The following is a 288,358-nucleotide window of genomic DNA, read 5'->3' as shown; positions in this document are numbered from 1 at the left end:
TTGGAATTGACCTTTAAAACCCTATATGGTTCCGGCCCGGTCTATCTTAAGGAGCACCTCTAACAACACTAGGGACACCGCTCAACAAGATCGGCCTCGGTAGGCCTTCTGTCTGTAGGACAGCTAGGCTGGTGAGGACTAGGGAGAGAGCCTTTTCTGTGGTGGCCCCAGCTCTGTGGAAGTCCCTCCCTAGTGACCTCCGCCATATCCCCTCTTTGATGAGCTTTCACCAGGCCTTAAAAATCTGGCTGTTCAGGCAGGCATTTGGGGTGGGTTAGGTTTTTTTAGAGCAGTGGTTTTTTTGTTGTTCAGTTGATTATGTAAATTCATTATTAGTATTGTATGCTGCCTAGAGTGGCCGGGTAGCCAGCCAGATGGGCAGCTAATAAATCAAATAAACAAACAAACAAATAGCCACAGCCACACACAACTCCCCCCCACACACACACACAGAAGACACACTCACACACATATACACACACACTGCCACCCCCCCCCACATACACAGAAGATATACAGACACATGAAGAGCCATCCCCACACACAAAGACACACAAACGTACACATCCAGCCACCACACACACGGAGAAGACAAACAAGTGCACACACGCGCATGTACAGATGCACAGAGAGACAGATACACCCAGTACTTCGCCATGACTTCTTCCTCCTTCTGGGGGAATGTTCTGAGCATTTGCAGCCACAACACATGCCCATATCCCCCCAGCCAGCAATGGAGGATGCCAGCAATGGAAAAGAGGAAGACGAAGCCAGCATGTTTTAAAAATTCTAAATAAATATATTAATTAAGGTGAGGGAAGACAGGGAGCGGAGGCGGGGGGGGGGGTCCAGGAGTTGTTGGTTGCCAACCCTCTCACCCCTAATATTAGGCTGGTTCTGGTGTCCACAATGGAGTACCCAGCTCATACATTTGTTTCCCACACATGGCTGAAGTGACGGGACCATCTGATGAGGGAGAATTTGGAACGTATGAGCTTAGAAATATTCTCCTGTTGGGACAGATCCACCAACAAAATAACACCCCGCACTTATACTGACTTCACCCATCAGAACTCCATTGTATACCAGGAACTTAATCTATATGCACATCAATGTAGCAGAGCAAAAATGTTGGCCCTTAAATGTGTTCTGCACTGAAGATATTTGATATCCTATTTCTCAGTTCCACTGAGCATTTCCATTTTATTTAATGGCTTTTAGCTTTCTGAACAGTCTACCCTTCCTCCTCATGCAACAGCATATCTGACTGATAGCCTTAGGAATGCTCCTTGAAGAAAAGAAAGAAATTAAATTAGCAAAAATCTCAGGCCCTATTTAATGAAATTTCTCTTGGGCCTTCAGATATCAAAAGTTATTTGTTCCCTATATGCAGCCAGGTCTTTTTATTGGGTTGTCAGTGTTCCAGAAGATGCATTTATACAAGAGATTGTGTCATAAAAAATGCATGCAGCTCATTTCAGGCTGTGGCAGCAGCTCTCCTCCAGAAATACGAATCCTCAAGAGTGGACTGAAGGGCAAAGAGGAGGAAAACATATTTAAAACAGAGGAAGTTTTTGTTCAGTTCATAGAATCGTACATTCTGTCAAATAGAAGACATTCCCAGCTCTTTAGAAGTAGCCTGTACATTGTACCAGCACGATTTGGGAGCAGCTAAGCCAAATGGGGCCTCACCCTGTCCCAAACCGGCAGGCAAGAAAACCAGGGAGGTGGCCTGTCTTACGGGGATGGTGTGCTGCATTCCACATGATGTGTCATGAGTTGTCCAGGATTATTTAAAGATATATTGTCCCTCTTTAAGAAGGTCTGCATGAATAAGTGTAGGGTTTGTTTGTTTTTTTAAGACAGATGAGTTCACACACTTGAAAAGGTCCCTAGAGCACTGTCATTAGGAATCATCAGGATGGCAATATTGGACATCTGAAGAGGCTCACACTGCTGTAGGGGCCCACTTCAAGTCACTAGAGGCCCCTGGCCCTGATCCCCCTGGCTAGAGCCCCCTGTCACTATGAGCCCCCTGGCTATGCTGTTCTTCCTCACTCCTGTTGCTTCCTGTTCATTTGCCTAGGGTGGCCATATGTCCTCTTTTACAGAGGACAGTCCTCTGTTTGAAGGGCTGTGAGAGAACTGTCCTCTATTTTGAAGGCCTCCTCTATTTGAAGGGCTGTCCACTCCGGTCTAAAGATAAAGAAGCATCAGGAGGAAGAGCTGGGCCTTGAGTTTGCCCACCAACAGCACCTAGACAGCAGAGCGAGCGAATAGGGAGGCAGACAGATCACCTGGTTACGGTACTGGTGAGACATACTGTATTTCTATTTAAATTATAGTAATTTTTTTCTAAATTTTCATCTATACGTATAAATTAATACATGCAAATATTATGCAAATAGGTGTCCTCTTTTGTCCTCTCTTTTGGTGGTGTGTGTCCTCTTTTTTTGGCAATTCACAAGTGGCCACCCTGCTCTGAGCAAGCAGCAAGAGGAGCAAGGAGAAGGAAAAGTCACTTCCGCACGCCTTGTCCTCTCCTTCTGTGAGGTGGTGCCAAATGGAACAGCAGTGCAGGGGAGGAAGAGGAAGAAGAGGAAGAGGATCTTGCCCAAGGGCCCCTAAAAACATGGAACTGGCACTGATTGTCTTCTGAAACACTGAACATTGATCCTCAAGGACTTGATAATTTCAAGGCATCTCGAGTTCACAAACAGTGGAAGTCTCGATTGGTATTAACTGCAAGAGAAACAAATATCCCAGTCCTGATCAGTATCTATCCCACAGATACATCGGAGATTGAAAAGAGTTTCTAGTTGCCATTCTGCTCTATAAAAACAAACGAACAGTTGCTTCATTGTAAAAAGACAGTGATTGAACATAAAAGCTGCCATCCAGGTTCAGCACTCCCAACAGTTGCTAATCAGATGCCCCGGGAAGATCAAAAGTCAGGTAATGATTGTAACAGCCATCCTGTGTTATTTGCCAACAGCACCTGTTAATCAGAAATATACTGCATGTGAACACAGAGGATCCATTTTTATCTGTTACAGCTAACAGCCTCCTGTTTTCCTTCTTGTAATTTTGCACAGACCTAGCAACAAACATCTTGAATGAACTGAATGCATCAACCGTTGCTTCTTGTGAATCCAGCAGTTCCAGGCCTTCTAATGATGCATATATTAATTCATTCCTATGATCAGCCAAAAGACAACATTTCAGAACATAACATTCTATTTAGTGATAAAAAGCAATACCAAAATGTAGTTGTGTTTGAAGGAACCAGAGATGAATTCCTACTTCATTCAGTTCTGGAAACATAACGTCAGGATCAAGTCAAGGAAAAATAGAAATGACAGTACTGAAGCTGACAAGTTGATCTCTGATGGGCTGTTTAGAGAATTGGGCTAAGTTACTCATTATCAAGGTTCTTCTCATCCCGTTATTGTGATGAGTTTATTGTATTGTTTGTTGAGACCCTGATGGATTGTGAAAGAATGAAACAGTGTTTAGAAATGGAAATCCTAAAACAAAATCTTGCTAAATATAGCAATCTTCATGTTCAAAGGAGGACCTGTGGACGGACAGGACTGAACTTTAACATTCCACTCTTCTTAAAGATTTCTTCAGGGTCACTGCAACTATAAAAAGACAGTCCAAAGATAAATGTCTGTTGGATATAAAAAAGGTAAAGGTGTCCCCAACCAGTCGTGTCCGACTCTAGGGTGCGGTGCTCATCCCTGTTTCTAAGCTGAAGAGCCAGCGCTGTCCGAAGACGCTTCCGTGGTCATGTGGCCGGCATGACTGAACACCGAGGTGCACAGAACGCCGTTAACTTTCCCGCCGAGGCGGCACCTATTTATCTACTTGCAATTTCTTGCTTTCTAACTGCTAGGTTGGCAGAAGCTGGGACTGAAGACGGGAGCTCACTCTGTCATGCAGCACTCGGGTCTCGAACTGCTGTCCTGCCGACCTTCCAGTCTGCAGTTCAGCGTCTTAACCACTAAGCCACCGCAGCCCTCTGTTGGATATACATAACTGTTAACTGTTAACAACGGCTAGTTTCAAGACTAAAGCCAAGTCAGACTTCTCCAATCTGGTGCCCTCCAAAGATTTTGGGCCTCAACTCCTAGAAGCCTTTTTAAAACAACAACAACCAAGGTCCATTGTGAGCATATGCAAGCATTCAAACTTCATACCAAGGCTGAATCTACACGTAGCATTTTTATCGTTATCATACTGCAATGATGACTATTGGTGCACATGACACCAATGGGCACCAATAGTTATCACTGCAGTATAATGGTAAAACTGCTATGTGTAGAGACAGCCTAATTTGGAGATAGCATATAGTCTTAGTCTCTACCCCTCCCTTTATTGGATCGAAACACCTTATCATAAATAGCTATGGAAAATATTTTTCCATAATTGCTTGCTATTGTGACTAGCATACTCCTTGGTTCTTTTTGTGACTGGGGAAGAAGCAGGACACCAACACCTTATTTCACAGAGTTTGCACACAATCCTTTTATTCGAGATCTATGCAAGGTCTCCACAGATGTCCACTCACAACAGGCTGCAGTAGGAGCTTGGAGGTATCTTGGGAAACATTTCGGACAAAGAAATATCTTCAGGCAGTGCTGGGCCTTAGAACCTGTGCGAGGGGGGGGAGGCAGATGCGACCTCAAGTTTTGCTCTGGGTGCAGAAATTCCAGTCTGACTCGTGCAGCTGTCTGGTGCTAGCAGCATTTTCCTCCACCTCCAGGCTCCCTTCTTTCTTGGTTTCTGGCCACATAGACGTTGCAACGCTATCATGAGACCTCTCAACAAATGCAGGAGTTTCCTCACCACAGCTCTCTGTCATCATGGAATCTCCATCATTTCACGGAACTGCCAAGTGTTTGCATTTACCAAGTGGAGTTAAGACTAATGCAATCCGGAATATGTGTAGCAATAGGAAAGCTCTGCAGAGAAGTTGGAAAATGATGGGGGAATGATTGGGGGTGTGGGGTTTGGCTCTGAAACAGTTGGTTAAAATCGGTATGGAAAACAATTGATAAAAATGTTGCATGGAAAACTGAACTGAAAAACAAACAAAAAATGCCAATTTTTCAGCCTAAGCCTAAATTGAATTCCTAGGGAAATAGGTTTGTTGTGAGTTCTGGGGAAAGTGCACCCCTAAAAACATAATGGGCAGTATCCAAGTTGACACTACTACTAATGTGAATTATGTTGCACTAGCATAAACAACTTCTAGTGCAACACCAATAGCGTTAGACTGGCATGAGGAGTTTTCCTGGAAAATCTGTCACACCAGCTAATGCTATTAGTGTTATGCCAGAGATAGCTTATGCTAGTGCAACATAATTTACATTAGTGCTACTGTTGACTTGGATACTGCCCAAGGAGCAATGTAGGACTTTTTATCTACAGTTTGGGGTAAATATCATACATTTTTTTAAAAACAAAAAACTCTCCCAGTGTGCAAATGCGAACAAGACAAAACATTTGGACTGGATGGTTTCTGATCGAGATGGGGCACTTCAGCAATTCTAAATAAACATGTTTTTGCCAGCCCCTCTACAGAACCTAGTGAGATTTGGGAACAAGTTTATTTCTGCAAATAAATCCTATCATTTAGCTAAACTTGATCAACACCTACAGCACTCAATGGGTCATTATTTTGGTCCAAGCATGAAACAGGCTCACTTGGCATCATGTGGCCCAAATCCAGTCACCACCTTGAAATGACTGAGGACTGCACTGAAGTATTCAGCAGCCTAGAAATTAAGGAGATGTGTGTGATTTATCTGTTGCATGAAAATACAAGAAGCAGAACATTTTGGGACAACTGCCTCCGTTTCACGAAGTGACCCAGAGCTTCCCCACCCCCCCCCTTGCATATTTATCATCCACACTTCCATCTTTCACTCTAACAGACAGATGATACGTGTGCCCCAGTCTCAGTAAATATAAAGGAGAAATATCATTCTGCTCTGATACGATTTGGGCTTCATCACCTTCTGTGGAAAACAATGTGAGGACATTCATGGGAGTTTGCCTTGGGACCCTGCTACTGCATATGGATAACTTCCAATTATGCTCTATGTCAGAAAAGAAACAATGCAAGAACACAGGAACCATCTGACATTTCAGCTATTAAAGGAGAGAGAATCAAGAAAGGGAAGATGATCAAAGCAGACAGCTTTTGCTTTTTGCTAGGCGCCGAGTCAAATTCTACAGATACTATCCTGAGATTTTCCTTTCTTTCTCATATTCAGTGATACAGCTGTCATCAGTCTGTTACTAAAGACTGGGTTCTACAAGGCTCCAGAATGACACCACTGATTTGCATTTACAAGGTGTCATTCAAATATCTACACTACATCCCATTGGCAATCTTTGGGTTGCAATTTAAGAAAAGTTGCTTACTGGCTTTAGAATCCATAGGTCTCTCAGTTCCTTCTTGGCACTCAGTAGCTTGACCCTGGGCTGCCCTACCCCTGTGTGATATCAGGGCAGGTAAGCACAGTGAAATCAAAGCACATCCACCCAATGACATCAAAGGAGATAAGGCAGGAAGAGGGAGCTCCTCAAGAGATTCTGTGAGGATTTCTCCACACGGAGCTTATATCATGCAATCAAGATCGGTTACTCACAGACATTTGCGGGTCCTTTACCCAACATTGTCAACCTCCAGGGCCCCTCCCGCAGTTTATGACTTTTAACCCACCTTTGTAAAACACAGGAAAGTCTGGTTTTTGTCTAAGAAGCTCAGTGAAGTGTGTTACTTGCTGTGTACTTCCGTAATGGTGCTATAACAGCAGTGCCATCTAGTGGCTGTAAAACAAAACATATATAACTTGCTGAGAAATAAAAACAGCACATGTCAGCCCATGTAAAGAGCCAATCTTAATCCCACACTGAATCCAGATGCAGAAGCCCCAGTAAGGATGCAGGATTTCAGCCTCATGTGGTGAAGCCATGAGCATCGAGGTCAAAGGATGATGAGCATGGGTTCAATTACACTATGGGGGATTTTCTCTCTGGTGCAGTCACCACCTATGGGGAAACTTCTCTTTCACTGGGCAATCCCACCTATGGGGTTTCTTGTTTTTCAGCAAATGCTTATATTTCAGGGCCTAAGGAGCTCTCTGCCCCTATAACTCAGAGTTCCACAAGCTGATCCATTTCTGCTGCCTTGTAGCTGGTATAAGAGGCCTCAGCATGAGATGGGTACCACCACTAGAGACAAGATTAACTATTAAACAAATTAAGGGTGCAATCCTATCAAGATAGGCGGCCACCTCCAAAGTCGGAGGCGACCGCCTATCTTAAGCAAGGCAGGAGAGGCATGGGGGGGATCGTTCCTTGCTATTTTTTGCTAGACAGCCATTTTCAGCTGTCTAGCAGCAGGGGGGCCGACCAGGAAAGGAAGCTGCCATACAACGCATTGGATGTGTCGTACGCGCAGCTCCGCTCTCCCCACCCTGAAATGCCCCCTGGAACGCCCCTTTTCAGCCGCTCCGCACTCCTCTTCTGAGCATGGAGGATGAGGCTTCTCCATGCTGCCTCAGAGGCAGTGCAGACAAGGGGGGTGACCAGTTTTCCAGGAACCAACCTCGGAGTGCGGGCTCTGAGGTCAGTTCCCAGAAAAGAGCATATCCTCTAGACAGTGTCTAATGGCTGTAGGATTGCTCCCTAATTTACTAAAGGGATATTTTGTACATAAGGGAATATTACTGTTGACTTTGGGGCTTTCAAAATAATGCTTGCTGACACTTCTTAAGGACTCAGGAGACACTGTTGCTAATACAAGCCTCTTGATGACTTCTTTTACCTCAGGCCAAATTCCCTAAGCCTCCACCCCAGCCAAATACACTCACAACCAGGTCCAGCTTTTGGGTACAGTCTTCCTTTGACTCCCAGTACTCCCCCTGTTGTATTTCTGGCTGCTTGGACAGTTTATCTGGGTATTTACTGCCTGTTTGGTAAGTTCTTAGGACAGCCTCCAGGTATAACACAGCCACCTGCTCCCTGCTCCCTGCTCCCGATCTTCACCAGCCACAGATGGTTATCCCACAGAGAAGGAATTGCTTAATATTCAGGCCTTAGCTATTCACTGTCTCCACAGCTTTCTCCTAACCCATCTATAACACCACCCACCAACCAGCAGACCTTCTCCCTCTCTGACTACCCACAGACAGACTCTCTGTATCCCTAACTGTCAACTCCTTAACTGTCAACTGTAATTTCCAAACCGCTCTTTTCCACCTAACTATAATCCCCAGCCAATCAGAATCAAATTTACCTGATCCTGGCCCCATCTATAAATATTCAAAGTGAGTGTCTCTCTCTCCCCCTTCAGAACATCACCAAGCAACACAGGCCTTTTACAGGAACAAAGCAAGGCCTCAGGCTGACTCAGAAACATTATAGTCTCTCAAGAGGTCACACAGAGTATTTACAAAACATTATACATAAACGGTTATGTACATGGCATTTTTCCACAGACCCACTCTGTGTATTGCAGAGTCTCAGGCCTGGGGTCTCAATCTGGCCCACCAGGGTTCCGCACATGTCCATGGCTTCTTTCCCTGGCCTATCCCCCTTTTTCCTGACCACAGATTGTTCGCTGGTTTCCTGGCTTTTGTGCAGTATTTCCTCCATCCTAAAAGGCTGAAATACCTTTCCTCAGGATTAGCGAGTGGCAGTAAAAGCTAAGGTACAATATGCTTTTCTTTCTTTTTTTAGCTCCACCCCTTTTGCCTTCAGCCCCACCTGCCACATAGAATTTGGCCCTCAGGCTGAAAGAGGTTCAACACCTCCAGCTTATTGGCTCTGGCCATGCAAATACTTAAGAATTCTTGAGTAAGGGCTTGTTCAGCCATGGACATTTTCTAGGACGCTATCCTAGCATTGGGCATAGTTGGACCAAAATGTCACAAACTAGTGAGCACGTTTTCAAGTTCAAAGTAAAGAATATGTGCCAAATTGAGTAGTATTACCTAGTGGCCTGAAAATATCTACCCCCTCCCTTGGCTCCAAAAAATAATCCTACATTTAATAGCTGCTCTCTGTGGACTATCTTCAGGTTGCTACTGAATCTAAACCCTTTGCTTCACAACACAAATACTACAGGTTGCCCAAGCATTTAATTTTTTGAAGTCTGCTCTCCTAATGAGTTGCAGGTGCCACAAACTTTTGCATTCCCTAAAGCACATCGCTGCTTTGGAGATGTGTGGTGGAGCAGTTGGCACTCCATAAATTATAAAGTGATAATTATATTCGTGCCCTTGAAACAAGAAGAAAATCCTCTGTTAATGGCAGATTTCTTCCCAAATGTGGTAATGAGATGTGTTACACCTCTTGAAAAGAAACCTGCAAGATTGGCTCTCTGCTTTGAGCTTGCAGGTCTATTTTCAGCTCAAATCTCCATGGTCAGAGCTGACAGTGACTATTTTACTAGCCAAATAAATGAATGTTATTACCCATCAAAGAAAACTGCTTCGTAGAACATCAGAGCTCAATTGACCTATAATGCTCTGTTGAAAGTGGAAGCAAGAAGACATGCACGTATTTACAGATAAAGTGCTGATGCTGAATTTTTTAAAAGCAACGTTCTCATTAGAACTGAGAAATGAGGCAATATACGCATTGCTTAGGCAATGTATTCTTGCATTTTTATTATCACATGTTTATCCTATCCTTCGTCCAAGGAGTACACCTTGCCCCCCTTTGACCCTCATCAAACTCTGAGAGCAACATTGGCTGAGAGATCAAGCTTCATAGGTTAGTAGTGGCAGAATGAGCTCTAGGTTTGAAGAAGGCCCCTGGCGTCAGCAGTGTACCCTCCAGTGTACTCCATCCTATGTCAGTCAGTCGTAGGCTTACCTGGCAGCAGTGGGAAATGGCAACACTGTGATGAGTACTGGGCAGCTTATACCCACAATGCCCCAGAGCAAGGCTACCTTGGTGGCATTGTGGGAAATTTAAACTGTGGGTGGCTCCTAGGCCCAGCTACCCAATGCAAGTGAGGGGAGGAGGGCAGACATCCAAGTAATGGTGGGCTCTACTGGAGTGCTGGTTCCCCAGCAGTTACTTGAGGATGCTGTGTGCTGGCCTAATGCTGTAGTCCTTGCTGCACTGATGCTGTACAGGAGAGTATTAGTCAACCTTTGTTTCATCAACGCTGGGGTCACAAGTGTGGAGGATGTGTGGATATTACCACCTCTCAGTCCTACAATCTGAGACGAGTAGAAGCTCCTCTCTCCCTTTTAACACTGCTCAGTGCACACTTTGTAGGTAGACCTGAGAAAGTGCTGCATGAAGGGGTTTGTGTAAATCTTGCCTGGGATGGAGGGAACATTGGCTGGGTAAGAACTGATGGCAGTGATCCAGTGGCACTTGACTGGAACTCACCAGCATCCAGAACTCTGTCTGGCAGCTAACAATGGTCATCAAGTGTATGAAGTCCAATTGACAAACCTATCTTTACTGAGTGGCAGCTGCAGCTATGCTGTTATGGTGTGAATCAGTTACCCAAGAACAGCTACCATGGACAGAGCTTCATTTGAGCATCTGCCAGGCAAGGCAAAATTGTCTATTGCCACTGCCACTCCAATTGGTGAATTGGTTCTGAAAGTTCTGTAGATCTGGCATAATATCTGCTCCATCTGAAACAGGCTTCCCAGTACCCAGGACATTTGTAGTTTGGCTCCAAAACATCACTCCAAATTTCCAAATTGCCTTCTAACTAAGCATACCTTTGGCCATCTTTCCCAGTGTGTCCCTTGGAATGAATGATCTCCTGTATTGTATTATTCCTGAGAATACTGCACCTCTGCAGTGTATCACTACATCTCCTATTGCTGCTGTATTGCACAGCCCATGATGGTTTAATGTAGAGCAGCCTTACCCAACCTGGTACCCTCCAGATATTTTGGACTACAGCTCCCAGCCTTCTTGACCATTAGCCATGCTGGATGGAGCTGATGGGAGTTAGAGCCTGAAACCTCTGGAGGGCACCAGGTTGCCTACCCCTAGTTTCATGAGTGATTTTTTTTTTCTTGAGTGAATGAGCCAAATAATACAACAATAACAAAGTGACATTACGTGTTGTGTTCTCTAAAACTGGGTGAGCAGAAGGGAGACTTCCAGATGTTTTTGCCTTCAACTCCCACAAGCCCCTGCCAACATAACCAATGCTCAGGAATGCTGAGAGCTGAAGTCCAAAACATTTGGAGGTCAACTGTCTGGCCATCCCTGCTGTAAAATAGATATTAATATGATCATAATGCTTCATGGTCTTGGTGCTATTGTTTTTCTCTCTTCCACCCCTGAAACAAAAATCTTCTGTTTCAATTTATAGTCTGGTCCTTTGTATTTTTCAATTTGTGAATATAAAAGCTTGCAGATCACATTTAACGAATACATTTTTATATTGAGAAGAAATGTTAAGAAAGGTGGGAAATGAAATGTAACTCTGCATTGGACCACAGGTCAGGTCAGTCACAACCTATAAGTGTGTGTGTGCGTGCGCATGCACATGCACATGCATGCATAGTAGCAGTGTCCAATGCTGTCCACACCAGTGGGACTCATCACTGGTGTAATGGGGAGTGAGCAGTTCCTAAAGCAACTGGAAACAAGTGGGAATGCTCATTTCTGGAACAGGACAGGGCAAGTCAGTGACGCTCACAGAAGGGAGTGCCACTGACCTGTCCCAATCTGGAAATGAGCATTTCCACTTGCTTCCAGGGTTGCCATAGGAAGTGTGACTCCCTGCTATGCTAGTGGTGGGTCCTGCAGGCGCAACGGAATATGTGGAAGTGCAGTGGCAGTATGCACAGGAATCCTCTTTAATTTTATAATAGCTAGTTCATTCTGAGCTTAATTTGTCTGACATGTATTGGGGATGATCTATTCTAGCCAAAGTTAAGAACATTAGGTTTTATTCATTTAAATGGGAAAATTAAACATGTTCTCACATTTTTTCCCACTGAAATCCATGGGCTTAGATATATTTTGGTTGGATTGTGCCCACTGCATTTAATGCACACTGGAAGATGAATGGATATTTCCAATAGTGCTCTATTTTCCACTCTCTTGTTGTTTTATATGAACAAAATGCAGATATTTCACTGCAACCGTGCTTCAGTTTCACACAGGCTAGAACTTCGTGTGGGCAGAACTTTGCAGATACCCTAGGACGTTGATTGGTGCTGGAGAAGACTCTTACGAGTGCCCTGGACTGCAAGAAGGTCAAATCAGTCCATCCTAAAGGAAATCAATCCTGAGTGCTCATTGGAAGGACAGATACTGAAGCTGAAGCTCAAATATTTTGGCCACCTAATGCGAAGAGAAAACTCCCTGGAAAAGACCCTGATGCTGGGAAAGACTGAAGGCAAAAGGAGAAGGGGACGGCAGAGGATGAGATGGCTATATAGCATCACCAATGCAATGAATATGAACTTGAGCACACTCCGGGAGAGAGTGCAGGACAGGAAGGCCTGGCGTGCTATGGTCCCTGGGATCACGAAGAGTCGGACACGACTGAACGACTGAACAACAACAACAGGATGTTGATGGAAGTAACATGGGGTGAGCAGCAAACACAATTCTCTGACACAGAAAATTATTTTTTATTATTTATTTATTTACAGCATTTGTATACAGTTCCCCATCCAAAACAGATTCCAGAACACAAGAAGTACAATAGTAAAAGAGATAAAAGATTAAAACACCATATTAAAATGATTAAAAACAGAATGCCAATAAAACTGTGGCTGGTCATTTAAGGAATGCTCCCTGGAACAGAAGTGTTTCATGAGGCACCAAAAGCAACACAGTGTTGGTGCCTACCTGACCTCCAGGGGCAGGGAATTCCAAAGAAAGGGGGCCACTGCACTAAAGGCTCTTTTTCTGGTGGACTCTAACTGGACTATATGTGTGGTTTGGATTGCTTGAAGGCTATTAGCATATTGTTACTCACTATTTACTGAACGTCAGTCATTTTCTTTGTGTGCCATTGCAGATTCTAAGCACTAATATACCCTGAATATGGGTGGGGGGGGCATATTGGGGATTGGAATATGCTAACAGGAGACCTGTTAATAGTTTCTCAAGATAATATTAATAGCTTCCCCTGGGATGCTCCATAGAAAATGAGAAAATATCACATATTGGCATAGCACCTCTGAAATGTGGGAATGTTTTCATCAGCAGTTGTGGTTTGAGAAATGAGGGTCATTTCTAACACTTTGAAACAGGGCATGGGTCACATGTTGTCTGCCCCAGCATGTACTGCACAGCAAAAAGGGCTACTTACCAGATTAACAGGGTGTCCCTCCAAAATTGTCCAGTTTTCAATTCTGTATTCTTTGCATTCACTAATTCTAGACATCTGTGTGCATGCAAATGACAGTGAGTGGATCAGCCTGCAAAAGATCTGAATGCTGGTCTACGCCCATCTACAGTCCAGTCATTATTTTGATTTTTTTAAAATTTATTTGCCAGATAATTGGGGGGGGGGAATATAGGTCACAATCAGCTCCTGAAATATCCTTTTGTTGGGCAAGCTGACCTTTGAAGACTGACCACTGAATATTTCAAGTGATACTTGTGTAACCATTTTATTTTTATTAGCTATCCTTCTCACTTCATTTCAAAGGCTGAAGATGGGTTACCATGGGTTGTATTCAATATTAGTCTAACTTAAGTCCCATTTATATCAACAGCTCTACTCTAAGTAAGACTAACATTGGATACATCACAATATATCCCGACTGAATGTTATCCTTGCAAATACTCTTGGAGATTGAATCATTTCTTATTCTTTGTTAAGGTGAAAGAGAGTGATTTGCCTAGTGAGCTTAATAGCTACAGGCCAAACCATTCGCAGTGCAGCAAAGCCATGAGTAGGATCTCCCATGAGTAGGATCTCCCATTATTTTTGTGCTGCTAATGAGCAACTGCTCCAGGCTGCTTTGGAGATTGCAGATGTATTAATCCAACCTTCCCATGCCTTTCCCCTGAGTAAATCAACCAGAAGCTGCTGTTAGCTCTGCAGGGGAGCAAGCAAAGTAAGATATAGGTGCTATTTCTGGCTCTTTGCCCCTTCTAACAGATCCTAATCGTAGCTTGTGGTGGGAGGGGGAAGTGATTGACATTGGGGAAAGGGCATTGAACAGTCTTCTCCAGTTGGCACCCTCCAGATGTGTCAGATGGCACTGGAAAAAAAGGATCAACCACTCCCTCCCAGATTGTCCCCAAATCTTCAAAAGCAGCTGCATGGGGCTGCTAATGATGAGCAACCCCAAAACAGTGGTAGATCCTACTCATGGATCTGCTCATCATGTTCATTTGGCCCTAAACTGGAATCTGAACCTGGACCTTCCATACCCAAACCCAGTACATTATCCATTGCATCATACTTTTATCTCAATTTCATCTCAAGCTAGGCGGACGCTATATTGCAAGGACTTTGTGTTCCCTTCCTGAACTGTATAATTACTTTGATATAAGCTTTTAAGGAACAAAGCCATTGTTTTAGTTTAGTTTCACTTTCTAGTCCCATTGTAACAGTTGTTAAATAAGTTCATGCAGGAGCCTGAAGAAGTACTACCTTGGCTCTAACAGTGTTTAAGGACTCGATCCTATGCATATTTAAGACAGAAAAATGACTGGCTGGAGCATGCTTGGAATTGTAAGGGGCGGGCGGGTTCTGTCTAAATAAGCATAGGATTATGCCCTAAGTCATCGTCTTCTTCTTTTTAGAGGATTTTCATGGAATTATTACACCGGCAATGAGGATAAAGCTACAGTGACTATGGCAGTGCAATTGTTATGTCGGAATTTGACAGAATAAGTGATTTGACTGAGTTTGTGAAGAGGCTGGAGCACGGTTTTAAGGGGAAATATGATTGAGGATGCAGACCAGGATCTATATTATTTTTCATTGTTTGTGGAGAAAAGACATATGCTACATTATGGAACCTGGTGGTGCCTCAAAAGCCATGTGAGATATGTGTGAAAGGATTGTGCACCTTGAGTCAACATGTAAGCCCTCAGTTGTATCATTACAATGGAAATGATGACTATTATCCAGCATTAAGCACAATTTTAAGTGGCCGCGATGTGCTAGAGAAGACTCCAAAGAATACTTAGCATTAAGAACATAAAAAGAGCCCTGCTGGATCAGACCAAAGGCCTATCTAGTCCAGCATCCTGTTTCACACAGTGACCAACCAGATGCCTCTGGGAAGCCCACAATAGTAAGTCTATTTCTTGGGCTAGAAAGGGTGCGGGGTATAAGTCACTTACCTTTCCGCGGATTATGTTCATGGTGGGGGGAGAGGCATTCCATCCCTCCCCCCGGAATCCTCGACGGGGGGGTAGGCGATCTGGTCCTCCCCCCAGAATCCTCGATGGCCGGCTGTGCTCCGCGGCGGCTCCGCGGAGCAGCTGGCCAGGCCCAGGCCAGGGCCGTCCGTGGCCGGATTTCCGTCCGTGGATGGCTCTGGGTAAAACCCCCCACAAAAACACGTATGCAAATGGCGGCGGCCATAGCCGCCACCATTTGCATACACGTGTTGTTGTTTTTTAACCGGGATGTGATAGGCTATGTAAGTCTTTATGTAGTCTATCACGTCTCTGTAAAAAAAACCCAAACCCAAACCTCCAGACTGCAAATGGCGGTGGCGGCAGCCGGTCGGAAGACCAGCCACCGCCGCAGCTGCCGCTGCCCGGAACATCCGCCCCAGGTAAGTCTCGTCCCGGGGGGGATCCGTGGGGGGGCGGGGGGGTGGTAGGCCATTCCGCCACAGATTTCAGGGGGCCGAATGCAGTGGCATTCGGCCTCACCGAGATCCGTGGCGGAATTCTCTGACATCCCTATGCAGAACAGGGGCTTGGCAGAGAGCCATAAGGGAGCTGTTTCATCAGCAACCACCTCACTTAGATTGAGAGCCCATATAAGAGCTGGAAGAGCCACCTTTTTCTGTGTCTCAGACAGGCCTTGATCCAGACAGGCTCTTACTGTGCTTCTTCCTCCTCCCAAGTAGTTACATATAAAGGGTAGCCTCAGGTGGCTAGTCAGACACTCTGCCAGTGGCCCTCAAGTTCCTGCCTGGCCTAGCGATGATAAGGGGGTATTTGGGGGTCTGTCCAGGAGCCCAGGCACCCAGTGTAGAGTTCTCCAGTGCTGCAGCTGGAATACTGGGAACCAGGGCTTTGCAGGGAAGTGGGCTGCTCAGGGTTGCTGGGGGACCCTGTGACCCCTGCTCTTCTTCTGAAGACTTCAGGTTCAAGATATGGGCATGGATGAACCCTGGCAATACCCTGAATAACTGTTATCCTTTAGACCCATGTTGAATAGATTTCAGGTTTTGTGTTTGAATAGTACATCATAGTACACTTTGGGGAAGTCCTTCTATTATAGGCCCTGGCTATTTTGCCTTCAGAGCAAACTTCATGTCAATATAATAGGAACACTTTTAGCTGCTTCTGCTATTCTGATCCTGTGGTAAACAAGTTGCTTACTGTCTGCCTTCTTGATGAATTGGAACTCACCAGCCAGTCCTTGAATCATATAGCTGAAGAGGAAAAGGAACACCTTTTGCCTTTTATAGTTTATAACAAAAATGGCAAACTGCAAAAGTATTTGTAATTTGTTCCCATAACAGTGAGCATTCAAATATGTACTATTTGTTAAAATAAGACTAAGAACATATCTACCACTTTCCATGGTAAATGTTGTCCTCTGGAATACATTTGGAGAGTGTGGGGAGAGGGGGGAAGCTGCAGGAGGAAGAAAAGGTTGGGGAACGCCATTTCCGCAAGCAATATCCTTCTGCTGGCAGAACGACAGTTCTGGATCCCACCTGAAATCTAGAAATAACTACCAGGCCTATAGCATCCCAGAAAAGTCTGTTCAAAAAATGAAAGCAATGGGAAGATCTTTTTCTAAATGGAACAACAAGAAAAATTCTTTTTATTTGGTTGCCTGTAATAACGTAAAAGTCTGTTCAGATAATCAAAATAACATTATATTATACTATAACCATGTTAGCCTTCTGTTCACAAATTCAAGAATTAAGCATAGCACATATATACACTAACTGTTTTAGTTGTTCAAATATTATAATAAATTAGCATGAGATGTTGTGGGTTACAACCTACTTCAACAAGAACAACTGGGCTGGGCTTACTGGTGATAATAAATATAAATATAACAGAATCTAATAATACATTTTTATCTATGTAGTTTAAAAGTATATACATAAAAACAATAAGAATACACTGTTATTATGCACATACTTTTAAACTACATAGATTTAAAAATCATTAGATTCTGTTCTAGATTTATGTTTATTATCACCAGTAAGCCCAGTGGTTTTGTTGTTATATTTCTAAGGGTTGGGAGATATTTCCAGTTTTGGTTTGGATTACAACTCACTTCATCAGATATATAATATTTTGTTAGAAATTTAATTTAATTTTCCATTTTTGTCTTCAAGACTTTAAACCTTTTCAGATGTTATGTTGAGCAATAAATCATTAAATCATCATCATTCTTGATTTGTTGCCCCTAAACAAATGGGCCTTTAGGGCAGGGGTGGGAAGGCTCTTTCAGCACCAGGGCCAAATTCAGTTTTGGAGACGCTTTCAGGGGCTGCATTCCAGTGGTGGACAGGGCTGAAGGCAAAGGGGGCTGGGCCAAATATACCCCTCCCCCCTACATATTGTAGTGTAAAGCTCTTCTTGCCAGTAACAAAGCCTTGGAAGAAGCATTTCAACCTTTTAGAAGGGGCAGGGGGGCTGCACAAAAGCCAGGAGATCACCAAATTATCTGTGTTAGTGGAAAGGGGGTGAGGCATGGGGAAGAGGTGTGGCCATCTGGGGAGCCCTGGAGAGCCATTTCGGCCCCAGGCCTGAGGTTACCCAGCCCTGCTCTAAAGGCCCGGGTTAGACAAAAGCAGGTTTATGTGAGGAGAAAGAGTCTTGTCCCAGGGTGAGTGACAAAAGCATATATGATTCATGATTTCTTCACAGAAGTAACTTGTTCAATAGCCTAGAACATAACAATTACATTATTATCTCTATAAAATGTGTGATATACTTGATACAAAAATAGTTTATTGTTCATTGCCTTACCTGTCTTATCAGCTCCATTTTGTTTTAAATGTACCTACTGTTTTCTAGATGCAACAGAATACAGCCTGGGCAAGGTATTCCATGCCGCTTGTCTGCTTTCAACATAGGCCTGTGGAAATATGCATGAGAAACTCTTTTGCTGATAAGCTAGAGACAGAGAGTCAGTTTGTGCAAAATAATTATAAGGGGAAAAAAATGAGTTCACTGCAGAATTCAAGCATTTGTGGGGTTTCTAGGAGGTTAATGCGTTTCATCAGCTCGCTTGACTTTTGCAAAATGTCATAGTTTCTGTTGGTACAAGAATTAGAAGCACTTTTTAAAAAATCAGGCCATATTTTAGCTCTTCTGACTATGCCAAAATCAGGAAGTGCTAAAAATATTTTTTGACAGGTTTGCAATGTTCCCAGCCTCAAAGCCAGCAAACGGAGCCTCTGAACTGGTGTTTCCGGAAACCTCTTATCTTTCTGTTGTCCATCTAAGGAAGCATTCCAAAAGTCAACTTCAAAACAACATCAACAACAAACAATGAACAAATTCAGCAGGGTGTCCAAGACGCCTGTTGTGGTTCAGCATGATTTATCGAGCCTCTTTCAGCCCAAGGGCCAAGTTTAATTTCAGAGAAGCTCTCAGGGGCCACATTTCAGTGGTGGGTGGGGCAGAAGGCAAAAGGGGCAGAGCCAATATACCGAAAATACCAGCCTATTTTAGCTTAAAGCTCTTACTGCTAGTAACCAAGGTATTTCAGGCCTAAGGAGAGGCATTTCAACCACCAACTATTGGTGGTTGGGGAAAGGGGGTGGGGCCATGAGAAGGGGTGTGGCCATCTGGAGTGGGGGCAGCCCTACCATTTCTCAGTGGTGTTTCTGAGCGCAGGGAGTGGGATAGCAGCTCTGAAGGAAAACCGTCAGACATGGGGGAGGTGTTTTCCCAGGCTAGTCCAGATACGAGTAGGCCTGCTTCTCAGGTTACAAACGTCCAGATAGCTGAGCATGAGGGTCCCTCCTCACCCCCGCCCCCTGTGAGAGGCAGCAAACAGGAGGAGGCGGGGTTTGGGGAGGATGACCTAATAGATGCCAGACGCAGGCGCAGAGCAAAGAGAGAGAAGGCAGGCGCGGAACTTAGTCTACCCGATTGGCCTTGCACGAGAAGCTGCACTTAGAGGCCTCACGACAAGAGAGGGACCTTCCCCCCTTAAGTTAGGCTAGCCAGACCACCTCCCTCTTCAAACAGTGGGCAACTCTCGTAAATTCCATTTGAATCCCCATTTGAATCTCCCTCTGTCCTTTGTAGATGGAGAGTCTCTGAGAATTTGCATCTGTATGACCCTGTGAAGTAATAGATTAAAAGCTGTAGACTGAAGCCTCTTGTCTGTGTATGTTTGGGCGTTGAAGTGAAGTGGGGGCTAAGGGAATCCTGACACCATTAGGCAGAGTGAGGCAGTGACCTCAGGTGGCAGATGCTAGGTTGTGTGGAGGAGGCAGCAGCTGTCACCCCTTGGCCAGCCCCATCTGTTGGAGGACAAACCTGTGTGTTGCGAGCAGCCTGCTCTGCACTCTTTAACCTACTACCCTCAGGTGCGCTGGAGGATGCTGTGGAATCACTAGTGTCGAAGTACAATTCATCTGCCTGTCCAGTCAGCTACTGTAGGCAGAATGGGGGCAGCGCCATCTTGTTCTACATCTGAGGCAGCAAACAGGACCGCCCTTACCATCAGGCAGAGTGAACTAGTCGCCTCAGGCAGTAGATGCCAGGAGGAGGCAGCAAGCTGTTGGAGGAAAAAGCTTTGGGCCACCCTGCTTGCCTTGTGCCCCCTAAGCTAGCCTGCTGCCTGCAGGTGCAGTGGCAGATGCTGTCCCACTGCCAGTGTTGAAGGAAGATGCAACCTACAGTCCAGTTGGCTTTTGTACATGGAATAGGAGGGGGTGTCATCTTGTCCGTCACTTCAGGCAGCAAAATATCTTAGGCCAGCCCTGATCTAGGGAACCCTGGATAGCCAGATTGGGACCCCAGGCAGACTAGATTTGGCCGATGGGCCTAAGGTTCAACACCCTTGGTTTATTGCATTGACTTTGCTTCATGCTCTGTGGACAAGTTTATCGCATCAGACTCTGCTGGGGATGGGTAAATTTGTCTCATCACCCATTCATGTCAGATAATAGGTCAGGGGATTATCAGCTCTTGAAAAAGAGGCCCATGCTGAAGAGTCAAACACAGAGGGTCTCTTCTGAGGGTGAGTTCCTCTCTCCATGCGCCATGGACTCTGGCAGTCAAGCTCTTGTGCTTTATGTGCATTGTCCCTTGTGCTTTATCCCAAGGAGGACAGGGCCAGAGCACTTAGATGCTGCCAAGCCCCCTCCTGCCCGTGCCGGTTGTCAAGGGCTTCCTTGACAGCCAGCAGAGACAGGACAAGTCCTCAGTGGCACTCCCAGCTGCTCGCTGAACTCCGGGGCACTCGGCAGCCAGGTCCATCAGCGCCCCATGGCTTGGTGAGTGGGGTCCGGGTGATACCACCTGTCAGATACCACCCCCTCCTCGGACTCTCCGCCATCCCTGTGTATAGGACTGCAGCCTAAATCTGCAAAAGGCAGGGTCCCTGATTGCTCATAGAGAACCTACACATACACAGTTGTGCATCCATTGGCTCTGTTTCAGAACTTCAGATGAATGCTTGGGGCGGGGGGGGGCGGTCAGCGGAGTGGACAGAAAGCGTGACCATGTGAATAGGCTTCGATGGCTGACAGCTGAAAGTGTGAATTGGCTCTGCTGAAAATCATTGCATTTGAGCAGATGTGAGGCAATGCTCCATCTGTGGGTTTGGGTCTAGGATCGCCCCTTTCACACCTGGAAGTCATCAGAGGATACCGCACTCCTTGAGCGATGAACATGCAGCTGTGAAGTAAGGTCTTTATGCGCAGCCCCCCTGTGTGAAGAAATGCCATACCTGAGCGGTCCACTCCTTTAAGAAGAAAACTAAGATTCTAATAATGCAGCAGCTGTCCAGAAGCCAGAGTGTGGCATTCTCAGAGTAACTCTTACTCTCTTGTGAGTTCCACTTTGGGGAGGACTATCTGGTTCTGGTCTAAACCCATTACAGCAGCTGTGCAGTCTGACTCTCCCCTGGGTGCACACTTGAGGAGAAAACATCCATTGTCCTTTCCCACGTGAAGCTGAAGATAGCATCATTCTTTATTTTCCATACTGACTCCACTTTGCTGAACTGGGATTCGAATAAATGCAGCGTTTGTTACTTTTGATTTGGTTGCAAGGATTGGGGAGTGGGGACAGGTAAGAAGCATTTAATAAACTGGCAATCTGATTTCTCTCATTTAGAAGGGGTTTTATGCAGTCTTCAATCAAAAACTATCAGGGGCTTTTTTATGACTCAACTCTGAAAAGAATTTCACAGCCTGGTTGACTTTTTAGAATAAAATAAAATACAGTCTTGTATTTCTAAAAGTGCAATAGTTTCTAGAAACTTTGTAACCTTTTGAGGGTAAGGTTCATGCAAAGCTGTGTGTGTGTGTGTGTGTGTGTGTGTTGGGTGTTAGGAATTTTGTCCAGAATTGCTATACACTAGAGAACCTCCAAGTCAAGAGGAAGACCTAGAGACAACTATGTAAATCATATAAAGAAACAAAAAAGGTAAAAATACATGCCGACCTGAAACATTTTGTACAAGGTAGAAAAGAGTGGGGAGTGGTAAGCGAGTAATTGACAAACTGAATCACTAGAGAGCAACACCTACAGTAGCTGCTATTCTATGTTGATCTAAATTGAGAGCAGTCCACTTACAAATAAGAATATAATCACATCTGATGTCCTTGCATAGCCAGGAAGTATTGTTACATATCCCCCCCCACACACACACACACACAAACACACACTTCCTCAAATGGTGAGAAGTTCCAGGGGCAAGGCTTACCTGGGTTTAGTTTTATTGGAAGGAGAGACTGCTGTAGACGTAAAGCATTTTTGTAGATAAGATATACAAGAAGTGAATAGGTGAAGATAAACAACATAGCACTCCTCTCAGCAGCAATTCTACTGCTCCCACATCAGATCTCCAAAGAGAGGCACCCCTGCATCACCAGATGGTTTCATCTTACAGCTCCTACCTCTCCCTTAGTCTTTTTTTCCAGATTTTATTCCCATCTACAGTTTCTCTGTCTCACTGCCCCCCCAAAAAAACCTGGGTTCTATTGCTTTATACACACACACACACACACACACACAGGGTGGCCTCTTACACATTGCCAAAAAAGAGGACATGCATAACATTTGCATGTGCTAATCTATATGTTTAAATGCAAATTTAGAAATAATAAATATGATTTAAATAGAAATACAATACATCTCACCATAGTGAGGAAGACTGACCAGGTGACCCATGTGCCTGCTCAGTCTGCTGCCCTGGCTACTCCCCGTCCTGATGGTTCTTCCGCTTTCAACCAGATTTGGACTGGGCAGCCCATCGAACAGAGGACACCTCCAAATAGAGAACTGACGTCTGAAGCTCTTCAAATAGGGGACTGTCTTCTTTACAGTAGGAGGCGCTCGCTTGGCCACCCTACTACACACACCAAACTTACATCATCCTTAGCTGGTGGAGGAGGGTTGTGACATGGGAAAGGTGTGTCTCCTTTCCACAATGGTTCTCGCATTCCAAGGATTCAAGAGAAGTCTCTCTACCAAAGAACCATTGCTTGAATATCTTCTGTGTCATTAACCGGCACTTTGCCTGACAAAGTATATGGCCAGGTCAACAAGGCTGGCATTCATAACCAAGGGTTTTCAGGGAAATGAAGATAGTGGCTACTGTCGGCCTGCAGCCACCTTCTCCAGTGCTTCTCATCTCAGTGCTGGGCTGAGAAGGTACTGGGATGAAGTAGCTACGCCATAGCCGATCCACATTGCTGGTCATCGCCACCCCGTCTCCGCTGCTGCCTGCCACTGCCTAATGCTGCCCGCCACTGCCTAATGCTGCCCATTCCTGCTGCCCGCTATCCATCCGTCCCTTCCACCGACACCCACCCTTCCACCCCCTAGAAAGCTCCCTTGCAAGGGGACCATGTGGATAGTGCTGGAAGAGGAGAGCACCTTATCCAGGGCCCCCTCAAACCTGTCACGGCCCTCAATATACACTTTAATTTTAAAGTTGTAACTCACCATTTTAGGCCTTACTTTTAGCTGTATTTCCACATATATTTGTGAAAGTACAGCTGTATTTTAGCTGTACTTCTACAAGAGGTAGTGATGGCCACCCCTCTGGATGGATTTAAAGAGGATTGGGCAAATTCCTGGAGGAGAAGGCTATCGATGGCTGCTACTCCTGATGGCTCTATGCTACCTCCAGAAATCAGAGGTAGTAAGCCTATGTACACCAGTTGCTGGGGAACATGGGTGGGAGGGTGCTGTTGCACTCATGTCCTGCTTGTGGGTTCTCGGTCAACATCTGGTTGGCCACCGTGTGAACAGAATGCTGGACTAGATGGACCCTTGGTCTGATCCAGCAGGGCTTTTCTTATATTCTTATGTAACCTGTATCCTAGGATTGCAACTTTTGGCTTCTCTTAAGACAACCTGCCCCAACCTGGCACACTCCAGATGTGTTGGGTAACAACTCCCAGAAGGCTATCTTAGCATGTCTTAGATTGTGTGTGTGTATTTAGGGTTTAATTTAAACCTTATTTATTATAAGTTGGATATCTCATTGTTTTGTATTAATAAAGAGAGAAAAGGTTCATACAATATACAAAGAAGAATGATTTTTAGTGAATTTGAATTTTGTAACAAGCATACGAGAGAGAGAGAGAGAGAGAGAGAGAGAGAGAGAGAGAATCTGTCCCATGGGTGAATGTAGGGGAAATCCTTATTTATTTATTTATTTACAATATTTATATACCGCTCCACATCAGAAGAATTCAGAGTGGTGAACAACATGATAAAATAATAAGACAACAGGTTAAAAGAGTTAAACCTTTTTTCTTTTTTTTTGAAGGATAAACCCCAACAAGATGGAATTTAACAAAACACAGCTGGTCATGCAAGGAATACCTCTTGAAGTAACATCTTCAGGAGGCACCAAAAGGAACACAATGTTGGCGCCTGCCTGACCTCTAAAGGCAGGGAATTCCACAGGAAGGGGGCCACCACACTGAAGGCTCTTTTCCTGGTGGACTCCAACCGGGCCATGGGTCCATGTGGAACCACCAGGAACATGCCCTCTGATGACCTTAGTGACCGGGCAGGTTGGTAAGGAAGGAGGCGGCGCTCTCTCAGGTATCCTGGTCCCAAGTTATTTAGGGCTTTGTACGCTAGTACTAATACCTTAAACCTGTCCCAGTAGCAAATAGGCAGCCAGTACAGTTCCCTCAGCAAAGGAGTTACATGCTGAAAAGGGGCAGCTCCTGACAACAGCCGAGCTGCTGCATTCTGCACTAGCTCCAGCTTCCAAACCAGCCTTAAGGGCAGCCCCACGTAGAGCGCATTGCAGTAATCCAGTCTTGTGGTTACTAATACCTGTATCACCGTGGTCAAGCTATCCCTGTCCAGGAGAGGCTGTAGCTGGCGAACCAGCCAAAGCTGGTAAAAGGCACTATGAGCCGCCGCAACCACTTGGGCCTCCAGCGACAATGATGGATCTAGGAGTACCCCCAGACTACGGACCTGATCTTTCAGAGGGAGTGCAATCCCATCCAGAACAGGCAATGGGCCTATCTCCCAGACCTGGGAACCACTCACCCACAGGGCTTCCGTCTTGCCAGGATTCAGCTTCAGTTTATTGGCCCTCATCCAGCCCATTACTGAGTCTAGGCACTGATTCAGGACTTGCACAGCCTCTCCTGATTCAGATGTCACAGGGAGACAGAGCTGTGTGTCATCTGCATACTGATGGCATTTAGCTCCAAATCCCCTATTGACAGCTCCCAGCGGCTTCATATAGATGTTAAAAAACATTGGGAACAAGATGGTACCCTGCAGAACCCCATAGCTCAATTGCCAAGGGGCCGAGGAATAGTCACCCAATGTGACTCTCTGGAATCAGCCCCGTAGGTAGGACCGGAACAACTGTAGCACAGTTCCTCCAATACCCATCCCACAGAGTTGATCCAGGAGGATACCATGGTCAATGGTATCAAAAGCCAATGAGAGATCGAGCAGAATTAACAGGGTTGCCCTCCCCCTGTCCCTCTCTCGATAAAGGTCATCCATCAGGGCAACCAATGCTGATTCAGTCGCGTAACCAGGACGAAACCCAGATTGAAATGGGTCTAGATAATCAGTATCCTCCGAGAGTGCCTGCAGTTGGTCCACCATGACCCTCTCAAGTACTTTCCTAGAAAAGGGGTATTTATGACTGGGCGGTAGTTGTCTAATACCATTGGGACCAGAGTGGGCTTCTTCAGGAGTGGCTGCACTACTGCCTCCTTAAGGACAGCAGGGAACACCCCTTCCCATAGGGAAGAATTTATCACTCCCTGGACCCACCCAGTCATACCCCTTCAGCTAGCTTTTATTAGCAAGGAGGGACAGGGATCAAGAGGGCACGTGGTCAGTCGCATTATTGCAAGCATCTTGTCCACAACATCAGGCCATAACAACTGGAACTGATCCCACAAAATTGGGCAGATGGTGGCATCAGAAACTTTGACTGGTATTGCACTAACAACAGCATCAAGGTCTCTGTGGAGACAAGTGATTTTGTCCTCAAAGTGTGATGCAAAAAAGTCACAGTGGGTCCTCGATGGGGCCAGGGCCCCATTTACTTGGGAAGATGTTAACAACTGCCAGACCACCCAGAAGAGCTCCACTAGACGGCTACTTGAGGATGCAATGGAGGCAGCAAAATAAACCTTTGCTGCCCGCACTGCCACGGTGTAGGCATGATTATGCACTCTAGAGCTGCTCGGTTGTCTTCACTTGGAGTCTTGCGCCATTTGCGCTCCAGCCAACATCCAGCCTGTTTCATTGACTGCAGCTCCCCAGTATACCAGGGAGCAGAACTGGCTCCACAGTGCCAGAGAGGGCACTGAAGTACAATCAAGTCGATGGCCCTCTGCATCTCACTGTTCCACAGTGAGGCTAGGGCCTCAGCTGGATCACGAGCTCACTCCACTGGAAAATCCTCAAGAGCATTCAGAAATCCATTGGATTCCATCAGTCTCCTGGGGTGGACCATTCAAATAGGTACCCCACCCCCACGGGAGGAGAGTAATGCCCTAAGTTCAAATCTCACCAGGAAATGGCCTGACCATGACAATGGGGTTACTTGGAGCCCCCCAATCTTCAGACTACCCATCTCACAAGTTGGAGCAAAAACCAAATCAAGGGTGTGCCCTGCTTCATGTGTTGGGCTGATGACATACTGAGATAGCCTCATGGTTGTCATGGAGGCCATGAAGTCCTGAGTTGGGACTCCGGAGACAGCCTCAGCATGGAAGTTGAAGTCACCCAGAACCACCATCCTGGGTTCCAGAGCCACACTTGCGACTGCCTCCGCCAGCTCAGTCAGGGAGGATGCTGGGCAGCAGGGTGGGCAGTACACCAGCAGCATCCCCAATCTGTCTCTATGGCCCAACACCAGGTGCAACCCCTCAAGGCCTGCTCCAAGGTGGAGTGATCTCCTAGTGATAGAGATGGAAGTTCTATGAACCACAGCAACTCCCCCCCTGCCCAGCCCTCCAACCTATGTTGGTGCTGCACTGAGTACCCAGGTGGGCAGAGCTGAGTCAGGTTGACTCCAGCCAGCTCACCCACCCAAGTCTCAGTAATACACGCCAGGTCAGCCCTCTCATCCATGATCAAATCGTGAATGAGTGCAGTCTTATTGCAGACCGATCTGGCATTAAATAGCAGCACCACAAGACAGGAGGGCACAGTGGAAGAGCTACCAGCTACATGAGAGCTAGAGGAGGGGGGTAGAAGGGGAACAGTGTATAAACACCTGTGACCTGTTCTACAATTATGTCCCAACCCTCTCCTCCTGCCGTATCTCCTTCTGCCCCAAGTCACTGGAATAGTGGTGCCCCCTCCATGGGTCCCTGTATTAGAGTCTCCTAGGCACATCCTTACTGCCATAAAAATACCCACACATTCTCAACAGCCACCCACCATTCAAATATACAATCAACCATTCAACACATACACTCCACTCATCCAACAATCACTCCCAACCAAACTAACACAGTCACAATTGTAATTTGTGGTCGTAACTAGGGATGTACGAAAATCACTTACCTTTCGGGGATTATGCCGATGGTGCGGGGGGAGGCGCTCCGTTCCTCCCCCCCCCCCAGAATCCTGGCCGGCCGGCTGTGCTCCACAGCGATTCTGCGGAGGCGCCGGCCAGCTCCACCAGCAGCCGGACATCCGGCCGCTGGCTAGCAGGGACGCAAATGGCGGCGGCCGTAGCCGCTGCCATTTGTGTCCCTGCAGAAAGCCGTGATAGGCTATGTAAATGTTTACGTAGCCTATCACGGCGGATTTAAAAAAAAAACAAAAATGCGCTTACGCAAATGGCGCCCATGGGCGCCGCCATTTGCGTTCCTTATTTTGGCACGTCTTAGTCTACGTAAACATTTACGTAGACTAAGACGGCGAAAATAAAGGGAACGCAAATAGCGTAGCATCTACGCTATTTGCATTCCCCTTATTTTCGCCGTCTTAGTCTACGTAAATGTTTACGTAGACTAAGACGTGCCAAAATAAGGAACGCAAATGGCGGCGCCCATGGGCGCTGCCATTTGTGTACGCGCATGTGTTTTTTTTTAAAAAAATCAGCCGTGATAGGCTACGTAAACATTTACGTAGCCTATCACGGTGTTTTTTTTTAAATTTAGCCATGATAGGCTACGTAAATCTTTACGTAGCCTATCACTTTTTTAAAAAAAAAAACTTGGAAATGGCGGTGGTGAACCGCTGCCGGAGCCGCCGCTGGAGCCGCCGCCGGAGCCGCCGCCGCCAGGAAGATCCGCCCCAGGTAAGTCCCGTCCCAGGGGAGTGGCGGGGGGGTGGCGGGCCGTTCCGCCACCGATTTCGGGGGGTCGAATGCGCTGGCATTCGGCCTAACCCCGAGATCCGTGGCGGAACTTTCGTACATCCCTAGTCGTAACCAGCTGCTGGTCACAGGACATCAGGCTTGTTAATCAACCAAATGAAGCAGAGAACAAGTAAAGTGCTATTTCTTAGCCATGTAACCTTCTTCCATTGGTTCATGCTCATTCTATCTCACCTGGAAGGTGGCAAAGTAGTTCTCCCCCCACACACACACACACACGGCTCTCACCCAGGGGAACTTTACAGCAGTTGTAATGCATTGTTACTATTTCTTTATGGTAGAGAGATGAAAAAGAAAACAGATCAGCCTTTGACACATTTAATTAACACATGAGTATTGGTGTGAGTATAATCTGTTTTCCTTTTAATTAGTAGAATCACAATGCATAGGATAGGCCAAACAACACAAAAACCGTAGAAGGCTAGAAGCTGGCTACAAAAAGGCTTTGAGTTCTAAGTACTGGATAGACATCAATTACCAGGGAAATAATTTGTTGTTCCTCCAAAACCAATAATGTATGCCTGCTTACAATTGTTACATGACAAAACTAAAATAATTCTTATGTGCACAGCTTACCATTAAGGGCTACTGAGTGTTCAAGCGCAGGGCTGGCCCTACCATTAGGCAGAAGAGGCTGGGGTGCAGGGACAAGTTGCCAGCAGGACAGAGCTGCGTGCACCATGTTGCCTTCCCTGCTTTCCCTTAGTTAGCCTTCTGCCTTCAGGTGTAGTGGTGGATGCTGTCCCATCACTAGAGCTGATGTAAGTTTCAACTACCAGCTTGGTTGGTTTCTGTGTGGGGGGGGGGGTGCCATCTTGTCTGACACCTCAGGCTGCAAAATATCTCAGGTGAGCCCTGATTAAGTTCTTAATATTCATTTGTAGGGATTGTTCTTCAGCCTTCTCTGTTATTGATATCTCTCTCCAGGAAGTTTGTTTTTTATCAGCTGCAAAACTAGATGAATACAATGGCATCCAGTATCATGGTAATAGTGCACTAGTGTACCCGTTGCAAAAAAATTCGCAACCATGTGTGTGTAACTTATCATTTCGTAACTTTGTTAATCAGCTGTTTCACCCAATCTTGAAATTTCACAACTTTGCATTAAACCTGTTAGAGATAGACTGGTACAGTAAGCGAAAAAGTTGTTTAGTTTTGAAAACTTTTTCAAAATAAAAAACTGGAAATCACTAGACCCACAGTTTTGGAGTTATATATAATAGAAAAACATATTTTCCAATTATTTTGATGAAATTAGCCTAAAAAGTGATTTTCAGTATTTTTCGCTGAATCTGTGTGGTAAATGCATTTTATATATATATGTGTGTGTGTGTGTTTGTGTGTGTGTGTGTGTGTGTAAATAGACTGAGTAGAGCTCAAGATATTGATTGCTAAAGAAATCACTTCACACTTTAATATATATCACACAGTGAAAGATTTCATAACAGAAGTGCATGTAAAGCATTTAAAGTGCTAATTCAAGTACTAAATGTCAATTTTACCATTATTTATTTATCTCTAAACATCTTTGCCATTCCACATCTTCAATTAGTAAATTATATGCTTGAGCTGCTTCTTAAAAAGTATAATATACTACCCCATTATATGTTCTGATATCTTCGTAACTGGTGGAACCAACAATGTGTAGTAATAGTAATCTAAGAAACTATCTTTCTGCATCTGAAGGAGATAGGTTATACATCCTCCCTAGACAGGGGCAGCCCAAGGCACTGGGGACTGCATACATCAGGGATGTAGAATCTCAGACCTGGGGACCAAATCCAGCCTGCTTGGGGTTCCAATCTGGCCCTTCAGGGTTCCCCAGATGGCCACATACTCTAAACTAAAAGAAGAAATGGAGGGTCTTGAGAATTAGCTGAGAATCATCACCTTTTAGAAAGGTTTGGTGCTTTGACTTTGGACCCTGACCCACAGAATGTAGATTGTATCTAGTTGTATATTTACCATGATGCAGTCTGTTGACTTTGGACAGACAGAGCGTTTATATGCAGAAAGAATATTCTGAACTTGGCTTTCCCCCCAGTAAACAAACAAACAAACTCTGGTTTCTCTTCAGATCATATAAATCTTTTGCCTTTTACTACATTTGAGACCATTCTGAACTCAATCAGATAATATTTTGGGGTCGAAACAGACTGAACAAAAATTCATGCTCCATATTAATATACAGATGGCTTCAGGCCATATCAGCACTTGTTTTTAACCATGAGTTGGTAAGCGCTAATTTCATGCCTGTGTAACAGGGATCTAATCTCAGGGTTGATTTTTGGTCTGCGGGGAAAGACTTGTTCGAGATGCTCTCTGTGGCCCCCCTCTCCCTGAACTCCTCCTCTTCTCCATCACTGCCACTACCCCCTTTTTTTGTCTCTCTCTGGACCAATATCTACACCACCTCCCAGAAGGCAAGGACATTACATTGTCCCACTCAGAATAGACCCGTTGAAGTGAATGGGACTTAATTTAGACTAACTTTGGATACGACCCAATATAGGTCATTGTTACAGCTCCTTCTCTTTGCTCCTCACTGCTTGCTTGGAAAGAGCAAGGAGGAAGAGCAGCAAGAAAGAGCAGCAGGCTCCATGGACTGGGAGTGTGCTCTCCTCTCCACTGAGGCTCAGAACATGCGCACTGATGACAACCCTCGATGCTGGCCATGTCTGATCTGCACTTTCAGCACTCAGTGCTTTTGGAAACTCAAGTGGTATGATGTTACCAAAACTAACTCAAAAAGTTGCTTGGGGACAAAGTCACACCAATCTGATATAGCAATTGTAAAACTGTGGGCAGTCAAAATGTCTGATTATTTTGTGAGATCTCTATCTGCCTCACCCTTCTTATCTCCCTTTTCTTATGTACTGCCCTATGTGCAACAGGTGACACATCAACTGGTGGCTGACCTGGTTTGTCCTTCTGGAATCGTAACAAACCCACCCAAGTTGCCCTGTAGTCACTTGGTCCTAGCTCATGGGTCTACTGAGATGAGTGGAAGATTCTGCAAGATCACCAAGAACGACTTCAAAAAGTGTCAGATCAACTTTAATGGCAGTCTCAATGCATACAGACACAGGATGCATTTCTACTACAGGAACAATAGAAAGAGCCAATGAACAGATACATATGTGCTGCAGAAGCAAAGTGACATGTTCCCAGAGCTAACCCAAACAAAGGAAGTGTCAAGAGTAATTACATTTGCAACTCAAGCAAACATTTCATTTGTATTAACTACACATTTCATGCGACAGAGTACTCAGACTGGATCAATCTGCTGACAGTTTCATGACATTAAAACAATCACCACTCTGAAATAAGCAACCCTCAAATGATCAAGCCAGTGTGATATAGTGGTTAGAGTGTCAGACCAGGACTGGAGAGATCCCGGTTCAAATCCCTGTTCACCCATGAAGCTCCCTCAGTGACCTTGGCCCAGTTTCTATCTCTCAGCCTACTCTACCTCACAGAGTTGTTGGAAAGGTAAGAGAGTGAAAATAACTACATATGTTGCTTAAGGGCATTGTATAACCAGTGCAAAAGGGCACTGAACTGAATTGTCTGGAAATAAGACCGTAGAAACAAGTCCCTAGGGAACATATGTAGCAGAGGAAAGACAAGATAGAAATGAAATCAATAGAAATAAATACTGTAAACTCATGGAAAAACAGAGGCTCACCTGTTAGTACATATTTGAATTGACTCCTTCACTCCACTAGGCTGCATGAGTGGAAGATGTGAGACAAGTGACCCCTGCCCTGGTAGGGGTCAATTTGCATTTGGCTCCTCCTGTTCCTGAATTAATAGCAACTATTTTGCCTGGCTGGGAGAAGGGACATCATCAGGCTGTCTTCATTGGCTCAGCTGGGACCAAGTGCCATTTGGCTCCTTCCTCCCAATTGTTGTTTAGCCCTGCAATGGCCATTCCACCTGGTCATATAACTTCATTATGTATAGTATGAAAGACTATGCTTACTTTTCCTGCCCTATTCCTTTTTCCTTTGTATCATGTCTCTTGGACTGTAAGTGATTTGTAGTATACTCTGTGAACTTTGATAGAAAAGTGTTACATAAATGTAGTAAACCAAACAATAGTATTTCATAAAATAAACATCATTCATGTAAATAATCTAATCTTCCTTGATTGATTACTTTAAACCTTTTAGGACATTTTATTGACCCTTAATAATACCTTAAAATCTGCTGCCTGAGTCAGAATGCCTTACTCAATGACATGGTTCACACGTAACAACAACCCAGAGTATAGGTTGAGTATGAGTTGTCTTTGAATCATGGGTTGTTGTTGAATTGTGTGTTGTCATTACATGCAACCCAACAACAAACCATGCGTTCTGTTCCTGGGTTATTCATGGTTAATAACCCATAGTTAAATGTACTTAACTCTGCATTTGGATTGTGACCAGGATCCAAATATTTATGGCCAGGATCCAAAGAGCTACTTTAGTCACACCCAAGGGTTTAGGTATGCACACTAGGTAGTTGTTTTTTCCTTTTCTGTTGGAACAGCAGACACTCATACTACAATGTAAACAGCTTTTAAATGTCTCTTAAACTCAAAAGGAATTTGCCACATAGTATGGGGCAACTCCTGTTTGAGAAACACAAGCACAAAGTTCCTTTTGGGTCATGGAACTAGGTATTCGGTTCTTTGGATCCTGATCCATGTATTCAAGATGGCCAAAAACAGACATTCACATAAAGCAGGGAGGGGCAGGGATCTTTATAGATCTGCATTGAGTTCTGCTGCTGTCTTATGGCTAAATTAGATGAGGTGATCAGATCTGGGATGGGGTGGCCTGTTAATTTTGATTTTGCTATGATTCATTGCAATATTGAAGTTATTTTATATTTATTCAATTGTTTTTGTATATACACAGAGAGAGAGAGAGAAGTTAGACTCACTGAGGTAGGGGCCCCATTGAGGGTGTCTTGTCCACTGGCCCTCAGAAACCTGGAGCCAGCACCGCTCAGCAGCTTGCAGGTGAAAGGAGGGGTGAAATAAAGAGACGAGACACAAGCAGTTGGTACAAAACATGAGCCACATTTATTAAAATTGATCAGATCTGTGAAAGGAAACCTAAGTGGGCAACTTCTCAAAGCCAGTGACTACCTGGCATTATATCGGGCAAGACATTCCTTGATTGCCACCCTACAGGACTGCCCAGTTCTTGGGACAGGAGGCCGTCTCCTGTCATCCCCTACCCTACCCCCCCGAGCCACAAAACTCTGAGTGCGTGAGAAGAGTTGGCCTCAAAGGTAATCCTTATCTTCCAACAGGGGCCGCAAAACCCTGAGATGGAAGCCTCAGGCCTTACCAGTCACCAGAAACAGTGCCTCCAAATGCTCACCAACCCTATTCCCCACCAAAGGTGCCCGCACATACCTGCCTATTTAGCAAATGTGACCAAATCACCTACAGTAGGTATTTAAATCAAACAAAAACAACCTGAAATTAACTCCCAGCCCCACTTACAGTATGAAGTAGGGATGTCAGAGAATTCCGCGATGGATCTCGGTGAAATCCATCGCGGAACGAAGCCCCCGCCCCCCAACCCACGAAAGGTGCGCAGGATGAAGTCCCTGCCGCCCCCACCCCACAAGAGGTGCACGAAACGGAGCACTTACCTACTCCCATCCACGCTCCTTTGCGAATAGCGGCCGTCCTGCGGCCACCATTCGCTTCCTCCTCTTCAAGCCATGATAGGCTACGTAAATACTTATGTAGCCTATGACGGCTAACGCAGGGACGCCATTTGCGTCCCTGCGGAGGCCATGATAGGCTACATAAGTATTTACGTAGCCTATCACGGTGGGGGGGGAACCCCAGCGTACGCAAATGGCGGTAGCTGCCGCCATTTGCGTACACTGGGGATTTTCCCCCTGCCGTGATAGCCTATGTAAATATTTACGTAGCCTATCACGGCTCAATACAGGGACGCAAATGGCAGCGGCTATGACAGCCGCCATTTGCGTCCCTGCAGGGCTGCCCAGCAGCCGGATGTCCGGCTGCGGGCAGCCGGAGCCGGCCGGCGGCTCCGCAGCTTGGCCGCGGAGTGGAGCCAGCCGGGCAGGATTCTGGGGGGAGGGACAGAGCGCCTCCCCCCCGTCAAGGATTCCAGGGGGAGGGACGGAGCGCCTCCCCCCCACCGCAGATGCCCCTGCGCGGAGCCAAGTAAGGGATTCGTACATCCCTAGTGTGAAGTAGGCAAAAAGACATATAGCCAAGTCCAATCCGACTATGAGCCAAAAATTCCTACTTGGCCACCCAAAGGACAACCAGCATAGCCCACATTGCATACAGGGCAGGCGGGCGGGAGCCGCATTTCAAAGAGGGTGAGAGGGAAGGGGCCCGCAGCCTAATTCGACTGGTAATCCCCTCCCAGGTGGTGCCACCCTCGAACGCCAATGGCGTTCGCCTGTCTCTGCCCTCCCCCTCCCCCGCAAAATTCTCCCTGCTGCCAAGCAAGCTGGCTGCAGGGGAAGGGACTTGTCGAGGTCCAGCTGCTGCACTGACTCCTTCTTCTCTGCCCCTGGACAGTGGAAATACCTGCAGTCCTGAAAGAAGGGGAGGATATACTACACCAAAGGTATGTCATGCTGGAAGTGGGTAAGCAGACCCAGGGTTGGTGCAGTGAATTGTTTTAAGCTGTCATGGGGACAGTTCTGGATCAAAACATGGGATGTGGGGGGGACAACCTAGACATTATGCAGGAGATCCAATCCTTGATTTCTTGATGTTGTTTTCATTTCTTAAAAGCAGCCATGGGAGATTAGGGATGTACGAAAGTGACTTACCTTTCGCGGATTATGTTGATGGTGGGAGCGGAGGCATTCCGTCCCTACCCCCGGAATCCTGGCCGGGGGGGGAGGCGCTCCGTTCCTCCCCCCCAGAATCCTCGAACGGCCAGCTGTGCTCCGCGGCAGCTCCGTGGAGCAGCCGGCCGGGCCCGGCCTGGCCAGGCCAGAGCCATCCGCAGCCGGATTTCCGGCCGCGGAGGGCTCTGGGTAAAAAAACACAAAAAAACGCGTATGCAAATGGCGGCGGCTACAGCCGCCGCCATTTGCGTTCCTTCTTTTTACCGTCTTAATCTACGTAAATATTTACGTAGACTATGACAGCGAAAATCAAGGGGAACGCAAATAGCGTAGCGGGCGCCATTTGCGTCCCCTTTGGATTCCCTGTTTTAGCCTACGTAAAGATTTACGTAGGCTAAAAAGGTGAATGAAAAAGGGACACAAATAGCGCCCGCTACACTATTTACGTTCCCCTTGATTTTCGCCGTCATAGTCTACGTAAATATTTACGTAGATTAAGACGGCCAAAAAGAAGGAACGCAAATGGCGGCGGCCGTAGCCGCCACCATTTGCGTACGCGTTTTTTTTTTAAACCCACCCCCAACCATGATAGGCTACGTAAAGATTTACATAGCCTATCACATCTTTTTTTCCTTTTTTTTAAAACCTAGCCATGATAGGCTATGTAAATCTTTACGTAGCCTATCACGTCTTCTTCTTTTTTTTTCCCCACAAGCCTGGAAATGGCGGTGGTGGCAGCCAGTTGGAAGACCGGCCGCCTTCGCTGCCTTCGCCAGAGCTGCCGCCGGAGCCGCCGCCGCCCGGAAGATCCGCCCCAGGTAAGTCTCGTCCCGGGGGGGATCCGCGGGGGGCGGGGGGGTGGCAGGCCGTTCTGCCACAGATTTCGGGGGGCCGAATGCACTGGCATTCAGCCTCACAAGATCCGTGGCGGAATTCTCTGACATCCCTAAGTCCGATTTGTATCGGTTTTAATGCTCCTTGTCCCCCACCCCTGTCGTTTCCCTGGCTGGTGCAAATCAACCACCTGAAGCAGATATTAGCCGCAAAGAGGAAAATATACAGCATCATGTGAGCAACTTTATGTTTTCCCCTCCAATTCCCCAGGCAGCTTTGGGACGCAATTTGAACTGAGAAACTGGCACAGACGCAAAAGGATTAAACGAACAAAGAAAAACTTCTCCCACAGACCCCATTCAAATCAGGGGTTGGGATGCTTCTAGAAAAAGAAAATACATCAGATCTCCTGTATAATGTGTAGTCTGGCCCTTAAAGCAACATAGACGACAACCAGACATGATGGCAGCATAACCTGAAATGCATTGATTCCCTATAAAGTAGTGGGTGGGCCAATTTCAAGTGAAGCATCGCCAAGCAGGAGGGCAGGCCCACACTTTTCCATTGAGTTCATCAGGAGAAGAATGGCTAAAAAAAACAGTTTCAGCAGGGGTGGGGAGACAGTTCATCTCTCTCTCTTCCCATTCACCCAAGCTTCCCTTTAAATCCTACCTGCTGCTTTATAGGGATTCTATGACAGAGATGTGAACACCTAGGAACTCAGAGAAGGAGAGCTTTTAAAGGAGCATCATGTTCAATTGTGGATGAAAAGGACCTGTATCCACATAACCTTGTAGTGTCACATGGTTTGTATCCATGGTTGCTGTTTGAAATTATTTTAAGCAAGTGGGACCTGCCACAAAAATGGTGCTATTGGAGTGGTGCTCCTGCTCAGGGTTCCATGCCATCTTCCAAGATACTCCATGCCATTTTCACTCCTCACAGTTTTCCAGTTTTCCCTCTCAACACTCATTCAGCATTCTGAAGACCTTTCTGTCCTCACTGTGCACTTTTGGGGTTCTTCCCCTAAGGTTTCTTTCTAAAGGCATTGGTACCTTTGCAGACCTCGGGGTTCCCCCAAATCTGTTGATACCTCCCACTTGTGTATTGATGGTGCTATAAGGATCTACACTTGGACAATGAGTTTGCTATTAGCATATAGGATGGATCATCAGGAAGATTTGAATAAAGTCACAAATACAGAATCAATTATACTTTTACAACACGACAAATCACATTGTTCAAAGGTGAATTCATTTCATATTCAGGAAAATGTTGACTAAATGGAGAAGAATAAAGGCAATGTTTTATGGAAAGCAAGAAACCTTAAAAGAATGAGTTCCATCAACTGATCTCAAATCATGGAAGTTCATAGATAAGGTTTTCAGATATGTAACAGACTTCTGTAAAAAAGGAAATTAACTTTTGTGTAGTTCAACCATTGGAATTAAGTCAAGAAGCTATGGGAATAAATATATCAGGAAGGAAGATTTTCATAATGCATAACAATTCCAAAACAATTCTTCCAAGCCTGCTGATATCTCCCCCTGGTATGTGGGTGGTACCTTTTTGGAAACATAAAGATCCACACTCAGACAATGAGTGTTCCCATCAGCCCCAGACAGCATAAACAATGGCCAGGGATGATGGGAATTGTAGTCTACCACCACTGAAGGGCACCACTTTGGGAAGGCAGGTATATAGGATTGGTAATGTAGCAAAGGATGCTTCCACCCACAGAAAGAATTCTCCAAGGGCACATAATCTCTTGGGTGAGAGAAAAGGGACAAAAAGCAAGTCCATGTTTTGCCAGCCCACCACCTCCATGTTTGATTGCAGGGCCAAGTTGTTTTACTGTGGGTTAAAAGTCCAGGGTTTTTTTTAACCCCCATTGCCTATTTCTTTTACACTAGGAATTACTTATGATCGAAGGGAAAACGTCTAATGAGCGACATCACAATATCCGTCAAATATTTACTTTGACAGGAATATGGTCACTTAAAATCTTTTCCAGCTGTCCCCCTTTGTAGGCTGAAAAGCAAAGGAAGTCAAAGAATCAGAATGCATGGGAGAGAAGTGCAAATACTAGCACAACAGAAAAACAGACAACTGGCTGTGCCTTGGCTAAATAAGGAAAACGACCATGAACACTCAAGAGGCCTGAATTGTGAAGAATGGCAAACATTCCTTTTCAGAGGAATAGCTGTGTTAGCCTGTTCTTGCAGCAAAGACAACAAAAAGTATCATGGCACCTAGAAGACTAACACATTTATTCTGGCTTTCGTGGACTGCAGCCCATCTCATTAGAATTATGGAGTGTTACCCTCACTTGGCAGGTGTATATATACAAACTTGGGTGCAGAGGAGGAAACATGTAAAAGGTTAGGCGTGATGGCAATAAAATGCAAAAGTACAGTCCTTTTTTCCCCTCTCACTATGAAACATTTCCTGCTGAAGCACTAGAGCTGCCTTCCCCAAACTGGTGCTTTCCAGATGTGTTGAACTGAAACTCCCATCATTCCCAGCCATGCTGGCCAGGAATTATCAAAGTGCCATTGATTTTAATGGACAAGTAAATGGTTGGATTTCATCTGTCAGGAGAGCGCCTGAGTGGACGGGCACTGGCTGGAGAACCAGCAAGGGAATGGGCAGGTGCATTCTCCTTTACCAGCCACCCCATTCTATTCTCCCTCCCACCTGGTTTTCAGTGTTTTTCATCTCAACAGCCAGTCAGCATCCCATAGGTATTGAGCATGTTCAGGCCACATTGGGCTGCTTTGTAGCTCCCTCTCCCTTTGGATTTTTTCCCCATATACAGTGTATGTGTATGCGTGTGTATGCGTCTGTGTGTATGTATATATATATATATATATGTATATATGTATGTATGTATATATATGTATGTATATATATGTATATATCCCCTTCATGGATCACTGCCTTGTTGTGGCGAAGGGGCTTGCATAACTCAGTGAAGCCATAAGCTATGCTGTGCAGGGCCACCCAAGACGGACAGGTCATGGCAGAGAGTTCTGACAAAATGTGGTCCACTGGAGAAGGAAATGGCAACCCACTCCAGTCTTCTTGCCAAGAAAACCCCATGGAACGTATCACAAGGCTAAAAGAGATGACGCCAGAAGATGAGCCCCTCAGGTCGGAAGGTGTCCAATATACTACTGGGGAAGAGCAGAGGGTATTTCCAAGTAGCGCCAGAAAGAGTGAAGCGGCTGGGCCAAAGCCGAAAGGACACTCAGCTGTGGATGTGTCTGATGGTGAAAAGAAAGTCCGATGCTGTAAAGAACAATATTGTTTAGGAACCTGGAATGTAAGATCAATGAATCAAGGTACGCTGGAGGTGGTCAAACATGAGATGGCAAGATTGAAAATCGACATCTTGGGAATCAGCGAACTAAAATGGACAGGCATGGGCGAATTTAATTCAGGTGACCATCATATCTACTATTGTTGCCAAGAATCCCTTAGAAGAAATGGAGTAGCACTCATAGTCAACAAAAGGGTGGGAAAAGCAGTACTGGGGTACAATCTCAAAAATGATAGAATGATCTCAGTACGAATCCAAGGCAAACCATTCAACATCACAGTAATTCAAGTCTATGCCCCAACCACTGATGCCGAAGAAGCTGAGGTTGATCGGTTCTATGAAGACCTACAACACCTTCTAGAACTAACACCAAAAAAAGATGTCCTCTTCATCATAGGGGATTGGAATGCTAAAGTAGGAAGTCAAGAAATCATTGGGATAACAGGCAGGCATGGCCTTGGTGTACAAAATGAAGCAGGACAAAAGCTAATAGAGTTTTGCCAAGAGAACACGCTGATCATAGCAAACACTCTTTTCCAACAGCACAAGAGGCAACTCTACACATGGACATCACCAGATGGTCAATATCGAAATCAGATGGATTATGTCCTTTGCAGCCAAAGATGGAGAAGCTCTATACAGTCAGTAAAAACAAGAGCTGGAGCTGACTGTGGCTCAGATCATGAGCTGCTTCTTGCAAAATTTCGGCTTAAATTGAAGAACGTAGGGAAAACCACTAAACCATTCAGGTATGACCTAAACCATATCCCTTATGAATATACAGTGGAGGTGAGGAATAGATTTCAGGGATTAGACCTGATCGACAGAGTGGCTGAGGAACTATGGACGGAGGTCCGTAACATTGTTCAGGAGGCAGCAACGAAATCCATCCCAAAGAAAAAGAAATGCAAGAAAGCCAAGTGGCTGTCTGATGAGGCTTTACAAGTAGCTGAGGAAAGAAGGGAAGCGAAAAGCAGGGGGGAAAGGGGAAGATATATCCAACTGAATGCAGAGTTCCAGAGAATAGCAAGGAGAGACAAGAAGATCTTCTTAAATGAACAATGCAAAGAAATCGAGGAAAACAACAGAATGGGAAAGACTAGAGATCTCTTCAAGAAAACCGGAGATCTCAAGGGAACGTTTTGTGCAAAGACGGGCATGATAAAGGACAAAGAAGGAAGGGACATAACAGAAGCAGATGAGATTAAGAAGAGGTGGCAAGAATAAACAGAAGAACTATACAGGAAAGATCTGAATGTCCCTGATAGCCATGATAGTGCGGTCACTGAACTTGAGCCGGACATCCTCGAGAGTGAAGTCAAGTGGGCCTTAGGAAGCATTAGTAACCACAAAGCTAGCGGAGATGACAGTATTCCAGCTGAGCTATTTAAAATCCTAAAAGATGATGCTGTTAAAGTGCTGCATTCAATATGCCAACAAATTTGGAACACTCAACAATGGCCGCAAGGCTGGAAAAGGTCCGTTTATATTCCAATTCCAAAGAAGGGCAACACCAAAGAGTGTTCAAACTACCGCACAATTGCGCTCATTTCACATGCCAGCAAGGTGATGCTCAAAATCCTACAAGCTAGGCTTCAGCAGTATGCGAACCGAGAACTACCGGAAGTACAAGCTGGGTTTCGAAGAGGCAGAGGAACTAGAGATCAAATCGCCAACATTCGCTGCATCATGGAGAAAGCAAGAGAATTCCAGAAAAACGTCTATTTCTGCTTCATTGACTACGCCAAAGCCTTTGATTGTGTGGATCACAACAAACTGTGGCAAATTCTTAAAGTGATGGGAGTACCAGACCACCTTACCTATCTCCTGAGAAACCTGTACGAGGGTCAAGAAGCAGCAGTAAGAACCAGACATGGAACAACCGAGTGGTTCAAAATTGGGAAAGGAGTACGACAAGGCTGCATATTGTCACCCTGCTTATTTAACTTATATGCAGAGTACATCATGAGAAATGCCGGGTTGGATGAATCAGAGGTCGGAATTAAGATTGCTGGGAGAATTATCAACAACCTCCGATATGCAGACGACACCACCCTAATGGCAGAAAGCGAAGAGGATCTCAAGAGCCTCTTGTTGAGGGTGAAAGAGGAGAGGGTAAAAGCTGGTTTGAAACTCAACATTAAAAAAACGAAGATCATGGCATCTGGCCCTATCACTTCCTGGCATATAGAAGGGGAAGAAATGGAAGCAGTGACAGATTTTACTTTCTTGGGCTCCAAGATCATTGCAGACGGTGACTGTAGCCATGAAATTAAAAGACGCTTGCTCCTTGGGAGGAAAGCTATGGCCAACCTAGACAGCATAGTAAGAAGCAGAGACATCACCTTGCCGACAAAGGTCCGTCTAATCAAAGCTATGGTTTTCCCAGTTGCAATATATGGCTGTGAGAGCTGGACTATAAGGAAGGCTGAGTGCCGAAGAATTGATGCTTTCGAACTATGGTGCTGGAGAAGACTCTTATAAGTCCCCTGGACTGCAAGGAGGTCAAATCAGTCCATCCTAAAGGAAATCAACCCTGAGTGCTCATTGGAAGGACAGATCCTGAAGCTGAAGCTCAAATATTTTGGCCACCTAATGCGAAGAGAAAACTCTCTGGAAAAGACCCTGATGCTGGGAAAGACTGAAGGCAAAAGGAGAAGGGGATGGCAGAGGATGAGATGGCTAGATAGCATCACCGATGCAATGCATATGAACTTGAGCACGCTCCGGGAGAGAGCGCAGGACAGGAAGGCCTGGCGTGCTATGGTCCATGGGGTCACGAAGAGTCGGACACGACTGAACGACTGAACAACAACAATATGTATATATATATGTGTGTGTGTGTGTGTATGTGTGTGTGTGTGTGTATGTGTGTGTGTGTGTGTATATATATATATGTATGTGTGAACTTCTACTAATGTCGACATTCCCCCAAGTCTGCCGATACCTTTTCCCATGTACGGCTGTTGCTGTTCTGGCTACATACGTTATGGCACTTCGAGAACTGAACTAGAATTAGAATATAGGCTGATAATAAAAAGATCACAGTGGCCATAATATAGGACATTTTATAAAAACTGGTGAATCATGGTCAGATTAATAATGCAACACCAAGGGGCTGCTTCAACCTCCAACATTGTGGACAGGTCAGAGGCTGCTCCACGATGTCATTCATGCTGCAATCCAATACACACTTACCTGGAAGTAAGTGCACTGAAGTCCTGAGTAGATATTAATTGGATTGTGCTGCCAGTCCACTTTCACAGATCACTTTAACTGCCATGCACTGCATGTCAGAAATTTAAGCCTTGGAGAAATGAAGTGACAGAACTACTCATTCAGTCTTTTGAAGCCACATTGTCCCCTTTAAAGAACTAATGGAACTGAGACCTCCATAAAGCTATGGGTGAGCACAGCATGAGAAGTAGGAAGGATAGCCAACTTTCTTCTATTGTCCACACCTTTCTTCACCCGTACCTGTTTTTCTACTGAGTAGGAAGGGACAAATTTAATTTTGAATTCTCTCAATTTCTCATTTTTTCCCCAGTCTTAAGTTTCATTTGTCCCATCTCAGCAATAGTCTGTTATCTTTTTTTTAATCTCCAAATGGAAACTTGCACACATTGGGAGGCACATTTCTCCTAATATACAATTTTTTTGTAAGCACTTTTGCCTAATATACACATTTGGGAAGCAATTTTCTCTAATACATTTTAGTAGTTATTTTCACCAAATATACAGATATTTCTGAGCACTTTCTTTTTCATATATGCATCCTTGTATGCATTTTTTCATTAGATGACAGCATCAGAGAAGTGCTTATTTTGAAGCATAACTGCATTGTATAATTGGTTCATGAAGTGTGAATGAGATAAGTTCGCATTAAAATGAGAACCAAACTAATTTGTCCCCCACTCCTACTTCTGATAGAGGTTATGTCCAGGTATAGAACGCTATTCAAATAATAAAAAAAAAGTTGGTTGGGAAGGGGCAGCACAGGCTGTGGAATAGTTCAGCTTTGATGTGATTCTATTGGTTTTGATGTGATTCTATTCTGTCAGGATACTATATTGTAAGATTCCTGCACTGAGCAGGGAACTAGAATAACAGGTCCTCTTCCAGCTCTAAAATTCAATGATCCTATGATATGCTGGTTCGCTAATGCAACATTTAGATTGTCCCTAAAATCCATTGCTACGATGACTATTAGCTCTTCTGTATATTAACTCATTTATTTTTAGATAGTTCAATTTCTATCCTAATTTCTCTGGACAGAAAACAATACTTCAAGGAAAACAGTGCAATAAAATAGAAAATAAAAATTATATTGAAATTAAAATCATCCTGTACCTGATTAACCCAGGATAGAATATGCCAGGCAAAACATGAAAGTTTTCAATGCTTCCAAAAGGTATTCCAGCTCAGACAGACAAATCTCTAGGATGATACAGTGTACAGTTGTGGAGCAGCTGCCAAGAATATCTTTTTATGTGTCCTTGCTGTGCAGATTTGGTGTGTGGATGGCACAGTCAAAAAGGTGCTCTGTGTTAATCTTCAGTGAAAAGATGGAACAAAAGACAGAACAGAGTTCTAACGTTTCCAAGCCCCAAGCTGTTATGGGCTTTATACAATACAAGAAACATGTTTGGTGCTATGGTCATTATGAGACTTATATGCTAGGAAATGCAAACAGAACAACATCAAACTGTCTAGTTGCTGACTGGGGTTACTGCAACAAGGTTATCTTAACTACACTGTATAATCTGATCTGAGATGCCATGGGCAAATACATATTTAAATCCTTTCTGATCTGGTTTACAGCCTGAGAATCTGGATGTAGCCTCACTCAGTCATTCATGCTCAAGTTACTTATAGCTTAGATTACTGCAATGCACTCTACTGTTGTAACTGCTGTTGGGTTTTACTTTGGTTTGACATGCTACTTCAAAACTTTTAAAGTCTTATGTTTTATTATGTTGTAGTTTATGGTTTTAATTGTTGTGACCTGCCCAGAGAGCCTCGGCTGTTTGGCAGTATATAAATGTAATAAATAAATAAAAACACATGAGGCTTTCTGGAACCCACATTTGTGTCTGAAGGGCAGTATAGACATTTTTTAACTAAATAAAATGGGGCTGCCCTTGGAGATGGTTCAGAAATGCCAACTGGTCCAAAATGTGGCTGCCAGGAGATGGCAGATTGGATCATTACTCCTATCTTATATCATCTGCATTGGTTATCAGTTCAATACTGGTCTAATTTCAAGGTGCTGGGTTGACCTTTAAAACCTGACACAGACTTGGAACAGAGCATTAAAAGAATCTCCTCCTTCTAAATGAACCTGCCTGAACGCTGAATTCCACTGCCAATGCCCTGTTCCAGTTCCCCTCCCCACATTCCTCCAAGTGGGTAGGTGCAAAAGATGGAACCTTTCCTTTGGTAGCACATAGAATGCAGAATGCTCTCTCTAGTGAGATTCCCTACTTGGCTCCATCGTTGCTAGTCTTTCAATGGACTGCATTTTTATTCTAGAAGGCTTTTGCTACTTTTAGCATTGGAATTGGGACAGCTGCTTGGCTCTGTGTTTGATTGCCTTTAGATTAGCCTTTTAACAGATTTTTTACTGTTTTAACTGGATTCTTGTTTTATTATTTGTATTTTTATCATTTCATTGCCAAGCTGTCTTGAGTGTCCTACTGGTCAGCATTGAGTGTCTTATGGACAGAAAATAATACAGTGTTAGAAATAAATACATCTTAAAGAAATTATGCTAAGGGTACCAGTTGGAAAAGACAACTACTGGAATTCTTTAAAAACTTTAAAAACTGAAACATTATAAAAATTGAGAGATTTACATTTTCCACTTTAGTGCTATTCATACTATATTGTGGCAACTACCCTACTATGGCATGGCTAATTTGGTTACAGAAAGTAGTGTCTTTGGAGAAAGAGAAAGAGTGCACATTTTGGCTGGGTAGGGCTTGAGTCACAGCAATGTGGAGATCTGTCATCAGGCCAATAGCACAACCAGCACCTCTGAAATACTGGAAAATCTGCAATGGATCTAAACCTATGACTATATCGCTAAAGAAGAGAAGTATCCAGAGCAGGGTCCCAGCTGCAGGGGTGGGCAACTCTTGGCCCTCCAAAGGTTCTGGCCTGCAATTCCCATCTGCCCTGGCCAGCATAGCCAATGGTGAGGGAGCATAGAAATTGTTGGACAAAACACCTGGAGGCTACAAGTTACCCACCCAGGAGGAAAGCTAGCCCAGTTATTTTCTCCAAAGACTGACCCAAGAGAGCATCAGTTGAGATTAAAAGAACTGCCAGCCCAGATTAGATCAGAAGTGTGCTGGAGAAACCCGAACTTCCACAACCATCTCAGATGGATTTCAGGTTTACATCTGAAAGTGGAAAGGAAGATGGAAAATATTCTGAATAGCAAGGAGCAGGTCCAAACACTGAGAATAACAGTGCTTGGTTTCAAAAATGGGCAAAGCACAGGGACCCATAAGTAATAATGTCCAGTGTGCGGTGGTGATTCCTCACGAGGCTGACTTTATTACCATCACACTAGATAAGTGAGATCTTTGAGCTGTGGCTAACAATCCAATCCTTTACATATCTACTCTGAAGTCATTTTCAGTGGTTTCAATTGGATTTACTTTTCTCTGGAATTCAGTGCCTCTTGACATCTGCACCTCTCCCTCTTTGCACTTGTTTAAACAGCATTTGAAACTGTACCTCTTCTCTCAAGCCTCTGACCTCTAATCTCTGCCTCTCCTTTTCCTTTTGTGTCTTTTCCCCCCTTCTAATGATTTTATCTTGTAGAATGTAAGTATGTAGGCGGGGTTCAATCCTTTAAATATAATTACTGTATAGTGCCTAGTTGTTTATGTGCATTTAGTATCATCATCATCATCAACAACAACTATAGCCTTGGGCTGACACATTCCTAGCCACCACCATGCCACTAGATAGCTGACAGGCTTTTTATTTATTTATTAAATTTCTATACCAGCCAATAGCCGTGGTATATCTAATAATATCTGATTAGAATCAGATCATATCTGAATACTTCCAATAATTCATTTGCAGTTACAATGCCAATGGAAAGAAGCCAGGGTATTACTAGAAATTACCCCATTGGAAAATAAAAATAAATGCAGCCACGTAAAGTAAAAGTGCATAAAGTCTGCTTAAGAAGTATTTTTCATAATTTTGTAACAAAGGAAAAGTGGCATCTAACAGGAAAGGCATACAACTTATTTGCAACAACACTGAGACCATCTCCACAACAATGGAAGGAGAAGCAAATGGAGTATTACTGGATTTTTTTAAAAGGAATCAGCTGTGCTGCAATTTGGTCCATGCAGGCCTCCACGAGGGAGTGCTCCCTACCAGTAAAAATTGCTTCACAGAACATACTTTCTGGTGGGGGTGGGGGTTGGAGTGAACGTCATCTGACTGGCAGAGGCTGCTCAACAAATAAGAGGCTTGCCCCTCCCCCTTGCCCCTGAAGGTCCAGATGCATCTGCATTTCAGGAGCAAGCCTCATTGACCACAATGGGAGTTACTTCTGAGTAGACACACACATGCTTGTGCTGGGAAAGACAGGGGCGGGGGACACAGAGATGGGAAACCAGCCCCCTTTCTAACCACAGGATCTCTATAACGAAACTGTGAAGTAGTTACTTGCTAAGGCAATAAACCAAGCAACTGAGAATCGGAGACTTGTGCTTTGGAGCATTTAGGGAATGTGCTTTAAATGGTGCCATTTCAACTGAGCGGGATCTCTGTAAATTCTGATGTGGGAATTCAGAGGGCAAGCCTCACTGAGCACAAAGGGAGTTATTTCTGAGTAGACACTAATGGGTTTGTGCAGGGATGGGAAACACACAGGGAACACCTCTTGACCGGAATCACGGTGAAAGGCACACCCCTGGCAGGGCTAGCATACCTGAGGTAAATGCAGGGGTTGGGGCACACAACAGCTATACTGCTGAGAACCTGACTTGAGGAAAAGAATCGGATTTTAAGGAGTCTCAGGAAATCTGGCTTTTCCCTGATAAGCTCTGGGGTGGCTGCTGGATGGCCACAAAGTCATGTATCCCTAATGACCTCAACATGCAGCCAGCTCAGAGGAACTTGCTGGTGGAGACACCCTCATGAATGTTTTTGGTCTAGTCAGTTTCCAGTTGTGCTGCAGTGCTAAGGGTTTCAGTATCTCCTGCAAATTTTTGTCTATTTCTCTGCTACTACATACATAAGTACCAACTCATGTTGTCCATGATAGTTGTTTTAATTAGTACCTATCCATTATACTCTCTCTCTCTCTCTCTCTCTCATTCTCTCTCTGGCAGATGGCTGCCTGCTTTCACACAAATATCCATATCCAGTATGAGTTGAGTACACTATCTTCTAAACAAAACAAGAACTTGAAGGGTCATTCAGTCCTTTGAACCAAGGCTACTTCCTGCATTTGTCCATGAAACAAGGGGATCATGCAACACAAAAGGTTGTGACTTACATTTGCTTCTATCAAAAACATCCACTGGAGCAATCGTGAAACTTCCCCACACAACATACTTTTTTATTTTGCTGTTCTTGGAGCTAGAAAGTTTCACCTAAACTACAGGTTGCACATATCCTATTTTATTGGCATGTACTTAAAATACCTGTGTATGGTGTCATCACATTTTGCGGCCTCAGGAACAGGGTATATGGGAAAATCTAGGTTCACAGTTATGTATGCTCCTGGACTCACTACTGTGCCTGTAACTCCAAAAGGCTGCAGTGACCAGGAGCTCCATCTGGTACCTGCAATCTTTTTTTTAGCTAGATAACTGACCTCTGTCTGGCTCTATCTGTCTCCCCCCTGCCCCCCCCCCACCTTTTTAACATCAAGCCTATTTTATTTCATTAATTCATTTATTTAAAATTATATACCTTTGCAAACGGGGCCAAGTCATCAGGATCACATTACACAAGTTCTCTAGCATTGTTGTGATCTCCTAAACTCTCCCTGGCACAACTTATGGTACTGTTTTTTTCTCTATAAAGCCCTAGGCCCCATTTTATTAAAAGATTACTTTCTCTCCTAAGTCACATTGTGATTTCTGAGAACATCCATGTGCACACAAAGACTCATTAAGTGATTGTCACAGCGTCTGCCTAGTGATTCTATGGAGGCTCCCCATAGCTCAAGATTAAGCATATTTCACAATTTTTATTTAGATTATATTTTCTGTTTGTTTATGGCCAAGAGTGAATGAGATGGATGGATAGGATTTATCGGATTTTAAATGGGCCATTTTCTACACCTCAGGAATTTTTTAAAAAAACAATAAATTAATACAATGCACAAACTGGTGATCATGCTTCATAGATGGCAATGACACACTTGTTTCATCCTGCACAAAGCAAATCTGCTCCAATTCATTTGATATAAAAAGAAAGCACTGTGTAATATTTATCTGAAAACCATTCCTGTGTAGTCTAGCAGATTGGCTGCTAGTCCTATGCAAGTTAATCATGCTTGAGTCCCATTGTCCTGGATGGAACCTATGTGCAATTAAGTGTGTATATGATCCAAGCCATTGTCTCTTGTCCTTTCTTCTGTGGAAACAGGAAGAAGCCCTTTTGTTCTCCTTATAACACTCTTTTAAATCATCACTCCCAGTGCATCTATGTGTCTCTCACACACACACTCAAACTGCCCTCCAGCCACACAACCATTTTCTTAGCTAGCCATTTTGTCTAGTTGTTTCACATGATGTGCACTTAAAAACCTTTCATAATATTTGTTGTTCTTCTTCAGAGATTCCAACAGCCCAAATCTGTGCATGTATACTCAGAAATAAGCCCCACAGAGCTCAGTGGGACTATCTCTCATGTTAATTATAGCCTAAATGTGCCTGCATTCTTTCCCTTCAGTTGTGGTACCCAACATTTTAATATACTATTTATTTGTATTCTCCCTTTCTACAGAATACTAATAATGGTGTTCATTGGTGTTCATTTTGATGATGTGTTAGCTGAAGGCTTCTCTGTTGTACTACATCCTATTTTAATTCCCCAAAATGACAGGTTTGTTTCTACATTACATATAGACACATTTTGTTATGAACGACTCCTTTCCTTACTCACTCATCTCAGGAGAGAACAGGGGGTTACTAGATGAAGAGGGCCAACTCTGAAACCGTGGGCTCTTTAGGAAATTAGTAAGAGATTATAGTAGATGAGTTTTGGAGGATATAGGCCAGGGAATCAATGGACACAAGTGGAGAGCTGAATCGTGGAAGCAAACTGTCAGAGTCATGAACACTTCAGAACTGTCAAACAACCTTTGCTCTGCCCACAGATTTATGTCTGTAATTCTTTTATTGTTTTGCAACTGAGATATCCTAAAGGGAAAATATAGCCTAGATAAAACTCAAAAGTGCTGAGCTGGAGTAAAGTAAATTGGGGTGGGGGGAGAATTATTAGTTATTATATTACAGAATGCAGTCTATTGGAACTCTTCCATTCCCTCTGAATTTAGCTTGGAAAATTAGTCGGGAGTACCATCATGACAATTATATTAGAATAGATTGGGGACTCTCCAATCATTCTAAAGATTCCTCTTGTTAATGTACACTTGAGATACCTCTGTTTAAGGACGAGCTGCTGTGTACTCATGAAAAACAAATCCAAAAGGCTCTTTTTAAAATAGCCGAGTGTTCCCTGTAGCAGCAGCGTAGGACTCTGCTCCGCAAACTCTTACGGAAGAATATTAAGGCCCAGCCAGTCCATTCTCCAAAATGTCACAGGCAAGCGGGAGTTGTTTCTAGGAGGCAGCTAGCTAAGCGTCCGCCTAATGCCCTATGGCGAGAAACCCATGAAGGCTCAATCCTGATACTAGGGCAGGTGTTGTTGTTTTCCCCTAGCCTCCTGCCTTAAAAATGTCCAACCGGAGCGCACAGCAATTCCTCTTCGAAGCAAGGCTGGAACCTCTCCTCTTGAACAACTCCTAGAGAGGGCTGGTGAAGAGTCCGAGCCGACGAGCTTCCCCGCGGCTTTGCCCAACGTCGCCTGCCCGGCCTGGCTGACTCTCAGACCTCCTGCACCGCGACGGTCTGTTCTCTCCTCCTCCTCCTACTCGTGTGTTTCTTCCTGGACCTGCTGCTGCCGCCGCTGCCGCCGCTGCTGCTTCCCCCAAGTCAGGAGTACTGGAAGCCCATCCCACCCCTCGAGACCAGACTAGGGACTAAGCACCGCCCCTCGCCCTCCCCGCGCCCCTCTACTCTCCTCGCCCTCCCCGCGCGCCTCGGTGTCTCGCTCTCTTTCACCCCCTCTTCTCCCTTCGCCCTTGGCACCGCGCACTGCCGCAGCCGCAGTTCACACTTGTCTTGACCGCTTTCCAGGCGGCGCGTGCGGCTCTCTCGCAACCGGGCAACGTGGCGGGCGCTGCCGGCTGGTCGCTCTCCCTTGTTGTGCCTGGGCTGTGAGGGGAAACTCCTGGCGGGCGGGCGCGCGGGCGCGCACGCGCGAGTCAGCGAGAGAGAGCGCTCTTGTCCTTGGTGCCCTCTGCAGCTTGCTTCTGCCGCCGCCGCCGCCTTTGAATGCAAGAGGAGGGAAGGTCTGGGCTCAGCTGAGGAAGGAGGAGCACAGCAGCTACCGCCGCTGGGAAGAAAGAAGCAAAGCCGGAGACATTTGGGAAGCGAGAAAGAGCGCGCGCGCAAGAGAGAGCGAGGGCCCCCTCCCTTTCTCCGTCTCCTTCTCTTTCCTCCCCCCTCCCCCTGCCAAGTGCCCTCCCTCATCCCTGCGCTGCGGGCTCCCTTATTCCAGCTTCATGGGCAAAGTGTGGAAACAGCAGATGTACCCCCAGTACACCACCTACTACTACCCCCAGTATCTGCAGGCTAAGGTATGGTACTACCGTCGGGCGGGCTGCTGCTCCCTCCCTCCCTCGCTTTCCTTTTCTTGCCAGGGAAGGGCACAGGGGGCGGCAGGGCTGGGCTGGGCTGCAGTTTGCAGGCTTGCTAACTATAGCCTGGGAGAAGGAAGGGGGGGGCTCCTGGGGGCGGGGAAGAGGGGAGCTCTTGGGGATGGCATCGGGTTACAGGCGTGCGCGCGCGCACACACACACACGCACACACTGAGGAGGGGGGGAGCCTGCAGCGCCTTCCTGACTCTGCCTCCCTGGCGGGATGGGGGGGGCGTGTGTGGAGGGAGGGAGGGAGGGAGGGAGAGAAAAAGAAATGTGGCAAGCTTTCCTGCTGAAGCTGTCTGGGACTGAGCTACAGCGCTGCTGCCTCCCGTGCCCTTCTCTTGCTGACGTTCTTGCTGTCATCTCAGTCTTCCCCTTTCCTTGAGTCTGTTTCTGACTCCTGACCCCTTTTTCTCCTTGTCTTAGCTGTCTTTCCCCGTCATCTTCATGATCCCTTCCCCCACTCTTCCTTTCTTCCTTCATCCACGGATCATTCGATATTTCGCCTCCTTCCGAGACAGATCCTCGGCTACAGCCCCCTTTTCTCCCCTTCCCCCCACAATGTTAAATAGAGATCAGTGCAGTGATGGGCATTTCGCTGCCTTTGGGTTTGGGGCTTCTCTTGGGAATTTAGGGAAGACTTCCCTCCTTCTTTCTGTCTCTTATGTCTTTATTCAGTACAGAAACAAAATGGGATCAAGTTTAACCACCAAGCACCCACATTTTATTGCCTTCATAGAATCACAGAATTTTGCCTTTTCTTTCTATCGTAACTTCCAACTAACCCAAAGGTACTTTTAACTCTGGAAAACAGCTGGATCGTCGTCATTGAGAATGCTTTTAAAAATAAATAAATAAATAAATGTATATTTCAAGGTTTGCTTTTAGAAAAGGTAAAATGTTAGCTGCGGTATTTAAAATCGAACTTGGCTGCCGTTGTCTGTAGCTTAAATTTCACTGAAACTCAGATTTATCTCTCCTTTTCTCAGCATTATCAAAAGAGAAAGTAGTGGTGACATAGTCCAACAACAACTCTTTCAGTAAAAGTGTACCCCAAAGCTAGTTTGATTGCAGACCAATTTGTTGTTTGGCTTGTTTTTGTTTGAGTGCATTTGACATCTCTTGCATATGCGTATGTCTATGGATGTCTGTGAACTCTTCAAATACAGCCAGTATCATTGCTCTAGAAACATCATGCTGCAAACTGGCAAATGCAAGGCTGGTTGCATCAACTGTCTGGAATATTTGGCATCCTAAATGTTCTCTAGCTACCAGTATTGCACACAACACTCACATTGAATTATATGTGAATCATACTATGGTTTTCTACTTAATACAGTGAGTGTCTGAAATGTGGTGAAAGTGAAGATACACATTGAATGTTGCCATCTCAGACAAATTTTGAGATTTTTCTGAATCTTAGATATGCGCTAGTGAATGTTGCTAATCACATAAATGCAATTGCAAGCACTGACAGGTATATAGGGGGAAATTCACATCTATTCTCAGACATGCATGAAATTAATCCATGACTGTCAGTATTTACACGAGTATGTCAACAATTTTCAAATTTGAGTATTTATTGTAATAAGGTAGAAGGGTTCTTCTCATCCTTGTTCATACTTATCTAGAATGGTATCTTGATTTAGAGAGAGGAAAGCAACCTGAGCCTTTCCGTCTTTCCTGCAAATGATAAATGGAGCAGTGACCAGGCTATGGCAAGTAGGCACGAGTGCTGAGCCTATGATAAGAGGGTATGGGAAGGAGCTCACATACTTCTCCTAGCAACTATGTTCACCTCCTTAGAGAGCCCTTGGCCTCCTATTTTGAACACCATGGATCTCTGAAATATCTTTGGCTTGTGTCTGTCAGGAGCAGGATACATTCTCTTTGAACTTGGCATATAGGTATCTATTTATTGGAAAATAAATTGTTCCATACTAAGTTGTGAATAGAAGCATTTAATTAAGAGTAACCTCAAATTTTTAAATGTTGACGCTTTGAAGTAGACACTGTAATGTGGTAGTTGTTCAAAAATTCTATGTGGACTAATCAGTGCTTCACTTTTTAAGATTCATATAGGACGGTAGATGCTTTGAGTGGGACTTACTTCCAAGTAAGTGTGACTTATGATTGCAGCTTCCATGGAGTACAGCCTTCATTATTTCAGCAATGCAAAGTCGAAGCCTACAGGGCATTGTTTTTTTGTTTTGTTTTTTACTTTTCGACATGTAAAGTTATGAATAATAAATAAATAAATAAAAACAGGTAGGAAAAAAACCTCTACACTTTTGCACAAGAATATTTACCTGTGCTATTTTTGTATGCCATTAATAATAGAGAAACCAAGCACATAATATTTTAATATAGCTAATGGAGTCCTTCTTGCCTTTTTACCCTGTAAATAATTGAAGAGAGAGAGAAACTGTAATAAGCTTGCACTTGTAATTAGGGTATCATCTAGAGAGAAAAGCCTTAAGGACCATCTTCTGAAAGTTGTGCTTCCTGCATAAAGTATTTAATATTGATTTAAACTATAGTCAATGACATCTTCAAATCATGTCTTGCAGTCATTCCTATAAAATTATAGTCTGAAATCACATTAGTCTTCATCTCTTTGTTTCATAAGAGAGGTGCGCATGTCCGTTTGACCTACATATATGAACTGCTAGATCTGATGATTGTATCCAAATTTCCTGTTTTAGTGATACCCTGTTGTTATTCTTGCTGTTGTGTGAGGGGGAAGAAAAGCAAATTAGAGATGGTTGCAATTGAAAAAGGGAAGGTTGCTACTTTATATAATTCAGTGGAGTAAGTAAGTTATTAATTGTATCTACATAAATCTGGTCAGGACATATAGGCAAATAGCTTTGATCCGCAAAAGTTTGTGCTGTAATTGAGCTTTAAACACACATTCTCACCCATATAGATTTAAATCCTCCAGTAGTTCACGTGTCTTCAGGTTTTGTCAGTCAGCGGCAATAGGGGTCCTCCACAGGATTTATATTATTATTTATTATTATTATTATTTATTAAATTTATTAATCGCCCATCTGGCTGGTCACCCAGCCACTCTGGGCGATGCACAGCGTATAATAAAACATTTTAAAACAATAAAATTCTACAGTAAAAACATTTTCTAAAATACCCTAACCCACCCCAAATGGCCTGAACAACCATGTTTTTAATGCACGGCAGAAGCTCATTAAAGGGGGGGCATGATGGAGTTCCCTAGGGAGGGAGTTCCACAGAGTGGGGGCTGCCACAGAAAAGTCCCTCTCCCTCATCCCCACCAGTCTAGCTGTCCTGGCTGATGGGACAGAGAGAAGGCCATCCGAGGCTGATCTTGTTAAGCAGCCTGTCTGGTATTGCTAGAGGCGCCCCTTAAGATAGGCTGGGCCGGAACCATATAGGGTTTTAAAGGTCAAAACCAACACTTTGAATTTGGCCTGGAAAACAACTGGTAACCAGTGCAACTTCTTCAGCACTGGAGTGATGTGATGTGATGTTGCCGGCGGCTGCCCTTGATCAGGCGAGCCGCCGCATTCTGTACCAGCTGAAGCTTCCGAACCGTCTTCAAGGGTAACCCCACGTAGAGCGCATTACAGTAGTCTAGATGAGAGGAGACCAGGGCATGTACTACTTATGGGAGCAGATGGTCGGGAAGGAAGGAGCGCAGCTGCCATATCAGATGGAGTTGGTACATCGTGGTGGTGGTGGTGGTGGTGCAGCAGCAGCAGCAGCAGGCACGCCTCTTCCTCGGTGGTGGCAGCTTCTCCTGCCAGCCCTGGCTGCAATATAGTAAATTCAGTGACCTAGTGGGAACTCTTTTAATCAGATCGAACAAAAAGTACATCAGGTTGTATCCAATTGGTGCAAGATTCTCCAACATGGTGCCCTCCAGATGTTTGGACTTCATCTCCTGATGGCCAGGAATGCTGGGAGTTGTAGTCCAAAACTAGGTTGGGCAAGGCTGAATTGGTGTCTCTTCACTGACAAAATGCCCTTTGTTCCAGCAGAGGCTTCTGTCAGCAGAACAGGGAGAGAGATGATTTTCAGTGATTCCTTCTCCCCGCTTCAGCCCCCTCATGCCACCTCCTACATTGTTCCAAAGGGTACCCCAACCCTCCAGAGCAGATTTGGAGGTCAGGGGCTGCAGGAGGGGAGAGGGAATTCCTCTGACAGAAGCCTCTGCTGGATCAAATTGCTTTCTGTTAGCAGAGTGAACACCACTTGGATACAACCCATCATTATAAAAAACAAATGGGTTCACAACCTACAGTCAATAGATGTCTGGAATTAGTTTAAAGATTCCTATTTCAGTTAGAAAACAGCAGAATTATAAATTGCAACAAAAATATCTTGTAAGGTCAATTATACTTATATGATGTTTTAATGACAGTAAAAGATTTGATCCAATTCAAAATATATGAAGCCATTGAAATGACCCCATTCTCCATTTTTAATGTCTTCATTGCAACTAGTCATGCAAGAGTCTCATTATTTCAGCAGTACAATCCAGGACGGAAGCTATGTTGCTGTGATTCAGTGTCCCCTCTCCATGCTTAGATTCTATATTTTGTGGAACAAGAACACAATAACTTTTCCTAAAATAGAAAAAGAGGGAGCCCTGTATTGAATTGATTTGGAAGAAGAATTCTCCATCTATAAATAGAGGCAATTTATTTTTAAAGTTATTGGGAAGTGGAAAGATTTAAATGGTGACAATTCAGCTTACGTTTAACACTATCTAGGTAAACAGGAAATTTGAGTATGTGCTGAAATCTTTCTGACTTGTCAATGAGACTTAGCTTTGGCTGGATTCTGCCCATAATGCTTATATTACTACAGAATAAATGACCTGATTTTACATTAAAAGCATGATCAGTAGGTGATTATAATGGTTGCATTAAGGCTGTTTTCACATTCATGTAAAATACAGTACATTTTTTTTAGCATGTACAAGTGTAGACATTTAAGGATGAATGGTTTGGGCTCTCCTTGCAAGTCTTTTGATGTAGGACTTCCTATCTGGTTGAAACCACTGAGAACCCAGGCGAGTAGTATACCTCTAATCTAGTGCTAATAATGCATGGATGGCATTGTTTTTAATGCAACCTCTCCTAATTAAAGCTATGATAAAATGTTCAGTAAGAAAACATTGGCTAAAGCTAACTTCCTAATTTAAATTTTGAGTCTTTAATTTTGCCTTTATCCCCAGGTCATGAAGGATATATAAACTAACTTTATCATTGTGCAAGTTATCCTCTAACATTTTGCTATGATAGCCATGTTAACATGAATTGTTTATTCTTGATGCTGGTGTAGTACATGGTCTCTGGAATAAGCAGATGTATGAAATAAAACATAGTAACTTCCTCTCTCTCTCTCTCTCTCTCTCTCACACACACACACACACACACACACCTCTGTCTCTGTCTCTGTCTCTGTCTCTAATTACTAACATTTTTCTTCCTCAGTGAAACCTCTGGCTTGGTTGATGGACTTTGGAACAGCAGGAGTGAATTTTGTGCTAGACTTTCCATAAGAATGCACTTGTACCTCTACAATTTGTATGGACAATTCAAGAATTGTTACACATGTACCTTTGTGAATTTGATGCTGGACCTATCTTTAATGGACTTTTTCGAGGGCACAACTTTAACAACTGATTTTTGTTGCAATTTAGTGATTGCAAACCATACTTTACCATAAACCTGATTTGAATATGGTCTAACTGCAGCCATGTACATAATATTTAAGAGCAATGAAAAGTAGATATGCTCCTATGAGAACAGATTGTAAAGGCAACCAGTTTTCTTTGCTGTCCTCTAATTTATTCTGGTAGAGTAATAGCTATGTCAAGATATTCTACCAGAAGGAACAGCGGTGGTTGCTCTAACTCTGGGATAGCCTGGAGTGACCTGGAGAATGAATAAATGCAACAAACAAACAAATAAACCCAACCCTCTTATGGGTAGTCAGGCTGTACAATAAAGTATTCTATTAGCTATCAGCCAAAGCATTTCATTAAAAACTGGGAGACATTCCATTGAAGTATGTGGTATGTCTTACACACAGCTTAATTTTGAAAGCAATTTTTTTTTTCCTTTCGAGTTAAATTATGGGCATTTTTTAAAACCTCGCACTGACTCTCATGTGATAGGGCTGCTGTGGCCCATACAAAAGTTTTCTTTCTACTAGATCTGGCCATGGACTGCCACTTGGGAGGAGGGGATACCATGAATGTTATTCTCTTCCCTTTCAGGTAACTGCAGTCTGGCTCAGATCTGATAATAGAAATACCTACCCACTGTCATCTCCTCACTGCCTTACTGCTTAAAGGAGGGCTGAAATGGCCAGCCCAAGCTTCCCTTCAAGTCCAAAAATCTAGGTTACCCAAGATTGATCAGGTTCCCCATGGCTTCATCCCTGTAAGGTCATGCCAAATTCATCTCTCTTCTCTGTAGCAGTTGCCTTAGATTGGATATTAGCCTTTCACTAATTTATTCAATAGCACCCACTAATGTGCTTGTCTCTCTGTCTGCAGCAACTGTTAGGTACATTCCCCTCTTTGGAACCTACAGGTAAAAGGCACCCATCAGGGAGATGATGGGCTCCATCTTCTATCAGTGATTCACCCCTCATATACTATCACTCACCTTCACTGCACCACTGCTCTCTCAGCATCTCTGTTTGCTTCATGCCTAGTGGTGGCAACCTTGGCTGTGGACTTGGACCCCTACCAAAACTATCTCGCAAACAACTCTGACCAGATTATGGTTGTGACTCTAAATAGCCCCCTAATTACCTCCAGGTACTGTTGAACCTAAATGGTCAGTGGTTTGCAACAAATCATTCTCTTGCAGATGCCATTACATCCATAGCTGTAGGTATAGTAACAACTGTAATGACCCTACCCCCATTTAATGCATGCTGATTGGTCTAACATTGGTGAATCTGATAAGCCTCACAACTGAATTCCAGCTTCTTAAATTTTCCTTTTAAATTACTCCTGAAATCTGAGGCGCTTCCAAAATGTCAAAATACACAACCATATATTCACCAGGGTTATAATTTCTATAGCAAACTGATTTTGCACATCTACAATTACCATAATACTGCAGTATTGGCTTTGCCATGTAATAACGTTATATGTTAATCCACTTTTCATGATAAGAACTGCAGAAACCTAATTAGTGTCAACTTCATGCTGAATATTGAACTACTTCAGCCCTTTTCAGTATTGCAATTGCATGAGAGGGGACAGTGGCACTGTCACATGCCCAACGTCTCTGCCTTTATTGGATAGGGATGGTCTGGACTGTAGACTCCCTACATGATTTAGAACCATGATCATGCGGGGTTCTAAATTGTGTGGGGAGCTTCCTCTCTTAGACAATGGTTCCCAGTTTAGACTTTTCCTTTTCCCCCTTGGGGAGTGGCAGGGCCAACAATGGGGATACAACAGGATGGACAGGGCTAGCAGGCACGGTCCCATTCTCCCCACACACACACACACACAATTGTAATTGCATAAGGGGGAACACCCAAATAGGGCATGTATTGGTGTCAAGTCTATTACTGAAATACCTTCTACAGTTATCTCTAGCATGTCTTATACATGTTTATTCCCACTGTATTCGACAGGACTTACTCCCTGGTAAGCATGTTTAAGACCACAGCCGTAGGCTGCAATCCTATACCTACTTAACTCTGAGTAAGTCAAACTTACTTCTAAGTAGACATGCCTAGGATTGTACTATTAGACTGCCACAGAAAAGTAAGTTTGTCTTACTTTTTCTTCCAAGTAGAGAACTGTTACAAACAAAGCCTGGAGATTCAAATATTTTCATAATGGCCTGGTTCGCATGTAACAACAACCTAGAATATGGGTTGAGTATGGGTTGTTGCTGAATCATGGGTTGTTGTTGAATCATGGGTTGTTGCTACATGCAAACCCTGCATTATGACTTAACTAGGGGTTATTAACCATGAACAACCCCTGAAGAGAACCTATTGTTTGTTTTTGGGTTGTGAACTCTATGTTATTCATGGTTAACAATCCATAGTTAAACAATAGTGCAGGGTTCACATGTAACAGCAATCCACAATTCACATGTAACAACCACCCATATTTAACCCTTGCTCAACTTGTACTGTTGGTTTTTGTTACATGTGAACCAGATCCACAGGGTAGATCATACATACGTGTGTGTGTGTGTGTGTGTGTGTGTGTCAGGGTGGACCCTGAGCCCATAGAATCCCAGAGTAGTTCTGATTCTGAGGAAGAGCAGTCGCTCCTGGGAGAGGAGCGCGCTCCTCTTTCCCAGGGCCAACAGCTGACGGAGATTCCTCCCACCAGCATTCCTAGCTTAGATAGCAGTCCAGGGAGTGACAGAGCGCGGGAAGCAGACTGGATGGACGTGCGACGCCGACGCAGAGAGCGGCGCCAAATGGAGGGCGCAGAAAGGAGGCGTAGTGCCCGGTTGGCGCGCAAACAACGGCTGCGCCCAGAGGATCCAAGGGAAAAGGGGAGGGACTCTCCCTAGTCCTTAAGTTCACGGGTCTGCCAGTAAGTCCCTTTCAAACGGGGACCAACTGTTCCAACTTAGGGCATAGGTACTCTGCTGCTCATATCTAGTTGCTAACGGTAGAGTTGTTAAGTTGTAAAAGAGGAATAAAGCTTTGAAAAGAATCCATTTGTCTGTGTCTGGACTTAGCTACTGGATTAGACTGAGAGAGGCCTCCAAGGAGCCCTTGACAGTGTGTGTGTATAAGTATTTGAAAATCTGATTAGCGTGTATGGAAATATAGTTTCCAAATATAGTTTACCAACAGGGATCTAATAACACAGTCTTTGCCTGGCCTGTGAAACTTCCTCTTTCCCTTCTATAGATGAAATCAGTGGTTGAGGACACAATAAGCTGTTTTCCAGTCACCCCAGGGGGAGGTGGGCAGAGCAATCATATCCCCTAGTTATGCTGGACCGGGTGGGGGAGGTCCATACTCTGCTGCTATGGTGGTTCTGCTTCATCCTATACTTCTCCAGTTGGGAGAGTAGGAGAAAAACATATCCCCAAATGGAAAATCCCTGAATGGCAGCTATGCCTCCAGTGTCCATGCCAAAGCCCAATCAGGGCCAGACCCAGCGAGCCACAGAGAGAGAGACAGAGAGAGAGAGTCATGGAAAACTTGATAAGGATACACCCCTGCATTATGTAAAATGTGCCACAGCACCCCCACTCCATGAGTCTCCTAGCATATGCAATAACTATTCCCAGCCCCCAGGCTTCTGTCTTGTCAGGGGTTCGGATTCCCCTAAGCTGCTCACAACCACTATTTGAGAGCACCACATGTAAAGAGAGGAAAGAGAGCTCAAATAAAACAATAAAAGGGGGCCTGCACAGAACTGCCCTCCCTGGGACAAGGATTCAAGACCCACCCAGGGAGGAAAATACTGTTTTGCCAAGCTGCCAAAGAGGACCCCCACACACCCACACACAGACAACAGCAATCTCCAGTAGCTTACTGCATGGGGATGGGAAGTAGCAGGTATGAGTTCAAGCTGTACTGGAGGAAGTGGGAAGAATGGCCCCCACTGACCTTCTGCATGCAGTCATGGCAAAGGCAAAGGAGAGGGAGTGCCTTGGATTAGAACCCACACTGCACATGCCACAGTGGAGTTCCCTACCCACTCAGCCACAGCAGCTGTCACGAATCAGATATATTATGGGACATTTTTCTTCCCCCAACCTTCTGCTTCAAGGACAGTCATATACACTAGGATATATATGGTGCATTTATAGGAGCCCTGGTGCAGGAGGAGCCCTGGTCTGGCAAAAAGCTCTGATATCACATGTAGGGAATCTTGGATCTAGCATTCAGCCCCATTCCTGTCCTAAGTGGTTGAAGCACACACATGCTAGCTGAGGATGGTGTGAGTTGTAGTCCCAACACATCTGGAAGGGACCAGGTTGGGGAAGGCTGGCCTAAGGCAACTCAATGAGTTCATGGTTAAGCAATATTTTGAAAGAGGGACTTCCTGTTGAATAGCTCTTCCTTTTAGTCATATGCTGCACCAGCCATGAGTTATGATGTTTAGGGATCTGAAGTGTGCAGAAGGTACATATGATCTGTTTCTAGTCACAATGTATTTGTATATACCTGTTGTTGTTGTTTTACCTGACTCTGTAAAATGGGGAGAAAACTAGCTTAGAATAAATGGTTTGTTGTTGTTTTTAAAAAACAACACACACACACACACAATATTCAGGTTACTTTTTGTAATGCCCCTTTCCTGATTTTATTTTATTTTTCATTTGTAAATTTATTCTCTGGATTTTAGTTACAGAATGCACCAGTCTGTTTACAAAAAGTTTAAAACATTCCTAATCTGTAGTGATGGTGGCATTTAAAAAATAAAATTATGAAACAAAGGTGCTGAGTGAATGTAATTCACTGTAATTTTGCTGTTCCAGTCTGGAAACTGAACTGCAACAGAAAATATACTGAGCCTCTAGTCAGCCAAAACAGAAAACTTGGGCTTCCCACTCATCTGTCAGATTTGCAATGACTAAATTTCAGCTAAATCTAAGTTTCAGCTAAACACTTTGGTTCTGGGAAGTGTTCAAATAGAAATTCCATAAGACTATTGAGTTTTACTGTAGCAGAACAGTGTAGCGGAACAGTTCAGCACAGCTTCTTAACATAATACAATGCATCCAAACAAATGTTGAACTACTTATAGCCTATTAGTATGCAAAATGCATGTATCATTCTTTTCTTGCCTAACAGAAGCATTTTGAAAATATAAACTCTCAGAACAATCCTATACCCATTTGCCTGGAAATAAGCTTTATTGAACTTCATGGGGTTTACTTCTGAGTAGACATCTATAGGATTGTGTGGTTAAGGATATTCTTAGTTTGTGCCATTTCTTTTTTTATGTTTTTTTTAATGTAAATAAATAGAACTACTAGGACATATTACAGTACCTCATCTAATAGCATGTAAACCAAAATATCAAAACGAGAGATACAAAGTCCCAGAAAAAACACATGAATAAGAGATTAGAGAAATCTATCATACTGCACTAGTAAATACTGCACTAACATAAAGTTTGAAAATAGCAACACAACACATTGACGTGGTTCGCATGAGTACCACAGCCCACTGTGGCTTCTTTATTTAAGCCACGGTGGGTTGCCGATTCAAATCCCTGCTGTGGCTTCTTGCGTCATCTGAACCTGAGTGTGTCTGAGGTTAACAAACCACCCCACAACAGGCGGTGGGGAAGGTAATTACCCACAACAGGAGGATAATTATGTGAACCAGGGGGGTAATTATGTAAATCGGGCAAGCCACCCTCACTTATTTAACAGTGTGACACCCTTGTGTCATTCCAACCGGCCCATTAACTTAAATAATATCTATTTTAACCATTGTCATCTATAGAGTTAATTCTGCCCTTAAATTAAGTACCCATAAGTTGGAATATACTGTGTCACCACTGAAAAATTCAAATATGTTAAAAGAGAAACCCCTTTTGTTATTAATATTACTCTTTTGCAATGCAGACCCCCAGTGGGTAAATATCTTCTCTAGAGTGTGAGGATTTAGATCAGGAAAATGACTGGGGGGGGGGGGAGGTTAACACCCTCTCCCAGCACCACAACCCCAATCTAGTGTGATGGGTGGCGTTGTGGTTGCTTTCAGGAAAATAAACATTTGGCAATATGATTACAAATCTGTGTCTATTCTATTTTGTCCCTGAAAGATCTTTTGCTATTCCTCTGATGAGCCTGAGGAAACAGGCACTGCCCAAGAAAACAGGCATTGATTGTTGTTGTTGTTTTAATGAGTCTTTTTGTGTGTGAGGGCTGTCTTGAATTCATATAGTTATGGTGCTGTTTTCCCCTTCACCCACCTTAAATTGCTGTGAAGAGTACTGTATCAATGGTCAGAAACTGCACAATGCTTCATGGTCCCTCCAGATATCATTTCATTTAATTACATTTCTATACTGCCCAATAGCTGAAGCTCTCTGGGCAGTTTACAAAGATTAAAAACAATTTAAAATACATTATACATAGTTTAAATAACATTTACATACAGACATATAAACAGACAACACACACACTGATCCACATATATCTAAACAATTTTTAGACAATCAGTTAATTTCCCCTCCATATTCTGCTCTCTACATTCGTGACCTCAATATTTTCAGAAGTTGCCAGGCAATTTGGGGAAAGTGGACTCATATCCAGTAAGCATTCAAACTGCATAGCTCACGCTGCATTAATGGCAGTGGAACGCACATGTCTGCACTATAGACAGGTTGAGAGTAGGGCAAATGTGGCAGGGCAGTTTGTACCTGGTGGAAACAACATTCTGTGGGCTTCTTCTATAATGCACAATAATACCCAGTGCTACAGGAATATTGTCAAATAATCTCTTCTTTCTCACATTCTGCCTCAATGAAGCAGAAGTATATAAAGCAGAAGTCAAGTCCACACTCTTCAAAGAGATGAGTAACACTATTTGGTAGGTTCCATATATGTAAATTGCTGGGGGATTAGGCCTGCATTTTTCAAGAATTGCGTATCTCTATGACATCATTAGCCAATACAGAATTCTATCGCTCTTCTCACAGCTATTTCCATAATTCCATCCCTTATGAGCTGATATAGTATACATGCTAAATAGAAGGACTTCTGAACCAGGAAGACTCTGGTTTGAATCTCACCTCTGCCATGAACTCACTAGGGGACTGTTGGGCGTGGTTAATGTGGGAGTGAGCTTACCTGCTCAACTTGCGGTCCAGCCTTAGGCTTTGCTCTCCAGGTAATACACTTCTGTCACAAAAGCATTCTTTATTGATATCTACATGAGAGGAGACTGACTCCTGAGGAGCCACACACCAGTCTGCCTGGGTCCAAGGCCTACACAAAGAGAATAGAAAAGAAGCCCAGCCCAGGCCTCCAGAAAATAAAACTAACAGCTGCAGGCTTATTCAAGCTATATACACAAATACCTATCACAGCTGTAGACAAGCCACTGCCTCTAAGCCTCAGCTCTCCCATCTATAATATGGGGGAATAATAATACTGGCTTACTTTACAGGGTAGTTGTAAAGGTTACAACTAGATAATGCATGCAAGTGCTATACAAGTATTATTACTAATATTAATTGACAGCCATTCAAATATTTCTCAGACAAAAAGCCTGTCACCAACAGGGTCTGATCACATGTACAGTGGGAAGAGCTAGTTTTGTGAGGTGCAAGTTCATATGCAGAACAAGCTTTGTTCTGCATGTGAACTCGCTCTGAGCTTCTCAGTGACACCTCACTTGTTCACTTGGTTATGGGCAGTTCTGCAGCTCTTAAGAAAACTGCATGGCCAGAACATAATGAGAATTCAGGAAGAACAAACCTGGAAATAATAAAAGCATCTGCTGCTTTGGAGGGGCAAGAATTGTAATCAGGAATGATTGCAGGGACACAGACATGAGTAAAACCCAACACAGTTACTGCTTGAACATATATGACTTTGTAACCATAGATCTTAATCTCAGTTTTAATTTTATAAAATGGTTTGCTTGGGTAGGCTGCTTCCGTTTGCTAGAACACCAGCAGTATTTTTGTGTTTTGCGGGCTCTTTTCATACTTAACCAAAGAGGGTAAAATTCTCTGGCATGGGGAGGATTTCACGGGCTTCTTGGATGGAATGAACCATTCCAGTCATCCTGTGAGAATTTATCCTTATGTGGAGTTTAGTCACCAGTTCCTTGATCAGAATTGATGGTTCCATTTCTATTTATTTTCTGCAGTTTATATTTAGGGTTTCCTTGTTTGTTTCTGCTACATCGAAGTAGGAGGAGACATGAAGGCAAAAAAGTCCAAATGTTATTAAAAGATCCTGAAAATGTAGGCCTTAAAAAAGAAAAGAAAAAAGGAGAGCTTTGGAAATTACTAGCATTGTCAATTTGAACAAATCTTCCAATGACAGCATGTAAAATATATGCTACAATGTACCGCAGTTTGACAAATGTAAGATGTTCCTCTTATAGAGACGCTGTCTTATGGAGACACTATCTGCTCCTATTATCTTAAATTTATCATGTGTCTTGTTTTTATACATATAATAAGCATAGTTTAACATACGCGAAATAAAGATTAAGTGCAAATTAATTGCACCCTAATTTTAAGGATGATTTCTTGTGAAAAAAATGTTTCCGTTTCTGGTATATAAAAAGACTGAGCCCCATATTTATATAGTGATATTGTTGTTCAGTCGTGTCCGACTCTTTGTGACCCCATGGACCATAGCACACCAGGCCTTCCTGTCCTGCACTCTCTCCCGGAGTGTGCTCAAGTTCATATTCATTGCATCGGTGATGCTATCTAGCCATCTCATCCTCTGCCATCCCCTTCTCCTTTTGCCTTCAGTCTTTCCCAGCATCAGGGTCTTTTCCAGAGAGTTTTCTCTTCGCATTAGGTGGCCAAAATATTTGAGCTTCAGCTTCAGGATCTGTCCTTCCGATGAGCACTCAGGGTTGATTTCCTTTAGGATTGACTGATTTGACCTCCTTGCAGTCCAGGGGACTCCTAAGAGTCTTCTCCAGCACCACAGTTCAAAAGCATCAATTCTTCGGCACTCAGCCTTCCTTATAGTCCAGCTCTCACAGCCATACATTACTACTGGGAAAACCATAGCTTTGATTATACAGACCTTTGTCGGCAAGGTGATGTCTCTGCTTCTTACTATGCTGTCTAGGTTGGCCATAGCTTTCCTCCCAAGGAGCAAGCGTCTTTTAATTTCATGGCTACAGTCACCGTCTGCGGTGATCTTGGAGCCCAAGAAAATAAAATCTGTCACTGCTTCCATTTCTTCCCCTTCTATATGCCAGGAAGTGATGGGGCCAGATGCCACGATCTTCGTTTTTTTTAATGTTGAGTTTCAAACCAGCTTTTGCACTCTCCTCTTTCACCCTCAAGAAGAGGCTCTTTAGATCCTCTTCGCTTTCTGCCATTAGGGTGGTATCATCTGCGTATCTGAGGTTGTTGATAATTCTCCCGGCAATCTTAATTCTGACCTGTGATTCATCCAGCCCGGCGTTTCTCATGATGTACTCTGCATATAAGTTAAATAAGCAGGGTGACAATATGCAGCCTTGTCGTACTCCTTTCCCAATTTGGAACCAATCGGTTGTTCCACCTTGGGTTCTTACTGTTGCTTCCTGACCCTCGTACAGGTTTCTCAGGAGACAGGTAAGGTGGTCTGGTACTCCCATCTCTTGAAGAATTTGCCAGAGTTTGCTGTGATCCACACAATCAAAGGCTTTAGCGTAGTCAATGAAGCAGAAAGAGACGTTTTTCTGGAATTCTCTTGCTTTCTCCATGATCCAGCGAATGTTAGCGATTTGATCTCTAGTTCCTCTGCCTCTTCGAAACCCAGCTTGTACTTCCAGTAGTTCTCAGTTTGCATACTGCCTGTAGGATTTTGAGCATAACCTTGCTGGCATATGAAATGAGTGCAATTGTATGGTAGTTTGAACACTCTTTGGCATTGCCCTTCTTTGGAATTGGAATGTAAACGGACCTTTTCCAGTCTTGTGGCCAGTGTTGAGTGTTCCAAATTTGTTGGCATATTGAGTGCAGCACTTTAACAGCATCATCTTTTAGGATTTTAAATAGGTCAGCTGGAATACTGTCATCTCCGCTAGCTTTGTTGTTAGTAATGCTTCCTAAGGCCCACTTGACTTCACTCTCGAGGATGTCCGGCTCAAGTTCAGTGACTGCACTATCATGGTTATCAGGGACATTAAGATCTTTCCGTTATAGTTCTTCTGTGTATTCTTTCCACCTCTTCTTAATCTCATCTGCTTCTGTTAGGTCCCTGCCTTCTTTGTCCTTTATCATGCCCGTCTTTGCACAAAACGTTCCCTTGAGATCTCCGATTTTCTTGAAAAGATCTCTAGTCTTTCCCATTCTGTTGTTTTCCTCGATTTCTTTGCATTGTTCATTTAAGAAGATCTTCTTGTCTCTCCTTACTATTCTCTGGAACTCTGCATTCAGTTGGATTTATCTTCCCCTTTCATCCTTGCTTTTCGCTTCCCTTCTTTTCTCAGCTACTTGTAAAGCCTTATCAGACAGCCACTTTGCTTTCTTGCATTTCTTTTTCTTTGGGATGGATTTTGTTGCTGCCTCCTGAACAATGTTACGGACTTCCATCCATAGTTCCTCAGGCACTCTATCAATCAGGTCTAATCCCTGAAATCTATTCCTCACCTCCACTGTATATTCATCAGGGATATGATTTAGGTCATACCTGAATGGTTTAGTGGTTTTCCCTACGTTCTTCAATTTAAGCCGAAATTTTGCAAGAAGCAGCTCATGATCTGAGCCACAGTCAGCTCCAGCTCTTGTTTTTACTGACTGTATAGAGCTTCTCCATCTTTGGCTGCAAAGTACATAATCCATCTGATTTCGATATTGACCATCTGGTGATGCCCATGTGTAGAGTCGCCTCTTGTGCTGTTGGAAAAGAGTGTTTGCTATGATCAGCGTGTTCTCTTGGCAAAACTCTATTAGCTTTCGTCCTGCTTCATTTTGTACACCAAGGCCATGCTTGCCTGTTATCCCGGTGATTTCTTGACTTCCTACTTTAGCATTCCAATCCCCTATGATAAAGAGGACATCTTTTTTTGGTGTTAGTTCTAGAAGGTGTTGTAGGTCTTCATAGAACCGATCAACCTCAGCTTCTTCAGCCTCAGTGGTTGGGGCATAGACTTGAATTACTGTGATGCTGAATGGTTTGCCTTGGATTCGTACTGAGATCATTCTATTGTTTTTGAGATTGTACCCCAGTACTGCTTTTCCCACCCTTTTGTTGACTATGAATGATATTCCATTTCTTCTAAGGGATTCTTGCCCACAGTAGTAGATATAATGGTCACCTGAATTAAATTCGCCCATGCCTGTCCATTTTAGTTCGCTGATTCCCAAGATGTCAATGTTCAATCTAGCCATCTCATGTTTGACCACCTCCAGCTTACCTTGATTCATTGATCTGACATTCCAGGTTCCTAAACAATATTGTTCTTTACAGCATCAGATTTTCTTTTCACCACCAGACACATCCACAGCTGAATGTCCTTTCAGCTTTGGCCCAGCCGCTTCACTCTTTCTGGCGCTACTTGGAAATACCCTCTGCTCTTCCCCAGTAGTATATTGGACACCTTCCAACCTGAGGGGCTCATCTTCCGGTGTCATATCTTTTAGCCTTGTGATATGTTCCATGGGGTTTTCTTGGCAAGAATACTGGAGTGGGTTGCCATTTCCTTCTCCAGTGGACCACATTTTGTCAGAACTCTCCGCCATGACCTGTCCGTCTTGGGTGGCCCTGCACAGTGTAGCTTATGGATTCACTGAGTTATGCAAGCCCCTTCACCACAACAAGGCAGTGATCCATGAAGGGGAGTGATATTGACACTGCCTTAAAAAAATAAACTCACTTCAAGTTCAAAACATGGTTGGGGAAGGTGATAAAACATCATAATATATTGTGTGTTGTACTTTCGATGGGCAGCATCCAGCAGGACACAAGAGGACTTCCATTTGTTCAATGGGACTTCTCCTTCCTATCCTTCTGCCTGTACCTCCCCAAATCTGCTTTGGAGGGACCTACAACCCTTTTGAACAGATTTCACTGTGCCAAGGAGAGGGGAAATCTGTTCCACCAACAGTGTCTATTTCGCTAGCGGAGAGACACCACTGGATTTCATACAGTGAATTTGATCTCTGTTGACTCTGTTAAGAGAATATGTAAGTGAAAATGGGTGGTTATGTCTGAAATGTATGTTTAATGAAATGCTCTTTTGTAACTGAAAAATCTTCAAATAAAGTATTTCAAATGTAAAAAAATTCAACTTAATTATAATTACAAACAATTATTAGACTGTTGTCATATAGAACCAGTTTCGGTGCAATAATCAATATAACACTATACCTTGGGTGAAGTTTTATATGAGGTTTTGGTTCTCATTTTATTTTATTATTTTTGAGTTACACTGTAGCGTTTTAACTTATATTATGAACCACCTTGAAGGTCTCTGAAGGTCTTCTATTATTTTAAATAGATAATATATATGGAGCCCATATTTTTTTATGTGTGGGTTTAAAAATAACAGGGCTAGCTTTATGAATGCCTTCTCTAATTTGATGGATTTCTTCCTCATTGTAAATATTAGATTTGTTTTCATGTGCTAAATCCTAAACATACTTGGAGAGTAAGCCCCATTAAACTTAATGGGGCTTGCTTCTGAGTAAACATGCTTAAGATCATGCTATAAGGGTGCAATTCTATGTCCCATTTTCACTGGCTAGAGAGCTGTAGGATCTTGAGGTTATATCGACACTAGTGAGATGTCAACATAACAGGACAATGGGATTGCTATGCCCAATGGTTACTCTTCCAGAATGAGATAATTATACATTTTAAATCAAAAGGATAATAATTATTGGATCTTCAGGAGCAACTATGTGAATAATATTTTCAGTTCTTTTAACAGCACAGATTAAAGATGATCCCAAGTTGGCTTAGTTTTTCTAAGAATTCCCTTTTCATACCCCCACAATACACCCCATCACAATCCTGCATGGGCTGTAGTGGCAGAATTCAGTTCTGCACAGGTGGGAGCAGGGCTACAAGACACTACTGTGCGTAGCTCAACTGGACAATGAAACAACTTACTTGCCAGGGAGCTTCCACTTCGTCCTTGAAGCATACAGCATCATCTCTTATTTGTATGCTGCTTTTCCACAAAATTGTGCCCAAAGCAGCTCACAACATAACAAATGAACAAAAATAAATATAGTTTACAAGATATCAAACAGCAAAAAAAAAAAAAACAGTACTCAAAAAATACAATAGAAACAATTACAGACCATAATGTTCACAGATAAATACATAGTAGAAATATCAGTATATATAATATCCAATAAAATGAATGTTTGGCCCTTTTCTTTTATTATTTATTTACAATATTTATATACCACTCCACATCTAGAACAGATTTCGGAGCAGTGAACACAAAAGATAAAGCAGTAAAAGAATAAAAGATTAAAACACCACATTAAAATTATACTTCTTTAAAAACACAATGCCACTAGAAACCGTGACTGGTCAATTAAAGAATGCGTCCTGAAACACTGCTGTTTTCAGGAGATGCCGGAAACAATGTTGGTGCCTGCCTGACCTCCAGGGACAGGGAATTCCAAAGAAAATGGGCCTCTACACTGAAGGCTCTTCTCCTGGTGGACTCCAATTGGGCCATAGAAAACAGCACTGTTCCAGGAAGCATTCCTTAATTGACTAGTTACAGTTTCTATGGGCATTGTGTTTTTAAAGAAGTATAATTTTAATGTGGTGCTTTAATCTTTTATTCTTTTACTGATTAATCTTTTGTGTTCACAGCTCCAAAATCTGTTCTAGGTGTATATAAATATTGTCAATATTTTAATAAATAAATATAAAAGAAAGGGGCCAAACATTCATTTTATTAGATAATATATATACTGATATCACTTTTCTTTTGATTTTCCTTCACCTGGTAATAAGAGAAACTTTGATTTATGCCTAGGGCAGTCAGCTATCCAACCTGGAGTTTGTCATCTGTTTTTGCCAAGGTGAAGTGTCTCCTCGCCCCAAAGCTCTCCTAAGGAGAGTGGGTAAATAAAATGCAAGCGTTATAGCTGAGTCAAATGCAGGGAACATTCCAGCTGTACTTGTCATGTCTTTTGTTTAATGACAAAGAAGCTGAAACAGTTTTTCCTTAACTTTGGGCCACCTACTGTGGCACAATATGAAAGACCCTAATTTAGGGATATTTACCTAAATGACAGAAAATACAACAAAGTGAATATGTTAGGAAATATAACATGGCTCCCAAAATGTGCTAACATGGACTTCTACCTATCTGTTGGGTGAGGTTGCAAAGGGTATCATACCTTTCTAATTAAATAGATGATTACTAAACAGTTATCTAACACACCAACTATACATTTGTAGACTTAAATTAACATTAAATCTTAGTATATGGGTTTGAAAGTGCAGCCCTCAAAAATAAAATAAATAATCAAAATAATCAGTTTCCAAGTGATACAAGGCATTCACAGACAGAAGAGAAGGAGTAAATAGTCTCAGCTAACACCGCATCATAGTAATGTGCTTGTGGACCTGTCTACGCAGTTCACATTATGTAGGGCTTGCCACCTGAAGCGGGCAAGGCTATGCAGAACTCATACCTTCACAGCACTTCAGTTTGCTTTGAAGACTTGTGTGGACCAAGAAGATCACAGCTCCTTTCTATGTAAGGGAACAGCGAGGATATATATGTTAACTCTCTGCATCCCTTTGAAAGCAATGCAGTTCTGATAGGTTGCATCTACACTAAGGTACACATTCTGAAGTGCACTTGGGTGCTTGTACAGTTTATGCCTGTGGTGCCTAATCCAGGAAGTGATATGCACGCTGAAGCCTTTTTCTGCACATGGATCTCTTTAGATGGATTGGAATGTCAGTGTTTCGTGAAAGTTCATGTTATGTCTCGGGGCTGCCAGCTGTTTGTTTTGTAATTTAGTGCAGTAACTTGTAAAAACATGCTTGATTTGACTGCAACACTATACACGGTTATCTAAGAAATAAATGGAGATTTATTCATAAATGAAGACACGTTAGTTTTCAGAAGTTGCTTCATGCTTCTAGTGCATGACAAGTAAAATACACACCTGGTAGGAAAACACATCCCTGTTTACCCATGGATAGTCCTTTATTGGAAAGTCACTGTGCTTGTATGCTGACGCCCTGTTGACTTCAGTGTGCAGAACATCTTTATGAATTAGTGCTGTCCTTTATAGCACATTGGAAGGTTGAAGCGAGAAGAAAAAGTATTGAATGAAGAAAGTGTGCTGGGGCCAATAATAATTGGTTACAGGTAGATGATGATTAAATGTATGCGTTGCCCTATAGCCAAAGCTCCCAGGGTGACATACATAATAAAATATATAAAGCCAATAATATACAACGAGGAACATCACATAAAAAAGCTTTAAAAGCAGCAGCAACAACAGTAATTTTAAAAGCGGAAGATAAATATCAGAGCAGCTAAAGAATCTGGGGAGCCAAAAAATGCAGAAAATGACCTTTTAAAAATGCAACGTTAAACATATTATTTGAAGTAAAACAAATGAAATTAAAGGACTGAGAAAATAAATAGGTCTTTAGCTGGTACCAGAATGCTAGGCAGACCTCTCTAGGAAAGACATTCCTCAATTTGGGGGCTACCACAGAAAAGCGCTGCTCACAAGTAGCCACCTGCCAAATCTCAGTATGTGGGGGCTCAGATTATGATCTCAGGGCATGGGCAGGAACATATAGGAAGAGGTGATCCTTCAGATAATGCAGTCCCAAGCTGTGAAGGGCTTTGTAGATTAACATCAACCCTTTGAATTGGTCCTGGAAACTACCTGGGAGCCAGTGAAAATGATATGATTCAGGCTTAATATGGTCATAGCCGCTAAAAGAATCTGAGCAACTAAGGGCGCAATCCTATGGGGATAGGCAGCCGCCTCTGAACTCAGAAGTGACCCTCCATCCAAAGCAGGGCAGGAGAAGCACAGAGGGGATCATTCCCTCTGCGCTCCCCCTGCCCTGCATTTTTGGCTAGACAGCTGATTATGGCTGTCTAGATGCGGGAGGATGGAGCGGGGAAGGAGGCTGCTGTGCAACACATTGGATGTGTTGTACAGGCATTTCTGCCTTCCCTGCCCCAGAACGGCCCCAGCCACGCCCCTTTCTGGCTGCTCTGCGCTCTTCTTGTGAGTGCGTAGGACAGGGCTGTTCAGCGCTGCCTCCGAGGCAGCTGGAAGTGGGGGGTGGTCAGTTCTCTGAGAACCGATCTTGGGGTGTGGGCTCTGAGGTCGGTTCCTGGAAAACACCATATCCTATGGCCATCTAGCCACTGTCTAGTGGCCATAGGATTGCTCCCTAAAAAACATGGAAAAGGACCTTTTAAGAATGCAGTACCTTGGCTGCTATATTTAGAACTAACTGAAGTTTCTGGACTCTCTTCAAGGGCAGCCCCACACAGAATAATTTGCAGCAATCTAGACAGAAGGCTATCAGGGCATGGATCACAGAAGCCAGTATATGTCTATCCAGGTAGGTTCATAGCTGGTGTACCAACCTAGCTGGTAAAAGTGCTAGGCCTTGCTGCTAGTGACAAAGATGGGTCTAAAAGCACCCACAAGCTTGATCCTTTAGGGCAGTGAAGGGGAACCTCTAGCATGCTGGCCTGACATGGCCCACGGGGTTACCCATCCTGCCCACAGCTTCTCGCCCTGGGCCCTCTGTTCCACATGGAAAAGCTTGTATTTCCTATCAGCTAATGATGAGAGGTAAGTCATTTTCTTGGCTTAGCACTCAAAAGGCTCCATTTCTTAGGGCTTAGGAGATTGGTGCTTTCCCCCGCTATCAGTTGCTAATCAGAGATAAGAGCTTTTCCTGGCAGGGCAGAGTGGGTGGGTCCAGGGGAGGAAGCTGCTGAATAATTCTGCCCTGCTTCCTTCTGATCCTTGTCCTGCTTACTTCTGAGTAGATATCTAGAGGCTTGCCCTGCTGACATGAGTAGACATACTGCTTCTGCTTACTTGTGAGTAGACATACATTAGCGTGATATTTGGGATGCTATTTGAAAGTACTGCTGAGTGATTCATTCCTGCTTACCTCTGAGTAGTCATGCAGGGGCTTGCCCTGCTTCTTTGTGAGTAGACATGCTGCTCATGCTTACTTCTGAGTAGACATGCTTCTTACTATGAATTGGTAACAATGGAATTTGAGAGGGTTCTATCTTTAAAAATAATTGTAAATAAACAAATGGGGGTGGGGATTTTCAGCCCCACCTAGTTTTGCCTATGGCCTACCCACTTGTGTTGAAAAGGGCTCATCACCTCTTCTTTAGCAGGAATGCAACCCCTTCCAGAACAGGTTGAACACCACTCACCCAGACAGGTGAACCACCCACTAACATCTTGTCTGGGCTGAGCTTCAGTTTATTGGCCCTCATCCAGACCATTACTGTGGATTTTTAGTTAGTTATTTATCTCTCTTGATCCTAAATGCCTTTGGTTCTGAAACCTTTCTAAGAAGACCAGCCACTGGTCCTCATGACCCATTCTAAGAGTTAACTACCTTCCTTTCAGCACCTTTGGATGAATCGCTCCCAGTACATTTGGGATTAGTCTGGCATGTGTGCCCACCCACACAGCCTTTCACTCCCGTAATACAGTGATACATGGTTTTATCACTAACCTGGATATGGAGACTTTTGTTTTATGAAGTCTGTTTGGGCAGAGTCAAAAGCGGAAAAGTAAGTTGGACAAAGCAAGAATGCGGCACTTAACGTGTTAAAGTTAGTTTTAAAGATTCCACTGACAATTGGTCACGTTAAATAAAAGCCTGTTAGTGTTGTTTTCTTTGAGGTATTGTTGTTTTTCCAGGTGTTGTTATTTTCTTTGTGGGAGATCCTTGAGCAAGATCACCTCAGTGCCCCCCCTTTCACTTTCATCACCCTCTTATTTGTCCTTTCCTTCTGGTCCCAAATGCCATCACTACCCAGGAAGGAAGGACAGGCAAGTAAGCAGGCAGTGATTGCTGCTACTCCTCGCCATCTTTCACTTGCTCATGTTCTCTCTCTGGGCCACAGGGATAGTGAGAGTAACCAGATGACCATGGGTCAGTTCGCATGACACGACAGCCCATCGTGGGTTAATTTACCCATGAGGAGCTGCAGCGTGTGATGGCCACCATTATGAATATGCAACCCCCAGCCAGGGTTTGCCAAAGGTTGTCATGTCATCCAAACCTGTGCATCAGGGGTTATTTTATGGTTAAACAAGCCTCATACAACCCTAAAACAGACCGTGGCTTATGTGAGTGTTGTTTAACTCTCAAATAACCCCCACTGCCCAGGCTCGGATAACATGACAAACTACGGCAACCCCCAGGTGGGGCTTGCATATTCATAATGATGGACAGCATGCAGCACCCTGAGCGTTAATTAACTCATGGTGGGCTATTGTGTTTTCCGAACCAGGTAAGAATCAAGGAGAACAGCAGCAGGGCCTGGGGGCTCTGGTGATCAGCAATGGGCTGCTGCCTTGGCAGGTGCCCAATAATGCTGGCCACTGATACCAGCCCTGCTCTTATTTAAGAGGAGAGAGAAACATGTGGAATCTCATTCAGTGGGGTTGCCCCATTGAAGATAGCCAAATTTAGATAGCTAAATAGCAACAGAGCTGGAACTGTACTGGCTACCTGTTTGCCACTGGGCCAGGTTTAAGGTTTTAGTACTAGTGTACAAAGCCCTAAATGACTTGGGACCAGGATACCTGAGAGGGCAACTCCTTCCTTACCAACCTGCCCAGTCACTGAGGTCATCAGAGAGCATGTTCCTGGTGATTCCACATGGACCCATGGCCCGACTGGAGTCCACCAGGAAAAGAGCCTTCAGTGTGGTGGCCCCCTTCCTATGGAATTCCCTGCCTTTGGAGGTCAGGCAGGCGCCAACATTGTGTTGTTTCCGGGGCCTCCTGAACACATTGTTATTTTGGGAGGCCTTCCTTGAGTGACCAGCTGTGGTTTATCAAAACTTGGTTTGTCAGAATTCTGTTTCTTTTAAAAAATATTAATTCTTTTAAGATGGGATTTTTATTTTTTATCCTGTCTGCTGTTTACCACTCCAAAATCTTTGGATGTGGAGCAGTATACAAATATTGTAAATAAATAAATAAGTATATGCAAAAGCAGAATTTTACTCACATATGAAAATGTTCTACTAGTATAGTTTCTCTGAAGGGTCAGAATTCATCATGATGCTAGGAAGCATACTATTTTTTCTCTCAAGCATTTCATAAGAATGGAATGTGTCTTATGACTAACATGTTGTAAGGAATTCAAATCAAATGATACAGAAGACATGGCTTATATGCAAACTTTTTTTTTTTTGCAAGGAAACGTACTGCACTATGTAAATAATGAATGTTTTTCAATCCTTTTTTCTGAAAGCTATATAGTTAATGGAAATCTTAGCTTGCAAGTGTGGGAGAAAGGAATAAACACATGGTTTGATTAATGTGTGGTGTTATAATTTTAGCTGTAGTGCCAATAAAAAGTATGCCTCTGATGTTAAAACTAAAATCAACTAATAATTCTTTCTTTGAGGAAGAAAATTAATAGTCCTAATTTTTAATTGGCATTAGCATTCACCCATCAGCTTGGAACAATATCACATCATTTTTTGTTATGAGATCAGTAAAACTAATATATCAACATGAGCCATAGTTAAGGTTACTTACAAGTAAAATTACATTTCTAGTTCATCTTGTTTGTTGTCTCAGTAAACCAGATTCACTGATGGAGAGCAATATCTAAGGTGACACAAGTGCTAATGTAAATTACATTGCACTACCATAAGGAACCTCTGGTGCAACACCAATAGCATTAGCTGACATGACAGGTTTTCCAGGGAATCCCCTGGAAAGAGGTCTCTTACGCTAGTACAATCTAATTTAGCGCTTGTTTCAGCTTGGATGCTGTCCGTAAAATTTCGCTGGCGTAATGCGCTGATGGCCAGCCTTCTTGGGAAGTAGGCCACAAAAACCCACTGAGAGAGTGTCACTGTCAACCGCACTAAAGTGAACGAGCAGCCCCTTCCTTCCAGGCCTGGCCCAAGGATTATTGCCACCTCAAGTGAGGTGGCACTGCCGCCCACGTGCCCACACTCGCTACTTGGCCGGTCAGTCGGCCAGCCGCTACCTCACTTGCTCATTTCCTCATTGCAGCAGCCGCTGCCACCCCCCCGGCTACCCATGCCCTGCTGGTGCATGGCTGCCTTGGCAGTTGCCGCAAGAAATACCAGTAAGCCACCTTTTCGTGTGCCAGTTGGGAGTGGGGCTAGCCTGGAGCTGGGGCTCCCGTTCATGGACTTGTGCAGCGCCTCGATTTCCGTTGTGCTGGTGGGGGGGAGGACCTCTTGCAGGAGCTCTGCAGCTGGGGCACAATGTCAGAGTAGCCAGGTGGGCAGGAGCAAGCGAGGGAGGCCAAGCAAGAGACCGGGGCGGGGGTGGCTGTGGCTGCAGCCGAGGCGGCAGGGAAACAATAGCAGGCCCTCCTGGCAGGAGGTGTGGGGGAAGAGCAGTGCAGTTCACCACTCCTCCTACTCTGCCACCTGATGCAGGCGCACGGCCCTATATAATGGCAACACCAGCCCTGTTTCCTTCCCATGCTTTGGGGAGCTTTTCCCCTTAGTATATTGTGCAGCACAGGAGAATCAGGCAGAACTAAAGCCATTATTCTTTCCTGCACCTAGGCTCACAGGCTTTCTAACACCTATCCAGGTATGACACAGACCCTAGTTTCCCACGCCGTCTCTGGTACGTGGGCTGCACATCAGCCACCTATGGCATCATCTTTCCCTTCACTCCTCCAGCTGATAGGATTTTGTATTATCTGAACTAGACCACCAAGGGCTGATCACTATAACAGCTCTACTAGTGGAATTTTTCTCCCACTCTCATGGTGACTCTGTAACATCAAGCCAAAGGGGAGACCAACCTGGCCCATCCATCAGCCAGAGAAGGAGCAGTAGCAGGGTGGTTGCTTCCCCCTCCCTGCCGAAAAAACACTCAGCTCCAACTTCCTGTAGCCCTGGGACTGCAGAAGTAAGAGGAAAGAATGCTGTGGCCCCATCCATTGGCCAAACGGCCACTGTTCAAGCAAGAACACCAGCAAGGGAAGATAAGCCTGGTCTGACGTGCAGGTAAATGCCCCCTTATAGCCCCCCACCTTGTTCTGGCCTTGGAAAACCACTCTCTTTCGTTTCCTTCCACTCCCCTTCCTGTGTGTGTCTCTTTTTTATTGATGTGAACCACTTTGGGAGACAACTATTGCCTTAAAAGTAGGATAAAAAAAAACTACAGTAAATAATGGTTGTTTGAACTGGTTGTTTGAAGGGTTTGCTATAAAGCTGTAGATTTGCTCACCACTACTCAGCCAAAAGGTTTATAGAAATTCTCTGCAAAAAATAATACTGTTTAATAGGACAAGACATAATGTAACATGTGCGCAACTATATATCTTTTGGATTCTAGTATATCAAGCATTTGATAACTGGGAGTAAATACATGGATTATGTGTATTTTTGGATGTGCTTTGTATATTTGGTGTGATCACAGATGCACACTGTGTCTTATTGAATGGATTGTTCCTACTGATACCTCATAAATCATCCCCTCTAATAGTGAACTCCGGTGGCTGACTGCTGACAGGGCCACTGAGAAACAAGGAAAAGGTATCAACACACTCAGGTGAATGTTAAGGGATGCATAAAAACAAAAACAAAAGGGGGAGAAAGTTTTTTCGAAATAGCCCAAGGAACTAAACACGTTTAATGGCCTCCAGGACCCACAGAATGTTGAGCATTAGTTGGAAAAGAAAACTGGGAAACTGAGGTGAGGAGGAGTAACAGTTGATAGTATGTTGCATGAGGGCACGGCTGGCTAGTAACCAGAATAAGAGCACTTCTGTTTGGAGTTGTGGATACACTACAGCATTTTGTTGCAGATCCCACTTGTTATTTTATACAAGCAAGTACTGTTAGTTTTCATCATTAATATAATGTGGATTTCTTTCTTGAGGAAACCAAAATGGCCACTTCTGCTCTTTTGTGACTGGTTCTGTGTCTTTTGTGACTGGCTTCTTGAACTGGATAGAACAAGTACATAAAGTATTCGTTAAAAGGGTAGAAAAACAGTACACTGAAGGCACGAGCTGGTAGCAATGAAGGATTTGGGCTTTCTTGATTTTGGTTTTAAGAAAGATAAAGAAAAATCTTGGTTACCCAAGTATTTTTTATCCTGGTTAGGGACAACTTTTTATTGCAGAATAGGTAAGAAAGAATCAGAGATGAAGTGTTTTATATTTGATGCTTACCAATAGATTTATGTATTGTCTTGTTGTTTCTTTACAAACTGTCAGGGAACCATGGATCTCTAAAACATTTAATTGTGGGAACAGCTACAGATCATATCATGTGGAACCTTTTGCTTTTCCTTGCACCCTACAGAGCCTGCGGTGGTCTTTCTATGTAGCTGAAAGCTTTAATATAAATTGTATGAATATTTTAATTAAGAAGTCATATAAGAAGTTGGAAGAAGGATTGCTTTATTATTACAATTCACCCAGATTGGTGTTTGTGAAAAGACTAGATTGTAATTATTACAAAAGGAAGAAAATAAAGTCTGGACTTTTATGCTGATCACAGATAGTAGGCATTTTAGGGGAAATTTCCTTGAATGATTTTTCTTCATCATCATCATCATCATTTCTGTACTGTACTTCTCTTTGTCCCATAAACATCCACTTACAAACCCAGTCTGCAATTTCTAATAACAAGGCATGTGCCTCTCCCTGCATTATTAGCCACAAAATGGTATGTTTCAAAATGAACCATTAGTAATAATATTTTAATGTGGATAGTCGTTAAAACATGGCAAACATTCATGTTGTAATAGAATGCATGTTTCTGAGTGCAATAAGAAGGGAGCAGAAAATGTTTCCAAAATATGTGTGCTAACTTTTAATCTATTTAGTGTTGTCATGCATTGCCTTGTAAATTAATATTTTGCCAGGAGTAAAGAGACAGGCAATCCAAAGATAACCGATGAGTGCCTCTGTTAAAAAAAAAACACAACAGCACATGAGCGTGGTATGAGGTTGGAGCTGTAAATGGCAGGTTTTAATCATGTCCATGGAAAAGGTCAGTCAAAGGCATAAGGTCACAATCCGCAGTCCAGAGTAAGAGAAATGTAAATCCTAAAGAAGAAGTAACTGTCACTTTCAGTTAAGCATATAAAGCATGAGCCTCATTATTGTGCTGATCCTGGCAAACCTTATACAGTGTTTACAATAAGGTTTTGGAGAGTTGCCTAGCACTGGAGAATATACAATTAAACAACATAGCTCCATAGCTCTCTCATGTCAGGGCACTGCTAAAAGACCTCCATTGTGCTCATATGATAGTCGTTCTTGGGACTTTTCACATCAACAGGTCAGGAGTAGAAAACAGTTGTCTCCAACTGTTTCCTAGGCTTTCTGAGTGCCTGAGGATCAAGTTTTATGTCTGAACAAACAGGAACTAGAAATCAAGTAATGCATAATAATGAAACACGGATGGACTGTGTATGAACTTACTCAGCAAGTGCAGCAAGCAAGTTGTCCTAGTTTTAAGAAAGATAATATGGCACATTTTCCATTTATTTCCTTTGTTGAAGCTCTACAAACATGTGATCAAATTCCAATCAAGTACAGTTGCCTATATTTTTTCTGACTAATACATACATGCACACACACACAAAAAATAACACACACTCCTTATATATGCCATATAACTTGTATTTTCACTCTTTCGTTAGAGAGTCGGCTCCTATTTATGCTGTAGATGTTCCATGAGCATATCAATGATAGATTAAGAATTATAGTTAGTGAATTTCTTTGTTTATTTAGTGATCTTGTTATCTTATGATGTATGCACTTCTTTTTATTGCTTTTTAAAACTTTATTTCAAAATATAATAAAATTTCATGTAGAATCAATGCTCACAGAAATACTGATGGATTTATACCCCAGAGTTGTAGGTGTATGCTTATATTTGTTAGCTGCAACAAGATCAGTAGTCAATATTTATCCACTACATCTGTTGTGAAGTTAATTTGTATTCCTTTGCTCCACCCCAGAAGGTACAATTATTCCTCAAGAATGTAAGAGACTATTGGAAGAAAGTATTAATGTTTTATTTAAAATGTTCTGACAACATTCTATTCCAGGAGTGTTGATAGCCGACAGCCCTATTGAGATACTATTTTGTGAAGTGTCAGATAACTTTTAAAAACTCCCAGAAGTAAAATATAGATCAAACCAGAATAAGAGAACATCCCAGGATTAGGTATGCAAACCCCTAGCTGTATATAAAGAGGAAATGGCAGATTCTGCATAAACATGCATGATGATACCCAATGACCTGATCTGCACTAAACCGCCAACCATGGTTTAGTTAACCATTGTTTTTACCTGTGAACCTGAAACTATAGGTTAACTATGGGTCGCTAGCCACAAACAACCCATGAAGAGAACCCATGGTTTGTTTTTCAGTTGTGAACTGTAGGCTGTTTAAACCATGGGCAGTTGCTACATGCAAACCCAGAAATGTGGGTTGTCAATGGGTTGTTTTGCTAGGCTACAGAGGCAGCAGGCAAGAAACCCAGCATGCCAGTACTACAATGCTGCAAAGGCAGTTGAGAGACAGGGAGAAAGTAGGCGAAGCAGGAGAGAAATGAACAATCCACGGAGTGAGAAAACAAACCCTGGGTAGGGCAACAAACCATGTTTTAAATAAACCATCAGTTAGTGTTGCATGCGAACCAGGCCTATAAGTCTGTTTCTAATGGCTATAAGCTTGGACAGATTTTAATGAAGAATTATACACATGCTGGTGACAGAGGATTGTATCCAGTACTGTCCATCTGCCAGGAGAACAGAAACAATTGCCAGAATGAATTCTCCCTCTCCCCTACTGCAAATCTGCTCCAGACAGTTGAGCAGAGTTCATACAAGAAAAGAGGAAAGGGAAGTCTTGTTGCACAAGCAGAAGTCCACTCACATAATGTTGTATGGACCCCAGAACTATGTCTTTAAAATTGTGTTATATAAGTAATTCAAAATTTCGAGAATTAAGTTCTCGTTGTTTATGACCTTACCTGAATTGAGATTCAGTAATATTCCAAAACAGCAAATAGATTGCCTATGAAACAGACAAGCAATAATTATGCACAAATGCATTCATACATATTATGGCTCATTTGGCCCTGGAGATCGAAAAGACAAGCATCAACTCCAGATAATTTCAAATAATTGTTCATTCTTTCAATTATATCTTACGATGTGCTATGGCCACATTTTGTAGATGAATATGGCATGCTTGAACTATGTATACTATTAAAATTATTCAAGATAAGATAAACTGCATATGTAAATGGATAAGATTGTTATAATATCTGACTGAATACTTTCTGGCTTGAACCCCAGCTGGCAGAAAGCAGAATAATAATCAGTCTAGGAAGCACTGTTTGGCTTCTCTTGATGTGGAACAGATCACATAAATGTAGCATTGTTTCTTTCACTTTGTTATGAAATGCTATCCTGTAATTCATACAAACGTAGAATACTACTCAGGTCACAGCACAGACTTTGGCCCTCAGTTTGGTCATCATCTAGCTTGACCAGCTGGAAACATTACCTCCTATTCCCAGCTGAAGGTGGACAGGCTGTGTTTACACTGAACATGTACTAAGTTGTCTCTTCTTTTCTATGTCATATGTTACCTGGCTGAGACTCGACCCTGAAAACAGCTTCAGAGGCTGAGGCTGAGCACTAGTGAAAACTGCTCAGATTCAGTCCTAGTTACACCAGAATAACAATGGCATAAATTCCAAGAAATGAATTCTTATTAGTGCATGCAATTCCTGTGCATGCTTAATAACTGAGTATTCTAAAGTAGTGGTAGTAAAAGAACTGCAACTTTTACCACCTTCATCTTTCTTAATGAAGTTAATGAATATTCTTTTTTCATTTATAGCACTTGCCAGAATATTTTTCTTCAAGATTGTTACATCACATTCCTTTGCATGTCTACTCAGAAGTAAGTCCCATTGAGTTCAATGAGACTTATTCTCAGGTAAGTGTGTATAGGATTGCATCCTTAATGACACCCACTAGTAACTGCATAGCAGCACTCATTTGTGCTAATATTATTCATCCTGTATAGATAAGAAGTTGTCATTGTTTCTGCAATAAATCCCTATTAGCAAGGTTAGGAGTGGAAGCTTTTGTAGATTACAACTCAAGAAAGCAGGCTGAAGAATGAGTTACAAAAGATCAAGAAAATGTTTTGTTGTGTGTTAATGAATTGGACTAAGCTAGGTATAATAGTTTCCATCTGAGTGTGTGTGTGTGTGTGTGTGTAGCTATCAACAGAAGCTTTAAAATATTGCTCATTTTAACAATTGCACCCAAACCTTTGCTAGCAGAAGATTGAATTCATCTGAGACAGTGCAGAAGTGATGCAGTGCAGAAGAGAACACCATTGTGGGAATGAGCATCTTGCTCAGGTTGCAGGGAACTCTCTTCATTCATTGTAGTCTGCCTGCTCTCCTCTGAACTTACTTGTTGTGGATCCCCGCTTGCTCCACAATGCAGGGAAGATAGAAACTACTTAATGCTGCTGCAGTTGTGGGTAATATGTCATTCCTGACATGGTTTTGCACAGCTCTGTCACTAACAGTGTTAGGCATTTTCTGTTCTCTCCTGAGAATCCTTAACTTCCTTGGTACGCATTATGGTGATGCTACCCTCTGTTCTAGTGCTTCACCCATAATTACAATAAGTAATTTACTCAGAATTTACTTGTCATATTTGCAGGAATTTAAATCAAATTTTATATCAAGAGGGCATACAGTACTTGTATACAACATGCGAAAAAGAAGTGCATCTGAGCTCTTGGGATTTCTTACTGTGAGCGATCTAATTTTGCATGTTTATTTTACTTGTATTTAGTAAACGACAAAGGTAAAGAAGTACCCCATGTTCGTTTTTTTGTGTTTGATCTGAAATATTTGAGGTGGAAAATTAAAGTATACATAATGTGATTTAAATGCTGTATTGTGCAGATTTTTATTGGAATACTTGTAAACGCTTCAAGACAACAGCATGTACCTCCCCTACATTGTTTTCAGGGTACTGAAAATGTTGACACACTAACACAACTCAATGAACTGTGCATGATATGTTGACAATCACTCATGTACAAATTTGAAACTGCCAAGCTTGTCTAACATTGTATTTCAGTTGCATAATTCATTGATACTGATGAACTTATAAAATGGAAAATTTGCCCTGGAGAAATAAAGCACTTGGAAAAGTTTTCATTTTTGAAAATTTTCCACCCCACATCACTTCCCCAGTGCTCCATCTAATAGTCACACTCCTCTCCTCTCCTCTCCTCTCCTCTCCTCTCCTCTCCTCTCCTCTCCTCTCCTCTCCTCTCCTAAGAATCTGCCTTTTCTCTTAAGATCATCATTGGAGGTCCTGCTCTGGATGATTGTGCCATCAAAGATAGGTTCTTCTCTGTGGTGGCATTCCAGTTTTGGAACACCCTCTGCAGGGCTGCTTAAGACTTAAAAAAATTATAGCTGAGCTTTTAATAGTAATTGGTGAAGTTTTTTAGTTGCTGTCTCTTTTAGATCTCTTCGATCTTTTATTGTGCTGTTTGATATTGCTGTTTTATTGCTGTTTGTATTATTTTATAATTGTTTTTATTAATATGTTTTGTTGTAAGCCACATTGCAAATTTTTAATTGAAAGGTGAGGTATAAATGCTTACAATAAGCACAGCAAAACCAAACATAAATAAAATTTTTATTTTGTACAATACAGTACAAATATTTTGTATTAGGAAATGAATGAAAAACTCTGGTAGGTGCTCAGGTCTAGTACATAAAGGGCTTTGGTGTGTGTCTGAAGTGAGTCTCAGCAAAGTCAGCGTGATTTATTTCCTAATAATGAGATTTGGAGCAGGATATGTATTCTCCAGTTTGCCAACTTAAATATTAAATTGCTAGAGATGAGACAGAATGTCATGAACAACTCAGGATTATGTACCTCTTAAGTTGGTTAAAGTGATAAATACAGTAAAATGACTGTGCACTTCAGTTTGCTGTTGTGGATAGGGGCTCATTTTTCCCCTGTAAATTTCTCTTAATGTGGTATAGTGAAGAACTGCCATGAGATTTTGAAGATGGGCATAAACAGAGAACAACTCTCTCGTTAAATCACATAGTGAGAATTTCATTTTTTACTAAAACATATATCCTTATTTTAATATTCCATTCAAAAAGTAGATTCAAGTAATATTTTCTTGAGGGTCAGGGCATAATTCATATCATTTGCCTATTGTTATTTGTTTGTTCTGCATATGAAGGTCCCAGGTTCAATCAGGTTCAGCCATTGATCTCAGTACTGTATACTTTGATTGGCAGCAATTCTCCAGGGTCTCTCTCAGGCCTGCTAATCTCCAATCCCTTTAACAGATTGAACCTGGGACCTTCTGAATACAAAGCATATGCTCCGTCATTCTGTGTTTTCCCATTATGAGCAAAGTAGGACCACTTGCTTTTTGGTAGAACTAGCAAGTAAGCTTTATTTGACCAGAGGCAAGACTGATTTGCACAGAAATAAAATAAAATCCGAGAATCCACATCAGAAGTATTTGTGAATTGCTTTCTTGGTTAATTGAAATAGGACATAGAATGCTGAGCTCCATGTCTGTGGTTAGTATTTGAGAAAGGCCATGACAGGGTGTGTGGCTGTTTGAGATATTGGCATGCTTTGGGTACATAGTGAGGCATTTTGCCAAAGGGAGAGTTCCTTTCTTCCTACACTTGAGTATTGTTTGCCAGCCTTTCCTGCAGTGCACCATTCTAGGGGTGGTTTGAAAAAAATATTTTTAAAAACACTGTAAGATACTTCTTAGCAACAAGCCTGGAGTTTCCTTGGAGTTGACAGAGTTTACATTTTAATACCTTTGTACATTCCTAATAATAAAGAAAACAGTGGTGGCTGCTTAACATATTGTTAATAGAATTTCTCAGACAACGAGTATCTTCAAGTCAATCTCATTTTAACAGTTAGTTGTATTGCAATCATGACCTACTTGTGGGCTTCCCACAGGCAGCTGTTTGGCCACTATGTGAGCAGAATGTTGGACTATGTAGGCCTTTGGTCTGATCCAGTATGGTTCTGTTTATGTTCTAACACGCCCCCCACACACACACACACACTTTTCTATTACTATGAATAATGGGACAGAGAAGATGCCAAGGATGAAAGTGTTCCTATGAAGGTCAAAATAATACCTTGAGGGGATATTTCAACCTATTTACAAATAACGGTACTCTTTGACCTCATTGGGACCTAATGCTAAACCATAGTTTAGCACTACTGGAACATGCTTGGGCATATGTACTCCTTCCTCCCCTGCCCTCCAGTACTGCTGCAAGGAGGAGATTGGAAACGTTTGTTTCCTGTCTTGAACATACCACAGTCTGTTGTAATGTCCATCAGGACAAACTTGACTAGTTTTAACTATGATTTGTCCAAACAAGCCAACTTCAAACTGTAGCTGATAATCCTGACTTGTTTAGATAAACCATAGTTAAAACTAACCACTATTTCCAGTTCAGACGTAATGACAATCAGCAGTTATTTGAAAATGGAAGTGATGTTCTCCTTCTTGTGACTTCACTGTTGGAGGAGAGGGGAAGGGGAATTGCTTGAGCCTGAGAGTCACCCATTCTCATAGTACTAAACTATGGTTTAGCATTACAACCAAAGCCTTCAGCTGTAGTCACATGTTTAAGTTGAGGCTGATGAGATCATAGGATAATATTTTTTTGTGCTTCTAATTATTTTCTACCATGGAAGAATTGTATGTGACAAAAGTACAATGTACTGCATTATGACAGCATGTAAATGAGAGCCAGTGTGGTGTAGTGGTTCGAGTGTTGGACTGAAAGTTAGGACATCCAGGTTCAAGTTCCCACTCGGCCGTGGAAGCTCACTGGGTTGTTGTGAGATAAAATGGAGAGAAGGATGATGTAAGCTGCCTTGGGATCCTTGCAAGAGGGAAAAGGCAGGATATAAATGCAATCAATCAATCAATAAACAAACAAACAAACAAACAAACAAAATCAGGCCACCATTTTGAGGTTTCACATGGGGGCAAAGAAAAAGGGATTTTTTTCTCAAATGTGCCTCTGGATGGCACAAATAGGGGTGCTGATGGCTGCATCTAAAGTTACTGTTTTGGCTGTGGAAGTTCACTTGCAAGTGGCCATTGTGATAAAAAATAGTGACATTGAGTATGCACTTGTGCCTTTCGAAAGGATGGAAAGGAGTTGGCATTTTTCATTTCTGAGGCCATGAACATTTGGTGAACAGTTTACCAACGAGGTAATAGAATTTAACTTATTGTCTCCGTGACAGGACTTGGGCTTTCTTCAGACAGAGCTTTTATCTGCGATTGAGATTGCTCCTTCACCGAAGTTTGCGGGCTCTTTACATGATGCGGTGTCCCTCCAGGGTGTCTCCTGCACTAAATGTCCTTTGATCCATTATTAAATAGATTGCAGGAAATTAGCTATCAAATTACCCCAATCTGCTTGAGTTCCCTTCGTGAAAAGAGGGAAAGCAGCAAGAAGAGAAGTGAGATAAATGAAAGATAATGGAAGACTCAGATATGGGGAGAAGGAGGGGGAAGGGGGTGAGGCAAAAGGAAGCACATGAAAAGTGGTGTTGTTGTGATCCTGCATTTAAAACAGAAGCAGAAAGCCCTGTTTTAAATGCAGGATTTTAGGCTGGTGTAGAGATGCCCTTAGTGAGGAGAAGAAATTACTCCCAGATTGTATGTTCTTCTAATAATTACCAGGGTAGGGTATGCTCCAACTTTTGCCATGGTGCTTGTGTCTGTCATAAAGACAAGGGCCACTTAACTGAGCAGAGCACGGTTAAGATGTCTCTGCATAACTTAAATGAATATGTCCCTATAGCTTCAAAACTAAGAGTGCAAAAATAAGCTGCAACCTTCTAAAAAATCCCTACAGAAGTACCTACCATGGTTTGCCTTGGGGTTTATATTCACACAAATGGACTTGTAAGTGGAAGGCAGTATAGGTTCTTCTGATGTTTCTGTTTTCATTACCAGGATGATTTGCAGATACCCTCCAGTGATAAAAAAGAAAAAAGTTACATCAGAAATGTAACTTAAGAGCTGAATCACACATTACCCTTGAGTATGAGGGAGCAAGTGTTTTAGTCCCATTCCACTTGTTCAGAAATCCCAGAGGGAGGAAACTCTGCATATCATCAGACTGCCACAATCTCTTTGATTCCCAAATAAAGCTGGCACTTCAAGACTGTATGTTTCACTAATAATAAGCATACTTGAAACTAGTCATATATTTAGGGAAATGGATCACTTTTGTATAATATTTTTTCCTCTGGAAGTACAGTATTATGAAACATATTTACCCTGCTGTGAGTGTTGCTGACACTGTTTAAAGGCAGAATTACTGCATGCTACTAAACACAAATTCTAAACACGAATACATTCAAATTAGTGGACTTGCCAAAGACTTCCACTGCATGTGTACTCTTTCCCTTTAGCCAAGTGAGGTGGGAGACAGACTCCTTTCTTCTCTGACACTACTACAGTCACCACCACCCCTAAAAGAACTTTAACAAAGATTTTTTTATCTCAAAGGTATTGATAACCAGTTATACTGTAGTCACAGTGGATGGACTGTTGGGATTGGATTGGTTCAAATACGTGCTCACCCACGGAGCTCAATGGGCTGTCACGGGACAGTAACCACCTCTTAGCATAACCTGCCTGTGAGGATGCAATGGGAATAAAACATATTCCTTCTGGAGTTCCTTGGAGGAAGAACAGGGTACAAAAACTGATAGATAGATAGATAAATAAATAAATAAGTCTAAAACTTATAACAATAACTTATAACAATTGGGTTCTGGGAGAAACCGCTCTATTAAACCCTCTCAGCTGTTATCTTAATTACAATTTAAATCTGTGCAGAAGACAACTGAAAAGTAACCGTATTCTGATTCTTTGAGATTGATATGATCCTCTGTGATTCACAGTCACCCAGTGTTTCCCCACTTCTTGTTTTAAATTCTGTTGTGTGTTTTCTACTAGAGCAGCAAGTATTTCTATACTGTCTAACATTTTACTCTCTAATATTTTGCTTAACAGGGCTGGTATGGGGAAACTATTTAAACTAGTGGCTACCTTTCAATGTATGAGTTTACTCAACAGCCAAACTGTCTAGGGCTAAGAGACCATAATGCCTCTGCTTGCTGCTACTGACTTAGATTAAGGGGCTGGTTTGCTCCCCAGACCAAACCACCACCAGCAGCAGCTTGATGAAACAATCCAACAGCTGCAGTAGCTCTGGCTGGCTGACTACTATTTGTTGTCATTCTGCTTGGCCCTGCCTGACTGTGCCTCTTAAGCTCTATAAACCTGGGACTGCACATGCATCAATTTGTCTTTGACCATGAGTAGCTATTCCTCGCCCCTTTGGGGTTCTAGACCTTTACATGATGCAAGTAAACAGGATAAAGAGTATGGGTGAACCTCAGGCCCAGGGACCAAATTCAATTAGAAACATTGAAACTTTTGTTTTCTCCTGCTCTTAGTGTTCCAAAATTGAACAATACTTTAAAAATCCAAGAATATTTTGTTCTTGCTTTTAAAGAATGAACATAATGCTAGAACGTGGGGTCATCCCATGAAGCTGAATGGTGGGAGATTAAAGACAGATAAAAGGTAGTACTTTTTCACACAGTGCATAGTTTAACTATGGATTTCACTACCACAAGAGGTAGTGATAGACACCAACATGGACAGCTTTAAATGGGGATGAGGCAACTGTATGGAAGATCAGGCTATCAACAGCTACTAGTCATGATGGCTATATATCACCTTCAGTATCAGAGGCAGTATGCCTCTGTATGCCAGTTTCCCAGGAACCTGATGTTCTACTTGTGGACTTCCCACAGGCAGCTGGTTGGCCACTGTGCAAACAGAAGACTGAGCTAGTCAGGCCTTTGATCTAATTTAGCATGGCTCTTCTTATGTTCTAATGTTCTTAACATAAACAATTTGAGAAGTGAAGACCTTTGAAATGCAGTCAGAGCTGTGCTAATATATTTGTTTTATTTAAGAAAGCCTGATTAAATAGAAACAGATCTCAACAACTGAGGCACAGATGCGCTTCTAGTACATGCAATATACAATATGCATTACGCTGTTGTGTCATTTGATAAGAAGCACTCATAATCTTTTTAATCATACATTTTATGGCCTTTTGCTTAAAGTCAATATTTTAATTACTATGATTGCTGTGTGCCAGATTTAAAACAAATCTTTGACTAACGAAGTTTATGTTTAACTTCCTCCACTCTAATAAAACATTGGGTCACAATAATATGGCAATGTTGTTTCCAGCTGTTCAAAATATATGAATTGAAAGCAGCATTGTTAAGAACATCCAGCCTTATATACTAAGGGGGCAAATGACATGCTGCATTAACGTAAGACTGATACATGGACCCTCTTATTTAGAGGGAGTAAACAAGGCTCCTACACAATTTTAATAATAGTTGCCACATAAGCATAGAATATGGGAACAATATGTGATTGGCATCATTCCCCTATAACAATATAACAATATATACTGCAGTGAATTTTCTTCTAGATATATTAATGCATGAAATATAGTCAAAAATTAATACAACACCCAGAAATTTTGGGTGAATTTCAGTTTCCAGGTAGGTTCCAGAGAATGGGTTATGCTCTCATTTTGCACTGGACTTCTGAGGTGGTCAGAAGCATCAATAGACTCTCTTTGTGTTTCTTATCACATAAATGCCTGCAACCAAGGCTGGGGTCATTCATTCACTTTGTTTTGGAAGCTTTTGGAAGGCCTGAGAGCTAAACTACACAATATGCCAATAGCCTCTCTTTTTAACTTGCAAGTAAGCACACGGGGCCCTGACCCAGATCATGATTGGAGGAGGTTTAAAGCTTTCCCTCACAGCCATTTGGTTTCCTAGATTAGTCTGGGGGCTAAAAAGGGGAGGAGCCTCCATTGGCCTGATTGGAATGTCTTCTACCACAGCACAATGTGAGATGACCCTTCTGTTCCCCAAGTGTACCAGAGCACTCTGAGTAGGGACAGACTTTGCCTCTCTTGCCCAGCGCAACACGAGACACCTCCACTCCCAAGTTCTCCATTCTATATCTCCATTCCAGAGTGAGCCAATCGTTGTCAGTGCTCCTATGCCTTCAATTGCTGCATGTGCAGAAGAGGAATTTCAGAGGTGTAGGTTGTCATTGCTTAATGAAAATAGCTAAGGCTTAAGTAGCTAAAGTAGCTACTACCGCTAAAGTAGTCAAGAGATTATTAAGAGGGTGCCACTAAATCAACTGGAATAATTTAGGGCTGATGTCTTATTTCTGTTTTATGTGATCAGCTGCCTAGAAATTGTCTCAGATAGGTGAATGGAATGTAATATTTACTGCAACAAATGCTGCCCTGGGCATCTTCTGAGAGAGTGAACCAAGGAGTACAGGTAAAATAGCCATTCCCATCATCCAAGCCTTCAGTATCCCTGGCCGCATAGGCAGACCCTCCATTAGTTCAGCCTCTCCATGTTCATTAGTGAATCACTAGTGAATCACCTGATGCCTGTTCTTTGTAGATACAGTGTGTTTGGTTCCTTTGGGCTGATTCTCATTTTATATTTTGCTTTGGAAATTAATAACCAAGTACAAAATGCGCAAGAATGTCATCAAGTGAGAAGAGAGCACTTGAGTAAAAATGTGTCTCTTTAAAAATACTTGGGCCTTGTTTTTTTTCCTGATTACCACCAGAGTATTTTAAAGAGTTCTATATATACTAATTTTATGGTTTTACTTCCAGCTTCTTGCAACATTGAAGAATAACGCATTCCCATTATCCCATTTCTAAAATTCCCACAACGGTATTTCGAAATGCTAATTTTCCAAGAACATTAGTCACTCTATGGCATAAAGTCTATGCCTCCTTCCTTCCTTCCTTTTTTTTTTCTTTCTTTTATATCTCTCTCTCTCCAGGCTATTTTGGGCAGTGCCTTTGGATTTGTTCTGCATTTATTTTATCAGGTTTGTACAAGCAAGAGAACATCAGTCACTTGTCCAGGCACAGGGAATTAGCTGACACAAGCACTTAAGAATTTGTCTTCTAATCCTGAGTCACTATAACCCTTTTAAAAATATGGATTTTTTAAAAAAATTTGAACAATGTATTAAAATGAAGGAACAAATCTGGCTTTAGGTTCACACTATTTCTTATAGTGTGAACCTATGTTCTTATAGTTAAACTATGGAATTTGCTACCACAAGATGTAGTGATGACCACCAAATTGGATGGCTTTAAAAGGGGGGTTAGGCAAATTCCTGGAGGAGACATCTATCAGTGGCTGCTAGGCTTGATGGCTATGTGTATGCCCATGTACACCAGTTGCTGGGTATATTGGGTGGGAGGGTGCTGTTGAACTCATGCCCTGCTTGTGGGTTCATGGTCGACAGCTGCTTGACCACTGTGTAAATAGAATGCTGGACTAGGTAGACCCTTGGTCTGATCCAGCATGGCCCTTCTTATGTTCTTTAGTAGGATCTTCAGTATCTAGTTTCCCCAGTCCCCTTTGTACGCATACATAAATTCCATAGTAGATCAATTGACAAATGATCCATTTTTGCTCACTTGCTGGTTTAATGTATGCTAAGAGTAGTAATTGCAATTTTTATTCTGTATTTGAACTGTTATGTTCATATTAGTGGTTTCAAAAGAGTGGATTCATACACATTTTGCACCATAGACCTAATGTTAACAAAGATTTGCATGCATGCTCAGTTTACATTGAGCAGTAGATTCAACTATCAAGATGATTTATTGAAATGTTAAGAACTACATATATATAATGGGGCCGCGGTGGCTTAGTGGTTAAGACGCTGAACTGCAGACTGGAAGGTCGGCAGGTCAGCAGTTCGAGACCCGAGTACTGCATGACGGAGTGAGCTCCCGTCTTCGGTCCCAGCTTCTGCCAACCTAGCAGTTCGAAAGCAAGAAATTGCAAGTAGATAAATAGGTACCGCCTCGGCGGGAAAGGTAACAGCGTTCCGTGCACCTCGGTGTTCAGTCATGCCGGCCACATGACCACGGAAGCGTCTTCGGACAGCGCTGGCTCTTCGGCTTAGAAACGGGGATGAGCACCGCACCCGAGAGTCGGACACGACTGGTTGGGGACACCTTCACCTTTTTACATATATAATACTCATTAGTGTGTAAAAGTGAACTGGATATATTTATGAAAAACTCTGTTTTCTGATTTTATTTGACCTAGTAAGGCCAAGGATGTATTTTTTTCTGTGCTTTTAGTCATTATAGTTGGCCATAGCTGGAAATAAATTTATTTATTTAAAATGTTTATTAACTACACTTCATAAAGTCTCAAGGCAGGTTAAAAAAAAAAGATGTTTTACTGTACAGAAGATGGAAACATAACACAGATCATTAAAAATAATTACTAAACATGCCACCACATCAGTTAAAAGGAGCTGAAAAAGAAAAGCTTTGCATACTTTAAGGAGAGCAGTGAAGATTTCCTTACCTTCTCAGGCACTGTATTCCAGAGTGCTAAAAGCTTTGCGGCTGGACAGGGCCTGCTGATTGAGCTGGCACACGGACTGAAATAGGGAGAGGTGGTCTTTTCAGTATGTAAGCCCCAGGCCATGCAAGGCTTTTAAGTTTAAAGGTTAAAACTAGCGCCTTGGATTTGCCCCAAAACTGGAAGGCAGTGCAGTTGACACAAAACAGGCTGTATGTGAACACATTTGTAGGCTCCATCGGAAGACACATACACATATATTCTGGACCAGATAAAGCTTCCGAGTCATTTTCAAGGGCAGCACATTACAGTAGTCAAGCCTGGGGGTCACAGAAATGTGGTTTGGCATGGGAAGGTCAGCCCTGTCTAAAAAGGGAGCAAGCCATCATATTATGTGCGGAAGGAAAAAGCCCTTCTGGCAACAGTTTCTACATGCTCTTCAAGAGGCTAACCTGGATACAACAGTACCCTATGGTTCTTAGCCTGATTGAACAGGGGAATATAACCCCCATCTATCACATGCATGATAAATCTCTTTATTGGATATGAAGAAATTGTGCCAAATTGCGAAGGAGGAGGAGGAGGAAGCTTTGAAACTAGGAACCTTTGATAGGCTCTTAGTCTGCACCCTCACCAACATTTAGGGTTGCCTGGTTGCATCTTCAACCTTCACTGCCCCTTTAAAACTACTGAAGAAGTTGGAGAAGAAGCAGCCACAGCTTTCCTCAGTGGTCCTTTCATTTTTTCCCTTACTTCCCATGAGTTGTACTCTATGTGCAGATGGAGGAGGGGTAGAGAAAAGGAACCGGTGGTAGATACTGGAATGGCTTAATCTCCCGTTTCTTCAGTAATTTTAAAGGGGTACAGCGAAAGCTGGTGTTGCAACCTGGCAACCCTCCCGTATATTGCTGCCACACTCCACATAGCTATGATGACTGGCAAGCTTACTAGCAATGGTGCATGCCATTACACCAGTGCAATCATCATAACACCACAAGCTGAGAATATCTGGTGTGAGATCGTAACTACCTATTTTGTTGCGCAGTAATTTTAGGAATGGACCGTGAGTCACCTAAACTACCTTGTGGATCGTACCCCTAATGATTTAGTGTCAAAGGTTTCACTTTATTCATTCACTGAACGGCCTACCATTGACTCAACCGTCAAAAATTAATTCCTGCTCCTCTCTTTTATGAGAATATGAAGTGTTTAGACAAAGCAGTTGGAGCAAATTTACCTAAGTGAAGATGTCAGTGTGGTTTAAAAAAAAAAAAAAGACCCTAGGGCTCCAGTGTTCTGCACACTTGCTTGGGAGTAAAACTCCACTGAAATTGGTGGGTAAACGTGCATAACATTGGGCTGCACCTTTATTTTTTCTTTGTTATATGCTTATATTCTAAACTTCCTCATTTGAAAGCAAGAGTTCATTATATAGGATCAGTCATAACTGTAGTTGATGATCTACAAACAATTGTAACATACACTTTGTACTTTTTTCCTTTCCATTTCTGAGATAGGTTCAGAATACTACTTAAATTTAAACCGTGCAAACCAAAGCATGACTGGGGTTCAGCTGATCGTAACTTTGAAATGGGTTTGGAACATGTTAGAGTGTTTTGACACTTGTTGGAAAGGTAATTTTATGGCAAATACTTTTGTCATTGCAGAAGGCTGCATAGCTTAAAAAGCCCCAAATAATAGCTGTAATGGTAATCATTGTGGAATTAGCAGCCATTTTTTTTTTAAATTCCAGGGTAGAATTTAAGTAGATCAGTGCAGAAGAACACTGTTGTTTCACTGTGCAATCTTCCCTTTTGATGGATTCTCTACTAAAAGGTGTTTTGAAAAATTCAAACATAAAATATTGCAAGAAGAAGGACTGAGAACCTCTGTCTATAATCAGTTTGTAATGCCGGGGTATTCAGGAAGTAGAGCTTTTGAGTCTGTTATTAAGCAGTGGTAAGAGAAGATATCTTTCTTTATATATTTCCATTATATACTACAGCGAAAGAACAGGAGCCATGTCTTCCGTTCGACCTGGCAAACTGACTAAAGACAAAGCTGCAGGCCTGAGTATGTTAAAGGAACATTTCTTGATTAAAAACAACAACACACATCCTGGATTTATTATAAGGCTAGTAGTTTTCACACTAGCCAAAATTGGCCTCTAGGCCAACAGCTTTAATAAGTGCATGTTCAGATAAAGCAAGTAATTCAGTGTGTTAGGCAATGTACCCGCACCTGGTTACATAATATCTGTGTTCATGCAGGGAGCGACACTTGTAAATTAGACTTTCTTGATTAACTTTAATGGTACAGGAGTGCACTCCTTAGATGGGATCCTTACATATAACAGATGGGAGATCATGCCTTCAGCTGTTTCACCCTAATTCTTTTCAGTTAGTCTTAACTCTCAGACCCTGAATATATTTGCAGTGCTGTGTCTGTCTCTTCAGTGTTAGTTCAACAATGTATCTTGTGACATAGCACAGCCGTAACTATTGGTATACCTGGAAGCTTAAATCTGAGAACTGCTTTTAAGCCTGGCTAGTTAGTTTACATCTTTGTTCTGCTTAATTTAAACTACCAGTTCCACTAGGAAGACTTACAAAGATATGAAGAAGCAGTGGTTTGTCCAGGAGAAATCAGTTTGATGACGATGATACTGCTTTACCGCATCCTGCAGTTCTTGTAACATGGATAGGTACACAGCAGACAATAGCTTCTCAAAGGTTTCCATTACTACTTAATTTAGAGTACTAAACATTGGCTAGAGGGGCTTAGGATGATGCACTGCTGGAACACTGCCAGATGAGGATCCACCATGCCAGAGGCCTCTGCTGTACCCATGCAGCGGTATCATACCCCCAGTGGTTTTCCTTCCAGCAGTAGTTGGCAGAAAGCCTGAAACAGGAGTTCTATGGGCAGAGAGAGCACTCTGTTCCCATGGGAAGGGCCCAACTGGGTCTGTCAGATATTTCAACCTGGAGCAGCATGGAAAAATACCTCCCCCACACACACACGCGAACACCCTTTCTCCACACACACACTTCCACCATGACCACTCTGCTCCTCCCCAGTTTCATGGTGGATTGCTGTGCCCATCTTTTTAACAGAGAAAGTGTTTTACAGTCTTACAGCACAATCCTATGCATGTTGAGACAGAAAAAATCCTACAACTAAACATGCATAGGATTGCACCTTTAAGCTTAAGAACATAAGAAGAACCCTGCTGGATCAGACCAAGGGTCCATCTAGTCCAGCATTATGTTCATGCAGTGGCCAGCCAGCTGTCAACCGGGAACCCACAAGCAGGACACGAGTACAACAGCACTCTCCCACCCATGTTCCCACAACTGGTGTACCCTGCCTGTGATACCGGAGGTAGCATATAGCCATCAGGATTAGTAGCTATTGAAGCTTGCATGTCCTCACAAGAATGCTGTGGGGCAGAAGTAACCACTATTCCTATTCAACTGAAGCTACTTGTTCCAAGCTACTCATCAAGTCTATGGCAAAGAAAGGATTTGAGCAGGGGCCTATCACAAATCCATTCACCAGGTAACCAATGAAAACCAGCTCTGTCACATGCAGAGAACTCCCCATGTGTGTGGTGGGAGGGGGAGTGTTTTTTTTAATTTATCTTCTTTGAAAAAGAAAATAGAAGTGGAGTAAAATATTTGTGCCAGTTCTGCAAAAGCCCCAGCAAAGGAGAAAACCCCATCTTTCCCTGAGTCATATGCATGTGCTAGAGGGCTGGAGGGAGGAGCTGAATCTTGTTTCACTTTACATGAGGCTGTTGCAGAAGGCAAAGACAATATGAATCTCAGGGACTGCTTATGTACAGAGTGAATAACTAGCATGCTAGGACACCTGCCCTTCCCTCCCGTTATCTGAATTCTTGGCAAACTTGACTGGTGCAGACTTTTGCAGAAGATAGAAGCATCTCACACTGTGTGTGTCTTCTGCAAAATACAACATAGCAAGGCATACTACTCCCCTGAGTTCTCTGACATGTCTAGAGAACTAGGATGAGAACAGGGCTTGAGTTAGTGACAACCATCGCTGATGGCTGGCAAATAAACTGAATCTAAATCTGTCGAGCCTGCATTTGAGCCTACATTTAAGTCCAGTACTCTTACTGGATCTCAACAATTAGGGCCATGTGTGAATAAGTTAAATGTGGTCACTATCACTTAACATAGATTTATTTATTTATGTATTAGATTTGTATACTGCCCAACTGACAAGTGCCTTCCCAGCAATTTACAATCATAAAACCAAACAACAATAAGTGTTTTATCCCTGAATACCCTAAATTCTTACAGAGAATTTAAAGAGTGGTAAATGGGTTGATTTCCTTATCCTCCCAGTGAATATTTATAGGTAAAGTATAGATTTCAGTCTCTGTTTAGGCGGCAGTCCTATACACACTTATGTGGGAGAAAGCTCCATTCAAAACAATGATACTTCTGAGTAGACACGCATGGGATTGCTCTGTTGGTGACTAAGTGGAAGAACAGCTGGTGGTAGCTATTTCAGATGAATTAAAACATAGTACAAGTTCATAGTCTTATACATGCTGTTAGTAAGACTACTGCTTTACACTGTTCACCTCTTATACCAGGCACACCGACCAATTTCACAGTCAAGTGTTTTGTTATGAGACTAGTAATCTGAATATTATAAGCATTTTCCTTCCTCACCACAACACCCCCACAAGCTTTAGAAAGGGATAACTGCAAGAGTGGCCTTACCACGAAGCAAAGTGAAAACTGTGGTGTACCTCGGTAATTTTAGATCCTAAATGAATGGTTTTGGGGAGGGGGGGGTCTTTAAAGGCCCTGTGTATTACTTCACTTGTGAAACACACAACTAAGTTTTTTCATTGGGGGGGGAAGGGCTCCCCCATTCCATGCTTTACAATGGCTTCTACATTCCTGACATGTTCGAAGAAAACAAAGACTAAAAAAAAAGTTTGCCAACCCCGAAAAAAACCCGTTTGAGCACGGGCAGCTTTGTATTTTAAATTCATTTAAATCATAGTACCATTGTGACTATAGGAAAAAAAATGAGTTTGTGTCTCCTCCCTGAAGCTCTCATCACCTGCCACTCTCTGGGTGGTCATTGGGGGCGGGGCTGAGCTGCAGGCTACTGGACTTTGTCCCCAAGATCAGATGTGAACTCCAACATTGGTCACTTTGGGCACCAGATTCTAGAGGGAACGCCTCTTTCCAGCTTCTAAGTGTGTCATTTTAAAAAGCACAAAAACAGCCCCTGGTCCAGAGTACGGAGAAGGGAGTGTAAGCTAGCACTAGAGGATAGATTAATTATGAATTTGCATATTGTATATTTTAAAACTTGATGCAAGTGGGTGAGATTATTTTAATTGTTTCCATGAAACAGCCAGAGGTTTCAGCTTCTTTTCCCATACTTCCAGCTCAACAGTTAAAAGAGAGTATGTCTCTCTTGTGGTCTCGATTACATCCTGTGTTAGTAGCTGGCAGCATTTCCTCTGTAAAGGCCTCGCTCTCTTTGCCAGGCTGCATTTCTACACATATGAAGAGAACAGAGAGTGGGGAAAAAAGTAGGAGTATGATTTCAGCACTAGAATATGAGGCAAAGCAAAGAAGGTTACAGATATACTCAGTTATTCTAGACCTCCTTGGAGTTAGAAAATAACACAGAAAATAGCTGGTACAAAACATTTAAAACATTTTATGGCTGTTGTATTATTTGTTTGCAAAGGCACTGTATTTTCCTGCAACCCTCTGAAGCAAAACGTGAACTTTCTCCTTGTGAAATATCTTCTGTTTTTATGGCTATATTTCTTGATAAAGGTGAAGCCTTTTACAGCTGTGTTCAAGGACAAATGTAGCTTATTGGAAAAAGGGAAATTCAATTTAATATGCAAACTTGTTTGGGATATAATAATTTAAGTAAAGGAGCCTGTGTGATTATGAAACTGTACACGTGCACCCTGCTGATGCAATTTCTTATAAAGAGTTCATTATGGAATTACTTAATGTCGCCATTTTTAAAGCTAAGGATTCATCTGTTTTAAACATACTTCACATTTCCTTCAATCTACAGTGAAGATTTTTTAAAAATCCTTCCAAAAAAACTTAGCTATTTTCTGCTGCGTTGATGTCAGTACACAGAAGCACTGAAACTGCCGCATTCCAAACACATGAAATGAGCCTACACTAAGTAAGACTTACATTGGATACAACACACAAACTGCAATCCTAAACACACTTACAAGGGATCATGAACCCCACTGATTATAATGGGGAGTTCTAAATGTTCCTATGTTCCTTCCTGGGCAAGGTGCTTGAGTGGGTGGTTGCAGGACAGCTCCAGGCAATCTTGAATGAAACGGATTATCTAGTTCCATTTCAATCGGGCTTCTGGCCTGGTTTTGGAATGGAAATTGCCTTGGTCACCCTGTGGGATGACCTCTGCCGAGAGAGGGACGGGAGAGTGCGACCCTGTTGATTCTCCTGGACCTCTCCGCAGCTTTTGATACCATCAACTATGGTATCCTTCTGGATAGGCTGTCTGGGTAGGAAGTTGGAGGCACTACACTGCAGTGGTTCCACTCCTACTTGGATGGCCGACTCCAGAAGGTGGTGCTGGGGCATTATTGCTCTGTGCCATGGCAATTATGCCATGGGGTTCCACAGGGCTCTATTTTATCTCCCATGCTGTTTAAGATCTACATGAAACCGCTGGGGGAGGTTATCCGGAGGTGTAGGCTGAGGTGCCATCAATATGTGGATGACACCCAGCTCTACTTCTCTTTCTCATCAAAACCAGGTGAGGCAGTGGCTGTTCTGAATCAGTGCCTGGGCACGGTAATGGACTGGATGAGGGCTAATAAACTGAAACTCAATCCAGACAAGACGGAGGTACTGTTAGTGGGTGGTTCGTCTGCCCGGCTAGGTGATATTCAACCTGTTCTGGAGGGGGTTGCACTCCCCCTAAAGGATCATGTTTGTAGTTTGGGGGTGCTCTTGGATCCAGAGCTGTCACTTGAGGCACAGGTGAACTCAGTGGCACGGAGCACTTTTTATCAGCTTAGGCTGGTATACCAACTACACCCTTATCTGGACAGAGATAGCCTAGCTACAGTTATCCATGCTTTGATAACTTCTCGTCTGGTTTACTGCAATGTGTTATACATGGGGCTGCCTTTGAAAACGATCTGGAAACTTCAGCTGGTCCAAAATAGGGCAGCAAGATTGTTAACAAGGACCGGCCAATGAGCTCATATTACACCAGTACTTTTCCAGCTGCACTGGCTACCAGTCTATTTCCGGGCCCGATTCAAAATGCTGGTATTAACATTCAAAGCCCATAATGGCTTGGGGCCAGGTTATCTGAAGGATCACCCCCCTGCATATGTGCCTGCCTGGACTTTAAGATCGTCCTCAGCGGCCCTTCTCCATGAGCCCCTGCCAAAGGAAGTGAGGCGGGTGGCTACTAGGAGGAGGACTTTTTCTGCTGTGGCACCCCGGTTCTGGAATGAGCTCCCTAGTGAGGTTCTCCTGGCACCTACATTGTATTCCTTCCGAAGACCTCTCTGTTTTCCCAGGCATTTTAGCATTTTAGCTTTCTAGACTTTTAGCTTTGCTGTTTTAAATCTGTTATTTTAAATCTCTGCATTGCTGCTAGGTTTTATTCTGGTTGTATGGTTATACTGTGGTTTTAATGTTTTATATATTTTATATTGTTTTATTGTGTGCTGTTTGGTTTTAATTTTTGTGAACCATCCAGAGAGCTTTGGTATAGAGAAAAAATAAATAAATAAATGTTCCAACAGCACCAGGAACACCTGTTGGAAGGAGCAATCCTATGGCCCCTAGACAGAATCTGGGGGTGGAGCCTAGGATAGTTTCGATTCCTGGATCCAAGTTCAGATTCAGTGTTCCAACCTCGGAGCCAGGATTACGTGCTCCCTGCTCTCTTCCCCTCATAGCTAGCATGAAGGGAACCTTGCTGGCTGCCTCTCCAAGGTCACAAAGGCAACCTTGGAGAGGAGGGAAAGGGGAGGTGCGAGTTTGGAGGCTTACAGCCATCCCGATAGGGTTATGCTCTAAATACTTTAGGTTGATTTTTCATGTATTTTTTTCTGGAATATTCTTATATTTTTCACATTTTCTTTGCAACCTTGAAAGCAAGGAAGAATAGTTTAGAACATATATAGAACTTGCTACAGTTGGGAAACTGGAAGGTGAAGTTGTAAGAACCTGACTGTGCTGCTGGACTGGGACGCTCTATTTATGAGTAAATAGAATTCACATTGAACTACTGACTGCTAAGCCACTTCTGAACAAGTTGGCAATTATTGTTTTGAAATTAGTGGCTGCATAATAGCAATCGGACTTGCAAAGTTTAGAATCTTAAGTCAACAGGAAAAGAGCTGCCAAATGGAATATTTTGTTTTTTAAGCAAGAGGATCTTAATTCCTACACACTTGAAAATAACTAGTTCAAAATTCTTAATGTCATATAGCTAATAAGATATGGGCTGTGAGTCTTTCTCCCTACCCACCCCTACCTTGTTACAGCTAACAAGTTGAAAACAAATTTTTAGATCATATTTTGTAATTGCCAAATAACAATAATCTTCAATAAATGTCAACGGTACTTAAACACAGCTATTTTTTTCTGGAATGAGGCCATTGGGTTTAGCTTCTTTAAGAATGTGTGTGTATGTACTGTAAGCATACATGCATGCATGCATATTAGAAGTTTGCACTGACCCGGACTGAGACCCCTGATTCAGTGCTTCAGAAAACAACCCAATTTGAAGGTTGTGTGCCTCAACTCAGTACTGAACCCGAGTCATGATTTGGAAACACAAAGCTTCATGCTTCCCATTGCCTATCATGTGACATCCAAAAATAGCTATGATTTTTTAAAAATCTTTGTCAGAACTGGATGAACATTTCAGCCATAGTCGCCCCTTATAAGGGGATTATGCCTGTAAAATTTTCAGAAACATAACATTGGTGCAGAGGGTTTTGTGCTATGTGTGCTGTGCTATATTTCCAGTTCTTTTTAAACGGAACGGCCAATAATTGGATGAACTTAACAGAGATAGTTGCCCATTCTGAGGGGGTCGAGCCTGCCAAGTTTCAGATTAATTATATGCAGAGTTTCGTGTGCAAGAGCAGCCTTGAAATTTTGAGTGTATCCAAAAGAGGAAGCGCTTAGCTATGTTTCTTGTGAATTATTGTTCTGAACATGACAGACATCCTGCAGACGTAAGAAACCTGCAACGTTTCAGAAGGATAGTAGTCCATGTGGAACCGGAGTCCTCAAATTCACTTTTTGCCCTCCCTGTGAGTTTTTGAGAAATTTGTATGAAAACATAGAATAGAATCATAGAATAGTAGGGTTGGAAGGGGCCTACAAGGCCATCGAGTCCAACCCCCCGCTCAATGCAGGAATCCAAGTCAGAGCATCCCTGACAGATGGTTGCTGTCAAGGGCTCCTTGGAGGGCTCTCTCAGTCTAATCCAGTAGCCAAGTCCAGACACAGACAAAGGGATCCTTTTCAAAGCTTTATTCTTCTTTTACAACTTAATAACTCTACAGGTAGCACTTAGATCTGAGCAGCAGCATCCCTATGCCCTAAGTTGGAACAGTTGGTCCCCGTTTGAAAGGCAATTACTGGCAGACCCCTGAATATAAGGACTAGGGAGAATCCCTCCCCTTTTCCCTTGGATCCTCTGGGCGCAACCGTTCTTTGAGCGCGAACCATTTGGCGCCGCTCTCTGCGTCTGCGCCGCACATCCCCCCCAGTCTGCTATCTGTGCTGAGTGACTCCCTGGACTGCTTTCTAAACTAGGAATGTGGGTGGGAGGAATCTCCGTCAGCTGTTGGTCCTGGGAAAAAAGGAGCGTGCTCCTCTCCCAAAGGAATGACTGCTCTTCCTCAGCATCAGAACTACTCTGGGATTCTATGGGCTCAGTGTCCACCCTGACAGTTGTCCAGTCTCATCTTGAATGCCTCCAGTGTGGGAGAGCCCACTACCAAACAGCATATATCATATATATGCATGCATAGATCATATGCAAAACCGTATATATCATAGGGATGTCTCCAGGCAATAAAGCTGCAAGGTTTCAGAAGAATAGGTGCAGGTTCAGAAGAATCAGGAGCTATGATTGAAAAGCAGTTTAAGGCATTTTTTCATAGTGAAGCCAGGTGGCATTGGAAAAATGGCCATCTCACTAACCCATCCTTGCCCTCCCACAAAGCGCCATAACTGGAGACCCCTTGGTAAAACATCCCCTATGTTTAAAAGGTGGACCTGTCAGTCACTCAAGTCTCAATTTCTTCCCAGCCCCCAATCAGCATTTAGAGACATGAAAGCAAAAGGCAGTATTTTGGGAGACAGCCTTTCCATAGCCAAATTGCAAACGAAATCTCATGGAATGTCCATTTTTGGTTCTGTTCATTTCATAGGGAAGCCTGCTTTGCCTCGGGAAGTACCAGAAATGGTACAAAGGAACCTAATTCAGCTCAGGCTTTGGCTGAATCCAATGTATATCCCTAATACTTATGCATCTTCTAAGGATAAAATCCCTCATTTGATGAGCACACTGTTTTTGTACATACTAATATAGCTAAAATCAATTTGACCAATCCCAACTATCCTTTTATTTATATGTATCTTTAAAAAACTTTTCAGAGAAAAGGATGATTTTTTTCCCTATTCTTTGTACAATGTTGTCACGGGTTTTTTCTCCCTTGTTAGCCAGATGACTAATTAAGGACATTCTGACCTTGGATTCTTAAAAAGACACAAGGAATGGTTTTGGTACTGTGGCATACTCATCCTGGCAGGAAGTCATCATGCTTCAAACCTCCAACACTGTTAACTTCCATTGCTTGAGAATCCCTTTCATTTTGGTTTTATTACCTACACGTTACTTTTCAAGCAAGATATCTCTTGTTTCATGGGCAGCATGAAATAAAAATAACTATTTATACAAGCTGTTTCTGTTTTGCAAGTTTTATCAAATGAAACAAATTTCCTACTCCCAAGTTCAACAAGTTTCTTTTAATTCCTGAGAACTTGTAACACAATACATAGTTATTTTTGAATTCACAATACATTTTAATTAGTATTTGTACAAGCAACTAGCAGAAATGAAAATATGCATGCTAGAAGCCCTGATCTTGTAAACTTTTCTGTTGGTCGTTATGATAGTGTTTGCTCTCACTCTCTCTCATGTGAATACACACACACACTTTAACCACAGATATCAGTTATCCTAGTAGCAACATTAATAATGGTTAACAACAGCCAGCCTTTCTCTTAACTGGAGTACTCTATCCAGCTTCCAACCCTTGTTTCAAATCCTACTCAAGATATTTGGCATTAATGAGATATTTGGCCAAGATATTTGGCATTAATTAACCGTAATAATGGTTAACAACAGCCAGCTTTTCTCTTAACTGGAGTATCCTATCCAGCTACCCATCCTTCTTTCAAATCCTAGTCAAAATATTTGGCATTAATGATGGGTGACACTGTTGATGAAGTATGATTTCAGTTGGTAGGGAAAGGGAATTTGCATGAGGGAGGGCATGTACAGTCTCCATGGCCTAGTTCCGTGGCTAACTGTGCGTGATTGAAAGACATGGTGTGTTACATCTCCCATGATCCCTCTGCTTCTCTCTTTGCTGTCTTACAGCCAGATCCTCTGTGCATACTTACCTTAAAGCCAGTGCCACAGGAATCAGTATGATGTGCTCCAAAGTAATGTTGCATAAGTTTGGAGCCTTTAGTGGTAGACATTCTAGGCAGAACTACACATTTGAGGTGCAAATAAGCCCTGCTCTGATGTTAGGAAATTGAAACTGTGGAGGGTGCATGGTAGGGATGTACGAAAGTCACTTACCTTTTCGCAGGGGTGCTTCGCGGTGGGGGGGAGGCGCTTCGCTTCTCCCCCCGAAGTTCAGGCGAGGGGGGGAGCCGTCCCGCCTCGCCCGGCCGAAATTCAGGCCGGGGGGGGGAGGCTTCCCGCCTCGCCCAGCCGAAATTCAGGCCGGGGAGAAGCTCCCCATCTCCCCGGCCGCAAAACAAAGTGTTAAAAAAAGAAAAAGAAAAAAAACCCATGATAGGCTACGTAACGATTAACGTAGCCTATCACGGCTAGATTTCCAAAATCAGCCGTGATAGGCTACGTAAATCGTTACGTAGCCTATCACAGGTGACTTTGGGAAAAAAAAAAAAGCGCGTACACAAATGGCGGCGGCCTATGGGCGCCGCCATTTGCGTTCCTTATTTGGTCCCGGTAGTCTACATAAATCTTTACGTGATATGAAGTCCAGTGGTGAGAAAGCAGCATTATTTGCAGGGGTGAATGAGCAGATGTGAGAAGAAATAAGTAAATTCCCCTACCACCCATCAATTATCCCATAGAAATGCCAGCCCCCCTATATTCATGTTACATTAATACATGCTGGGGTTGGAACCTGTGTTTGCTCAAGGAATAGAAGATTGATTGATGGAAGGATGGATGGATGGATGGATGGATGGATGGATGGATGGATGGATTGAAGGTATTTCTATACTGCCTTTCTGAAACGAACCAAGGCAACGTGCAAAAAATTCAAAACAATAAATCAGTAATCAGATAAAAACAAAGTAAAACAATAAAAGCAACATTGTGAACTATGATAACAATTTACAAAGTGAAGTTAAAAAGATGCATCTTGACCCTCTTCCTGAACACAGAGAACGGGAACCAGTCACAACTCCAAAGGGAGAATGTTCCAGAGTTTAGGAGCAACACAGGTGGACATGTGGGCCTCTGCAAGCAAGGGTGTCTTCAGAAGGGCCTCTCCTACTGTTCTTAATAACTGAGCAGGTTCATACCGAGAGAGGCAGTCCCTCAGATAAGCAGGCCCAAAGCTGTTAAAAGCTTAAAAGCAACACTGAATTGAGCCCGGAAAACAACTGGCAGCCAGTGCAGATCTTTCCATACTGGGGTGATATGATCACAATAACGTTGAATGGTTAGCAACCTGGCTGCCTCATTTTTCACCAGTTGAAGCTTCCAGATGCTCTTCAAGAGTAGCGGCACATAGAGCACATTGCAAGAATCTCACCATAACATAACCAAGGCACAGATAACTGTTGCCAGATCACACTGTCTAAGGTAGTATAGAATGATCTATAAGAGTATACATTCTCTATTGCCTTCTTCCCCATCTCTGAAGTTTAATCCCAACATTCAGTCAAATGAATGTAGCATTTTTCTAGATTGCAGCCAACTTCAAATGCCAGAAAAGTAGGGTATAATTTATGCTGTATTAATATTTTAGTCCTGAAGGTTCTACTCGGTGCCAACTTTAAATAACAATAACTTAGATTAGCATGGCTATCCTAGTATATTTCATCCAATACTAAGGGCGTAATCCTATGCAGGTTTAGACAGCTGTAAGTTGCTTATTATGAAGGAGGTTTGGTTTGCCTGTATTTTTTCAACCTTTGTTGCAAAGGACACAGGGTACAGTCCTATTGAGATTCCCATCAGCCTCCAAACTCAGAGGTCGATGGGGATCCTGTGTAGAGCAGGAGGCGCACAGAGGCACTCTTCACCTCCGCACTCCTCCCACTCTGTATTTCAGCTAGATGTGGTATTTTTGCCCATCTAGATGAGGCATCGGGGAGGGGAGGAAACTGGGGGTGGCTGGGGATAGCTTATATCTCTGCTTCCCTAGTGTCCTCCTGTCCCTGCTACTGGCACACCTTTGCGACCTTGGAGAGGCAGCCAGCACTGTGCCAGTGTCAAGGGAGTGGTAGAGGGGGTGGGGAGCTCAGACCCCTGGGTCTGAAAACAGACCACTGTCTCCGACCTTGGATCCAGGAATCCAACCTATCTTATGGCCCCCCAGACCCTCCAGCCTTAGGATTGCTCTCACAGATTAATGGGAGAGCAAACCTATGGTTCCAGGAGAGCATTCTGAGTCCATAGAATTGCCACCACTGAGGCCGTAGATACTTCTATGACCTCGGGGGGGGGGGGGCTCCAGTATCCTTCCCTTCCCCTTTACAGCTGCTGCAGGAAGAACTGCATCACCTGCTTTCCAAGGTTGCAAAAAATGGCCTGACAGAGGTCAGAAAGGAGGCATGCCAGTGGGCAGGGAGGGGAGTGGAGAGGCCAGATACAAGGAATCCTATAGTCTCTCTAGTCCCATCAGCAAGCCTGCTCTAGATGAGCTCAGAGGCCTGTTCAGAAAAAAAGTAAAACACCGAGGATGAAGAGATGAAAATTGCCTCCATTGCTGCTCCCGCCCTGCCAGCAGCAGCTCAGCAGGGTATTGGATCCACAGAAGCCTCTCATGAATGTGTAACCCATAGCATTGCACCCTAAACAGCTAGTATCTCAAGCTATGCATTTTAAAAACAATCTGACCAAATAATCCCTTTGGAGATACCATGTAGGAGAAGTGGTCAGATGTGCCTTTTGCCATCTTAGCCAGCTGCAGAACTGTGGTAACATCCAGATTGGACTGCTCAACAGAGCTCTATGTACAGCTGCCCTTGAAAAGTGTTTAGGAACATCAGTGGATCCAAAATGCAGCAGACAGACAGACTTTAAACAGGGTTCACTGTGTGAAGCATACGGCTCTGATACTGTTCCCATTGCACCTGCTGCCTTTTTGATTCTGAGGCCAGCTCAAGGTGCTGGTGTTCAATTTCAAAACTCAGAGGGAGCAATCCTATGGCTGCTAGACAGTGGCTAGACAGCCATAGGATATCTCGGTTTCCAGGAATCTACCTCCCCGCACTTCCACACTGCCTCCGAAGCAGGACAGAACAGCCCCGTCCTCCATGCTCGCAAGAGGAGCGTGGAGCGGCCGGAAAGGGGCATGGCTGGGGGCGTTCCAGGGCAGGGACAGCGTAACTGCCTGTACGACACGTCCTATGTGTCAGCATAGCAGCCTCCTTCCCCACTCCGTCCTCCTACTGCTAGACAGCTGCAATCTGCTGTCTAGCTGAAAAAGCAGGGCAGGAAAAGCACAGAGGGAACAATCTCCTCTGTTCTTCTCCTTTCCTGCTTTGGATAGGTGGCTGCCTCTGAGTTTGGAGGCGGCCGCTTATCTGGATAGGATTCCTCCCTAAATTATTTTGGGCCAGGATACATGAAGGACTATATCATCCCACACCTACCTTTGCATCTGCTCTATTCAGTATCTGAGGCCGTTCTTCATTTTCCTGATGTCCATCTTCACAGTGAGGCAGGTAGGCATAAGTGATTTGGGCCTTTTTTGCCATGGTGTCATGACTTTGGAGCAAGCAGTGAAAACCTGATTATTTAAGAAACCTTTTGGATGCTGCTGTGGGCTGCTCATGGTTTCATTGCTTTCTTTCATTTTTGTGCTCCTGGACTATCGCATTTTTATGTTATTCTTAAATTATCTGCTGTGTTGTGGGTTTTCCTATATAATTGAAGATTCTTTTGTAAGCAGTGTATTCCTATGCATATCTATTCAAAAGTAAGTACCATTCAATTCAATAGGACTTACTCCTAAGTACATGTATAGAATTGCACTGTTATTACTGTAAATAAATAAATATACTTTCTAATGGTAAGAAATCCGCATAGAGAATTTTGTAGTTAATCAGCTGTTCAACCATTAAATTCTATAACTGTTTACTAGGGAGTAAGTCCCATTGAGCTCAGTGAGACTTACTGCTGAGTAAACCTGCTTAGTATTGCATTGTAATTAATGCTTATATAATTTGACAAACTAGCTCTAATGTAGATTGATTTAGACATTTAGTGCTTGGGTTTTGCCAGAAAGATAAAATAAATCACTAGGAATTAACCAAATTTTGGTAATTAAGCAACACTATAGATGCTGAAAAATAGAACAAAAGTAAAAAATACTGCTTTAATCCCAAGAGTTATGGAAATGGAACCTTCATCTGTAACTTAATGTGTCCTTCATCACTATTACTTTATTAATATGCTTGCAAGTTGTAATTCTTGACAGATATAGAGAGCAGATCATGGGTCACTGCTGCTGTGCAACCTCCATTTATTCTGATTAGGTTTATGTAGAACTGCAATGAATGGGGGTTTGCAGCAGCAGTTCTTGATGTCTGGCAAGTGGCTTCCATACTCAATGCACTTCTTACCAAAAGAAAAGTTACACATGAGAAACATTCTTGACTACCTCAAGGAACAATTCTTCAAACTTTTACTTCAAATGAATAAACTCTGAAAAATTCATGGCTAAGATATGTCCTTTAAAATCTAAACACTAATTACTCATGGCTGAATTTATACAGTCCTTTACCCATTAAATTCCCCTGAAGTACAAAATACATGTGTTGTGATGTCAAGGAAAATAATTGCAGGAAATAAGTTACTTTTCATGTATTTATGAGCTGTGCATAATTAATAGTTAGGAGTTCAACTTTGGTTCAGAACTAACCTTATGCATGCCTCCCACCAATTTTAGCATTGCTTTGAACTTCAATGGAGAAAACAGTCAATATTCAGTTTTTAAAAGATGATTTATTTTTACTGCTCCAGCTCTTGTAGCTTTTAACAGCAGCTCGATACACACAAATTAAATAGATGAAACTTTCCCCCATTACGTTATCCCTATGTCATGAAAAGCTTCACCTGCTTAATTTCTGTGTAATTTCTCACAAGAGCAGGACTGGAAAAATAGTTGAGAACCTTAAGGAAACTTATATCTTCTGATTGCAATTGTTTCTTGGGCACCCTGGAATTCTGAAGTAGATTTCAGAAACAGTATACTCTTGTTCATTGAACAAGAACACATTTCTTGGATTCAAAATACATATTTCACTTTGTAAAGAAAATGGTTTTTATACAACTCAGCATACATGATGCAACATGATTTATATGGATTCCTTTGGCTGTATAGTACAATTTACAGTAGTAAGATACAGTTGGTGAAATAAATATATAAGAAGTAGACATGATTGCTTTTTAAACCGTCAACTACTCATGATACATAAAACTACTACTACAGTTCAGAAGTGTTCAAGCTTCATTTTAACAAATGCTTTTCCCGGATGATAGTTTGGAACGGATGGTCAGATCATCATCATCATCATCTCATTTATATGCCACTTTCCCACAAAAAGTGCCAAAGCGGCTAACGAAACAGCAATGCAACAACAAAAAAGCATACCAATACATCATTATAACAGGACCTCATTACAATTATAAACTACTCATTTCACTGATACTAACATAACATTTCAGATTAACTACAAAATAGGCAAAATCAAACATTGCAACACAAGATCAATCAGTAGTATGTAAACCAGAGCCGAATAAACGAAAGCTTTCCTATGCATTAAGGCTTTAATTAACACTATGAACTGCAACAGTTCAAACAGAATGCCAAACCATAGTTTTCCTAATAGAACCCACACTATGGTTTGAGCTTCCAGACAGAAAGACATATCACGGCTTGTTTAATTTTTTATTTGCTCAGCATTCAGCTTCATACGTTCACTCCAATCTCCATGGTGTGGCAGCTTCTTGAAGTGGAGCAATGTCAGGAAGCATGGTTTGTCAATTCAGACATAATGGCAACCTTACGGCAGAATCCAACAGGGTACTTACACCCCTGCTGATTCTCTTCTGCCCTTCCAACTGCATTGCACAAGCGGCCCCCACCACTTGTGTACAGCAATTTAGCACTTGCCAGGGCAACCTGAAATGAGCAGAAACACTTGTTTCTGGAAGGAGGCAGGTCGGTGGAGCTCGCTTATGAGAGCTTTTAAATAAGATGAGATTATGGCAGTAATAACTGATCAGACATCTGCATTACAATAGCCATGATTGTTGGTCTTCCATGATACTCTTGACAGGATTGCTAATTTTTTTTCCTGATAGGTAGGTGAAATTTTTCCTGCCATGGAGATTAACTGATGGACAAAGCTTCAGATGCTAATTTCCACCTATGGTGCAGTGGCCCAGCCAGGAGAAAAAAAACTGGCATGTGGAAGATCAAAAAACTGAATCAGAATGGAGTTAAGAAAAAAAAACAACTCATCTCATTAGGTCTAATTAGAGCTACTACACAAGGAATGTGGCAGTGTGCAAATTACACTACCAATTTCATAAATTATTTATTACATTTATTATTTATTACAAAGAAGTTGTCTTTGGATGACTGACCACTTAGCATGCAGTTGTCCAATATTTTTCTCAAGAATAGTCCCATGAACTTGCATGGACAATTGGCTTTAGGATTGCAGCTTTAAATTGAATTAAATTATTGACAAAAGGGAACAAACAATCCTTAACTTTAAAAAAGTAATAATCCTATATTGTGAATATGAATGCAGTTACTTGTAGAAGATAAAATGGAATGGAACATTTGTCTTAAGTTTCACACGGAAACTTATTTTGGCACTTTAGAATAGGGAAAGTCAGTGTCTGGACCATGAACCTCCAACACAGGTAGCATAGCTTGTAACAGAGCAATTGCTTTAAAAATGCTTTTAAAATATTCCAAGCTGTTGAAGTGATAAGTTGTTGATCAGGTACAAGGCTCTGTAGCATGTCCATTTGGCTTAAAGATAATAGATGGTGATGGCTGAATTGCCAAGTGTCTGAAAAAGTGGTCTGGTCCTTAAACAGTAAGTTGATCCACAGGTGAAGTTTTTCATGCCACAGAGATGGACATGATCACCTGACATCCACTGATCAAACTGTTCTTAAAGGACCCAGTAAAAAAATACTGGCAACCCTATAAGAGACCTAGATGATGGCTACCACCCGGGAACTGCATATGGCAGATAGCCTATAGTTGTGTGGGATTATTTTAAGGGATCATTGAGAAAATCCAAATATATTTCTTATATACGTTGCACTTAGAAGAGTTACACAGTTACATGATACACCTTTGCCATTGCTACCCAGACAGCTCTTGCTTGCCACAGCTCTTCTCCCTCTTCCAGGAGGGCTTCTTCCTCCCTACAAATGCTTCTTCCAGAAAAGAAGTAGGGCCATGCCTGTTTCTTAAATCACATATAACAAGCTAGCCTGCTCGTTGACACTGTCTTCTTCCTGATAGGTACAGGGTTAGTTCTGCAATGCTATACCATACAACTATCTTTGTGTTCCAGTCTGCTGTTTGGTTTCTTTTTAACAGCAGCCCCTCATGCCACATGGTGTAAAACCACCAGGAAGATTCAAAAGGAGCTGTGATTCAGTAAGAGAACGTCCACTTTTCAGACAAAGACACCCTGAAATTGCCATTTTGGTAAGCCAAAGTAGCTTTCTGGGATTATGGCCATGGCTAATTGAATAGCTAGTTTCCCCTTGAGAAATGGCATGAGGATTTAAGATTTTTCTTAATCTTTCAAAACCAAAGTAAGGGAAAGGAGACAGTAAATGAGGAATAACTTTGAGCTCAGTGTTTTTCTATACACAAATGGATTTGGATTTCAGAGCATACATGGCAGGAAGGGACTATATAATTATACTATTCTTACTGTTTGCTGATTAGTTTCATCTGCTTATCTTTTTACAACCACTAATCTATACCATATCTTTCTTGGTAGTCATTCTTAGGCCTGCCTATAGAAACATAAGTTCAGACACATTTCTGGCATACTAAAGGAATTAATATGAAGAATTCAAGACTTGGCCTTTTCTCTGTCAAAACATGCATAGGATTGCACCCTAAATATTTTTCTTTATTTGCCAACTAGGAATATGTTCATAAGTAGGTTTTTCCCTCTTATTTATTGTCTATCACAGTTATTTATATCCTGCCTTTCAGGATACAAATCCTTCCAAGACAGTTTGCAAGTAACAAATATACATTAATAAATCATAACAAAAATATGAAAATGTAACTATTAAACTCCCTCCCACAAGGTAGTTGGTAGCAGGGGGCCTGGGGGGATGGGGGGCAGGGAAGAAACAGTCCAGCTGGAACAGTCTTTCAGATAGTCTTTGCCTGCCTGCCTGCCTCTCTCTTAGAATTCTTCCCAGGGCAGTTAGTGGTAGTTGGAGCTGTGGTGAAAGGAGAAAGTCCAGCTGCAACTCAGTGCAACTTACTTCTTAGTAGACATGTATAGGATTGCACTATTAGTCATTATTCATGTTTACTTGCTACTCCAAAGCTATCTAAAGAAATCAACATTAATCAACAACATTGGTTTCTGTAACATTTCCTTCTTCTTCCAAAGACTTTTTCTTCCATTGCTGTAGGTTATGAAATATTGTATACTACAATTTCTCACATTTTCCATAGATCTTTTCCCTTGGTTGCTTAGTTCAGATACTTTCAGTTCTCACTTGAAGTAACATCTGTGTGGCAAGCTCATCATTTTAATCTAGTCCTCTTCCATAAAATCTTTTCTGGCTTCCATCTTTTAAGGAGGCATTTATGTGCTAACACCAAATTATTTGCTGACTAGCATTTTTAAGGAGATATCTAGCACCGTGCATGTTCAGTACTTACTAAACTATTCACAAGTTGCACGTTTCCATCTTGAAATACATCATGGTACACTCTTTATAAGTGACATACTATTACTAAAATAAACATGTATTACTCTGAGCTTTTACTAGCAAATAGCAGCTAGCTAAAAAAAAAAAAAAAGTGTTAGAGCCCAATAGATAACAGTTGTTCAAAAGGCAAATTATTTAACCAGCAATATGCTTGGCTGTTAGTATGTTTTCACCTGCTGTATAGCAGCTCAGTCCTATTTGAGTGGCGCTTTACCCAGAAGTCCCACACATTTCAATAAATCCTAGTGAGCATTAGTTGACAGTTAATCCCGTTGAACATAGTGGAACATTAATAGCAATGGGCTGTATGTATTGGATTTCATTGACATCTTTGTTTCTTTGTGTGTTTTATGATGCTGAGAATAAGATCCTTTCTGGCACACAAGGCTTGCTTCCTTTAACTGGGGAAAAAATGTAGGAAAATGAAATTATGTTGAACAAAATCTGAATTTTATCCACCTCCCTGAAATTGATGCATATTCCAAAATGTCACTTAAGTTACCACTGTACTGCTTAAAATGCCACTATCCATTTAACAGAACCACAGTTCAACTTAGGAGAATAACTGAAGACAATTAATGCAACCAGTTGAGAATGTTGGTGCCTATAGTACTATCACAACAAAAACATCAAGGCTAATGTGGAATTTTTATGACATATTCCCCTTCTATATCTATTATTTGATGAATGCATATAACAGTATATATTTTCCAGACATAGTAACTTCTGCATTAGCCCCGACTCTGGAATGCCCTTCCCAAAGAGGCTTGACTGGCACAAACATTTAGTCTTTTCCATGCCAGGTTAAGGCCTTTCTATTTTCCCTAGCATTTTAAATGACATTCCATTCAATTTGGTTTTATGTTTTTACTCTTTTTTAAAAAAAGTTTATTTATGTTGTATTGCTATGGCTTTTTGTTATTATATTGTATTTACAGGTTTGTATGAATACCTTTATTCACACTTTTGTACACTGCTCTGGAATCCTGTTGAAGGACTGTTAGAAAATATTTGAAATAAAACCAAATAAAAAATAACATAGGCTGCAATCATTTAGTTACTTGGGACTAAGTCCCATCGGATTAAGTGAGCCTTAATTCTTGCAGTGCATAGGATTCCACTGTAAGAAAATTGTTTTCTTTACTGAAAACTTTCAGAGGTAGGTCTTACTGAGATGTAAAGAAAATGTGGATTTCTTAAACCCTAGAATTCATACTTTCTAAGTAATAGCATCCTGTGACACAAAGGGCAGAGTTCCTCCTTTCAGAGTACTCTTTTCAGAATTTACCATAATCCTTTAATTCCTGTAATTGGGTCTAGGTACCTGGAGCTTTAAAAAAAATACCTAGAGCTGGATAGAGAATGCTTGTATTTTTCCAAATTCTAATTACAGCATAGAGTGGGGAAAACCTAGAACAGCTACATTTCTTTGGGAGCCTTTTATCCCTTGGAAACACAATAATGCCATTCCATGGTTTTCTTTACTTTTCTGTATCATATTATAGGTAGGCTATAATATGGATGAATCATGTCAAAAGTCTAATGGTAATTAGACAGCAACAAGCTTGCACCTTAATCCTAGAGACGTGTAAGTTACAATGTCAGATGGAGCAGCTGCGTGTGTAAGCACTACCATTATAAATCATGTAGGATAAAGAATCAAAGCCAGTTTCAATTTTAATCTCTTGTAACACCATTCTATCAAATATTAGACAGGTAAAGGTTACACGGATGTTGACCCAAATGACTTTTAAAACAGCATGCATGTTGATTCGTTCCGAAGGCTTTCTCATTGTGACTCCATCCCATCTTTGTCTTTTATTGTTATGCTTAAAGCTATACAAACTATCAGACGTGTTGATGGTGGAGGCTGTTCAGGGTAGTGTTTGTATGGGAGCATGGTCTGACTTGCCAGTACAACAGAATAATTATGACATCAAGATATTAACTGGAAATTAAGGGATATATCCAATGTTAGTCGTACAGTAGACCCATTGAAATGAATGGGACCTAAGTTAGACTAACATTGGATACTTGTTTTGTTTGCAAACAATATTGCCATTGTACAGAAGCAACTGGATAGTGCAACACTATCATTCAATAGTAAGGTTTAATTTAGAACCTACCTGTAATAAAGTTCCATTTTTAGGAGTTCCTCATTGTGATGTGTTTTATTTGCACAGATTGCAGGTCAGAGAGTTAGTGAGAGATGAAACATCTAGGTGGCAACCTTTGACTCTTCATTGTGCAGAGTAACTCTCAGTTGAGTGAGCTGACTTTTTCCAAGTTGCCAGGCCCTGAAGTTGGCATAATTGCTCAGTTATGCAATACTGCAGGGCTGTGGTAGATGAGGCATACCTAGGGTTTTTTCTTCTGAGATGTGCATAGATCTAGCAGCTCATTTTTCTAAGGGTCTTTGAAAACCTCCTGTACACACTTACTTGGAATTAAGTCCTATTGAACACAGTATGTCTTACTTCTAAGTAAATATGCATAGGGCCAGTTGGCAGATATGCAGTTTTGACTGCTGAAGTCCGTAGGCTTTTATCCATCAATTTCAACATGATCATTATTCCCTCTGAAATTACTATGCTAGAACGGCTTTCTTATTTATTTATTTATTTATTTTCTATACCGCTCAATAGCCGAAGCTCTCTGGGCGGTTCACAAAAATTAAAACCAAATAGCACACAGTAAAACAATTTGAAATATACAGAGCATTAAAACCACAAAATATCAATACAGCCACAATAAAACCTAGCAGCAATGCAGGAGTTTAAAATACAAATTTAAAATAGCAAAGCTAAAAGTTTAGAAAGCTAAAATGCTAAAATGCCTGGGAAAATAAAAAGGTCTTCACCTGGCGCCGAAAGGAATACAATGTAGGTGCCAGGCGAACCTCACTAGGGAGTTCATTCCAGAGCTGGGGTGCCACAGCAGAAAAAGCCCTCCTCCTAGTAGCCACCCGCCTCACTTCCTTTGGCAGGGGCTCATGGAGGAGGCCCGCTGATGATGATCTTAAGGTCCAGGCAGGCACATATGGAAGGAGGCGATCTTTCAGGTAACCTGGCCCCAAGCCATTAAGGGCTTTAAATGTTAATACCAACACTTTGAATCGGGCCCGGAAATAGACTGGTAGCCAGTGCAGCTGGAAAAGTAGTGGCGTAATATGAGCTCATTGGCCAGCCCTTGTTAACAATCTTGCTGCCCTATTTTGGACCAGCTGAAGTTTCCAGATCGTTTTCAAAGGCAGCCCCACGTATAACGCATTGCAGTAATCCAGACGAGAAGTTATCAGAGCATGGATAACTGTAGCAAGGCTATCTCTGTCCAGATAAGGGCATAGTTGGTATACCAGCCTAAGCTGATAAAAAGTGCTCCGTGCCACTGAGTTCACCTGTGCCTCGAGTGACAGCTCTGGATCTAAGAGCACCCCAAACTACGAACGTGATCCTTTAGGGGGAGTACAACCCCCTCCAGAACAGGTTGAATATCACCTAGCCGGGCAGACGAACCACCCACTAACAGTACCTCTGTCTTGTCTGGATTGAGTTTCAGTTTATTGGCCCTCATCCAGTCCATTACCGTGCCCAGGCACTGATTCAGAACGGCCACTGCCTCACCTGGTTTTGATGAGAAAGAGAGGTAGAGCTGGGTGTCATCCACATATTGATGGCACCTTAGCCCACACCTCCGGATAACCTCCCCAGCGGTTTCTTGTAGATGTTAAACAGCATAATTCTTCAGAGTTATTATGCTGAAGCTTTGAAATTAGAATCATTTTTTCCTATCTTTCTTTTGGCCAAAAAACAACATTTGAGGCGGCTAACAAGATTAACCAAATTAATTAAAAATTAAAACACACAATAAAAGAAACCGCACCAACCTGTTTGTACAACAGATCAGCTTACATGCTAGAGGCCTGCCTGAATAAAAACATCTTTGCCTGTGGGCGAAGGACAACAGGGAGGGGGTCCAACCTAACCCCGCCTCAGCAGGGAGTTCCAGAGCCCAAGAGTGGCCACCAAGAAAGCCCCCTCTCGCATCCCCACCAAACTTGCCTCTGATGGCAGTGGTACCAAGAGAAGACACCCCCCCTCGGTTTTAAAATTCGAGCAGGATCATGTGGGAGAGGATGTCAGGTAGCCTGGTCCCAAACCATCCAGGACTTTATAGTTCATTTGAATTGAGCCTAGAAACAGACCAGTAGGCCAGTGAAGCTGTTGTAACAAGGGAATCACGTGCTCCCTGTAAGTGTCCCTGGTCAACAGTCTGGCCGCAGCATTCTGGGCCAGCTGAATCACTTCCAGTAATCTGGCTCTGTAACTTCTAAGTCTAGACTTCCACCCTTCACAGCCACATAAGCCATCAATGTCCCCAGAGCAGAAGATCCCAGGCTGCAATCTGGGGACCTTTTCCTCAGCAGTAATTTCCAGAGTAATCTTACTCACATTAAGTGGTTGCCTGCACTCCAAGCACCCAGTTTTGTAGCCATTACAAACATACACTTGCTGTCTATACTTTGCTTTTTTAGGGGGAAGGTATAAAGAAATTTTAAAGCATCCTGCCCGCAACTCTAGGCTAGATTTCTGAATAGCCCTTTTTTCTGCCATATAATGCACATTCATCTCACAGAATCTCCAGCATGGCAGCGTAAGCAATAAAGTAAAATAAAATCTGTATTTTATATTTCAACTGATGTATTTGTCTTGTTTTGTTGGATTGACTGTTGACTGCTTGAGTCGTGCAGAGGGTTTATAATATCTAAATCAGATCTTTTTTTAAAAAAAGTGTTTGAGTAGTTCTAGTAGGAACCTATTTATTTGATGAGGAGCCGGGTCTGGCGCTTTCATAGCAGTTTCGCAATTCCTGTCTGCGCCTGTGTAGGGATCGTATTACTGGAGATCACAAGGCTTTGGCACAACGTCTGGAGTTCTGTCAAGAGGTTTTTTTATTTTTTAATGCAGGCAGATTCACTCTCCTGCCACTAGGGTAGCTTGCAGTCTCCACGTTTGGGTGCGGGAGAAAGAGAGGCGGGTTTTTAGTTTCGTGTCTTGATGAGGCACTAGTGCAGAAGTTCATTTCAAACTCTCGAGTGAATGGAGTAGAGTATTCGCGCCGATGCGGACTAGGTCGTTCAATAACTTGAACAGGTTACTGGACCTGTTTAGAGGTGGCTTTGCCCCTGGAGATGCAAAGCGTCGGAGAAGCGTGAAGCGTCCTGGCAGGGCCCGCATTAACTCCCCGTTTCTCCAACCTAAGTGCGAGAACGTGTTCAGGCCAGAGTCGGTGAGGAGACTGCGTCCAGAGACGCAGTTTTGCCTCTGCCCGGCGAAGCACAGTCATAAACACAGAAACGGAATTCCGGCACCTCCTTCCGACCCTCGCCGTTGCTAACACAATGCGAGAAGGCGGGAGGTGGATGTTTTTCTCCTCTCTCTCAGTCATACTTCAAGCCCTGTCTATAGTATCTATCACAGCCCGAAGGATTGCGGCGCTTTTGCCGAGTCCTTGCTGCTTTGTTTCAGAAGAAGCGGGGAGGGGGTGTCTCACTTAAATACACACAGCCGCCTCGCCTTGGCTGGTTGTTCTCCTCCCGTCCGCCGTCGGAGAACTCTTGGCCCGACGCGCAGTGCCGCCACTGGCGCGCACCGACAAACCGAGGGAGAGCGCGCCGACTGACTGGCTGCCCCGAGGAATGCGCGGTATGCAGGAGGCAGGAGCAACCATTCGACGGGGCGGAGAGGGGGGAAGGGAGCGGCCGGAGCTTGCTGCAGACGCAGAACCCCGCGCACTTTGGGAAGCAGCCCGCGCCCCGGGGCGAAAAGGCGAGCGGCGCCAAGTGCCCAAGATTCCACTGTCGCCGCTGCAGCGTGGAGGCGTGTAGGCGGTGCGGTGCCTCCACTGGGCTGCGCCCTCACCCCCCCCTCCTCTCGGGTGCGCGCTCTCTGTGTTTCTCGCTCTCCCTGGGCGGTGGTTGAGGCCGCTAGTAGGTGGGATCGAGGCTGCCGCTGCCGCGAGTAGCAGGAGTCGAGAGATCAATGAAGTGACTTTTATGGCAGGCTTGGTGGCTGGTTCTATCGGTCCAGCTTGACTTTGCTGCCGCCCGTAATCCCGGGAGAGGGAAGGAGGACGACAGGGCGCGTTGCATGAGAAACTCAGCCAAGGGAGAGGGGGGTGGGGGCGGAGGAGGCGTCGAGCCAGCCAGCGGCAGAAGGAGAAGAGGAGCCCGGTCCCAGCAGCCGGGGAGGGAGAGGCGCTTCCCAGTGGTCGCCTCCCTCAATCGCGCGCCAGCCAAGTTGCCGCAGAAGTTGCTTCCCGTCCGGAGGGGAAGCTCGGGCTTAGGCTGGGCGATGATTTTCCCCAATAGCAGCAGTAACTCTGCGGGCGGCGGCAGGACTCCTTATAGGAAACAGGTAAAAAGTGTGTGTGCGGTGGGGGGGGGGGTTAGCTTACTATGTTTGTGTGTGGGGGGAATATGGGGGTGGGGAGAGACGGGAGGAGGTCTTGGCGAGAGGAAGAGGGGTGGGAACTTGCCGGAGTTGTGACTTGCTCTTGAAGATCTTGTGAACGAAATCTCTCTCCTCCCCCCCCCCCCACACACCTACCCCAGTCTGGCAGACAACAACCCTGTGTCTGATTTTCTTCATTTTTTTCTTCTTTTAAAGTTATGTCTCGTTTGACTGCCTTTAAAAAAATACGGTAAGGTTTAGGAAATTAGGACATCTTTGCCTCGTTGTAATAGGTTAGGCAGGAGACTCTAGTCTGGGCAACTTCACCCAGACGGGGCGCTACAAAGTTGTCTATCTGCAAACCAGGGCAACTCTCGATAAGGCTCTGTTGAACCCTCGCAGCAAGTTTTTTGTATTCTGTTTTCTTTTTAAAGATTACTAGAGTCTGCGACGACATGAGTTGGAAACCGAAACTTTAAGGCCGACAGTTTCCGTTTCTGTCGAAAGAGCCAGGAGAGAGTGGGGAACACCCCCACCCCCAAATCTCATGTTTAAACACACGCCACTCGGAAAATTGTATTTTCATGGAGTTTGATGTGCCACTGGGGTGGGGGTGGGTTGTTACCCCAGGTTAAAACAAATTTGGGATAAAACACCCTTTTGCTTTAGTAAAAAAAAAAAAAAAAAATCCCCACGGAAGCCTGAAATTGATGCACTCATGTCCTTTCCCCTCTATAATCTGTATGGGAGTGTGGTTAAAATGTGTTGGGGGTAATTTACACAACATTATTGTTTTGTTTGTTTCTCCCGGCCTTCTCCACTCAGTCTCAGACTGCAAGAAAATTGGTTTCTAATAAATACGATGAATCTGTTGTCTCAGTCTGACATGTTGATTTAATTGTGTCCCAAACAGGGACATTCTAGTAGGCCAGCCTCCTAGAATGGTTTTGCCAATATGCTGTTCTAAAAGAGGGCAGTTGGAGAGAAGATATCTAGCTGTCTTCTAAACTCTGTTGTTCATTAGAAAGCAGGTAACTTTCGAGTTTTGCTCTGCCCCTTCTCCACAAAATCATGTTGCTTCTGTGTATATATGTTTGTATACACACAAGCAAAATGCGAGTATGTGTGTATACAGAGACACAGGCTTTCATCCTAATTCACGGAAGTTTGCGGGCTCTTTACATGATGCCGTGAACCTCCAAGGTGTCTTCTGCACTAAATGCCCTTTGTTCCATTTTTAAATAGATCCGCAGATAATGAGCTATCAAATTACGCCGTTGTGTTCTGCTTGAGTTTCCTCCATGAAAAGAGGAAAAGCGGCAAGAAGAGGAGGGAGATCAATGAAAGATAATGGAAGACTCAGATACGGGAGAAGGAGGTGGGAAGGGGTAGGAGAAAAGAAAGCACGTGAAAAAGGAAGTTTTTGTGATCCTGCATTTAAAACGTAAGCAGAAAGCCGAATTTTAAATGCAGGATTTTAGGCTGGTGTAGAGATGCCCACACACACTTTCTCTGTTGCGGTGATCATCAGCAAGAAATTTGGCTGGGGGACATACCGAGTGATTTTCTTGGAGTATGGAGTTGGACCTTTTGTCTGTCACTTAAAGGGAGTGAATCAGTAATTGATGACTTCAGTGAGATAACAATAGTGTAAGTAGTCAAAGCTTGTAGTATGATTCTTGTATTACAGGCAGTAGAATCCTCCTTTGTTTCAGATTCACTATGAATAAATAAGGAAATAGCTATTGATGATGCACACTTCTGCGAAGAATTTCAGTACAAGTGTGCATTTACTCTTTAAAGCTTTCCCATCTTTTGATAATGTTTCAGGATATTAGGCATTTCATGAAGGATTTTTTAATCATGAACAATCCAAACGTATTTTAGGTAATATTTAACTAACTTATTGTAACTAATATTTTGCTGAGGATCAACTTCAGATTTTAACTTAACTGATTAGTTAGTGGGAGGGCCTCTTCCCCTCTTAAAGAGAAGTTTACCATGTGGATGATACAGTAAGGATAATATTATTCCAGCACCATTCTGCAAGTAGTATGTGAACAAATACTTTGGAGTGTTCACGTCTGAAAAACTAGTTAATTAAGCCAGGCACTTTTTAGAGTCTTGTGTGTTCATTGATTTGTCAGTGGCACCATGGGGTGTTAGTGATGAAAGGGGGGGGGATCACAGAGGGTGAGCCTTTTACTGGAAGGGCTGTATGTTTTGCATGTGGATATGAGTCGGCCTGCTGGTCTGGAACACACCGATAAGATGCTCTTCTTTTCACAGTGCAGTCCTTGAATTCAAAGAGCTAAAAGGGCTGACTGAATCAGAAAAACAAACAGACTTCTCTTTCAATGGGTAGAAGGGAAAAATGAATGTGTGGTCATTATGTGGTCCTAAGACCCAGGGCACCAAAGGCTCCTTTTATTGGGATCAAACCATTATTTGGTGAAACACTTTGCACGCAGGGGGCTGGGGAAGGCCGAAAGTGCCTGCATTCTAGGCTGTATAAACTCCTGTTGGTTTTAATTGGGGAAGACTGTGGCCCCTGATCACGCAAAAGTGCTTTTTATGATCTTATTTTTGCTGAAGTTGTTATCAATCCACATGATTAAAAGCTGAGTAAAGTTGATTTGATAGAGCTAATGGCAAATCTGATAAAAACTAGTTTTAGCATGCAAGTAATGTTAGTTGCACTAAATTCATACTAATTCTTTTAGAAAATAGGAATGGCCTGTATTTCATTTTTCAACAAGTGTGTATTGCTCCAGTTTGTTTACCAGAGTGATTTAAGGTGTGTGGTTTTTTTTAAGAACATTGAAATATGTATTAAAATGAAATACCCACATCCTTGCCATATTAGATCCCCTTATAAGCAACTCTAGGCAGTAATAAAATTCAAGGGTGGTTTATTTTTCTATGAAACTCTCTTTTATATTTTATAAATACAATAACAGAGTCAAATCAACATAAACAAAGCTTATATTGTCCTATCAGTCCAAAACGTAGTAAACAAAATGTGTGTCAAAATCTATTAAACTATTTGCAAGGCAATTTTTAGTATAATTTACAGTGCAATCCTATGCATGTCTACTCAGAATTAAGTCTTGCTGAGTTCAGTAGGGCTTACTCCCAGGTAGTGTGTATAGGATTGAAGCCTTAATTGAGTGTGGAGAAGGATAATGAGTTGGCCTAGGATAACGGATTGTCCTTGGCTTGTACATTGTCCCAAGTTGTCAGGTTGTAGTGGTTGACAACTTGGGACAATGTACAAGTCAAAGGAAAGATACATTTTATCAGATTTAGTAGAAATAAATTGCATGGTAATTTCAACTTTGAAAATAAGCCTATGTATCTTCCATATGTTCATGAACCTATTGCCCCTTAAAGAACCTGTTCATGTTACAAAGGAAGGTGTAATTACAATACTTTGAATAAATACCTGCTATGCTTCATTTTGTTTCTCCTGCGTTAGTCATAGGGGCCAGTCAGCTAACTTTTTTTCTGGTCAGAAAGAGATAGGTGGTGCCTATTCTTTCCCTGTAGTCTAGAATGTTGTGGTGAGCAGTGATCTCTGAAGTCATATGTTATACAGGATTTTCCTGCATCGTGGAGAGAATGGAACATGCTAAAGTACTTCTCTTGAGCTCAGGTCAGAGTTACTTTAAAAGATGTTGAAGCTCATGGAAGCTCAATGACTAATACAGGTTAATTTAATGGAATTGACATCTGCGCATTCTCTGCTTTTTCTAGTTCTCCGTTTATCTTCCAAGTAGTAATCTTCCAAGCAATAGTAGTGATGTCTCTGAAAATTCTTGGTGCTTTCCAATAGATAGTATTGAAAATCAAAATGATATTTTACCAACAGAAAAGCTGCATTTGTCCAAAGATGCATTTGTATCAAACCATTTTAGGAATTTCTTTACACAGTCTGACTTCCAGGCTCTCTTTTTGTAAAGCAGAATTGTTTCTTTGAGACTCTGGGTGGGTATGAATAAAGAATAAGGGTGTTTTCACAGGTGATGCAAATAGTATTTTTTAGCCTGCAGTTTTGTCTCGCACGAATGTTAGTGTGAGACAGAGCAGTTTTTCAAAGGTAGACTTTCCTTTCTGTGAAAGCAAGGTTTGCTGTTCATTCTGTACAGTTGTGTCTCTAGAGCGGGTGGAAAAACTTGACTAGGGATTTTTAAGTCATTGCAGGCACTGAGGTTCCACTCATCTCAGATTTCTTTAAATGGAAGTCTGATGGCAACATGTGGCTGGAATAAAGTTGATGATGATATGTTGTTGTTTTGTCTGTAGATACTGGTTGAGATGATGAGCTCGTTGTAAGACAACCTGTTTTGTGAGGTGTTACTTTTTTTTCTTCCTGATGTCAGCTTTGCCAAGTAACAGTCATTCTTGCTGCATGTTGTTACATTTTGATGAGTATAATGTTTATCTCACCAGCATAAGTAGATTTACATAGTTTGCTGCTTTCAAGCAGATTAACTGGGCGTTGCTGCTTCTGCGTGTGAGGAATTTAACACTGATTCAGTGCTTGGCCTTGTTTAGAGGCTGATGTACAAAACTGTTGATCAATCTTTGCATGCAGGTCTGTTCACAGCAGTGCCTGTATCATACATTTCAGATTCTGCTACAATTATTAAGACTGTCTTTGTCATCCAGAAGCAGTGAAAACCTATTTTGTGATCCAATTTAAAAAATACATGATAATTGGTTCTCACATTTTTGGCTTTACATTGTAGCATTGAAGCATGACAGCTGTTTGCCATTCTCACCCCTACAAAGTTCCTTCTTCAATGTTGATATTTTTGTAAAGAGTGTAGATATGTTCATGGACATCTTATGTTCAAATAAACATGTTTTCTTTAGAGTGTGATATGTTGTATACATTTGAAACACAACACCGTCTTACAAAAGGAAGAACAACTTGGATGCATTTTAGCTTGATAACTTGAAGGAACTTAAAATGTAAAAGACTGTCACGCACTGATTCTGAAAGCTCTGAATATACTTAACTGTTTTATAGTTGCACTGAAACTTGTAGAAACATAGGTACACAAACTTCACCTGGATTAGCACTTTAGGCATCTTTCCGCAACTCATTTATTCAGAAATAATACTACTAAAAATGGGACTGCTGTGGAGGAAGGGGTACTTCAGGCATCAGTTTTCTGCACAGAAAGTAGTTTCTGGTGCAGAATGTCAGTCGTTAGATGTGGGCATCGCATAGGTATTTTTGTTCTTACCTATGCACATGAAGTGATTACACTGGAAGCTATAGCCAATTTCAGCTTCCCGTGTGGATCCACAGTGAAATACATGCATCAGTATTTGCATGCAGTTCTCAGTCTTATTTCACGTTTCTGTGTAGGTACTCTGGAATTTGTGAAGTAGTTTCAGTCTCTCATGACCTCTGTTTATATATTCCACTGTAAGAAACTGCTCTAAGTTACTGTTCCAGATTTATATGAACTTAACAAATGAAACTGCCTTAGTACGAGTCAGACTCTCTGATCCATTTATCCCAGCTTTTCCAATCTGGTGCCACCCAGATGTTTTGGATTTCAACTACTATCAGCCCCAGCCAATATGGCTAATGGCCAAGAATGCTGGGAGTTGTAGTCTCGAGGGCAGCAGGTTGGGAAAGGCTGATCTGTCCCATTATTGTCTACTCTAACTCGCGAAGGCTTTAAGACTTCAAGTAGAAATCAGAAGAGGACTGTGCCCAAGGGAAAATGTCTGTATTGAAGCATTGGCTATGTTTTTGAGATGCATCTGCTGTATGTGGCATACATATGGTAGATGCATCTTTCTTGTCTTCCTTTTCATTTATACTCAGTTGTGCATTTTGTTTTCCTTATTCTCCAAGTGTGTGACAGTTGAGGTTCTTTAAACTGGAGATGGTGAAGACTGCATGTGGGACATTAAACATGTGATTTACATCTGAGCTGCAGCTCCGCCTTATTTCTTTATTCTTTCCCATGAACTGGTTTTTCTTATGCTTGATGGTGATTTCACCTAGATTTAACTAGTCCTTCATGGCATTTCTCTAGTATAATTGCATCAAAATTAACTTTTTGCAGGTTCTTACATAGCTATAGTGATGTAGCACCAATTATTCTTGAGCAACAGTAAAATATGGTGTATATTTTTTATTGTCTATGCTATATTGATGAGGAAAATAAACTATAAGGACTCCTGACCAGTCAGCCATGAACGTTGTGAAGGATGGTTCACACACTATACTTAGCATAGAGATCCTGCCAAGTACACATACACAGAGGCATGTTTATGTACATGTGGGTCCCAGAGCATAGTCTGAAGGCACATGAGGCAGCCACCTTGCTGAAGCTAAGCAGATCTGGTCTGTGCTTAGAGGCGAGACTACCTGGGAACCACATATAGCCACCTTGAGTTCCATGGTGGAAGAAAGGTAGGATATAAATGTAATGAATGAATGAATGAATGAATGGCAAGTATTCCTGACCCACGTGGGAAGTGATTTCTGCTGTAGCTGTAACATTTGGATGGACATTCCTGGCAACTTTGGTCAATGGAATGAAAAGACACATCATGACAAATATCCTCATCTAAATGTTACAACTGTGATGGGGATTTCTCAGTTCTTGGCATTGCATCCATGAAGAATTATAGTGTGCACACTTACAGGAAGTTCTGGCAATGGGCTTGTCTTCTAGCTGCCATGTAAATAGGTGCTTCCATCTTTTTAATACTGAGTTGCCATCTCCCTCATTTGAAATTCTCCATGTTTTAGGTAAATCCTAACTTGCCATTCTGTTCAACAGAAACTCACAGTTTTCTTTTATGAGCATCTGCCAGGAGCTTAACCTTCTTTACTCTGAACTATTTTTGACATTACTTCATTCACACTTTATAAGTCATTGATCTTAAAGTGTTCAAAAGTACCTAGAAATATTGTTTTACTGACAAGCCATAAATTTGACTGACCAGGTTCCATAGTTTTGCCAAGCATAACAGTGAAATGCATATGTCGCACAAGTGTCTTCTGCATGCATTGTAGAGGTTTGAAGTTGCATCAGGGGAGGAAGAGATGGAATGACACTGGCATACTTTCTCTGTGGTTTGGAATCTGTATTGTAGGGTTATAGCCAATTGGTGTCACTTAACTGATAGAATGCTCTTTGACCCGGTGGAGCTTTCCGTCAGCGCAACAGCGAGGGAGGCAATTTCCAGCAATTCCTCCTCCCTCCACACCACCTCCCACACTGTTCTGAATGTTTTCCCAACCCTCCAGAACAGATTTTGGAGGGGAGGGGGCATATCCAAAAATCGCTGTCTCCCCATCCCACTCACAGATGTCTCTGTTGGATCAAAGAGCATTCCATCAGTGGAGTGACACCTATTGCATACAACCCTATAATGTTACCTGCAAGTTCTACAAGATGGTTTACAGCATAACTCTGTCTTCCCATAGCCAGAAATAAGTCTTATAGAGTTTAATGGGGCATACTCCCAGGCAAGCATGCTTTAGGATTGTAGCCTAAAACTACCTTAGGAATAACTGCTACTTAGTATTATTATTACAGCTACAGTTAGATATCAGAGGTGTTTTTTTTTCCCTTTTAACTGGCATAGCAGGATTTAAAAACAAGTTTTGTGGGGAAAAACATTCTAAAGGTTTCTAGAGATTGAAAACTGTATACTACTTCTTAGAAAATACAGCATACCTCCTTTTTCTTCCCCTCCCCTCTGTCTTTCAAGGGATAATATATGGCTAAATACCCTCAGTGGTTGTGGTATATTTTTGTGCACGCATTGCTTGTCACGTAAATCGCCTGGTGCCTGCATTGTGGCCTTTTTTGTGCCAGGTGAAAACTATTTTATTTTCCCAGGTTTTTAGCCCTTCAGTTTTAAAAAAAATTGTTAGTGCATTTTTAGTTCTTTGCAGTGCTTCTGGCTTTTATTTTGATTAAAACAGAATAAAACTAAAGTAGTAAACCTATGGTTTTTATGTTCTATTGTGTTGTTGTATTTTATGGTTTTACGTTTTGTCTTGTAAACCACTCAGAAAGCTTCAGCTAATGGGCAGTATAGAAATATAATAAATAAATAAAACCAGAAGTTAACTGCCTCCTCCATGCAGTAGGAGATGACTGCTGTTTCATCACCAATTAGAATCAGAGTTGCCAGAAATGTATACAGTTTAGTACAAGAAGAGGTTTGGTACTATAAATAGTTACTTGGTGCGAAGTACCAGTGCAGCATGAACACCTCTTGTAATCTGTCCTTTTTGGAAGTGGCTATAGCTTAGTGGTAGAGTGCATGTTTTACAGAAGGAGCCAGGAACTTTTTTTGGTTTGGGGCCAAATTGTTCCCCTGGACCAATCCAGCAGTCTGTTTGATTCCCACAGGCCCTTCCCCCAGATCTTATCCAAGGCAGCGGGTAACCCTACCCATTTTTCCTTTCTCCATGCCTCTCCCTGCACAGAGAAAGGTACTCAGCTGGCACTTGGAGGAGCATTTCTTCCAAGTGCCAGCCAAGTTGGGTGTCTCCTTCACACCATGATTGGAGCAGTGAGTGCTACACTTGGCCAGCTTCACAGCTGTTTGTTGATCCGTGCAGAGGGAATGAGAAGAATGAGCAAAGCGAGCTCCTGCATGTATTGTCTGAGCATGCAACTCAGTACACTAAGGGAAACCCCTTATCTCCAATCTGTGATTGTAGATAACAAGGGGATTCTTCTTTGTGTTGCTCACCCTCCTATTGGGAGATCTGAGATAACAAGAGGATTCCTCTATCAGCCTCCTCCCCCAGCCCCTGGTAGCTTCCAGACCACCGGCTGGAGCCCGCGGAGGGAGCCAAGGCTCCATGGGTAAGATGGGGAACCTCTGTGGGCTGGATTAGATCTGCAGGCCATAGGTTCCCCATCCCTACTTTACACACACACTTGTTTACCAGTTCAGTCCCAGGCATCTCCACTTAAAAATATCAGGTAGTAGGTGGTAGGAAAGACCCCTGCCTGGGACCTTGGAGAGTTGCTGCAGCTAGAGTAGAGCAGGGCTGGACCGGATCAACAGGTACTAGGACCTAGTGAGTATGTTCAGTAGATCAGCAAGGATTTCTGACTCCTTGTGGCTTAACAAAAGCAACAACAAAATGACTGCCTTACCTTATTTATTTATTTTAAATTATAACCTGCCTTTCTGCCAAAAATGGTGCTCAAGGTGGCATGGCCATCTAAATTATACTGCTGAAATGAAGAAAGCCAGGGGACGGGGGGAGAACCAAGAATGGGTTTTTGTTTGAAAGGACGGTGACTTACATTCAGCTCTGGTGCCCAAAACAAATTCCTGGCCTCAGAATTCTAAGTGTGCGTCATTTGCACCTGGCTCCAGTGATCTCAAGTTTCTAGTAAAACAGTGAAGTCCTGCAAGGCTGACGTCTGCCCACCCCTCAGTGGACCATCCTAGGCTAGACAAATAGCCTGATCTTGTATAAGTCAGGTTCCTGTGTTCGTAACCAGCCAGCCTCTGCGCCACAATGTGGGGTATAGCCACTGACTGGTTAAGCACTCAAGAGTGAATGCTGGCAAAATACCACCATGGTTACAACTATCAAGAAAGTGTTCATGTATAGGAGGCCTCTACTTTGCTGTCTCAAGCAGCTGTTTCCACTTTATAAAGGGAGGATACTCAGGAGAGAGGATCTCAAACAAAAAGCGTATTTTCGAAGGAATACTTTCCAAAATAACGAAAATGTTCTCCACTGGGGAAGATGCCCGAGGGTTTGTACTTGACTAAATGGAAAGAAGGGGGTTGAAGCAATTGCTATAGGGGAAGGATACATTTTATGATTGCATTGCGCTGTGATAAATTTAGCTGCACTCTGCAGAAGCCTCTCAATTTGCAGTTTCCTGATGCAACAGGAAAGGGAAGGGATGTGCTGCAGACAGACGAGAGAAGTGGGTGGAGAAACGTTTGGTAATTCATCAGGGAGTATAAAGCTGGCAGTTTCTAAGTAGAATACTGCAGGGTTCCTAGTACAGGTTTCAATTAGAGCTCTAAAGTTGCATTTATGCTGATGCTCTGCTCCTAAGCTGACCTATTCAGTCCTGATCTAGCAAGAGCTAGATAAAGCGGGCAAGAAATTAGACTATAATATAAGGGTTAAGCTGCTTTAAGAGCATCCAAACAATCTGATATTATGTACCATACAGCATTTTAGCTATACCAGTGCAAAGTGTTAGTTGGGCTAGGTGTTGAGTTAATTTGTTTGAACTTTATTCTGCTCTGGCTTTAGAGCTCTGGCAAAATCATAACTTATTTTACATCTAATATTCGGGGGCCAGGGGAGTATCCGAACAAGATGCTCAAGCAGGCCTCAATATTCACCTGTATTTGTGAAGTCCTAGCGGAAATAAGAAACTCTTTACTCACTTCTGTAACCTTTTCAGAATTTGGAGAGCAATAAAGGGGATGAAGTTGACAAGCACTTCATTAAGGCTTTATTGAAGCATTGCCAATAAAGGGTTGTATCCAATGTTAGCCCCACTTAGAAAAGGTGCATTAAAATGAATGTGAGTTAAATCAGATTAACATTGGATACCATGCAAAAGTTGCTATCTTTACTTTAATTAATTACCTTCCTCCAAACACACAATGACTGGGTTTGCACAATCACTTCAGCCCACCATGGTTTATTTAAGACATGGTGCATTGTGGTATATGTCCGCAACCATTTTATTTATTTATTACATTTCTATACTGACCAATAGCCGAAGCTGTCTGGGCGGTTTGAATATTCAACCTCCAGCAAGAGGTTGTCATGGTTTGTCATGTTGTCTAAACCCAGGCAGCAGGGGTTGTTTGTTTTTTGAACAACCCTCAAATAACCTGATGTAAGGTTATTTGAGAGTTGTTTAACCCTCAGACAACCCCTGCTACCTGGGTTCGTATGATATGACAAACCATGGCAACCCCACACTGGGGGCTGAATATTCAAAATGGCCACCAGCATGTACCACAACCCACTGTGGCTTAAATAAACCATGGTGGGCTGCTGTCCTGCTCTAGATCGAGTCTTGGCTGTTTGCAAGCAAGGACAGGGAGTGATGCAATAGAGTAGTCAAGTTGGCAAGCAAATGGTGAAGCACACAGGTTGCAGTCCAAGGAGGTTTAAGCTAAGGCAGGAGTGGTCAAAATCCAGGCAGAGGTCAGAACACAGGCAGTCAGGCAGGCACCAAGGATCAGGCGGCAGCAGGAGTAGTCAAGATAACAAGCAGGAGGTCAAACACAGTAAATCAGTCAGGTATGTTACACAGTCCAAAAGGTCAGGAAACAGAGCATCAGTCGCAGGAGACAAGGTACACAGCAGAGGCTGGATGGACCAAGTTGTTCCAACACTGGGTGGGTTTCCAGTGAAGCCTTTTAAGCCCAAAGCCAGCCAGACCCCACCCAGAGCTCAGCTGTAGCAATCAGCGCCTACTGTTGAGGGGTCCCTTTCTCTTGAGGAGATTTTTTCTGGAGGCAAGTACTCCTTCACACAGGAGCTCTGCTAGCCTGTCGCTTGAGGCGACAACACTCCGGGGGATCAGGGGTGGCTCAGCCTCTGCCTCAGAGGCAGAGTCCCTCTCTCCTGACAAGAATGGCCCTGCAGCCACTGCCCCCAAGGATTCAGGCTCCTGCGGGTCTGGTGGCCCACAGGAGCCTGGTATGGGGTCCCCTGGGCTTCTGGGGCCTCTAGCTCCTCCTCTGAGGAGGACTCCTCCAGTCGGGGCATGATAGTTGTGGTGATTATGCGAATTGGCCTAATGATGTTGGCAAATTTGGGAATGTTTAGGTCCTGTTTTGTTTAGGCGATGGAAACCAATTGTCCAAGTTGCAAAAGCTTCCTTTCATGGTCACCAGGTGGCAATCCTTTCTTGGCACTGCCTGCGAGGCTAGGCTCTTGACGAATGAGTCTGCATAATGTGTTCTTGCTGCCAATGTATATCATGCACCTACTCGTCAATGCTTTCTTTTTATGAGAAAAACATTGCTTTGACTTTTGCACATCACTGAATTTATGGGCATTCTTGCCTTGCCTATCGATTTGTATTTTCTACAATAGGTGGGCAGAAGGCAGAGCTCAAGTCCCAGAAGCCCCTGACAGCATGGCTGATGCAGGAATGCTGGGAATTCAAGTCAAAAACATCTATAGATCTACCTTCTGTCCACCCCTGCTCCACATTGTCCTAAACCAGTTGTGGGGATCCTGTGGCCCTCCAGATGTTGTTGGACCACAACTTCCACCAGCCCTGGCCAGCATAGCCAGTGGTGAGGGATGAACAACATCTGGAGGAGCACACATTCCCCATCCCCATCCTAAGTTTTGTCTTTAAAAGTGCTGGTACAGTGAGAGGTAGAGAATAAATACCTGAGTGCTGAGGGAAGCACAGGAAACCCAACTAGTTTGCTTTGTACTGCGGCTTATAAATAAGTACATTCAACTTGGTAACATCTTAACCTTTTCTTGTGTAGTTACAGTTTTGCTCATAATGTATTATGCCTGACAACCAACTCCCCTCTCGCTTCCCTGCTTTTTGAATCACTTCCCTTATTTATAAGTAGGTCTCTTACCTGTGGATGTGCTGGGTGCCAAGACATGGAAAGAAATGGGCCTGGAGGATGACGAATCACCTACACATGGTTGAAACCCCTGAGGTTGGCTAGAAAATTCTTGTCCATTAATAAAAAAACATGTTTTCCCCCTTCCCCCCCCCAACCCAAGGGGGACAGAATCCTGTCCTTGCTGCCAGTGAAAGCCTATTTTCAGCCTGAGGCCTATAGGGGGCAGATTTGCTTGGAGAACTTGCAGCATGAGACACGCATTCTCCAAGACTGATTTACACCACAGGTAGGCAACCTGGTACCCTCCAGATGTTTTGGACTACATAAGAACAGCCCTGCTGGATCAGACCAAGGGTCCATCCAGTCCAGCATTCTGTTCACACAGTGGCCAATCATCTGTCGACCAGGAACCCACAAGCAGGACACAAGTGCAACAGCACCTTCCCACCCATGTTCCCCAGCAACTGGTATACATAGGCTTACTGCCTCTGGTACTGGAGGTAGCACATAGCCATCAGTACTAGTAAATATCGATAGCCTTATTTTCCAGGAATTTAACCCCTTTTTAAAGCCATCCAAATTGGTGGCGATCGCTACATCTACATCTTGTGGTAGCAAATTCCATAGTTTAACTATGCACTGTTAACCCCATAATGCCTGGCCATTGGTCATTTTAGCTGGGGCTGATGGGAATTTTGCTCCAAAGCACATGGAGGGCACCCTTTTATATTCTCCCCAAAGGAGCCTTTAAACTCAGTGATGGACACATGCTTTGCATACAAAAGGTCCCAGCCTCAGTCCCCCGCCTGTTCAAGTAAGGCTGGGGAGAACTCCTGCCCAAAACCCTGGAGAGCAACTGCCTGTCATTGTAGACAGTACTGAACTAGATGGACCGAAGTCTGACTTAGTCGAAGGCAGCTTCCAGTGTTCCTGTGTTGCCCCCTTCACAGTTTAAAGGTTTTCTAGATCAATTCTAGTGCTGCAGTCTGTGCCCCGTCTTGGCTGATGGCACTACTTTAGTAGCCCTGTCCTCATGCCCCTGCTATGGCAGCCTTGCTCACATGGCCATTCCTCTTTCAGCCTTTTAAAAAGACCTATAGCTTTCTGTGAAAGAGTTCTGATGAACAGCCTGATATAGTTTAACAAAAAAATTCAGTGGATTCTGCAGGTCGGATTCTTCGAAATCTGAGCTCATTTTAGCCCGTCTCAAATTTCTCCAGCATCCTTAGCTACAAGACTGTCCTTGTGCATTTATTTGCTTATTACATTTCTATGCCACCAATTAGCCAAAGCTCTCTGGACAGTTCACAAAACAAACTTAAAAGTATAAAATACAATAACTCAGTGAAACATCACATAAAAATCATAAGTTTAAATCGGAATTAAACCAAAGTAGGAATCAAAATAAAAGCTGACAGCATTGCAAAGAATTAAAAATCCAATAACACAACTTTAAAAATTGAAGAACTAAAAACCCTGGGAAAATAATAAAAGTCTTCACCTGGTGCAGAAAAGACCACAATGTAGGTGCCAAGCGAGCTCTCTGTAGAGGGCATGGTTGCCACCACTGAAAAGGATCTTAGTAGCCACCCGCCTCACCACATTCAGCAGCGGGATCATAGGGTCTGGGCAGACATATACGGAAGGAGGCAACAATGTTTATCATACGTTGATTATACTGGAAAGTTTATAGAAATGTATTGGGTGCTTGCCCCAATATTTAACATTTGCATTGACTTCATATGAGTTTCAGTGGTATGTTGCTGGTACAATAATCTGTTGTTAAGGTACTAGTTGAGCGCAACTAGTAATTAATACAATTATGTAGAATTGCTACATGGAAGCCCAGCCAGATGATGCTTCATGATGTGCAAGAGCTACATATTGAGAAACAGATAAACATTACAATCAGGAGATGAGAAGTTAGAATGATATACTTCTTGTTTATGGCAGGTTGACAAGTCCTCTTGTGCAATAGAATTAATTCATAGAATTAATATTCTTGTGAAGAATACTATCATTCTTGCTCATGAGTGTAGGGATCTTGTCAGTTCAGTCCTAAATACATACGTTGATAAGTCAAGTGTCTTGCAAACATCAGTACTCTTAAAGTGATAGACCTGATTAACATGTGGCTTTAGCTAGCATATTAAAATACGCCACCACTTGTGCAACCTGTGAGTGCCAGTTTCCTTGGAGTGACCTAAGAGCGCTAACAGTGAGGTGTGGGGGGGGAGCTTGAAAACAGTTTTATAAATCATTTTGAAATGGATAGGTTTAATTGCCATTTATCCTACCTCTGTTCGAGGCTAACCATTTCCCATTGTGTTTATTATATTTATTTATTTATTTATTTATTTATTTCATTTCTATACCGCCCAATATATGACATTTTTGTTACTCTTACGTGACATTTATTGAAAATCATATCTTTACTATTCTTTAGCCAAATCACCACCTGGTAAATGTGTTCAGGAATGCAGCATTAATCAAGGTTGTGATATCATTGAAACACCACTCACTTAAGTGTGGATGAGGCTAATTTGATTTCTACATGGTGATCTAGTTGAAATAAGTGATCCTTATTTGCATCAGATGTTGTAAAGCCTCAAGCTACAATTGACTACATTTGGGGGCATGTGCTGAGATCATGTGGATTATCTGTCATGTGAGAAATAATGCTGCTGATAGAACACAGGGCTTGTACTTGTGGCTACTTATCTCTGAGTAGCTAGGTCCGCCATGTTGCTCAGTTGAAGTGTGAACCCAGCTACTTCAGAGTAAATGAGGTACAAGTTAATCCCACTGTGAACTTATATGTTGCTTTTGGTTCACCTGAATCAAATACATATTGGGCAGTATCCAGTACTGCCACTGCGCTCCTGCTGGTTCTTGTTGCACTTACAAGACCCATCACTTGTGCAACAGGAAGTAGTGCTTCCTAAAGGATCTCCGGAATTTCTGGAATGGGACAGATCAGCGGAGTTCTCTTCTGCAAGCTCCGCTGATCTGCCCCATTCTAGAAACAAGTGTCTTGCTCATTTCTGATTGCTGCAGGATCCATTACATTCCAGTTGCACTAGTGGTGAGTCCCGCTAGTGCATGGGCAGTGTTGTATACTGCCCATTGATTATTCTGTATAACATACATTTTTGTGGAGGAGCACAGCATCCTCCCTGCCTTACAATAATTTTACTTCTTTAAACTATTTTTAGACTGTTCATTAGTGAAGCAGGCTACCAGTGTAAAATATAAAATCACATTTAAAAAAAACCCAGAGCAGAGAAAATAATATACAAATTCAGCAAAATACTACAGCAAATACATATAATTGATACATGTACTGGTCATGTTGGTGTAAGGGCCACTTCACACTCTACAGTTTTAGGTGTGTATACAGAGACCCAGAATTGGCTGCAACTCCCTCCCAAATTTGTATTTATTGGCTGCGAAATAATTTGGGAAATATATCAAAGAAATTAATGGATATGGCAATGAGATCTTTTTATTGGACTAGATTTTGTGCAGAATATTCATGTTTAAACTGCAGATTACAATAAATTCATTCTTTTTAATCTAATCATATTGTGTTTTTATCTATTGTTTTACTATAGCATAAACAAATTCCAACCTGAGCTCAGTCTGTCAATAATGTTTATATTAGGCTGCAATCGTAGAAACGCTTACCTGGGAGTAAGTTTCATTGAACTTCCTAGTAGACATGTATAGAATTGCACTGCAATTCTTTTAAAATTTACAATTGAAATAGTCTTGTCTATTATAGTGATGCCCTAAATTTTCTGAAGCCATTATTGCCATTTGGGTGTCCTAAGTATCCTCCCATCTTGTGCACTGAGCATCTTGGCAAATCATTTGCCATTTCCCCCTTTTATCAAGTAGTGACTTTTATCCAGAAGAAGAGTATAAAATCAGTTTACAGAATTTCGTGGTTGACTCTTTCAGTGGATTTTCAGATTTTTAAAAATTATTATTCTGGGGCAAGTCCGATCATATATTCATAATTTCAGCTATTCTAGCAATACATCTCTAGCCTTGCATGTTATTAATTTGAGCTAGTGTATAATACCATTGATTAGTAAGTTTATAAAAAATTACTCTTTGACTGCAACTTAAATGAGATCTTTGAACCGAGATACACTGCCAATCTTCATTAGTAATAGATGTTCTCTAATCCTTTTCCCAGACATTTCTAAACTTTTCAGTAAAGGAGTCCAAGTTTAATTAACACTGTATAAATGTTTAATGACAAACTCTTCCCTTCATTATTAAATATTAATAATGATCAACATTGGCTATCTACAAAGATTATATTACCTAGAAGTTTGTAAACTGTATTTTAATTGGTTATATTGGGTTGCATCCAATTGTTCCCTTCCTCTAGAGCAGGGGTGGGCAACTTCTGGCCCTCCAGAAGTTTTAGCCTACAACTCTCATGAACTGTCACCATTGGCTATGCTGGCTAGGACTGATGGGAGTTATAGGCCAAAACATCTGGAGGGTCACGAGTTGCCCACCCCTGCTCCAGAGGAAGGAATACATCCAGAGAAAGTGAACCTTTAGAGCTAACCCACTGGAGGGAAAAAATAATTAGCCCTTTTTCAAAACTTAGTCTTATGTCTTCAAAAGTTATTACCTCCTGATCATGATACAATTCACAACATCTAAATATGTTTGATATTTGAAAAATTAAAAATGGTTTTTGCTATCAATAATTCGATGGTTTCTCTAATATATGCCAAGGAAATATATGGTGCCAAAGCCGATCTATATTTTCCCCAAACCTTAATGACACTTGACCTTATCCTTCTTCTAGTATGTGTAATTGTAAGACTGACCTTTTTAAAACCACATAATCCATTCTCTCAGGCAGGACTTGTAGTCCCTCATTACAACAGTTCAAAATAGATAAGTGTGGACACAAGTGACAAGATGAAGCAGAATGCAGTGCTTGGAGTAAGGCCAACATGAACATTGCTACAGTTACAAGGATGCTATAGTTCAAGGATGCTATAGTTTCATCATCACTTTTCCTAATATTCCTGGGAATTACATATGCAACCATGTGCAGTTCATTTTGGCATACAAGACTTGTTTGGTGCTAAGGAGATCACAACATCCCCATCTGCTTCTACCAAGCAGAATTCAAAACAATTTATGGCAGTTGATCAGTTAGTGTGGTATTGCTTTAGGTAATATATCTTCAAATAACCACAAATAAAAGGTCTTCTAATCTTATTTTAAAGAAAATGCTCCATAGCTGTTAATAAACTGGGTTAATTTCTCAAATATTCATTTCAAGACAAATTTTGAATATTACTTAAATTTTAGGTTGAATCATGAACCAGTTATTGCCCTGTAACTTGCCAAATATGTGTTTTCTTGAAAAGGTAATTTTAAGTATTTTATTCAAATGAAGGATAAAATTGTGCTTAAATGCATGAGTTTGTAACATAGACATCTGAGCAATGATTTTAGAATAGCTAAATAAATTTATTTTATTCTTAAAATCTGATAATGGCTGGAACAAGAAATGCCAATGACATTTTGGGGTAGATTTTTATGATTAGTTTTAAATGTTCACTCAAGAAAGGCAGGTTCTTGTATATGGGGCATTCTACCACAGAATTATTATCTTCAAACACCACCCATTTCAAAGAGAATGGCCCAGGCCTGGTGCTTTTTAAATGATGTAAAATTTCTAACTCTTCTGCTGCTGTTCTGTGATTTATAATTTCAGAGTAAAGAGGAAGTGTTGCAATGCATTCTTTAAAACCAAGATGTTACTAAGAAATATGATTCTCAGGAAGTTTGGAAATTTAGCTAGGTCAAGCATCATGTTCAGTCATAACATTCTGGAAGTTTGAAGGTTGAGCTGAAGAAACTTACAGTGCAATTTTATACAAATCTACTCAGAAGTAACTCCCACTGAGTTCAGTGGGACTTACCCTCAAGTAAGCATGTTTAGGATTTCAGCCTGACAACATTTATCAGGAGCTGTGAACTAGAAACTTGCAAGATTCTGACATTTGCAAACCCTTAAAAAAAAACAAGCTAGTTTTACCAAGTATATCATTTCATTTATTAACTTGTTCATTCTGTGTGACCAACATAGCTAAAACAAAAAACAAAAAAACCCCCTCTGGTTTAAGACAAACTTGTCAGATTAAGTGGTAAATCTACCAGAAAATGTTGGGAAAAATCCTAAGCCATTGTGCCTAAAACATTTCATTTTCTTAGAACCCAAATTTGTTCTTGGGCTCTGCTGAAGCACCAAAGACAGAGGGGTTAAAGTTAAACGCGTTACTGATGCCTAATGTGAAATTCAGCCCAAATGTTTACCATGCTCTGGCAGTTCTGACTAACGGTAGCAGATTTTATTTCAGAAAAATGACGAAGTGTAATAGTCTTTTCTGAGCCTATTGGAAAGAGGCAAAGGTTTGATGTTCAGTACAAACAAACACGATTGATTCAGATTGTCCTATCTTTTGTGTTGGAATTGTGTTGGAATTGCCTCTGAAACCGTTCAGATAGTATAAGCCACAACTCATCAATGGGAAGCTCCATGGAGACTTCAAATAGCTCTGCATTAGTATAAGGATGTTTAAAGTATATTTTCTCTGAATAACTGGCCTTGTTAAACTACATTTACATCCTGTTCTTCTCTTTTCTTTCAAACTGCAGTTATGATGCAAAAATGCTATGCCAAGGATATCTGTTCTAAGATTCATCTGATTTTTTTTTTGCAAACTCCCTAGTGTTGGTGGCACTGGGATTGTTGCTGGATTGTTTTGTCACAGGATTTGACCACAGATGGATTTTCTGGCTGACACAGGATCTGCCATGTTTCTATTTATTTTGTTTACATTTTGGAGTGAAAAATGTGTGTTGAACATATGGGGGCGAAGTTGTATCTGGGCACACAAACTTTGCTGGTATATTCTTAACTTCAGTTATGATATAGTTAGGGTGCAATCCTATGTATGTTTAGACAGAAAAAAGTCCTACAACTCCCAACACTCTCCAGCCAGCATGGCTAGTTGGGAAATGCTGGGAGTTATAGGACATTCCTCTGTCAAAACATGCATAGGATTTCACCCTCAGTATGCTGAATCTGAAAGACCACCTACTGCCATGGAGCTTGTCCATATGTTAAGTAAGGTCTGCATTGGAGGCCATTTTTTAAGTGCTGCCACCTTCAGAAATGAGTTGCCTGGTAAGGAGAGATAGGGCCTTTTCACTAGTAGTGCCCCGGTTATGGAGAGCTGATCCAATGGACCCTCAGATGGCACTGAATTTGTTTGTGTGAAAAGGACAGGTAAAGACACTTGTATTTTCTCTTTTAATTTATAACTTTATTTCTGCTGTGTTCTTGTTTTACAGCTGCTTTTATACCTGTTTTTATCTGCTATTTTTTCTGCTGTTGATTCTTTTAACTGGCACTTCATGTGAACTTGTCTAAAATTATTTTATTTGTATTCATTCACTACGCGTCTTAGAATCTCTTTAAATAAGCACATAATGATAAGCCAGGATTCTTGTCATACTGAGAACAAACAACATGCTAGTGCATGCTGCCAGTTTGATCCTCCGTTCACATGAGTGGGTAAAAGACTAATCAGGAAGGGATAGTTTATTGTGATGTCTGAACTGGGATACCAGTTTGTTGCTCCCAAACAAGCCACAATTCATGAGCCAGAAATAAACCCTGGCTTATAGTTATGTGCAAATGTGGCCATACTGCTCATTTGGATTTTTGGACATTCTATTTTTATACTGCTGCTGCTTCCTATATCCTGCTGTTTTCTCATAATAATGAACCATATTTCCAGTCTTCCCCTGTATTGGTTGCCTGTGCACATGAAATACCTGTGAAATGGAGATTGCTTTATATTGCTTTCAGTGGTAGTGGGGACTTCATAAGCAGCCTGTAGTCCACAGAAGCTTATGCCATAATAAATACATAATATGGACTATAGTAATGTATTTTATTAAATAAAAATTAAGGAAGTAAATCTCTTGGTCTTTAAGGTGTCTCAAGACTTTCTTCTGCTGCTGCAGAAAGAGGCTACCCACTGGAAATTGGTCCATTAGAAGTTCTGCTATGCAGTATGCAATACAACACAGACAGGGAGGCACTGGGTTAGATCCTTGAAACCATGGCTATAGTTGAGCTGCACAAAATGTAGTTCCCTCTGATCCACCCAATGATTCCTGCAGTGAGGCTGCAACTGTGAGGAGGAGTCAGTTGTGGAAATCTGGGGAGAAGGGACCTTGAACAAACATAAGTGTTTTTCCACTTGTGCAGATATTCTTGAATGCAAACCAGTGGTTTTGTGATGCAGCTTTATCAGCAGTTTGTCCTTGAACCTTACTTTGAACAATAATGGGGTGGATGGGTGAAAGGAAGAATATATGTGGTTAAAGGTTTAGTTGATTTATCTTTAAATGTATTAAACCTTTCAGCTGTAATGTAAACACTGCCTCATAAGTAGAAGCTAACTGGGAAAGGAGTCTGCTTCTGTCTCTTTTTGTCATAATAATTTTTTATACATTTGAAATACCTTCTCTGTCAAGGAGATCAGTGAAATACTTACTAGCATATGTTGTTACTACTATATCTTGGTCTTTGAAAATTCTTTCTAGCAAGTAGTTATTTGTTGTTGTTGTTGCTTATTCAGTCAGTCGCTTCCGACTCTTCATGACTACATGGACCAGCCCATGCCAGAGCTTCCTGTCAGCCGTCGCCACTCCCAGCTCCCCCAAGGTCAAGTCCATCACCTCCAGAATGTCATCCATCCACCTTGCCTTTGGTCGGCCCCTCTTCCTTTTGCCTTCCACTTTCCCTAGCATCAGCATCTTCTCCAGGGTATCCTGTTTTCTCATTATGTGGCCAAAGTACTTCAGTTTTGCCTTTAATATCATTCCTCAAGTGAGCAGTCTGGCTTGATTTCCTGGAGTATGAACTGGTTTGATCTTCTTGCAGTCCAAGGCACTCTCAGAATTTTCCTCCAGCAGCATAGTTCAAAAGCATCTATCTTCCTTCGCTCAGCCTTCCTTATGGTCCAGCTCTTGCAGCCATAGGTTACTATGGGGAATACCATTGCTTGAACTATGTGGACCTTGGTTGTCAGTGTGATGTCTCTGCTTTTCACTATTTTATCAAGATTTGTCATTGCTCTCCTCCCAAGAAGTAAACGTCTTCTGATTTCCTGGCTGCAGTCAGCGTCTGCAGTAATCTTTGTGCCTAGAAAGACAAAGTCTGTCACTGCCTCCACGTTTTTTCCCTCTATTTGCCAGTTATCAATCAGGCTGGTTGCCCTAATCTTGGTTTTTTTGAGGTTTAACTGCAACCCAGCTTTTGCACTTTCTTCTTTCACCTTTGTGATAGGGTTCCTCAGCTCCTCCTCGCTTTCAGCCATCAAAGTGGTATCATCTGCATATCGGAGGTTGTTAATGTTTCTTCCAGCGATTTTAACTCCAGCCTTGTCTTCATCAAGCCCAGCACTTCGCATGATGGTGTTCTGCGTACAGTTTGAATAGGTAGGGTGAGAGTATACAACCCTGCCGTACTCCTTTCCCAATCTTAAACCAGTCCGTTGTTCCGTGGTCTGTTCTTACTGTTGCTACTTGGCTGTTATACAGATTCCTCAGAAGGCAGACAAGATGACTTGGTATCCCCATACCACCAAGAACTTGCCACAATTTGTGATGATCCACACAGTCAAAGGCTTTAGAATAGTCCATAAAACAGAAATAGATGTTTTTCTGAAACTCCCTGGCTTTCTCCATTATCCAGCGGATATTGGCAATTTGGTCTCTAGTTCTCTGCCTTTTCTAAACCCAGCTTGTACATCTGGCAATTCTCATTCCATCAATTGCTGGAGTCTACCTTGCAAGATCTTGAGCATTACTTTACTGGCATGTGAAATAAGCGCCACTGTTCGATAGTTTGAACATTCTTTGGTGCTTCCCTTTTTTGGTATGGGGATATAGGTTGATTTTTTCCAATCTGGTGGCCATTCTTATGTTTTCCAAATTTGCTGGCATATGGCATGCATCACCTTGACAGCATCAACTTGCAAGATTTTAAACAGTTCAGCTGGGATACCGTCATCTCCTGCTGCCTTGTTATTAGCAATGCTTCTTAAGGCCCATTCAACCTCACTCTTCAGGATGTCTGGCTCTAGCTCACTGACCACACCATCAAATCTATCCCCGATATTATTATCCTTCCTATACAGATCTTCCGTATATTCTTGCCACCTTTTCTTGATCTCTTCTGCTTCTGTTAGGTCCTTGCCATCTTTGTTTTTGATCATACCCATTTTTGCCTGGAATTTACCTCCAATGTTTCTAATTTTCTGGAAGTGGTCTCTTGTCCTTCCTGTTCTATTATCTTCTTCCGCTTCCGCGCATTGCTTGTTTAAAAATAATTCCTTACCTCTTCTGGTTAACCTCTGGAATTTTGCATTTAATTGGACATCTCTCCCCCTATCACTGTTGCCTTTTGCTTTCCTTCTTTCTTGGGCTGCTTCCAGTGTCTCAGCAGACAGCCATCTTGCCTTCTTGGTTTTCTTTTCCTTTGGGACGTTTTTTGTTGCCGCCCACTGAACAGTGTTGCGAACTTCTGTCCATAGTTCTTCCGGGACCCTATCTACTAAATCTAGTCCCTTAAATCTATTCTTCACCTCCACTGCATATTCATGAAGAATATTAGTGAGCTCATATCTAACTGCTCTGTGGGTCTTCCCTATTCTCTTTAGTCTGATTCTAAATTGTGCAATAAGAAGTTCGTGATCTGAACTACAATCAGCTCCAGGTCTTGTTTTTACCGACTGCATAGATGTCCGCCACCTTTGGCTACAAAGGATGTAGTCAATCTGATTTCAGTGTCGACCGTCTGGTGAAGTCCATGTATAAAGTCGTCTCTGAGGTTGTTGGAAGAGAGTGTTTGTTATGCACAGGGAGTTGTCTTGGCAAAATTCTATCAGCCTATGTCCTGCTTCATTTTGTTCTCCCAGACGATGCTTGCCTGTAATTCCAGGTGTCGTTTGACTACCCACCTTAGCATTCCAGTCTCCTGTAATGAAAATAACATCTTTTTTTGGCGTACTATCCAGTAGGTGCTGCAGATCCTCATAGAACTGATCTACTTCTGCGTCTTCAGCATCTGTGGTTGGGGCATATATTTGGATCACTGTGATGTTAAATGGCTTACCCTGAATTCGAATTGAGATCATTCTGTCATTTTTTGGATTGTATCCAAGCACTGCTTTAGCCACTTTATTATTAATTATGAGGCTACTCCATTTCTTCTGTGGTCCTCTTGTCCACAGTAGTAGATCTGGTGGTCATTTGATGTGAAGTGGCCCATTCCAGTCCATTTCAGTTCACTGACACCCAAAATGTCTCTATTTAATCTTGACATCTCCCCAATAACCACATCCAATTTGCCCTGGCTCATAGATCTTACATTCCTGGTTCCTATGGTGTGTTGATCTTTAGAACATCGGATTCGTCATTCACCACCAGCACCATCGGCTGCTAGCCGTCCTTTCGGCTTTGAGCTAGCTGCGTCATCGCATCTGAGGCTTGTTGAACTTATCCTCTGTTCCTCCCCAGTAGCATTTTGACCATCGTCCGACCTGGGAGTCCCATTTAGTTTCCCTGGCAAGAATACTGGGGTGGGTCGCCGTTTCCTTCCCCAGGGATCGTATTTAGTCTGACCTCTCTGCCATGACCTTCCCGTCTTGGGTGTCCCTTCACGGTTTAGCTCATGACGTCATTGAGGTGCTCAAGCTCCAGCACCACAACAAGATAATGATCTCCTTTGCTGAAGAAGTAGTTATTATGAAGGTACTAAATGTAAGAACATTAAGTTTGGATTTATTGCTATTTTGAAGACCAAATACAAGGGTATTTTAAAAAATTGTTTTAATATAATATTGATGGCTGCTAACTGACAAAATGACATTACTAGGTGCAACAATTTGCAGCGCAATCTCTAAAATTGGGTGTATTTTTGTGTGGCAGAATTGAAATCGTTTAGAATTCATTTCATAGCGATGCCAAATGGTAGCATGTTACATGCTCTTAAATTATCTATAATACACTTTCGCATTTATTTTTCTTACAAGCATGAAGTTTAGGATTGACAAGTATGGCATAATAGTCCTTTTAAAATATTTATTTCCACTAATTCAACACTTTTGGAAAGATTACAGAACGAGTGCCCATGTATTTTGAATGGCTATGTCAAACCACGTCTGCAAGCCCTTAGTTTCCTACCAAATAGAATCAACCTGATGGTCATCTGGTGGCATTTAAGTGAAGGACAATTACTGCTTCACTTCAAACCTTCTTAAGTTCAAGGCCATTTTATATATACAGACATTTATCCCAGTTTAATCGCTGACTAAGTCTCTTGGGCATATCATCAGGTTTGAGGGTGGGGGAGGAGGACTGTTTTCTCTTGCACATATTTTAAAGCAATACCTGCTGGTTTTTCATATGTCAGAACAGTGGCTTAATAAAAGTCATGAAAGTTAAATGGACTAAAGCAGATACTTCACATTTAATTCCTTATTGGAAGCTGAATGCCAGTTGTTCCAGTCGTTGTGACTTTCATTTAGCACTTCAGTCTAAGACGGTTTTCACATAGGTGAAGCCATATGCTGTCTCATCTTCAACCAAGTAATATGTTGGATGACTTGGATACCGAAAACAATCTCTTCCTTCCCGAAGTTTCAAGGATATAATGACATTTCATATTCAGCTTCTTAACTGTAACAAGCAAGTATTTGCTTTTAGATTGCTATCAGTATATCTATGCTAGTATGCAGTATTTCAGATTTAATTCCCTAACTGGAGCCATAAATGGGCATAGAATAATAGAATAGTAGGGTTGGAAGGAGCCTACAAGACCATCAAGTCCAACCCCCTGCTCAGTGCAGGAATAGAAGTCAGAGCATCCCTGACAGATGGCTGTCCAGCCTCATCTTGAATGCCTCCAGTGTGGGAGAGCCCACTACCTCCCTAGGGAATTGGTTCCATTGTCGTATTGCTCTAACAGTCAGGAAGTTTTTCCTGATGTTCAGCCGGAATCTGGCCTTCTGTAACTTGAGCCCATTATTTTGTGTCCTGCACTGTGGGATGATGGAGAAGAGATCCTGGCCTTCTTCTCTGTGACAACCTTTCAAGTACTTGAAGAGTGCTATTATATCTCCCCTCAGTCTTCTCTTCTCAAGGCTGAGAAAAATCATGCCCAATTTTTTCAGTCTCTCTTCATAGGGCTTTGTTTCCAGTCCTCTAATCATCTTCATTGCCCTTCTCTGTACTGTCTCCAGAGCAGATAGTTTAACTTTGTGGATTAACAGAGCAATCAAATCTGGAGCTGGGAGGAGCAGAGCAGTGGATCCACTGCTGCACCCCAAGCAAACTAGGATGGAAGGTGAGGGTGGCTCACCCCCTTTTTTTGTTATGCAAGTTCCCCATCAGTGTATCTGAAGAACCCAAGAATTGCTGCCTGTGACCTGCCACAAAATGTCCACAAAACACAAAAGCAATAAAATACAGAGGCAAAGACCATAGATAAAACAACCCTGTAAACAAAACAAATGATAGACAATCATTTGTGTGATCAGTGTGGCTTAAACAAGTCACAATGGCTTGTTTAAACCATGGTGCATGCTGGGCATGATTTGAATAATCACCACCTGGGTGCAGCTTGTTGTGTCATCCGAACCCTGGCAGCATGGCTTGTTGGAGGGCTAAACAACACTCAAGACAACCCAAAACAACAGACCATGGGTTATTTGAGGGTTGTTTAACCCTCAAACAAGCCATGCTGGCCGGATTTATTTATTTATTTATTTATTTATTTATTTATTTAAAGCATTTGTATCCTGCCCGGTACCATTAAGATCTCAGGGCGACGTACAGATAAAATCAATTTAAACAGTATAAAACAATAAATAATTTAAACAGCTAAAAACATATTAAACCATGGACAACCTAATACCAATTAAAATCTAAAATAATAAAACAGTTAAAACAGTGTGCTACTTTAGGGAATTCAGTTAGCCCTCGAAGGCCTTGGTAAAAAGCTATCTTTTTACTTGGTGCCAAAATGAGACCAATGTCTGTGCCAATCAAGCCTCCAAGGAGAGGGCATTCCACAACTGGGGGACCACAGCAGAGAAGGCCCTCTCCCATGTCCCACCAAAGTGTATGTCTCACACTGGTGAGATGCCGAGGAGGGCCCCTCCAACAGATTTCAGTCCTCAGACAGGCATATATAGGGAGAGGCATTCCCTCAAATATTGAGGTCTCAAGCCATTTAGGGCTTTAAATGTCATCATCAAAACCTTGAATTCCGACCAGAAGCATATTGACAGCCAGTGCAATCCCTTTAAAACTGGTGTTATATGATTTTTATAAGATGTTCCAGTCAGCAGTCTAGCTGCTGCATTTTGCACTAGCTGGAACGTCTGAGTTGTCTTCAAGGGCAGCCCCATGTAAAGTGCATTGCAGTACTCTAATTGGGAAATGACCAGCGCGTGCACTACTGTGGCTAGGTTATCCCTCTCCAGGAAAGGCCATAGTTGGCCGATCAGCTGAAGCTGGCCCCAAGTACTCTGAGCCACAGAGTCCACCTGGAGCTCCAGTGACAGGGGCGGGTCTAGGAGTACACCCAAGCTACACACGTGCTCCTTCAAGGGGAGTGTAACCTCGTCCAAGACAGGTCACTTTCCCAGTTCCCAAACTCAGGAACCACCAATCCTCAGAGCTTCCGCCATGTCAGGATTTAGCTTCAGTTTATTGGCCCTCATGCAGCCCATTACAGCCCCCAGGCACTGGTCCAGCACCTTCACTGCCTCAGTCGACTTCGTCAACAAGGAGAAATAGAGCTGAGTATCATCAGTGTACTGCTGACACCCCACTGCAAAACTCCTAATGACGTCATCCAATGGCTTCATCTAGATGTTGAACAGCATTGGGGATAGAATAGACCCTGTGGCACCGCACAGCTTAATAGCCATGGGGTAGAAGAGGAATCCCCCAATACCACTCTCTGGAATCGGCCCTGCAGGTAGGAGTGGAACCACTGTAGCACAGTGCCCCCAACTCCCATCCTGCAGAGCCGATCCAGTAAGACACCATGATCAATGGTATCAAAAGCCACTGAGAGATCCAGGAAGATCAACAGGGCAGCACTTCCCCTCTCTTTCACCTGGAGTAGGTCGTCAGTCAGAGCAACCAAGGCCACTTCAGTGCCATACCCTAGCCTGAAACCAGACTGAAATACGTAGGTCCAGATAATCAGTTTCCTCCCAGAACGTCTGAAGCTGCCCAGCCACCACACACTCAAGCACCTTGTCCCAAAAGGGGATATTAGCAATGTGGCAATAGTTCTCACATACTTCTGGGTGTAGGGAGGTCCTCTTCAGGAAAGGGTGCACTACAGCCTCTTTCAAGGCAGCAGGCACCACCCCCTGACAGAGGGAAGCATTTACCGCCCCCTGATCTCACCCAGCCAGTCCACCCCGCTAGATTGCATTAGCCAAGATGGGCAAGGGTCAAGCTTATATGTGGTGGGCCAGACTGATTCAAGCATCTTCTCCACATCATCAGGCTGCAAAAACTGAAACTTGATCCCAGGAAACATAACCAGACGGAACACTGGACACCTACCCAGACTGCGATAACTGTGGCATCAGCTTATGAACAAAGACGAGCAACTTTCTCCTTGAAGTGCCTAGCAAATTTATTACAGCGAATGATTTGGAACACATGACAAGCCATGCCCAGGTGGTGATTATTCAAATTGTGCCTTGCCCACACTGTGGCTTGTTTAAACCCTGGTGATTGTGCAAACCAAGTCAGTGGGAGTGCAGCCAGTAACATGGTTGCTGCTGCATTCTGGACAAACTTCAGCTTCCAAAGATTCTTTAACGGTAGCCCCATGTAGTGTGTGACAATAATCCACTCCTGATGTAGCAAAGGCATGTATTGCCATAGCCAGGTTTAACTTTCTCAGAAATGGGCACAGCTGTCATACCAGTCTAAGCTAGGTAAAAGTACTCCTGACCACTGTTGCTACCTTATCATCCAGATGCAAAGCCAAGCCCAGGAGTATCCTGAAACAGTAAATCTAATTTTTCAAGGGTTGAATCCCTATTCCCTACTGTGCCTCCCTCCTGACCAGAGCCACATCTGTCTCATCTGGATTAAGCTATTGAGTCATCTGACTCAGAATAAAAATGGATTCAGCTGCTATTTGTATATGCCATGCAAATGTTTGTAGTGATCTTCAGCTTTAGTTACAGATGTCAAGAGTCCCTCAAATTTTAGGTGAAGTTGTATGTGTTCATAAACATTTAATTGAGGTAAAAGGTCTGTGTTTATGGCCTGCTGTCTTTGGATAAAGCATTAAACCACTTTACTCTGCTCTAGCTTCAGGTTGAGTCAGTACCTACTGGCTCTCAGCATGAATAGCTTTTATGTTCCTAAAAAAATAACTTTACTGAAGTAGTATGATTGAACAATATGTGTGATGTTCTTGAAGTTAAGAATTTCTCAGTGTTTCCATTACAATTTTAGACCTGGAGCGTAAGAGGTTTCATACTTCGTATTTGCAGCTGGCTTCAAGTTCCAACCATGAGTGTTTTTGAAGAGCTTTAGGACATGCTCCAGCCAAAGCAGTCTTTCTTTCATTTAAATGGAAAAGATTTAAGCAAGTGCCTAACTCTCCCACTGGGACTTAAAAGTGCTTAACTTTGGTTAGAACATTTGGCTAGAACATTTGGCTAAACCTTTTTAGACATTTGGCAATGTAAATATTTGCTGTAGAAATAGAGATAGGCTTGAATGCAACTGTGGTGATTGTCTAGTGGAATAGAAACGGCTGGCGGAACAGATTTCCCCTCCCCTTGCAGCTTCCCATGCTCCCCAGGTCTGCTGGGGGACCTTCCAGGGCAACACTGGGTGGTGTGTTGAGGGCTGCAGGGGGAAGAGAGGATGGGGAAGTTCCATTGCATGAGTGACTTCTGTGACATTGGATTTAAGCCATGGTTTTTAACTTGCTGAATGGCCTAATATACTCTTAACATCAAAAATGCTTGTTTGCTCAGTTTGTAAAACCTGTCTGTGCTGATAATAGTGGATCATTTTACTTACTTACTTACTTACAACTTTTATATGCAGCTCCACATCTAAGCAGATTTTATGCCTCCTGCTCTTGTATTTGGGTGTGAAGATTTAACTGCATTCAGATTAAGTTGTATGCTTTATTCAACTGTCCAAAATATAGATATGCTAAAAGGGGCACAGAAGGAAATGTGGAGAAAAAATGTTTGGCAATAATTTAATTATAGTGCTTCTTATATACATCATATTAGAATATTTGAGATGTGACACCATAAAAAGTGTAGCTAAGCCCAAGGACAGCCTCTGACCCAAATTCATGCATTTATGAGATTCTTTAAACATGAGGGAGGAAAATGCACTTGACTCTTGAGGGCATGTGTTATCACATGTATAAGAAAGAGGGGAATCAATTCTTGCATTTCAGTTTTTACAGTCATCAGCTAATTTTTTTTGTTAACACTGAAAGTGTGCTTTTGTGCTTTGCTATTGGGTGAAGACAGGAGACGTATGATTGACTTAAAAGCACAATGTTTATCTGGGAAAAACAAAATATGAGGCCCAGAATCAGACATTCTGATGAATGTAGAATGTAAAATAATGTAATGCATGCTAGCTACCCACTGAGCTTTGCCTTGCCTTTGCTGAGCCAATAATCTTGTTCTTTGGATCCAGGAGGCAAAGCCACTTCCTTGGTTATCTAAAGCAAGTTGAAAGACACACACACACACACACACACACACACGCAGAAAGTAGCAAATACGATATTCCACTGAAGTACTGGAGACTAAGACGAAGACAAAGATCAACTTTGGCCTCTACTTTTAGAGTGTAACACACACACACACACCACTTCCTGTGGGTAAAAGGAACATGACCACGAAGTCTTAGGTTATAGACGGATAAGAACTCGGTGTCGTAGCAGCTTCAGGGATAGGAAATCAGCTGAACACTGTTAATGATAGATGGATGCCATGGTGTTTTACACAGCTACATAACATAAATGACAAATCTTGCCTAAAGGAACTTACAATCAAGGTTTTGATCAGGTGATGGGGGACAACATTTAGAATAATGCGACAGAGAGGCAAAGTAACAAGGGATCAATGTTGGCAAATGCAAATATTTCCAATGAGGACTAAGCCATTCAGCATTAGTCATCTAGCAAGTATATTGCTTAAGCCTGGAAACGTTCTCTTTTCTTCCCCTCCTCACCAGCACAAAGGAATGGATAACTTTCCATGATACTACATAAAGCAGTAGGGGAAGTATTCCTGCAGTACCTTTCTGTGGTAGACAGAACTGTAGCTATCTTCAGCTCATTCTGATTTGACAAACAAGATCAAGTGTACACAAATGGCTTTAGCCTGGTCAAAGAGAGCCAGGGGTCCTGATCATAACAGATTCATGCCCTTTAGATATCTGTAGTGATGAAGGTTTTCTGTAAAATTTTGAATTGGTAAAAATTTCCTAAGCAAATTATAGTAATCTTCACAGGGTTATTTGTATCGAAAAAATTTCAGTTTGCCCTGGAAAATGTTCTGATGCCCTAGACTCTCAGAAAATTTCTTTGTCCCACTCTCACACATGCACCCCCATCCATTCAGACATACAAGCACACAACCATCCCCAACTCGAACACCCCAGGCAACACTTACCTGGCTCCCCAGCCCCCACTTGGTTCCCACTGCCCTTCCTAGCCCCCCCCCGGTCTCGTTATCTCCCCTCCCCCAGTTTACCAGACAGAAGTGACAGAGCCCCTTTTTCTTTTCTCCCTTCTTTTTCTTGGTGGCTGGGTGCAGAACAGAGGATGGCTTTGGTCTGCAGCTGGCCACCATCTTCATTTCATAAGAATGTCCCTGAGACCCCCATGTGGCCTACAGGCATACATGGGAGATGAAGATGGCAGTGGGTGGAGGCCTTCACCGTGCTTTGAAGCAATCCAAGATGCCAGTAAGAACATTTGTTTTTAAAAAATATAGTAGGAGGGGTGGGGGCCGAAAAGGTGTCCAGGCTGCACATTGCCTATCCCTGCTCTATAATCTAATTTAGCGTGTTTAGGGTGCAATCTTCTGCATATTTAGACAGAAAAAAATCATACAGTTCCCAGCATTCCCAGCCAGCCATGCTGGCCACTGTAGAACTTTATAGGACTTGGCTGGGAAATGCTGAGAGTTGTAGGACATTTTCTATCTAAACATGCATACAATTGCACTCCTATTTTACTTGTATTTAGTAAACAACAAAGCTTTAAAAAGTACCTCATGTAATTTTTTGTCCCAACACAAGTATTTCACCTGAAATATCCAAGCGGAGAAATAAAGCACACTTCACATTATTTAAATGTCACATTATGTAGAAACTTGTAGTGGAATACTTGTAAGAATATAAAGACAATAGAATGTACTTCTCTTACATTGTTTAAATTTAAGGAAAAAACAAAGGTACTGAAAACCGTTGACATACTAATAAATTTTAGCAACCCAAAGAACTGTACATGATAGAATGACAACTATTTATCTGTTTCAATACAGTTCAGTCTCTTCCACTAAGGTTGTTAGGGCAACTTCAGTTTCACTGTCACTATTTATTAGTTCCATTTCACAATGAGACGTATATGTATTTCAATAACATATATGTATTCTCTCACATACTTGCTAGGGATAATCACTTGAAAAACATTAATTACAACTTTGAAACTGCCAAGCTTGCCTAATCCTGTATTTTCAGTTGGCATCCATTGTTTCTTACTAATGAACTTATGAAATGGGGAAAAAATTCTGTGGAAACATTTCCAGAAATTGTCCACTTTGGAAATTTTTCTGTGGAAGATTTTCCACTGGTTCTCTGTGTTTCAATTTAATAATAGAAAAAGAGTAGTATTTGATGTAGTTCATGAACAAATGATATCAAAGGATGTGTCTGAGGTTTTCTCATGGTACAGTAATAGATCTAGATCAATGATGTTGCTAACTCTTGCATAAATGGTATTTTGGTAATTTAGCTTCTATAGTAATAAAACCTATAGCATTTCATAGGCTCTTCTGAAATAGAAATGATTATCTTCAATTATTTATTTGATGTATGTATTTATTTAAAACATTTAGCTTTGCTGTTTTAAATCTGCATTTTAATTCCTTCATTGCTGCTAGGTTTTATTATGGTTGTATTGTTATACTATTTAAAACAATAAATAATTTGAACAGCTAAAGACATATTAAACCATTAAGCAAGCTAATACCAATTTTAAAATCTAAAACAATAAAACAGTGTGCAACTTTAAGGAATTCAGTTAGCCCTCAAAGGCTTTGGTGAAAACCATGTTTTAACTTGGCGCTGAAATGAAACCAATGCCTCTGCCAATCGGGCCTCCAAGTGGAGGGCATTCCACAACCAAGATGCCACAGCAGAGAAGGCCCTCTCCCACATCTCCCACCATAGTGTATGTCTTGCACTGGTGGGATGCAGAGGAGGGCCCCTCCAGCACATCTCAGTCCTCGGGCAGGCATATATAGGGAGAGGTGGTCCCTCAAATATCGAGGTCCCAAGCTGCTTAGGGCTTTAAATGTTATCACCAGAACCTTAAATTCCAACCAGAACTGTATTGGCAGCCAGTGCAATTCCTTTAAAACTGGTGTTATATGATCTTTATGAGTTTGGGTCAATAGTCTAGCTGCTACATTTTACACTAGCTGCAACTCCCAAGTCGTCTTCAAGGGCAGCCCCTGTAAAGTGCATTGCAGTAGTCTAATTGGGAAGTGATCCACGCGTGTACTACTGTGGCTAGGTTATCCCTCTGCAGGAAAGGCCATAGCTGGCCCCAAGTACTATGAGCCACGGAGTCCACCTGGAGCTCCAATGACAGGAATGGATCTAGGAGTACTCCTAAGCTACGCACCTGCTCCTTCCGGGTGATTGTAACCCCATCCAGGACAGGTCACTTTCCCAGTTCCCAGGCTCAGGAACCACCAATCCACAGAGCTTCCATCTTGTCAGGATTTAGCTTCAATTTATTGGCTTTCATCCAGCCCATTACAGCCTCCAGGCACTAGTCCAACACCTTTACCAGCTGATTCCGACAACACGGAGAAATCGAGCTGAGCATAATCAACGTATTGGTGACACCCTACCTCAAAACTCCTAATGACCTCACCCAACAGCTTCATCTAGATGTTGAACAGCATGGGGGATAGAATAGACCCTGTGGCACCCCACAGCTTAATAGCCGTGGGGTAGAACAGGAATCCCCCAATACCACACTCTGGAATCGGCCCTGCAGGTAGGAGTGGAACCACTGTAGCACAGTGCCCCCAACTCCCATCCTGCAGAGCCGATCCAGTAAGACACCATGATCAATGGTATCAAAAGCCGCTGAGAGATCCAGGAAGATCAACGGGGCAGCACTCCCCCTCTCTTTCACCCGGAGTAGGTTGTCAGTGAGAGCAACCAAGGCCATTTCAGTGCCATACCCTGACCTGAAACCAGACTGAAATGGGTACAGATAATCAGTTTCTTCCAAGAACGTCTGAAGCTGCCCAACCACCACATGCTCAAGCACCTTGCCCCCAAAGGGGATATTAGCAATGTGGCAATAGTTCTCACATACATCTGGGTCCAGGGAGGAACATTATCTTTTCCTATTTTTGAGAACTTGGCAAAATAGTATTTATATATATATGCCATGCTGTGAAATGGTGATACAACCCTATGAGCAATGTAATTGTACCATAAAGTTTTTGTCATTTACTTGCACTGCTTTAAGTGAGTTGATCTATATGCTTCCAAGGCATACCTGTGAGCATTGTGGAAGCAGTTATATCTGGAACACAGCATCGAAACGCCAAACATCAGTGTTCTCAGAGTGATTAGGCGCTCTCGCGGTGCTGTACAGTCTATGTTGTACATGCTAAAGCTGTGTTCCCTGTTCTTCCTTCTCACAGTTTCCCCTTTTACTTTGCAGCAGCCCATTGTGCCTGCCCATCCAATGGCTCCTCCTAGTCCCAGCATCACCAGCAGCAATAACAACAGCAGCAGCAGCAGCAACTCAGGATGGGATCAATTAAGCAAAACAAACCTTTATATCAGAGGGCTGCCTCCAAACACCACTGACCAGGACTTAGTAAAACTATGCCAACCGTAAGTATACATTTTGACAAATCAAGAAATATGATATGTATAAAGATAGATAGATGACTTAAATACCCACTTTGCAGGAATGGGCAACATCTGACCCTCTAGGTGCTGTTGGACTACAACTCCCATAATCCCTCACCATTGGCTCCGCTAGCTTGGGCTGATGGGGCATGTGGTTCACCATGATAGGGAAGGCAACACGTTGCCCACCGCTGGTCTAGAGCATGAAAATAGAAAGGGGAGGGGACAAATTCCTATTAGACTTACTTTTCTCCAAAAAATACTGTAGCTGGTAAGTCAAAACTTTGAGCCGGCACATGGGTACTTGCATGTTGCAGAGCATCTTCAGTTATTGGTCTGGTGAGCTACTCACCTGGAAGGACCTGTTAAGTCTGTATCAATATAAGGCTGTTGTTGGTATACTTTATTTAAAAGGAATGCTCTTAACTTTACACAAAGTACCAAACATCACAATTGTTTGGTACTTTGCATATGATTGTGATTATGTTGGGTTGGAGCCAAAGGTTCTCTTATGCAGAAGGTGTCTTCCACTCATGGAAATACTCTTTTATTCCTTGTGCAGAGGGTGTTGCATGAGAGAAACATAACTTAATCTAATAATGTCCTTCTGCAACTAGAAGCATAACAACTACAGCAGAATCTACCTATTCTAGTGCTACATGTACTCTTGTGCAAGTTCTTGCACAAACATTTGCAGAACAGTGCTAGTGGCTATTTTCCTTCCACGTAGCTCTTTGGATCCAACATATAGTGCTTATAAATGAATCAATTGGTTGTATAGAACCAGATGTAGAACTCTTCTGATGAAGATCTCCAGATAGTTGCATTAGGCTTGGGGCACTGTAGGCACTGTACATTAAATCCAGCTTTATGTTTTCCCTTACCTTTAGAGCAAAACTGTATAATGCTGTAAAATGGCCTGTATTTCTAAATTGCGTGTCATCCTTGTTTGCTTAAACTGAATGCTAAGCTCTATTGACTCTTGCTCCACTCCCATTACATGTTCAGTGTTATATGTAAAACAACACATTTTCTTGTCTTGTATAATTATTGCGTGTTGGCCTGAAAAAAAACCAGCCTGATGATGTCTGGAAAAGAAAACATTCTGTGGATTCTTGGAGACTGACTGGCATATTATGGCTTGAGCTGTTGCCCTTGAAAACAGATGTCACAATAAGCCACTTAGGCTGCAGTCCTATACTGACTTACCTGGGAGCAAACCCCATTGAATGCAATGATGCTGAGTTATAGCATAGAATTGCACTGTTGGTCCCTAAGGTGCTAAGGAGGTGTTGTCACCTCACTGCTACAAAACTGGCTTCCAAAGAAAATGTTCTACTCTCCAGTCTAGAGATGGACAATAACAAAATGATCCGAGTTTTAAGGTGCTAGGTATTAAATGATGTGCATTAGTAATGCATCATATCTTGCAAGTTCACCTGCTAAATAAAGTTTCACACAGTGTCTTGTGTACTTACCCCTAATTTTAGTACCATGTGTTGCACTAAATGAGCATAGGTTTTAGGTAAAACAAAACTTTTGGTGGCCTCTCTGTAAAAGTGTATACCGTACAACAGCTTTCCCCAACCTGTTGCCCTTCAGAAGTATTGGACTTCAGTTCCCATCATACTAAGCTAGTGTGGCCATGCTGGGTGGGGGATGATGGGAATTTTAGTCCAACACATCTAGAGGGCACCAAGTTGCAGAACGCTGCTGTACAGCATTGGATTCTGTAATGAAAATAATGTAATGAAAATAAACCTCTAATAATCAAATACTGTGTAATAGAACTGGCTTGGGTTTACAAGGAAAACTCGCTATACTTGTGTAGATATACAAATGCTTCAATATCCATTTGTGTTCTCGCATTGCTTCGTTCACTGCCTAGTTCGGTTTTGGCATAGAGCTACTGGCAATGATAAACCTGAACATGTTTTTATTTTGATTTTTTTTTCTGGGAGGTTACTTGAGAGAGTGTTATCTAATTACAGAAATGTTGTTATTGTATCTTTTTATTTGTAGCAGGACTGTAAAAATGTTGCATACTTTTTTACTAGTTTGGGCACTGGGTTGTTGGATTTTTTTTACAGATTAATGTGGAAAAGTACTTTTGATGAGGAGACCATTTCTCCTTGTCAGTACGTTTCCTCTGTGGACATCTTCCATTCCCCACTTCTATTCATCTGGTGTTTCAAACTAGTGTACTGCTTGTGGCTTTCCCTGCCAGATTGGAACAGCCTTCTGTATAGTGTGTGTCAAATACTCACCTGGGAGAGCAGATGTTTTCAGATGGCATTAGTGGAACTCTAACTGAAATTGAAAACAAAAACCCTCTGTTTTCAATAGGTTGCCCTATTTTGAAACATGAGGGTACCACTTTAGGTCTGCATTAGGAAAGCCAATTCTTCCTCCTGCTCTTTCAGTGACAGATGCTGAGACTACAGATTCTGCTGAACTGGACATTTTTGTTCAGATACTTTTATACAGTCAGTCCTTTGCATTTTCAGATCCTCATATAAACACTTTACAGAAACATAGTATTACTGGGGTGGGAGCATCTCACTGGAACAAAAGATGACTGAGGTGAATGACTGTATGAATCCTACAAGGTGCAGAGCTTAAGAGCATGTTATACTTTGATCTAAGTCTAGGACTGTGCCACAGAAATACTATGCATACAGTCTTCTCTTGGCTGCCCCCAATTCTTTTATAGTTGGGTGTCCTAGAACAAAACCGCATGTTGTAAGAACACAGGACTGCCGTTAAAGCGAGATGCCTGGTGTAGTCTTCCCTCCCCCACTGTTTAATAGGTAGTATAACTTAGGCATGTCCACAGGAGGGGTTATTCTAAGATAAAGAGTTTTTGCACATTATATTTTAGAGTACTGTGTATGAATCATGAATCAGCCTTGAAGCTTCTCTACACAAGGCATTTACTGTGTGCTCATCATTCACTGTTGTTTACAGGTTCTTTAGACGATGTCATGATGCTCCAGTTTTACTTCTGTGTCTAAACCTCAGTGAGGTTTTTTTTTAGGGCAGGGAAAATGAGGCACTGAACTGGGAAAATGAAAGAGTGTTTTTTTTTCTTATATATTTGTGCTATTCTGCTACACCACAATGCCACTTAGAGGTTATATAAAAGAAAAGCAGGAAAGGAAATGCCCCTTGTGTAGTGCTCGGATCTCAATTCTGCCACGAAACCAAAAGTAGATATGGTGGATTAACAGCCAATTAAGAGTCTCATGTAGAAAAGCTCTTGCTATATCTTGCTGCAAAAAACATGGTTGACAATGTTTGATTTGTTTAAAATCTTGGCAAAGCTAAATAGTAAAATATTGAAAACGAAGCTTCACTTAAGTCTGAAGATGATTATGGTTACCACATAGACATTAAACTGTATTGCAATTAGGAAAGCATCTGGTTTAAGATAATAAAATTAGTGTTATAATTAGTGATATAGTAGATCACTGTGCTCTTCCAGGATGGATGGAATCGCGGATCACAATCTTGTAGAGACTGGCTCGGGAGTACATAAATTTAAGAAACTGTAAATGCTTCAGCTATATTATATGTTTTTACAATCTACTGATCTTAACCAGTAGTACTAGTTAGGATTAGTACTGATCTTCAGGAAGATGCAAACCCAGCTTTAGAAAGTTATGTTTTTTTTACACCAAAAATGGGAAAAGTCTTTGTTGGGCAAGTGCTTTTTGTTGGGCGGCCATGCTGGCTGGCGAATGCTGGGAGTTGTTGGACTTTTTTCTGTCTAAACATGCATAGGATTGGGCCCTAAACTGATAATGACTGTAGATTCTGTCATTTATTATTTTTTATTATTTATTACATTTATATTCCACCTTTTTTCCTCCAAGGAACCCAAAGAATTCCCCCCCCCCATGTGCCCTTGATTCTGAGATACCAGTTATCGGTAGCACAATCCTGTATACATGTCTGCTTAGAAGCATGTTCCATTGAGTTCAGTGGGACTTATTCCTAAATAAATGGGTATAGGATTGCAGCCAAAGCGTAGTTGGCTTGGGAGTGCTGGGAGTTGTAGGACTTGTTTCTGTTTAAACATAGGTACCCTTATGCACTACTTCATAATAAATGGTACTGTAGTAGTGGATTTCCTGCAGCGGCAGGGGGTTGGACTAGGGAACATTGAAGTTCCTTCTAACTCTTTGATGCTATGAATTTTTTGTATGAGTGTTGGCACATGGTACCTAGCATACTCCATTCCATATGTTAATGTGCTTTGTAGGCATGTTCAAAAGAAAATGTGTAGCATGCACATACTACTATATAGCAATGCATGTATACATCATTTTATTTTTGTATAATGTTCCTGTATAAAGATGCTGTATAACAGTGTGGGAATGAGACTGCCCTATTTGATGCTCTTTCAGCATAACTATTTGAGAAACATAGCCAATGGCCCAAGCTTTAGATTGAGATTTTTGTAAATTGTTTCAGTGATTTAAATGTATCAATTTGATTGAAGGTCTCTAATGTCTTCAGTTTAATAATCGCTTTTTCTTCTTACCTAATGTCAGCTTCAGCTTTCAGAAACTGATTTTTTTTTTTTTAATAACTCAAGGAGGGAAATCCTTTGTGGGGTAAATGTTTTCCATTTTGCATGGATCCTGTTTTGATCTTTATTAATGTATTTAAATATAATCTTACTCAGTGTTGCAGCTAATTCTGAAGTGCTTGCTTTGAAGTCTCGGCTGAATAATTATACTGGTCGATAAGATTCAGGATAGAATAGATCTCTTCCTGTTCTCTCGGCTGAAATTACTTTGGCCTCTTCTCAGGATTGTTGTGGTGATGCTCCTAAGCGGTTCATCCATTAAGCGTATTTGTTTGTTTCAGCTAATATGTTGTGATGAAGTAGCACCCCCAGAAGTCCCTGGATGAGACAACTGCTGGGATGTCTCCAGTTGTTCTCCAGCTGTAGAACCAAGGGATGCTAACAGGAGATTGTTGAAAATGATGTGTCATCAGACCTAAGGGCTCCCTCTGGAGCAGGGGAGAGTCAGGATTAAGTCCCTCGCTCTTTTATTAAGGGATTTGTTGTATGCAGGGTCAGTAGGTGTCCACCCTTACTGTTTGGACCAGGGCTAAGGCTTGGCAAAACACCCTAGGGGAAGGGAAGTGCACTCCATGTATATACTAATAGTTTGTTCTTTGCAGTCCATTCCTAGTGATGTTTAACTTTATTATACCTTCTAATGACGGATAATCAGGAGTTCTAATAACTTAGCCTCTCTCTCTCTAAAGGACCAAATAACTTTCTTCCAAATACAGTTGCCACTTGGGAGTGTCCATGCCCATCTCTGTGTTTCTGTATCTTTGTTTTCTTATGGCCTCATGTTGAATTGGAGGCGCTGTTGGAGCCCCCCCCCCCATTACCAGCAGTGTTTGGGACTAGCCTGTTGCATATCATGGGAGCTGCTGTTGGAAAGGAAGGAGGGAAGATCAAAAGCCTTGCTATATGCATGGAGTGCCACATATGGGACCTTAGATCTAAGCTTCAGCACACAATCCTATGCACACTTAGGCAGAAAAAATCCTACAACACCCAATATTCTCAGGCACTCCCCATGTCTGCAGCATGGCTGCCTCTTCTGCTTTTACTTTGTGGAATGTGACGTGCAAACCTGGACTGCTGGGTTGTTTAGTGGCTAAACAGTGGGCTAAACAACCCATCAGTTAACCCATGGTTTGTTATACAGTAAAGAAGAAGACGCAGGTGTGCTATAGGCAGCACGCCTGCTCATGCATGACAACCCATTGGTTTTAAAACATTATTTGAAATCCCTTGCAGTTTCCTCTCTAATGAAACAGTTTTAAGTTTAGACCAGTGATGGGGTTTTGGGGGGTGGGGAGGGGGTTGGAAAAATTGAAATTAGGAAAAAATTCCACTGCCCTAAATTGATATAGATCTAATTGAGCATGTTCATTTGAGTCATATTTAGTAAGTCTTGTTTTGGTTAGTGTATGTCATGTTAATTTTACATGGTATATAAATATCTGAAAAGCTTTTTCCAATAAGCAAAAGTAATTGAACTGTATTTATTTGATATGGGGAAAATATTATATTCAATAGCATTTGAATGATATATTCAAACACATTCAAAGCTTTACATAGGAATTATTGCTCTTGGGATATTTGTAAATATTCTAAAAGATGACACCTCGTTGGCATACATTTCCTTTATATTGGATTTTAAGGGGGTAATGAAGGCACTGGAAACTCTTACAACATACTAGTCTTAGCATGCCTGAAGAGCTGTGGGCAGTATCCAAATTGCCCTTGAGCTAACAGGAATGACCCCTAGTTCAATGGGAATGTGATGCTTCCTCGAGCAACCTGAGAAACTAGCCGAAGCATTTCTGGACCAGGACAGGTCAGCAGAGCTCTCAGAAGGGAGTTCCACTGACTTGCCCTATTCCAGAAACACTAGGATTGCTCTAGGAACTGCAAGTGACCCTTCCCACTAGCACAATATAATGACCATTGGCAGACTGTGGTTTTGGCTACTGCCCTGTGTTTTCTAGGAATAATAATCGGCAGTCATTGCAGCTTCGATTTTATACTTGACTGGTATTGTATCTATTTCAGTTTGACTTGTATTGTGTTTCTTCATTATGATAATTCTATAAAACAATGCAATTCTCAAAATAGATTTACTTTTTTTTTTCCTGGGGAAATACAGTAATGGAACATTTTCTAGAAAAATTTCACCCCTGCATCACTGATTTGGACTATTATTTTAGAGGTGGATTGGCTTAATCTGCAGTAGTTAAGTGGGAAAACATGCTGTACAGACATATAAGAGAATCAATTATTCTTGTGCCCTAATGAAGCCTATTAATTTGTCTTCTTGTTTGTTTCAAGGCCTATGGGGAATACAAGAACACAATCGTATGATAATGAAAAATAGCACTGTTAGAAAATAGACACTTTCTAACTGGGTAATACAAAAATGCTGGAATAGAGAGAGATTTAAACAAAACACAGAACTACGTTACTGTGCAATCCTATGGTCCCTAAGAGGACATCCCAGGGGACATAGGTTACATCAGACCTTCAGTTGTGGAGGCCCATCTTGACCAGTGGTAGAAACCTCTGTGGCTATAGCTGTTCTGCCTTTTATGCTCCAGTGGCAATAAGTGCAAAGGGAGTATATCAGAGGCAGATCAGGGGAGGCTTTGGATCCAGCAAACATTTTGGACCTTCCCCAGAACAGGGACAAACTATGCCAGCATAGTTATTCCAATTTGAACCACTGAGATGGAAGATATATGTAACAACTAAAAGCTCCTCCCCCACTCATCTTCACTCTAGCCTGCATGAGCCCAGTAGGGCTTAGGAAGTCCTAGTTCCTCCACCACATACTCTTTATCCATTTCCCATATGACTGCTCTGCCCAACACTTGAAGGATAAGAAAACTATGAAGGTTTTCTTAAAAAAAAAAAAAAGTCCCATTCAAAATAGCAAAAGAGTGACTGTGAGTTTGCTTCCTTTAAACAGTTCATTAATAGTATGATATTCTCTTACAACCCTATGGGTTGTAGCCAATGTTCTGTGTAGGGTAGATCCATTAAAATGAATGGGACTTAAGTTAGTATTACGTCCTATTCATTTCAGTTGGTCTATTCTAAGGAGGACTAACATTGGATACAACCCTTTATTTTGTCTCATTGAACATTATATAGAAATTGGACACTTCTTTTTTAAATTCAGTGGATTTGTCCTTAACATAAGTACAGACACTGATTTTGTATTCACTCCATATTCACTTCACTCTTTCTCTAGCTTTGCTGTCAAGTGTTGAAAGCACTGAAAAGAACATAGTTGTGCATATCGAGATATTCCAGTTTTTAAATAATAGCAATAGATAACAAAACTCTACACCAGGGATAGGTAACCTAAATGCCCACCTGATGTTTTGGACTACAGTTACCATAAGCCACAGTCAGCATGACCAATGGGTAGGGATTATAGGAGCTGTAGTCCAAAACATCTGGAGGGCACCAGGTTACCTAACCCTGATCTAGATCCTTATTTCATTTAGTAATAAATCCTAAGTGTACCCTAGTAGCAGTTAGAGTACTAATTCTCTGAGAATTCTCTGCCTTATCCAACCCACCCAGCTTCCATCTTCTAAGAGAACTTTTTCCCGATCTCACCTTGCTTTGCTTGTACTTCATTTGGCAATGGCAGCAAATATTTTGGAGGAGGTTTTATCTGTGTGCAACTTATGAGGTTATTCGTACTAAGGGCTTCTAAGAGAAAATCTAATCAAGTGGGTGGGGCAAAGCTCAATGTTACTACATATATTTTGCAATGGCAGCATTGTGAAAACCTCAGACTCTGGACATCCCCTGCCAGTTAGAGTACAAGCAGTGGCTGAAATCCAGTGCAATTTTTCCTTTCCCACTGGATTCTACCTAATCCTGGCCAGTTGGACTAATGATCTCATTTGGTGTAAGGCAGATTCCTGTGTTCATGTGAAGCTTGATTTTTGTTGTTTAGGCAGTAGAGTGTGTGTTTGTAGAGAGACTGTATCAGGACTTGCTAAGTTTCTCCTGGGCATTAATTTTCTTTTTATCCCTTTAATCAACAGAGGGATTTCTTTTTATTGCAATCTGGTGGTGTTCTAAAGGGCGAGAATCTTGTTTTCCAAGAACTACATTCAAAGAGGATAGAATTACTGTTGCCAGAGTCATTTGGCCTGCCAAGTTATTTCCCTGTTTCTCCCCCACCCAGCATTTCCGATTCACACTGAACTCAGGAGCATGCAGGAAGAGCTGCAGAGTGACCTAACTGCAGGTCTAATGCATCACTTCTGAGTGGCTTTTTGACACTGGCCATAGCCAACCATTACTTGTTTCAAGGACAGGTTCCTGTAGACTGAAGGAGGAGGGCTTTTGTGATGTTCTTTTTGAAATATATTTCTTCTGGGTTCTTTTTCTACAGACATAATGTTCTAAAAATTCCTTTTCTGTATTCCCATCACCATCTGTTTTATCCATTTATGTTAGTAATAATTGATCATGATTTCAAGACTTTCTAGCTTGCCATACTTTAGCAAGAAAAAAAAGGCATTGCCAAATTGTCTTCTGGATCAGAGGTTGGCTGACTGATTTTTATCATCAACTGTGAAACTTTGTTTCTTCTCTGGCAATGGCATAGCACCAGAAATGGTGGAAGAACTTCATTGGATGGATCTTTTCATAAATACAGGGGCAGCCGTCTGAGAATGAAGGCATGCGAAAATGCATTAGGTTCAGGAAACTTCAGCCCTGGCTGCTGGACTGCTCACTGGAATAACAGTTGGCAGTGTAGAAGCTTACTGCTAAATAGGAACAAAATATTTCACTTATCCAAGTGGAAGCTGTATCTTAATGATGTCTCTTAATATTAAAGCTGTATCTTGATATTCATTAAACATTTTCTCGAGACTTTTTACTGTGCAAGGTAGACCAGCCTTCCCCAACCTGGCACCCTCCTGATGTGCTGGACTACAACTCCCATCCTTTCCACCCATCTGTGTGCCCTGGCTGGGGAGGATGGGAGTTGTAGGTACCAGGTTGGGGAAGGCTGAGCTAGGCAGATCCTGTCGCTGATGGCATTATTCTCACAGGAATCATGTATGTATGGCATTGCTGACATTTTATTTATTAGATTTGTATACCGCCCAACTGGCAAATGCCCTTGGGGTGGTTTACAATCGTAACACCCAACAACAAATAATTAATAATACATCAATATAGGTACAGGTATCAAAATAATACAATATTAAACATTAAAAACAGTAACAAATACTTAAAACTTTGAAGAGCCACAGTAAAATGAATAAAGCAGCAGATTAAAGGTTTAGTGCCTGTTTAAAGTAGGAAGTCTTAAGCTTGTGTCTAAATATAGACAGTGAAGATGCCAGGTGGATCTCCAGAGAAGGCTCTTTCCCTGGTAGCCACCTGTCGCATCATTATAAATGGTGGCACCCAGAGAAGAACTTGTGGAGACAATCTTAGCAGTTGGGCAGGAACATATGGAAGACACTTCTTCAGACATCCTCTTCTAATGTATGCCCTACCTACCAGAGAGAGAATGATGGCTTGGATAGATTCTGGGTCAGTGCTGGTGTAACATTCCTGATCTCTTAACCATACCATACCACATTATCTCTACATTGGGATTAACTATGCTTAAACGAGCTAGATTTTCTTGTAACCAGGGTTTTACATACTCATTTCAGATCTTGGTTTCAAACTCTGCTTATAAGGGCAATCCTGTTTAATGTAAGCACACTTAGCAGCAGTGCTAAAGTTAAAACAGGTGAAAACAAGCCGTAGAAAGGACGGGAATCTGCGTGGGAGGCAGAAGGGAATAAGCAGGCCTGTGGCACACTCCCAACCTCCTAATCATGGCTAGGCAGCATCGCATCAGCACCAGGCGAAAATAAGTAAATGTTCAACTAAGTGCTTTCTAGACCCTCCTTTTGCTAAACTGCAGAAAGCAAGCTATGAATTGTACTTGTGCGAATGTCACAGTAGTGCTTCACAATCCACTACAGAAAGTCATTGGCCCTCTTTAGTGTATGTTTATACTGTTGATCTTGCTATTCATTACCAGAGTCAATAGTGGGTCATAACCATGCTGTTTTGGATATTATTCATTTTATTGGATTTTGTATTCATTTGTGCTCTGTATCGTACTGTGAAAAACTTTCAGGAAATGCTTACATTGTTTGACCTTTTGACCAGCCTTTAAAATGAAAAAATAAACCTTTATTCTTTCTGTACTCAAGAGTGTTTGTGTATATATCTACCCACTTTGTGTACCTAATGAAGTGGGCTTTGACCCATGGAAGCTTATGCCACAATAAATTTTAGACTTCAAGGTACCGCAATACTTTGTTACTGCTGTAACAGACTAACATGACTGTCCCCTCCTCAAAGCTGTAGGTGTGTGTGAAATGCAGTGATAATGGACATGGGGCAGGACAAGGATCAGGTTGAAGAACATCATGAGGCATTTCTCCGAATATATAAAGAAGGGTTTTTTAATGGAGTATTTATTTATTTATTTTAGGTATTAATGCCCTTCAGTAAGTTCCTAAGGCAACTTACAAAAATTAATTTTGCATTAAAAACAAATTTAAAACATACAAAAAACATTAAAACAATCTACTGAACAGGGGCAGTTGGTGAGAGAACAGAAGCGATTGAGCAGGGGATTGGACTTGATGGTCTTATAGGCGCCTTCCAACGCTACTATTCTATGATTGCTTCTCCAGCTATTTTCAGATCTGAGTTGGTATAGTTTCTGTCATATGATAGGAGAATGGAAAAGACTGCATATGAAAGCATTATGTTTAGAAGGAAAAGGGTTATAACAAACTCAAAATTTCTTTCACCAAGGATGCTTGGAACTATTACAGGATCTTACACTAGTAATTTAAATGCTGCACTACCCTGTGGAAATGCAAGCCTTGTAGTTGCAGGTGTGTTTCCAGACTCTGGCCTGGTTCACACAACACAAGAGTCATTAATAAGCCACAGTGGCGTCCTTTCCCTAATTACCCTCACTGGGTAATTAGGGAAAGTCATTGTGGCTTGTCATTGTGTACAAATCCAGTGAAGGTGGGTGGCTGAAGTGGTTAAGAAACTACCCAGCAACCCCACAACAGCATGTGGGTTCTGGTTGGTTTGTTAACCACCCCAGCCACCCACTCTCACTGGGTTCTCATGTAATAACAAGCAGCATCCGGTGAGGGTAATTACGCAAATCGGGCAGCATGTGTGGGGGTGGTTAATAAGTTTATTAACCACCCGTCCATGTGTGAACCCGGTCACAGTTTACCACTAAGTTAGCCATAACGTGTGAGTGCAAACAGGCTGTAGTAGACGTGCGCATGACATGCAGAAGTAAGTATAAATATGTATTTTTGCCTAAATTGGCTTTACATTGGAAAGAGAAATCCTGTTCCTACTAGCAAGTTGGTTTTGTGATAACTCCAGTGTATATACCTAAGCTTTGCTCGCAAGACAATGGCTTTGAATAGCTATTGGTTTAGAAGAATTTCTCCTTCTAAACTGAAGATCAGGCAAAAATATTACCAGTAAGGTTTAGTAGGTACACTGGGGTGAGCACAAAATCAGCTTCCTGAGTACAGGTGATACACATACATCTGAGATTTGGTGAATGTTACCCCAGTTGTGCTCTGAGCATATGTACTATGGGTTTTCACTGTGGAAGTACCACTTCCTGCTGAGTGGAGGAAGAGGTGTTTGCCACCACCTGTATCCTCCATCTGCTCCTCCCCATCTCTTCAAAGGAGACCTTTTGGTAGCGCTCAAACCTATTTAATCTGCTCTTAATCTGCTTTTCTGTTGTGTGTTCTTTATGTTTCATGACTTCTTTCCCCACAACTATATCAGCAGATGATCTGACTTGGAGAAAGCTGATATTTTCTTAACACTTATTCATGGTGATGTTTGGCAGGAGTGTCCATGGGAACCCAGCTTTGGCATGACATAACTGCATCTTAGAATACATCAGGGATTTTTTGCCATAAGTGGACAGGGCTATATATTCATGACAGTAAACCTGTCTACTTCTCATTGTGAAGCCCCACCCGTGTGATGGTGTAGTCCCAGCTTGTAGCGTATAGTACACCATGTTGCACCTATTGCCTAGTCTGAGAGTTAGGAAAGTGCCATTTCTTTTCAAAGACAAGGCATACATGCTGCATTTGATAATTTATAAATATGTGAGTCGCTGTGATTCACAGATTCTTAACTGTCTTTTCATACATTAATTCCTCCTGTGTGTTACTTAACTTTCTTAACTTTCTTTTCATACATTAATTCCTTGTTCTGCTCTGCTAATCCCAGAAAACAAAACACCTGTTCTTAAAATCGTAGTTGTGAACCTGTTTCTTTTTTACTATGCTCTAAAAGGAATAGTGAGTTGTTATTGGAATAATGTGTTCCATAATTATAAGTGTATTGGGCATGTTTCAGCCAAAGAACAGCACTTCTGATCCCCTTTGGTTTCCGTGAGAAAGATTTAGACATGTGCATAACTCTCCCAATTGAAATTAATGGGATGTCAAAGTACTCAACTTTGGTTGGATTGAACCTATTGTGGTTAAATCAGTAGTTTACCATCTGCAAATAGTTTACCTGTGCACGAAATTAACACAATGTATTGCATGTAGAAAGGTTCTGGTGAGTATTTTATGATGGGGTGTTCTCATAACACTATTTTGTGTTAAATTTCTGCTTACGTTTTATAAAATACTTGCTGTGTCTGTCCATATCTTTGGCAGTAGCGTTTTTCACACAGTAGTCACTGTTGAGCAAGATAGTCCATGTGAAGTCAATACTTCAGTAATAGACTCAAGACTTGGGGGTGAGGCAATCACTCACAGTATTAACTAAATAACTTGTACATTTCAAACCTGTGCGTGTGTGTGTTTTGTTTTGTTTCATTCATTTGTGTATGGTGAAAAAACTTGGCTAAAAATTAATTGTTTGGTTGGTTCTTGAAAAACCGTTGGGAGGGGAGAGAATAAGAAATTATCACTGAATGATCAGGCTTTTATTGGGTATGTTGTTGGACGTACGGGATCTACATCTACAAAAGCTCTGAACAAGAGGTCCTGGGAAACTTTAGGGATGGATGAATCTGTCAGCTTTGCTTTCTCCCATGTTTATTTTTTTAAAAAAAATCGCCAGTGCTTTCAGTCCAATTTCTGAAGAAATGTGAGAATTTGGTAAGTTCTTATCAAAAAATGAATCAAACTAAATTCTCACCTATTCCTAGGAAACTTACTCTAGCTGATTAGGTATGTGAGGCTGATGCCTACAAGCTTCCCAAACTATAAACCCAAGAGGCTCCTCTGGTAATGGACCACCCCAATCCCCTCACAAAATAAGTACCATCAGGAGGACAGGCATTCATCTAAACTGGTGGAAGATTCTCAGGTGAGTGACAAGACATTCTCCAGTTCAGCTCAAAGGCCTGGAGACTAGAAAAGCCTATGGTAATGCATGCAGGTGGTTTTAACGAGTGCAAGCCAGCCTCTTCTCATGAAATGGAGCTTGTTACCAGCAGCTAAATCTCAAAAAGAAAATGGATTTCTTGACAGCCATGAACAACCCATAGTTCACAACCCAACAACAAACCATAGGTTGTCTTCATGGGTTGTTTGTGGTTAACAAACCATGGTTTGTTAGCTGAGCTGGGTTCACACAACACAACAACCCATGGTTCAACTACAGCCATGGTTCAATGATAACCCATACTCAACTTTCAGTGTGGGTTTCGTGTTGTGTGAACCCAGCCATTGTATCCATCTCACCCAGTAGTGTCTATTCTGACTGGAAGTGGTTCTCTAGCACAGACCAGAGGTCATTTCTTGTAAGTAGAAATGCTGGGTGTTAAACTCAATATCTTCTGCATGCAGACCATGTGCTCTACCACTAAGTTGCAATCCCTCTTGCTGTGTGACCTTTTTAAGTATTGCAAAACAGAGCAAGTGACGATTTTCCTTCAACTCATAGTTCCAACCCAATGACCAGAGTGTAGTGGTGTCGTATCCATACACTGAATCATGTGTTCCATCAGAGTACAGTATTCTCAAAATAACTGCAGTATTCTTCGATGTGTCTTGCCAGACTGCATCTTCTTTTGATAGAAACTTTACATTGGAAACCCTTTTTTCCTATAACAAAACCCATTGGATTCCCCTCTATAAACTTGAAACAGATCTTGTAGCCATGATTAGGAAATGTAATGTGTTTATTCAAAATGTCCCAGAGATGCCACAGGGATAATTTTCCTAATTCTCTATTCTTTTTAGTGTATCACAATGAACTTCCCATATTGAAACAACTAAGTTTAACTATGACCAAAAATAGCAATTCAAGGCTAACAGAATGGATGGTCCTGCACTTCCAGTTGGATTTTGAAGTACACAGACATAGACCCGATCTCCACAAACAGGAGGAAATAAACATTTCCTGATTTCTAAAGCATTTTTTCCTTTCCTCTTGTTCATACAGCCTTCATTTCCTATGCTAGAATTATTGTGCAGCTTTTGTAGCAAGGTTTGCTTACACGCATCTTATGGTTTGCACGCAGAGATGTGCCAACCGAAGAAATACTAATAGTGGCGCTGTTCCGTGAACTATTGTGGGTAAGAGCTAGCAGAAGACATGTAACACTGTGCAAGACCTTGTGCAGCACCTTGAGCAAATGAGCAGCAAATCAGTTCTCGTGTGTGTGTGTGTGTGTGTGTAACGCTCTTTTGTGTTAACTCAGAAAAAGCCCTTCTGCACATAGATGAAGACTTTTGCTTACAGAACGGGATCTCTGCATCTGAAAGGCATCTTCCACTCACAAAACACCCTTGTGCTACAGTGTTGCGTGACAAAAGTGAAAATTCAAAGATGTTCTTTTATTTGTGCAACCTCTTGTTCAAGAAAATTATTTATTTATCGCATTTATCTCCCGCTTTTTTCCTCTTGCAAGGAACCCAATGTGGCTTACATTATCCTCCTCCTCTCCATTTTATCTTCACAACAACAACCCTGTGAGGTAGGTTGTGCTGAGAGTATGTGACTGGCCTACAGTCACCCAGTGAGCTTCCATGACTGAGTGGGGACTAGAACCCGGATCTCCCAGCTCCTAGTCCAACAATCTTGCCACTACACCACACTGGCTCTCAGCAAAAGTATTGCTGTAGAACATATTATAATGTTATACAAATTCTTGTGCAAGTGTTTGTGTGGAACAGTGCCAGTGCCTATATTTTTTCCACTCACGGGTCTTTGGATCCAACCCATTCTCAAATATTCTGTCCTACCCAGTCCTGTCAGAATAACATTTTAGAGATTGGATAACCTCTTCTGTATGTTACATTTGTAGATGGTTGATCCACCCGTGTAATTCACTATTGTTATGACACAGAAAATAATGATAAACTTTAACTTTGTGCGAACCTATAAAGCATGTATGTAGATTTACTGGTTCCAGAAAGGCCAGAGTAAATAGCAACATTTAAATGCAGTTAAAAGCATTTTAAAACAAATAATATGAACTTCAAATTGTAGAAATAATTAAATGGATAATTAATTAAATTAATGATTACTATATAATAATTAAATGGATTAATAATTAAATGGAGCTCTCTTCATTTAAAGACAGCTCTCTTCATTCGAACACATTCCGCAGGTGGACACAGCATATGTTGAAACACACCTTAAAATGGATTTCTGTGTCATTTTCCCCCTAATACTGTTGGCCATCCAGTGATACAGATATTGACATTGGTGGAATGTACCCCTTCTCTTCTCCCTCCTTCCCCCCCAGAACATCTTCTGTCCTTCAGGGGGAGTGAATGACTCACACAGGGCAATTCCTCAACAGTGGCTGAGAGAATATCTGGAGTATGTACCACTTTGTCCCTTCCATTAGCATCTCGGTTCTTTGCTGCTTGCACCCCTTTCTTAGAACCATGCTTCTCCCTCTCTCTGATTCTTTTATCCCAGTCCTTTCTCAAGAGACATTGACCCATTTCGCACATAACGACCAACCATGGGATAAAACTCTGGGTTGTTTCTCCCTGAACAACCCAAAGTGCTGGGATTGGACATCACAGCGAACAGCCCAGGAACAATGCGTTCCTGGGTTGTTTGCTAAACAGGATGCAAAGCAGAAGCGGCAGGAGGCCGTGCACTTGCTTGCTCAAGGCTCTGGGTCACTGAGGCACAGCTTTGCAAGTGAGAGGGGATGTCGGGAAGCTGTTCCCTCTCATTCCTGATAAGCGGGACTTCAGTTTTTACTCAAGACAGTCAGAGGCACGTGCTCAGAAGTATGCTTATTGCTTCATACGTTCTAAGCAGAGACTGACAGACGAGAGTAAAACATGTCTTTTGGTTTCCAGTAATATTTCAGGTCCCTGTCAATCTCTGTCAGAGTGGTATGAGCACAACATGTCTGCATACAAATGACTGAAGCAGAGTTGTCGTAAGTTATTTGGTCCCTGGGTTAATATGGCTACAGTTCTGGGTTTTCATTTAAACCACTATCTCTCAGCCTCAACCTCACCCATCTGCAATCTGTGGATATTAATAGTTGACAACATCATAACATCACACGCTTCCATTGCACCAGCAGTTGTGCACACACACACACAATATTGCTATAATAGTACAGAGTAGCTATAAGCAGTTCTTGGTGTCTTCTCTGCCATCCCGAGTCTGCAACACAGGCATAATATTGGACAGCTTGTTTCTCTCCTCCTTGCACAGGAAGCATTTGCAAGCAGTCAAAAAGCAAAAATGTAAAACTCAAAATATTTATATTTTCACCAAATAAGATAACAGGACTTCGAAAAAGCATGCACTTCTGTCGTTGCTTCTACAACTCGCCCCCATCCTGTCTGCAATGGTAGTCCTGGATTTCTGTGAGCAGCTGTCAAAATTACCACTTGTGAATATGAGAGAGTCAGGAATTCAAAAATAACCAGGAAATCCAGCTACAAACAAAAGAAATGTCTTCTCCCCATAGGCAGGACAGAAAACAATTTAAGCTGTGTGTTCAGGCCATCTCCTGCTTTCTCCCGCCCCCGCCCATGTGAGTGCAGAACTGATTTCTGAGATTTCCAATACAGGAACCAAGATACCAGAGTAAAGAGTATTGCAGCATTATTAGTATATTCTTGACCAAAAGACTTGAAAAATATATGCCCCTCTACATGTTCTTGCCTGTTTGGACTTGTACTGGAACCAACACCTGAGTATTTTTGTGGCAAGGGTACAACATGAGGTGTCGTTGGGGGTGGGATGGTAAGGCTAAACAAAAACAGAGTCACCACACTTGCAAGAATGGCTTGGATGCAGCTGAAAATACTTGTATGGCCTTGTGTTAGCATTTATGTAAGTAGATAATTTTCTTCTAGAATAGAAAATAGTTTATAGCAGTGTTCTTGCTTACTAAACAGGAATCATATCCTGTTCTCCTTAGCTGTAGGTCGAGTCCATTTCTCTGACTTAAATCATCTCATCTTTAGAAAGGTGGCTCCGTTGTCATCTATAGACATTTTTCACAGTGATGACTTGGCACTGGCTTTGGAATGCCATTCATTCAGGGTTCATCAATAAGCCTGTCATTTTTAAAGAACTTCCAAAACTCTTCCCTCTCTCCTTTTATTTATGTATTTATTTACAGTATTTGTATACTGCTCCATATCCAAAGACCTCTGAGTGAACAGCAGACAGGACAAAGAATTAAAAAAAAATATTAAAAATATTTTTTTAAAGAAGAAATAAAATTCTGATAAAACCACCACGGCTGGTCACTCTAGGAAGGCTTCCTGAAATAACAATATTTTAAGGATGCGCCAAAAGCAACACAATGTTGGTCCCTGCCCGACCTCCATAGGGAAAGAATTCCATAAGAAGGGGGTCACAACACCGAAGGATCTTTTCCTAGTGGACTCCAATCGGTCCCACTTGTGCCACTTTAACCTATACTAAATGCTTCCTTTGTCTAAACTTACTATACCTCCCCACCTGCCCTTCTTGAGGTGGGAGATATGTAATGAAAGGTCCTTCTCATCTGTGAAGGAGATGCAGAGTGAAGGCCTTGCAAAAAAGAATAAATTGAAAAGTGTGTTTAAACAAGACAGTTATACACTGTAAACTGCTTCTGCTTATTATTATTATTGGGACTAAACCTCAAATATAGGGTGGTTTCTGACCATTTTAGCACATAGTAGTGATAACAAAGAAGTGGTGAGAGCTGAGGGGCATGTTTACAGTTGCCTGAATTTCTTACATTGTCCCTGAAATACTTTACATGACAAGCCAACTGGTAAGTGTGGTGCAGTGGTTACAGCTTGCAGCTTTAAAGCTCGAATTCAAATCCTTGGTGAGCTATCAAGCTTACTTGCTCTGACTCGGCCTAATCTGCCTAATCAAAGGGTTGTTGTGGAAATTTAAATGATGGACCCCATGTACATCACCTGAGATCTGTTTAGGGCAAGGATGTTGAATCTCAGTTCTGTGGGCCAAATCTGGACCACTTGGGGACCCAATTGATTGCTCTAGGGTTCCCCAGAGTGCCCCTCCTAGGGCCCCAGTGGATTCCCAGCTTTTGTGCCTCATTTATCCCCATTCCAAAAGGTTGAATTACCTCTCGTAAAGCTTAGTTACTGACAGCAAAAGTTTTAAGCTAAAACATTCCGGTATTTTCTGTATTTTTGGCCCCTGCCCCTTTTTGCCTTCAGCTGCACCCACCACTGGAATGCGACCCCAAGAGCTTCTCTGAAATGGAATTTAGCCCTTGCACTGAAAGAGGTTTGATACCCCTACTTTAGAGGAAGAGTGTAACAATAAAAACAAAACAATTATATTGTACCTACATTCAGCATCACTCCTGGCTGAACATAATTTTTCTGCTTGGATTATTTGGATGTGAGGTGTAGAAGTCTACATCTGCTGTTCTTGGCCTATTCTCAGAGCCCATATTGTAAAAAGAACAGAGTAAGGATGTGAATCTTGCCCAGGGACTTCCCATTCACTTTAAAAAAAAAAAAATCAAGAGAAACTAGTTTGACTTGTATTTCTTGAGTGTGATTAACTCATTCTGAGACACTGTGCTTATTAAATGATCTAATTTCAAGGAAAATACTTTGACGGATGTTACTTCAAACTGATGTGGGCTTGAAAACATCAGAACAGTTTTGTAGAAAGACTTGCATAGGCTGCTGCTGTGTGGCATCCATTGGAAAAATATTCTTATTTTTTCTGTCCTTTTTTAATTGAAAGGAATATAGAATCCATAGGATTTTCACAGACACTATGTATAAAACTGAGTTCTTTCCTTACAAAGAATAAGGCTTTTAAATACCTGTAGATCTCTGGGTGATTTGCATTGGATTGGCAAGGTTTTCTGGCTGCCATTTGTTTAACAATAGTAGCAAATGACTCCTCCCTACCACCCTAAATAATACTTCTGCTGGGTTATTCTGCTGGATTTTTTTTTCCTTAAAAGGACTGCAAACTCCATTCAGTTTTGGTCCTCAAAACCAATTCCTGGGCTCAGAATTCTTTAGTTCTAAGTGTCTTTTGCATCAGGCTCCAGATGGTGGATTTGGGGGTTCTGGTAAAAACAAAGTGGATTCTCCAAACCTGAGGTCTGCCAATCCCTGATCTAGCTTTGACTTAACCTTTTAGCTCCCATCCCTAACTGAATTAAAGCCTAAAGCTTGGAGGGCTCTGGGGGATTTTCCTGCTGGTATGGCTGGTGCTCCTGTCGAAGCCCAGGTCGCTCTGTGGAATGCAGGGATGACTCGGGCGGTTGACACGATCGCACCCAAGCGCCCTCTCCCTCTGAGCAGAGCCCGGCCAGCTCCTTGGTATACACCTGAGCTGAGGGCAATGAAGCAAGAGGGGAGACGGCTAGAACGCAGGTGGAGGAAAACTTGTGCTGAGTCTGACCGAACACAGGTAAGAGCCCACTATCGAGCCTACTCTGTGGCGGTGAGGGTGGCAAAGAGGCAGTTCTTTTCCACCAGCATTGCATCTTCTCAGTGTCGCCCGGCGGAGCTTTTCCGAGTGGTTCACGGCCTGTTACATTCTGGGCCAGGGAGAGAGACGGTGGAACCCTCGGTAGCACGCTGTGACGAGTTTGCGCGGCACTTTGAGGATAAAGTCGCTCAGATTCGTCATGAATTGGACACAACCATTAATGCAGTTCCATTGGTAGAGGCGTTCAGAGCACCGTCTGGTCCAGTTTTATTGGATGAGTTTCAGTTACTGAGGCCTGAGGATGCGGACAAGGTGCTTGGCCAAGTCCGATCGACCACTTGTGTGCTTGACCCTTGCCCTTCATGGCTTATTAAATCAAACAAGGAGGGATTGTCCGGCTGGGTCCAGGAGGTTGTAAATTCCTCCTTGAGAGAGGGATTGGTGCCTGCTGCTTTAAAAGAGGCAGTAATTAGACCACTCCTGAAAAAGCCTAACCTGGACCCAGAGGATGTTAACAATTATAGGCCAGTGGCCAACATCCCCTTCCTGGGCAAGGTGCTTGAGCGGGTGGTTGTAGGACAGCTCCAGGCACTCTTGAATGAAACGGATTATCTAGATCCATTTCAGTCGGGCTTCAGGCCTGGTTTTGGAACGGAAACTGCCTTGGTCGCCCTGTGGGATGACCTCTGCCGGGAGAGGGACAGGGGGAGTGCGACCCTGTTGATTCTCCTGGACCTCTCAGCGGCTTTCGATACCATCGACCATGGTATCCTTCTGGATAGGTTGTCTGGGTTGGGAGTTGGAGGCACTGCACTACAGTGGTTCCGCTCCTACTTGGATGGCCGATTCCAGAAGGTGGTGCTGGGGGATTATTGCTCTGTGCCATGGCAATTGTGCCATGGGGTTCCACAGGGCTCTATTCTATCCCCCATGCTGTTTAACATCTACATGAAACCGCTGGGGGAGGTTATCCGGAGGTGTGGGCTGAGGTGCCATCAATATGCGGATGACACCCAGCTCTACCTCTCTTTCTCATCAAAACCAGGTGAGGCAGTGGCTGTTCTGAACCAGTGCCTGGGCACGGTAATGGACTGGATGAGGGCTAATAAACTGAAACTCAATCCAGACAAGGCGGAGGTACTGTTAGTGGGTGGTTCGTCTGCCCGGCTAGGTGATATTCAACCTGTTCTGGAGGGGGTTGCACTCCCCCTAAAGGATCAGGTTCATAGTTTGGGGGTGCTCTTGGATCCAGAACTGTCACTTGAGGCACAGGTGAACTCAGTGGCATGGAGCACTTTTTATCAGCTTAGGCTGGTATACCAACTACGCCCTTATCTGGACAGAGATAGCCTAGCTACAGTTATCCATGCTCTGATAACTTCTCGTCTGGATTACTGCAATGCGTTATACGTGGGGCTGCCTTTGAAAACAGTCCGGAAACTTCAGCTGGTCCAAAATAGGGCAGCAAGATTGTTAACAGGGACTGGCCTGCGAGCTCATATTACGCCAGTACTTTTCCAGCTGCACTGGCTGCCAGTCCATTTCCGGGCCCGATTCAAAGTGCTGGTGTTAACATTCAAAGCCCTTAACGGCTTGGGGCCAGGTTACCTGAAGGATCGCCTCCTCCCATATGTGCCTGCCCGGACCTTAAGATCATCATCAGCGGCCCTTCTCCGTGAGCCCCTGACGAAGGAAGTAAGGCGGGTGGCTACTAGGAGGAGGGCTTTTTCTGTTGTGGCACCCCGGCTCTGGAATGAGCTCCCTAGTGAGGTTCGCCTGGCGCCTACATTGTACTCCTTTCGGCGCCAGGTGAAGACCTTTTTATTTTCCCAGGCATTTTAGCTTTCTAAATTTTTATCTTTGCTGTTTTAAATCTGTATTTTAAACTCCTGTACTGCTGCTAGGTTTTATTGTGGTTGTATTGTTATATTGTGGTTTTAATGTTCTATATATTTTAAATTGTTTTATTGTGTGTTGTTTGGTTTTAGTTTTTGTGAACCGCCCAGAGAGCTTCGGCTATTGGGCGGTATAGAAATGAAATAAAATAAATAAATAAATAAATAAATAAATAAAGCTACAATCCTACCCCTCCCAAATAATTTTTAATTAAACACATTTTCTTACCAGCAGCTGGGAAGGTGTGAGGTAGGTGCTGAAAACTGAGGGTTTAAAAGGGAGGTAATCTTTTGAGACCCAGATGCCATTTCTGCCTTGTATTAAGTATTTTGGGCAGGTTACTTGTCCTTTGTTACCCTCTTATTGAAACCATATTGTGGTAATGCCCAGGACAGTTTCTCAAATTGCCAAATGTGGCCATGGCCCAAAAGAGTTTCCTACCCCTGCTATATCCACTTACCTGGGAGTAAGCCCCATTGAACTCAGTGGGTCCTATTTCTGAATAGACCTGTATAGGATTGCACTGTAAATTTACACAACTGCTTTTGCACATTTCTATCCCCTGATACACTTGCCTCTCCCTTTCTTCCTTTGCCTGTTGCTAAAATTTAGATGGTAATCTGCCTTCCATAGGGACCTGTCTGCTTTTGCCTATTCTAATCTGTAAAGTGTTGTGTACATTGGTGCTATATAAATGAGTAATAATATAAAGACCTACATCCCATTAGAGCAGCCCATGGCCATTTTTTGTGCCTTAATAAATGGCTTCAAGGCTATAATGCTCATGGCGGATATGCTCAGTTGCACAAAAATAGTGGTGTAATAATTAAGAATGTGATATGTAGAATATCTGATTTTTATATGGGTTTAGATTCTATTGTATTCTTGCCAACTTATACAATTATCTGAAGAGACATGAGATAGAATCATATATGATCATGGCAGCAAGAATTTTGGAAGTGAAATACTAGAGGTTGAAAGAGATCTCAAGTGTGGATGAATGGGAAAGCAAAGTATATGCTGCTTTTGTTAAAATCAGTGCATTATGTACAAACCAGAGAAGGAAGACAACTGTAATACCCTTTTAAAACTGGCAATCTTTAATTAATTTTTGGAGAATGAATGTACAACTACTTGTAAATGTTGGACATGCATTTGATTTACTATGACATTTAAGATTAAGTTTGTGACCCTAGAACATTTTTTAACCTCACTCTTGAGAGATGTGATGTTAGCAGAAATGAGCACTCATAGCTAGTAAGGTGGTGCAACAGGTAAGAATCTGCCCATGTCCCCCTCCTGCCAGAGCCAGCATTGTTCTAATGCTCCATTGACAGCCCAGGCGCATCATTCATCAGATGTTAATTGGCAGTGCATTTTGGGTCATTCTTTGAGTCTGAATCTTTGGCTCTTTTATCTTTGTAAACATGATTATTTTAGGAGTAAATACTTTTTTTTAACCTCCCTTTTGTTGACAAATATACCATGGAAGAAAGATTTCTTACGTGGGAGCTGGGAGATGTGGGGAAGCAACTGATGAAGCAATTTCTTGCTCTCGCTCCAGAAATGTGTCTTAGTTTGGCTCTTTCATCTCCATTGAGTTCCTCCATTTCCAGATTCGTCAGAGACTATTGTGGAAGGACAGGACTGGAATGTGTTAAAGGACATTAGAGTGTAACATAAATGCAAAAGAATGTAAATTACCTTAAAACAGTTTCTCTTGTGAGTTACGGCATATATAAAGCTTGGTGCCTCTGCTTTTAGATTTGCCAACTTGACAGGATAGAGTCTTCCATAGAATAATTTAGAATTCTACCCAAGACTTAGCATCATCAAACTAACTTCTAAAAGCATCAGTTGTCTTTATTTGTAGACAACTCAAGTCAGTAACATGATGTTGGTTGCTTGTCAAAGGCTCCTTCTAATTGCATCTGACAGCGAGGAAAATCAAAATGCTATCGCAATTGTAAACTCCTAGACTTGCAGGGTGTGTAGTCTTGCAGAGCTGAAAGGATGCAATGAAATACCGAACTCTCCCTACATTCAGGAAGGCGGTCAAGACATGTCTTTTTAACTTGGCTTTATAATTGTTGTGGTTTTTAAGGTTGTTTCTAATGTATTTGTATTCGATTATGGTTTTTATTTTCTGACCTTTTTGTAAACTGCCATGGTTGGCTTCAGAAAGGGGATACAGAAATACAATAATAAATAAATCCACAATAACAGGGAATTCCAAGAAGATAATGGAAGCTTTAACCCAATAAAAACCTTGCAGTGGTGTTGCATACCACACCTGTTTGAAGCTGTATCAACTTCAAACAATATTGTAAAATGTTGTCTGATTAATAAATCAGAAAAAAGTGTAATTATCTGTCTTTTTCTTCTGTGATGTCTTGTAGGAATTTAGACCCAAGAGTCTACTTCTGTTAGGAAAGATGCTAGGCTGTGTTAAAGAAGCCAGAATTATTCTCCTTTGTCACACTCATGTGACAAAGATTGGTGCAATGCCCATCAAGAAAGTGTATCATAACTGTACAGTAGTAAAGAACAAATTATGTACAATAAAATGGTTTTAACTTTTGGGGTAGTGTGGAAAACAGACATTCTGATAGACCACTGAGAGGCAATGAAGGAGGAAGGGTTGATATGGCATCACCAGCTGGTGCCTTGTGGTGATTTTGGAGGGCAGATAGGTCAGCATCATGCAGGCACACAGCTGCTGATGAGCCGGCAGCATCCCATGTGGACATGGACCCATGGCATCAATCCAGGCCCATATAGGGTTGTGTGGGACTGTCAGCAGCCATGGGCCTGCATATTGCAACATCCTGCCTCCAGTACTGGTGCCCAATAATAAGGGCATGGACACCTTCCCCTCCTAGGAATTTGCTCTGCTTGTTTGTTACTGTACCACTTCTCTGGCCACTGTTGGGTAGAAGAACATTTTGTATCACTACTGGCTAATATATCTGAACAGCTGATCGTTCTTTGTCAGAGCTGTGTCTTAAGCAAAACTTTGTCCTGAAACTCCATTGGCAAGGCTCTCCATCTAAATCTATTTTTAACCAAATTGTGGTGGCTCTGGGATCCCTAATAACAGCTTAGCCTCCATTCAGTCTCCCCATCATCACTGCGGGGACTAAATGATCAAGGGGTTCAATATTTTGATATATCAAAGCCATTCTTTTAGCTGTTTCTTTATAATTTAGTACTTTAAAATGCTCAAGGGACTTGAGGCTGTTGCTCTTTTATTTTTCATTGGAATTAAAGCTGAGGAGCCTGAGGGTAGATTGTGCCCACAGCATTTTTCTAACTTTTTGCAACCAGGTTCCTCTTCTTCTGATGTCAGGTAATCATAGCCTGCTTTATTGATTTTCCTGTTCCCTAAAGCTAGACATTTCTCGTTTCTCTCTTCACCCCCCATCTCTTGCCACATGGGTGTACCATTGCCACCAGTACTCAAGCTTCCTTGGTCATATAGCCTTCCAGTCCTGTGCTCTGCCACTTCCATAGTACCATCTTCTTCTCCTTGTTAGTCAAATACTGATTTCTCCAATCTCTGTCTTTATCTTTTCTAATTAGGTCTGTTGGAACTAGTATATCAACCCATGTACTAAGGAGCACATATACTCACCAAGTCATTTTTCTCTTCTGTAACATGTGGTGGTCTTGAGAACAAAATTCTGTGGACAAGTTACTTGGAAGCTTGAGACCCACCACCTGGTCTTTGGATCCATGCCCTTCCTGGATATTAAAAACCACCAAGACTGGGCTTATCATCTAGACCTCAGAGGTGGTTAATGCCTCTCTGACAGAGGGTATGAGTCCCACTTAAGGAGGCAGTGATTAATCTGTTGTCAAAAAAGCCAAATTTGGACTCCATAATTCTAGATAATTATTGCCTGGTATCTAATGTACCATTCTTGAGTAAGATGCTAGAAAAGGTTGTGGTGGTTCTCAACTCCAATTGGTGTTGGATGACATTGATGATTTAGATCTTTTCCAGTCTGGTTTCCAGTCTGGTTTTGAGACAGAAATAGCCGTGGTCGCCCTGGTAGATGGCTTATGCTGAGGAATGAATCAGGGAAAGTTCAATCCTGTTACTTCTATAGCTTTCAGCAGCCTTTGATACCATCAATCATGGGATCCTTCTGGATTGCCTAGCCAGGTTAGGATGGGATTGAATTGTATTACAATGGCTTAAACCCTTTCTGAAGGGATGTACCCTGAAGGTGGTCCTGGGGGACTCCTGTCTGCCCCATGTTCATTAACCTTTGGGTGCCTCTTGGTTGTATCTTGTCTCCCATGTTTTTTAACATCTACATGCAACCACTGGAAGAAGCCATCTGGAGATTTGGGCTGAGACAGATAACGACAAACAAGTTGAAGCTTAATCCACATAAAATGGAAGGTAGTGCGGGTGGGGCAGCCTGCTGATCTGGAGCGGTGTTTGACAGGGTTGCACTCCCCCTGAAGGACCAAGCATGCAGCTAGGGTTATTCCTGGACTCGGTGTTGTCTATGAAAGCACTAATGGCATTGTCTACCAGGAATGCCTTTTTTCAGCTTTGGTGGATTTGTCAGCTGTGTCCCTGTCAGGAGGAAGTGGAACTTGCTGCAGTCGTCCAGGCCCTAGTTACATCCAGACTAGACTACTGAAATGCATTCTACATGGGGCTGCCTTTAAAGACAGTTTGGAAACTTCAGCTGATGCAAAATGCAGCCACCTGGTTTCTTATATGGCCTAGGCAGCCAGAATTTGTATTATACGAAGTATAACACAAATTCTGTATCAGCCATATTGGTTGCCAGCCCATTTCTGAGCCTAATTTAAAAGTGCTGATGATCACCTTTAAAGCCCTAAATGGCTTGACAACCAGGTTATTTGAAGGACTGGCTGCACTGGTATGAAACAGCTACTTGACAGTATATTAATCTGGAAATAAAGAGGAATTTTAAGCTTTGTTCTGCCCTCGCAACACTGTAATATAAACGTAATTGCAATTTGCTTACAAGAGCCCCATGAAATACAGCCTGGCAATCTAGAGGAGTACCAGACAGTCACAAACTGTCCACATATCTTGACAGGGCAATTCGGTTATCTGCACGTAAAACATTGAAGGTACAAGAACATAAACATCAGGCAATACAAGCATGAAAAGGAGACATGATGAAGCAAATTGTGCATGGACTCAGAGAATAATCTGAGAGCACAAGATGCTTTCAGCTAGGCAGGTCTCAGTCTGATTGATGCCTGTATGGAACAGTGGAAGCTGCCTTAAATCAAGTCAGACTATAGATCCATCTAACTTAGTATTGTCTATGCAGTCTGACAGCTGCTCTTCATGGTTTCAGTCAGGGGTCTTTCCCATCCCTACCTGGAGATGCCTGGCAGATTTTTGTAAGCATCTCTTAGTTCTCAAAGAATAATGTAAATCACACACCAAAAACTCTACGTAGAAACCTATCTGTAAAGTGAGTAGGAAGTCTGAAAAATGATGAAAACACAGTATTTCCAATCTATACAGTGCTTAGAGTTCCACAGATAAAATTTAAGGACAAAATCATTTTAAGTACAAGACCCATTTTTATCTACTGAGCATCAGTTCCAAAAGCCTGATCCTTTTCACTTACTATGTAGAGGCAGCAACTGTAGGATCCTCTCCTTAAGCGTGCAGAACTAATTCTGTCCTTGCTCTTGTCCTGGGAGCTGGTTATGGTTGCTGTTCTGGTATGGCCTTCTTTGGAATGGGGAGGAGTGGATGTGAGATGGTGCTCTTGCTTGAGTAGTGAGCTCACAGTAGCTAGCACTACTGTTCTAGCATTATGTTCTAGCAAGGGGTTGCAGCAAGGGGTTCTGTTTGATAGAAAGTATGCTGCGCTCGCCAGCTCCGCTCCAGTCTCATGCAGGATGCCACTGTAGCTGTGTTTGTGCAAAGCTCTGTTTTCTACTCCAGTTGCTGGAGCCAGGGGTTGGATTGGGCTGCTGTTTAAGTCAGTACTGTCCTTTGTTGGTGGTGGTGGATGAGGACATAAAAGGTTTAGTTTGTACACTTTCAAAGTGCAAGTTTACATAGTAGCATTGCATTTTCATTCTTAGTACTGGCATTTCGTAAGCATAACTTCTGATTTCTTCCTTTTTTTAAAAAACATTTTAGATATGGGAAAATTGTATCTACGAAAGCTATTTTGGATAAAACAACAAACAAATGCAAAGGTATGTTAATTGCTTGTTCCTTTTTCAATTTTGGTTTTGAAATAACTTTTAATTACCTTTAAAAAGAAAAAAGTTCAATGATCTTGCATTACATTAGAGCATTTGTCCCTAATAGAGTTGGAATGTACCCAGTGCTAAAACAGAGTGCCAAAACTTCTGATGACTGCAGTCAAATTTAACATGCATGGCACTGTTTGGCATTTAGCCTCTGCTTCAAAGAAGAAAGGGGAGTTTGAAAACGGTATTTCCTTGCCTGCCGAGATGAGAACTCTTTACAAAAGACCATTTGACTGCATGAAGTATCTGAAAAGATTACATATTGTGTAAATTAGCTTTATTAATTAGAATGGGCTAGTGTTAAGCAGTTCTTAATTGCATGTTCCAGTCCCCTAATTGTGTTTGTGTTCTGTTCCTTTTTGAATATAATGGAGAGAGTGGGAAAGGGTTTCATTTTCACTGACATAATTATAGCTAGAAAAAATAATAAACTTGTTTCTGAGACACTGGGTGCATTAATTTAGTTGGTGACCTTCAGCATTCAGTGTAATTATGATTAGATCATTTCCTAACAAAATGAGTAGTGGGTAGAGCGTAATGGCAAACACTTGACATATCAGGTTTCAGCCCTTTTTTCAAATGAGGAAGATGCCTTCTAAGCAAAGAAGAAACACCCACCAACTTAGTAGTGTTAACATTGACTCCTTCCATGAACAGGGACAAAGTTGACAAGCAAGAACAAAGAAAGTTTAAATTCCTCATAAATTGAACCCAGACATTTTATTCAGAGGCTGGTGGTGAGGAGGCGCTGTTTCCAGGGCATATAAAAAGAATCTTAATCTCAGAACGGAGATACTTGTAACTTAAAACTTGCATTTGTCCTCATTATATTTATGCTAAAGCTATACCTTATGCTTAAAAATATCCACTGAGGGATGGGTGTGTGTGGAAATAGAAAGGAGGGTACTTCAACTAAATTGGGCTGCAATCCTGTACCCACTTACCTGGGAGTAAACCCCGCTGAACTCAGTGAGACTTAATTCTGAGCAGGCATGTACAGCATTGCACTGTTAGGGTGCCATACATATTCAGAGTGCTTCCCCCTAATTTTATCTTCACTAATTATTCCTGTTTTGTAGGTTTATGTGTATGCCTCAGTTTTTCAGAGGGCCAATTTTGCATCTTTTTGTATGAATCCCTTGCAAGATGGAAATATTTTAAGTGTTCAGTAAAATAGTATAGGAACATCTTTGGAAGAATTAGGAGAGTGTCTTTGTCAAATGTCACTTCCCATATAGAGGGAATTCATCATCTGTGGTAATGCATGCCATTTGCTTTTCATTGAGATTTACATTGGAAATACTGTAAATCAGGGCCCTATTTTAATCTACATAATTTGTCACCTATTACAAAACATTATCTACATCTTATCAAGAACATTTTGAAAAATATAATTGGGTTGCTTCTTACATTCTAATGTCTCCGCCTGTGACATACTCTATCCTTTTCTACATATGTTTAAGCAACCCTGAGGGTTAAATGCTACTTTTAAAAATTGAGGAGTTCTAAAATTTCTTACACTCACTTGAAAACTTTGTGTTATACTTGCCCATCATGGTATGCAGATTAATAGCATATTGTAATTTAAAATGAAACGTGAAACATACTGTGTTCTAAATTAGAGTAACCGTATGTGACTGGCAATGATGTGGGGCAGAAAAATTTCCACTGCTATATTTTTCCATGGAAATGTTTCTGTCTCTACAAATGCATTGTTTCATAAAATTAATTAGAAACATGGGGTTGTATCCAGAATTGACTTCCCACAAATGGAAGGTCTCTTTTTGTTGGCAGAAGGAACCAGAATCCATTGGAACTCTGTGAAATGAACTGTAGTCCTCCAGTAGCCTCCTGACACACAATTCTAGAGACCACTCGCAGCCCTCCAGAGCAGATTTTTAGGGGAAAAAGAGGCTGCAAGGGGGGTGAATCAGTAAAAATCACTTTTCCGCACTCCTTCCACCCGTGGGATCATTCAGTTCTGCTCCATGTAAATCTGAATCCAACCTATCATCACTGGGTACAATACCAGGTGACTATCCTTAGGAAGTAAGTGTAGATAAAATCATGCACAGCTCTTTGGGCATACTAAAATCAGGATCTTGACAACTTTAAGGGCCTTCATTTTTATTAAGAAAATACAATTAAGCAATATATTTAAATATAATCTAAAATGCACACAAATATTGTAATAAAAAGAATATCAAAGTAAATCTTCGAACATCACATTTACTGCATATCAAATGGTGCTTTATTGATTCCCCCCACCCCCTTCAAGTATTTCAGTTCAAATACTTCTGAGTATTGGGAAAATTTTGAGATATTTATACAGCATGTAAAATCATTATGGTGGACCTTTTTGTTAAACATAATTCAAATAAACATGCCACATGAACTCCACATTGACTTAGGAATCTTCAAACTTTTTCTGGAAAAATTGATTCAAATTTCTCTGGAAAGCCTATATCACCAGCAGTATTGATTATTATTGCATGCTTCCTTGTGTGTTCTGTGGACATTTTCCTAGAATATGAGCACAGAGAATATGCAAAGCACTAAACCCTCCATACCACCCATTCAGGACATAAGAAAGGTTGCAAATTAACTTATTTAAATTAGTAGATGTGTGCTCACAAGATGCCATTTCATCATTGGTATATTTAATCAAGGTTTCCAAGTTCCCATTTAGTTTGCCTGTGATGATGGTCTCCAGCCCAAGCAGGCAGCATACGTTCTGTTGTTACATTCAAGTGCATGAAGAGGCAAATACATGAAAAAGGCCCCTGGCAATACGACAACGGAGCCAATTACCTAGGGAGGTGGTGGGCTGTCCCACACTGGAGGCATCCAAGACAAGGCTGGACAGCCACTTGTCAGGGATGCTTTGACTTGGATTCCTGCACTGAGCAGCGGGTTGGACTCGATGGTCTTATAGGCCCCTTCCAACCCTACTATTCTATGACTCTATGATTAACATGAAACCTTTCCAGTTAAGCACACTGATGTATGTAGTGATATTGCAGTGCATATCAGGATAGCAAGTAACATACAGTAAAGACGTTTTGGCCATTCCTCTTGTGACGAGATACCACCATTCATGGATGACTATGCATTGTATATTCAGTGGATGTACAATTAAAGAGTGTATACTAATAAAAATGAAGACTACAAGTGGTAGCTTTATACATAGCAGTGAATAGGGAATGATTATAAGTGGTTCTTTAGTAAATGGAGCCTGCTGCAATATACCATTAAATTCAAATAGGCATTTCAGCTGTTCTTTGTTTTTGTTTTTTGCAATATGATACTTAGCAACTATTTTCAAACCAAGACAACACTTGATTCCTAGTGGGTAAGTAGCATAAGTTGTACAGTAGATCCCATGAAAAAAAAATGCCTTCTGTAAGCTTAGGAAGAATACACAAGGTGTTTTTATAGACTCTTCTGAATGCCTACCCACAAACTAAAGCAGAAGTAGTCTCCAACCTAGAATAAGGCTGGGGACTCCACTGTGATCCAGTCAGACATTAACTACCATTTTTTTTGTTAATACAGGGGTTCTGGCACACATGAATGAGCCAACAGCTTGAGGATACATGTTCCTCTTTAAGGGTTAGTTTAGACATAATGTTTCTGGCTTGATAAACTATGGTTTAATAAGCTGGAAGCAAATGTCACGCCCACATGCACACTTCCCATACCTCTCTCCTTCATATCACAGCTTTGGTGCTTTGATCCTGGTATTATTAGACCATAATTTCCCGTTACATCCAAAACAGGGAACTGTGGTATAATGCTTTTCCAACCAGGATCTGAAAACTTGGTTCCAGATTCTGGTTATTAAACAGACATTAAACCACAGTTGCTTGTTTCAGATGTAACAGGAAGCTGTGGTTTAAAGAGACCAGGGTTGAAGCAACAAAGTCCGTGCATGTGGAGAGGAGGGAAGGCAAGGAGGGAATTAACAGGCCCAACATCTATTTGCATTTAAAGGGAGCTAGTGCCTCCCATTCATCTGTTCCATTCATATGAATGGATGGATGAGAAGGTGGAATAAGTTTAAGACCCACATAATTATTTATACAAACTTAAGGCTATAAAACAGTTTTCTTAGACAAGTGCAATAAGCTTACTTTTAAGAGGAGGGGGAGGGGGAGGTGGCAGCTAGGACATGGGACAGCCAGGTTCAGATCCGCACTCATCTGCAAAGTTTGCTTAATGGAAAGGATAACATGAAGCATTAGCTTTCAGGTGCGCTGGAAAGTGAATATTTCAACGGTTATTGCTTAACAAATAGGTCATGTTTTAAATTTCAGGTTACGGCTTTGTAGACTTTGACAGTCCAGCAGCAGCGCAGAAGGCAGTATCCGCTCTAAAGGCCACTGGAGTCCAAGCACAGATGGCAAAGGTAAGATAAATGTACTTTGACCACTGAAAGAGTAACTGCAGGTAGAACCTGACCATTCACTATGGAGAGAATAACCAAGCATCCATCCATTCCAACATCCTGTTTCATACAAGTAGTTGGCCAGGTGCCTCCATGAAGCCCAGAAACAGGACATGTGGGAAACAGCCCTTTCTTGTTTATTTCGTAGCAACCACTATTCCGTAGTATATTACATCTGACTGAATGCAGAGGTTTTGTTTAGTTGCCATAGTTAATAACCATGTTAATAATATAATAATATTAACTATGGTTAATAACCATAGTTAATAATCCTCCATGAATTTGTTTCTCCCCATCTTAAGCCATCTAAACCAGTGGACATCATCACATCCTGTGACAGCAAACTTCTTAAGTTAAAACATAATCACTGCTGCAGGAAGTATTTGCCACTTTTGGCAGATTTACAGAGCACTGCTCATTGATGGTGGGGGAACCCTCAAAACAGCTCAGTGAGGATGGAGCATGCTCAGTGAGCACAAAATGCTGACGTACTGTTGCGGGGCAAATGGAAAACAGGATAGGAGAGGGAATGAAATGGACTGTTGTGGAGGAGGCAAAGGGTTAAATACCCCTACTTGCCATACAAAGGTCCCAATCCAGATCATGTTCCCTGTGCTACTTTTGAGTAAGTTTTTAAAAAGCACAGACATATCCACATACTAAGTATTAAAGGCCATGTTGTGTTTGGCCCTAAGAACGGTCTAGTTCAAGTCTGAGGCATGCAACTGGCAAAGGTCCTTTACTTGTGCCTCATCTGATCAGTGAATGGTACAAAAGAAGAACCATGTGGTGAAAGGGGAACTTCCACAAACCTTTAGTAACACATTACTTGAATCTTACTGCTTTGTTAAAGTCATTTTATGTTGAATCCCCTGTGACAAGATGGGCATATCTTGTAGGCATACTCTGCTGCCGTTCTTTAAAATGCATCCTTCTAAGTGTGGAAACTTAGTGCTACTTAAAATATTCAGGTGATTAAAGATGAGAGCTCTTTAGCATAAGTAAACGTGAAACAGACTTGCCATCCTTTGGTATCAACCATGTATGTTCTTAAGTATAGTATAAGGCCAGGGTGGCCTTTTCAGCTGAATCTATGCTTTTTCCCCAGTTTCTCAACTAAGGAACAGTGGAGCTAATAACCTGAAATGTCCTTGGATACATTCCAGGAAAACAAAATGAAAACCATATGTTTATTACTTAATGCACATTTTATCACATGTATGCACACTTGTTCTTACTGAACTCAAATGAGATGAGTCTTTCCTGGGTTGTGGGTATTATTTAGATCTTTATGTTAATGATGGTGTCATAATATTTAATATCCATGCACGTGACAAAGAGCAAAGACTAGAAATATTTCACATTTGACGTTGGTGATAATGAGCCTTCCTCATGTGAATTTGGGTGCAGATTCATTTAAAGGAAGCTGTATCCTTTCTACATATTGTAGGAATGCTCTCAAAACAAGAGTTCTGTCTCCTCCCAGACTGAAGTTTGAAAATATATGGTGGTGGAATCTGAATGCTAACAGTGCCCTGAAGTGAGTGAGTGTGTGGGTTGCCAGGCCGGGATCCATTTGCCCTCCCATAAAATTAAAACACTCTGTGGTGCATTTTTATGGTCACCATATCAGGATACATGTGCATGGTTCCTAGTTTGTCTAGGCAACTGTATGCCTCATGTATCTATGGTGTCTTAAGTGTAAAGCAGCAATTAGGTGTGTTTGTGTTTAATTAAAAAACATAGTGTTCATGTGGCATGAGAAATGTAACGAAGAATGCTTTTAGGTATATAGCAATAGCTATATGTGGCAAATGAAGTGACTACAGTGTAATCGGTTATAAGTGTAAGAGTCTAATTCCATAGTATTTGCCTTGAGTAGAGTTCCTATCAGCAAGAGGGAGAGAACAGAAAATGTACGTACTTTGCATGTGAAGAGAGTTCACTGACTAGACTTGTTGTCCTGGTTCTGGCATGCAGAGATAGCGTTTCTATGTACTATAGTGGCTTGGGCCTAGGTGTTACTGAGGTGATAAACCTGTGTCTAGTTTGAACCATTTCAGAGTGCATATGGGAGCTCACAAGCTTGTTTGTTTATTTTAAATTAAGTAGAAAGTTAGCATATTGAGGGACTTTGTTTTTGATACTGAGGAGCATTAAACCTTCAAAAGGTCCTACAAAAGTCCTATAGCTGGGGAATGCTGGGAGCTGAAGGACTTTTTTCTGTCTAAACATGCATAGGATTGCATTTTTACTAAATTAAATTAAAACTACTTTAATAAATATATTTATTTTAAATTTTGTTATTAGCTCTTCCCATCTGTTATGGCCCCCTCCAATAATGTTAATGAAATAGATCTAGTGTTTCTGATTTGTTTTCTTAAAGTTCTGAACAACATCTTCATACAAAGAAGATTGTACAAATGGCACTTAGGAATGTCTCCATTCTCATGAATTGAAAGAAACTCTCAGATTTGTTCAACTATGTTCTTGTACCATGGTTTGGCAAGAAATAAAGGCGCCTTTCAGCCATCCTTCTTGTCTTGTTTGAATGTCACTATAATCAGGAAGCAAATACTGTCTTTTGTGTACATACATAGATCTTAGAACAGTATGAATGGTGCACCCTTTTTGTTTTTAAATGAAGCTTTCCAGCAGAAGTTCTGAAATTTCCATAATGAAATTGAGTTCAGGGATCTTGTGCTAAATACCACGATGTTGTCTGCAGCATTACGATGATCAGTGCTGGGTCAAAAGCTCGGGAATGTTTTGAACATAATTGCACCAATGTTCCAAACCCCCAGTATTAGTGAGGATTTGCTTTGTGAATTTTCCTACTTGAGTACTCACTGGGGAGCGAGGGGGATGCATGTCAGAATGTTGAAAGGATTTTGAGAGGGAAAATGCTGAGTTTGTTGTTGCAACAAACCAAGAGTCTTGAGGTACCTTAATGGCTGACAGACCTATTATGACGTGAGCTTTCAATGACTATAGTCCACTTTATCAAATGCATAAAGTATTATCCTTCGGTAGCAAGTGTTGAAAGGCTTGCATGAGCACCTTTTCTCGTCTCCCCATCTTGAGGAAGCAAATAATATACTGTTGCATTGTCAGGCAAGGAAATAGGAATATACATATCACTTCTTTCTTCTATTCTGTAACTGTTTGCGGAAGGTGGTTGTGACGTTCCTCCCCCAGGTTATACCTTCTTTCAGATTCCACGGCTTGAAACTGAAAAATCCATCAGGATGTCTGCCTCCACTTTGGTCCGTTGTCCTCACTGACACACAAAGCTTCAGTCCCTTTTACTCTGTGGGTTAAAAAGACACCCAATATACTTAATTGGTTGCCTCTACCTAATACAGGAGGAGTAACAAGGAAATAGCTTTTCTAATGGTAGCACAATAAGCCAATCAAAAACATGGGATTTTGTATTAAAAGCAAACAAATAAAATTTATTAAACACAAGAAAAGATATATATACTATTATTAATAAATCTATGCTTGGTCCTAATCTACCTACTCTACCCTTCTAAATCCTGGTTCCAAACCCCCACTAACTAGATGTAGCTTCTGCAATCCCTAAGGCCTTATCCGACCAACTAATTGTCAGCTCTCTCCTTTTATAACCTCAGAATCCCCACACACACAAGCACACACACACACACACACACACGCCCCTCCCACCTTTCACACACTCTCATATGTTCCTTTAACCCTAATTTACCTTGGTTGCACTTAACAATGCAAGCGCATACTTTAATATAACAAGCACATGTTACAGTGGTGTCTGCCAATCCTACTGAAAATGTTTCAATACAATATTAACCTTTTCCTTCATTTGTCATTTTTATTTTGATCACATAACACTTCTCTCCGATGTGTAAGATTTGAATTTCATAGTATTTTGACACTTGTTTGCTCTTAGGTTAGCCATTACTTGAAGGGATGGTGACACATGAGAATTTTCTTCTTTAATTTATTCCACCTTTGCTGATTAGTTGGAATGTGGTTCACACTAAGGTTACAATCCTGTACCCACTTACCTGGGGGTAAGCTCCATTGAATTCTGTAGGACTTGTGTATGAGTAGTCATGTAAAGGATAGTGCTCTAAAAGTGAAATCTAAAAGCAATTTTAAAATAAAAATTGAAGCAATAAAACATTGCCTGCAGAAAATTGCTATCTTGTAATAACTTCTGAGATTGTTACAGTCATGCCCCATATTGGCATTCCGGAGTGTCTTCTTTACAGATTACCAATGATAAAATCTAAATGGGAGAAGTGCAGGTCTGCCTCCTCCTCCCATTGCAGAAAAATATTGGTGGGTTAGAATGCCCTCTCTGCCCCTGCCCCCCAAATCCTCAAAGACTGAAGATTGTTGATATTGGCTGCCTCAGCTGGCTGGGCCTAGAAGTTGGAGGGGCTGAATGGAAAATAAATGAACTGGCCTTGCTTCCCTGAAACCTGGGGCCTAAAGATGGGGGAGACAATCGGGTTTAAGGAAACATGCAATGTGGTGAGTGCCCTCCAAGCCTAATTTGCTCTGAACAAAGGATCTTTTAATTTGAGAGGTGGACTTCCCCTTTATCACCTAAAAGATGGAGGGTGACAGCATTGGAGATGGGGTTCCTCTCAGTGCAGTTGTGTGTGTCCCCCCACATTAAATTATAATGGTTTCTCTCCCCCGCCGCCACCCCCCCCCACTTTTCTTCTAATGTTCACTTTGGTAGTCACATGGAAAACCAAAGGTTACATTCCTAGAGGAGGAAGGAAGTAAATGATTATGCTGCCATGTTAACAAATGGGCAGACTCTGGATAAATTAGAGTAACAGAAATATTGAAGAAGTGTAACACTCGGTTTGATTTCAAGTTTTCACTGCCTAATCTTACATGATTAAACACCATTACAGCAAAGTTCCTAAACCTACAAGCCATATGTGAAAGTGTTTCTACAAGTGCTGGGCATGCATTATTTTGCATAGTATTAGGAGAGCTGGCATTTTATTCTTCTTGGAATGGAGGAGGGAAGACATTTTTATTATTTCTAATAAATAGATGGATAGACAGACAGACACCTTATTTAACATTTATCTTTGTGTGCTTTATTTTTTTGTTTTTAAGCTGTAATTTGCCATGAAACTTTAAAAGTAGGATAAAAATTTGCCTAAAAAAACAAGAGCAATGCAAAGTTTCTCCAGTCACTTTGCTTCTCACTTCCCAGTTTCACAGAGAGAGAGGAAGAAATACTTATCCTGGTTCACTCAGGTAGGCATATTGTTTCAGTGCTCCCAGCACAGCACAGCCTGTTAAGCAAATCTGTAGTAATCCCTGTTAATCTTTTTTTTAATTATCCAGGGGTCATGGCTGTCTAGCTGTCTTTATTTATATATGTACTCGTTGCTTTTTTTACATAACAAATAAGTATTCAAAGCAATTTACAAGTATAAAAACACAGCAAAATCAGTTAAAACCAACAATAGCTTTTAAAATATCAGGTGTTTTTTTTTAAAAAAAAGGCCTACAAGACAGCAACCATATAATTAAAATTTGCTTTCATAAATCATCTGTGAGCCAGGGAAAGCCTTCAGAAATGACCTTTACCTATCAGCACGTACTGTAGAGGGGCAGGAATTTGCAGAGAATTATGTAACATGGGCATCACCCCCCCACAAGGCAGCTCCACATCACAAATAATCTCGTGCCTATAATGTGAGAATGGAGACTATAAGGCTACATCCACAGACCTCAAAGGACAAGGAGATAATCCTTGGTGGCCACAAGGCATGCGTATGTATTTATAAATGAGAAATGAATTCAGCTATAAGAATAATATTCCTAGCCCTAGATGTTGATGATTTTGTGCACCTATTGCTTTCCATAAATATACTACAGGTAATGCAGGGCACCAGTCCAGACCAAATAAATGCAAGCTTTTAAAAAAAAATGATTTTGGAATCCTCAAGTCACCAGCACATAGTAGTGACAGTTGTTCATACAGAGAGAGAGAGAAAGAGAGAGAGTGTGCTTCTAATTATAGAGATTGTAATTTCAGGAGTGAGCTCTGTATTCTAAACAGTCTTGGGGCACAATTATTCCTACTTCATGCTTCGTGTAGTTTTTAAAAGGAAGACAAGAACCCGTATGATTAAATGATTAACCTTGCTTTTAGCATCACTACAATGCTCATTGTAACTAAAATTACCTTTAAATAGTATCCTTGTGATCAATGAATAAAAACAAGAGCCATGTTATTTTTGGAAGAGAGCACCCACATAATTAGTTAGTTAGCTAACGTGGTTCTTTTTTTACTGTAATTTTACAAGTATTACATTTTGCCATAGACAGATGCCTAGTTCAACCCGTTTATTTGTGGGTCAAAGCAAGAGCTGATATTGTCACAGCTAACGCTACAAATCATATACTTTAAAAGTTGGTACATTGTTACTTGTGTACATGAACACTGTTCCCGTAGGAATGGAGGCAAACCACAGGATTTGATACCTTTTGCCAAAGGATCTTCCATATTGTCAGCAGTCCCCAGTCACATGTCTCTGAATGGCTGTCTGTTAGCTGTGACCCTTTGCAGAGCAAGAGAAAACAGATGTCTCATCATCATGCTGCCAAGCTGATGGTGTGTTTTTTTCCCTTGCATGTTAGGAGCAATTCCACACAGAGAGAGTTTTTGTTAATTAGTTTCAGATGATGACTAGGAGTTTTACACCATATACGACCTCCAGTCACTGCTTTTTCAGCTCAAGTGGGTGCTCGGGGCTGGCTCTCCCCATTTCTTAATAAATGCTAAATGTAGCTTTATGTTTATTAGATATTTAATTGCTTCCTTGGTGCCTAAGAAAGAATAACATGCACACATACAGAAGAGCTCCACCTTACATCAGCGTTATTTTGTTATGTTTGGAAAAACACATAACCAAATTCGGCAGCTTGTAGAGTTCTTAGTACTATGTTACCTTCTTTCTTTCTGAGTGCAAAAGCCCCTGTGCAGTAGTAGCATATGTCATCTTATGTTGCTAAGCACCTAAAAGTGCAGCAGCTCCTGCTGCTTTTTTACTGGACAGGACCTGCCACAGATGGCGGAGGCAAAAGCTATAAAATCTGAATAATTTTGTAACCTGTATACTTTGTTTTATTGCCTTGCTTCAGCAGAGAAACACATGCACTTCATGTGCCTTTCCTAAATGGATTCTCAGAGCTAGATCCAAGGTGCATAGACTCTGGCTTGAAATTGGTTTAAAACCTTTATATCAAAATCTCAAGAGTGTGTGTACCATCCAGATGCATATGAGCATTCAACAAGGCTCTCTCAACTACACAAGTAGGTCCCTGCTGAATGAGGTGGGCTGATGCTGAAGAGGAATCCCCCTAAATTGGGAAGAGGCAAATTCTGCAAGTGGAATCAACATTTTCTTAGTCCTCCTTGACAGAAAATAAGACAGCATGCATGAACACGGAAGGCGCGCGTGTGTGTGTTAGAGCTGCTTAAAAAGGAAAGAAGCCAGATGGGAGGAAAGAGCAGAAAAGTACAAACATGACATTTATGAACAGGTTGGGATCCAAAGATTCCGTTGCAAGTATGCAGATTCTCCTTCTGTCTGCAGCCGCAACCACCAGGTCCAGGGTCTCTTAAGGGTGGCTTTTATGGGAGAAATGGTTGACGGCAACAACAGCCATCATGAGCAGAAGTGTCTTCTACTTGCATACCAGAATCTTTGAATTCAAGTCATGGATTTTGACATACTCTGAGCACATGGTGGGTTGTTTCCTCAAAGCTACTTTACTAGGTACAAATTAGGAGGGAGGCCACCTCCACGGCAACTTTCTTACCTTCAACTTTCATGTGAGTCCACGTAACTAACTGATTATAATTGGGACAATTGATTTTTGGAGCGGGGGCGGGGAGAAGCAGCATGACCTTCCATCTTTGATTTCTGCTGGCATTGTGCAGCAAATACTTTCCCTTTTATTTAGTGTCTCCCCACCCCCCGAATGTAATTGTAGAGATAATGCTTACATTATCAGAAGAAGGAAGAGTTCCATGTTGTGAATGTTAGTAGCACTGAATAGATGTAATCATACATTTTGGCCACAGCCGTTTCTCTAGAGGAGTTTCATTGATCTCCCAGTGAAGTTCAAGATACTGCTGTTTGACGACTTCAGAATTAAAGGTTTATTGGTTGCAGCTTAGACTGCTTTTCTGCTAGTACCACTTTATTCTGGAGACTTCAGCAGCACACTAAGTCTCGTGGATGCTATTTTATGTTCTAAATGTCCATATTCTTCTAAAAACTAATAGGTTTTTAAAATTGCTTTCCAGCAACAAGAACAAGATCCAACTAATTTATATATTTCCAATTTGCCACTTTCAATGGATGAACAAGAGCTTGAGAATATGCTGAAACCCTTTGGACAAGTTATCTCTACAAGAATACTTCGCGATTCCAATGGCACAAGTCGTGGGGTTGGCTTCGCAAGGTACTGTGGGTTGCATCCAGTGTTAGTCTAACAAATCCCATTCATTTCAATGGGTCTACTCTAAGTAGGACTAACAACCCTATGGTAGCTGTCTTCCATATAACTTTTCAAATGTTGCACATCATCACAATGATGCTTACAGTGTGTGTGTGTGTGTGTGTACACACATATATATGCTCAGTTATAGAAAGTATACCAGACCTTGCCATGAAAAGGAGCACAAAACAAAGATGTTAGAATTGGTCATTTCAAAATATATTTGTTCAGTTGACTGGTCAAATAATGTTCAAGTATATGTACCATATATTCATTAGTACTGTCGTAGAGAAATGGGTTAACTGTGATTACTGATGTCAACAGTTTATTATGGTTTTATTATTAACAGTAAAGAGGGAAATGCATACCAAATATAAAAGACAAAAGTATGTTTTTGAGAGGTGGGTGTGATTTTAGAGGATGAGAAGTTTATTCTAAATGACATGAATATGGGGCCTTGCCTCCCAGTGCCAAGGGCTTTTCTCACCTGTCTTTGTGATAATAAGGTGTAATTTAAATTTCATTCCAGCTTGCAATTGAAATATAGGCCACTGCTTACACCACAGCAACCTTGGAATCTTCAACAATATTAGACTGCAGTCAAATGAGTGGTCGATTGATTGACATGCCAATCCCACAAGTGGAACCAACATTTTCTTAGTCTTCCCTGACAGAGAGTAGGACGGCATGTGTGAACATGTGTGTGTGTTTGTGTGTGTGTGTGGATATAGATGCCATATACATACAAAGGTAATACATGATGATGAACTCAGTAATCTTACGCCCAGGAATCCTGGGTTGAGATTCCCTCCCTCATTCCCTCCCTATCTGTCAGAGAACCGTAGTTTGCCCAATTTGCATGTAACAGCAAACTAGTTTTCCAACAAACCAGGAGGGAATTGCAATTTGTAAAGGGAGGAGGGATCATGCAAGGCTTAGGCTTGTTCACATAGTGCCAAACTCTGGTTTGGCATTATGTCTGAACTGAACCAGAGTCTTCATCATGGTGTCCTAATCACAAAGTATAGAAACCAAAACATGTACGTACATGTTAATAATATACAGTTATCTCTTTTTTATCTTTTATGCAGGATGGAGTCAACAGAAAAATGTGAAGCAGTGATTGCTCATTTTAATGGAAAGTTCATTAAAACACCACCTGGAGTTTCTGGTAAGTTTCTTGTATTCTTTGTAGTACAATTGCAGTGAATGATTCTTGTAACTCTACATAATAAGGCTTCTCTGGGGTTTGCTAGTTTGTTCAGTAGTGTTGAAGGTGAATCTTCATTAGAAAACTTGATACCCAAATATAGAACAAGATTAAACTGACCATCCTGAGATATTTTTCCTCCTACCCAAATTAACTTGTGTGTTACCTGTGCAAAACTAACAACTACAAGCCCATAAAACTCCTAATTGCTCCTACTGCAATTTATTTATTCATTTGCTGCTGTGAGAGGCCCAACCCATCCTATGATGGACAGCTGTCAGCTAATGATAATTGATCACCCTGCCTACTATGGTCCCTTTAGAAGCCAAGAGTTAACACCCTTTCATTATCAGTTTCTGCCAGGTAGAAGTGTGTTGGTCCACGGGATTAAATTAATACAGCCAGTGAGCCAGAAGTGAAGTGCAGGGTGGAAAAGGTATTTACTATGCAGAAAAAGGAGCTTCTCTTCCATTTTCTGGGAATAGTAAAATTGTGTACTATAGGGAGGAAGAGACTAAGTAACGTACATGACAGTATTTATGTGAAGAAAGAATTAGAAGCAAAGTTAGTTCATTAATAGCTCATGCTTGCTTTTATGCTGTCTTGGATGTGGGTACAGCTCTTTGAGCTGGCAGTCTGGAGTAGAATTCCTCATGATTCTCCAAGTGCAAAAGAAACATATTTTCATTTTCCACATTCCTACAAACACCTGTTGCTTTGCTAACTGAAGCTCTTTCCAGAATCGGCCACTTTTAATTGGTTTGACTCTGACCAGCAGGATATCCCCAGTTTGATGGGGAAAGGTAAAACAAATCTTTGTTGTGTCATATTCTATATCCTTCCTAAGAAATGGTTGGTTCTTGAATTACGGGTGCTTACTTTTTGTGATGGTCCCCTCACCTACAGCCATTAGAAAGCGATTGGAGAAGCATGATTGGACTAAAACTGGGGGCTGTGCTTGTGAAAGTTATAAAGGGTCCCCCATGTTTCAAGAACTGGAAATGATCCCACCATGTTTTATGATGATAAAGGGTGGAGTTGCATACAGATAGCAGGCTTAATTCTCAGTGGTTGCCACAGTATTCAGGAAGACCAACTAAACAGATTGTAGTCAGCATCATTTGTTGGGAGTGTCAAGACTGTTCCTGGAAGCAGGGGAACCAAGGAGGTGGGGCAGGTGTTTTTAACACTTAAGTAGTATCTGTGACTACCATACTTCCCCTGCCATATTTTCCTACGGAAAAAAGTCAAGTGCAGCATTTGCTAATACTAACATGGGTGGCCTCATCACCCTAACACTAAGGGGCTTGATCTTCACAAGTCCATACAGAATATAGACAATTTTCCATCCTGTCCATCATAATTATGGATATTTGCTAGTATATAAGGAGCACAGGTACACCCAGATTTAATGCAGCGAGAGAATTCTAGATTTAAGTTGGACTATTGAGTGTCTAACATACCTGTTATTCTGTGCTTAAATGTCCAAACTAATTGACTAGATGTAGAGCTTGATCTTCCAGAGCAGGGATGGGCAAGTTGTGGCCTCCAGATGTTTTGGCCTACAACTCTCATCAGCCTTAGCCAGCATAGCCAATGATGAGGGATCATGAGAGTTGTAGGCCAAAATATCTGGACCCACAAGTTGCTCTAATGTGAGACTTAAAAGACATAAATGCAGGATGTTTAAATTTGGCAAAGAACTCCATAGCATTTGAATTGTTAGTTATTTGTGGTTGACTTAGCTCTTGCAGATGATCCACACAGAAGCCTATGTGATCTTCCCTGACCCCACCACAAATGTGCTCTGTCCAGTACCACTTCTCTTCAGTTCAGGGCATCAAAGCCATTTTCTACTCCCAAAAATGCCCTTCTGTATTTAGCATTCAGCTTCAGGTGATTAATATGAGAAATGCTGGTTAAAGTAGCTGTAAGAGAGGCACCGAAAAATATAGAATTTACAGCAAATGAAGAGTGTAGGTACCTGACACTCTGCCAGCACTGCTTTCACTCTGTCTCCTCTGAAAGAAGAGCTAAAATGCTGCCTTGCCATGCCCTAAAGGCCTTTCTCTGTATCCGTTCTGCTTTCCCTTTCCACTCTGTATGAAAAAAATCATCACACTTTCCTTTCTGTACTTCCCTCTTTCTACCAACAGAATAGATTTTCACTTATTCTTATTGCCCTCATGAAACATGGCTTCTTTTCATTAGCTTCTCTTCACCGATGGCACCGTATTTCTTGCTGATGCCTACATGCATGCACGCACATACCTTTAGTCCCTTATGTTCTGCCGCTGCAGCCTGATGTATGTGTGGCTTCGGATGTCTCTCCTTCAGTCTTAACTCATTTTCTTGGCTTTGTGAGAAGGGCAGGCTTTGCTTCCCTCCCAGTGAAGGAGAGGCGAGTGCGGCACCAACTGTACTCTGCATTAGCAAAGCTTTCCTGGGAAAAGGGCAAGTAATAAATACAGGTAACACACAAAATCAGTTTGCAGTGCTGGAACTGTGCGTACCACCAAAGGACACAGAAACTTGGGTAAATCAGCAAATCTGAGTTGGATGGGGAAAGCACTAGAAGGACAGCAGCCAGAAGATGGCAATGAATAGGTGTGGGAGGAAGCACATCTGTTTTGAGAAAAGCATGTTGTCATAGTGCAGCTTAGCTGAAATAACAGAGTTTGGAATCGAATACCAAATGGCTAAATAGGTTTATGGGAAAGGGAGCTGTGCCTCTTGGGTAGCATGAAGCAGATCAGGAAGTGCTTGTGCAAACAGTCCTCCGGAGACTAAACCAGCTGGATTTGGAAAAATATATATCTGTATTTTAGAATGTCTAAGAAATATGTATGTAAAAGCATTGCCTTAACATTAGGGGTACACAAATTACCTGCCCTGCTCTCAGGCATACCATACAACAGCTACAACTAAAGAATCCCCCAGAAAGAATCAAGGGCCAAAAGCCCTCTTACTTAGGGCTGTTCAAGAAGTAGTGAGAAACAGACCTCTCCTGGTGTCTCCAGAGCAAGCCTGTGTTTACATCAAGGGTGAACAACTTATGGTCCTCCAAATGTTTTGACCTATGGCCCTCAATGATCCCTGCTCATCATTGATCATTGATCCCTCAATGATCAGCTAGCTAGGGCTGATGGGAGTTGCAGTTCAAAACATCTGGAGGCCCCAAGTTGCCAACCCCTGCTTGAAATGGTAGATGTATTCTTTTTCTGTTGGTCTATCAGTAACTCTCATTAGGTCTCCATTGCCCTTTTTAATTCTTTCTGTGCATTCCTTTCTGTCTGTGTTTTGGAAAATAACTCTGCTATTTTCATTTGGAAAGCTATGCTGGTGTGCCTTTATTACAAAATACAACTAGAAATAATCACACCAGTAAAATGCAAACTTCTATGAACATTCCAGCCACCTCTAATTCTGTAGTCTGTCATTGGTAGAAAGGCTGGGGTGTTCTTGGTGCAGCTTTCAAAGCAGAGACTGCGGAGTACAGGGCTGGAGAACCTATCGCCTTCCAGATGTTGCTGGACTCCACTTCCCACCAGTCTCAAGTCTGACCAATGGTGAGGGATGGTGGGAGTTCATCAACATCTTGAGGGCCACAGGTTCCCATCCCTGGCCTTCGTAGTATGCAGTTGGGCTGTTGGAAAGAGCAAACAATTTAAAGAGGTTTTTCCCGAGTCCTCTTCTGATTTTGATATTGGTCTTTGGCACCTAATAGAAGTTTCAGTTATGGGCCCCTCCCCACAGCCTCCCTAGAGAGAGAAAGTAATTTCCAATCAAGGCTGTATCACAGCCTTATTCACATAAATCACCTCAGGACACCATAAACAAAAACTGACTTCTTTGGGGGGGTGAAGTGTGGGAACAGGCCAGTGGAGATGGGGGCAGGGGTCAAGGTATTCTAATAATGGTACCACAGCCTGGATCAGATGATGCTTTTTCCCTGCATTAAGGGAGCTGGGCAAGGACATATATCCAAGCATCTAATTCAATCTTCCCCAATCTGTCTGGGGATGATGGAAGTTATAATCCAGCCCATCTGAGGGGTGCCATGTTGGAGAAGGCTGGTCTAATAGGTTGAGGTATGTCTCCATTAAGTAGTGTCTGAAAAGACTGCTGGAGCAGAACTCTCTCTACTCCCTATGTGTTTGTTTTTTTAAAGCAAACAGATCTTCCTGTGAGTTTATAAAGTAAATCATTGCTGAAACTGATAGATATGGAGAAACTGCAGACACCAAGGGAACGGTTTGGAAAAATGTTAGCATTGTTCACTGTAGAAATTTATAATAAAGGAATAATTCTTCTCCAAAATGTTCCTACCCATTAAAAATAATATTCAGTCCAAAACACCACATGGAATGTGACTTACGTTGTTAGTGCAGCCCACACTGCTGTCAAATCTGCAACAGGAATGGCGATGACAGGACATGTTAGAACCTTTAAGCTCATGGCTGTGATGCTTTGATTCTCCAACACCCGTCATGGCTCGGGATTTTGTTTTTCTCTTTAAGCTTACAAAAACCATTCCATAGTTTGAGAAAGAACATGTTTCTATAGCCAGTTTTGTCTTTCTGGGATGTTACCTAACTGTAAATTTAGCAGGAAATTATTAGCAGAAAGTGTTGGGAACCAAATTTACTACAATTACGTGTGGTGTTTTGGTGATGAGGGATAGCAAGAAAAAGTGGTGAAGGGCTGTGTTGCAGGCTGATGCAGGAATTGTGATGCATTTACATAATGGGGTAGGACTGAGACAAACTTTGCCATTATCCTTAGGGACTGTATTAAGCTTTAAAAACAGAATAAGAAGTGGATTAATTTTTGTGAACCACCCATAGAGCTTTAGCTATTGGGCAGTATAGAAATGAAATAAATAAAATAAAATGAAGGATAACAACACTTGACTTGGACCTTGGAAACTGGATCCTCAGGTTTTACCAGCTTGCCTTGAACATGAAACTCTGGCTGAGAGATTGCATCATTTCTGTGAAACAGGAATGATGCTTACATGGGTTGCAAGCTCTTTAGAAGTATATTTAATAGATTTATCAACTGCTTTTCAAAATAATATTTTCTCAAGGTGGCATACAAAATATAAAATTCAATTTAAAATACATATCAATATTACAATAATAAACAAATACAGTAATGAGCAGAGAAAACAGTTCATTTCAGCCAGCTATTTTGCCATAAGATCTAAATACAAACCTAACCCAGCTTCTTAATTAAAAGAAGTCTGAAACAAAAACATCCTTAGAGCCTTCCTAAAAGACAGCCACTGTCAGAAAGGCCCTGTCCCTTGTACCCACTAACCTAACATCCTCTCCTGGCTGCACACAGGCAGGGCTTCCATTGCTGAACTTTTAATATTCGGGTTCAGATCAGTGGATCTTTTATGTTATGTTATTTATCAGATTAACTAACACTAAATATTTTAATGTACAGTATCATGTATGATACTTGTACAGAGGCCAGCATGGCTTTATCAAGAACAATTCCTGCCAGACTAATCTTAGCTTCATTTTTCGGTCAGCTAAGTTCCTTAGTAGATCATGGAAATGCTGTGAGCATAATATATCTTGACTTCAGCAAGGCATTTGACAAAGTGCACCATGATATTCTGATTAACCAACCTCTCCGCCACCACCACAAAAGAAAGAAGCAACTACTGGGCATTGCCAAAACATATGTTTAAAAGAAGCATTAGCTGTATTGCACCGCCAGCAATTCGCTGAATTAGACAATCCTTTATTAAATAGATGTTGCGGTATCCAGTAGACACGAAACAAAAGTTTTTGCTGAATAAGATGCAGCATAAGATCTATAGATGCTACAGGTAGATGTCAAAGCATCAATCTACTGATTAGGCCTTTTGTGGTGGTACCCACAGCAGTTTCTCAAATTCCCAGATTTGCCCATGGGTCCAAAAACGTTGGGGACCCCTGCCTTAGAAGACAGAAAAGGCATTCAAAATTATCTTAATAGGTTAGAAAACTGGGCAGAAAATAACAGAATGAAAATTAATAGACAAGTGCAAAGTTCTTCATTTAAGAAAAAGAAATAAAATGCACAGGCATAAGATGGGGTATACCTGATTTGACAGTAGTAGATGTGAAAGAGAACTTGGAGTTGATCACAAGCAGTATAAGTGAGCAAGGTAATGTGGCTGCAAAAAAGGCAAATGCAATTTTAGGATGCATCAATAGAAGTATAGTTTCTAAATCACAGGAAATAATATTTCCATTCTACTCTGTACATGGTCAGAGATCACCTCTAATACTGTGTCGAGTTCTGAACAGCACTCTTTCAGAAGGATTCAGATGAACTGGAACGAGTTCGGAGAAGGGCAGCAAAGTTTAATGGGACTAGATACTGCATCCTACAAGGAAAGGTAGAAGGAACTGGATATACTTAGCATTGAGAAGAAAAGACTGGGGGTGGGGGTGGGGGGGATATGATAGCACTTTTCAGGTACCTAGTCATGCAGAAGAGCGCCACAACTTGTTCTCTATTATCCAAAACTGTAGGACATTAAATAACAGGCTTAAGTTACAGGAAGGCAGATTTCGATGGAACATTAAGAAAGACTTCCTAATGGTCAGACCACTCAGAAAATGGAACCAGCTGCTTAGGGAGGTGGTGGGCTGTCGGTCGCTGAACGTCTTCAGGCAGCGACTGAGGGCCATCTGTCAGGGATGCTTTAAACTGATTCCGGCACTGAGCAGGGGCTTGGACTCAATGGGCTCAATGGCCCCTTCCACCTCTAGGGTTCTATGATAGAAGTAAAAGAAAACATTGAATTTCAGACTTCAATCGGGCATGATTTAAAGAGTAAAAAAGCATACGTATATAAAGCCTTTAGCAGCATCTTTGTATTTGCACCCGAACCATCTGTTATGTGAGTGTCAAATTAATTTGCTGTGGGACAACCCTGGGCTACCATAACAGTAGGTAGGTGGGAGGTGGTTGAATGCAGCTGAACCCCTTAAAAGCTGTTTTAATTTATGGAGGGAACCAGAATTGGAAACCACATAAATTAATTCAGGTGGCTTCTGCTCATAACTTGCCATTTTTCTTTTGAATGGTAAAGCTCAGAGTTAGTCTTTCAAGATTCTGTTAGCTAATGAAAATATGAGATACCTGCCAGAACATATAATGTGTGTGATACAGGTAATTTATAGTGTCCTTGTTTATAGTTTAGGTGTGTAATCCAACCAGAGCACCTACATAAATAATATTCAGTGCATACCTGTATCCAATTAGTTCCTTTCATGTGTCCCATAAAGTGGCACAATAAACGTGTCACTTTCTTGAGCGCCATCTTAAGCCTGCTGTTGCTAGTAGCACGCTTGGCTGCAGTCCTATGTCTTCCCACCCAGGATTAAGTTTCATTTGAGTGACTGGCACCTTAGTCCTAAAGCTGTTTGTTTGGAAGTAACCACTACTGATTTCAGTAAAACTATTAGGTGAAGATTGCTGCTGCATACATGTGACTCATCCGTCACTTCTGTGACTAGCATGTGTGAATAAGTCATTGCAGTTTTACCACCAGAGGCAGAACATGTCTCAGATACCATATTTTGGGGGTGAAGTTGAGTTGCACCAACTGCTAATTACAAAACAATGGTCATGTACGTGTGAATCAATCCATAATGGATCTATAGTCAGAAACATATGTATGAGGGAAGATTACTTGACAGCTCTTTCCTGCCTTCCCTAACCTGATGGCCTCCAGATGTTTGGGACTCCAGCTCTCATAATCCCTGACCATTGGCCATGCTGTCTGGGCCTGATGGGAGTTGTAGTCCAAAACATCTGGAGGGGTGCCACATTGGGGAAGCTGACCCTTTCCATGAACACCATTTGTCCAGCTTGCTTCTGGACCATAACATCATAACTGGTTCAAAACTGCTGACCCTGCCCCCAGTCCAGAGCTCTTTGTGGGCTCTGGTGCATGTATGGAGCTCCTAGGAAATCCACATTTCCCAAATCACTCAAGTGAATGTGGCGGTTGTGCATGTACATCTGTAAGGCCCCAGGCCTGAACCAAGCTATTAGTAGTTTTAGAGTGGCTTAGATGATCCATAATGTTCTCTGACTTTGGTTCAGAAGGCTACTGTTTTCCCTAACAGGCCTCTTGATTTACCAGGATGAGTCAAAGGTCGATAGAGAGCAGCCTCTGCACATTCCATGCTAACAAGCTAGAGGGTCTTATCAGTATGTGCCTGGGAAGTAAAGCTTGTTTGTCTTAAAGCAGCAGGTGGCTGTGCTGAGAGTCTTTGCTGGGAATGAACACTAGTTGGCGCTTGCTGCTGTCATGCTGCCTTACTGCTACCATGTATGGTATAAAACCCATTTTACCCCATGGCTCTGGGTTCAGAGAAGCTGTCTGATCCAACCATTGGGAACGCCTGTGTGCTGATTGTACTCAATAAAGTATCTCCTTGTAAGTAAACCTGGATCTGATTTATCACTATCTTGGCACCTCTACATTAAGAGTTCGAAGCCCATGGCCGGGGCAATACAATATCCTTGTGCAAGGGTGAACCTGCTCCTTTTCTGAAATGAATGGGGACAGTCCTTGTGGATGTGAATGGACTAGAGCGTATAGGCATCCCACAAAACCCTCTGCTGCATCAGGAGGCTTTTATGTTTAACTGGATCTATAGTAAATGTCCTTAAAGAAATACTTTGCATAAAGAAATGCCACCTTGAGTTCCTTAGAGGAAAAGGTGGGATGTAAATGTAATGAACAAATAAATAAAGGTCATGTACAATGTCTGCTAGCACAGTGCTTCGTGAAAAATGCCTCAAGGTGTTTGTTTGTGCCAAGTCTTCTCTTGCAGAATAGTGCGCTGTCAGAATTTCTCCCACTCATGTATGTCTGGATCGAGACCACTGAGTTTTGGCTGAATCTGAAAGACAGATATAATCTATAATGCAGCACCCCACACACTTTTGTATACTTTAATAGAATATTTTACTAGGTTGTAGATCTGTGAAATGCATGAAAATACTGTGAATTAGTAATGCTGGGTACTATCAAGTATATCTAAATATTCTGGTTTCCAAGCAAAATAATTTGATAAAACATGCCAAGTAACTTTTCACATGGTAAGCAGCAATTTTTAAAAAACACATTTTTGCAATCCCAGAGACTATTATGAAGACTAATCATAAGGGATTTTTTTAGCTCCTGCAGAACCCTTGTTGTGCAAGTTTGCAGATGGAGGACAAAAAAAGAGGCAGAATCAGAACAAATATATACAGAATGGAAGAGCGTGGCACAGAGAAGGCGAGGTGAGACTTGTAAGTCCTCGTTTCAAACTTTGAGGGGGGTGGGGTGAGTGAGTGTATATTAAAAAAAATAATAGGTGCACAAAAATTGGAATGCTTGGGCATTCATCTATATTGTACAATAGGATTTCACAACTATTCCTGTCATTTGGTTACTTGATACATTGTTTAAATGCATGTTTGTTGTTGTTCAGTCATTAAGTCATCTCCGACTCGTCGTAATCCCATGGACCATAGCACACCAGGCCTTCCTGTCCTCCACTCTCTCCCGGAGTGTGCTCAAATTCATATCCATTGCATTGGTGATGCTATCTAGCCATCTCATCCTCTGCCGTCCCCTTCTTCTTTTGCCTTCAATCTTTCCCAGCATCAGGGTCTTTTCCAGAGAGTTTTCTCTTCGCATTAAGTGGCCAAAATACTTGAGCTTCAGCTTCAGGATCTGTCCTTCCGATGAGCACTCTGGGTTGATTTCCTTTAGGATTGACTGATCTGACCTCCTTGCAGTCCAGGGGACTCGTAAGAGTCTTCTCCAGCACCACAGTTTGAAGGCATCAATTCTTCAGCGCTCAGCCTTCCTTACAGTCCAGCTCTCACAGCCATACGTTACTACTGGGAAAACCATAGCTTTGATTAGACGGACCTTTGTCGGCAAGGTGATGTCTCTGCTTCTTACTGTGCCGTCTAGGTTTGCCATAGCTTTCCTCCCAAGGAGCAAGCGTCCTTTAATTTCATGGCTACAGTCACCGTCTGCGGTGATCTTGGAGCCCAAGAAAATAAAATCTGTCACTGCTTCCATTTCTTCCCCTTCTATATGCCAGGAAGTGATGGGGCCAGATGCCAAGATCTTAGTGTTTTTAATGTTGAGTTTCAAATCAGCTTTTGCACTCTCCACTTTCACCCTCAACAACCGGCTCTTTAGATCCTCTTCGCTTTCTGCAATTAGGGTGGTATCATCTGCGTATCTGAGGTTGTTGATAATTCTCCCAGCAATCTGAATTCCGACCTGTTATTCATCCAACCCAGCGTTTCTCATGATGTACTCTGCATATAATTTAAATAAGCAGGGAAACAATATGCAGCCTTGTCACCAATCGGTTGTTCCATATCCGGTTCTTAATATTGCTTCTTGTCCCTCGTACAGGTTTCTCAGGAGACAGGTAAGATGGTCTGGTACTCCCATCTCTTTAAGAATTTGCCAGAGTTTGTTGTGATCCACACAATCAAAGGCTTTAGCATAGTCAATGAAGCAGAAATAGACGTTTTTCTGGAATTTTCTTGCTTTCTCCATGATCCAGCGAATGTTGGCAATTTGATCTCTAGTTCCTCTGCCTCTTTGAAACCCAGCTTGTACTTCCGGTAGTTCTCGGTTCACATACTGCTGAAGCCTAGCTTGTAGGATTTTGAGCATAACCTTGCTGGCATGTGAAATGAGCGCAATTGTACGGTAGTTTGAACACTCTTTGGCATTGCCCTTCTTTGGAACTGGAATGTAAACTGACCTTTTCCAGTCTTGTGGCCACTGTTGAGTGTTCCAAATTTGTTGGCATATTGAGTGCAGCACTTTAACAGCATCATCTTTTAGGATTTTAAATAGCTCAGCTGGAATACTGTCATCTTCGCTAGCTTTGTTGTTAGTAATGCTTCCTAAGGCCCACTTGATTTCACTCTCGAGGATGTCCGACTCAAGTTCAGTGAGCACACTATCATGGCTATCAGGGACATTCAGATCTTTCCCGTATAGTTCTCTTGTGTATTCTTTCCACCTCTTCTTAATCTCATCTGCTTCTGTTAGGACCCTGCCTTCTTTGTCCTTTATCATGCCCGTCTTTGTACAAAACGTTCCCTTGATATCTCCGATTTTCTTGAAAAGATCTCTAGTCTTTCCCATTCTATTGCTTTCCTCGATTTCTTTGCATTGTTCATTTAAGAAGGCCTTCTTGTCTCTCCTTGCTATTCTCTGGAACTCTGCATTCAGTTGAATATATCTTCCCCTTTCTCCCTTGCTTTTCGCTTCCCTTCTTTCGTCAGCTACTTGTCAAGCCTCCTCAGACAGCCACTTTGCTTTCTTGCATTTCTTTTTCTTTGGGATGGATTTCGTTGCTGCCCCCTGAACAATGTTACGGACCTCCGTCCAAAGTTCCTCAGGCACTCTGTCTATCAGGTCTAATCCCTTAAATCTGTTCCTCACCTCCACTGTATATTCATAAGGAAATATGATTTCCTTATGAATATAAGGAAAATCATAGGTCATACCTGAATGACCTATGGTCATACCTGAATGGTTTGGTGGTTTTCCCTACGTTCTTCAATTTAAGCCGAAATTTTGCAAGAAGCAGCTCATGATCTGAGCCACAGTCAGCTCCAGGTCTTGTTTTTACTGACTGTATAGAGCTTCTCCATCTTTGGCTGCAAAGGACATAACCAGTCTTATTTTGACATTGACCATCTAGTGATGTCCATGTGTAGAGTCGCCTTGTGCTGTTGGAAAAGAGTGTTTGCTATGATCAGCGTGTTCTCTTGGCAGAACTCTATTAGCTTTTGTCCTGCTTCATTTTGTACACCAAGGCCATGCTTGCCTGTTATCCCGGTGATTTCTTGACTTCCTACTTTAGCATTCCAATCCCCTATGTTGAAGAGGACATCTTTTTTTGGTGTTAATTCTAGAAGGTGCTGTAGGTCTTCATAGAACCGATCAACCTCAGCTTCTTCAGCCTCAGTGGTTGGGGCATAGACTTGAATTACTGTGATGTTGAATGGTTTGCCTTGGATTCGTACTGAGATCATTCTGTCGTTTTTGAGATTGTACCCCAGTACTGCTTTTCCCACCCTTTTGTTGACTGTGAGTGCTACTCCATTTCTTCTAAGGGATTCTTGCCCACAGTAGTAGATATAATGGTCACCTGAATTAAGTTCGCCCATGCGTGTCCATTTTCGTTTGCTGATTCCCAAGATGTCGATGTACAATCTCACCATCTCATGTTTGACCACCTCCAGCTTACCTTGATTCATTGATCTTACATTCCAGGTTCCTAAACAATATTGTTCTTTACAGCATCAGATTTTCTTTTCACCACCAGACACATCCACAGCTGAGTGTCCTTTCGGCTTTGGCCCAGCCGCTTCACTCTTTCTGGCGCTACTTGGAAATTCCCTCTGCTCTTCCCCAGTAGTATATTGGACACCTTCCGACCTGGGGGGCTCATCTTCCGGCGTCATCTCTTTTAGCCTTGTGATACGTTCCATGGGGTTTTCTTGGCAGGAATACTGGAGTGGGTTGCCATTTCCTTCTCCAGTGGACCACATTTTGTCAGAACTCTCCACCATGACCTGTCCGTCTTGGGTGGCCCTGCACAGAATAGCTTATGGCTTCACTGCGTTACGCAAGCCCCTTCACCACAATAAGGCAGTGATCTATGAAAGGGATAGAGTGAAATAACTATGATCAAATCAGAAAAAGCTGGAAATCGTCCATATCGTGACAGAAAACCAGGTTCCCTGACCTCAAAAGCCTTCTTTAAGGTGTCAGATTTTAACCTGGCACTGTGGTAAGGTGGCCTCCATGACATTGGTGCTGCTACTGAAAAGGCCCTGCTCCTAGTAGACACCTCTAGTACCCATGAGGCATAATTTAACAGTTTGGTACACTTCTGTGCGGGTTGGGCCTTTTATATTTTGATTCAGCATGACTAAGAATTTCTTCTTACATACGAGTTCTTGCAGAATAGTCAATACAGTGCAATAGTGGGAACACAGATGTCCCTGATGTGAATGGGGAAGCCCCTGTGTGCAGAAGCTCCATGACCATTCAAGGAGCCTCTAGATTGGGACTATATTCTTAATAAATAAGGGAATGCCTGAACAGATGATTTACTGCATATCACTTATGCAAACAAAATTTCACAATGCATAAGGCTGTGCTGGTATTAAAACAGTATCAACTATTTCAGACAGATGGGCTGGTGCTAAGGTTTTGGTTGGGGGTGGTAGCCAGTCTCTTCATTGGTTTTTTTTTTTCTCCTTCCCTAAAGGCTGGGATGACACTTACTTATGATCCAACTACAGCTGCTTTACAAAATGGGTATGTAGAATTTGGCACTTCATACACATGTGAAGGTTTGAGGCCTACAGAGGCAAAAGGGGGAAAAGGTCAGGCATAGTGGCCTGGAATTTTCTGCTGAGGGGGGAGTAACCCTGAGAAGAGCAGTTTCATTTTTCCAGCTAAGTGTCAGTTTCATTTCTCCACTTAAGTTTCATTTCTTCAGGTTTGAAACAGTACTTTCAGTTTTGAGGGAAGAGGGTATATAAAGAGAGTGAGAGAGCCAGTAAGGGCAGAGAGACAGCCAAAGCCTGAAATGAGAGCAGAGTCTGAAGAGCGAGCAGGAAGAAGCAGGCTAGAAAAGTCTAAGGACACCTAGGGTAAAGGAACTTGCGTTTTGCAACATTTGTTCTCTTTTCATGCCTTTTGTCTCACTAAGCTCTATTGTGTAAATACCTTTAGTTATTATTTGCTTGCTTTAAATTTACCAGTAAACTGTTGTGGTTAAACCTTGTGTCTGGTGTGTCAGTTGTACGTCTACAGCCTAAACCCCACGCTATTGGGAAAGAGGATTAAAAGAAGGAAGGTGGGACTGTTAAGGAGGCAAGAGATCTTTAAGGAGTTGCTCAGGGGGTCCAGGTCATAAGTGGAACCTTGACAACACATATGAGATTTTTATGGTACCTTCCTAAAAAGTACTAATAAAGATGTTTATATTTTTCTAGATTCTACCCTTCACCATACAGTATTGCAACAAACAGAATGATCACTCAGACGTCTATTACACCATATATCGCTTCTCCGGTTTCTACATACCAGGTCTGCATTTCAAGTTTAGCAGGATAAATGATGAAATTCTTAGCATCTTGTTTATTCCTGGCTTTAGCTGTATTATGTATGTAGAATGACAAAGATGGTAAGATACAACATTCCACAAAGCTTTCGTGTAAATTCCACACAAATTCCTAACAAAAAGCATGCTTTTGAAGTGTTCTGCATTTCCAGTGGCACAGTAATTGATGTGTGGAGTTTCCTGCTAAGGCAGAGGTAACCCTGGGAATCCTCAGATACTTATCAAGGGTTCCTTTGTGAGGAGATGAGTGATGGCAGAAACGTTTTCCTGAAAGGCAGTTTGCGTATCACCACAAAATTTCCCCCACATGTTCAGGAAAACCCCAAAAACTGCTACAGTTCAACAGTCACACATATGTGCCGCCAAGAGAATTCCCTGGGGTTTTCCTGAAGAGTTTTCTCTGTGGAAAGCATTACATGGGCACAAGACCTCAGACAGTCAGGACTAGAAGTTGGATGGCTGCCGGGCAGCTAGTGGTCTGCTCTTTGCTTCCCTTCTGCTTAGTACAAGACCCCATAAAGGATTTGGGGCTGAAGGGGAAAGAGCTTGTGTTGATCTCCTGAGCTACTGTGATGGCTCAGGGCCAAAGGAGAGTTGGGTTGAGATCACCCCTGACAGCCCTGCAAAGGGAGTGGTTGCAGTATCTCCCACCCCAATCTTATTGAAGGTTTTCACTTTGTTTTTTTTAAGGCAAGTGTAATTCACATATTTCCTCATCCAGTCAAGATCTGAGGCTACAAAACCTTTGACTGAACTTTCCAGTATGCAGTTATAGTACTAACCATTCAAAAAGAAAATCAGCGTTTGAACACTTCGTATTATTAGAATAAAAGAGGATCAAAGGCAGCAGTTATATGTTGTGGAACAGTTCCTTTTCAGCCCCCCCCCCCCAGTCTCCAGCTGTTCCTTATCAGACCTGAGGAACAATCCCCCAGCCCCAGTTCCCTGCATCTCTAGTTTTCACAACTGGCCATTCCTTTAAGCCAGAGTTCCTTTCCCAAATAAAAGTAGAATAGCTGTCAAGCATATTTATGCGAATCTTATAATGTTAACCTGCCATCAAAGTTGGGCATTCTACCAGGGCTCAAACAGGGCTCTTCATGTAAATCATAGTCAGTCTGAGAAAAAGGAAACAGATGTTACCACTTAGCAGAACCACTCCCTCTTCTTGCTCTGAGAAAAGCATATAGAGAAGATCACATCCTGTACTCTTGCTGTCTTTGTGATGTCAGATTAGAATTGTTGGTATTCAGCTTGCTGCATGCTGAGTTTAAAAAAAGAAAGACTATCCAACTGATCGGCATTTTCATTCCATTTCTTCCTACGAGTGAACTCGAGGCATCGAGACAAACCCTCTGAGGTTTTCTCTTCTATACTCTACCACCAGCCTCAGAGCTTCTGAAGAATTTATTATCTGTTTAAATAGTCTGCAAATGGTTATTTGAAAGAACTGCACTAGTAAGTTTTAAAAGGGAAAAAAAAGGCTGTGACCCAGCAGACACATACTGAGGGCAGTATCCAGTGGTGCCATTCCATTAGTGCAAGTGGTGTTGCGCTAGCGGAAATTAGGTTCTGAACTATGCACAAGAGAAGAATCCAGCTAAAGTTACTCTTGTGGAACCCATTGTGCAATGTGTTGTGCAGCTGCTTGTACCCATTGTGCAACTGGTTGTACATTCTGCTTGTGCAACCAGTTGTGCAAGCATAATGGGCAACTGTTTTCACAGCAGAAAGATTCAGTGGAGCTCCACTAGTGTTGTTTGAGTTTGTGGAATGCTACTGTTGGATACTGTACCATGAATTAGTTGGGGCTTGCCCGTGTTCATGCTACAAAAAGGTTGATGGCCTTGTCTTCTGTCTCCTGTAGACAACAGTGGAAGTCAGTGCCAGCATGGGTTTAAGGCAGCCTTATCCAAATTTGGGTCCCCAGTTGTTGCTGGGCTGCAGTTCTCATCCCTGTGACCATTTTGCATGCTGGCTGGGGATGATGGGATTGTAGTTCAATAATATATGGGAACCCAAGGCTGGTTTAATTTCACATACTTTGAAATGTGTGTAAAATATACATTATTTTGTGCAAGATTGCTTTTTTAAAACATCGTTTTCTATTATCTAGGTGCAGAGCCCTTCATGGATGCAGCCTCAACCATATATAATGCAGCATCCCGTAAGTTTGCATACTTTCTCCTTTGTCACCTTGGATGTGTTTTGGGGTTAATATTCTGTCTTGTTCCCCATTTTCACTAGTTCAGTCTTTCTATGGTGGGCACTAATTCTTACTGGCCACCCTAAATAATAATCTACCTAGTATGGCTTTATACATCCCAGCAGTAGCTGCACAAAATAGATAACCTGATCTTCTGCTGAGTTCTCCTAGCCTGAACAGTACGTTTACTATAGGTGGGGGGTGGATTGTTTCTGGCCATGTATAGTGGAACAAACGAATAGCCAGCGGAGAGGTGGGGAATGTGGAAAGCTGTTCAACAGCATATTTTGATGGAAAGATACAGGTAAGAAGGGCTGAGGTTAAACAGCCAAGGCAATTAGACTTTCTTGTTGAAGCTTACACATGTTGCTGTACAGAGCATAAGAAACAAAGCTCTTCATATATAAATGTCACATATATAGCCCTAGCAGAATCACGGTTGAGCATATAAAGCAAGTCAATGGCCAATTACTGTCTGTTCCAACTAGTAATAGATCTCAAAGAGCTCTGTCAGTGGGCTTAATTCTCAGCTGCCCAAGATTCTTTTGACTAGAAGGGTCACTCTAGCCTTCCCCAATCTCGTGCCCTTCAGATATGTTGGATTGCAACTCCCATCATTCCCAGCCAGCATGGCCATTGGGTGGGAATGATGGGAGTTGCAATCAAACTCCTCTGGAGGGCACTGGTTGAGGAAAACTGGTCACTCCATCAGTTGCATCAGTTGTCTCTTTTTAGCAGTACCAAAATGTATCTGCTTATAGACACACATTTCCTATTTAATATGTATATTAATATGTATATTTATATTAAGCAGGAACTTTGTCTCCATAAGCAAATACATTTTTATCACACATTTCATATACATGTTTATATCACTCATGTGTAATGTTGGTCCATACTGACAGCATAAATTCTGTCATTTTTTATCCATCATATGTGTCTCTTTATGTACTACATGTTATCACTGTAGCAGATTCATAGAGCAATAATATTACAAATATAGTCACCTTGTGCTAATGTATGCAGTGCCAAGGCTTACAAACAACTGCATTTAAAAATCTAGCAAGAAAAATGTATTGGTGTTAATCTCCCTGCAACTATCAGAATCGGGAATCAACGCTGGTAATGTCTTTTCTACATATGAAAGCAGAGATTGTTATGGTGAACATTTACATTTGCTTGGTACTTTCTAGAATATTCAAATATTTGATTTGTGTCTCATATATGCAGTAATAGTGCTTAACAAATGTTTCAAAGTAATGCATAAATGGGGAAAGCAAAGCAATTAAATTGAAAACATGGAGTGTTGGGCATAATATGATATATAACATTGTACAGTTCTGACAACCAAAGTTCCAGATCTATGGTTTCTGAAGCTTTAGAAAGCACCTTGTGCACATTTTCCACTCATTTCGACAAGCTTGCAATCCACTGGCAGGAATTCTTCTGCAGCATTTGTAGAACCAGTGAATGTGTTCATTTTTCTTAATACTAGAAATAGTCTTATTGGCACAGCATCATCATCATCAAAGCCCTGCTGGATTAGACCAAAGTTCCATTTAGTTCAGCCCACAGTGGCCAGAAAGCACACTGGCAGGACATGGAGATCACAGCCCTCAAACTCATGCAGAACTACTCCAGAGAAAGGATGTTGAGGGCTATGACCCCTATTTTCTTTTTCCTTTGGGGAAAAAGCGGTTGCTATGAAAAAGAGAACAATTCCTATGAACAGGTTGAATTGAAGTTTATTGTAGTAACAACAGTTGTTGTTTTGCTACATTTTGTCTGGAAAAATGGTGCTTACAGAAAAACAACTTTAAACCATGGATATAATTATCATGTGCACTCTTGTTTGCCTACAGTCTGTCACTGATTTCCAAATTTTCCTGAAGGAGAAATGCCAGGAGGTTTGTTTGCAGTGTAATTCTCAGTACTATGAAAAGGCAGGCCTACACTAGAAACGTAACAGGTTGTATCCAGCATTACAAGAGCAAAATAGGGTTTTCCTGCTCCCTCCTCACTGCACCCCTCAAACCTCTAAAAGCCTCTCCTGGTGGTCCCCTGACCGTTAGGAAGTACCTGGGATGCAATGGAGGGCTGAGTATGAGGGGTAATCACCAAAAATTAAGGAAGGTAGTTTGTTTGAACAGATTCCACTCCTGTAACATTGGATACAACCCCATATACTTCTGAATTGTGTCCTTAATTTAAATTACCCCTTAGTGAATTGTGGTTCCTTAAGGGGGTTACAGATTTGGCAGCTTTCAACTACACAGGGTTTCTTAGAAAGGAGCCAAAACAGGCAACTGTTTGAAAACTTGTGTGCACTGTAGATATAATCTTTAGTGCACATCCATAAGTCTCTTCTGACCACAAGCGGATCTTACTGACGCTATCTTAGCACACTGTCATGTTTTGCTATCAAAGAAGAGTTTCTTTGCTATCAAAGAAGAGTTGCATGCACCTTTGCTAAACAAAGCACCAAAACCCCAATACCCAGTAGTGTAAACCAACAGAAAGTGTGTAAATATTTATGGTCTTACTCTGAAACATTTTTCTTTCACTCTTATAGGGTGCTGTATTAACTCCTTCCATGGACCATACCATGTCACTGCAGCCTGCATCAATGATAAGTCCACTGACACAGCAAATGAGTCACCTTTCATTGGGCAGTACTGGAACAGTATGTGGCAATTCTAATAAGACATAATAATAAGCATCACAAAGATAACTTTTATCCATAGGAACGTCTTTTATTAAAGTATTCTATATGACGTGTTGCAATTTCACAGCCTAGTAATTTGTGCATTTGTTACAAGACTGTTATTTTCTATGCAACATATCCATTCACCTTCCAGTTGCTAGGTATTGCAATTTTAATGTTTTTAAAGGTGGGACATTGCTATTATTGACTGGTTTGAGGGATTAGAGACTGAATATAGCTGCTCTTTCTCCCTCTCTCCTCATAGGAGAGATGGGGGATTGGATGGTTCTCTATCCCTCTAAAATATGTGATTTACATTTACTGTGTCACACAGTATGAATGTAATGTGTATTGTTGATAAGAATTCATTGTATTTCATGGGAGTGCTGTTCCTAATAATCCGTGTATGCTAACTGTAAGTGATTAGTAACAGATGTGATTGGTTCTGTGTGTGTTGCAAGATAACTGTGAGTAATGGAGAGCATTCTTAGAAATAGAGCCAAGTTGCCACAAGTAGGTTGGTTAAACATTAGAAACAGAACACTGCTTAGATGAGCAGGAATACCTTCATCTAGGAGTTACTGGTGTCAGTGGCAAACCTGGCTACATTGAGAGAAATGGGAGTAGTGGTATGACCACATCCAAAACTTAGGATGAAGTCATCCACACAGGGGTTATAAAATAAGAGTTTGATCTGAGTCCCCAGAGAGATCATGGGAGAATGAGAAGCTTACCAGACATAATTACCTAAGCTCTGCCAGCCGTGCCTGCCAGATAGGTAACTATAAGATCTTAATGATGACTGCTTTGTTGGTTGAGAGGAATAGAACTTTAATTTTACTAAGAAATATGCTAGCCACTATTTCTATTATGCTTCTAATTATCCTAATTGCATTGTATGTAGTAATGTATTTTGCTTGTTCGTCATTTCAAAGTTTTGTTACTCTCTAATACTGTTTGAGCTATAAATACGTATTTTCTGGTGCCACTTTGTGTTATTTGGCTTGAGAGGGGTTTCACCCTCTCAACCCATATAAATTGATTCTTGAAGCCCCAAACACTCAGCTGAGATTCATACATCTGTTGCTGAGTGGGGTGTCTATCCGTATAGCCGCAGTTTTCTCTATTGGTCAAGTGGGTTACAGACACACTTGTTCAAAGAAGAGAAATGAGCTAGTCAGATGGAGCAAGAATGGGTCTCCTGGCACCGTTGAACCTGATGGTACTGCTACAGATGTGTAGGTCATGGCCTATGATCTGTTTATCCCGAGGCTGCAGACAAGAGCTGCCATTTTTAGGTGGGCCCTCTGTCTTAAAAGGAAAAAAGTAGAGGCCATATCAACAGTGTCTTTGCTAGCAAAGGGAAGATCACTGTAACAATAATTTGAAAAGACTCAATCCTTTTCTCCATACATACTAAAGCAAAAACAAACCCTCAACCTGCTAGCTGCCAATATATCTCAAATGCTCTGGCTTGTATCCAAAGGCGCCCTTCTGCAGGCGGAAGGCATCTGTCTCTCACTGGCAGCATTCATGCATCACCACAGTTTTCATGAACAAGCCATGGCAAGCTTGGGTTAGGGCACTGTGTCTCCCCCCACACACACTCCTCCCATGTGGGTAGGAAATGGGGGCTGGAAGCTTTCTCTTCTACTCTTGCTCAACTGCAATTTGTCATTTTGTCTGAATCGACAAACGGTAGTTTAACTGTTTTCAGGTTGGCTTCCTTCATAGAATCATAGAATAGTGGTAGGGTTGGAAGGGGCCTACAAGACCATCGAGTCCAACCAAATATTCATTAACTATGGTTTGTTTGAAACTTGAAGTCATGGTTAATGTTAACCACAGGTTGTTAGTTCAGAAAACGAGGCAATTGTGGTTAACCAAGAATGGAAGAAAGTTTCCATTGGCCATGTGAGAGGGGAGAAGAGCATTCAAGCCCAAGGCTTGTTGCATCTTGTTCTCATCACATAGCCATGGAAGGGCTGTTTTACATTTCTTGCTAGAGCAGGACTGAGTGGCTTATGGCCTTCCAGTTGTTTTGGCCTACAACTCCCATCAGCCCTAGCCAGCATGGCCAGTGTAGGCCAAAACATCTGGAGAGCCACAAGCTACTCACTCTTGCGTGAGAGCATTGCAAAAAAAAAAAGTGGCACTGAAAGCAAAGATGATGATATGCCTGTCTTGGAGCTTACACACACTCTTGTCAAAGGCTGTAGGTGCTATGGAACCTGTCTATTATAGCACAGCATGCACATTTGTGGAACAGTACTAGTAGCTATCTACCTTTCCTTCCTATTGTTTCAGATCCAACCCTGTGTTGCTTGTACTAGTTCCATTTAGCTAAATGCATTATCTTCCTTTCTTTGTAGTACATGCCTGCCACAACAGCTATGCAAGGAGCCTATATACCCCAGTACACACATGTTCAAACAGCAGCTGTTCCAGTTGAGGTGGGTACATCTTTATTAAAGGGAGGATATCCTAGTCAGAAACCACTGTTTGACTGCTGTGAAGAAGGTACAGTGGATAGTTTTTCATTATACATCAATGTTCAAAATAGCCCGGAATTCTACATATGAACTCTTCACAGGAAGTGTAAGAATGGATGAATCTGTCAATTTTGATTTCTCTCCGTTTCTCGTTTTTTCAGTCTTCAATTCATTCCATCCCATTTTCAGTTTGTGATTTTCAAACAAGGTTTGTCCCCAAAGGATGCATTTTTAACACAATTTTGTCTATTGTATCATTTCTTTGCCAGCCATTTTCCCTTACATAATGCTTTTTAATATATTTTTTCCATTGATATATGTATTTTATGCATTTTTTATTTGAAGAACTACATTTCAAATATTTGATAAATGCAAATATAAAAAAATAGCTATTTCAGTTCACATATTGGTTTGGGAAGTGTGAATTTGATAAGTTCTTCTCAAAACAGGAACCAAATTAAATTAAACTCCCCTCCACTTTTACGTAAGAGTGGGATAAAAACTATGACAATAGATAGAGGTATAGATCCTATATCTATAGATCCATCTATAGAAGAAGTAATGGAACTCAACGTTGCCAGCTCACAGCTGATAATTTGCCACTGTATGTGGAAAATAGTAGAATGTGTAATGCTGCATTTCCTTGTTAACTATGTTGTTAACGTTTGCCACTTGATCGTTATGCATTTCAGGCTGCTCTGAAAACAGTGCCATCCTTTCCTAAATTTGAAGGAATAGCTGGAATCCCTTATTATCTTTTCATTCACAGGAAGCCAGTGGTCAACAGCAAGTTACAGTAGAGACGTCCAGTGATCATTCTCCATACACTTATCAGCAAAACAAGTAATTGTGAGGTAAAGTTGTTGTCAAGTTTCTTTGAAAATAAATTGTGGTGGAAACCATTCATATAGGGCATGGGAGGAGACCTCTTTCTACCTGAGGGCCGAATTCCACTTGGGAAAAGCTCCCATGAGAGGCACATTCCAGTGGCAAGTGAGGCTGAACACAAAGGGAGCAGGCCCAAAGTCAAAGGGGGTGTGGCCAAAATACCAGCCCTTCCTGCCAGTAACAAAGCTTTAGGAGAGGCATTTCAGCCTTTAGAATGGGAAAAAACTAGTCAGATGGAGCAAGAATGGGTCACCCAGCACCGTTGAACCTGATGGTACTGCTACAGATGTGTAGGTCATGGCCTGTGATCTGTTTATCCCGAGGCTGCAGACAAGAGCTGACATTGTTAGGCCAGGAAACCCCCAAACGATCAATGGTTGGGGGAAAGGGGGTGGAGGCAAGAGAAGGGGGGCACAATCATATGGGGAACACCAGAGAGCTGGATTGGAACCCCAGTCCTAAGGTTCCCCATCTTTGATATAGGGCATGTACAAATGTGGACATTATTAACCATTTTCTTTTCCTTTTTTAAAAAAAATACTTTTTATTCTATTTTTATCTTTATAAATGAAATAAACAGTACCAACAACCTAATCGGTATCTACAGTTTCCCAACAATACAGTATTCGTATGAGGACACAGCAATAACAAAAAAGAGGGGGAAAATGAAGAGAAAAAAAAAACAGAAGGAGAAGGAAGAAGAAAGCAAGAAAGAAAATGAAAAAATATAAAGAAGTTACTTAAAGGATTAAATTTAAACTCCATTACACAGAAATGTCAAATTCCATTCTACTTAAAAGTTATACCTATAACATTGGTAATATTACAGTTCAGTACAGCATAGATAATCAACCTTACATTTTGATATCATATCGTCAGTCTTAAAACAAGGAAGCAGGCCTACAGTTCATTTCCAGTAACCATATATTGCCCTACAGTTAACCTATAATAATAGAGCTTAACAATTTAACCAGCCTGAAATATTACTAACCAGTCTCATAATAATGATAGTAATAATAATAAAAAAGAAAGGAAATTAGAAAGGAGAAATAATAATAACAAGTCACTAATAAATTTTATATTGTTGTATAATAATAAATCTTAAAATCAACCTTACAACAATCACTAATATATTTTGTACTAGATATATAAATGAGTGTGCACATTTCTCTACACCCTCAGACAGTAAATTTAAGTATAGTATATCATATCCATTTAAAGAGAGAGGATTTAAAAGAAAAAGAAAAAAAAAGGAGAGAAAAGACGAGTATATATGAGCAATTATCTCTGGCCTTGCCTGGATCTTACAGACTAAACATAGCCAGTTGACAAAACATGTTTATAAATTCCAGTTCATGGGGCTGGAACAGACGTCTCATGTGTTTTTCCGATTAGCCACGCCTCTGCCACTTCGTGATTTAGAAACTTCTTCATCTGACCTTCAGAAACAATGCAAAATGTAGCAAGATATTTTAAATGATATTGTAAGTTCATTTGTTTTGCCAGGTTTTTCGCCTTGGTAAATTGCCTTCTTTTATCAGCAAGTTTGTTGATGTAATCCAGAAATAACATGACTTTTTCTTGTTGTGATCCCCAAACAAGACTTCCGTCCCCTCTTGCCAGACGCAGGATATAATTTTTTGTGGCAGTTCTTGCAAATTGGACTATAATCGTATAACCAGTCCCTTTGGCATTTGGCACACGGAATGCCTGCTCAATATCAAGAAAATAATCAGATGACACAGGGAGTATCTCATGCAGAAGCTTATCTATAAAAGTAGACAAATTTACATCAGTAGGTAGATCTTTAATACCAATAATACATACATTTGCCCTGCACATGAGAGCCTCAAGTTGGGAGATTCTGGCAAAAAAATTGTGGTTAAAAGCTTGTGACGCAGTCTCGTTCGCTGGCACCCTATCTTGCAGCTCATTAACCTTCGCTCATTAACCAAGAAGTGTTAATTAAGTCCACAGCCCCTTGCAGGGCGGTGATGGAATTTTGAATTGTATCCAGCCTCTTAGCCTGTTCAGCAAATTGCAAGGACAAAGTTTTTATCAGAGCAAGTAACGCCTCTGTATTTTTGCTTCTCAGAGCCTTTGCCACGGGCTCCATCTACCCCCCCCCCCACCGCCCATATCTCCCGTGGGAGTTTACACATTCTAGGAGCAGCCAAATTTAGGCATCTCTCTCTCTCTCTGTCTCTCACACACACACAATACACACACCAACCAGTTTCTGTATAGTGAATATACATCTACTCCTTTTGAGTTCTGGATTTACAGCTCAATAAAATCCTACCAGTCAAATTACACAGGCTGGGCATTAAAAATGAGGCAAGTAGAACTGAATTATATATATTTTTTCCTTCTCTTTCAGATATGCGTTGTTGACCTTGCCATGCCTAGAGAAGGATGCAAAGGCTGAAACAATCATGGATTTTACTGATCAATTGTGCTTTAGAAATTATTGACAGTTTTGCACAGGTTCTTGAAAACGTTATTTATAATGAAATCAACTGAAACTATTTTTGCTATAAGTTCTATAAGGTGCAAAAAGAAAAAGAAAAAACCTTAAATTCATCCTAGTAGCTGTTCCCCTCCCCCCTTGAACAGGTTTATTTTAGTAAGAAATTTTTTATCAAGTGTTATGACGCAAAAAAAAGAAAGAAAAAAAAAAGTCTGGCCATGCACAGATCGCAGTGGAGACATGTTCACGTGCATGACAGAATCCGTCTCTTGGTTTATTTTTATTTTTTTTAATTGTATAAGATTTGTTTTTTGAAGTTTAAACTAGTTAAACATCCATGCTGATGTTCTGTGCTTGCTGTGTGAGTGTCGCTATAGTGCAGTGTTGCAGTTGTAGTAGTGTCTGTTTTCATAGCTTTCTGTTTTTGTTTTTGTTTTCTTTTAAGGTAGTGTGAAGTGTCTTATCTTTTTTCTATCAATTCCAATTTGCCTTAACTCTTTTAATGCTGTAGCTGTTTCAGTACGTAGTCCAAACTAATGGTGTAGAATGCTTTTGACCAAATGAGCTGGTCTATTATGCCTTGTAAAACAGCAGGATAGGGCTTTAAAGAGGTAGTCAATTAAAATTGCTGAAAAAAATCTGGCTTTTTTAAAATGTGTAGTAGGTGTTTTTATTGATTTTTTTCCTCACATAATAATGTAAGGTTGTGAAATGCAAGACTGGGGATAGGGAAATGTTTTGTGTGAAACACATTTTTCTGACTGGGGAAATTTTAATAGGATAAATTGTTTGTAAGGCCTTATGCCGATTAGTTTTCCTCTGCTAGTTAGGAACTCTGCTGTATGATGCAATGTAAAAAAAAAAAAATCTTTTTGCCTTTTTCCAGAAGCTAATTGATGTTCTAGTTTTAGGGTTGGGGAGTTTAAGGGGTGGGAAATTTGCAGAATGCTTCTGTCCTTCCTTTCTAGTAATGATAGTGCTTTAGAATGATGCTGTACTGAGACCTAGCAGATAGAAGCATTTGCTTTTACAGCAAAGGCAAAAGCTAAAAGACTTTTTTCAAAACATAAGCTGAGATGTAAGTAGAAAACATACTAGATTGGGTACTAGCTCTCTATATAGGTAAATAAAGACTTGGCACTTTTTAAAGGTAACTTTACCAAAGAACAAAGAGCCAGTAACCAATAATTCTGATTTGTCTCAGCAGTTACGTCTTCTGTACTCTTTATTTTTTTTTGCCGGACCAGTTTGCGGTTAGAAGAATGTGCCTTTTTTTGTACATTTGCATTTAGGTTTTATAATTTTTAATTGATGTATGGACACAAACAAAAAAGCATGAAGGAAGACTTGGATCCAAGCAGTGCCACACTTTACATCATCACTACAAGTGTTAAGTGTAAAGAAAAAAAAACATTTTGAAACTATGAAATTCCTGATTTCACAAATACACTGTTATTTGTACTATTACGTATTAGATAAACTCACTGCTATTAAAGCTCGTTTTATTATGATCGCATGTGTATTAAATCAAATGGTAAATTAAGTTGTCTTCCAAAACTGTGTACTTGTCTGGTCAGCTGTGTATGATCAGTTATCTACCTCAAGGCTTATTTCCTTTTGTAATGGGACAGGTTGCTGGCCCTCCCTGTTACCACAGACCAAATCATCCTAGCTCAGGAGCTAGGCCTCAGCAATTCTTTCTTTTCACTTTTTTTTAGTTTTTAAATTTTATGTGAGTATTCAAGTACAGATGTCAGCGACATTTCATAGTTTCAAAAGTCAATGCTGCTCTAAGAAGTGTAGATTCTAGTAAATTACATAGTCATAAGAATTGTGTTTTTGTTTCTTTTTGTTTTGTTTTATTTTTTTAAGAAAAAAAAGTTGTGGTATTATTGGTTCTATGCTCCCTGGAATTGACTGCTTTGTCAAAGTTCAGACTTCTTGCAACTCATTCCCTACAGCTGGGATATTTCCAAACCTGGGGAAAGGGGTTATTTGCTACTTGATATTTTATTTCAATTAGCTAGACATTGGTTTAGAAGGAGGGAATAGATGCTGCTAGAAGAGTCTGAACTAAGTGCCATACTCATTATCTGGGTAAGATTTGCAAAATGTAACCTCTGTACATAAAGAAATAATCAGTTACTTAAACATCACATAGTAGACAGCCATTAAATTATAAAAAAAAAATAATTTATGAAGAAAGACCTTTTGTACAGATTGAAAAAAAAGATTTTCATAGAGATATCTATATGATCAAGAGAGTTAATTTTTTATTTTTGTTTTACTAGTGCCACAAACTTGCCAGTGGTAACTTATTTGTCCGGTTCAAGATAACTCTGTCATTTTGTTTCCTAGGACTTGTTGTTAAATGCCAAAAGACATTTTTGAACTGTAAATTTGATTAGATTGTTAGCTTTTTTCTGTTTTATTTCTTTTGAAAACTTTTGAATAAAAAAGATCAAAAAATGAAACCTGTCTTTTCTCCCCATTTCTTTTTAACAGTGGAAAAGAATGAAGCAACTTATACCTGAACATTAGCATTCTCATATTACTTTTGATTTGAATGCTTATACTTTATTGAAATGAATGTTAACTATCTCAGAATGGTGATGTATTCTTTTCAAGCAAAAAAATACTTAAATGTAACAAAAACGTAAATGAAACAGGCAGTGTCCAGCCATTCCAGGCCCACCGCTCTCTTGAAGATGATCCACTAGCAATCGGCATAGGCAGACTTTGGAGGCATGCTGCCCACAGGTTTTCATTTATTTTAATGCTAGTAAAAAGACCATCGCAGTGTGTTGGCCACATATGGGTGGAGCTCTTTCACTCCTCCCTGGCTGCTGCAACCGCCTCTCGTGCCATTATTGGAGAGATGGCCAGGCTGCCTTGACCCTAACTGGCTCCTTAAGTTAATTGATTCTGCACAAGGATTCTGGTGTGCGTACTTGGCTCACGCAAGCAGGCAGCCAGAGCAGGAGTCCAGCAGGTTCCTCAAGCAGAGTGAGAACTTAAGAGTGTGTTCTTCAAAGCACGTTCTGGCACGCATTGCAGTTTGTTTCCCATCCACTTCTGAGCTACCAAGTGGAAAGGAAGGAAATCACCAGCTTGCACAGCAGAGCAGTCGACTTCTTCCTTTGCTCGCTAGTCTCTGTGGAGGGCAGGTATGTGTGGAAGTAAGAGCTCTCCTCTGGCCCATCATAAAGGCCATTGCTACCACAGGGTAGCAGTCAGTCCAGTTTCCTGCAAGCTGCCTTATACTGAGTCAGACCCTTGGCCTATCCGGCCCACTATTGTCAATGCCGACTGGCATCAGCTCTCCGGGGTCTCGGGCAGGATTCTTTCCTCGCCCAGCCTGGAGGTGCGGGGATTGAACTGGGGACCTCCTGTATGCATAGGATGTGCTGTATCACCACATCCATACCTAATGTATGGCAGTCTGTCTCGCGCATGTAGAAGAACAGCAGCAAATTCATATGTGATGTACAGTTCTGAGATCAGACAGCATGTTCACTCAGGCTTGCTTTGGGAAGGCTGTGAGGGCAATTCTGTGGTTTCCAAAGCTATCCCCACTGAATTGCCTCTGCGCCATCTACAGGAACTGGCTTCGTGGGGCAGCCTGCCCCTGCCAGAAGACAAACCCTCTCAGAAAACCATCTTGCCTTTAAGATTTTATGTGACGCACGTTCCCCACTCCTTTCATGACCACAATGGGCCTTATCCAAGAAAAGTTAATGATGGGGACCAGGAACAGTGAGGTGTTGTATGTGCTCGGGGCTGGCCTCATTTGGATCTTCAGTTGTTGCAGACAGTAAAACGGCTGCATGCAACACTGGGATTTGCTGTATAGTTTTAAAACAAAGTATTAGCAAGCAGTGGGAGGAAAGCCATTGCAAACCTAGACAGCAGAGTAAGAAGCAGAGACATCACCTTGCCGACAAAGGTCCGTCTAATCAAAGCTATGGTTTTCCCAGTAGTAATGTATGGCTGTGAGAGCTGGGCTGTGAGGAAGGCTGAGTACCGAAGAATTGATGCTTTCGAACTGTGGTGCTGGAGAAGACTCTTACGAGTCCCCTGGACTGCAAGGAGGTCAAACCAGTCCATCCTAAAGGAAATCAACCCTGACTGCTCTTTGGAAGGACAGATACTGAAGCTGAAGCTCCAATATTTTGGCCACCTAATGCGAAGAGAAAACTCTCTGGAAAAGACCCTGATGCTGGGAAAGATGGATGGCAAAAGGAGAAGGGGACGGCAGAGGATGAGATGGCTAGATAGCATCACCGATGCAATGAATATGAACTTGAGCACACTCCGGGAGAGAGCGCAGGACAGGAAGGTCACGAAGAGTCATGGGGTCCATGGGGTCACAAAGAGTCAGACACGACTGAACAACAAATTAGCAAGCAGATTTGGTAACACCTACCTAAACTGAAGACATTGACAACATTACATTTTTAATGCATCCAGAAGTACAGCAGACCTCCATCAATCCTTGCAGCAATAAGGTTTACCTGTTCTCTCAGGATTACTGTAGTGCCATATCAAAAGAAAATACCAAAATTAAAAAAGCAAGATAAATTGCTTTCTTGGGTTGCAATCTTATCATATGCACTTTGTTGATAAGACACTTTTTTCAGAGTCAGCTATGTGTCTTTGTGGACTTTATAAATGAATAATGCTCCTGCAGATACTATTGCTTAGCCATATATAAGTCATCCCTGGGCCATATGGTAAAGTCATCCTGTGCTAAACACCACCTGTATTGGAGGAGTGCATTGCTGGTCTTTGACCAGACATCACCAATTGACATTATGGAGCACCCCCAAATGTAGCAGCTGATGAGATGCTGGGCAGCTCTCATTTCCCAGTAGTAGAATGCTGGCAGTAGAAAGAGGAAAGCATGAGATTTGCAGCTGTTGGGCACTCCCACTTAGTGCTGGGAGTTTGCCCCAGAGTCAGTGAGGAGCAAGCCTCCAGAAACAGTAGATGGAGCAGGCTTTCCCAATCTGCTGCCTTCCAGATGTTTTGGACTTCACCTCCCATCAGCTACAGCCAGCATGGCCAGGGGTCAGAAACGCTGGGAGTTGTAGTCCAAAACATCTGGAGGGCACCAGCTTGAGCAAGGCCGGAGGAGTGTGTGACTTGCGGTCCTTTTGGTCCCACCAGTGCTGACAATGGTGGTGGCGGGCTCAAAAGAAGCATGAGGGGGTCATCTCCATCTCCCTTCCCACCAGTGAGTGCTGAGCATGAGAGCTGCCTCTCCTTGCCAGGTGCTGCCTCCCCACCAAAATCAGCCCAGGCAGAAGTGACTAGAATTGGAATGGCGTATTTCTTTCCACTGCATTGGAAGCACCATCAGCCCCAAGGACTCTTCTGAGTTGTCCGGTAATGCCTTACCACCACCAGAATACCTTCTTTATTCTGATTGCCTTTACCATGCACGTTGTTACCTCCTGGATGTCCCAAAGGAGTCTAACATCCCCCCCCCCGCCCCGTGAATGATTCACACTTTCTGCAGCAGGCAAGAATGGTACTTTCAGCCCCTGTATGTCTCCTGGTGGATGCCCATAATATGTAAATTGGAAGTTATTTGTCTGTAAATACAATATCCCAGAGGCTGTTGGCCAAGCACAGCTCCTTGGCAAATGTTCATAGGTACTGTGTGACTTCTATTTACAGCTGTGCATCTTCAGCATTATGGTGTTCAGGGGAAGGCACACCATAGATTAGTAGCAAACTCTTCTGCCACCTGAAGTGTAAGTTGTCCTTCATTGGTGAAAGAAATGTATTTTGTATATGCTCAGAGGTTCTCCCATCTTCCATTATTTAGATGGTCCAAGGCTTTGTGTTAAAACTTGACTCAATCACAGATGATTTGTTTTTAAGGCAATGTTAGTACTGAGCAATGTTTCTGTGGAAGGATATTACTTTATTTTAAAAGGGTGTGGAGGAAGACACTTCTGATCAGTTCCAGTCAATTCCCTTCCTGAAAATACTTTGCTGATGAAATAATATGCCAGTTATCTCTGGGAAAACAGTTCAGGACAAAAAGCCTGTATTTCAGCCAGTGAATGTGAATCTCATTGATTCCAGATGGCAGTCACATGACCAGCACTAGCATGCACAAAGAGAGAGAGATCCTTTATGAAAGCTGCTGTGAATTCCTAAGCATACATACGAGGATTCGAGGGGTGAGGGCAAATGTAAAAATGCTTTTCTCACAAGGTCCTCTTTGCCTTCAGGGCTGCTTATCCCAGAAGTGTCTTCATTTTAGCAGCAGTGCAGAATTTTTGTCTTAGCTATTTTGGGAATAGATTGCGGAGGGGCAGGGGGAATGGAAGACACAGAACAAATACATTTGCCTCTTTCCCAGAAGGGAAATGGGTTCTCAGAGGCTTTACTCTTATTAACCACTAGAGGGCAATTTCATTTTATTAATATGGAGCTGTTCATCTGGAGTATATATTAGGAGGCCTGTCATTAAATGGGGAGAAAAAATAATGCATAGCTTCTAGATAGTGCACAGTTTATCTTCCTCTGTCTCCAGAAGCTTGAGTTATCCGTCCTAAATTGAAGAGGGAATGGTTTCCTCGCTGATGTACATTTTAAAAGAGAATAAGATCAAAGTGATTATGTTTCTCAGCTAATTTGGCATACTTAAATATGTTTTCCTGGGTTTTGATCCTGAAAAAGACCCAGAAGTGTCGTACTTTTTTCCTGGTTCTTAAGTTTTGTTTTGTTTTTTAGGAACACCTGTACTACATGATGGAATTGCTTCGCTAAAAACATAGAATTTAATACCAAGTCTTATCAGAACACACAAAAAGCTGCTAACCTTCCATTAATGCAGCATCTTGAATAAAAGACTACTAATCCTGCTTCCTCTAAATCCATTAAAAGATTTCCTCAAATCTTCTCAAGGTTTTAATTCATTAGATTCACATATCTTCTTGGAGGACTTGTTTCTACATTGGTTAATCAAGGCCATGGTTACAGTGATACTACAGAGAGATATCAATTATTTGATTCGCAAGGCTCACAATTTCTGCACTATCATTAGAATAAAGTAACAAAATATTCCCAGGCTATCCAGATTTAGTACCTTACAATAAAAGCCATCATTTAAAACAAAGATAACAACACATTCCTGAAAGGTATGTTAAACCTTGTGGGCTTTTGCCATTCTCTTATCTCTCAACACATTTAGATTATTCTTGTAGCTATATCCGAAAACAAGAGAGAGATCGCTGAAGTTTGTAATTACCAGGCATGGAATGCATTTTTGTCCTCAGAATGCTCAGCTCAGAATGGTCAGATATAATATGAATCGAGCATTGTTTCATCCAGATGTTCTCTGGCTCAGAAAGTATAAAACAAGATGCTTCATGTGAGCATTCAGAGATGACCAGGCTGCTTTGTTAATGCACAAGGTGGCCATATATCCTGTTTTACAGATGACAGTTCTCTGTCGGAAGGGAATGCGGGCTGTCAAGCCCCGTTCCAGTTTAAAGACAAGGACCCATAATAAGGAAAAGTTGGGGCCTTGAAGTTGCCTCTCAACAGATGGCACCTGGAGAGCAGACAGAGCAGGCACACAGGTCACCTGGTCACGTATTCCCCAATATGGTAAGATATATTGTACTTCTATTTAAATTATAGTAATTATTCTACACTTGTAGCTATACTATGCAGATTTGATGCAAATCTGTTCTTTCAAAGGATGTGCAAGGAGCTAGCTAGCTACCCTATGATAAAGGTTCTTCAATGTCAACCCCTTACTGCAATGAATCTTTCACTGACTGCTGTGAAACTACAATGAAATACAAAGCCCGATGCACAGGTGCATGCCCAGAAGATCTTTATTGCTCAACCTCTTACTCTTGTGGTATACTGTGTGATCAAACCATCCAGCCAGACACCCTTTTCTGTGGTGAGGATCTTTTCTCTCTTTGGATCAATTATCCCAATTAGTTCTTAACAAACATTTGATGCGGTTGCTGTTCCCCATCCAGATCTCAGCCCTGCCTGGCTTGCAGGTATGTTTGATTTGGAAAGATGTGGTGGTACATTCCTAAGCCATTCTCAGCCATGGCTGGTCTGGGGACTAGAATTCCCAGGCAGCATTATTAATTTTATGCATTTATTTCATGTGTTTCAAATTGCCCTTTCACTCAATGAATGTGTGAGGTGATTTATAATAAAACTGTAAAACAATGAAATACAACTAAAAATGAGGTAGAGAAAAATGCATATATTATCATACATACGATAGTGTAGATGTGAACAGCACCAGCAACCTGCATGTACAACATCACAATCCAGTACTGAATTCCCTGGGGGGAAAAAATGAGCTTTTCTTTCCCATGTTCGCTTGGCAGGCTTGTAAATACTGAACCAATTATGAATTGAGCCTATCACTGTCCAGAACTCCCAGTGGATGTCAAACTTGTGCAAAAGCTACAGGTCCTAAGCTCTGCAAGCCAAGGTACTTTCAGAAGGCTCACACTCAAGATGAAAGTTTACACACATTTTCAAGTTCAACAACATTTTATTGTTCAAATTTGATTTTCATTTTGAAATTCTATTTTCAGGAATACTTTAAAATAATTAAACTTTAACTCTTGTCAATTACTTGTAAGGCAATAGTGGTAATTATGAAATACCCACATTTAATCATTCATTTTCTTTCTTTAAAAGCATACATCAGCAGCCACAATTGGGAATACTGGTGGTGGTGGGACTTCTAATTCTAATAAATTAGGATCCTATTAAGAAAATTAAAATTAGAAGAATTTGAGCATTCAACACTCCCCATACACATGCAAACAGAAATCATTTCCTCTGCAGCACACGGTGAGCATAAAATTAAAACCAGGCAGGGTTGGCAAGATTTTGTTGTTGTTGTATAACTAAAGTTCCACACACATTCCTCTGGTAAAAAAATATAGCCAAAAATGGCCCTCTAGTGGGTGTGATAAATAAGCCTTTGCAGTCTCCTTATAATCTTTAATGCCAGTGGATTTGGTTTTCCACATCTTGCCTTACATCATTGGGCTTATCTGCTGACTCGTACTGACTTTTGGTCTTTCCCATGTGCATTGGATCTTCCACCTTGGTCAGTTTGGGAAGCTTCTTCCTGGTTCCTTTCTCTGAATGGATGGCATTAGTTTCTAGACATATGAGAACACATAGGGATCCTCCCACAGTTTCTACAGTTAAAGATGTGTGGCATATGATGTCACATAATTACACTTCGATCATTCTAAATTGACTTTAAGATCTTTAATCAAGATCTGAAAACTGGTTAAAAAATGTTTTGTGGCGGACATGGACAGATAAGGTGATTTTTTACTTTGGATCAACTGGTGGGATGATGAGTTTTTGTCATTTTCTATCCTGCAGCTAAATATGGTTTGCCAGCTAAGGCTGAATGGCAAAACTTGCAGTTGCACCATTTGTTAGTACTAGGTTTGGCCTGGCTGCTTTCACAGCATCAGTCTCCGTCGTTATTGGAAGCACTTACTGAGGCTGATCAGGCAAAGCGACACATGATCCATGTCTATAAATACTTGTTATTGTTGAATAAATACGATATAGAAGGTTTTAAGTAGGAATGGATTAGGTAACTGGATTGTCCCATTCTGCCTAATCAGTGGATTGCCACTTTGGTGTCTATTCCTATCGCATCTATGGATCTTAGGCTGGGTCTTATTCAGCAAAAACATTTGCTTCATGTCTATTGGACAACCCAACGTCTCTTTAATAAGGGATTGCCTAATTTGGATAATCGCTATTATCTAATGCTTCCTTTAAACATATGTTTGGCAATGCCCAGTAGTTGCTTCTTTGGGGAAGAAGGTTATAATATGGATACATTTTGTACTGGAACAGTCTTTAATATTCGCTGATGTAGACACACTTTTAAATTATTTAGCTGCTTCATGGGAATTAACGAATGGTCAGTATGAATGGATTCTCGCTCTCTTGACAGCTGTTGTCTTAATTAAGTCTAATTCATACATGAATGTCCATTACTTTCTCTCTCCTCACCTGATGACTTTTGAAGCTGAATATAAGAACTGAGATAGTGTATTTGATTTGGTGGCTAGGGATGGACAAATTAGTCTATTTCTAATCCCTGGTCAGTTTTGCATGTGTTCAATGATAAATTCATTTTGTCCATTTTCAACATCAGTCTGCAATTTTTTTAAAACCACACATTCATTTATTTTCTTACACAATTTCCCCATACATGCTAATTTTGTATGCAACTTTCCCTAATACATTTATTTTTGTGCCCAATCGTTGAGGCAAGAACTGCATCACAAAATTCAGAGGAGTGCACGTTTTGAAGGATTACTGTATCCCAATCTGCATATTAGTCCAGGAAGTGCAAATTAGGTTTGTTCGCTTTAAAATGTGCACCAAACAAAATTTTTGCCATCCTTATTGGTAGTGATACAAAAGCTGTGCCTATGGTGCTAGTTCTGGGATGTCACCAAGTCATTCACATGAACATGTGACAGGATCTTTAGCTTATAAGCCCTCAAGGCAGGGTTGTGCCATCACCGTTTCTCCATCTGCCACATTTCTGGTATGAAATAGTGATTGTAGTGTAGCCTTGATCATGAAAACTAAAGATCGAACTGAAAATCGGGGAGAGGGGGAGGGAATGTGACAGAGCACCAGCTTTGCAGGCAGAAGGTCCCAGGTTTGATCCCCATCATCTCCAGGAAGGGCTGGGGAAAATACTCCTGCCTGAAACCCTGGAGAGCTGCTGCCAATCCGTGTCGCCAGTACTGGGCTAGATAACCAGAGGTCTAATTCAGCATAAGGCAGGTATCAATGTACCTAAGTAGTTCCTCAAAATCTATTTAATAAAATAGTAGAGTATATTCTGAAAGAATTTTTGTGCTGAATGTGCAGACATGAGGCATATGCAAAACCCTGATGACTTTGCACTTGCCCTGTATCCCTTTAACTGGGTTCTTTAAGAGCAGGAAAGGGCCATTAGTCATAGCGGTTCAATGCAACAGGTTTATCTGCAAGCGTCTGGAAACTCATCCAAATGGAATTTTGCCATCAATAGGATTACAGAGCCATCTTTCCTGAGTTGTCCACAAAACATGAGTAACCTCTCTGTCCAGTTCAACTCATCCAGCTTCGTATTGCTGTAAGAAAAAGAAAAAAAGAATGCATCTCCGACAGGCATCTGCTGTGCCCGCCCAAGCATTCTTTGTGTACTATAAGTTTGTATTCGACCAAAACAGAGCTATTCTCCTCCTGCTTACTTCCACTACATCTCCTGCATAAGCAATACATTGGCATAGCTTTGCCATTTGTCAGCCAGCAGCCTGCGAACACATTTGCTCGTCAATCTAATTTTAACCTTTTCCCACACAAGCACTTGTAAATCAACCCAGGCATTCTGTCGTTCACTACTCTTTGGCCTTCAAGTTGTCGTCTTTATTTTTACTTTTATATAAAATAACGTTCCATAATGCGCTGTACAGAACATACTCCTCGTAGCCGAGGGAAAGAAAATTAAATGGAATCTCTCTTGCTTCAATGCTAATACAAGAATGCTGGGAACCTACACCAAGGATAAATGGTATGTCTAGCAAAAAAAAGATTGATAATGGACACAGCTAATGCATTTCGGCACTTTCCAAAATGAAAGTCCTGCCCACGCTGAAAGGTAAGAACTTTTATAAATGCATGGCTAACTAACTCATAGCACAGATGCCTAGATACATGTTGTTCTTGTCACTGGAATTTTCCTGTGGGGTCAGTGGGGATGAATCCATCAATGTATTTATAAATAATCCCATTTTGGTTTATTTTAATCCAGAGAACATTCTTGGCATAACTGAAGTGAAAGGAAGCTTGACCCTATTATTACAGTGGAACCAAAGTCACCACTAATAAGTTTTTCTTCTTCATGTGGGCTATTAATGCCAATTTCCCAAGAACATTACCATTTGGGTTTGTATTTGGCTTCTGTGAATGGTTTTACTTCAGCTGCTTCTGCTGCTGAATAGCACTATGGGGTTTAGTTCAAAGGGCTCTGTAGGGTGTTCAGGGGGGGTATTATCTGATTATATCTCTAGTCTTTTATTCCACTTATCCATTTTGATTCATTCCTCAAGGTTCATGTAATCAAAGAACTTGGTTTTCATTAATGAATGCTCAGGGAACATTTGGACAAAATCCAGAAAACCTTAGGTGTACTTAAATCCCATTGAAATTGCTGGAAGTTAAACACACTGTTGAACCCGTCACTCCCAAAGATTTCAGAGCACCTAACTTCCTCTGGATTGCACTGTTATGGGGTTGGACTCCATGGCCTTGTAGGCCCCTTCCAACCCTACTATTCTATGATTCTACTATTCTATGGTTATTAAACTCATTTGGGTATTTTCAAACATTTCTGTATTCTCTTCTGTCACATTTATGTTTTGAAAAATCCCTTAATACTATTCAGGAATAATCAATAAATTCAGTTCCTTTCAATACCTAATTATTTTTTTCAACCTGCAGCTGTGGAGTATTCCACAGCAGTTTATTATGCATAAGAACAAAGTGCTTAGAATGACTGATTAACATCCATAAACACAGATTTTAAACCTGATTTCAAAACTATGGTGCCTTACAAAGGTTACTAAACATTTCAGCCTTGCTTGTAAATAGCAAAGAGCTGAAACTGTACTATTAATGGAGTCTGTTCTATTTTTACTCAGAGACAGAAAAGGGGTTCAGAAGTTTCACCAAACCAACCTAGCTCCTCTCAGTCCTGCATCATTGACACAATCTACCCATAGCTATAAACACTCCAAACTCTACACACATGTACACATATGCCATCCACAAGTACCTTCCCCCCAGCATCCAGCTTGCCTGGCCACGGGGAGGATTTTGCGGGGAGGGGGGGAGTGAGACAGAGATGAGGGGAATGCCACTGGCATTCTGAAGTGGCACCACCAGGGAGGGGAGCGGTTTATCAGTCTTTTTAGACTGTGGGGCCCCTCTCTTCGTCCTCTTCGAAGCACAGCTCCCTTCCTCCCACCCTATGTGCAGTTGAGATATACTGGTTGTCCTTTTGGGAGACAAGTAGGAATTTTTGGCTCATAGTCAGATTGGCCTTGGCTATGTGTCTTTTTGCCTACTGCACATGGTAAGTGGGGTGGGAGTTGATTTCAGGTTATTTTGGTCCGATTTAAATACTTAGGTTAATTCAGTCACATTTGCTAAGTAGGCAGGTATGTCCGGGTATCATGGGTGGGGAATAGGGTTGGTGGGCATTTGGAGGCACCGTTTCAGGTGCCTGGTAATGCCCGAGGCTTCCAGCTCAGGATTTTGTGGCCCCAGTTGGAAGAGAAGGATTACCTTAGAGACCAACTCACCTCACCCACTCGAAGTTTCAGGGGCAACAAGGGAAAGCCTCCTGTCCCAAAATTTGGGCGGTTCTCTGGGGTGGCAATCAAAGATGCCACTCTACAGGCATTGAATGTCTTGCCAGATATAATGCCTGGTTGTCACTGGCTTTGACAAGCTGCCTGCTTAGGTTTCCCTTTGCAGATCTGATCAATTTCAATAAATGTGGCCCAAATTTTATACCAGCTACTTTTTTCTCATCTCTTTATTTCCCCCAGCCCTCCTTTCACTCGCAAAGACTTCACACGCCTACAGGTTTGCTTAATATGTTTATGATGTTTTCCTACATGGATATAGTTTCCATGAACAAAATGCATCAAAATGGTCTGTAAATCATCTTGTGTGATCAGCACCCATGTATCTGTTTTTTTGTTTCGTTTTTGTTTTTTGTTTGGTTTGGTTTTTTCCCCTGTATACACCACATGGGCGCTTTATCACATGTTATTATCTGCTTCGGGTTTTCACATATATATTTTATATGGAAGTGGTTTGGATGCAGGGAAATGATGTCTAAAGTGTTCTCCAAGACTCCAGTAAGAAATCCACACATACAGCCACAAAAATATGCAGATATACATCTTACAGATCTTTTACTCCTCTACAAAATGTTTTCCCTACTACCCTCCCAGAAGCATCAGTTGATTCCTAGTTCTTGTTTCTCCCCCCACACCCTGCCCCCCCCCACACACCAAAAATTATCTTACCATGGTAATTCTGATAATGAGTAAAATAAGGGGCTGCTGTCTCATGCCCTGAGCTTCATGTATAGAGCGGTCTATAAATCTAAATATTCAGATATGCATAATCAGTTTGGGATGTGTACGTTCTCTCTTTCTATGGAATATGTATGTATTTGAGGCCTATAGGATCTATGATACTGGGCAAAGATAGAATTGGACAACAATTAAAACATACTGTCTGAGCTCATGTTGAATTCAGTTAATTTTGTTACTGTGCTAGGCAATATGGATAGAGGTGTCTACTTTTCTGAACGCTTTTGGGGAAGTAAATATGTTGGCACATGCTCTTTCTCAGATAGATGCAAATTGCCCCATATAAAAGTCTAAACAGAAAAGGGAAAATTGAGATTTGTATATAATTTAGATTTTCCTATTTTGATAGAAATTGCTTGTTACAGCAGATTTGGGGTTGATTTATTTTTGAAATGTTAATTTCATATGTCCCAATCTTAAACCTATTTGATATACATGGAAGACTACACAGAACTACACCAGAATGAACTATTTTGTAAGCTGACTAGTATATCAGGCTTCGGTTATATATGTTGGGTCAGCTTACTTGAATTTGCAAGTCCATGAGCTGTGAACTCCCTGTCCAGAACTGAATGCAGTGGATGCTCTTGTGTGAAAGCTAAGGAAGGAGGAAAATCAGGAAAGGAGAATGACCCCATCCCTTGCTTGTGTACTGCTTACTCTTACATGCTAAGGCTTTTCCCATAGCAGGGCATTGGGTCTCAGTCAGAACACCTTTCATTGCTGCCAAATGCTTGTTTGTACATTGGCTCATTTGATACTTTATACAGGGAAAGCAACAGAGTCCCCCTGTAGTATACTAAATAAAATGCACATATTTTTATTTCATTAGCATTCTTGAGTATACTTCCTTTCTCAGTTTGTATTGCACACTACTGATAGATTTAAGAACATAAGAATTCCCTTGAGACCAGATTCCAACAAGCCTAGCATTCTGTTTCCAACAGTGGTCAGCCAGATGTTTCTAGAAGCTCAAAAACACAGATGCTGCCATTGGTCTGTATAGCTCAGCATTGTCTACATCCAGGGTAGGCAACCTGGTACCTTCCAGACGCTTTGGACTACAACTGCCATAAGTCTCTGTCAGCATGGCTGATGAGCAAGGGTTCTGGGAGTTGTACTCCAAAACATTCTGGAGGACACAATGTTACCTACCCCTGGTTTTAGGCAGAAGTTTTGTCTAGCTCTTCTTGGAAACGCTAAGGACAAAACCTGTGACCCTCTGTATGCAAAGCGTAGGCTCTACCACTGAGCTCTGGCTGTCCTTCAGAACAGTTGCAATGCAGAATCATATCAAGGCTGCAGTCTGAAGTACACTGTGAAGTAAGTCCCACCGAATTCAATGAACTTACTTCCAAGCAAAGATTTTTAGGAGGGGGCCACAATGAAAATGAATGCTTGAAACAGGACTGACACAAGCACACCACTTACTGCAAGTTCTGCTCCCACAGATATATTGGCCTAGGATTTTAAAAAATGCTGAGTTCAGTGTGCATTTCTAATTCACAGAAGCCATTCGTTTGCATCTCGAGATACTTATGAGGGAATCCTGCACTTTGCAAACTCCCTCATGGTCCAGGTGGTGAAAAGGCTACATGGTATGCAATGGAGGGTGTGAGCTACATTGCAGATAATGGAGAAGGAGGTTCTTTTAAAACTATTTGGCTTTGCGGTAGAAATGTGCCTGACCCTAAAGTAGGTGAATTTATTACTTTCGCTGTTCCAGTTTTTCAGACAACATAATCTGAGGATTAGTGAAGTAAACTAAACTATTTGGGAAGGACAAATAAATGGATTATCAATGAATTCCTATAATCATACCTGCAGACAATCATAAAAGCAATGATTTCATCTTATTTTATTTTTGTTCTGAACACTAATGTTTGAGAAATTCCTCTTAGGTTAGAAGGCTTTCAACACAATACAGTGTTTCATATATTGTATCTATATGTCTATTTCAGTGAGAATTACATGGTCCCTTTGTGTACAATCCTATATATGTTTAGGCAGGAAAAAGTCCTACAGCTCCCAGCATTCCCCAGCCAGCTATGCTTTTGTCTGTCTTCTATATATTAATTCTTCAGTACACATGACCCAGATAGAACAAGACAATATACAGTGATGTTTGAAGGAGACCACATGCTACTTTTAAAATCCTGGTGAACAAAATATAAATGGCATGATCCAGCCAAAGCTCAACACTTTTAAGCCCAATTTATTTTCATAGCAGTTACTTAAGGGCATCCTTAATTCTCCCATTAAAATTGGCTGTATCATACTCATAGGGTACATTCAACACAAAATTAAATCAATGAGAGAGCCAGATAGAGTAATAAGCAATTGGTTAATTTTGCGTTGAAATAAACAGGATTTAGAAGTGTTTAATTTTGGCTCGATTGTGCTTTTTCTTTGGACATATGTGTAGCAGCCAGCCATTCCCTGTCTGACTAATTGTACTACACCTACAAACCTAGTGACATCTGCACAATCTAAATACTGCGCGCACTGATGCATACAGTATGAACCACAAGGAGAAAACGCTGTAAGCTTTATCTGGGAGACACTTGAGCCCTTGTCAGGTTTTAATTTTAACAACATTACAAGCAATGCTTCATTTATGATGTAAACCTTGGGACAGAGCCTCATCCCCACCTGACCTCAAACACACACACACCTGAGATATGACCAAACAACATTTATTGAAATTAACAAGCAACAACAATAAATAATAGTAGCCCAGACAAAACCACAATTTTTTTAAAAAAAACTTCCCGCTTCCTCCCAAGGTCTAGATGTGCCAATGGAACTATGTCCTTTGGCCTTACTTGAGTTAATCCAAGGATGCAGTCTGTTTGCTCGTGTCCCTAGCTCGCTCTGCCAAAATGCAAAACACTGCAAGCATTGCAATGCACCAATCCAGCAGGTGGCACCAAGCAGGCTTCAGTAATTCCTCCAAAAAACTGAGTGCTGCAAATACAGTCAACAGGAATTGCTGCTAGAGTAGCTCAAGACCTCCTTATAGTGATTTCAGCCCACAGGAATCACACTCTGCAAGGGTCACGATGGGCACATTGGACATTTTAAGAGAGTGTCATCGGTGCCCGTACAAAATGGCTGCCATGGAGGTGGGACTGATTGCCCATTCATCAAATGGCTGCATGGGTCAGTCACAACACACTCATTGTCCAGAAGGCAAACTGCTGAGACTAAAAGAAAAGTCACTTGCCCAAGAACAAGGCAGAGGTGGGGTCTGAGCTCCAAAACACAAAACCACTCTTTTGAGCCCAAATTCAGATGGCACTGAAGGGCAGCACTTCGCTCTGCAACGTACCAGCCTCCCAGTTAAAAAATAACAATTTTAAAAAACTTACGAAATGAAATCATAACCAGGAGGGCAGGGAGCCTGGTGGGCATCAAGACAGGTGTCCATGGGCACACTGGTGCCAACGGGCAACACACTGAAGACCACAGCACTATTTGATCTCTACTGCAAAGCTTAGCAAAGCCCTATGTCATGCTTTCAGCCCAGCACTAGCAAAGCTACAAGTCTGCTCTCCAGCAGGAAAAGGAGAAATTTGCAGCCTCAGCCTCCTTCCCTAATAAGGTCTGCACCACCGTGCTCCCAGTACCACTTGTACCCAGCACCAAGACTCTTACTGAGGGTGGCTGAGCCACAACTTTCCCAAGCACCAACTTGTTCCTTAACCTAGTAGAACAGTTAAGCATGTAATTCGGGCCCACCAGACATGCAAATCGGATTCCTTCACAGTGATGCATCATGGATTCTCTTGCTACTTCAAAAGAGGATCTGTACTGCCTGGAAGTCATGCCCTGTACTCGGAAACTGAGATGCATGGGGGTTGGTTGTTACTCAGAGGTGAGAAATGGGATCAAAGTCATTCTTTTTTTAATACTTCACATGCTCCAGAGCTAAGGGATAGCTTTAAAAATAGCTTTCAGGGGTCAGCTGAAATGGACCATTGCATCAAGATCAAGTTGGGCAACCACGTTGCCTTAGGATGACCCCAAGAATTCCTAAATTACAATGTTTGCTATTTTCCGAAGTCCCACAGTTTTGGAACAACTCTAAATCTTTGCTTCACATGGCACTGCCATGTTCTCATTCCATTATGAACTATGGATGCTCCCACATGCACCTTAAGCCATAGGTGTGAGCACCTCTGTAATGCTTCCTCGCGTGCCAGGCTTCACCTTAGGTCAGTTTGACCTAGACTGAAGCAACCGTGTGCAACATTGCTGTTGAGCTTGGCCCAGATTTCTGCTGACTCTGAAAAAGAGAGAAAATATTGGTTATATGACGTGCCCATGACCACCCAGCCTGATCTTTGGCAGCCAGTGCACTCTAGTCTAACTCATACATTCTCCATCAAAAAATAAGGATAACAATAGCTTAATGAGTAACTTCATTAAGAACTGCACAGTACACTCCAGATTTTAAAAAGGTTGTACAAATTATAAATAGCAGTAGTAGCAGCAGTACAGTAGTAGTAGTAGTAGTAGTAGTAAAACTAGTAGTAAAACTACTTTGCTCTAGCAGTAGCCAGAGGTGCCACTTAGGGGGGCTGCATGTAATTCCCCCACCCTCAGGAGCATTTAGATTTCTGGCCAACTCACTACTCCAATACTGCTCTTCTCTTGGTTTTGAGTATCACACAGTTCATTTTATTTATTTATTGCATTTATATCCCGCCTTTTTTCCTCCAAGGAACTCAAGGCAGCGTACATGATCCTCCTCCTTCCTCCATTTTATCCTCACAACTACAACCCTGTGAGGTGGGTTGGGCTGAGAGTCTGTGACTGGCCCAAAGTCACCCAGTGAGCTTCCATGGCCGAGTGGGGACTAGAACCCAGATCTCCCGATTCCCAGTCCAGCACTCTAGCCACTACACCACACTGGCTCTCTTTATTTGTACTGCTATTATTGTCCTTGCTGTGATAGATCCTCCCCAGGACTTCTGCATAATTACTCCTTTCTTATTTGAATGTGGGCTTTCTTCCCTGTTGAGGTTTTTTCCAGGTTCTTGTTTTAACCATATTCATATCCACATTGATCAAAGTCTAGTGTTGCCTGAGAGTTTGATCCAAACGAGAGGGCTGGATCCAAAGGTGCCGCTTTGTTCATGGAAGTGTTCCATTATCAGAAGGGCTTCTGTGAACGGAAGGGCACTTTTGGACCCAACCCAATGGCGCAGAGCCAGAATCTACCTGTTAGGGCTCCTTCCATCTGTGGGAAGCTTCTGATCCAGGAGACGAATCCTACTGGCAGGATGCAGAGAAAGCAACCTTTGTGGATTTCCCCCGGCCCTCTGCAGCCCCTCTGCCATCCCCAGCCTGCTCCAGAGGGTTGGGAACACCATGGAACAGTGATGGAGGTGGTGTTGAGGACAGCAGAGAGAGGGGAAAGAGGCGAAGAGCACTTCAACCCTCCCCTTATGCTGGCAGGAGTGTTCTAAGCAGAATGTCGCTGAGGGAATGCTCCCACCAACAGAAAATAACTGGGCCCAAACCTACGTTTGCTTTTCCTTGTCCTCAGTTCTTATGGCCTTTCTCTTTTCCTTCCTCTTCTACTCAATTCTGCAGATCGTATATTGAATCTGGCAATTACTCATTCTTCTTCATTTATTTTATTAATTCCTTATTTTATTAATCTGCTTTCCTTCACTCTCTCGCTATATCATCTTTTGTGTTAGTTCATTCCTCTTCTTTCATCTGTATTTTCTGCATCCCCTTTTTAATATAATATGTCTGATCCATTACTTAATTCTACTCTTTCTTCTACAGTTAATTGTTTCTTCTGCAGTTAATTCTGTTGCCCCTTTATCTGTTTTCTCTCATCACTGTCCTCCATTTCAGCCTTGGCTTGCCTCCTTCTTTGCATTGCGTTACAGTAGTCAGGCTTCAAGACAAGCACATGCTGACCTTATAAATGTTCTTTTTTTTTTCTCTTTTCAAACGTTTTTACATTTGTCAGCAGATTCAGTATCATCCTCTCTTTTGTCTTTTTTAGTCATTCATTCTCTGTTTCATCTTCCCACTCTCTCTTTTGCTCCAGCCCTAACTCCTCAGGAATTTGCTCACGTTACATCTGCTGCCATATGCTGTTCGTTTCACGGAATCCATTCCATTTCATCCTCTGTATCTTTTTTTCCCTAAGCATTCTTCATTCTCTTAATTTTTGTGTTTTCTCACATTCTTTTGTTTGCCTGTGTAAAACATTCATTTGCTTGACTTAAAACAGTTTTAGGCACCTTTTGCAAAGCTCAAATCAGCTTATTTATTTATTTATTTATTTTATTGCATTTATACCCCGCCTTTCTCCCTCTCGCAAGGAACTCAAGGCGGCTTACATTATCCTCCTCCTCACTGTTGTATCCTCACAACAACAACCCTGTGAGGTAGGTTGGGCTGAGAGTCTGTGACTGGCCCAAAGTCACCCAGTGAGCTTCCATGGCCAAGTGGGGACTAGAACCCGGATCTCCCGGCTCCCAGTCCGTCACTCTCACCACTACACTACACTGGCTTATAAAAAAAGATTAAAACTATGATAGAGTATGTTGGGGCATTTACACATGATGCATATATTCAGAGTCTGTGATCTGCACCAAAAATACACATATATTGGGGTGGGCTTCTTAACCCATCCTCCTCCAGCTGATTTTCTTCAGTACCTTAGGTAGTTTGGCTTTGGTGATGTTTCTCATTTTCTCATAACTCTCTTGTTGATCCTTATCAATCTCATTTTCATCCTTAGCACTGAACAGAAACTGTTTTTGAGAGCAATCTGGGAGGTGGGTGGAGAGATTATCCACCACTTCCAAAGCCCTGTTGGCTCATGCCAGCCAGGATGGGAGGCGAGACTCAGGGCTTCTTCACATGGAGCTTTTATCCTGCTATTGAGATGCTCACTCGCAGAATTTTGCGGGTCCTTTTCATGACATCATCAACCTCCGGGGCACATCCAGAGGTATTTCCTGGTTATTCCATCTCAAAAAGATCCAGAAATAATGAATTATCTATTTAAGTTGAATTGTAACACTATTAAAACAGCCACTAGATAGCGCGGTTCATTGATCTCTACAAAACCTTGAAAATTAAAAACTTCCCCTCTCAGTAATCACGTGGTCACCATCTGGAAGCCTGCTGCAAATGTGGAAAGGCCCCACAACAGGAGGACTGCAGGGGGTTTCTTTAGTGTAAAGGCAGCCACAGCTTTACCAGCTTTTTTACACCAGCGGATCCACTTCATTTTTAAAGTCCCTATTTAAACCAATGGGAGAGAAAATTAACTATACCAGGTCCAGCATAGTATAGCTGAGGGCCCTAATCCTGGGAACCCTTGGGGAAATGGAGGGGCTTTTTGGATCTATTTCTGATTTATGCCCAAGGAACTCTCTGTGGGTGGAATTAGGGCCTCCAGGGTAGATTCGCCCCCCACCCACCCAGCAGAAGGGCTTTTCCATCCTATCCTAACCCTTGCCAGCCTATACAGAATGAAATACCCATTTCCCAGAAAGAAATGCTGATGCTCAGAGAAACACACACATCCAAACCACATAAAAACCTCAAACCACCTCTCAAAACACACACAGAAAGCACGGGCAACACATACACACAGAGACCAGCTAACACAATTGAACACTGATACACAAACAAAGCAACACCTCCCAAAAACCATCCCCCCAAAATACAGCAGGCAACCCTCCAAAACACATATAACTCTCCTACCACCAGGCAACAGCCCCAAAAGCACACCCCTGAACCCCAGGGAACGCACATACACACACCAGGCAATGCTCTTCCCAAATGCAAAAACCCAAGCAAAATACCCACCCACCCGCCAGAAAACACTCCAAAAAACTGGCAACTCCTCCCAAAATATACCAAAGAAGCCCAGGCAACACACACCCACTACCCCAAAAACAGGCAATGCCCCTCAAAATAACACAGGCAACACAAAAGCCAGAGGAAGACCCACACAGGCAAAACCAATTAACACCCCCCACCCCTTAACCAGGCATCAGCAGTGCCCCTTTTACTTTCTTCCTTCCCACCTCTCTTCTCACAGGAGGTTTGAGTGGGCGGTGGGTAGAAAGCACAGAAGGTGGGGCTGCTCCAACTTTCCTTTCCTACAAATACCCCAAGGGCCACGTCAGGCCCAGAGGCTTTCTGCACTAAGAAAAGGAAGGGGGCAGAGTGCCTGGAGGTGGAGCATTTTCCTTTGGAGCAAGGCCAGCTACTTTCTAAGGTAAAGGCAATAAATAAACCAGGAGGGAGGCCTCTGTAAAACCCATAGGACGTGCCTGAGAGCCTGCAGGCAGTGAGTTGGAGAGCCCAGCTCTAGTTCACTTACTTATTCTTATGCCCTTTGATTTTGGTAATGCTGTTTTAGTCGGTGTGTCCTTTTCTCATCTTGAGGCTGCAGTCCAAAGTTCACTTAGAATGGAGTAAGTCCCACTGAACTCTATAGGATGTACTTCCACAGAACCTTCAGTTTAGGGTTGCATTGCATGGTGTTGCACAAATTATGCTTAAGTTTGGTCCCTCTAGGAGGGGTATGCCAATATCCCCTGAGAGACACACAGAACTCTGAGATTCAGTCCAACGCAGTTTTATTTGGCAGGAGACAAACAGCGCTGTTTGGGTGGATTCTCGCGGCTAACGCCACAAAGGAGAACCACACCCTAGATGTTTTTGGTACAGCTTATATACATTCAGTATAATGACCTCATTAGCTATGCGGGGTGGGCCACATAATATTCATGAACGTCATTAAGCATGCGTGGTTGACATGTCTCTACGGCTGACCTGTCCTTGCAAGCTGGGCAGGAAGCGATCTAGCTGGAACTGGTTCTAACCAGCTGCAGGAGTGGCGGCTACGCAAGGTGGGGGGGGCTCCTCTGGCTGTACCTGATATGAAACAGACCATTACTGTTAATGTCAACAAGGCAGTTGATAAGACTATCTTCCTCTGGGACTTTCCACTGTAGGAGGCTGCCTCGGATGGCTGCCAATAGTTTAAGATGGTGCTTCTTTGGTTCTATCAATGGCTTCCCTCTGTTTTGCATTCTGCTGCTAATCTAGCTTTTTCTACACATAAACATTTCTTTCTTTCTTTCTTCAAACACTTTTTAGGCTGCTTTTAAGGGCATAAGCCCTCTCAAGATAGCTTATATAATAAAACCCCATCAGTATGGTGATGTCGTTCCTCTATTTTTGACAGCTTTTTATGAGTTACACTGCCTCTCTTATCATTTGTTGTTGTTGTTGTTGTTGTTCAGTCGTTCAGTCGTGTCCGACTCTTCGTGACCCCATGGACCATAGCACGCCAGGCCTTCCTGTCCTGCGCTCTCTCCCGGAGCGTGCTCAAGTTCATATTCATTGCATCCGTGATGCTATCTAGCCATCTCATCCTCTGCCGTCCCCTTCTCCTTTTGCCTTCAGTCTTTCCCAGCATCAGGGTCTTTTCCAGGGAGTTTTCTCTTCGCATTAGGTGGCCAAAATATTGGAGCTTCAGCTTCATTATCTGTCCTTCCAATGAGCACTCAGGGTTGATTTCCTTTAGGATGGACTGATTTGACCTCCTTGCAGTCCAGGGGACTCGTAAGAGTCTTCTCCAGCACCACAGTTCGAAAGCATCAATTCTTCGGCGCTCAGCCTTCCTTATAGTCCAGCTCTCACAGCCATACATTACTACTGGGAAAACCATAGCTTTGATTAGACGGACCTTTGTCGGCAAGGTGATGTCTCTGCTTCTTACTATGCTGTCTAGGTTGGCCATAGCTTTCCTCCCAAGGAGCAAGCGTCTTTTAATTTCATGGCTACAGCCACCGTCTGTGGTGATCTTGGAGCCCAAGAAAGTAAAATCTGTTACTGCTTCCATTTCTTCCCCTTCTATATGCCAGGAAGTGATGGGGCCAGATGCCATGATCTTAGTTTTTTTAATGTTGAGTTTCAAACCAGCTTTTGCACTCTCCTCTTTCACCCTCAACAAGAGGCTCTTTAGATCCTCTTCACTTTCTGGCATTAGGGTGGTATCGTCTGCATATCGGAGGTTGTTGATAATTCTCCCAGCAATCTTAATTCCGACCTCTGATTCATCCAACCCGGCATTTCTCATGATGTACTCTGCATATAAGTTAAATAAGCAGGGTGACAATATGCAGCCTTGTCGTACTCCTTTTCCAATTTTGAACCAATCGGTTGTTCCATGTCTGGTTCTTACTGTTGCTTCTTGACCCTCGTACAGGTTTCTCAGGAGACAGGTAAGGTGGTCTGGTACTCCCATCACTTTAAGAATTTGCCACAGTTTGTTGTGATCCACACAATCAAAGGCTTTAGCGTAGTCAATGAAGCAGAAATAGACGTTTTTCTGGAATTCTCTTGCTTTCTCCATGATGCAGCGAATGTTGGCGATTTGATCTCTAGTTCCTCTGCCTCTTCTAAACCCAGCTTGTACTTCCGGTAGTTCTCGGTTCGCATACTGCTGAAGCCTAGCTTGTAGGATTTTGAGCATCACCTTGCTGGCATGTGAAATGAGCGCAATTGTGCGGTAGTTTGAACACTCTTTGGCGTTTCCCTTCTTTGGAATTGGAATGTAAACGGACCTTTTCCAGTCTTGTGGCCACTGTTGAGTGTTCCAGATTTGTTGGCATATTGAATGCAGCACTTTAACAGCATAATCTTTTAGGATTTTAAATAGCTCAGCTGGAATACTGTCATCTCCGCTAGCTTTGTTGCTACTAATGCTTCCTAAGGCCCACTTGACTTCACTCTCGAGGATGTCCGGCTCAAGTTCAGTGACCGCACTGTCATGGCTATCAGGGACATTCAGATCTTTCCTGTATAGTTCTTCTGTGTATTCTTTCCACCTCTTCTTAATCTCATCTGCTTCTGTTAGGTCCCTGCCTTCTTTGTCCTTTATCATGCCCGTCTTTGCACAAAACGTTCCCTTGAGATCTCCAATTTTCTTGAAGAGATCTCTAGTCTTTCCCATTCTGTTGTTTTCCTCCATTTCTTTGCATTGTTCATTTAAGAAGGCCTTCTTGTCTCTCCTTGCTATTCTCTGGAACTCTGCATTCAGTTGGGTATATCTTCCCCTTTCTCCCTTGCTTTTCGCTTCCCTTCTTTCGTGAGCTACTTGTAAAGCCTCATCAGACAGCCACTTTGCTTTCTTGCATTTCTTTTTCTTTGGGATGGATTGAGTTGCTGCCTCCTGAACAATGTTACGGACCTCCGTCCATAGTTCCTCAGGCACTCTGTCTATCAGGTCTAATCCCTGAAATCTATTCCTCACCTCCACTGTATATTCATCAGGGATATGATTTAGGTCATACCTGAACGGTTTAGTGGTTTTCCCGACGTTCTTCAATTTAAGCCAAAATTTTGCAAGAAGCAGCTCATGATCTGAGCCACAGTCACCTCCAGGTCTTGTTTTTACTGACTGTATGGAGCTTCTCCATCTTTGGCTGCAAAGGACATAATCAATCTGATTTCGATATTGACCATCTGGTGACGTCCATGTGTAGAGTTGCCTCTTGTGCTGTTGGAAAAGAGTGTTTGCTATGATCAGCGTGTTCTCTTGGCAAAACTCTATTAGCTTTTGTCCTGCTTCATTTTGTACACCAAGGCCATGCCTGCCTGTTATCCCGGTAATTTCTGGACTTCCTACTTTAGCATTCCAATCCCCTATGATGAAGAGGACATCTTTTTTTGGTGTTAGTTCTAGAAGGTGTTGTAGGTCTTCATAGAACCGATCAACCTCAGCTTCTTCGGCCTCAGTGGTTGAGGCATAGACTTGAATTACTGTGATGTTGAATGGTTTGCCTTGGATTCGTACTGAGATCATTCTATCATTTTTAAGATTGTACCCCAGTACTGCTTTTCCCACCCTTTTGTTGACTATGAGTGCTACTCCATTTCTTCTAAGGGATTCTTGCCCACAATAGTAGATATGATGGTCACCTGAATTAAATTCGCCCATGCCTGTCCATTTTAGTTCGCTGATTCCCAAGATGTCGATGTTCAATCTTGCCATCTCATGTTTGACCACCTCCATCTTACCTTGATTCATTGATCTTACATTCCAGGTTCCTAAACAATATTGTTCTTTACAGCATCGGATTTTCTTTTCACCACCAGACACATCCACAGCTGAGTGTCCTTTCGGCTTTGGCCCAGCCGCTTCACTCTTTCTGGCACTACTTGGAAATACCCTCTGCTCTTCCCCAGTAGCATATTGGACACCTTCCGACCTGAGGGGCTCATCTTGCGGCGTCATATCTTTTAGCCTTGTGATACGTTCCATGGGGTTTTCTTGGCAAGAATACTGGAGTGGGTTGCCATTTCCTTCTCCAGTGGACCACATTTTGTCAGAACTCTCTGCCATGACCTGTCCGTCTTGGGTGGCCCTGCATGGCATAGCTTATGGCTTCACTGAGTTACGCAAGCCCCTTCGCCATAACAAGGCAGTGATCCATGAAGGGGTCTCTTATCATACCCAGTTACTTTTAAGTGTGTTCGTTCTTTAGCTCTCCTTTATGCCATACTTTTCTTTCTATTCCACCAATCCTCATAACGTTTCTTGTGCTGCTTCCTGTCTTTGGAATGTATTACCACTTTATATTTGTTTGATGTAATGATATGAATTTGTATCTGGTTGTATTGTATGGGGGGACTCATTTGAATGTTGCACTGATTGGTATAAAAGGACTCACCTGATACTGTATGGGGGAATGTAAGTTTGTATTGTGACTCACTAAAAGCTGTCTTTGCAACCTTGGCTTTGGAGTGTTCTGTTTATGCCTAAGAACACCAAGCATTACACTTTATATGCCATACTTTTCCTCCTATTCCACCAATGTTCATGATGTTTCTTGTGCTGCTTCCTGTCTCTGGAATTTATTACCCCTTTATATTTGTTCGATCAATTATCTTTCTTTGTTTAAGAAAGACCTTTTGAGGTTGCAATCCTATACCCACTTACCTTGTGGTAAGCCCCACTGAAATAACTGGAACTTTTATAGGATTGCACTGGAAGGCTCATTGATTTCAACCAGCCTATGCCTAGCCACCTTTTTGATCTTCCCCACCAGATTTCATTTCATATTCTGCTTTGTCTTAATTTAGGTTTTTAGACAGGGAACATCTTTTACACAGTGCCTAACGTTTTATTCACTTTACAAATTACATTATAGTGATTGTTACAAACAATTAATGGTGCCACATACCATTAATGTCAAAGCCACAAAACCTTTTATTTAAAAATAAGGGGATGGTCTGCTTGACTTACGCTGATAACTTTGTAATAACTATAGCAAAGTTTTTAAAATGTAACCAAAAGAAAACCCTCTTAAGATACACTGCTTTTTTCAGTTTAATCTCTAGTGTATCCAAGATCTAATTCTTAACTTTTGTTACCTTCCGTACCCCACCACCACCACACAGCCTCCCTCTTCTCCTTGCTTGTCCCCCATCTTTGCTGCCATGATGGATACCGTTTTATTGACCTTTTCCCCAGCCTCCGTGGGCCCAGAACTAGGATGTGCAAAGATCACATGACACCCTGTTAAATGCATAAATACAGTCTCAGTCCTGTACATGCTTACTTGGAAGTAATCCCCACTGAACCCAGTGGGACATCCTTTTGAGTTGACATGTGTAGAATAAGATGGCTCTATCTGCCCTATCTGCACACTTGCTGTTCTAAACATTAAATATGCCCCTGCAGATGGTGTAAGGAAAGGGCTAATAGATACCAGGACCTGAGGGTGAATATTAATAGACAACATGAGTTTTTATTGTTGTTGTGTGCAAGCAAGCACATCTGTGAAAACAGTGGCAAAGGGACCCATAGCAAAACAATCCACACAGAGACATTGATGGAATAGCCTGGGGATAACCGGGAAAAAAATGAACATCTGGATGAACTGCCCATGTGTAACATCCAGTATTCAAAGGCTCACAACTTTAGAGAACTTACCAGATGTTCAAGCTTTTTTTTCTTTGTGATATAAATAAAATCTTTATTTTCTATGCATTAACTTTCTCCAGCTTTGTCTTATATGGGTGGAGGAGACAGTAGTTGTCAATAATAAGGAAGGAGCTGTTATTGCATTCTTCTCATATTCTTCTGATATATTCTTCTGATATAACTGGATATATTTTTCTTCCTCCAAGTTCTAGACAGCATGACAATTTTGGGGTGTGGACCTCCACAGTTATAAAATCTAAAGAAGTTATCAAAATAGAGTCAAGGTTGAATTCATTGCCATACCATTCACTAGAGGGCACTATTCCAAGCACCCTGATACATATTTGTGCTTTGCTTTTGCCACGTAGCTCTCCTTGACGTTGCAATACCTCTTGTTATCTCTTGTCACAGATGTTGCAACAGTCGCACCAGAGGTGTGTTTATCTACATTATCTATCTATCCAGCCATTATATACATGAAATGTTTATCAATTTAAGGCGCAATTCTATGCATGTTTAGACAGGAAAAAGGCCTATAATTCCTAGCATTCTCCAGCCAGCCATGGTGGCTGGGGAATGCTGGGAGTTATAGGACTTTTCTCTTTCTAAACATACATAGGATTGCACCCTTAAACAGAAGAGCAAGGGAGTAGTAATGCTTATCGTCAAGAGATAGTTTGTTGTGTCATAGCCTGACCAGCACTGATGTCAAGTCTTACACAATAATTAAAGGCAGTGCCAAAAATGTCCAGTGAGAATAGTAGTAGTAATAAAACCACAAAAAGAAAACGTGGTAGATGAGATTCCATCAATACTTTAATCATCTCCTGGCAAAGATTTTCACAGAGTTCTCTCTCTAGTAGTGCTTCAGGTCAACTTGTTTCATAATGGATGAGATTTTCCCCACACTTTCTATCTTGTTTTCCAGCTCTGCTTTTTATCTTGTATGCTGACTTAAGAAGCTTTAATTTATGCTGCCTTAATGCTGCCTTAATTTAAAGGCACCCTAAAAATTATTTTAAATAAATATTAAACCTAGTGTTGTATTGTACAGAGTGTTCTGAAAACCAGAGTTGGAAAAACAAGGCAGTAGGTGTGGGGAAATCTGTTCCAGCCCTGCTCTTGGCTCTTAATCAGTTTCTCCTGGGTGCTGGCAGTCAAGCATAGGTTAACCTTGACATCTTTTCTATCATGATGATGTTGATAATGACCATGGAAGATCAGCTTCTCCAAGACCTGGTTCATACAACATGACAAGCCAGAGTATGGGTTGAGTATGGGTTGAGTGTGGGTCATTGTTGAACCGTGGGTTGTTGTGTTGTGTGAACCCAGCTGTGCTAAAGCTGTGTTTATTAACCATGAACAGCCCACAGTACACAACTCAACAACAAACGATGGGTTCTATTCATGGTTTGTTCACAGTTAACAAACCATGGTTTGTTAGCATGCCTGGGTTCACACAACACTTTTGTTGTTGTTGTTGTTGTTGCTCAGTTGTTCAGTCATGTCCGACTCTTCGTGACCCCATGGACTATAGCACGCCAGGCCTTTCTGTCCTGCGCTCTCTCCCGGAGTGTGCTCAAGTCCATATTCATTGCATCGGTGATGCCATCTAGCCATCTCATCCTCTGCCGTCCCCTTCTCCTTTTGCCATCAATCTTTCCCAGCATCAGGGTCTTTTCCAGGGAGTTTTCTCTTCGCATTAGATGGCCAAAATATTTCAGCTTCAGTATCTGTCCTTCCAATGAGCACTCAGGGTTGATTTCCCATAATTCCAACAATAACCCACAGTTCAATGACATCCCATACTCTGGCATCAAGTGAACCCAGCCAAATTGCCAATATCCTTGACTGCCAGCACCCAAGTGAAATTGGTTAAGGGGCAAGCTACATGATTAGCAGACTTGTATGGGAAAATACAATCCCATCCCTTGGATAGCATTTCCAGGTTCCATTGTGTGTGGCACAAATGTCAGTGGCAGGAATTTAGGCCCATGATATCACTAGCGACGAATGACATTGCTCCTCCGAAACATCCAAGCAATTCAGTGTACCTTTTAAATGAAAATGAGTGTTCCCTTGAAAATGTGAAATTGATATACCACAGCAGCTCATCTGTCTCCTTAAGGGAGCAATCCTATGGCTGCTAGACAGCGGCTAGACAGCCATAAGATATTCTGTTTTCTGGGAACTGACTTCAGAGCCCGTACTCCAAGGTCGGTTCCCAGAAAACTGACCTCCCCACACTTCTGCGCTGCCCCGTCCTCCGTGCTCACAAGAGAAGCGCTGAGCGGCTGTAAAGGGGCGTGGCTGGGAGCATTCCAGGGCAGGGAGATCATAGCTGCCTATATGACACATCCTGTGTATTGTACTGCAGCCACCTCCCCCACTCTGTCCTCCCGCGGCTAGACAGCCGCAATCGGCTGTCTAGCTGAAAAAGCAGGGCAGGAGAAGCGTGGAGGGAACGATCCCCTCCGTGCGTCTCCTGCCCTGATTGGGATAGGCGGTCGCCTCTGAGTTTGGAGGCAGCCGCCTATCCCGATAGGATTGCACCCTAAAAGTATCAAATGGTAACAAAATGATGTCCTTTCTCCACACTCAGCAATGTCTCCCACCTTTTCACAGATCTTTTCCTTTCCCCTTAATATTTTGAAATAGCAAACATCGTCCATGTATATAAAAAGAAGCTTACCAGTTTCACTTTCGACAGGTGGTGTGAAACTAGCGAAGCTCTGCAGCAAGGTCTCCCCCTCTCTAGTCTATTTCGTATCTCAGGGATACTTTGGAGAGATCAGGAAGGTCACACAAAGGAGCAAAAATACAACTTGGGGGTGCTCTGCAAGATTTGTGTGGAGAAGGTCTCAGAAACATGTTGAAGATATTAATGCAGCCTATCTCAACCTGGCGTCCTCCACATGTTTTGAACATCAACTCCCAACAGCCCTAGCTAGCATAGCCAATGGTCAGGCATGCTAAGAGTTGTAGTCATAAGAACACAAGAGCCATGCTGGATCAGAGCAAAGGTCCATCTAGTCCAGCATTCTGTTCACACAGTGGCCAACCAGCTGCCCACAGGAAACCCACAAGAAGGGCATGAGTGCAATAGCAGCCTGCTGCCCATGTTCCCCAGCAACTGGTGTACATAGGTTTCCTGCCTCTGATACTGGAGCTAGCATATAGCCATCAGGACTAGTAGCCATCGATAGCCTTATCCTCCATGACTTTGTCCAATCCCTTTTTAAAGCCATCCAAATTGGTGGCCATCACTATGGGCCTCTTCACACGGAGCTTTTATCCTGCTTTTGAGACTGGTTACTCATGGAAATTTGTGGGTCCTTTAGATGACGTCGTCAATGTCCAGGGCATCTCCTGCACTAAATGACCTTTATCCCATTGTTTTAATGATCGGAGATAATGAACTATCAAATTACCGCTCTTGAATTCCACTTCTGTTCCCTTGTAAAAAAGAAAAGCCGCAATAGGAGGAGCTAGACCACAGCACCATCTAGTGGCTGTATAATGAAACATGTGGAAGACTCGGATAAGGGAGAAAAGAAGTGCTTATAAAGGGAGTCCGTCATGATCCTGCATTTAAAATGGTAGCAGAAAGCTCCATTTTAAATGCGGGATTTTAGGCTGGTGTAGAGATGCTCTGTTTCTTGTGGTAGCAAATTCCATAATTTAACTGTGCACTGTGTAAAGAAGTACTTCCTTTTATCTGACCTGACTCTCCCACCAATCAGCTTCATGTGATGACTCCGGGTTCTAGTATTATGAGAGAGGGAGAAAAATGTCTCCCTACCCACTTTCTCCACACCATGCATAATTCTGTACACCTCTGTCATGTCTCCCCTTACCCTTTTCCCCCAAGCTAAACAGTCCCAGCTATAGTAACCTTCCCTCATAGCGGAGTTGCTCCAATCCCTTGATCATTGTAGTTACCCTTTTTTGCACGTTCCCTAACACTACAATAGTCCCGAACATTTGGAAGGCACCAGAAGGGGAAAGCAGTCTTAGTCGTACATTACAGTCACAGTCGAACCCAGAGTCAAGCATAGTTAAACCCATTTAATCCAATCCAAATTATATTATTTCCACACATGAATGCAAATTGTAACATACCTGAAAACAGTAGACCACAGTACTTTTAGCTGCTTAGCTTTACCTAAGAAACAGTTCCCTCTGGTTCTCAAATACTGATAGTAAACCACTAGCCCACAAAGAATCTTCTGAAAAACAGTGATCATTCAGGGCATTAAGAATATTGTGACAGTCATTTATGTATTTATATAATGATATCATGTCTGAACCTTTTCTGTTCAGAAAAACAAAAGTACAAGAATCACATTTGTCATCCATAGAAACTGACTCAGATATCTAAAAGTCTTGCTTGAACATAAATAAAAGGAGGGCCCATTATAGCTTATCTATGTTCGCTATTCAGACATTTATTTCCTATTAATCAGGCTGAGCATTAACTCTAGTTGACTGACTCTTTTTATAACAGACAGCATGTTGTTAGGTATGAGTGATTCAACAGCTATGTTGATGTATCAAACCCGTCTAAGAAGCAAGACTGCATAACCCAGACTGTCTTCTAGTGTTGATGGCATTCAAAATGTCTGCAACACATCAGCCCATGAATTTGGCAAATCGCGCCAGTTCGCTGAAGTGGATGAGTGATGGGACTTTGCTGATGTGCAGTTTAAAAAAAAAAAAAGCAACCACACCCTATGACGATGGGCATTTCCAGGTAAATAATGAGTGCCTTGGCATCAGCAAGGTTTCATCTTCCAAATTGGGTGGCAGTGTAAGCTTTCTGTTGGGTTTTCTAATACTATAGGAATTAAGCAGAATTACTGGTGTATGTTAGCATGGAGTAGATTGGAGACTTAATGTGGACATCAAAACTCATGCCGGGCACTGAATCAGGGCATATGACCACTCCCAGAATTTTTAATTTCCATAAAAAGACAAGAGATGGTTGCATGAAGACTATGCATGCAGAACACCCAAAGAAATGGGTTTCAGGTAGCGGAAACAAAACTACTGATGATGAACTTACTGGAAGCCTAGAACTGGCTTTCGGCAAGCCCTGAACCTTGTAGCCAAGGTTCTTCCCCAGAACCAGTGTGGTGTAGTGTCTAGAGTGTTGGGCTGGGAGTTAGGAGATCTGAGTTCTAGTCCCTCCTTGGCCATGGAAGCTCACTGAGTGACTTTGGGCCAGTCACAGACTCTCAGTACAATCTACCTCACAGGACTGTTGTGAGGATAAAATGAAGAGGAGGACTATATATGCTGTCTTGGGTTCCTTAAGGAGGAAAAAGGCAGGTTATAAATGTAATAAATAATATCACCATAACAACTGAGGGAGCAATTGTATGGCCGCTAGTCATGGGCTAGATGGCCATATGATACGTTGGTTTCTGGGAACCAGCCTTGGAGCTCACACTTTGAGGTTGGTTCCCTGAGAACTGACCTTCCCCCCTCTCCTGTGCTGTCTCGCAGGCAGCTCGGAACAGCCCCGCACTCCACGTTCGGAAGAGGAGCCCAGAGCGGCCAAAGCAGGGTGTTCCGGGCGATGTTCCAGGGTGGGGAAGGTGGAAATGCTGGAACGATGCATCCTGTGTGTTGTCCGGCTGCCGCTGCCCCCGCTCCTGCTTCCCGCTGCCTAGCTGTGAAGCAAGGCAGGAGAAGCACAGAGGAGATGATCCCCTCCGTGCTTCTCCTGCCCTGCATTGGATAGGCGGTCACCTCCAAGTTTGGAGGTGGCCACCTATCCCCATAGGATTGTGCCCTAAATAAAGCACAAAATATGGAGTGTTAAAATGTCTCTGAATGCATCTTTTGTATAACCATGACAATGATGATCCTGTGTAAGAAGAATAGAGGCAGAAAGCAGAGGCTCCTTACCAACAAAGGACCAGCTCATTACCAGTTCAACTGGCAAATTTGAGCTAAATTAATTAATTTCCAAACCAGACAGCCAACAGGTTCTAGTGATATAAGGATACTAACCAAGACTCTCAGCACATCCTGTTGCCAACCCACATTGCTACCACCCAGCATCTTTCAGGTGTATTCCGGACTTAAAGCAAAGAATGCCACTAAATCAGCCAAGCAATTGGAGATCATCTGCTGACTGTGTGCTTGGCAGCAAAAGTAATTTGGTGACAGCTGGATTTTGCAACTGTTTCAATCTACTCCCTTCTTGTTTTCTGGTTATTCTACTATAATTCTATTAGTACATGAATTAATTCATGTTTTTCTATAAAGGAAGAAATTAAAGAAATTAAAACACTTCATCAGAATGTCACCAATTTTTTTACTAGCATCCCAGGTCACTAGATGCTCTTCACAAAGTTCTGTAGCAATCAGAACCCAATGGTTCTCAGCATATGGAACCAGCCTCATCTGGAGTGGGTCAACCCAGCGACCAAAAGAAGTCACCGACTATTGCCAGGGGGAAGTTGTTCTTACCTCTTACCTTGTGCATTATGGGGGTTCATCAGCCAGTGTCTGTATGACCTCTGTGTTCCTTAAGTTGACAAACTGGGTTCTAGTCCAGGGAAGCTTCTGCCACAAGAAATCCATCAGTTTTAAGATGCCATAGGATTGTTCATTGTTCTAACTTGTTGTGTAGATGGCTATGGGACCTTGTTGGACCTAGCCCTTCTCTCTCTCTCTCTCTCTCTCTCTCTCTCTCTGCATCTTGCTGCCTTGGAAACCCATAGTCCTGCTTTCATTTTTCCCAAGAGAAATTAAATCCATTGAGACTTACTTCAGAGTAGACATGTATAGGCTTGTGTTGCTGCTCTGTCTCTGCATCAAAGCATGGATGTCTGATGAGTGTGAATGCTGCTAGCTGTACTGCCTGTCTTTAACCTCGCCTCTGGTAATTTTAAACAGCCACAAAGACTTGTGTTTCTTTTCTTGATTTGGGAGTCTCACCGGGGAGGAAAGAATTTAAGAATTTCTGCCACCATATAAAGAGTAGAGACCACAGATGCAATCTTTTTCCCTCCTCTGCATGTGTGGATGCAACTTGAATTTTCCATATCTTCATAATTCCTAGGAGTGACCAAATCTGTAGCTTGGGAACCAAGCACTTTAAGTCTGGCTTCCCAAAGTTGCCCTTGCTCCCTGTCCCCTCGAGGTGGTAGCAATACGGAACTGGATTCAACATGGTAGCAATAAGGACCTGGATACAAGGTGGTAGCAATAAGGAAGTAGCTTTTCCGGTTCAACGTAAGGAAGAATTGGCTATCTGGGAATGGTGGCGGGGAATATGGTTGTGGTGGTGAAGAGGCAGAAGCAGCAATGAGGATATTGTGGGGTAGGAACAGCAGCAGTGACAGTGAGAAGGCACCTTGGGATGCAAAGGGGGCAGCAGGGGGGTATATAGTCAAGAGTCTATATATTTATAAGACGTTTGTGAATGGCTCTAGACAAATGAGATGATAAATGAAAACAAAAGTCTTTGTAAACCACCCAAAGAGCTTTGGCTGTTGGACAGTATAGAAATGGAATGAATGAAATATGAGTTTCATACCATTACATTTCATGGAACCAGTATGACAACAATACTCCAAACAACCAGATCAGATTATATGTGAGATGTTTAACCAAAAGTTATGAGTCAACTGTCTGGCTTTATTTCCTGTCTTACAAAACAGTGCACGGGTATACTGGCTTTCCATTAATTTTCTGTGTAGGGTCAGGTAATGATTAACCAGAAAGTGGCTAAAGTACTTTCAGGAGGAAAGTTGAAGCACTGAATGATAACGAGCTAGTTAAGTTGAAAAGGGGACCATGTCTTTACCATGGTAGCTATTTTTTTCAGTTTATACCTATGAAGGCTATATTGTTTTAAATTTTCCCTGTGTATTTTAAGATTTGATATCAGTATCCCCATTATTCTAGTAATAGTGGTTGTTAATGTACATATGATTGCAATGCTGGGATTCATAAAGGTAAATACTTTTAGACAAAGGCCTAGTCACAAAAATCTAACCATGCACAGTCTATCAGTCGGTATTGTAACTGAATCAAGAGGTCAAGTTCCTTGTTCAAATTGTTACCTTTTAGAAGATTATTCAACTGACTGAAGCTTGCAGCCCAAATTTCTTTCTTTTTTTTAAAGCTTCAAATTAACCTCCATTGGCATCCAGGAAAAACAAGCAGTCTTCCATAAAGGTCCAATGATAAAATTCCAAATCTCTGTCTGATAGGAAACAGGTGGAGAAAAGTTCTAGCTTTTATGCCTTGCTGAGTCAGAGACCTGGAGAAGAATGAACCAGTCTAGGGTTTTGTTTTGTTTTCAAGAGGTAATATAGAAGCTGCAGCTGTTGAAGGACACAACTGTTAACCCACATGGTGGTTTGGGCTGAATTGTTTTCCACTGAGTACGCTTGGCGTGCGCTAGTCCAGAACTTCAAATACCAGACCCAAAGGGTCATAATTGTGGCAACTAGCCATCCTTCGAGCTTTTCTTTCTTTCCCCCAGCCCCTCATCCCTTGCCATGTTTTGCCTTGTACCTATGCTGTTGCTTATGTCAAAGTTTTACAGTGTCAGTTCTGTTATAAATATTTTGTTTATCCAGACAGAAATCCTCAAAGACACTTGGCTTGAATCATAGCCTTTTATTTTTAAAAGAGAAACAAGCAACTTTCTTTTGTGAAAGTGTATGAAAATTTTTGAGTTATGGAGAAAGGTGGGGAAATGTTGCTAATTCTTAGTTATTGAGGAAGAGTAAGATTATTCTTAACACAAATGCTAGTGTGGTATGTAGTAGGCCCAATGTGACGTCGTGGTTAGAGTGTTGGACTGGGAGTTGGGAAATCCAGGTTCTGGTTCACCATGAATCTCACTGGGTGACTTTGGGCCAGTCACTGACTCTCACCCTAATCTACCTCACAGGGTTGTTGTGAGGATAAAATGGAGAGGAGGTGGACCAGGTAAGCCGCCTTAGCTTCCTCGCAAGAGAAAAGTGGCGGGGCATAAATGTAGCAGTACATTTATGTAGCAGCAGCAGCAGCAGCAGCAGCAGCAATAATAATAATAATAATAATAATAATAATAATACGCTTGTAGCCACTTCAAAAAGGGGCCAGCCAAATAGCATTACTTTTAGTACCAAACAATGCACAGTAAATGTTGTTATGATCCAGTATGGCAAAAGCTTTTTATGCTAAGCCGCTAATTTGTTTTTGATATCTGGGAGGGCAGGTTAGCCAACAGGAAAAGGCAACTATCACGGCATGGAGGGAAGAATGATATTTATTTATTTATTTATTTATTTATTACATTTATATCTCGCCTTTGTGTTTGTTTGTTTGTTTACAACAATCAATAAAACCTAGGAAATCCCCTGGCTAGACCTACCAGCTTTAATAATGTTCATCACATTTCCCAGAGCACACAAAACAAGACCAACACACCAGGCGAGGATAATGTTGTCTGTGCTTTCCCCTGCAGAAATATGTGTCATCATAATGCAGGTGATCTATCCAACCGTATCTTCAATTATATCTGTCCATAGAGCATACCAAAGAACTTTGCATTCAGCAAAACATCAAAATTTCCAAACAGGGAAAATCCTAGACTTAGCATACTGCAAATGACTGAAAATTAAAAATAAAACAGAAAGGGGGAGTTTAAAATGTTATAGTAAAAAACTATTTTTTATTTACACTCACAAATGCATCTAAATAAAATCTATTTGTTGATGGAGAGTAGTAGTTTTTCCCTCTTTACTTTACAGACACAAAAATATGTGGAATCCATTGGCTGCTCAGAGATTTTCGTTATGGTTCTTCTTAATAATTTATAATAATCTTCATAATAATATTGAGTCTTTTTTCCATAATCTCAGAAAAGGATTTGACAAATAATGCTGCGAACATCACTGATATATGCAGTAGAATCATGCCATATTTTATAAGGATCAGAAATTTTGACTTTAATCTCAGTGGGTAAGTCAAATGTTTTCTGCCATAGCTATTTGCCACAGCTCCATGTATCAAGAGTTTAGTTTAGAAGTTCTGCAGTTTTCCAGCTTTTAGCTATAATCCTTGAGCTGCCATCAGCATGAACATGATTAATTCCTTAGATGTCACTTCTGTATTTTGTTCATGCAATAAGTAAAAATGACAGGTTTTTGTTCAACCACAGTATATAAGACTTCACTGCATAGTATTCAGTAGAAGCGCAGTAGCAGTTTCCTTTGGCGCTCACAGATGTGTGTGTTTGCACTAATGGGAAGTGTGTAAGGTGGGGAACCTGATGATCCCTTCTATCCTGCAGCCCTCGGTGCCATAACCCGTAGTGTTCTGGACGGTCGGCTAACCCTCAAAAGCAATCTTTTGGAGGGTGCAGGGGACTGCAGTGTGTGGGTGGATGGGGATCAGCAAAACTTGGGTGGCTCTGCCTTGAGGAAATGGAAGTGATTTCCACTAGCACAGAGCCACCATTCGATACCAGTATAGATAGCTCTGGCCATTCAAATGATCACTACCACCATTCATAGCTTGAATGGTGCTAATCACCCCCACTGCAGATTCTGACATGACAGTCGCATAAATACTAGAGTGGAGCTGAAATCTCTGCTTCAGGCAGTGGAGGCTGGTGGCTCCTATTTCAGTGGGGTGGAGAATCCACTCTGGGTTTCAGTCAGAACTCTGAAGGAGCTATTCAAAGTGCTGAACCCTATCCCCCAAATTGGTTCAGCACCTTGGATAGATCCTTTAGAGTTCTGGCTGGTTCTGGTTGAAACCCAGAGCAGGCTACACTGGCTTCAGGCCCTATACAATACAAACATGACAAGAATCTTACTGGATCACACTGTGCATCCTGCTTCCCACAGTGGCTAGCCAGATGCCTCAGGGAAGTCCACAAGCCGGGCATGAAGGCAATCTGCACATCCTCCGTGCATTGGTCTACTCCCATTTTAAAGCGATCTAAGCCCATGGCTATCACCGCACCACATAGCAGGAAGTTCCCTACATTGACTGGGTTCGTGCACACATGTGTAGTTAATAAGGCATGGTGACTTACTAACTGCCCCTGTGCATGCCACCCAATTTCCCTAATTACCCTTGCCAGATGCAGCTTTACCTGTGAACCCAGCAAGGGTGAGCTGTTGGGTGGTTAAGAAACCACCCAGCAACCCTACAACGTAGTGTGGGGAATCTGGCGGCTCATGCCTGGCACATGCACTGGTGGTTAAGAAGTCACTGTGGCTTATTAACTGTCAGGATTCCCTTTTGCCCCTGCTGTAAACTTCAGAACCCAAATCAAAACACAGACAAGAGGCTTCAATTCTCTGCTTTGACTCCACTACTTCAGTGGGTCATACAGATGCAAATGGTCACTGACTCACAGTCTACAAAAGAAATGCCTTCAGGGAGTTCAAAGGAAGGCTATGAAAGTTGCCCACTGTTTGAAGAAAAGGCAGGCTACTGTCCTAACTTAAGTGGTGGGGGATCTCGATCTCTCTTGTGAGGCCTCTAAGCGCTGCTGTTCACACCAGGCCAATCGGGCTGACCATCTAAGCTCCACCCCTGCCATCTCTCTCTTGGCCCTGCGTCTGCGCCTGGCATCTAAGAATTCAGGCTCTCCAAGACCCACCTCTCCCAGTTCGCTATCTCTCACAGGGGTGTGTGAAGGCCCTCTCTGTCCAGCTGGGCCTTTGAAGCCTGCGGAGTCTGTGTCTGTATCTCTGGACAAGCATGGGAAATTTCCTCCTCCATCTCCTGCAATTCCTCTTCAGAATCTGAGCCACTGAGCCACTCCCTGTTCTCAGGGGCAACCCTGGCATTAACCACCCTTGTGTCATGTGAACCAGGCCATTAATTCTACATTGCATCAAGAAGTACTTTAGTTTTCTGAATCTACAGCCAATCAATTTAATTGTGCATTCTTGAGTTCTAGTATTATGAGAGAGGGAGGAAAACATCCCTTTCTTATGATCCATCAAACCAAATGCAGCCTAGCCATCACGTATGACAGCAGACCAAGGGCCGTTTTGGCTGTTTGCCTGGTACTGCCAAACCAAGGGAGTTGTCCAGCACCTTGCACATCACAATACCAAGTTGGATCACACAAGTTGTGCAGGCCTGCCTTAATTATAATTGTGTTGCTAAGGTCTGTAAAAGATTTTGGTCATCAGCGCTGCTGAGGCCTGAGCTCCAAATGGCACGTATTGGTCTGTTGCTGTGAAACTTTTTGAGAACTACAATATAGCCACATGCTGAAAATTGCTGATGTGAGCACATACATCCAGTGAAATGTAATTTGGCCTATAGGTATGAGCATTGCTAGGCCTGGGCTCATGGGGCCCTAGCCCCAAATCTATTTCTTAGGGCCCCAGATTTATTCCACAGAGCCCTGAGTGTCCATTAGTGCCAATGGAACAGGGGGTGGAGGTGTTCCAACTTAATTGCTATGCAGGGAGCAAATTTCAAGGTTGATTACAGTTGGGGAAGGAAGGGTTAACTGCCCCCTTTCCACATGCTGTAACAGCCCTGCCCCAATCTCCCCATGTGTCGCAATTACACTTCAAAAACCCCACCCCATTTTCCATGGGTTTGGAATTATCTGGGTCAGAGTGCAAATTAATTAAAGAATGTATTTTATTTGAGATTATTTGTATGAGAAATTAACCAGCTGGCTTTGCCTCCTGTAAAATTTAAATAAAGCGTAGTCATTATTTCTAAATTTGCATATAGAAATATGAATCAGCATATGCAGGTTTTATGAAGATTTGTGTCCTATGGGCCTGGGCCCTGAATCATTTAAATGCCTAGCAATGCCCCTTCCTGTAGAGCTGTGTCTTAGTGGACTGGTTCGCATGATCACTGCAGCCTATTTAAGCCATGGTAGGTTGCCGTGCTTACAAGCAGCCATTTTGAATATTCAACCCCCAGTGGGGGGTTACCACGGTTTGTCATGTTGTCCAAACCCAGGCAGCAGGAGTTGTTTGAGGGTTAAACAATCCTCAGATAATCCTAAAACAAGCCATGGGTTATTTGAGTGTTGTCTAACCCTCAAACAACCCCTGCCGCCTGGGTTCACATGACACGACAAGCTACAGCAAGCCGGGCACCCACCATGAAGCGACAGCCCCTGCGGGTAAATTAAGCCAGTGTGGTGTAGCAGCAGATAATGTAAGCCACCCTGGGTTCCTTGCAAGAGGAAAGAGGCGGTATATACATGCAATAAATAAATAAAATAAGCCATGGAGGGCTGTCATGTCGTGCGCACCAGGTCAATGGCTGCATCGGGATGTCATGAACAAACCATGGTTTATCATGATGGGAATGAGCTTAGCCTCCCTCTGGGCTCAAGTTCTCCACTGTGGCTGTGTGGAGCAGAAGGCATGCTTTCCAAATTAGATGGTCCAATTAATGACCGAAGGTGCTGCTGCCGCTGCTTCAGGTTTCTTAACCTCAAAAAATAGCACTGAGTTGCTGGAGAATGTTTTGCCACTAAATAATTATTCATAAAGATATGTGATATTAATAACTTCCATTAACATGGGATACATGGATTGGGCACATTCTAATTATTTCTTTTCCCCCACCCACTCCCCACAATTGCTACTATGGGAGAAGCATCTCCTTTGGATTGACGAGATATTCTTACTGATAGGTGCTAGATTCCTTGTTAAGTACTGACAGCCAGGCATTCATTCTAGGCATCCTCTTTCTTCTGAAGGCCAGTTCACTTGCCAAAAAACACATTGAGAATATGTGTAAGGCGGGGGGATTGTCGTGTGAGTGTGTGTGTGTGTGCAGAATTTGGCACTTGAAGGATTGGCTATGTGAGTGCTTTAGTTTATCATTGCATCAACATGTTTAACCCTCAGTATTCATTGATTGTGTTTTCTACCCCACTGTTGGGCTTTTCACTACTTCCAAACCACTCATGTTATTGCAAAAAAAATTTTTTTAAAGTATAAAAGACCATTTAAAATAATCAAGAGCTCCTGTCTCCCTTGACCCATTGCTTTGGTCACTGTACAAAACCAACAAATATCCTACAAAAGATAGTAGCATGCAAAATTAATTATTTGTGAACTGTAAATACACTGGGTATTTTGTGGTGTGGATACAATCATCCAGTACCCCAAATCCATATAACTCAATCACACCCACCAGTAGGTCCCCACTATCCATGCCCGAATCATATCCATATCATGGTAGGCAGTGATGCTGGTGTTGTACGCAAGACGTATGATGAAATTATTCTTCCACTGCTTCACCATTCAACTGTCTGCATCGTTCTATGCAACCAGTATTCTCAGTGTGTTGACTGGGTTGTGTGAATTGGCTCACAAAGTAAAAGGTTCATATAATGAATTTTGTTAACTAAGTTAACAAATGGTAAATATGGTGGATATGGATTTTATTACTGACAATGTACATTATAGTTTTGTTAGCGTTAATTTGAAGTATGAATGGAGTGCGGCTGCAAGGCATTTGGCTATATGCAATAAAATGTATTACAATTTTGTTACAATAATTGACATGTTTATTAGAATTGTTTAGGACTGGGTTCATATTCTTGTCTCCATCATTCACTGAAAACCCAACTTAAGGTTATTGAACCTGCGTCCACCACGTGAAAGATCCCTGATTATGCAGAATGCTTGAACATTACAAGACTGTTGGTCATATCTATAAATTCCTAAATAACAGGTTTCAAAGGGCACAGATAATTATTTTTGCCAGCCAAACAGTCATGTCACCAGAAGATGGCAGCACTTTGTATGCAAGCTATGTATATCAAGCTATTCTCTTAAAACAACAGAACTGTTATCAGCTGGTCATTCAACTGTCTTTCAGTGCTACATCTGTAAAAGCCCCAGGTGCACAGGATGAAGTTGTGGGTTGGCTGGCCAAATGAGATAGTGTAATATTGGAAAGAGAAAATTAAGTCATAGCTCTTCAGAGTCCACAATTTGTCCCACAGTTTCACATGTGTTAATCTTCTATAGGAGAAACTGGAAGGGAATGATGAGGGCAAATTCCCCAGTTGCTATACCAGTTGTGGGCAACTTGTGGCCCTCCAGATGTTTGGCCTACAACTCCCATCATCCTTAGCAAACATGGCCAATGGTGAGAGAGTTGTAGGTTAAAACATGTGAAAGACCACAAGTTATCCACCCCTGCCGTATACAAATACTCAAACTGCAGTAAGATATAGGGCCTTCCTGCCACTTGAAGATGTTACACTTTCAGCAAATTGTTTTCTCTAATTTTAAGCCCATACATGGAGATTGTTAACTCCTCATTTTCACATTGAACAACTTCCATATGAAACCTGAAATTTACTGCACTAAAGAGACAATCATGAAAAATCAAGGATTTTCTCCGATGTGGTAGCTTCCATAATTTTCATATGATTACTGTTTCATACCAATTGTGTGGTAAAGTTTAGATAGATAAATATTTTTTCTTACAGTTACAAGACAGGGTATCAATATTTTTAAATGCATAAATAAAGCCAGTGTATCTTTACTAGCTGAAGATTAATTGTATGAATCAACCTTTTAATAAGTATTCAGAGTCCCCCTGGCTTATACAAGATAATTGGACTGAATATGTATTACCTATGGACCTGACTGTACCTTCTGAGAATACTGTTTCCCTTTATCTTTTGACTCAGTCAGCATGGTGAACAAACAGCGACAGTTCAACCTCAGAGAATAGTAGAATGTTGGACTTCACCACCAGGGTCATGATCTAAAACTGAGTTGCATCATGATTTTCAGCGGATCACAATAGCAATACCATACCATTTGAATTAACTTTCAAGTAAGAATGCTTACGATTGTAACCTTATTTTAATTTCTAGTTTATGGTTCAGTTATAATTCTTTTCTTTTTTTGCTCAGGTCATGTGCCTTTCTATATATAGCTTTTTATTTTTATGTTTTTTGTTATTATTTTTAATGTTACAGACTGTTTGGTTATAATTTATATGTGAAATGTGTGTTTCCTTCAAGTAACCACAGGGGTCGAGCAGAGGGGAGGGCAACCTACCTGTCTGTGGAGGCAATTGCATTGACCTCCCTCTGGTGCCACTGAGGCATTTGTGAAACGTTGGATGGTTTGTATAATGCCTAAGCATTTTTCACCCTCTCCCAAAACAGTCTGCCCTCTACAAATCTGGGGTTGGGGGATGAGTTCCTAGCCTTTTCAAAACTTACGCAGTCTGCCTGGAAGCTAAAAAAATTCACCCCACAAAGCCGTTTTAGAAGACAGGTCCATACACATCATACTTTGAAGTCATCATACTGTGACTCTTGCATAAAGTTGATGTAAAAGTTAATGTAAACTAAAACCTGTCCTAAGCTTGCTTCCCCCCCCCTCCTTTTTTTCTTCCTTCTCCTTCACGTGCTTTCATGATTACTCGTCTTTTGTTTACCTAAGGAGAAAATATGACTAGTTAATATTTCCTAAATAAGGCAAAGAACATATAGCTGCACCTCCCTGGAACCAGACTAAGGAATAACTTGAGAAACTTTATGAATCACAGTTCCTCCAACAGTTTGCTTGGGCACTATGCAGTAAACTGCCCTTGCATACACTGTATAGGTAGTAGGAATGATTGCAAGAATCAGCAGGCCACAAACATAATTGCTCTTTATTCAGCACACACAGAAGTGAAGAACTTAGCAGAAGCTCCACCCACCGTTGCGATTCCCAACTCTACAGGAGCTGCCAAGATTCAAAACAATAACTAAGCCACAGTACCCCCCCCCCGATACATAACATTCCTCCCCCCTTAGCTATCATAGTCTTCCAACAAAGGAGGAGGTAGCCTTTCATGGCACGGTCTCTGCACTCGGCTAGTAGGTGTAGCTTGCTCAGATGACTTCCTTTCAGTAACTGCCGTAGGTAAGGAAGGAGTATTTCTCCCATCACTTCGTGGTTCTGGTGCTTTAGCTGGTGGTGAGAGATGCACATCAGTTCCCGATAGATCTTCAGCAGCTACCTCTGCTGATGACAACCCACTCTGGCCAGAATGCTTTCTCAACGGGTCAACATGGCGATGCCACACTGACCCATCTGCACAATGGACCTTTTCTGACACAAGTCCAGTGACCTCAATGAAGAGGAAGGAACCCACCTCGATCCAGCACCATAGTTCCTAGCAAACACCTGATCTTGTGGGGCAAATGAACAGAGAGTAGGAGCTGAGACAGCAGCACCCAGAGCTTGCCCCCGTTTGCTTTGTAAGTCTGCAGCTAAATCTGAGTGGAGATGGTCAACGCAAGTTTTTACATGCTGTCCCATAAGTAACTCTGCAGGACTGACTCCTGTTGTTGCACAAGGAGTAACATGTTGAGCAACGAGAAACCTGGCAAGGTGTGTTGGCCAGTCTCCTCCCACAATACGCTTCTGGGCATCTTTTGTTGTCTGCACCATCTGTTCAGCTTGGCCATTTGCTTGGGGATGACGAGGTGCAATGGCGACAGCCCAAATAAGGTTCTTGTCCACAAATCATTTAATAATAATGCAAATAAGTGGCACAGTGCTGTGATCGTTGCAGCGGCTGTTTGTGATGGTACTAAGGCTACTTCAAGCCACTTCGAGTAAGAATCTACCACAACCAAGAAGATTTTTCCTTGAAATGGTCCTGCAAAATCAACATGGATTCTTGACCAAGGCTTCTTGGTCACTTTCCATGGGAAGACAGGGGCCATTGGTGGATTGTGTCTTGACAAGTACTACACTCATTTACCATTTTTTCAATATCTGAGTTGATACCTGGCCACCAGACATAGCTTCTGGCCAATGCTTTCATACAAACGATCCCTGGATGAGCTGCATGCAGCGTGGTCAAGATGGTTTGATGACCCTTATCTGGAATAGCAACACGATTTCCCCATAGCAGACATCCCTTATGGGCAGACATCTCATGCTGATGGTGTTTGAATGGCTTAAATGCCTCTGGCAGTTCCTCATCTGTCCATCCCCTCCATACCCAGTTTAAAACACGAGCCAGTACAGGATCTCGAGCAGTCAACCTAGCAATTTGATCAGCCTGAAGAGGTGAGTCAGGAAGAGCTTCTAGCATCAAGACTTCCAGTGGAGGAGGTACAACAAAAGCTGAGATTTGAAGTGGTACCCGACTTAATCCATCAGCATTACCTATTGCCTTTCCTGGTTTTTAGACAAGCGTATAATCATAAACATTGAGCACAATTCTCCAGCACTGCATGCAAGGTGACAGTATGCAGGGAGTAGGCTTACCAGAGAGAAGATTCCTAAAGGAGGCTTGTGGTTCGTGCATATTTCAAAAGTATGGCCATAGAGATAGTTGTGGGACTTTTTGACTCCTGCAATAACAGCCAAGGCTTCTCTGTCAATTTGTGTAAAGTTCCTTTCAGTGGATGACAGTCCTTGTATAATAGGCAATTGGTGCGTCTGTACCATCTGGAAACTTGTGGCTTAGCACAGCACCAACCCCGTAAGAAGAAGCATCAGTAGTAAGGATTAGTGGCTGTTTTTCATCATAATGTACAAGCACAGAATTTGAACTCAACAAGTGTTTGACATTCTGGAAAACATTCTCATGCTGGCTGGTCCATTTCCATGGAACTCCTTTTCCCAGGAAGGGATGCAGTGACTCAGCAATGGTTTCTGTTCAGAAACAGAAGCAATGTTTCTTTTGTGGAAGAAACACATGGTAGAAATTGAGAAGTTCCTAAAAGGCTTGAAGTTCCTGCTTTGTTTTTGGAGCAGGTGCATCGTGAACTGCATGTACTTTTTCGTCAGTGGGGTGAATACCTGAAGGATCAATATGATAGCCCAAAAATGTTACAGTGGAGGTTCCAGTTTCATATTTCTCCTTTTTTTTACATGAATGGCAGATGTGTCAAAACGATGTAGGACGTCTTGAAATCATTCAGCAAGTTCTTCCTCTGTTGATTCCATGAGCAGGACATTGTCAAAATATGGTACAACACCTGGAATTCCAGAAAGTAGGGTTTCCATGGATTGTTTGTACAGTCCAGAGGCTACAGAAATTCCGAATTGCAGACACTTTACTTGGAATGCGCCTCAAAGAGTGGTTATTGTTTGGGCATCTGCTGTAGATTCATCAACGACCAACTGTTGATATGCTTGGCGAGATCACATTTTGCAAAGACCTTCTCTCCATCAAAAACAGCGAGGAGTTGATTGACAGCAGGCACTGGGTATGGATGCTGCTTAAGTGCCATGTTTACAGTGCACTTGTAATCCCCATACAGTCTCACCGTCCCGTGAGGTTTTAATACTAGCAAAATGGGTGTAGCCCACTGGGTCTGTGTAACTGGTCCTAGCACACCTTGCCTGATGAGATGCTCAAGCTCTTCTTCAGTTTTTTCCTGGAATGCAAAAGACACATTCCAGGCTTTCATGCAGATGGGTGCAATAGATGGATCCAGATGGAGTGACACTGGCTTCCGTTTGTATTCTCCCAGTTCTTCAGAAAATTCCCTTGGAAATTAATTAACAATTGCTGCAAGCCGGCCTGTAGTAAGAGCGTCAATTCCTTGAACGCTAATCCTTATTGATGAGAACCAGTTTCTTTCCAAGAGGTTTTTCCTCTTCCCCTGCACAATTATAAGTGGAAGTTCCCTTAGAAGGAGCCATACTGTACGTCTACAGTGCAGCATCCAATGATATCAACCTTCTTTGCATTGTAATCATGCAGAATGCATGATGGACTTGACAACCTTGGAGCAAGAGTCCCAGAAAATATGCGCTTAAAGGTGTCCCTGTTAATTATGGATACCCCTGACCCAGAATCCACTTTCATTTTGCACCTCCAGCCACTGATGAATACTGTTGCATACAACACAGAATCATGAGGTTCCTTGCCACAGACCTTCTGAATGTGATATAACTGCTGAGTTTCATCACCCGGTGGACAATCAACCTCAAATAAATAAACAAATAAAACCTCATGGGATGCTAGGTGGACTGACTCCTTGTTATAGTTCCTTGGCCTTGTGCTGACAGATTTTGAATGGCAAACTCACTAAAGGTGGCCCTTCTTCTTGCAAAACCTGTACTCAGCATCCTTGAATCTGCACAGAGAGTGCTGATGTGGTCCTCCACAGCCTGATCAGGAATAGGTAAGCCAGGGCCTATCTGCAGATTTTATGGAGGGTGCATTTCCTGTGTTCTGTTGACCTTGCTGCCCAGAATTCTCAGCCTGCTTGCTCCAAGTGGCATTTACATCCTCTGCATCTCTCTTGGGTTCTGTGACATACAGTGATGCAGTCTCACTGGCTAATGCCTTTTCTTGAGCCATTGCAGATGTCAAGTTTGGCTCGGACAGAAGGCGTTGTTGTAGTGCTTCATCATAAACCCCACAGACAAGGCGATCCTTCAACATATCCTCTAGAAAATCCCCAAAGTTGCAGTGTTGAGAAAGATGACACAGTTCTGCAATATAAGCAACAATGCCCTCTCCAGGTTGCTGCATTCATTTGTGAAATTTAAATCTTTGCACAATAACGGAAGGATTTGGTGATAAATGTTTCTTCATTAATCCTAAAAGTTCATCAAATGTCTTAGTTTTGGGTGAGGCAGGAGCAGTGAGGGATCTTATTAGGGCAAATGTCTGTGGCCCACAAGCAGTTAAGAGCACAGCTCGCTTTTGTTCAGCATTAGCTATCTTATCTGCTTCCAGATAGAGTGAATGCCATTCTGCATAAGAATCCCAGAAAGCAGGTTGACTCACATCAAACTCTTCAATATGTCCAAGACCAGCCATTTTAATTTTTATTTATTTAATTAATTTATTTATTTTGCACAGGATTTGGTCAAGTTCTTAAGCAGACATGGTTTACTGCTTACCAGTTAGCTGTATAATTGGATTCATAGAATCGAATCATAGAGTCATAGAATAGTAGTGTTGGAAGGGGCCTACAAGACCATTGAGTCCAACCCCCTGTTCAGTGCAGTCCTTGCTGCCTGTATAGCTCTCAAATCCTACCTTCATCACCAAAAAATGTTGAATAGGTAGTAGGAATCACTGCAAGAATCAACAGGCCTCAAACACAACTGTTCTTTATTCAGCACACACAGAAGTGAAGAATTTAGCAGAAGCTCCAACCACTGTTGCTACTCCCAGCTCTACAGGAGCTGCCAAGGTTCAAAAAACAATACCTAACCCACAGTACCCCCCTAGATTACATAACACATATAAAGCTACCCACTCTTAAGAATGTAAGAGCCCTACTGGATCAGAGTCAAGGCCTATCCAGTCCACCATTCTGTTCACACCATGGCCAACCAAATGCCAATGAGAAGCCCACAAGCAGGACTTGAGTGCAACAACACCTTCCCACTTGTGTTCCCAGTAACTGGCATACAGAAGCATACTGCCTCAGATGCTGAACGTAATATATAGCCATCATATGTACATATATATGTATGTATTTGTTGCATTTCTATACTGCCTTTCTGAGGCCAACCACGGCAGTTTACAAAAAATCCAAAACATAAAAGACATTTTCACATAATAGGAACAAAGGAACGTAGGAAACTGCCTTCTACTGAGTCAGATCCTTGGTCCATCGAGCCCAGTATTGTAAACACTGACTGGCAGCAGCTTTCAAGGGTTTCAGGCAGGATTCTTTCCTTGCTGTACCTGGAGAAGTTGGGGATTGAACCTGAGAAGTTCTGCATGCAAAGCATATGCTCTATCACACTGAGCTATGGCCCCTTCCTAATAATATAATATAATATAATATATCTCTTCTGATAATATAATCATATAATATATTATAATCCCTTACATTAGAAGGGATGATAATATAATCCCATATAATATAATGAAATATTTAAAACAACATTACAAAACGTAGCAATATATCTCAACCCCTTGCTTAATGAAGAGAGTGTGGTAGTCAGTCGCAGGTACGTCTGAGAGTTTTTGAGCGACGCAGGAGAAAGCCGTTTCCCACATGGATGAGAAACAGGCCTCTTCAAAAGGGACTCTTCTGCTGATCTTAATAACTGAGCTCAGATAGACAGACCCTAAATCATTTAGGGGGCAATCCTATTGACTGCACCCTTGCTGCTCGGAAGCCTTCCCACCCACACACCGCCTCTCCAAGGTCAGGTTTCCAACCTCAGAGAGGCAGCTGGTGCAGTTCTCTTTGCGCCAGCTGCAAGGGGGCAGGAGTGGGAGGCAGATCTCTGAGTCCCCCTTCCAAGGTCAGAGTGCTGTCTCCAACCTCAGAAGGGGTTTTCCAAGCCATCCTATGGTCTCTGGGATGCCTGCCCAAGGGCCATAAGGTTGCTCTCTTAACACTTTAAAGGTTAAAACCAACACCTTGAGTTTGGCCCTAAAAGCAATTGGCAACCAGTGCAGATCTTTCAGTGTTGAGGTGATATGATCATGATACCACTCACCAGCTAACAGCCTAGCTGCCACATTTTGCAACAAGTGAATCTTCAAGGGTAGCCCCACATAGCGCACATTGCAGTAGTCTAACTATGATTTGCTTATTTATTTATTACGTTTCTCTACCGTCCAATAGCCGAACCTGTCTGGGCAGTTCACAACAATTAAAACCACAAAATACATCATAACCAAAACATGGATAGCTGATGTAACCAAAGCATGGATAACTGTTGCCAGATCAGACTGACTCAAGAACAGTCATAGCTGGTGCACTACGTGTAATTGTGCAAAAGTGTTCCTCACTACCGCCAGCACATGAGAATTCAAGTACAGTGTAAAATCCAGCTGCGTGCCCAACCGACAAGTCTGATCTTTCGGGAAGAATGCAACCCTCTCTGGTAGCCATAGTAGTAGCCATTGATAGCAGGTATCTTCCCACACCTATTGTAGACAATATGCAATCAGACTTCAAAAGTTCCTGTACTGGACTACATACCGATGGCATAGACAGGTTGGAGGAATGCTACTCTGCCCAGTATACTAAAACCTGTAATTGTGGCTCTGGCTGAGTGTTGGTTTTATACTTTCTATGATGTATAAAAGTTCCTGTTCTTTCCATTTTTGCTGAGCAACTTCTTAAGGGTTTGGATTTTTTTAGTTTTAACTAATGAGATGAAACCAAACAGAAAACAAAACAGTGTTCTCCCTTGTTGTAATGTTTACAAGCAGCCACTAGGGAAGTTTCTCCTTTGCATTTTCTAGTTTGTCCCTTCTGGGTTCCTGTAGAGTCCTGCTGGCTCAGTCACAACATGGCACTTAAGCTTGTTGAGGCTATGCTGAATATATTCTTTTACTGAAAGACTTGGCAGCATTCCTGGGTTCATCTATTGCATTTCTCTGACTTGCTCGGGTATGGGTGTGCATTCACTCCAACAGCCTCGCTTCTTGAGCTAGCCAAGGCGGTCTTGCAGGTGGTGCTGAAATCTCCCTGGTTTGTTGTACTGGGGAACTTCAATATATATGTTGAGGCTGCCCTGCCAGGAGCAGCTCAGAAATTCATGGCCTCTTCCTAGATATGCCCAGCTGAAAAAGCACTTATATTTGCCTTATCTGGAATAGGTTCTTAATTGCCACAAGTAAGACATTCATTTTACGAATGAAATGGGCTATTTGTTTTTTTCCAAATGAGGAATGCATAAATACCTATGTAGCAGGCAATTCTGTACATGTCTGTTTAGAAGTAAACTCCACAGACTTATTCCCAGGTAAGAATGTATAGGAAGACCGCCTCGGAAAATGTTCGTTTGCATATTTCTACTTCCTAACTAAACATGTTGCCGCCTCCCTCTCCAAATCCTCCCGCAAAAGCTGCCTTTTCCATGTGCCCTTTGGCTTAATCATCATTCCCAAATGTAATCAAGTTGGAGGGAGCAATCCCATGTCCCTTAGACAGCATCTGGGGGAAACAGGATATTTCGGTTTCCTGGCTCCAAGCTCAGAGCCAGGACACCGAGCTTCCCTCCCTCTCGTAGCCAGCGTGTAGAGAACTGCGCCAACTACCTCTCCGCACTCAGAAAGCAGAGCACGGAGACGGGGAAAACGGGAGTGTTCCCAGGGGCGGGAAGGGGAGGAGACCAGGGTGGCAGCCATAGGACATGCTATGGCCACCCCAGCCTCCTTCCCTCCTCCTCCCTGAAGCCTCTGCTAGACAGGCAAAAAGGATAAACCTCCCACTCTGCATTGGATACTCATAAGTCTCCAAGTTTGGAGACTTACGAGGACCCAGAGCAGATCCAATAGGATTGTGCCCTAAGTATATGTAACTACATCTGCTAACATTCATCCTTGCTACCCTTTTCTCTTTCCTCATCCTCTGCTATCGTCTTCACAGTCTGTTCTAGACTATGTGTTCCTTGGAGCAGGGATCTAGTTTTTGTTTATGAAGTTCTGTAAAGTGTCACATACACTACAGCAAGAAATAATGATAATAATGATGGTGACGTATGGATGCAGCCAAAGTTAAGCACTTTTAAGTCCTTTTGTTGTCAGTGTAACTGAGCACATGCATAACTCAGCACATGCATGAAAACAATGGTGCATTGAATGATGCCCACAGTATCCAAAGATCTTTTGGTTTAGGGTTTGAATGCAGTTGAAATTCTGCTGTTTCAGGCGGCGTTAAATCTATAAATAAACAAGATCTTGCTTGTTAGGAAAGGTACATGTAGCCTAGAGATAAATGCTTTTAAAAGTTATGTCTCAAGGGTATATTTTTGAATGGTTTCATCTTATACCTGATGTGTGCCTTTTCTAATTTGATACCTCTGACAAAGATCTGTACTTTTTGATAGTGTTGATTTCTGGAAGACAGAGTAGTTATACTCTGAAATAAATAAAGTACAAAAATTACCAGCATATTTTAGCTAAAAGCACTTGCTGCCAGTAATGAAGCCTTAAGAGAGGCATTTCACCCTTTGAGAATGGGGAAAAGGCAGGCAAAAGCCAGGAAACCACCAAATGATCCGTGGTTGGGGAAAAGGGGATGAGTCCAGGAGAAGGGGCGTGGCAATCTGGAGAACTCTGGAGGGCTGGATTGGGACTGCAGAGGGCCAGATTTGACTTGTGGACCTGAGGCTCAACAGCCCTGGCTTAGAGCCAGTTTAAAGGCCTATTCTGTGGTGGTGATGCTGGCAAAGAAATCCTGCTTTTCTGCCAATATTACATCTGCCTGCACCACACCATTCAGTGGAGCTGTTCCAGGTAGTTAACAAGACCTTGCGGTCTCTCCATGGAGAGCATGTGGAACCATCTTCAGCCTGCTGTGACCAGATTGTGAAGCCTTCTTTGGGGATATAGACACTAATGTCTGTTCTGAGCTAGACACTAGGGCCGTGTTACCATGACAACGGAAGGAGAAGCTAATGGAGGAGTACCGGATTTTTTTAAAGGAATCGACTTTGCTGTGAGCAGGGTTCCACGAGCAACTTCTCCAGAGCAGTAAAAATCACTTCACGGAACATACGTGGGGGTGGGGGTGGGGGTGGGGGTGAACGTCATCTGACTGGCAAGGGCTGCTCAACCAATAAGAGAGGCTTCCCCCCTCCCGCCCTTTCTCCTTTCCCCTGAAAGTCCAGATGCACCTGCATTTCAGGAGCAAGCCTCATTCTGCACAATGGGAGGAAACACCCCTTGACCGAGGTCACAGTGAAAGGCACACCCCTGGGCAGGGCTAGCATACCCGAGCTAAATGCAGGTGTTGGGGCACACAGCAACTATACCGGGGAGAACACGACTTAAGGAAAAGAATCGGACTTTAAGCAGTCTCAGGAAATCTGATTTTTCCCCGATAAGCTCCAGGGTGGCTGCTGGATAGCCACGACATCATGTATCCCTAACGGCCTCAACGTACAGCCGGCTCAGAGTAAATTGCTGGTGGAGACACCCCACCCCCCAGGTTAATGATAGGATCTGTTCCTGAAGCCTCCTTAGCCTCTGCTGGCCACAACTGCTTGCTTGAGAGTCAGTTGATCTCACCCAAGGAAGCAGAGAAGCTGCTTGCGGGGAGTCTGCACTATGGTGTGCTCAGTCTAGCCATCTTGGCTGGTAACAGTTTCCCAATCAGGACTGGCCATTGTGGTCAACAGGAGAGTCAATGCATTTCTCATTGAGCAGTAGATTCATGCTAGATTAAAAGAAGCTATTTGAGGACCCTGTTTAAGAAACCATCTTTGGGCCTTGCTGACCTCTACAGCAAGTTGTCTGGTCTTGAATTAGCTGGTTTGTGTGCAAGGGACTTAGAGTGCAACTCCATGATCTCTCAAATGAAGTTGACTGTTTGCATCCATGGCTTTATGTCCAATTTGGGATGGAGCCAGCTTTGGTCACCCCAGTAGATGGCTAACTGTCTTTGATCTTCATAAGTTTTTCATGCCATTAGTCCAGTATCCTTCTGGATCACCTGCATAGTTTGGGAGTTGGGGGGGTTCTGCCTTGCAGTAGGTCTGCTCCTAGCTGGCAGATAAATTCCAGGTGGTGGTGGTAGAAAACTGTTGTTCTACCTCAGGGGAATGATCCCGTGGAGTTCCTCAGGATTCAGTACAGTATCCCATCCTTTATGAATGAAACTGCTGAATGAAGTCATCCATAGTTTTGGAGTATGGTGCCATTGGTATTCCTTAACAGGGATTGCCAAACTTTTTGGGTCAGTGGGCACATTTGGAATTTTGAGAGTGTCATGGGCTCTCATAAAATGGCTGCCATGGGGATACTTGCCCATTCACAAAATGGCTGCCACAGTTGGTGTGGCCAGGCCCAAACCACTCATTTCCCAGAAGGCAAACTGGTGAGACTAAAAGAAAAGTAATTTGCCCAGGAACCAAAATACAAGGTAGAAGGTGGGTTCTGAGCTCCAAAACACAAAACAACTATTTTTAACCATAATAAAGATGACACTGGAGGCTAATGCTTCACTCTGCAGCATGCCAGCCTCCCAGTTAAAAAAAAAAAAAAAAGCCAATTAAAAAACCCTTAAGAAATAAAACAAAAATCAGGAGGGGTAGGGAGCCTGGTGGGCGCCAAGAGAGGTGTCCACAGCCACATTGCTGCCCGTGGGCACCAGGTTGGAGACCTCAGCCTTAATGAGTGCTTGAAGTCAGTTATGGAGTGGAATAAATTGAAGCTCAGTCCAGACAAGATAGAGATGATGGTGGTGGAAGGCTAAGTCAACCAGTTGGTGGACTCAGTAAAACCTCCATTCTTAAAAAACATACACACACACAAACAGTTGGTTTGGAAAATACCTGTTCATGATAGGGTCCCCGTCTCCAGGTCTGCAGTACGGAACCCAACACTTCTCCTGGATTCCCACATGGTTAGCTTTTTATCAGAGTGCTTTTTATCAGCTTCACCTCCTACTAAGAGACAAGGATCTGCCTACTGTCATTCATGATCGTATTAGATGCCTGTATGCTGCTTGGGGGTGGGGGCTGACCATGAGGAAAGTCTAGGAAGTTCAACCAGTTCAGAATTTGGCTACTTGCCTGCTGATGGGTCAAACCCATTGTGACATATTCTCTAGGATATACTAATATGAACTCATTCACTGAGTGCTGACCTTTACGTAGCCAAAACAGCACCATCCATGCACAACAAGGAGCTATCAGCAGGTTTGGAAAACCCCAAGATTTGCAGAAGTACAAAGAAAGTAAATAAAATAAAATAAAAATTGAAGATAACTTTTAAATGTCGGGGAGACCCCAAACCAGCCAAATGAAAGACTCGGGAGAGGAGGAACTGAATGAAGCATCATGAATGAACCCTAGCTGGCTGGAACCTTGAACAGAAGCATTCAACAATGCAACATTTTGTTACAGGTCCCACTTGTATGTGGCCTTTAGAATCCAAAATGGTTTGGTTCCTTTTCCCATTAGACCCCATGGGCATTAAGATCTTCTAGTGACTTCCGGCATGGGGGATCATTGTAGGTGCCACACACAGAAGGAGCAGGGCTTTTTCTGTAGTGGCCCTTGTTCTTTTAAACTCCCCCACCATAGAGCAGGGGTGTAGTACCTCAGGCAAAGGAGCCATATTCAGCCCTCTGGAGATTCTCCTGCTGGCCATGCACCTTTCCCCGGCCCCCTTTCCCCCAGCCACCAGTCTTTTTGTGCTTTCCTTGCTTTTGTGCATTTTTTTCTCCCCTTCTAAAAGGTTGACATGCCTCTCCTAAGATTTCATTACAGGCAGTGACAGCTTTCAGCTACCTTATGCTGGTATGTTGGCCCCGCCCCTTTTGCCTTTGGCCCCACCCACCACTGAAATGCGGCTCCCAAGAGCGTCTCTGAAATGGAATTCAGCCCTCGTGCAGAAAGAGTTTCCTCACCCCTGGCTTACAGGTTCAGCAGGCCCAGTCTCTTCTCTCTTTTCAGATCAAAGTGTGAACTTACATTTTCTGTGGTGTCTCCAGCAATTAGGTGAAGACTTCCCCCCCTGTTGTTTTGCTTATTCTGATGCTCTACTTTGGATTGTCTTGATATTTTTGTTGCATTGGGCTAGACCTTTTTCCCTATTGGTTTTTTTTTTTTTAAGCCAGTGTAGGGCAGTAGTTAGAGCAGCCTTTCCCAACCTGGTGCCCTCCAGATGTTTTAGACTTCAAATCCCATCAGCCCCAGCCAGAAAGGCCAGTGGTCAGGAATGCTGGCAGTGGAGGTTGGTGGCTTCGATGTCAGTGGGGCAGTGAATCTGCTCAAGGTTTCAGTCAGAACCAGTCAGAACTCTAAAGGAGCTATCTAAGGTGCGGGGCCTGCCATAAGGAGCAGCAGTCTTGACCTGGAAAGCTTCCTTGTGGAGCACGGTGGATAACTTCTTTAGAGTTCTGATGGGTTCTGACTGAAACCCAGAGCAGATTCACTGCCCCACTGACACTGGAGCCACCAGCCTCTAGTGGGTGGGAGTTGTAGTCCAAAACATCTGGAGGGTACCAGGTTGGGGGAGGCAGATTTAGGCCATTGGACAAGGGCTGGGGAAACCCAGGTTCAAATCCCCACTTAGTCATTACATTTACTAAGGGCCAAAAAAGACATTACTTTAAATCTGTACCTTGCAGCTGTGTCTCTCCCCTTGCTTTTACTCCAGAGTTGGCACAGGGGACCCAATCTGAATTGGGACCTTAATGGGGGCGGGTAGAGGGGCTTTTAAAATCTGGATTGTGACCCCTGTACCTTTTTTAGAGTAAAAATAAAGCAGGGGGGAGACATACCTGCTAGGTACAGATTTACAGTAATGTCTGGTTTGTCCTGGAATTACCTTGGAATTACCATTACACTCCCTCTCAACCTAACCTACCGCACACAGTTGTTGTGAGGATAAAATGGAGATGGGAAAGAACCATGTACACTACCCTGAACTCCTTGGAGGACAGGCAGGATATGCATCTCATATGTAAATAAATTGGGTTGTATCCAATTAGCCCCTCCCACCAACTTTTAAAGCTTCCATAAACATAACGGGGCGGAGGCAATTCTCCCTCCCCCCTGCAGCTCCCCAAGTCTCCTCCAAATCTGCTCTAATTGGTTTGGCAGGTTTGGTTCTCACTCAGTGTCTTTATTTGTTTTTATTTCAAAGTGCTTTGGGAGCCTTTAGAGTGTTTAGATATAGTAAACAATGCATGGATGCTAGTCAAGAATGCGACACCAAGGGCATATGTGGACAGAGGCAGATACATTGGAGTAGAAGGGACTTTCCTTTAGCAATGATCTACTGAATGCCGTATGCCTTGCCATGACTCGTACCCTTGACTCATTCCTACTCACTCTACAAAAGCAGATAACTCCAGGCTCAGATGGTATTGCTCTCCAGGGAGAGCAATACCTTCTGAAGGGCCCCGCATTATCTGACCATTCAGGTATCTCTAGGTGAGTCATGGGGATGGGTAAGAATTTCATTTTAGTTTGGTTTTGATAAGAATTTAGCAAAATCTGCAAAATTTTGAACATGGGAGAAACCAAAATTGACTGATTCCTTTATTTAGGCCTAGGGCTTTACATGCTTAGTTCTTAAAAGTCTGGCTTTGAATTCCTGTTTATTTATTCAACCATATGATTGCATAATGAGGATTGCCACCTCTTTTTTCCTTATCTTAAACTGCTGTGCCCCTTCCCCTACTATTCTATGATTCTATTTAATTTGGCTGGTGAGAATTTAGTTTCAGTTAGTTTGTGATAAGGATTTACCAAAATTTGCAAAGTTCTTCATATTTGGAAGAGAAAGAACTTGAGATTTTACAAATTAAAATGCAGGAGAAAGTGAAACTGACAGATCTGCCCATACCTAGTGAGTCAAGGCCTCTGGTCTGGGAGAACAAATTAAATATGAAAGGGTCAATAAAAGAAAGAACACTGTAATGAAGCAGCTGGTTGGAGCTTAGCATAATATATGGGGTAGAAGCTGAAACAGCAGGGAGTTGGGTAGGGAGGTGGATGGGGACAAAAACATTTTCAGTAGGGTGCGACTCAACACAGGCCCAACCTACATGGAAACGGTATGAGAAGCACTTTCTAGTTATATCCGGATTTTTATGAAACTGCTTTGGTCCATCAGCAGCACACAAAGCAAGAAAAGTGGAGTATACGCTATCTAAAAACCTGCTTTCACAGGTCAAACTGCACTTGAAACTGCCGTACTTTGGGTTTGGGTGGGCAGAGTCTCGCCAGTAGAACTGAACATCATCAACCCCATAGATTCCACCTGGTAAATGGGAAAGACTTGTTCCCCACTCCTGTCCATGCTCCCCTGCTCAGGGAAGTTTAATGGAAGAGATGAATTATGTCCCACACCTTTCCCCTCACATCCACCGTTTGTCTTCATAAGTGCACTCCACTTCTAGAATGGTTACATTGATAGGAAGCTACACGTTGCATAGTGCAAAGTAAAAATAAACAGTGGAGAAATGCCCTATATTTAGGGATGGGCGGACTCCCTACCTGCTGCTCTGGGGGGAATCCGCCAGCAGGGAGGAGGCGATCCATTCCGCCCCCCAGAATCCTGGCCAGCTGGCTCCGCTCCGCGGCAATTCCGCAGAGCTGCCGGCCAGCTGCAAAGCACCAGCAATACGGCCACCATGCCATATCGCTGGCTGAGGGGTATTGACTGCGGACGCAAATGGCGTCCAGTACGCCATTTGCAGCCGTAAAGGTCTTAGTTTAAGCTAAATGCAGCCATTTACAGCCGCAAATGGCGTACTGGATGCAATTTGCGTCCACAGTCAATACCCCTCAGCCAGCAATACGGCATGGTAGCCGTATCGCTGGTGCTTCGGAGCCGGAGGATCTGGCCGAAGAGGATTCCGCAGGGAGGCGGAGGTAAGTGGTCCATTCTGCCATGGACTCTGGGGGGCGGATTCTTTAGAATCCGGCCTCATTGAGGCCCATGGCAGAATTTTCCGCCATCCCTACCTTTATCAAAAGCATAGCACTGCAAAGTAGTGAGAGAGTGAAACAGCGCTATTGCGAAATAAAGCTAATGCAAAGTAGCACACAGTAAAAATAAACAGCTGAGAAGGGAGCTGTAGGAGAAAGCGCCATGCTGCCTATAGCCAAAGCACACCACTGCAGAGTAGTGAGAGAGTGAAACAGCACTATTGTGAAACAGCACAATTGCACAGCCCTACTGTGATATAGTGCAAACTAAAACAGAGGAGAAAGAAAGGGGAGTGCCAGTGGTTAAAGACTGCGAAATAGCGCCACTGTGAATTAGTGCTAACTGGCGGGGAAAGAACCCTAAACTTGTGTCCAAAAAGCACGCTACTGCAATGGTGTAAAAAAAGGAATGAGAGTAGAAAAAAGGGATAGCCCCACCCTACCCCTTGACCAGGTTACAGACACACCCCTAGGCATCCCCAGCATGCAGGATTTAATTTGAGGGAATGGGGCACACTGCAGTGGAACTCTGCGTGAGCCGCATTTAAGGGGAGAAGACACAGTAAAACAATTTTCTGAAAATGTGCCATTTTCAGGGGAAAGCTGCAGGGTTGCTGCAGAGTGGCAACAATGTCATTTGTCATGAATGACCCCGATGTGTTCTTGCTCTGCACTAAATTACCCATGTAGATTGGGACTCAATGTGAAGGCCTTTACATGGATTCATTCATGGATACTTCTACAGCACAGGATGAGAAACAAGTATGACTGAAGCAAAACTAACTTCTAAAGGGGCGGTGGCCTCCTGAAAAGGTGGGTAATTCTTATATGTAAGGCACTCTACAAATAAAACATTTCTAGATATAAGAGTGAAGTATGCCCCCTCCCAATTTCCTATTTCTGCTTAGGAAAATCATTTCCCTCAGCTATCAAAAGTGTGAGAATCACTGTCAATGTAGTGTCCCATGTAGTGAATTATGACCAAAGTCACTCCTATGCGTAGAATCAATGAGTTGGCCAGAGAAATAGGTATACCCGAGGAACTGAAGAACAATCACATATAGAGCCCTCTGTGCTCTCCTGTGAAAACTTCTAAAGATATTGTAGGCATAAACAATATATACAATAAATAAATGTTACATTCATGGCATCACTGAGATGTTGTAACGTCTCCCAGTTGAGGGGAGGTTGTCAACTGAGCAGGCAGGGTACCGCATTCTGGCCTGGTCCTGTGCCTTTAACAGTGGCATGATCTGCAGAAATCAGATGGGGAAGCTTTTTAAGCCGTGGAGATGAGCATTATCACCCACTGATGCCTATAGATTAAGCTACTCGTAAAGGCACAGGGCCAGAGGGTGACAAACTTGAACGCTTTTACCACAGAAGCACAGAGAGAGAACGCATCTCAAGATGCTTGAAAAGATTACTTTATTGACAATAAATAAAGTAATCTTCTTATAAAGTAGTGTTTTCCAGCATCTTGAGACACGGGACATCTCTACACCCGCCTACCCCCTCTGTGGAACATGGCCAGAGGGGCCAAGGTGGTGATCGTACAATTGATATGGAAAATTAAGAGAAGATAATGTGACCACTGTGATTGAATGATCAGAGGATCTGAGTAGTAAACACAGAGTACCCTTCTTTTGCACAGAATGGTTGGCTAAGGCTTTATCCAGCACTAAAGAGAGTGTATGCTCTTGCACAACATAGCAACAGCCCCCTTCCCACACACACGGGGGGGGGGCAGGGAAAGGGAAAGAGAGTGATGACACATGCTGTGGGCTTTATGGAAAGCTTTTTTAAAGTGAGAAAAATCGGAGATGGGAAGACTCTTTTTCTAGGAATTGCCACTCCTCTCTGTGAGCTGGATTACAAGATTGATTGAACCTATTTTGCAAACAGTATGCCACATATTTTCAGCAACTATGCAGATGTTGCCCCCAAGTGATACTTATAATTAGTAATTTCACTGAAATGTCAGGAGGAATAAAGTTTTATCAGCTGCAGAAAATTAATGGGAGATGTCCTGGTAAATGAGAGTTTCATTACCAGAGTGTGAACCCAGACAGATCTTGCTGGTTGTAATAACCAGCTCCTGCCAAATCAGAAGGGCTTTGTGCTAGAGGGCAGCACCCAAGGGTGGAGTACAGAACAACAGGAAGCAAGATGCCCTTATTGCAGAAACAGGAAAGCAATCCTGAACTCAGAACGTTTTTAAAAACTCACTGGGATGAGCACAAAATAGGTTTTTATCTTATTTCAAAAATCCACAATTTTTTTTACAAACCACTTTAAAATGGTGGGATGCGTGGGTCCTTGTTTCGGAGGCCATTAGGGTGAGACATGCAATGGCAGAATGCTTCCTGAACACCCCTTTGAGCTGGCTCAGAAAATGCTTGAAAGGTCTGGTCCACACCTGTGCATGGAGCCAGTGTGCCATCCCAAATTCACCATGCCCAGTTGACCACGCAGCCATGACCCATCCTAATAGGACCCATAAGTGTAAAATTCTATAAGCACCATTTTGTTGTAGAAAATAACATATATTTAAATTAAAAATAATAATAAAATGAACGTTTGTAGTTGCATACATGGCAGGCTGGCTACCCCCTTATATTTTTTTTAGAGAAGAAATAAAGGTTGCTGTGGTCAGCAGCATCAGCCATGGTTGGCCTGGGCATGCTCATGCCACAAGATGCTGACATTGCCCCTGTTTGCTGCTGCTCCCATCACCTGATGCTCTCTGGATGCTTATTTGTGGCTGCCCTGGGCTTTGGGGCCCTGGGCTTTGGCCCTGAAGTCCAGCCCTAGCTGCACCACTGACTTGAAGATTGGTCCATGTTTCCCATCAAGGAGCTGGATTGGCCGATTTAAAGGTACCCTCATGGGTTGGCTGGCTGGGATGGTGACTTGGTAGTCAGGTAAGCATTTCCATGTATCTGGAATTTCATGGTGGTAACTGCCTATAATTTAATCAGTAGGGGACACATGCAGGTAATCAGGTACTACACACACACACACACACACGGGTGTGTGTGTGTGTGTGTATCTCTAATTCCAGGCAGCTTTCAAGCCTGTTTCTGCCTTTCTCAGAATAAAATGGATTGCTTAGCCAAGGTGCCAGAGTGATGCCCGTATGATATAAAACACAAAGTACACATGTGCACAAAGCCACCATGGCTGAGCCTCTCTGTAACACAACACCGTGTGGAACATGAATCCAGACAACACATTGTACAATGCAATAGTTTGTGGTAAGGTTCGCTCCAGCAACCTGAGCCAGTCATTTCCATGCTCATTGCGGCTCCCCATTCAATCACAAGAGCAGCTAGATCAACTCATCAGCTCACCTCTTGTGCAATGGTGATTTAGTGCTTCTGGGGCAACTTGACACGAGAGGAAACACTTCTTTCTGGAAGGAGGCAGGTCCACGGAGCTCACATAAGGGAGCTCTGCTGACTTGCCTCCTTCCAGAAACGAGTGCTTCCACTCATTTCAGGGCTTCCCCTAGGAAGTGCTGAATCTTCCTTGTGTAAGTGGTGGGTCCCACTTGTGCAACTGAACTAGCAAGACCCTCCACTTGTGGAAGAGACTTGGGCAGAAAGGAACTGGAGGCAACGTAGCACCCCATTGGATTCTACTCATAAAATGACTGCATGAAAAATATTGGGTTATTCTCAAATAACTGTCCATATTTACCAAATATGTGAAGACTATATCAACTAATCTTTGTGATTCAGTGGCAAAAGGGGTAGCTAATCTGGATTTATTTTGTGATGTCTGCAAATATAACTTTTAGGTTTAAAATATTTGCCTCAAAACAGAACTGTGAAACTGCACATAACCCACATTGGTGGTATATGAACTGCATTTATGTGCGTGTTATTTTAAGCAATGATGTCATTTGTTGACTATGTGTCCCAGGTTCTGAACGTTCAGCACAGACATTCCCCCATGGCACCACAAATTCTGCTAACGGATAGTCAGCTGTTAATGAGCCTTGACCAATTGAGCTTTGGACACAATATGAAACAATCACCCAGCTATATCACCATGTGTCCCATGTCGTTCAGTCTTTCTTCACACACATCTTAACACATGGCCATGCATGTGAACACATGTGCACGCACACATAGTGGCATAGGAGCTGCTTCCCTGTGGCTTGATTTCCTGTGCTGCTGGTGTATGTGTATATGTGTCTAAATATCATAACCACAGTGGGGAAGGAGTCTTTCTCAACGAGCCTTCCTGGTTGTGTCACATCCTGCAAATGTCTGTCTGGTGACAACCATGAACAGGGCTTTTTCTTTGATGGCACTCACTCTCTGGAATACCCTCCTCCCAGAAATTAAACATGTGCCAGTTCTATTACCGACCTGTCTTATGATTTTTTAAATTCATGGCCGCTGGTTTTATTGGGTTTTTTTTTTCTGGTATATTGATTGTTTTAGCCTAATTTATATTTGGACTGTAACTTTAGTACTGTAAACTGCCTCTATATGTTGTACACGATAGGTGGTATACCAATATTTTTAAATGAATAAATAAAGGGAAAGTACCAGTCAGGTGGGGAAAACCTACACAATCAGTCCCTCCCATATGATTGAGATTTTTACACAGAAACACACACACCAGCAGCATAGGATCACGCTGTGGTAAAGTGGTTCCCATGCTGTGGGATGTATATGTGCAAAGGGCCTCAGCCAGCCAACATTTCAGCAAGCTTCTAAGCTCATGTAAATCTTTTCCATTAATTAGATTTCAAAGTGCATTAAAACAAACTGGCATTTACCGGAAACCCATAATAATTTTTAGTCACCCACACTGGTTATAGCCCGATTATTATTCCTATGAAAAATTCCACATGATCTACGAGTTTAACCAGTTTGGGCTTTGGAGCCACGTTACCTGAAAGATCATCTCCTCCCATATATATCTTTTCCAGACCCTAAGTTTATCTTCAGAGGTCCTCCTCCAGGTTCCCCACCCACCAAATGAGGTGAAGTGGATAAGGAAAGGGCCTTTTCATAGAATCATAGAATAGTAGGGCTGGAAGGGGCCCACAAGGCCATCGAGTCCAACCCCCCGCTCAATGCAACCCCCCGCTCAATGCAGTTTTCAGTGGTGGCACCCCACTTGTGGAATGCCCTGCTCAGAGAGGTTCCCCTGATATTTACATTGTGGTCTTTTTGGTGCCAGAAACCCAGGCTTTTTAGCCCTTCAGTTTTGTTTATAAATGTATTGTGTCTTTACACTGATCTTTACACTGCTTCTGACTTTTACTCTGGTTTTATTCTGTGTTAAATTTTTAAGGGCTTTATATTATGTTTTATCATGTTATATTTTAGGGTTTGAATTTTTGTGAACTGTCCAGAGAGC

The 288,358-nt window shown here is 42.2% G+C and overlaps 1 protein-coding gene across 2 annotated transcripts; it reads left to right on the top strand.

Moving 5' to 3' along the window:
• The first annotated feature begins 119,722 nt into the window (after positions 1-119,722).
• On the top strand, positions 119,723-224,345 carry RBMS1 (RNA binding motif single stranded interacting protein 1). Of its 2 annotated transcripts, none has more exons than XM_084811612.1 (14): positions 119,723-120,622; positions 155,385-155,560; positions 184,192-184,250; positions 188,624-188,715; positions 197,090-197,247; positions 198,375-198,454; positions 207,696-207,802; positions 211,828-211,877; positions 212,561-212,654; positions 214,805-214,855; positions 217,467-217,577; positions 219,971-220,051; positions 220,860-220,944; positions 223,359-224,345. In XM_084811612.1, the coding sequence occupies exons 1-13, from the start codon at positions 120,356-120,358 to the stop codon at positions 220,935-220,937; spliced, it is 1,404 nt and encodes a 467-aa protein (XP_084667738.1). In that variant the 5' UTR covers positions 119,723-120,355; the 3' UTR covers positions 220,938-220,944; positions 223,359-224,345. The 2 variants fall into 2 exon arrangements, with proteins under 2 accessions (XP_084667738.1, XP_084667727.1); XM_084811601.1 differs by having other exon boundaries at positions 119,950-120,622; positions 207,696-207,811.
• The last annotated feature ends 64,013 nt before the right edge of the window (positions 224,346-288,358 follow it).

Source organism: Heloderma suspectum, chromosome 1, assembly GCF_057233095.1.
Source record: "Heloderma suspectum isolate Gila_16-S chromosome 1, 16-S_ref, whole genome shotgun sequence".
NCBI lineage: Eukaryota > Metazoa > Chordata > Lepidosauria > Squamata > Helodermatidae > Heloderma > Heloderma suspectum.
The sequence above is the reverse complement of the archived record's forward strand: the minus strand, read 5'-3'. Positions and strand labels throughout refer to the sequence as shown.

Excerpts from the sequence above, each read along its gene's own strand:
- RBMS1 (XM_084811601.1), top strand. The coding sequence starts at position 120,356 with ATGAGAAACTCAGCCAAGGGAGAGGGGGGTGGGGGCGGAGGAGGCGTC. Across the intron at positions 211,878-212,560 it reads ACAGCTGCTTTACAAAATGG|ATTCTACCCTTCACCATACA; the intron begins GTATGTAGAATT and ends ATATTTTTCTAG. Across the intron at positions 214,856-217,466 it reads CATATATAATGCAGCATCCC|GGTGCTGTATTAACTCCTTC; the intron begins GTAAGTTTGCAT and ends TCACTCTTATAG.